Source organism: Hemiscyllium ocellatum, chromosome 26 (genome assembly GCF_020745735.1).
Source record: "Hemiscyllium ocellatum isolate sHemOce1 chromosome 26, sHemOce1.pat.X.cur, whole genome shotgun sequence".
Taxonomy (NCBI): domain Eukaryota; kingdom Metazoa; phylum Chordata; class Chondrichthyes; order Orectolobiformes; family Hemiscylliidae; genus Hemiscyllium; species Hemiscyllium ocellatum.
In genome coordinates, this window is record NC_083426.1 from 4,857,615 (window position 1) to 5,087,006 (window position 229,392).

A 229,392-nucleotide genomic window follows, 5' to 3' on the forward strand; every position below is an offset into this window, starting at 1 on the left:
ACAGGCAGTATCCAAGGAGCAGGAGAATCGACGTTTCGGGCAAGAGCCCTTCATCGCGAATGAGGCCTTGGCTGTTGCCTGACCTGTGTGCTTTTCCAGTACCAGACTCTCGACTTTTATCTCCGGCATCTGCTGTCCTCACTTTCTCCTATAAATACCTGTATTCCTGATGAAGGGTTTTTGCCTGAAACGTCGATTTTACTGCTCCTCGGATGCTGTCTGAACTGCTGTGCTCTTCCAGCACCACTAATCCAGAAACTATTGCAACACTGCCTATTGAGCACTTCAAGTCCCCCACCCTGTTCTTGGTAACATAACCGCTGACATATCCAATGGCCACTGAGCGCAGCCACACACCACCACATTGACAAGTCCAGAGAATCCTGGATGTCTCAGAATATTCCGGACTGATTTGTAAATGGATCAATGGTTATGGGGAGAGGGCAGGAGAATGTAGTTGAAGAAAAACTCTGCCATAATCGAAGGGTGGAGCAGACTTGGTGGACTGAATAGTCATAGTCATCGAGTGCTCCAATTTCTTATGGCTTTATGGAAAAGGGGGGCTTTTACAGGCACAAAAGGAGCAAATCAACAGGTATCCTTGTGAAGTACAGAAAGTGCAGAGGGAAACTTAAGAAAGCAAATCAAAGAGCAAATTGTAAGTATGAGAAAACACTGGCAGGTAGAATCCCACGAGGTAAAAACAATGACTGCAGATGCTGGAAACCAGATTCTGGATCAGTGGTGCTGGAAGAGCACGACAATCAATGGAAACAGCATTGGGATCAAGGTGACAACCTGTGCATGGAGCTGGAGGACATGGGTTAGGCATTAAACAAGTACCTTGCAGCTGTCTTCATTTTGGAGGAGGAAGATGTTGGTACAGAATTCAGGAAGTAGGACTGTGAGATTATTGAGCAGATTACTATCAGGTAGGAGAAGATATTGGGTGTTTTGGTGAGCTTAAAAGTGGACAGATCCCTTGGACCAGATAAATTGTATACCAAGCTGCTGTGAGAGAAAAGGGAGGAAATTAGAGACTCCATAACAAATGTTTGGCCATGTTGGGATGGGCTGGAGGATGGTCAGTGTGGTTCCACATTTCAAGAAGGCAGGGGAGTAAATGAAGGAATTACAGATCACTGAGTCTACAGAGGCATAATTTAATCAGGGAAAGTCAGTGAACCAAAATCACAGAGGGAAGTCATGCCGAACAAATTTGATTGACTATTTCAAACAAGTGCCCAGGTATGTAGGTGAGGGTAATGAAGGGGATGTAGTTTATATGGATTTCAATTGGCCTTTGACAAGGTTCCATATGGGAGACTGATAAGACAAAAACACACAGGATCCAGAATAATTTGGTAAGTTGCATCCAAAATTGACTTTGAGGTAGAAGACAGAGGGTAGTGGTAGAAGGTTGTTTGTGTGTATCTAATAATTACCAGTGTTGGGACCCTGACTGTTTGTGATATTTTTAGATGATAGAGAAGCCAGTTGGTGGGTTACGTTGGGGAGGTTGGAGGGAGAGTTAATAAGTAGGTTTGGAGATGTCACGAAGGTTGGCCAGGAATTTAACAGTGAGGAAGAAGATATTGTATTACCTGTAGATATAGACAGTTTGGTCAGATGCATGGATCAAAGCTGATTCATTCAATGGATAACAGGACACCAGGAAGCTCTGAGGATAAAGGGATCGTGGGATGCTTGAGTACAAATCCATGAAGGCAGCAAGACAGGTTAATAGGGTAGTTAACAAGGCATTTGGGATACTTGTCTTTATCAGTCAAGACACAGATTATGAGAGCAGGGAGGTTGTGTTGGAGCTAAGTTGGGGCAGTACAGTGGTTACCACTGCTCCCTCAATGACCGGGTTCAATTCCAGCATTGGGTGACTATCTATATGGAGTTTGCTATGGTCTCTGTCTTCCTGGGTTTCTACTGGATGCTTCCTCCCACAGTCAAAAGATGTGCAGGTTTGGTGAATTAGCCATGGTAAATGAAAGGTTATAAGGGTGCTGTGAGGAAGGTCAGTGCAGATTTGATGGGCTAAATTATCTCTATCTGCACTGTAGGGATTCTAGGAGCTAATTAAATCTTTGGTTCAGCCACAACTGGAGTGCAGATCTGGTCACCACACTAAAGGACATGAATGCACTGAAGGGAGTGGAAGGAACTTCACCAGGATGTTGCCTGGGATGGTGCAGTTTAGCTATGAAGAGAGGTTGCATAATTTTGGATTGTTTTCTTCAGAGCAGAGAAGGCTGAGAGGGAACCTGATTTAGGCATTTAATATTCAGGAGCATGGATTGGATGGATACAAAAATACCTGGGTCTCTTGTTTGAATGGTCGATAACGAGTGGGCACAATTTTAAAGTTAAATATAGGAGGTTTAAACAAGATTTGAAGAAACATTTGAGGGTGGTGGGAGTCTGAGCGACCTCTGGAAAGTAAAGCTGGTGCAGATTTAGAGTAGTATTTTTCAGTGGACCAGAAGTCCTCTGCTCTTCAATAGCATTCTATGATTTAAATCCTGCAGCTTTGACAAAGGGTCAGTTAGACTTGAAATGTCAGCTCTTTTCGCTCCTTACAGATACTGACAGACCTGCTGAGATTTTCCAGCATTTTCTCTTTTGATTTCAGATTCCAGCATCCACAGTAATTTGCTTTTATCTAGGATATCAGCCAAAACTGACTGCAGTTCACCATTCAGTGCAGCAGCTCTTGCCATAAAACCTACTGAGTAAAGGAAGGAATGAAGTTGCATTTATAAAGAGCTTTTCATGACCACTGGATGAACCAAAGGTCATTACAGCCAATGAAGTAATTTTATGAAGTGCAATCACTGCTGCAATACAGGCAAAGTGGCAATCAATTTCCCCCAAAAAATCACGTGATAATGGCAGATGGTATGATTTTGTGGTAGTGGTTGAACCAGAAACATGGACAGAACAAAGTGCAGGATATCACTGAGTGCTGCATCATTCAACCAAGAACTGGGAAATATTGAAGCATTCCATTGAAGATAGCAGCATCCTTTTTAAACAAAGCATGACAGTAACTGACTGAATAACTGACTACTCTAATCTTCACTAACACACACTAATAAGTACTACTGCAAAAACACAGTACAGAATCATCAAATCCAACCTCAAAGTTCAGTATGCTTTTGTCAGTAGAATGTATTTCACCTGGAGCTTCTGTACTTCATCACAGCCTTTATGCCCTCGGCCATGGCATGCCTGGCCAGCTCCCTGGGCAGCAGTAGGGGCACTGTGGGCTGGATTCCTGGGAACTGATGGTGGTACACATGTAATGGGCCAGGTGGGAAACCTCCCCTGTGATGCACTCAGAAGTATCGCTGAAGAGTGTGAGTTCATGACACTTATGACCTTGGAAGAGATGCCAGTGTTGGCGTCAACCTGCTTCATCACTTTGTAAATGTCAATGGAATAACTTTCTTCCCTGATTTGCTCCCCTTTGCTGGTGCCCTCTTCACTGCTTTCTTAGTCCCTTTTTGACAACTTGTCCTTTTTATTTCCTTAATCGTGGTTACAGTCAGCTTCAGACACAGAATCATTATCTTCCTGAAATCTTATATGACAGCTCTACCAACCTATCTGCACAGTAAACTGTTACAATACCTAGCTGTATAAGTTTTCACAATGACAGTTAGAGATGGCTATCAATGTTAACCTTGCTGCAAATCTCACATTCTATGAAAGTAAAGGTACAACAATATGACCCTACCAAATACAGATTTTAAAAAATTTATTCACAGGATGAGAGCGTTACTGGCAAGGCCAGTGTTTATTGCCTAAAGGGCAGTTGAGAATTAACCACATTACTGTGGGTCTGTAGTCACATGTAGGCCAGACCAGATAAGGATGGCAGCTTTCTTCCCTAAAGGATATCTGCAAATCAAATGGGCTTTTACAACAGTTGACAACAGGTTCACAGTCGTCATTAGACTTTTTGTTTCCACATTTTTATTGAATTCAAATTCCACCACTTGTCATGACAAGATTCCTGGATCTCCGCATTAACAGTAATGACAGCACTAGACTATTGTTCCCCCTATAGCTGGTAGAAAAGAACAAATAAAATGGCCAGACACATTGTCCAAGGAAATTAGCGTAGAGAAATGTGAAGTGGTACATTCAGGTTTGAAGAATCAAATGGTAGAATTTTAAATGGGGTTTAGAGAGCTGAGGCTGTATGCACTTGAAACTTTGAAAAAGCAGGATAGTGAGAAAGTTTATTGACAGGGAATAGAACACAAAGGAAGTTATGGTAAAGCATTAAAAAAACACTGGGTTTGGCCTCAGTTATGGTATTGTGTATAATCCAGGAAGCATGTCAAGGCCTTAGAGAGGATGCAGAGGAGATTTATTGGAATCATACTGAGGATTAGGGATTTCGCATCACGTAAGATGACTGGGGAAGTTGGTGCTGCTCTTCTTAGAGCACAGGAGGTTGAGAAGTTCAAAATCTGAGCTTAATCAAGAGAAGCCCGTTACACTGACAGATGGTTTGGAAAGCAGAGGTACAGATTTAAGGGGATTAGCAAAGAAAAAAACAAGGTGTGACACAAGGAAACATTCTTCGCACAGTGAGTTGTGACCTGAGATGCACTGTCTGAAAGGTGAGCAGAAGCAGGACCAATATCTACATTCAAAAGGGAATTTGCCAAATACTTGAAGGGAAGATAATTACAGCGCTATAGGGAATAGAAGGGACATCGGATAAATTAGGTCAACACAAGTATGACAGACTGAATAGTCTTCTAATATATTATCAATCTGAGATATCAGGATAGACAGATAATTGATGAGATAGTGGACAATGAAGGTTATCTAAGATTACAAAGAAATCTTGATCAATTGTGTCAAAGGGCTGAGCAGTGACAGGTGAAATCTAATTTAGATAAATGTGACATATTGCATTTTGGTAAAACAAAGAAGGGCAGGGCTTATACAGTTAATGGTAGAGCCCTGGGTAGTGTGGTAGAACAGAGAGATCTATGTGTTCAGATATATAATTCTTTGAAATTTGCATCCCCGGTAGACTGGGTGGTTAAGAAGGTATTCAGTATAGTACTTGCCTTCATTGCTCAGCCCTTTGAGTATAGGTGTTGGGATGTCATGTTGAGATTGTACAGGACATTGGTGAGGCCTGTTCTGCAGCACTGTGTACAGTTCTGGCTGTCCTGTTATAAGAAGGGTATTATTAAATTGCAGAAGACTCAGAAAAGATTTAGAGGATATTGCTGGGAATGGAGAGTTTGAGTTATAAAAGTAGGCTGGGACTTTTTTCACTAGAGCATAGGAGGTTGACAGGTAACCTTATCTACACACCTCATGATTTTGTGTACCTTTATAAGGTGAATGACAAGGGTCTTTTCCCGAGGGTGGAGGAGTACAAAACAAGGGGGCATATTTTTAAGATGAAAGGAGAAAGTTTTAAAAAGGACATGTGGGGCAACATTTCACACAGAGAGTGATTTGTGTGTGGAATGAACTGCCAGAGGAAGTGGTGGACGCAGGTTCAGTTCCAATATTTACAAGACATTTGGATAAGTTCATGAATAGAAAAGGTTTGGAGGGAAGTGGGCCAAGCACAGGCAGGTGGGACTAGTTTGGGAACATGGTCAGTGTGGACGAATTAGACCAAAGGGTCTGTTTCTGAGATCTATGATTCTATAATTAAGCCCAATATACTATCCTTGAAACACACGGCTCTACAGAGTTAAACCATACCAACCAGACCCATCCAAATCAAATACCCCTAACAACACAATACAATCCAGACCCAACCAACGTCAACTGTACATCACAACTACTCAGAGCAAAATCATTTTATACTTAACTATCGGATTTACAATGTCACTTAGCCAAATTACCTAGCACAACTCAGTTGGATGATAAACATAACATTGATGAAAACAATTAGTCATTACATTCCAATTCAGCGGTATTCAAAACTCCTACACAGCACAACACATCTTCAGGCACACAGTTTAGTTACACATGACGGTGATAAGTCAGTCAATGAAAAACAACTAAACGAGCCTAACCCCAGTTCAGCCTGGAAGCAAACCATATGTTCCAACACAGATATTTCTAGTCAAATTATAGAGATGTTCAGAGATAATATGATACATCCCTGAAGCAAGTGACCTTGAACCCATGCCTCCTGGTACCACAACAATCTTCACAACTCAATATATTCAATTTCAGTCACTCAAAGCACATAGCACAGTTAATATGTTCAGCCCCGATCCTAAATCCCATAAACTAACCTAGCCCTTAATCCACACCACAGTTAGGCTCTCAGACACAGAGCAGTTTCCAAAGGTTAGCCCAGCTCATCTTAGTGTTGAAAGTTTGGAAGAAATCGTGTTTTGCATTTATTTCACTGTTTTCATTACCAACAAATATTTCAAAGTCTTTTAAAATTTATTTATGGGATGTGGGTGTTGTTGGCTGGGATTGCATTTATTGCCCATCCCTAGTTGCCCATTAAGTGGTGGTAGCGAGCTGCCTTCTTGAATCACTGCAGTCCACCTGTGATGGGTTGACCCACAATGCCCATAGGGAGAGAATTCCAGGATTTTGATCCAGAGACAGTGAAGGGACAGTGATATACTTCCAGGCCAGGATAGTGAGTGACTTGGAGGGGAACTTGAAGGTGGTGGTGTTCTCGTACATCTGCTGTCCATGTTGTTCAAGATGGAAGTGTTCATGGATTTGGAAAGTGCTGTCGAAGCATCTTTGGTGAATGTTTGCAGTGCAACTGGTTGATAGTACACACTACTGTTACCCAGTCTCAGTTGTGAAGGGACTGGATGCTTGTGGATGTAGTGCCAATCAAGTGGGGCCTGCTTTATCCTGGATGGTATTAAGCTTCTTGAGTGTTGTTGGAGCCACACCCATCCAAGCGAGTGGGGAGTATTCTATCACATTCTTGACTTGTACCTTGTAGATATTGGACGAGCTTTGAGAAATCAGGAGGGGAGTTACTTGCTGCAGTATTCCTACCCTCTGCACCCACTATGTTGATGTAGCAAGTCCAGTTGAGTTTCTGATCAATGATAACCCCCTAGGATGTTGTTAGTGGAGGATTCAGTGATGGTAACACCATTGAATGTCAAGGGATGGTGGAGATGCTCATAGCCAGGCATTTGTGTGGCATGAATGTTACTTGCCACTTGTCAGCCCAAGCCTAGATATTATCCAGACCTTGTTGCATTTGAACATCATCTGCTTCAGCATCTGATGAGTTGCGAATTATGCCGAATATTGTGAACCATTGGTGAACATATCCACTTCTGACGTTATGACGGAGGGAAGGCCATTGAAGAAGCAGCTCAAGATGGTTGGGCCCAGGACATTACCTGCAGAGACTCCTGGAGCTGAGCTGACTGACCTACAACAGCTAGGAGAAAATAAGGACTGCAGATGCTGGAGAGTCGGAATCAAAAAGTTGGGCACTAAAAAGCACAGCAGGTCAGGCAGGATCCAAGGAGCAGGAAAGTTGACATAAGGGCTTATGCCCGAAAGATTGACTCTCCTGCTCCTTGGATGTTGTCTGACCTGCTGTGCTTTTCCAGCACCATACACTCGACTCTGACCTAATGACAACCACGACCAGCTTCCTATGTGCCAGGTATGACTCCAACCAGTGGAGATTTTACCCCGATACTCATTGATTCCAGTTTTGCTGGGGCTCCTTGACGCCTCACTGGTTGAATACAGCCTTAACGTCAAAGGCTGTCACTCTCTCACCTCACTAGCGAGTTCAGTATTTTTGGAGTGTAGTACCTACTATAATGTAGGAGTATGCGTGTTTGAATATGTGTGTGTGTGTGTTTAGCAAATGCAACAAATGTCATCCTCAGCTGCAAATCTTTCTATTGCATCATCCATTTGAACCAAATAGAACCACCTCACTCGGACAGAGTTAAAATTAGCCCCAAGACGCAGCCACCTATCATCAAAACCTCAGTAATGCCTTCGCTACATTGAATTCAAAGCACACATCCTCATTGATAAATCCATCTAAAGTGTCTCCATATGCAGCCTTCACTAATCTCCTCTACCTTTGTAATCCAGCTCATGCTATTGATCTTCATCCAGTCCCAGTACATCCCTCTTGGGTTGCTTCCTCAGTAGCAATAGATGAACCCGCTTCCTGAACTGCTGATCTAAGCCCCACCCTGAAAATCCTCCTAATCATCTTGCACTCACCTGAGGTCTGTTTCCATGCTGTATGACTCAACGACATGTCAGCTGTAATTGATTGGTTGCATTCTTGTATTTGAATGGGAAAACAGAGTTAAAATTATACTGCTGGGATTGGAACACAAACAGGAAGGCTGACATTTAAATGCAGGACTGAGAGAATGCTGTACTGCCAGAGGTACAGAGGGCAGGACAATAAGTAGATGGCGCTTCTCGGCCTTTTGGCTCGGAATATGTGTAGTTCCTGAGGACCAGAGAAAGAGACTCTGCTCGAGAGCTGCAGGTTCGACGCTGTGGACGTGTGCTGGCGGGGGAGAAACCACGGGGATCGTGCCGCGAGTCGTTGAAGCTGCTGAAGATCATCGCTGGATTGTGATTGGACAATGGAGGATCGTTTGGTTGTGCTGACCTGCTCTTGGTGGATCTTCATGCTGGCTTCCACCTAATGCCAATTCAGGTACCAGCCAACTTCAGAGCTATGGCCTCAGCAGCCGCTCGCAGCCCTGGATAGGGGATTCGAAACACAGTCAGGGTGACTGTGAAGAAAATAGAGGGTCGTACACCAGTCGATCGCATGCTGTTTATTAAGAAAGTGCAGTTGGGATGCTGTGGGTTTGCCGCAGCGGACGTGTACTGCCTGGCCAGGGCATTCGCAACATAGTCAGGGTGACTGTGAAGAAGGTGGAGGAGCACACATCGGTCGATCGGACGGTGTTTGTGAAGAAGGTTTTGCTGGAGTGCTGTGGATTTGCAGCAGCGGATGTGTACTGCCTGCAGGATTTTCCTGGGGCAGGCTACTTTGACGTGACCTTCAGGAGCATGAAGCATTGTGAGCAGCTCCTGAAGGTCTTCAAGGAGAAGGAAGGGGAACCTCTGTTCTCCATCTTGTTGGCGGTCCCGTTGTGTGTGCTGCCTGCGCAGAGAAGTCGGGTTGTTACAATCCAAATGTACAACCCTCACGTCCCAGCGGCAGATGTTCTCACCTTCTTGAAGAGGTATGTCCAGGTCGAAGGAGAAAGCACCGATGTGGTCGATCCTTTCGGGATCTGGACCAGTAAAAGACAGGTCAAGGTAACCCTGAGGGTCGATGGCAGCGGGAACATCCTCCACCCACCCTCCAGCTTCACCATCGGAGGAAGCAGAGGTTACCTGACATACGCAGGGCAGCTGAAAGTGTGCCGAACCTGCGGGAGGTCAGGCCACATGGCGGCGGATTGTAAGGTGACCGTATGCTGAAACTGCAAGCAGGAAGGCCACCCGACCAAGGAATGTAAGGTGGCCAAGAACTGTAACCTGTGCGGAGAGGCGGGCCACATGTACAAGGCCTGCCCAAGACGAGGAACCGCCACCTACGCACAGATGGCCGGAGGTGGCAACACGAGCTGTGGACCAACAAAAGCACCACAAAATAGCACAGGAACGGTGCCTGGAGGCACCCAGAAGGAAGAGCAGGCAGTAGTGGAGCAGCCGATCCAAGCTCCTTCAAGGCAGACGGAGGAAATGGAAGAGGAGGGATCAAAGGAGGCAGAGGATTGGATCACAGTCAAAAACAGGAAGAGGAAACCTCTCGGGGGGCCCCAAAGCCACCCAGCGAAGGGGAAAGTGACACCTGCAAGTCGAAGACACAGGCAGCTCTTCCGATGGCGAGGACGGGCGCAAGAAGGGTCGCCACCAGAGGAAGAGACAGAGCGCCGTGGGGAGAAAGGAGGGCAGCACCACCCAAGAAGGGAAAGACGATCCCTCTGAGGGGATGGGTAAAGGCCTCCCCCGACCCGTGAGAACCAAGAGTTACCCACCGACCCACAGCTCCAGGTAACTGGGAGCAGCGGTCCTGTGACAGCCCCGCTGTCAGATGGAGAACTGGACGGTGCGGACCCTGGGCTCAACACAAAGACACCAGAGCGGGGAAATGGCTCCAGCGTGGAGCCGGACAGCTACCTCAGCCCTGGGATGGTCCAGCAGTTTGCCGTCACCACGGGGATGCACACAGCTACCCCAGAGGAGCAAGACCAGCAGCAAATGGACACTGTTAACCTTGTAAACTGTTAAAATGGGGTTTAAAATTGCCAGCATCAATGTGCGTAGCATCAAATCAGCTACGCGATGTGTTTCAACGATGGCCTTCCTGGCCAGCGTTAAAGCCGACCTCCTGTTTCTATAGGAGTGTGGGATATCGCACCTCAGCAGCTACAGGAGATGGTCGAGCTTATGGGCCCATGGGCAGTCAGTTTGGTCGGGGGGCAACGATAGCCGCGCCTCCGGCCTGGGTATCCTGTTGCGAGGAAGCAACTTCACCATCTCCAAGGTTAAAGAGGTGGTGGGCGGGCGCCTCCTCATCACCGACGTTACGTACAAGAATGCTCCCCTGAGACTGATTAATGTGTACGCCCCAGTGGGTAAGAGTAAACGGTTGGCCGTCCTGCAGCAGCTTCCACTGTTGCTGGCTACGTCCAGGCCGGTCATTCTGGCCGGAGACTTCAACTGTATCATTGATGCAGATGGATGATCCGGCGGGGGGGGACAGTAAACTGGACGCCACATCCAGAGCCCTGATGGATACGGTAAAAGATGCCAAGCTGCACGACATCTTCAGCACCCCTGCAGACAAAGCGCAGCGTAGATACACCTGGTCACGGGCAGACGGGTCTATCTGTTCAAGGACAGATTACCTGTTTGTGTCCCGAACGCTCTCGGTCAGATCTACTGACGTCAAGCCGGTGTTCTTCTCTGACCACTGCCTCCTGCTGGCCGACTGTCACTTACAGGACGAGCAGCGGGCGGGTAAGGGAATGTGGAAGCTGAACACTAAGCTATTGACCCCGGGAAACATCGAGGAGCTCAAGAGGGATTACGCAGGTTGGAGAACCGTGAAGCCCCTCTTTGAGTCCCCAGCAGACTGGTGGGAGACTGTAAAAGGGAACATCAAGAGGTTCTTCATCCTCAAAGGTGTTCAGGAGGTGAGAGAGAGGCGGGGAAAACTGTCCCAGCTCCAGGAAAGTATGCAGAACCTGCTCCTGCTGCAGATGTTGGGGGTCGATGTCACGGAGGACCTCTAGGAGGTGAAGGGCCAGCAAGCCTCGCTCTTTGCCTCGGAGGCTTCCAAGATAATCTTCCGGTCCAGGGTCTGCTTGGTGGAGCAGGACGAGACGTGCTCACGTTTCTTCTTCCAGAAGGTGCACAAAGAGAGCTCTGTGCTCAGCAGCCTGAAGGAAGAAGACGGCTCGGCGACGTCATGTCAGGCTGACGTCATGAGGATCAGTAAATCCTTCTATGCCAGTCTGTATGACGTGAAGCCGACTGACAGCACGGCCTCCCAGTCGTTCCTGTCCTCGATCACAGAGGTCTTAGACGACAGAACACGCGAGAGGCTGGACCAGCCGCTATCTCTGGTCGAGCTGACCAAGGCCCTCGAGTCCTTCGAAAAGAATAAAACTCCCGCAAACGAAGGCTTACCAGTCGAGCTCTATTCCGCTCTGTGGAACTTGATTGGCCAGGACTTGCTGGAGGTGTATGTCGTTATGCTTCAGGCAGGTACCATGAGTAAATTCATGAGGAAAGGCATCATCACCCTCATCTACAAGCGGAAGGGGGAGAGGGAGGAACTCAACAATTGGAGACCAATCTCACTGTTGAATGCGGATTACAAAATTCTGTCAAAGGTAATCACCAACCGGGTCAGGTCTGCTCTGGGGTCAGTGATCCACCCTGACCAAACCTGTGCTGTACCGGGCAGGAAGATCGCTGAGAGTCTCGCACTCCTCAGGGATACGATCGCCTATGTGCAGGACAGAGGGTTGGATGGCTGCCTGATCAGCCTGGACCAGGAGAAAGCCTTTGCCAGGATATCACACAGGTATATGAGAGATGTTCTCTCCAAAATGGGCTTTGGGAAGGGAATCTGCAATTGGATCAGACTGCTCTACACCAACATTGTCAGTGCAGTCTCAATCAATGGGTGGGAAACTGATAGCTTCCCAGTCAGATCTGGAGTCAGGCAGGGCTGCCCTCTCTCTCCTGCCTTGTTTGTGTGCTGCATAGAGCCATTTGCCGAGTCCATCAGGAAGGATGCGAGCCTGAGAGGGGTGACTATTCCTGGCAGCTGGGCCCTGCAGGTTAAGGGCTCCCTCTACATGGATGACGTTGCCGTTTTCTGCTCGGATCTGCTGTCCGTGCACAGACACACGTGCATTTGTGACCAGTTCGAATGGGCCTCGGGGACCAAGGTAAACTGAGGCAAGAGCGAGGCCATGCTCTTCAGGAACTGGGCCGGCCAATCCTCGATCTCCTTCACCGTCAGGACCGACCACCTGAAGGTGCTGGGTATTTGGTTCGTGGGGGCTGGGGCGTGCGCCAAGTCTGGGAGGAGCGTATCAGCAAAGTGAGGCAGAAACTGGGCAGATGGAAGCAATGGTCGCTCTCCATCGCGGGAAAAAACCTGGTCATCAGGTCTGAGGCACTGTCATTGCTATTATACGTGGCACAGGTCTGGCCTATTCCCAGAACCTGTGCTGTTACAGTCACTCGGGCCATCTTCCAGTTTATATGGAGGTCAAAGATGGACTGGGTCTGAAGGGACTCACTGTACAAAGATCTGGGCAATGGGGAAAAAATACACCCAATGCCACCCTCACCCTGATGGCCACCTTTGTGTGTGGCTGCATCAAGCTGTGCATGGATCCCTGGTACGCAAACACCAAGTGTCACTACGTACTGAGGGTCTACCTGCCCCCGGTGTTGTGAAGGATGGGCCTGGCCTCGCTGCCGCGGAACGCTCAGAGTAGCTGGACCGTTCCGTATCACCTGTCCTTCATGGAAAAGTTTATGAAGAAAAACACAAGTTTGACCACAAGTCCATCAGGAAGTGGTCAGCATGTAGTGTCCTCGAGACCCTTCAGGAAAAGGAGGGGGGGGATCCTATTGAGCGGTTTCCTGAGCAGATGGTCAAAGCCATTTGGCAGAATGCCTCATTGCCAGAACTTTCCAATAAGCACCAAGACATGGCTTGGCTGGTGGTGAGAAGGGCTCTGCCTGTGAGATCCTTTATGCACGTCCGGACTCTCAGCCGCACCGCACGATGCCTTCGAAGCGGCTGAGATCGGACGAGACTGTCACACACCTCCATCTGGAATGTGCTTACGCAGAAGAAGTCTGGAGAGGAATGCAGTGGTGTTTGTTGAGGTTCGTCCCGAGCAGTGCCATGACACGGGACTCTGTGCTCTACGGTCTGTTCCCCGGGACGCACACCGAGACAAACATCAACTGTGCCTGGAGGATCATCAACTCGGTGAAGGACGCTCTCTGGGCGGTCCGAAACCTGTTGATCTTCCAGCTGAAGGAGTTGACCCCGACTGAGTGTTGCAGACTGGCACATTCCAAGGTCCAGGACTACGTGTTGAGGGACGTGTTGAAGCTTGGGGCAGCTGCCGCCAAGGCGCGGTGGGTAAAGACCACCGTGTAACATCTGCCTGCCTAAGAAGAATAAGGGGCCAACGCAGTCATTTGGGCTCTGCTGACGCCTCAGCTAATTATATGGGCATATGATTGAAAAATGTACAGACCTGTATATAAAAATGATAAATTCTGATCTCTGTATGTAAATGTTTACGTATGTATGGCATGACCAACTGTACAGACCATCAAATTATTTTATGAATAAAGTATATTTTTGAAATTTAAAAAAAGTCCCTTCTGCTGTCTCAGGTATCTCACCGCACTATTTTGAAGGAAAGGGGAGCCACCCTCTGGTGTCTGAGCCCAGTATTTATCCCTCCATCAATGCCACAAAGATGGTGTTTTGAAGGAGCTTACTGTGTGTGAATTGATTGCTGTGTTTCCCATACAGCAGCAGCCACACTTCAATTTCTTCAGTGATTGTAAAGCATTTTATAATGCCTTGAAATGTTATAGAAAGAAAGCATTCTTTTCTTTATCTGTCCAATTCTTCTGCTACCTCTCTGCTGTGCCCGTCTCCTTGATCCATTTATATGTCAATGGTGCTACATTGGTCCTGTTGAATATTCTGCTGACATTGAATAGAAATGCTTTGTCGTGATGAATATTCAAGGAAAAGGCTCATGCTCCAAAGTTATGCTCCAGCGAACAGAGGAAGGAAATGAGGAAAATATCACATTCATTTGCATGAAAGCAGCTAAATGAAGATTTCTTTGCATTATTCTGCTGTTCTCCAGATGAAGAGGGGGCAGATTCAACAGGCAGAGTTTGACTGTTCTCTCAGTTATTACACCTTTGCAGTCTGGAATTGCCAACTTTGGTTGGATATTTCATCACATCATATCCTGAATGACCTTCACCAGCATCAGTTGCCCAACAAATCCATCATGTCAGTGCCCCCTCGGACCACAATCAAAGCCATTTTCTCCGCATTATACTTATAATTAATAAGTCAGTATTAAGAGGTGGCACAGTGGCTAGTACTGCTGCCTCACAGTGCCAGGGACCCGGGTTCAATTCCAGCCTCGGGGAACTGTGTGGAGTTTGCACATTCTCCCTGTGTCTGCGTGGTTTTTCTCTGGGTGCTCCGGTTTCCTCCCACAGTCCAAAGATGTGCAGTTTAGGTGGATTGATTAAGCTAAATTGCCCATAGTGTTAGGTGCATTAATCAGAGGGAAATGGATCTGGGTGGATTACTCTTTGGAAGGTCGGTGTGGACTGTTTGGGCCAAGGGCATGTTTCCACACTGTAGGGAAGCTAAGCTAATCTAAACTTTCAAAGAAAATAAAAGAAAGGTCGTGAATCTTTGGAACCCCCTTTCTAAAAAGACAGTGGAAGCACATCTTGGAATATTTGAAAGAAAAGGTAGATAGATTCTTGTAAAGTCAGGGGTGAAAGGTTGTTGGCCTTTATGAATGTAATTTGAGGTTCCAATCAGAGCAGCATGTGGTGAAGCATGATCTTTTTATACTGAAGCTGTGTTTGTGCAAGTTGGATGTCCAATGACGCACTGATGAAATTGAGCTCAACAAACAATTTCTAAAATTGAATTTTGAAACATATTCATCATTATGTCAGTGAGCAGCTGGGGATATCTAGAAACACAGTACACAACATCTGTTTTACTTTGCAGTCTTGGTAAAGGGTGGGGCCCAAATAACAAACATATCAAGATTCCTTGATTTGTTCAAGCATGACACAGGAGAAAGGATGTGTCCAAATAGTGCATGAGGTAATGTGTGGGAGGTTTAAATAAAAAAAAGCTTTCTTACTGAATTCTTATGTTCACTCAATTCCAAGATTACATTTATTTTTAGGTATTAGCTATGACTGTGAGTTCAAATGCCACACCAGAGACCTGGACACAGAACGATAGCGTGGGAGTGTTGCATTATTCAAAGTGCTGTCTTTTAGGTGAGGCAGTCTCTCTCTACCTCCTCAGGTGAACACAAAAAAAAAACCTCATGGCATATCTTTGAAGGAGAGCAGGGAAGTCATTTTTGGTGTTCGGGGCTAATATTTATCCCTCATACAGCACTCCCCAAAAATAAACAAGTTAGCAAGTCATTGTCATGTTGCTGCTTTGACAGACTTGCTGCACTTCCTATGTAACTAAAATGGCTACACTTCACAAGTACATTATTGCCTATAACCAAGAGAACTGCTGTCAGCAATGGACAAAGTAAAATTGAAAACGTACAAGATGCTAGAACTGGGAGAAGAATGAGATTTGAACTGGAGATCAGAGGGGAGGAGACGCCGAGAACGGAATCTCAAATTTTCTCCTTAACATATAAAAGACATCTGTTTGGGTATATGAATAGGAAGAGTTTAGAGGGAGATGGGCCTAATGCTGGCATATAAGACGAGGAGAGATTAAATTGTCATAATATAACAGTAGAATTGGGCAAAATAAAAATGAATTAAAAGGAAACTGCTTTTGTAAAACCCATTAATGAGTTTGATGACTCAACCAGTCAATTAGGTAAGGAGGGGGAACACTGGATTATGGTGTACTTGGGTTTTCAGAAAATCTTTGACAAGGTCTGTGCAGGTTAAGAAGCAAAATCAGAACACATGGAATGGGGGCAGAGGGGCACAATATATGGGCATGGATTGAGGATTGGTTAACGGATATAAAACAGTGGATATAAACTGATTACTCTCAGATTGGCAGGTTGTGACAAGGGTTGTTACAAGTGGGGTATAGTAAGGATCAGTACTTGGGTCTCAGCCTTTTATAATATACAATGATGTTGGGGTTGAAAGGAATATTTTAAACTTTGTGGATGATAAAACCAGGTGGAAGTATTGTTGAGGAGGATGTAGAAAGATTAAAAAGACTGAGTGGGTAAGAACATGGCAGATGTAGTATAATGTGGAAAAAAGTGAAGTTATCCAATTTGGTAGGAAAATCAGCAATGCTTAGATTTTCTTTAAACGAGATTCCATTGAAAACCAACTTCAAAGGAGATGCTGGGAGTAGTGGTCAAAAGCTTGAAAGAAGAGGTGGGTCCTCTTGGATTTCCTAAAGGAATAGAGAGAGAGGTGGGAAAATGGATGGCTTTAGGAGTATGCATTGAAGAGGTCAACAAAGCTGTAGTTGACAAAGCATAGGTTGTGGTATTGGCAATGGATAAACTGGGACAGATGAAGAGGTGGGTGTCATTACAGAGATGGAAGTAGTCAGTCTTTGTGCTGGATGTAGGATAGAAAACTGTGCACAGTGTGAATGAGAGGGCCAGTCCTGCCATGCCCGGTTAGTTAGAGGCAGTGGCTAGAGAAGGGATTGGAATTGGCAGGATAGACAAAGGCTGAAGGTGGTATCAGTGGTTAACTGGTGGAAATTGTAACCCGTTTTATTCGAGGTTGACCGGGGTATACGGGGGAACTTGCAGCTGAACAGAAAGTTCAGATTAGCATAGGGTCAGGAAGGGTGACTGGGTGACTAGCAGTTTGCAGGAAGTGAGGTAAAGAGCAGGAACTGGATCGCACAAGCAAGTTGAAATGAGAAAGGATGGTTTGGTGTGATTAGAGAGAAACTAGAGAAAAATGCCAGATCAGGGTGAAGGGGAGGTTAGGAAAGATGAACGTTAAGTGTGTGGGCTAGAAGGCAGAAAGGGAAACAGCAGATACAACTAGATGGATGGTATCAATCTTTGTAATGAAATAGTCCAGAAGCTCCTCACATCAACTTGTAGAAAAGAGGATGTTTAGGGCCAGGGGAAGGGGTTTAAGGTGATCTTAGTGAGAAGCAGAGAAATCAGGGGTTGTCTTTGCATTCTAGGATCTCAGTAAGGGAGTGGAAGCTGGAATCTCACCACTTGTTAGATGCAAATACATGCCAGTGTTTAAATGATTCAGTAATTACATATTAACAAAAGACATTTCTTTACAGAGAGGAGAATCAGAGTTTCTCTAACCAGTTCCCCTATGTACAGATTTGCTTTTGAAACCAGATGTTATCAGTGAGGTCAATCTCTCAAACAAGAGATTTAAGTACAAGGTCACATTGTAGAAAAGGCACTCTGACTCCATTGAAGATTAATATATGTCCTAGCACCCTGGAACCGAAGGTACACCGGCTGTCAATAAGCCTGAAACTTTAAAGTATAATCAGACACTGGAATATTTGCAGTAAATATTCATCTAAAGCAGTATTTATGGTTATGTGTCATGACAATGGAATGTGTGCTCATGATCTCAATAGAGTTTTCAGCAACAGATCTACTTCCCAGGGGAAAAAAAAAGCTATTTGATCCCCACAGGAATATGACAACAATTTGCATTTATTTATAAACACCAAATGACATTGGTGCAGACCCAGGCTATTTGGCCCATTGCATCTGCTCTGTCATTTAATGAGATCATGGCTGATCCGATAATCCTCAACTCCATTTTCATGCCCTTTTCTTGATTCCCTCAGTGATTAAAAATCTGTCAATCTCAGCCTTGAATATACTTAATGACTCAATCTCAAAGCCTTCAGTGCTCAAGAATGAACTACCCTCTGAGAGATGAAATTCCTCCTCATTGCGTTGTCAATAGGTGACCCATTATTCTGAGAATGAGGGTTCTGATATTTTCCTCTGGTCCTAGACTTTCCCACAAAGGGAACCTCTCCACATCTATTCTGTCAAGTCCCCTAAAAATCTTCTATGTTTCATAGAACATGACAGCATAGAACAGGCCCTTCGGCCCTCAATGTTGCGTCGACCTGTGGAAGCAATCTGAAGCCCATTTAACCTACGCTATTCCATTCTCGTCCATATGCCTTTCCAAATGCCATTTCATAGCCCTTAAATTTGCAAGTCTACTACTGTTGTAGGCAGTGCGTTCCATGCCCCTACAGCTCTCTGAGTAAAGAAACTACCTCTTACATCTATCAACCCTCAATTTCAAGCAATGTCCCCTCGTGCTAATCATTGCTATCCGAGAAAAAAGGCTCTCCCTGACCACCCTATCTAACCCTCTGATTGTCTTATGTCTCAATTAAGTCACCTCTCAACCTTGTTCTAACAAAAACAGCCTCAAGTCCCTCAGCCTTTCCATGTAAGACCTTCCCTTCATATCAGGCAATATCCTAGTAAATTTAGTACCAGAGGACTGGAGGATTGCAAATGTTGTGCCCTTGTTCAAGAAGGGCATAGAGATAACCCAGGTAATTATAGACCAGTGAGTCTTACGTCTGTTGTCGGAAAAGTTTTGGAAAGAATTATAAGAGATAGGATTTATAATCATTGAGCAAGCAACAATTTAATTGGAAATAGTCAATATAGATTCGTCAAGGGCAGGTTGTGTCTCACAAACCGCATTGTGTTTTTTGAGAAGGTGACCATGCATGTGGATGAGGGTAGGGAGGGCAGTTGACGTGGTGTCCATGGACTTCAGCAAAGCCTTTGATAAGGTTCCACATGGTAGGCTACTGGAGAAAATGCGGAGGCATGGGATTGAAGGTGATTTTGCAGTTTGGATTAGAAACTGGCTTTCTGTAAGAAGGCAATGAATGGTAGTTGATGGAAAATATTCAGCTTGGAAACCGGTTACTAGTAATGTGCCACAAGGATCTGTTTTGGGACCATTTCTGTTTGTCATTTTTATAAACTACTTGGACACAGGCATAAGTGGATGGGTTAGTAAGTTTGCAGATGACACTAAAGTTGGTGGAGTGGTGGACAGTGTGGAAGAATGTTGCAGGTTGCAGGAAGACTTGGATAAACTGCAGGACTGGGCTGAAAGGTGGAAAATGGAATTCAATGCCGATAAGTGTGAGGTGATTCACTTTGGGAAGAATAACAGGAAGGCAGAATACTTTGTCAATGGAAAGATTCTTGGTAGTGTGGATGTGCAGAGGGATTTTGGTGTCCATGTACATAGATCCCTGAAAGTTGCCACCCAGGTTGATGGTGCTGTTAAGAAGGCATACAGTGTGTTGGGTTTTATTGGTAGAGGAATTGAGTTCTGGAGCCAAGATGTCATGGTGCAACTGTACAAAATACTAGTGCAGGTAGTATTGTGTGCAATTCTGGTCACCCTGTAAATCTAGACCCCTGGGAGGGGCCTCTCGGTTCTGCGATCGGTCAAATAAACACTAGCAGCTTGGTCTGATTTCAGCAAGATTTAACAATTTATTACAACGTTGGGTGTAGGTTATCCAGCAACACAGGGGTTAAGCACCTCTGTGTACTCTGGAAAAGTTGCTGCAATTAGCTTAAAACACAGACAACTTTAAGAGGTCTTCTAACAAACAGAACAGCCTTTATTTTATTGGATTAGCTTTGAAATTAAGTGACAAATATACATAAAATTATGCCAATGATACTTTCTGGGAACTGACTGGTTTTGCACGCCCCTATCTCTTGCCACCTGTCTTCCAAAGCCAGTCTAGGGTGCTTTAATAATGTCATATCTTACTTAGTTAATTTATACAATGAACAGGGCATTGTTTGCTAATCTCTTTCAATTAGTTCGAGAATGCGGTTTTCAGCAGAGTAGATGCCATTGCTCCTAGAAGCTATTTTCTTATGTTATTTTATGTTACTTGCATTAAGAAGCCATTTTGTAGTTAGTAAAAGCATGCAGACAACAGCCTAAATCCAGATTTTAGATCCTCAACCCCATTACAGGAAAGCTGTGAAAACATCGGAAAAGGTGCAGAGGAGATTTACCAGGATGTGGCCTGGTCTAAAGCAAATGACTTATGAGGAAAGGATGAGGGACTTGGGTCTGTTCTCATTCGAAAGAAGGCAGCTAAGAGGGGATTTAATAGAGACACACAACATGATCAGAGGATAATATAGAATGGACAGTGAGAGTCTTTTTCCTAGGATGGTGACATCTGCTTGTATGAGGGGGCATAGCTGCAAATTGAAGGGCAAGAGATTTAAGACAGATGTTAGAGGTAGGTTTTTCAATCAGCGTGGGAAGGGCATGGAATGCCCTGCCTGCCAATCTTCCTCTCCCAACATCCCCACCAGTACCCTTCCACTGACACTCTCATTTGTTTGGATGAACTGGTCCTCATCCACAATGATTTCTCTTTTGAATCCTCCCACTGCCTCCAGACAAAAGAGGTAGCCATGCCACCTGCATGGGCCTCAGTTATGCTTGTATCTTTGTCGGTTACGTGGAACAGTCCATCTTCCACAGTTACACCAATACCATTCCCCACCTTTTCCTCTGCTAGATTGATGACTGCATCGGCGCCACCTCATGCTCCCATGAGGACGTTGAACAGTTCATCAACATCACCAACACATTCCGCCCAGACCTTATGTTCACCTGGACCATTTCAGACACCTCCCTCCACTTCCTGGACCTCTCCATCAATGGTGACCAACTCAACACTGACATCTACTACAAACCCACCGACTCCCACAGCTACCTGGACTACACCTCCTCCGTTGCTTCTGGTGCGGTCTCCTCTACATTGGAGAGACCGGGCTACTCGTCAGAGTGCTTCAGAGAACATCTCCAGGACATGCAACCCCACCGCCCCATGGCCCAACATTTCAATTCCTCCTCCCACTCTGCCGAGGACATGGAGGTCCTAGGCCTCCTCCATCGCTACTCCCTAACCACCTGACGCCTGGAGAAAGGACGCCTCATCTTCCACCTTGGGATCTTCCAACCCCAGGGCATCAATGTGGATTTCACCAGTTTCCTCATTTCCCCTCCCCCACCATACTCCAGTTCCAACTTTCCAGCTCAGCACCATCCTCATGATCTGTCCCATCTGTCCATCTTCCTTCCCACGAATCTGCACCACCCTCCCCTCCAACCAATCACTCTTGTGGAACAATGATATTGTCCCTGCCGCTGAAATGGGAGGCCCAGAGACGAGATGGACCTAAGGATCTGTTTCTGTCTGGTATAACTCTGTGACTCTACAAGTTCTACTCCAGATTTGTGTGACAACATCTCTGAATAGTTTGATTAGTAAAATAGCTTAGGTTGACTGTACTATTGTAGGTTTCATGTAGGGATCCACTGGGTGAGCCGAGACTGTTTGGTAGGGGAAAACAACTTAGTAGTCTAATGGGAATTGTATTAAATATGAGCATAGTTTAATGTATGTTAGCAACTACCGGTTACACTGGATATGGTAGACATCATTAATGAGAACATGAGGATGACCTGGATGTTAGGTCTCAGTCCTTTGAGATATTAAACTCTGCTCCCACTAAGTCATCGTAGTCAGCAGTGCTTGAGGTACTTCATAGGATCAACTTTCAAACTCTCACACAACAAAAGTACAGCCTGTCACAGGGGGTCAACGGTGCTACATGTTGTCAGGGGGTCAATGTGTATTTTGACTACAAAGGAGTGGAATGTCCCAGGTTCCTAAGAAATGCAAACTCACCTCTCCTTCCCTTGCTTGTATGTTTAGCATCCTCTCATGGGACATGGGTATCAGCTGCCAGAGGAAGTGGTGGAGACTGGTACAATTACAACATTTGTCTCCCATCCTGAATTGCCCTTGAAATAAGTATTTGTCGTTTTGAGACTAGTTAACAGTTAACCACGGTGCTGAAAGTCTGGAATCACATGTAGGGTAGGCTAGTGAGGACATTAGATTAGATTAGATTAGATTAGATTACTTACAGTGTGGAAACAGGCTCTTCGGCCCAACAAGTCCACACCGACCCGCCGAAGCGCAACCCACCCATACCCCTACATTTACCCCTTATCTAACACTACAGGCAATTTAGCATGGCCAATTCACCTGACCCGCACATCTTTGGACTGTGGGAGGAAACCCACGCAGACACGGGGAGAATGACTGTGTGGAGTTTGCACAGTCGCCTGAGTCAGGAACTGAACCGGGTCTCTGGCGCTGTGAGGCAGCAGTGCTAACCATTGTGCCACCGTGCCGCCCTTGATTTCCTGCCCTAGGGTCAAAGAAATGTATATCACGGAAACAGACCCTTCGGTCCAACCCGTCCATGCCGACCAGATATCCCAACCCAATCTAGTCCCACCTGCCAACACCCGACCCATATCCCTCCAAACCCTTCCTATTCATATACTGACCCGAAGGCATCTTAAATGTTGCAATTGTACTAGCCTCCAGGTTTTTACATGAATCATTGATAAGTTTCATGGTCTCTCACTAAGTGACTTGAGTTTCAGACTGGATGCTCTACTTTTCCCCATGCTGATCTGCCATGTCTTGAATCCTGCCTCATTTTCAACTTTAAGCTGAAATTGTAATGTCGATGGTGAATTAAATCTGTGAGGACCGCAGTGAAAAGCAGATGCTAAAAGCAGTACTGAAAACTACATTGGATATGTCAGACATGTTCTTACAAATTAAAAGACAGTAGATTGGGTCTTGCGATAACACTCCGGGCTCTAAAATGTCATGATTGGTCAGCTATGAATTGTGGACATGAAACCTGTAGCACTGGGGAGGACCGAGTAAAGAAAATCAGCAGCTTTGAAATGTAGTGCTTAAAAATCATCTGTAGGGTAATTTGGGTGGAGAAAAGAACGAATGACAGACTAACAGAGGAAGGGCAAGAGGTTGACTGTGAAGGAAGCAACTAAACACAACCGCTGTTTCTATGTTGGGAGAGATTGAAAGGCTGTGGCTGCCACGTGTCAAGGCACTTGGATGATAAGTTCCATGAGTTATAGAGATGTTACAGCCCAGAGGAAGGTCACAGCAAGTGTTTTTCTCATTCGGTTCCTCAGATCCAATGGGTGGGTTAAACGGATCAGGTCAGCTGAGATACCATGGTTAGGTTGGCTTTGTGTTCCTCTATCAGAAATAAAGCACAGAACAAAGCCTTCGGCCCATCAGATCAGTGTCAGCAAGAGCTCTTCAACCAGTTAATCATAGATTCTCTGTTCATATTGTTTCCACTATGTAAAGAATGTTAGGTGAGTGAATCCAGAACTAGAGGGCATAGGTTTAAGTTGAGAGGGGAAAGATTTAAAGGGACCTAATGGGCAACTTTTTCACACAGAGGATGGTGTGTATATGGAACGAGCTGCTAGAGGAAATGGTGGAGGCTGGTACAATTACAACATTTAAAAGGCATCTGGATGGGTACACGAATAGGAAGGGTTTAGAGGGATATGGGCCAAATACTGGCAAATGGGACTAGATTTCTATAGGATATCTGGTCAGCATGGATGAGTTGGACTGAAGAGCCTGTTTCCATGCCATACAGCTTTCACCGTATGACTTTCAAGTGCAGATTGTAACAATATGAATATTGTGCCCTCTAGTGGATGGGAGATGTAGTGTTGGACATGGAGAATGATGGCTGCAATTCAAAGTTAAATAAATATCATTGGATGTTGAGCCCATGGACAACCCTTGATCACCTCTTGGGAACTGAATTTAATGATACAGCCTGTGAGCAGGACTTAACTCTGACTCTAGGACAGTTTCAAAATGACTATGTTGTTCTGAAGTGCATTATGCCATTTTTTGTAGTTCTCTCCCACTTTCTTATTGCTACCTTCTCCCCAGCCCAGTGGAGCGGATAGGTGGGAAGGGAGATTGGCAGGCAGGACAGGTCATGAGGATGGTGCTGAGCTGGAAGGTTGGAACTGGGGTAAGGTGGGGGGAGGGGAAATGAGGAAACTGGTGAAGTCTCGAACCTGCTCTGCCATTTAATGAGATCATGGTTGATTTCCTCCTTCAACGCCATTTTCCTGAACTCACTCTCTGTCCTTGACATTGTCGATCTCAGACTTAAGCGTGATCATCAATTGAGCCTCCATATCCCTCTGAGGTAAAGAATTCCCAAGATTCACCAGCCTGAGTGAGGAATATCTTGTCTGCAAATGTGAGTATTTAATAATGTTTTTGACAAGGTTCTGCATGGTAGACTAATTAGTTTCTAGAGTACTGTGTACAACTCTGGTCCCTGTTGTAGGGAGGCTATTATTGGAGAGGGTCCAGAAAATAATTACCAGGATGTTGCTGGGAATGAAGAGTTTGAGTGATAAGTAGAGGCTGGATAGGCTGGGACTTTTTTCAGTGGAGGTTGAAGGGTCATGTTATAGAGATTTATAAAATCACGAAGGGGATAGTTAAGGTGAATGGCGGGTGTCTTTTCCCTAGGGTGGGCGATGTCAAGACCAGAGGGTATATTTTTAAGATGAGAGGAGAAAGATTTAAAAACAACATGAGGGGCATTTTTTTTTTACACAGAGTAGTTCATCTGTTGGATGAACTTTCAGAGGAAGTGGTGGATGCAGCTACAGTTACAATGCTTAAAAGACATGTGTGTAAGTACATGAATAAGAAATGTTTGGAAGAACATGGGCCAAGTACAGACTTGGGACTATGGTTAGCATAGACTGTTTGGACCAAAGGGTCTGTTGTGTTCTGTATGACTCCATGACTAGGAGACAAATGAAATTAAGGGATATGAAGATAGTTCGGGAAAGTGGCATTGAGGAGATCATCAACCATGGTTTAGAATGGTGGGCAGGCTCGATGGCCTCCTCCTGTTCCTGTGTTTCTTTTCTCAGTCCTAAATGGCTAGCACCTGTCCTTTTCTTTGTCCCAGTCGAACACTCTGAATAGCAGGCAATAGGAGCAGGAGAGAATCCTCTGTAGTCATGTAATGGAAAGAAGTTGCAGCCAAAAATCACAACTCAACCTACAAGTATGGCCACACTAACTGTACTCTTTGGTGAGCCAGTTAGCTCAATTGTCCCCAAGGAATCCTTCCATATCCATCTTAAATTCACCTGTACCTCCACACACATCATTTACTGCATCCGCTGCACCCGATGTGGCCTCCTACACCTGGGGGAGACAGGCTGCCTATTTGCGGAACGTTTCAGGGAACACCGCTGGGACACCCGCACCAACCAACCCAACTGCCGCGTGGCTGAACACTTTAACTCCCCCTCCCACTCCACCAAGGACATGCAGGTCCTTGGCCTCCTCCATTGCCAGACCATGGCAACACGACGCCTAGAGGAGGAGCGCTTCATCTTCCGCCTAGGAACCCTCCAACCACAAGGGATGAATGCAGATTTCTCCACCTTCCTCATTTCCCCTCCCCCCACCTTATCTCAGTCCCAACCCTCGGACTCAGCACCGCCCTCCTAACCTGCAATCTTCTTCCCGACCTCTCCGCCCCCACCCCCTCTCCGGCCTATCACCCTCACCTTAACCTCCTTCCACCTGTCGCATTCCCAACGCCCCTTCCCCAAGTCCCTCCTCCCTACCTTTTATCTTAGCCTGCTTGGCACACCTTCCTCATTCCTGAAGAAGGGCTTATGCCCGAAACGTCGATTCTCCTGCTCCTTGGATGCTGCCTGACCTGCTGAGCATTTCCAGCAACACATTTTCAGCTCTGATCTCCAGCAGTCCTCACTTTCTCCTGTCTGGATGGCCAGTGTGGATCAGGTTGTTGTCAGCAGCAGAGGGTTTGATCCCTGTGTCAGCTCGTGTGCATTCATAACCTTCTTACTTGCCTCATGGAGAGCTGAGGTTCAAAACTGCCTCCAGCAGAGAACTGTCATTATACATGTCTTATGGCTAAAGGACTATGAAGGAACAAGTTAGTGAAGACAGTTGAAATGCTTTCCAATGATGATAGTCTCATATTGTCATCACCTCAGAGAGTGTCTCAATAAACAATAGATGCAGGAGTAGGCCAGTTGGTCCTTCATTCTGGATTGGTGGTGCTGAAAGAGCACAGCAGTTCAGGCAGCATCCAAAGTTCCCTGCACTTTGGATGCTGCCTGAACTGCTGTGCTCTTCCAGCACCACTAATCCAGAATCTGGTTTCCAGCATCTGCAGTCATTGTTTTTACCATTTGGTCCTTTGAGCCTGCACCACCATTCATTATGCTCATGACTGATCATCCACAATCAGTATCCTGTTCCTGTTTTTTCCCCATAACCCTTGATTCCACTATCTTTAAGAGCTCTATCCATCTCTTTCTTGAAAGTGTCTAGAGACTTGGCCTCCATTGCCTTCTGGGGCAGAGCATTCCATATATCCATTACTCTCTGGGTGAAGGAGTTTATCTTCAACTCTATTCTAAGTGGCCTACCCCTTATTTTTAAACGGTGTCCTCTGGTTCTGGACTCACCCATCAACGGAAACATGCTTCCTGCCTCCAGAGTGTCCAATCGATTAATACTTTTATACGTTTTAATCAGATCCCCTCTCATCCTTCTAAACTCAAGGGTATACAAGCCCAGTTGCTCCAATCTTTCAACATATGATAGTCCTGCCACTCTGCGAATTGACCTCATGAACCAACACTTCACTCCCTCAATAGTCAGAATGTTCTTCCTCAAATTTGGAGAGCAAAACCACACACAATATTCCAGGTACGGTCTCACCAGGCCCCTGTACAGCTGCAGAAGGAACTCTTTGCTCCTAAACTCAATTCCTCTTGTTATGAAGGCCAGCATGCCATTAGCTTCCTTCACTGCCTGCTGTACCCGCATGCTTGCTTTCATTGACTGATGTACAAGAACTTTTTTACCCTAGATCTAGTTGTACTGCCCCTTTACCTAACTTGACTCCATTTAGATAATAATCTGCCTTCCTGTTCTTGCCACCAAAGTGGATAATCACGCATTTATCCACATTAAACTGCCTCTGCCATGCATCCATCCACTCACCTAGTCTGTCCAAGTCACCCTGTATTCTCATAACATCCTCCTCACATTTCACCCTGCCACCCAGCTTTGTGTCATCAGCAAATTTGCTAAATCTTACTTTTAAAACCTTCATATATGTCATTAATATATATTGTAAACAGCTGCGGTCCCAGCACCGAACCTTGTGGTACCCCACTGGTCACCGCCTGCCATTCCAAAAAGGACCCATTTATCACTACTCTTTGCTTCCTGTCAGTTGGCCAATTTTTAATCCAAGTCAAAACTTTGCCCCCAATATCATGTGCCCTAATTTTGCTCACTAATATCCTATGTGGGATCTTATCAAAGGCTTTCTGAAAGTCCAGGTACACTACATCCACTGGCTCTCCCTTGTCCATCTTCATAGTTACATCCTCAAAAAATTCCAGAAGATTAGTCAAGCATGATTTCCCCTTCATAAATCCAAGCTGACTCTGACCTATCCTGTTACTGCTATCCAGATGAGTCATAATTTCATCTTTTATAATTGACTCTAGCATCTTTCCCACCACTGAGGTCAGGCTAACAGGTCTATAATTCCCTGTTTTCTCTCTCCCTCCCTTCTTGAAAAGTGAGACAACATTAGCCACCCTCCAATCTGCAGGAACTGATCCTGAATCTATAGAACATTGGAAAATGATTACCAATGCACTCACGATTTCTTGAGCCACCTCCTTCAGTACCCTGGGATGCAGACTATCAGGTCCCAGGACCTATCAGCATTCAGACCTAACAGTCTCTCCAACACCATTTCCTGCCTAATATAAACTCCCTTCAGTTCATCCACTACCCTTGGTCCTTCAGTCACTATTACACCTGGGAGATTGCTTGTGTCTTCCCCAGTGAAGACAGATCCAAAATACCTATTCAACTCTTCTGCCATTTCCTTGTTCCCCATAATAAATTCACCTATTTCTGTCTTCGAGGGCCCAATTTTAGCCTTAACCTATTTTTTCTTTTCACATGCCTAAAAACGCCTTTACTATCCTCCTTTATATTTTTGGCCAGTTTGCCTTCGTACCTCATTTTCTTTCTCCAAGTATTGCCTTTTTAGTTATCCACTGCTGCTCTTTCCCAGTCCTCTGGCTTCCCGTTCATCTTTGCTATGTCATACTTCTCTTTTATCTTTATACAGTCCTTAACTTCCTTCATCAGCCATGGCACCCCCCCGCCCCCCCCCCCCCGGGATCTTTCTTCCTCTTTGGAATGAACCGAGCCTGCACCTTCTGCATTATATCCAGAAATACCTGCCATCGTTGTTGCACTGCCATCTCTGCTAGGGTATTGAACCATTGAACTTTGGCCAGCTCCTCCCTCACAGCTCCATAGTTCCCTTTGCTCAACTGCAATACTGACACTCCCGATTCTCCCTTCTCCCTCTCAAATTGCAGATTAAAACTTGTCATATTATGGTCACTACCTGCTAATGGCTCCATTACTTCAAGGTCCCTGATCAAATCCGGTTTGTTGCACAACACCAGATCCAGAATTGCCTTCTCCCTGGTAGGCTCCAGTACAAGCTGCTCTAAGAATCCATCTCGAAGGCACTCCACAAACTCCCTTTCCTAGGGTTCAGTACCATCCTGATTCTCCAAGTCTACCTGCATGTTGAAATCCCCCATAACAACCGTAGTAACACCTCTGCGACAGGCCAATTTCAAATCCTTATTCAACTTACACCCTTCATCCAGGCTACTGTTTGGGGGCCTGTAGATAACTCCCATTAGGGTCTTTCTACCCTTAGAATTTCTCAGCTCTATCCATACTGACTCTACATCTCCTGATTCTATGTCCCCCCTTCCAAGGGACTGAATATCATTCCTCAGCAACAGGGCCACCCCACTCCCTCTGCTCATCAGTCTGTCCTCTCGATAGCACGTATAGCCCAGGCCCTGTCCACTTGAAGCCACGTCTCAGTTATCGCCACCACATCGTACCTGCCAATTTCCAACTGAGCTTCAAGCTCATTCGCCTTATTTCTTGTTCATATATAATATTCTTAATTTGTTACTCCCCTCACCTTTCCTATCAACCCGTATTTCACTTGGCCATACTGTATGATCCCTTCTTGAGTTTTCTGCTCCACTGATTCTGTTGTCTTTCTTAACTTCTCTTATTCTCACTTTCCCTTTAACTTCCTTCTTAAATTTCCAGTTTGACGCCTCCCTCCCTGCCACTACTTAGTTTAAACACACCTGTGTTGTGGTGGCAAACCTGCCTGCTAGAATGCTGGTCCCCCACCTATTAAGCTGCAACCCATCCTGTATAATTTATCCTTAATACAAAACATACCCCAGTGATCCAAACATCCTCATCAACTCCAGTTTAATGTGACAGTCACTGTTTAGAACTGTGAGCAGAGGAGTGAAGAATGTCCACCCTCTCCAAAATAGACAGCTCCAAACATATAGAACTCATTAGCCTTGGTTGTCAGTATGTCTAGCTCTGGCCAATGAATGGCCCATAGCAGGTTGACAGTGTGGAAGAACACATTGTGCTGGTGGACCTAGGAGAATCAGAGTAAAATCTGCATCCTTTCAGCTGCTGAATCTATGGTACATAGTATACCAGTGCAGCATTAGCAGCTTTGTGTAAAAGTGAGAGATTTTGCAAAAAAACCTCACTCACTTAAACATACTCAACTTGCAGACTGATCAGCAAACATCAACCAACATAATACTGTGGAGATATACAATGTGAAGGGAGCCACACTAAATCAAACAGAGTCTTATCTTGAAGAAAGAGCCACAGCTACACAATCTACAGGTTGGCAACTCCAAGACCAATCTTGAGAGTGAGGGCAGGCTTTCACTTTAAATCTAAAGTGGCATGCAAATTCAATATATTTTTTAAAAATAATATTTTTAATGGGAATATTTCAATGAAACACTTTGAGATGTTTCAGGCACTTCAAGATAATTAGACAAAAAGACATAGCAGCAGAAGTAGGTTTTCAGCACATTGAGTCTGTTCTCCCATTCAATGAGATAATGGCTGATCTGATCATGCTCAACTTTACTATTTTTGCTTTTTGGGCATAGAAAGTCGATTCCGTTACTGATTAAAAACGTGATCAATGTTTTGATGAATTAACTTTTACGCAATGACAAATTTGGAGTGCAATGTATCTTGAGAAGATGGACGAGAATATATTTCAGAACCAAATTTCACATCTTTTGCTGCTAATTTCTGATTTCCAGCAACATTATTAACTTTTGGATGTAGGTTTGCTTACTGAGCTGGAAGGTTCATTTCCAGACATTTCGTTACCCCATTGGGTAACATCTTCAGTGAGCCTGAGACGAAGCAATGCTGAAACTTCCTGCTTTCTATTTATATGTTTGGGTTTCTTTGGGTTGATGATGTTATTTCCTGTGGTGATGTCACTTCCTGTTCCTTTTCTCAGTGGGGTGGTAGATGAGGTATAACTCGATGTATTTGTTGATAGAGTTCCAGTTGGACTGCTGTGCCTCCAGGAATTCTCGTGCATGTCTTTGTTTGGCTTGTCCTAGGATGGATGTGTTGTCCCAGTTGAAGTGGTGTACTTCCTCATCCGTATGTGACGATACTAGTGAGAGAGGGTCATGTCTTTATGTGGCTATTTGGTGTTCATGTATCCTGGTGGCTAGTTTTCTGCCCGTTTTTCCAATATAGTGTTTATTAGAGTCCTTGCACAGTATTTTGTAAATGATGTTAGTTTTGCTTGTTGTCTGTATAGGGTCTTTCAAGTTCATGAGCTGCTGTTTTAGTGTGTTGGTGGTTTGTGGGCTACCATGATGCCAAGGGTCTGAGTAGTCTGGCAGCCATTTCAGAGATGTCTTTGATGTAGGGGAGAGTGGCTCAGGTTTCTAGAGGTGTTTTGTCTACTTGTTTGGGTTTGTTGTTGAGGAATCAGTGGACCGTATTCATCGGGTACCCATTCTTTCTGGATACATGGTATAGGTGATTTTCCTCTGCTCTGTATAGTTCTGTGCTGCAGTGTGTGTTGGCTCATTGAAATAATGTTCTGATGCAGCTTAGTTTGTGGGTGTTCTGAATCTGATGCATCTCTGAAATGACTGCCAGGCTACTCAGAACTCCTGGCATCATGGTAGTCCACCCACACACTAAAACAGCGGCTCATGAACTTGAAAGACCCTGTACAGACAATGATCAAAACTAACGTTATTGACAAAATACCATGCAAGGACTGTAACAAACACTACATTGGACAAACAGGTAGAAAACGAGCCACAAAAAGACATGACCCTTTCTCACTAGTATCCTTACATTTAGATGAGGAAGGACACCACTTCAACTGGGACTACACATCCATCCTAGGACAAGCCAAACAAAGACAAGCATGGTATTCCTGGAAGCATGGTATGCCAACCAGAATTCTATCAACAAACAGTGTTAGATCCCATCTACCACCCCATGAAAAAAGGCATCGGAAGTGACTTCGCCACAGGAAATGACATCACCAACCCAAAGAAGCCCAAACATATAAATATAAAGCAGGGATTTTCAGCACTGCTTCGCCTGGGGCCCACTGAAGATGTTCGAGTAAAAAGTGAGGTCTGCAGATCAGAGCTGAAAATGTGTTGCTGGTTAAAGCACAGCAGGTCAGGCAGCATCCAAGGAACAGGAAATTCGATGAAGGGCCTTCTTTCCTGATGAAGGGCTTATGCCTGTAACGTCGAATTTCCTGTTCCTTGGATGCTGCCTAACCTGCTGTGCTTTAACCAGCAACACATTTTCAGCTGTGATCTCCAGACCTCATTTTTTACCCTTTTAACAAAACATCTAGAAATGAACCTACATCCAAAGCCTCAACCTGAACTACAAATCTTCTCAAAACTTGCTATTATTAACTTTCCAGTTCTGTGATCAGTCTCCTCTCTGCTGACTGACCTTCCTCCCTCAAGAGTGACTGCAACATTTTCATCATAACTTTTTATGGTATTGTTCATTTTGCCACAAGAATGAAGAATTTCTTAATCAGCCTGTTCAGAGGGATGTTGTTACACACCTTTGGAGCAGTTGGAACTTGAACCCATGCCTCTGGATAAGAGGTAGGGACCACTACATCACAAGAGTGCAGGTTTTGGGGAACATGATTTGGAGATGCCGGTGTTGGACTGGGGTATACAAAGTTAAAAATCACATAACACCAGGTTATAGTCCAACAGGTTTAATTGGAAGCACTAGCTTTCTGAGCGCCGCTCCTTCATCAGGTGGTTGTGGAGTACACCATTATAAGACAGAATTTATAGCAAAAGTTTACAGTGTGATGTAACTGAAATTATAAACATTGAAAAATACCTTGATTGTTTGTTAAGTCTCTCATCTGTTAGTGACCATGTTAGTTTCACTTCTTTCATATGTGAATCACAAAACTTTTTTAAAAAACAATTGGTGTCAACCCAGGTAATATGTAAGCTCCCTGTGCGCTGTTTGATTAGATTCGCTAGTGTGGAAACAGGCCTTTCGACACAATGAGTCCACGCGACCCTCCGAAGAGTAACCCACCCCAGACCTGTTTCCCTCTGACTAATGCACCTAAACACTATGCGCAATTTAGCACAGCCTATTCACCTGACCTGGATGAAGGGCTTTTGCCCGAAACGTCGATTTCGCTGCACTTTGGATGCTGCCTGAACTGCTGTGCTCTTCCAGCACCACTGATCCAGAATCTGATTTCCAGCATCTGCAGTCATTGATTTTACCTTATTCACCTGACCTGCACATCTTTGACTGTGGGAGGAAACTGGAGTACTCGGAGGAAACCCACGCAGACACGGGAATAATGTGTAAACTCCATACTGTTTAGATTGATTCTAATCTAAAAAAATGAGTGAAGTGTCTTACGTGGATTCATGCAGTTTTTGAGCAAAGTAAAAATTCACCACACAAATATATGTGTGTGTTTGTCTGAGGTGGGGAGTTGTGAGTATCTGTGTGAGACAGATTGTATGTGAGTGAGTGTAAAAGGCTCTAAATCTGTGAGAGTTTCTGTGTTGGCAACTAGGGTGTCAGTTGTGAGTCTGCACCAGTCCCTGTGCCTGGAGGAGGACTCCTCCAGTATCCCACAATCCCTCAGACCGGCCGGCCGGGTAAACATGGCGGACGGCGGCTCGGCGGGAATTGTCGAGCGGCTAAAGCGGTGTGTCAGTTGGTCGTGGACCTACCTGTGGGCGCTCTGGTTCGTCCTCGTGCTGGGCCTCCTCTACATCCTGCGGGCGCCGCTCAAACTCCACGAGAACCTCAGCGCCGGTAAGAGGCAGCGGATAGCCCGGGTCCCGGTCAGTGTCCCTGCCGGCTCACTGTCACTCTCTCCCCGCCCACACTCTCCTCTTCCCCCGGTGTTGGGCTCCGCGTTCACCACCTCCTGAGGGGGACGGCCGCACACCCCCCTCACCGACCGCCATCTTGGCTGGGCCAGTGACGTCAGCAAGACCCTTCCCACACCCCTGGGACTGGGACACACAGGGAATGGGATCCACTGGGAGTGGGACACAGGGAATGGGATCCACTGGGACACACAGGGAATGGGATCCACTGGGACACAGGGAATGGGATCCACTGGGACACACAGGGAATGGGATCCACTGGGACTGGGACACAGAGGGAATGGGATCCACTGGGACTGGGACACAGAGGGAATGGGATCCACTGGGACACAGGGAATGGGATCCACTGGGACTGGGACACAGAGGGAATGGGATCCACTGGGACTGGGACACAGGGAATGGGATCCACTGGGAGTGGGACACACAGGGAATAGGATCCACTGGGACTGGGACACAGGGAATGGGATCCACTGGGACACACAGGGAATGGGATCCACTGGGAGTGGGACACACAGGGAATGGGATCCACGGGGACACACAGGGAATGGGAACCACTGGGACTGGGACACACGGAATGGAATCCACTAGGACTGGGACACAGAGAGAATGGGATCCATTGGGACACACAGGGAATGGGATCCACTGGGACACGCAGGGAATGGGATCCACTGGGACGCGCAGGGAATGGAATCCACTGGGTGTGGGACACACAGGGAATAGAATCCACGGGGATACACAGGGAATGGGATTCACTGGGAGTGGGACACATAGGGAATGGAATCCACAGGGACACACAGGGAATGGGATCCATTGGGTGTGGGACACACATGGAATGGAATCCACTGGGACTGGGACACACAGGGAATGGAATCCACTAGGACACACAGGGAATGGGATCCACTGGGACACACGGAATGGGAACCACTGGGACTGGGGGACACAGGGAATGGAATCCACCAGGACTGGGACACAGAGAGAATAGGATCCATTGGGACACACAGGGAATGGGATCCACTGGGACACAGAGAATGGAATCTATTGGGTGTGGGACACTAGGACTGGGACCGCACAGAGAATGGGATTCTCTGGGTCTGGGTCTACACAGGGAATGGGATCCACTGGGACTAGGACCACACAGAGAATGGGATCCAGTAGGGTTAGGACACAGAGTCGTAGAGTCATAGAAATGTACAGCACCGAAACAGACCCTTCAGTCGAACTTGTCCATTCCGACCAAATGATGAAGGGCTTTTGCCCGAAACATTTATTTTCCTGCTCCTCGATGCTGCCTGACCTGCTGTGCTTTTCCAGCACCACTCTAATCTTGACTGATTCCAACCAAATATCTGGACCTAATCTAGTCCCATTTGCCAGCACTTGGCCCATATCTCTCTGAACCCGTCCTATTCATAAGCCCATCCAGATGCCTTTTCAATGCTGCAATTGTATCAGCCCCCACCACTTCCTTTGGCAGCTCATTCCATATATGCACGACTCTGCGTGAAAAAGTTGGCCCTTGGGTCTCTTTTACATCTTTCTCCTCTCACTCTAAACCTATGCACTATAGTTCTGGACTCTCCCATGCAAGGGAAAAGACTTTGTCTATTTATCCTATGCATGCCCCATATGATTTCAAAAACCTCTATAAAGTCACCCCTCAGCCTCCAATACTCCAGGGAAAACAACCCTGGTCTATTCAGCCTCTCCCCATAGCTCAAATCCTCCAACACTGGCAACATCCTGATCAATCTTTTCTGAACCCTTTCAAGTTTCACAACATCTTTCCGAGAGGAAGGAGACCAGAAGTGTACACGATATTCCAAAGTGGCCTAACCAATGTCCTCTACAGCCGTAACGTGACCTCCCAATTCTTATACTCAATACTGTGCCCAATAAATAAAGCATACCAAATGCCTTCTTCACTATCCTATCTACCAGCGACTCCACTTTCAAGGAACTATGAACCTGCACTCTAAGGTCTCTTTGTTCAGCAACGCTCCCTAGGACCTTACCATTAAGTGTATAAGTCCTGTTCTGATTTGGTATTCCAAAATGCAGCACCTCATATTTATCTAAATTAAACTCTATCTGCCGCAGCTCAGCCCATTGGCTCATATGATCAAGATCCCGTTGTACTTTGAAGTAACCTTCGCTATCCACTACACCTCCCATTTTGGTGTCACCTGCAAACTTACTAACTATACCTCTTATGCTCACATCCAAATCATTTATATAATGGCAAAAAGTAATGGATTCAGTGTTGGTGCATGTGGCACACCACTGTTCACTGGCCTCCTATCTGAAAAGCAATCCTCCACCACCACGCTCTGTCTTCTACCTTTGAGCCAGTTCTGTATGCAGATGGCTAGTTCTCCCTGTATTCTATGAGATTTAACCTTGCTAACCAGTCTCCCAAACGCCTTACTGAACTCCATATAGGTCTGCTTTCATCAATCCTCTTTGTTACTTTTTCAAAAAATTCAATCAAGTTTGTGAGACATGTTTTCCCATGCACAAAGCCATGCTGACTATCCCTAATCAGTCCTTGCCTTTCCAAATTTTTGTAAATCCTGTCTCTTAGGATTCCCTCCAACAACTTGCCCATCGCCGGCATCAGGCTCAACAGTCTATGGTTCCCTGCCTTTTTCTTACCACCTTTCTTAAACAGTGGTATCACATTAGCAGGCACACCTGATCAAGTCCTATATCCAGCACCTCCACCTCTGTAATATGGCCATTTTTCATGATGTCACCATCTATTTTCCCACATTCTATATCTTCCATGTCCTTCTTTCTCCTTTAATCCGTAAAATATCTGTCTTTTTGACTAACCTTTTGTTATCTGGCCGATAATATTGGAATCCACTGGATTGGGACCACACAGGGAATGGGATCCACTGGGAGTGGGACCACACAGGGAATAGTATCCACTGGGATTGGGAACACAGAGAATGGGGACCCCTGGGATTGGGACCACATAGAGAATGGGATCTACTAGGTCTGGGACCACTTGGGGAAATGGAATCCAATGGGAGTGCGGCCACCCAGGGAATGGGATCCACTGGGACTGGGATAACACAGGGAGTGGGATCAAATGGGAATGGGACCAGGCCAGGAATGGCATCGAGTAGGACTGGGATCACATTAAGAGTAGTATCCACTCTTCTGAATGGGGTCTTTCTCCTGCCTTCTACCAGTAGCCTTTGATCCTCTTACTAATCAAAAACCTGTCTATCTCTGTCTTGAATATACTCAATAACTTGTCCTCCACATTCCTGTATGGCAGTGAGTTCCTCACATCAACCACCCTCTGGCTGAAGAAATTCCTCCTTATCTAGGGAAAAAGGGCCTTTCCTTCGCCCTGAGGCTGTGCCCTCGAGTTCTAGTCTCTCCTACTTGTGAAAACATCTTCTCCACACCAACTCTATCCAGGCCTCTCAGTAGGTTTCAATGAGATCACCCCTTATCCTTGTAAATGTCATTGAGTACACATTCATGCCCCTCTTATGGCGAGCCTTTCGTTCCTGGAATTATTTTTGCAAACCTCCTCTGTACCCTTTCTAAGGCCAGCACTTCCTTCCTTAAATATGGAGCCCAACTCTGCCCACTATTGGCATCTCTCCCCTCTGTCACACTGGGACACACAGACTGTACCTCCTATCTTGCTTTCTCTTCATCTCATACACATGGACAAAATGACTGAGCTGGGAGACATTGAAGTGGGAGATAGTTGATGGGATATAAAGACTTGGATTTAGTCATTCTGTTATACGTACTGGGAGACGATAACAGTGGAATTTTGCTATGTGGTGTGAGAATTGCTATCAAACTTGACACTGGGATGTAGTTACACACTCATGCATTGTGATTCAGTTATTGGGATATCAGAAGTTTTGTTGTAATTCAGGAACTTGGATTTGGCAGCATCTCTTATGTACTCAGACTAGAGACAGGTTACACTAAGTTGCAATCAGTATTCAAAATTTGGGAGAAGATTTGTAGCTCGGGTGTTCGTTGTTGTGGTTCTGTTTGCCGAGCTGGGAATTTGTGTTGCAGACATTTCGTCCCCTGTCTAGGTGACATCCTCAGTGCTTGGGAGCCTCCTGTGAAGCGCTTCTGTGATGTTTCCTCCAGCATTTATAGTGATTTGTGTATGCCGCTTCCGGTTGTCAGTTCCAGCTGTCCGCTGCAGATGACACACTCAGATGACAAGCAACGTGAGTTTGACTGGGACAACACTACTATCATAAGACAAGCTAAACAGAAAAGCTAGGGAATTCCTAGAGGCATGGCACACATCCACAGATTCAATCAATAAGCACATCGACCTGGACCCAATATACTGGCCACTGCAGTGGACAGCTGGAACTGACAACCGGAAGCGGCAGATACAAATCACTATAAATGCCGGAGGAAACATCACAGAAGCGGTTCGCAGGAGGCTCCCAAGCACTGAGGATGTCACCTAGGCAGGAGACGAAACGTCTGCTACACAAATTTCCAGCTCGGTGAACAGAACCACAATTACAATCAGTATCTCTGACAGGTACTTGGAAACAGGCACTGATATACAGTCAGTAAAAAAAATCAAAATAACTGTGGATGCTGGAAATGAGAAACAAAAACTGAAATTGTTGGAAAATTTCAGCAGGTTTGGCAGCATAAATTAGATTAGATTAGATTACTTACAATGTGGAAACAGGCCCTTCGGCCCAACAAGTCCACATCGCATCTGTGGAGAGAAATCAAAGTTAATATTTCGGGTCCAGTGAGCCTTCTTCAGAGCTGATGGTAGTTAGAAAAAAGTTGTTTTTTAATGCAGAAGATAGGGTGGGGATAGGGGTAATGAGTAAATGGTAGGTGGAGATAGAGCCCAAAGGGAAGAACAGTTGGGCAGACAAAGGATTGGGTAAGGGTCAAGATGTTGTGAAACCTGAAAGGGTTCAGAAAAGATTTACAAGGATGTTGCCAGGGTTGGAGGGTTTGAGCTATAGGGAGAGGCTGAACAGGCTGGAATTGTTTTTCCTGGAGCTTTGGAGGCTGAGGGGTGACCTTATAGAGGTTTATAAAATCATGAGGGGCAGGGATAGGGTAAATAGGCAAAGCCATTTCCATGGGGTAGGGGAGTCCAGAACTAGAGGGCATAGGTTTAGGATGAGAGGGGAAAGATATAAAAGAGACCCAAGGGGCAACCTTTTCACGCAGAGGGTGGTACGTGTATGGAATAAGCTGCCAGAGGAAGTGGTGGAGGCTGGTACAATTGCAGCATTAAAAAGGCATCTGGATGGGTATATGACTAGGAAGGGTTTGGAGGGATATGGGCCAGGTGCTGGCAGGTGGGACTAGATTAGGTTGGGATATCTGGTCAGCATGGAGGGGTTGGACCGAAGGGTCTGTTTCTATGCTATATATCTCTATGACTCTACTAGAACGAATGGCTACTAATGGGTATGATGAGTGGCTAACAATGGGTGCCAATGTGATAACAAGGAGACTGCAGGTGCGCCTGGTGTGTAAGGAGTGGGGTAACAAATGGGAGAATGTGCACCAAGCCCTAAAATTGTTGAACTTTATATTGAGTCCAGAAGGCCATAGAGTTCCCAAGCAGAAATGAGATGCTGTTCTGCCAGCTTTTGCTGAGCGTCACTAGAACACTGTAGCAAGTCTGAGACAGAAATGTTGGCTAGGAAACAAGGTGTGTTAAAGTGACAGGCCACTGGAATCTCAGACTGAACAGTGTGGACAGATTGTAGATGTTCTATAAAGCAGTCACCCAGTCTATGATTCATTTCCCCAACATAGATGAGACGGCATGTTACAGCTTCAGTGGTTGCAGGGAAAGTTACCGAGGAGATGTGGGGAGTGGACTAGGGTGGCCCAGAGTGAGTGGCCCTTTGTGGAAGGCTGACGAGGGAAGGGAGGAGAATATGTGCCAGGTGGCGGCATTCTGCTGGAGGTGGCGGAAATGGTGGCTAATGATGCTCTGGATGTGGCTTCTGGTCAGGTGGTAGGTGAGCACATGGGAGTCCATATCACTGTTGTGGAAGGGAAGATACAGAGTGGGAGCTGGTGTGTGGAAGATGGTTTGTAGCATTTTCAGGGCCCTGTCAACTACGATGCTGGGGAATTCCCTGTTGAATCAGAAGATTCCTACAGTGAAAGCAGACCATTCAGCCTATCGAGTCCACACCAACCTCCGAAGAACATTCCACCCAGACCCGCCCCCCCACGTTATCCTGATAACCCTGCATAGTTAATCCATCTGGTTTGCGCATTCCGGGACACGAAGGGCATTCTAGATTTTAGACTGTATGAGAAAACCCATGCAGACACTGAGAGAATGTGCAAACTCCACATACACGGTCCCCGAGGGTAGAATTGAGCCCGGGTCCCTGGCACTGTAAGGCAGCAGTGCTAACCAGTGAGCTACTGTGCTGCCCCCAGGTTGAGGAAGAAAATCGACTTTTGGAGGTCCCCTTGTTGAAATTAGCATCATCGGACGAGAGACAGAGGAACTGACAGATTGGAATAAAGTCTTTCCATGAAGGCTGGGCAGGTGACTGAGGTGTCAGTGGGGGAGCACTTTGGGGCCAGCGACCGTAATTCTATTTGTTTTAAAATGGTGATGGAAAAGGATAGACCACATCTAAAAGTTGAAGTTCTAAATTGGAGAAAGGCCAATTTTGACGTTGTTACGCAAGAACTTTTGAAAGCTGATTGGAGGCAGATGTTCACAGGTAAAGGGACAGCTGGAAAATGAGAAGCCTTCAGAAATGAGATAACAAGAATCCAGAGAAAGTATATTCTTGTCAGGGTGAATGGGAAGGCTGGTAGGTATTGGGAATGCTGGTTGGCTAAAGAAATTGAGGGTTTGGTTAAGAAAAAGAAGGAAGCATATGTCAGGTATAGACAGGATAGATCGAGTGAATCCTTAGAAGAGTATAAAGAAAGTAGGAGTATACTTAAGAGGGAAATCAGGAGGGCAAAACGGGGACATGAGGTAGCTTTAGCAAATAGAATTAAGGAGAATCCAAAGCGTTTTTACAAATATATTAAGGACAAAAGGGTAACTAGGGAGAGAATAGGGCCCCTCAAAAATCAGCAATGCTGCCTTTGTGTGGAGCCACAGAAAATGGGGGAGATACTAAATAAGTATTTTGCATCAGTATTTACTGTGGAAAATGATATGGAAGATATAGACTGTAGGGAAATAAATGGTGAAATCTTGCAAAATGTCCAGATTACAGAGGAGGCAGTGCTGGATGTCTTGAAATGGTTAAAAGTGGATAAATCCCCAGGACCTGATCAGGTGTACCTGAGAACTCTGTGGGAAGCTAGGGAAGTGATTGCTGGGCCTCTTGCTGAGATATTTGTATCATCAATAGTCACAGGTGAGGTGCCGGAAGACTGGAGGTTGGCAAACGTGGTGCAAGTATTTAAGAAGGGCAGTAAAGACAAGCCAGGGAACTATAGACCGGTGAGCCTGACCTCCGTGGTGGGCAAGTCTTTGGAGGGAATCCTGCGAGACAGGATGTGTATGTATTTGGAAAGGCAAGGACTGATTCAGGATAGTCAACATGGCTTTGTGCGTGGGAAATCATATCTCAAATTTGATTGAGTTTTTTGAAGAAGTAACAAAGAAGATTGATGAGGGCAGAGCAGTAGATGTGATCTATGTGGACTTCAGTAAGGCGTTCGACATGGGAGACTGATTAGCAAGTTAGATCTCATGGAATACAGGGAGAACTAGCCATTTGGTTACAGAACTGGCTCAAAGGGAGAAGACAGAGGGTGGTGGTAGAGGATTATTTTTCAGACTGGAGGCCTCTGACCAGTGGAGTGCCACAAGGATCGGTGCTGGGCTCTCTACATTTTGTCATTTATGTAAATGATTTGGATGCGACCAAAAGAGGTACAGTTAGTAAGTTTGCAGATGAGACCAAAATTGGAGGTGTAGTGGACAGTGAAGAGGGTTACCTCAGATTACAACAGGATCTGGACCAGATGGGCCAATGGACTGAGAAGTGGCAGATGGAGTTTAATTCAGATAAATGTGAGGTGCTGCACTTTGGGAAGGCAAATCTTAGCAGGACTTATACACTTAATGGTAAGGTTGTAGGGAGTGTTGCTGAATAAAGAAACCTTGGAGTGCAGGTTCATAGCTCCTTGAAAGTGGAGTCGCAGGTAGATAGGATAGTGAAGAAGGCGTTTGGTGTGCTTTCCTTTATTGGTCAGAGTATTGAGTACAGGAGTTGGGAGGTCATGTTGCAGCTGTACAGGACATTGGTCAGGCCACTGTTGGAATATTGCATGCAATTCTGGTCTCCTTCCTATCGGAAAGATGTTGTGAAACTTGAAAGGGTTCAGAAAATATTTACAAGGATGTTGCCAGGGTTGGAGGATCTGAGCTACAGGGAGAGATTGAACAGGCTGGGGCTGTTTTCCCTGGAGCGTCGGAGGCTGAGAGATGACCTTATAGAGGTTTACAAAATTATGAGGGGCATGGATAGGATAAATAGCCAAAGTCTTTACCCTGGGATCGGGGAGCCCGGAACTAGAGGGCATAGGTTTAGGGGAGAGGGGAAACATATTAAAGAGACCTAAGGGGCAACTTTTTCATGCAGAGGGTAGTACGTGTATGGAATGAGCTGCTAGAGGATGTGGTGGAGGCTGGTACAATTGCGACGTTTAAGAGGCTTTTGGATGGATATATGAATAGGAAGGGTTTGGAGGGGTATGGGCCAGGTGCTGGCAGGTGGGACTAGATTGGTTTGGGATATCTGGTCGGCAATGGACGGGTTGGACCGAAGGATCTGTTTCCGTGCTGTACATCTCTATGAAGCAGAGTGTGAGAATGAATAGTCAAGGTAACTGTGGGAGTCACTGGGTTTGTGGTAGATATCGGTTGCTAGCCTATCCCCAGAAATGGAAACGGATGTCAAGGAAGGGAGGAGGCAGAGATGGGCCAGGTGAAGGTGAGAGTGTGGTGAAAACTGGAAACGAAATGATAAATGTTTCTAATTCTGAATGAGAGAGGGAAGCAGCATCAATGATATCATCATAAATTGGAGAAAGAATTGTATGTGGGACCTGAAATCGGACTGGAACAAGGAATGTTCCAGGTATCCCACAATGATACAGGCATGACTGGGGCCTGAGCAGATACCCGCAGCACCATTCTGACCTGAAGAAAGTAAGAGGAGTTAAAAGAGAAATTGTTCAGTGTGTGGAGTGATTGATATACAGTCAGTGCCTCGCAGTAGAATATAGACAGTGGCAATGTTACACATCCTTTGAATGTCTTTACTGGGATATAAATACTGGCACAAACACACTATTAGATGAATGCAGTCACTGCTGTCCACAATCAGTGGATTAACAGTGCTGGAATGCACATCCAAATACTTCAGTTCCTGGCCCATTGTAAATATTCAGAGTTATGTGACTTTGAAATGATAGACAGGAAAGAAAGGTGATGGAGAAGTTTTGTAAGTAAGGGATAGAATAAATATGATATTAAGCAATGATCTTGGTTTGGAAGATATAGAATCCATATGAGTGGAGGTAAGAAATGACAAGAGAAGGAAGAAGCTGATGGGAGTAGTCTAAGGACCCCCTAATAGTGGAATAAAGAATAAATCAGAAGATAATGAGGGCATGTAAAAAAGGCGAAATATTAATTATGGGTGACTCTCATCTTTATGCACATTGAAATAATCAAATTGGTAGAGGTTGCCACAAGGAAGAATTAATTGTGTATTTGAGACAGTTTCCTCGAACAATATGCCGTGGCTTCAAGCAGGGCTTACGTTATTTTGATCTTCTACTATGTAACAAGACACGTTTAATGAATATTTTCTGATCAAATCTGTGACCACAACATGATAGAATTTAGAATTCGGTTTGAGAGTGAGAAACTTGGGTTGGAAACAACTATGCTAAACTTAAATAAGTGGCATTAGAAAGGATTGAGGGCAGATCTAGCTGAAGTGGACTGGGAGAGGAATTTAACAAGTGTTTGAGGAGCAATGGCAGACCGTTAAGAAAATAGTACATGGCTGACAACAAAGGTCTATCCTAGTGAGTAAGAAGGAATCTCGGAAGGGGATAAACTAGTGATGGTTTATCAAACAAGTGAAGGATAGCTGAAACAAAAACAGAAATTGTTGGAAAAACTCAGCAGGTCTTGCAGCATCTGTGGAGAGAAATCAGAGTTAACATTTCCAGTCCAGTGACCCTTCAGTTCTGTGGAAGAGTCACTGCACCCAAAATGTCAACTCTGATTTCTCTCCACAGAAGCTGACAGATCTGCTGAGCTTTTCCAGCCATTTCTGTTTTTGTTTCTGATTTCCAGCAGTTGCAGTTATTTCGATTTGTAAGTTAAGGATAGCTTCAAGTTGAAAGACAAATGTACATGTGGTAAAGATTAATGGAAAAGCAGAGGATTGAAAAAGTTTTAATAACCAACATGAGATGACTAAATATAAATGGTAGTGCAGACTCAATGGGCCTGTTTCTGCTACTGCATTTTTTTAGTCACGAACAAGTACTTATTGTGATTAAGTCATTTTAAATGCTGGTTCAGGCAACAGTATTAATGCTGAAAGATTAATTGTGGTCCAGAATAATAATATTATGCCTTATCTTGTGCTGTCAGTTCTGCCTGTAACAGTGGATGTGATATGAAGTAGGGGTACTTTGGGAAGGTGAAAGTGAAGGGTATGCATTGCCATCTTGTTCTCTTTTCTCTGCCAAACAACAAGAGATGATCAAAAAATAATGAAATGGGAGAAACCAACTTTAGTATGTAAACTTCCAAGTAATATCAAGATGGGTAGCAAAAACTTTATTAAATGTGTGAAAAAGAAGAGAGAGGTAAAAATGAACATAGACCCCTTAGGGAAAGAGGCTTGGGAAATAATAATGATGAATCAGGAAATGGCAAATGAATTGAATAAATACTTTGCATCAGTTTTCCACATTGAAGATGCTAATAGCAATGTAATCAATGAGCAAAAGGGGGAGAGGAAATAAATACAGTAACTACTACTCCTGAAAATTCAAGGTTTGTGCGAAGATTTGTAGCTCGGGTGCTCGTTGTTGTGGTTCCACAACAACTCCTGAAAATGTGCTGGGGAAACTAATGGGGCTGAAAGCCAATAAGTCTCCAAAACCTGATGCAACAAAAAAAACAAAAAGCTAGCATCCAGAAAGGAAATGTAATGTTGGTTTAATTTAAAATGGAATGGAGTATAAAAATACAGAAGTGTTGCTAAAGCCATACAAGGCATTAGTAAGACTACACATAGAAAATTGTGCACAGTTATGGTCCCCTAATCTAAAGAAAGATATACCTATATTGGAGGCAAGTTAGAGAAGGTTCACTCAGTTGATTCTTGCTGTGGATCCTTTACTGCAAAGGACTGTTGAGGCTCCTTCGTTAAGTGTATTCAAGGCTGAGACAGACAGATTTTTAATCAGCGAGAGAATCATAGCGTCTGAGTACAAGGCAGTCAGGTGGAGCTGAGGGTTATCACATCAGCCATGATCTCATTGAATGTTGGAGTTGATTCGAAGGACCTATTTCTGTTCCTATATCCTATGTCCTCATTGCAAGCACACATATACTGTGATCTGGTGATATTAAATGCTGGTTGAGGCACCATTACTGATACTAAAAGATTATTTGTGGTCCGGAAAAGTGAAAAAAATAGTACTTTATCTTGTGATATCAGCTCTGCCTCTGACTATGAACATGAAATGAAGGAAGAGTATTCTTGGAAGGTAGTCTGGAGGGTAGGCATTACCACCTGGGTGCTCTCATTTCTCTGCTTGTTTTAGCGATGGATATTTTTTATACAAAATTTACCTTGGGATCTAATTGTTTTATACCTCCTGGCGCTTATAAAGTATTCATCAGATAAATGCATAACTCGTTACATTACTCATTTAATACAGTGCTGCCTAGTTTTATCATCTCTTGCGTATTGTGCCTAAATTGCTTTTTAATATTTAATTTCCCCACCAATTGCATGCAGTAGTTTCCAGGTGATTTGAGAACAGATGGAAATGAAACCGTTTCCTCTCCATTGCAGATGGGTATAGTCAGCACAAAGGTTAACTTGGATCAAGCACAGTATTTACTTATTATCCTGATGTGAACTTCATCTAATGAAATTTGTGTGCAATAATAGTTGTGGTGAACGAGTTGGAATGTTTTTACTCTGGTGGAGTGTGGGCTTTGCTGACTCAGCCAGCATTTATTGCTTAAGTTCAATCAAGCACATTCTTGTGCTCACCCAGGTTAGGAAGGCAGATTTACTTCATAGAACAGCACAGGAAGAAGAGCATAATGTTGTGCCAAACATCACATCAAATTAAACTAATCCCTTCTGCCTATCCTTGTCCCCATCCCTCCATGTTTATCTATAAGATCCTTAAGCTCCCCCATCATATCTGCCTCCACCACCACATCCGCCCAGTGTGTTCCAAACTCCTACCACTGTGTTTAAAAAAAACTTGACCCTCACATCTCCTTTGAAATTTCTCCCTCTCACCTTAAATGTATGTCTTCTTTGCTCAAGGTCATTAATGAACCTGATGACAATTGACAATGATTTCGAATGATCACTAGACTGTAATTCCAGATTTTTTTTCCCCTAAAATTTGATGGGATTTGAATACAAAGGTCCCAGAGCATCACCTCAGTCTCTGATTATCCAGTGACAATACTGCTACACAATCTCCTCCCATTATTGACACTCCCATTACTTAGGTTTCACTTCTGCTAATATTTTGTGATTTTTTTTTCATCCTGATTTGAAAATCTGTTTGTTTGTATGCCAGGCTGTAGTCGTACAAACAGTGACACTGTATTGCAATATATTTCCTCAATTGTCAAAAGTTGATTTTTAAATCATTATCTTGACCTTTTACATCTGCATAGTTTGGGGACATGTAGTTTCAAACAAAAGTGTGTGTGTTGGTACACAAACCAGTATCCTGTCATGACGTGGATATCAAGTTCCTACGATGCTGAGATCATTGTCAGTGGTTTGTTAAGGCCAAGCACTCTCTCGAGTATTGGTGGCCTTCTGTTATCTGTTCAGAAATACTACTGCACTTGCATTGTGGTAGAAGTTCGCAACTCTTATATGAGTAGTAGTTAATGCTCAGAATACTGTTAATTACAGTCTGAACCGGGTTTGCCAATATCTTTGAAAGCTTTTAAAAGGTAAGGAAAAAAATTTGGGTATGTGGAGTTAGGTTGCCTTGATTATAGTAGTGGAATGGCCTGAATGCTCTTAACCTATCCCTTGTCTTTTGGTGTTCAATTATTTTATCTTCACACGTGATGCATAAATACTTGAAATTGTCAGTTGATTTCTATATAGTGGTTTACCACTATGCAATATCTGATGAAGGGCTTATGCCTGAAACATAGATTTTCCTGCTCTTCGGATGCTGCCTGACCTGCTGTGCTTTTCCAGCACCATACTCTTGACTATGCATCGTAGGAACTTCCTGAAGAAGGGCTAATGCCCAAAACGTCGAATCTGCTGTTCCTTGGATGCTGCCTGACCTGCTGTGCTTTTTCAGCTATGCAATATCTGCCCTTCTTATTTTCCATACATTGATCTGTGCGTTCTTTTATTCCGGTTCGAAAAGAGAGGCAAACTTTGAATGTGTTATTCTGGCGAGGGGCTAGAATAACACATTGGAAATCAAGCCCCACTATTTCCAGTGTTATTACAGGAGTTGAAGATTTTTGCAAGTCGGATTGTTTTGTTTTGTTTCTTTTCCATATTTAAGAGTTAATTAAGAGTGTTTTGGTGAGAAAGAATGAAAAAGCTGAGGACTGAAATCAAGAATTAGGGTGGAGATATCAGTAAGTTACAAGTGTATACTTCAGTCAAACAGAGTACTGAATTGGTTGCCTTTGATGAGTTAGGTTAGTTGAGGCGGCAATAGCAGGTTGTATCTTGTAAAAGTGAGACAAACATACTGATTCTCAGTCAAGAGAAAGATAATTTAGGATTTGTTTCTTTCTGAAATTTATTCATTCAAGGGGTGCAGTTGTCATTCACTTTGTTAACATCGATTGTTTGTGCCTAATTTATCTTGAGGTGTGATTAGCCACTTTGTGAACTCCTGCAGTCTTTGAAGTCTCAGGATACCCAAGTGCAATTGGCAGAGAATTCCACATTTTTAAGCCATTGAATGTAAGGGAATGATGACATACTGTGGTTCTAAGTCAGGATGGTGTGTGACTTGGAGGGGAACTTGTAGGAGGTGATGTTGAGGTTGTCCTTTTGAAAGTGCTTTCAAAGGAATCTTGGTGAGCTTCTGCAGTGTATCTTGCAGATGGTACATGATACTGTCATTGTGCATTGGTGATGAAAGGGATTAATATAGAAGCTAATTAGGTGAGCTGCTTTGTTTTGGATGCTGTCAAGCTTCAAGTGTTGCTGGATCTGTGCCTGTTTTACTGAATGGAGAATATTCTATTCCATTCCTGATTTGTGTCTTGTAGATGGTGGACAGACGTTGAGAAAGTAGGTTAGCTACTTACTACAGAATTTCTAACCTCTGACTTGAACCTGTTGTTGTTATGTAGAGGTCAGTCATCTCAGCTCCAGGTCATCTCTGCAGGTGTTCCTCAGAATAGTGTCCTCATCCCAACCATCTTAAGCTGCTTTATCAATGACCTTTCCTTGATCATAAGGTCAGAAGTGGGGATGTTCGCTAATGGTTGCACAACGTTCAACACAATTTGCGATTCCTCAGATACTGAAGCAGTCCATGTTCAAATGCACCAATACCTGGACGCATGTGCACCACACAAATGCCAGGCTATGATCATCATGAATAGGAGACAATCTAACCACTGCCCCTTGGCAATCACTGGTATTACCATCACTGAATCCCTCTATCAATATCCTTGGCGTTATTATTGACTAGAAACTCAACTAGAAGCTCACCACATAAATGAAGTAGCTACAAGAGCAGGTCAGAAGCCAGGACTACTGTGGTGAGCAACTCACCTCCTGACTCCTCAAAGCCTGTCCACTATCTATAAGGCACAAATCAGGAGTGTGATGGAATACTCCTCACTTGTCTGGATAAGTGCAGCCCCAACAACATTCAAGGAGCTTGACACCATACACTTCCTCGTCCACCAACACTCAGTAGCAGCAGTGTGTACTATCTACTGCAGAAATTCACCAAAGATCCTCAGACAGCACCTTCCAAACCCACAACCAGTTCCATCTAAAAGGACAAGGGCAGCAGACATATGAGACCACCACCATCTTCAACTTCCCCTCCAAGTCACTCACCATCCTGACTTGGGGATATATTGCCCTTTTTTTCACTGTTGCTGGGTCAAAAACCTGGAATTCCCTCCCTAATGACATTGTTGGTCCATCTACAGCAAGTGGACTGCAGTGGTTAGAGATGTACAGTACGGAAACAGACCCTTGGATCCAACCCTCCATGCCAACCAGATATCCCAACCCAATTGAGTCCACCTGCCAGCACCCGGCCCATATCCCTCCAAATCCTTCCTATTCATATACCCATCCAAATGCTTTTTAAATGTTGCAGTTGTACCAGACTTCAGCACTTCCTCTGGCAGTTCATTCCATACACGTACCACCCTCTGTTTAAAAAAAGTTGCTCCTTAGGTCTCTTTTTTATATCTTTCCCCTCTCACCCTAAACCTATGCCCTCTAGTTCTGGACTCCCCAACTCCGGGGAAAATACTTTGCCTATATATCCTATCCATGCCCCTCATAATTTTGTAAACCTCTATAAGGTCGCCCCTCAGCCTCCAACTCTCCAGGGAAAACAGCCCCAGCCTGTTCAGTTTCTCCCTATAGCTCAAATCCCCAACCCTGGCAACATCCTTGTTAATCTTTTCTGAGCCCTTTCAAGTTTCACAACAGCTTTCAAATAGGAAGAAGACCAAAAGTGCATGCAATATTCCAACAGTGGCCTAACCAATGTCCTGTGCAGCCGCAACATGACTTCCCAACTCCTGTACTCAGTACTTTGACCAATGAAGGACAGCATACCAAATGCCTTTTTCACTATCCCATCTAACTGCGACTCCACTTTCAAGGAGCTATGAACCTGCACTCCAAGATCTCTTTGTTCAGCAACATTCCCTAGGACCTTACCATTAAGTGTACAAGTCCTGCTAAGATTTGCTTTCCCAAAATGCAGCACCTCGCATTTATCTGAATTAAACTCCATTTGCCACTTCTCAGCCCATTGGCCATCTGGTCAAGATCCTGTTGTACTCTGAGGTAACCTTCTTCACTGTCCACTACACCTCCAATTTTGGTGTCATCTGCAAACTTATTAACTATACCTCTTATGCTTACATCCAAATCATTTATGTAAATGACAAAAAGTAGTGGACCCAGCACCGATCCTTGTGGCACTCCACTGGTCACAGGCCTCCAGTCTGAAAAACAACCCTCCACCACCACCCTCTGTCTTCTCCCTTTGAGCCAGTTCTGTATCCAAATGGCTAGTTCTCCCTGTATTCCGTGAAATCTAACCTTGCTAATCAGTCTCCCATGGGGAACCTTGTCAAACACCTTACTAAAGTCCATATAGATTACATCTACCGCTCTGCCCTCATCAATCCTCTGCGTTCCATCTTCAAAAAACTCAATCAAATTTGTGAGACATGGTTTCCCATGCACAAAACCATGTTGACTATCCCTAATCAGTCCTTGCCTTTCCAAATACATGTACATCCTGTCCCTCAGGATTCCCTCCAACAACTGGCTCATGACTGATGTCAGTAGTTCAAGAAAGCAGCTCACCATCACCTTCTCAAGGGCAACGAGGGATGGACAATAAATTCTGGCCAGCCAGCCAATGACATTCACATCCCACCAAAGGAATAAAAAAACTTTGCATTACCAACCAGGTGTCCAACTAAATGAGCTACCCCTGCCCCATTCAAAGATGAGATTGGTGTTACCATATGTAGGTGAGAAGCAATATATGCTATGTTGCATTTCTTGTTCTGAACAGGCACTGAAGACATGATCAAAGGTGAAAAGCAGGTCACAAAACAGTTTCATGCATAATGGCCTTGGCTTGAAGCCTTCTCACATTGAAGACTTTGCCATTTTTGGGACGTCTAATCTGGGTGCCACTTTTATTAACTCAATGCTTTTGAAAGTATGTCAGAGAACGTCGTGCTGAATTGGATAGGAGCCAATACATGGCCTCACTTCACTCACTTTGTGACTGGGAATGTGTTAGAAAACTCTCCATCATCCAGGACATGATCAGGCATTCTATCATGGTGATACATTCATCAGTATTGGAGAATAAATACAACATTCAGCAATATGGGATTGTATAAACATTGGAAACTTTTTATCACTGTCCCCATTTCAGCAAGCAATTAAGAGTTAAATGCATTGCTAAGAGTCTGGAGTAACATGTAGGCCAGACCACAATGATGGTGGATTTCTTTCCCTGAACGATGTTGGTGAACCAGATAAGTTTTACGATCAACATTACTGAAACTAGCTTTGAATTTCAGATTTTTAAACTCATTTTCTAACAACTGCAGTGATGGGATTTGAATCCATGTTCGTTGAGCATTCTCAACCATCTCTGGACTACTTGTCCACTCTGTCATGTTTCCCCAGAGACTTGAGCATATACTTTGCATGAACATTTCAGTTCAGTATGGAGGAAATGTCGTATTGTTGGAGATGTTGTCTTTTGAATGAAAAATTAAATCCAAGATGCTGCCTTTCTGTGTGAGTGGATATCAAAGATTCAATGGTATTATTTGAGGAAGAGCAGGAACGTTCTTCCACTGTCTTCAACATCAAAACAGATCAACTCATCTTATTACATTGGCCTAAATAATAGTGAATATACTTACTCAGGAGTAATTATTTGGTTGTGAAATATTTATAATATTAAAAAATGAAACGTGTTACTTAAATGAAACTGTCTGACTTTGAAATTAATGATGTGCCTGGAATTTTGAAATGGGACAGCTGTCTTTAATCAGCTGTTCTTTCATCGGCCTCCTCAGCTCACAAGCCCGTATAGTTGACCAATAAAAGGTTGACCAATGAAACTATGTGTTCAACACTGAGCACAATGGAGTGGTAACTCAATCACTGTGTTTTTGTTTTCCCTGAAGATGCTGTGTGGAATTATGTATTATTGCAATTCTTGTATTTTAGTTGTTTCTCGTGAACTAATGTTGTTTTATTTCAAATCTATTGGCTGGAAAAACTGAAACATGAAAAAATCTGTCATGTTGAATGTGATGTAACTTGTATTGAAGAGTTTTTTTATTAGTTATTTTCTGATTCTCTCCATTGTGGATGACGCTGACCTATGCTCAGGTCTGAATTTGTGTATACTATTTTCCAAAGGTCCTTCACATTCAATGAGTGGAAAATATAGAAAAAAGGTTCTCTAGACTTGTTCCTGGGATGGCAGGGACTATTCAGACAGCGAGAGTGGGGAAATTGGGCCTGTATTCTCCAGAGTTTTGAAGAATGAGAAATGATCTCATTTGAAACTGACAAATTGCTTCAAGTAACAGATAAGGTAGATGCAAGAAAAATATTTCCCCTGTTGATTATGAAACCAAGGGAAACGGTTTCAGAATCAAAGGGTACCAACTCTGGATCAAGATGAGAATGTTTGTTTATTCAGAGGGTCTTAATCTTTGGAATTCTCTGCTCTAGAGGACTGTGGCGACTCAGTCACTGAGTCTGTTTAAAGTAGAGATTGTAACTGGTATTAAGAATCTGTCAAAAGAGTATGTGTAGAGTGGGGACACAATGGCATTGAAATGGATGATCGTCACAATAGAATGGCATGGCCTAATCCTGTTTATATGTATTGTTTCCAGTAATTAGTTATTTGGGTCATTGAACCTGTTATTTATGGGAGTTCATCCTTTTGACCCTAATCTTCAGAGTATGTATCTTCTTTCAAATTCTCATTCGTCAACTTCTTCAAACGAAATATCAGCTGCTGATTTTTTTTGTTCTGCTCCATGCAAAGCATGTGTATTCTTCTTAAAGTGACCTGCCAGATCTGGTCTCGCAACTCAACAAGATGTGTTAATAGCATGACATGTTTGAATTTACTTCCCATTTCTGATGGGAAGAGCAACTGTGAGCACAGTATTTTTTATTTCTTTCACTTTCCTCTTCAGGAGGGCTCATTTTTCTTTGTTCTCAGTTCTCCGGCTGGGGGAAAGGTTCCATGTGTCCACAATTACACAATTTACTTATCCTGTACCACCTCCCCTCGAATAAAGTTAGTTATTTTTAGAGTGATGAAACACGCACTGGTGATCACAGAATATCAGCCAGAGGTCTACTGCAGTGTGGTTACGGGAGGGTGCATTTTGTTGTCAATATGTAATTGACATTCTTCTTTGAAAAGCAAGGAGCTTCTGGATCTTGGACAACAGGCTTGCCAATCATTAAAAGTAGCAACACAAGTTAACAAGACAGTACAGATGACAGAAAATATTGGAAATACTCAACAGCAGCATCTGTGGAGAGAAACTCAGTTAACATTTCAGATCAATTGTTCTTTATCAGAACGGATGACAACAAGTAAAGGACTTACTTCCTGAGGAGTTGAATTGAAAAGCAGAGAAATTCTTAATCTCGTGCAAAACTATAATTAGATCACGCTTAGAAATTTGTCGATTGGGATTGTGACAGTTCTGTCCCTATATTACAACCACAAGGGATGACTGCAGATTTCTCCAGCTTCCTCATTTCCCCTTCCCCCACCTTTTCTCAGTCCCAATCCTCGGACTCAGCACCGCCCTCTTGACCTGCAATCTTCTTCCTGACCTCTCCGTCCCCAACCCCTCTCTGGCCTATCACCCTCATCTTAACCTCCTTCCACCTATCGCATTCCCAACGCCCCTCCCCCAAGTCCCTCCTCCCTACCTTTCATCTTAGCCTGCTTGGCACACCTTCCTCATTCCTGAAGAAGGGCTTATGCCCAAAACGTCGATTCTCCTGTCCCTTGGATGCTGCCTAACCTGCTGCGCTTTTCCAGCAACACATTTTTCAGCTCTGATCTCCAGTATCTGCAGTCCTCACTTTCTCCTGTCCCCATATTACATAAGGATATACAGTAGTTGAGAAGATAGATGCAAATAAGATTGACAAAGATGATACCAGGACCAAGAATGCTGAGGGCTGACCGAAAGATTCATAGCATCCCTAGAGTGTGGAAGCAGGCCATTCAGCCCATCAAGTCCATACAGACCTACCTCCTACCTTATCCTTGTTATCCTGCATTTCCCTCTGCCAGTCCACCCAACTTTCACATCTTTGAACTCTGGGAGGAAACTGGAACACCTGAAGGAAACCGCCATAGACATGGGGATAATGTGCAAACTCCACACATACAGACACCCAAGGGTGGAATCACATCCTGGTCCCTGGTATTGTGATGCAGCAGTACTAACCACTGAACCACCATGCTGCCCCAAACAAATTTTTAAAAATGCATACAGAGAGGATGATATTTCTACTTCAAGAAATGTCCAAAACTGGAGATCATGTGTATAAGACAGATAGGAATAAGTTTAATGAATCTCCAGGGAAATGTTTTTACCCAGAAAGTGGTGGCAATGTGGAATGTTGTACCATGCAGTGGCTGAATTATAGGGCACATGTACACTTAACTAGATAAATATGTGGTGAAAGGAATAAAAAGTTACATTGACAGAAAAACAAAACATTGGTTGTTGGACAAATGAAAGTAAACCAGACAATGCTAGAAATACTCAGGTCAGGCAACATCTGTGAAATGAAAACCAAAATTGACTTTTCAGATTAATAATGTAAGATTTCCAGCCCGGGGAGTTAACCTGTGTGTCAAATCTGCCAAATCACTTCAGGTTCTCACATATTTCAAGGAGATCACCTTTCATTCTTCTAAATTGCAGAGTATATACCCAATTTGCTTGTTTAAAAAAGAAGGGGGAGCATATGTGGAACATATCACATCAGCATAGATCACGTGAGCTAAGTGAGCTGTTCCTTTGTAAATCCTGTGCAGGTATTTTGGTCTTGAGATTGGAATTAAACTCAATTGTGATGTTATTCATGGCGAGTGCAGTTCCATTGTGTATTATTATTGGAAATATGTTGATTTTGAAAACCATCTCTGAACCTTGATGTACCAATCTGTTCAGCTTTGCCAATATATAGCATTTTTTACAACTGCTGGACATGTCAGGTCAGTTCTGAGAAAGGGTCATTGAACTTGAAATGTTCACTGTTTTCCTCTCCAGACCTGCTGCATTTTTCCAGCACTTTGTTTTATGCCAATGCACTTTATGTTGTAATCTAGGAAGCTAAGTTCCAAATTGAATAATTGCTCAGAGACTATGATGTAGCTGATCATGCATAAAACCTGTAACCATGAACATCTTTCTTTGGAAATATTTATCCCCTACATTTTATTCATTTAGCCTCACTGAGAAGCTTCACTCCTGAAACTAATGGAGCGTTTGCTCTTTCTCACTGAAGTCAGTTTGTGTAGTAGTCTGGCCACAATCTCTGATTCTAATAACCACAGAATGTCTCATAAATTAGTGTGTGAAAGGTTCTTCTAAATCACCATAGAGGTGTATCGCCCAGAAGGGGAGTTTTTGGCCGTTTGGTTTGTGCTAGCTCTTTAGAATCACCCTCAGTGCCCTGCCTTGTAGCCTTGAATATTTCTATTCTTCACATCACTCCACTTTGCATTAATCATGGAGTCAACTCTGCACAATACAGTGATGTGCTCATTCTGCACTTAATTTGAATTTTGATTTTTGATCATTTTTATTTCAAAAGGGGTTTTGATAGGATGAATTGGGAAACTAGGATGACCAAAGCATGAAATGCTTTCCCTCAGAAAATGATTAACAGAGTGTCAAACAAAGTTGAATAAATATTTGGAGCAGGGAAAGATTCTGGTGCTGTGGCTGGAGAGAGAAGGCAGTTAAGATTAGTGCTAACTTACTCGAGCAAAGAGTTGGCATAGGCACAGTGAGCTGAATGTGGTGGGGCTTTTGTAATTCTAAGATTTGCTGTGCTGGTGAAATGAGAAATTATTGATTCCAAATTTAGCAGTTTTGCTCGAACAGACCCTCCTCTTTCTCCAACATCAGCTCGCTCTCAACCTCCCGTGTGTTTGTGACTCTGCTTCTTCTGTAAAGTAAGAGCGCAAAGAAACAGCACCCCCCCCCCCCCCCCCCCCCTTTCCTTCTCTCCCTTTCTCTTTATCCAATCTCACTTGGTTTCATTTCCATTGCCATTCAGAGGAGAGGCATAGACCGCGGTTCTGTGCCTGCCTTAGAGATCGCAGAGGCTGCTGTGGCTCAGAAATGGAGGGTCTTATTATCACCCTTTTGTCTGGATCTTCCGACTTGTTTGGTTCTAGCAACAATGCCAGACGATGTTCAGCATCGATTCTTCCTGTAGTGTCCAAAAAGCAAAATAATTGAGGAACTGGTGATGAAATGGATTGTGAAACTTCTGTATATTGCAATTCTTATCCTGTCCTAGTCAGTATATCTTAGTTAGACTACAGTTTGCAAATTCTCAGTAGTTAGCTAATTTATCAACAGGCACAGGTTCTCAGTGTCAGCGTCCCAATTACTGTATGCACTAACAAGATGGTATGTTCATAAATATCTTTCATGAAAGCCAGCAACATTAATATTTCAATAGAAATTGTAACTTTGCCATCATCCACCCAGCATGTACATAATTCAAACAAAGTATCAAATTAACTTAAAAAAATGAAAGAACTGCGGCTGCTGGAAATCAGAAACAAAACAGAAATTGCTGGAAAACCTCAGCAGAAACTCTTTCTTTCCACAGATGCTGACAGACCTGAGTTTTTTCAGCAATTTCTGTTTTTGTATCAAACTAAAATGGTTTCCCTGTTTAATTTTTCTCTTTCCCAGAGATGACAAGTCACACATTGGCTAACAGTGCTGCAGATATTGCCTGTCTGGCTTCTCATTCCGTATACTTTATACTGGTTTCTTTAACAGCATGAGGGCGTTGCTAGCTAGGCAGAATTTATTGTCCAGAGGGCAGTCAAGAGTCAACCAGTTTGTTGTGGGTTTGGAGTCACATGTAGGCTAGACCACGTAAAGATGGCAGTTTCCTTCTCTAAAGGACATTTAGTGAACTAAATAGGTTTATCTGTCAATTGGCAATGAATTTATAGTGGTCATTAGAATCTTAATTACAGATATTTATTGAATTCAAATTCCACCATCTGCCATGGTGGTATTCAAACCAGGTCCCCAAAACATTACCTGGTCTCTGGATTAACAGACTAGTGATAATGCCACTCAGCCATCGCAACCCCCTGAAGGGTTGGGCAGGTTGGCTGCCTGTTCCTCTGTGGAGCTATCACATTAGGGTTTGGGCTAACCATCAGCCAGTATTCACACATCAACTTTCCATGGAATCACTTATGCAGATTGGTTTGGAAATGTTGACTGATAAATTTCCTTCTTTGGTCTCAGTGCAAATTATACTGCTGAAACTGTGATCAGCATCCTCAACTCCCCTTGGAGAGGGTGGAGAGATCATTTGCCAGATTGGCTGAAAGACTTCAGAGTCACACAAATGTTGCAGTGCAGAAGGAGGCCATTGGCCTGTCATATTTGCACTGGCTCTCTGAATGCACACTTCACCAAGAGCCACTTCCCTGTGGCCTTCTCTGTCTCGACTCCTCACGTATTTGTAAACATACTATGAAATCTGTTCTAAGCTTCTTTTTTCTCCAAGGAAAACAGTTTTAACTTTTCCTATCTTAGTAACTGAAGTTCCTCATCCCTGGAATGATTCTCCTGGACCTTTTCTCCATCCTATCCAGTGCCTTTACATCTTCCCTAAAGTCCAGCATCAGAAGTTGGATGTAACATTCTAGCTGAGGCTGATTATTATGCGTTACCAGTTCAACATGCCTAACTTGGTCTTGTACTCTAACCTCATTAATGAAGTTCAGAATTAAGAATTAATGAAGCTTTGTTAACCACTCAACTAACTCCTCTACGCTCTTTAATAACCTTGAATGTATACCCAGGACCCTTTTCTCCTTTGAATTGTGTCCTCTACTTTTTATTGTCTCTCCATTTTCTTTCTATCAAAATAATCACTTCCCACTCAACTGCCATATGTGCCAATTTGATCAACTTGCTTAACCCCTGTTAAAGTTGTATACTGTCCTCATCACAGTTCACAATGCTTCTGCCTTTTGTATATTTAGCATATTTTGAAATTGTGCCCTGCACTCCTAGCATGAATCAGGAACAGCAATGTTTTCAACATTGAAGAACGGGGATCTCCATGATGCACATTCCTCCAAAGTGAGAAAAAAAATCCCTTTAACTGCTGCTGTTTTCTGGTACTAAACCTATTTTGTAGTCATTTGACTGCTGTCCCTTTTATTTCATGAACTCTAACTTTGCTCACAATTCCATGATGCAACATCGTATTAAATGTCTTTTTGAAGTCTATGTAAACCGCATCAACATTACCCTCAACTGTAACCTCATCAAAAAACTCCATCAAATGAATCAGTTTTTTTTCCCATAAGCAATCTGTACTATTTCATATTTTTGACCAACTGATGATTCATTTTGCCCCAAATTATTGGTTTTGAAAGTTGTCCTATCACTTCAATTAAATTACTTCAAGACTACGAAGCTAATGTCCTACTTGGAGCACGGATGATTTTAGAGATTTTCAAAATTTCTAGTATTTGAGTCACTGGTGAGAGTGTTTGTAACTAGGATAGCCAGATTGAAGATGAAAAAAAGGGAAGTTGAGAATTGTTTTTGAAATCAATAATTCGTTATTATAGAACCATAGAAAAAGTTTGTTGAGCTGAGTGTGTCTGGACTAGCTAAATAAACCAGTCGCCCATTGTAATTCACTTTCCGACCCCTGTTTCATAGCCTTGCATGTTCCATTGCTTTAGGTACAGATCCAGGTTCTTTTAGATGAGGTGCAGGTTTGTGCCTCAACACCAAACTGGTGGTAAGTTCCAGACATGTCCCATTTTCTGGGTAAACATTTTTTTACCTCATGTACCCGCTCATCTTTGTACCAATCACCTTATACCCGTGTAATTGACCTGTTTGCTCGATCCAAACCTTAATTATCATGTGCACTTCAGTTAAATCACCGCTGGGCTGCCTCTGTTCGAAGGAAAACAACCCTCGACTTATCCCATTTTTCCCCATAGCTGCAATTTAAACAATTCTTGTAAAGCAACATTCTTCAGTACTCTCTGGAGCAATTATGTTCTGCTATTATGTGGTAACCAGGTCTGAAACATGTTGTCTGACAAGATAATGGAAACATATTCAATATTAACTCAATTGGATAAATAGTTGAAAAGGTATAGAACAGCAGGGCAGTGGGATGAATTGATAGGCTGGCCATAGACACCAAGAGTCGACTGATTATCTTTGCTGTAAGGATATTTGATTCAGGTCAGTAAACTCGGAAGAGATCTGAAATACGAGATTCCGAAAACTCTAAATGGCTAACTGACTGTTGCTATCGTCCAGCTGAGAATAGACTGTGAAGCAAAAGAGCTTTAGCAGCTTGCTACGTGTGGCTCAGTACCGCATTTCATCGACCACTTCAGCCTTTAGGGATAGCATCACAACGGTCATTTTCAACCAGGTGTCGTTTTATTTTTGTATTGAGATAGCTTGGTGAAAGAGTGTTTTGTCTATAAGCAGACAGCAAACGTGGCTGTAGTCTCCCTTCCTCCCTCCTGTGCGTTTTGCGTCATGCGCTGCCCACAGTGTTTGTGTTTCCTATCAGTTTCAGATATTTGGCTGTCTGTACGTGTCATTGCCTCGGTCTGCTCTAACAGACCCTCCTCTTCCTCCAACATCAGCTCGCTCTCAACCTCCTGTGTGTTTGTGACTCTGCTTCTTCTGTAAAGTAAGAGCGCAAAGTAACAACGCCCCCCTTTTCCTTCCCTCCCTTTCTCTTTCTCCAGTCTCACTCGGTTTCATTTCCATCGCCATTCAGAGGAGAGGCATAGACCCCTCTGCAGTTCTGTGCCTGCCCGAGAGTTCGGAGGCTCCTGTGGCTCAGAAATAGAGCGTCTACTAGGGTCTAATTTTCTCCCTTTGCGTGGATTTTCCGACTTGTTTGGTTTTTGCACCTACGCCAGACGATGTTCAACGCCGACTCTTCCTGTAGGTATTGTCCCCGCGGCAAACGGAACGTTTTATATGTACACATGAATATAATTTTAAAAAGAGTCATCTGATCGATTGGAAGGACTGCATTTTTTGTTACGCATAATTAATTTGCACAGAATGACGTGTCTGTTCAAAATGGTTTCACTGAGAGCTCTGGCTAAGTGAGCTAGGGAAATGTGCAAGCCATGTGCTTCTCTTTTGCAGGTCTCTGAGGCTGGGAGTCTTGGATTAAAACCGTGCCCGTCCCTGACTGAAACGCTTCCATTTTGTGGCAAGCCATTACGGCTTGCTGCATTGCTCGCCAGTTTTGGTTACTAGTTCTCGTTTGTGGAAGGCGGCGATCTTTGTTCCTGTGCCACGCCTCCTTCCTAAAAACTGGCAGAAATGACTGGGGGAAAAAAGAAGTGTGGGAGAAAGCTGTGTTCGCTTTTGATTTGCTCCTGGAAAACAAGTGGAGAAAACAGAACGAGAATCTGCTTTTACTTAGTTACAGGAAATCCTTTTAAGTGCGTTGGTATATAGCCACGAGGTTGGCTGCTCATATTTCTGAATTTACTGCGATTATTCTATTTTGATTTTATTGCTGTCTGCTATTCTAGCGTTGTCCTTCCATGACAACAACGGCTATGCTATTTCAACAGAATTTGCTGATGCAGTATGGAAATATGAAAAGGAAAAAGTAAATATACTGTCTGAACAGGCAGCACTTTCGGAAAGAAACAGTTAACGTTTCAGGTCGAGAGCTCACGGAACCCTTAACTCTCACCATAGATGCTGCCTGACTTGCTAGAGATTAACAGCCTTTTCTGTTCTTCAGAAGTACTTGGTGCTATGAAGTGCTTTGGGATATCCTGAATTCATGGAAGGCATTTTATAGATGCAAGCTTCATCACCCTTGGTGTCTACATTCCAGTTTCTGAAAAACAAAAGATTGTTCAGGAGAATAGAATATAAATCATAATAGAGACACAGTATTTCACTTGAAATGTGTATAGTTGCTGAATGAACATTTACCACAGTTCATTAGATGAATTGGCCATTCAATATCATCAGAGCTGATGCTGTATTTTAACACCATGCTCCCACTCCATCCCCATACCCCTTGACACCTTTATATTGAAGAAATAGATTTTCATTGGCTATTCAGTGATGCCGTCCACATCTTTAGAGAATTCGACAGATTATTCACACTATGTGAAGAGATTTCTCCCCATTTCAATCTTACTGACTTCAGAATTGTTTTCTTAACCCTATCTGTTGCTCCCAATGTGGTCTCCTCTACGTTGGGGAGACTGGACGCCTCCTAACAGAGCACTTTAGGGAACATCTCCGGACACCCGCAACAATCAACCCCACCGCCCTGTGGCCTAACATTTCAACTCCCCCTCCCACTCTGTCGAGGACATGCAGGTCCTGGGCCTCCTTCACCACTGCTCCCTCACCACCTGACGCCTGGAAGAGGAATGCCTCATCTTCCGCCTCGGAACATTTCAACCCCAGGGCATCAATGTGGACTTCACCAGTTTTCTCACTTCCCCTTTCCCCATCTCACCCCAGTTCCAACCTTCCAGCTCAGCACCGTCCTCATGACCTGTCCTACCTGCCTACTTCCTTTCCAGCTATCTGACCTATCACCTTCATCCCCACCCATTTTACTCTTTGCTACCTTCCCCCACCCTCCCCTCTGACCTATCACTCCCATCCCCACCTCCATTCACCTATTGTACTCTATGCTACTTTCTCCTCACCCCCCACCCCCCTCTAATTTATCTCTCCACCCTGCTGGCACCCTGCCTCTATTCTTGATGAAGGGGTTTTGCCCAAAACGTCGATTTTTCCTGCTCCTCGGATGCTGCCTGACCTGCTGTGCTTTTCCGGCACCACTCTAAACTCTGGTTTCCAGCATCTGCAGTCCTCACGTTTGCCTAGAGGAAACTTCATGCCCCCATTGAATCTATTCAGTCTTGTCAGAATTTTGAATACATTTCAATGTGATCTTCTCTCATTGTTCTAAACTCTAGTGAATGCAATCTCTTCATGATAAACCTACATCTCAGGAATCAGTGTGGTGAACCTTTGCTGAACTGTGTGAAGTAAATTTTTTCTTGCACAAGGAGACCAAAACTGTGTCCAATACTTTGCTGTTCTAAATCATGGCTGATTACCTTCCTCAACATCCGTTTCCTGAGTTTTCTCCATATCCCTTGAAGTCATTATTATTTAGAAATCAATTGCTCTCTGTCTTGAGCAGACTTTTAACTGTGAGCTTCCACAGCTCTTTGGGGTAGAGAATTTTAAAACTTTGTGACTGGCCCTCAGTCTTAAGTGATTGTCTCAGAAGACGACAATGTTTATGGTTCTGGAAACACCACCTGTTCCAATCGTACCAGATGAAGCATGTTTGAATTATCAGCAAGTCCCAACGATCACCTTATCAGCTCATTTTCAGGCAGCCAGTATATAATAAATTTATTCTCATGGGATATGTCGCAGAACTACTAAAATTGAGATCTTGAAGCCCAAAACCAGTCTATTTCTGAATTTTTAACTTACTGGTCAGAAAAGAACATTCTCAATTTCTAGTGCTTCACAAGTTGCTACGGCTATTATACACGTAATTTTGGAATGCTCTGCTTACCATTCCCTGTGATTTTTCTGACAAAATATTTTGTTAATTTGTATGTAGTCATACCCCAAGGCTTTTGCAAATCTGTTCTGCTCCATGTTGCAACTGTATAATTAGAAAGCAGCTGTTCACTAACGTGAGCCTGTTTCCTACAAGGATTTTTAAAGGGTGGATTCTTGAATCTGTTGTGGTTTTTTTTTGCTGGTATTTGTGTATTGTTGATTAACCTGCTATGTTCCTTGTTTTTGGGTCACTTGTTCTATTGGCTAAAATTAAATATAACTGGTGAAGTTATGCACCCGTGATGAGTTAACTTGTTCAGGATGTGCTTGAATGTTTATTTGAAGAGTATGTCTACAGATTAATTTCCCCCAGAATCTGTGATTGATCAGTAGGATTGCTGCAGATGTCTGCAACAAAGCATCATATTTTAGTTTGAGGGTGGCTTGAATAAAATTTTGGTGGTCTCTATCATCGGTAATATTTGTCATTAAGAGTTAGAGAGTCATCAAGATGTACAGCATGGAAACAGACTGTTCAGTCTAACTCATCCATGCTGACCAGATATCCCAACCTAACCTAGCTCCACCTGCCAGCACTCGGCCCATATCCCTCCAAACCCTTCCTATTCATATACCCATCCAGTTGCCTTTTAAATATTGCAATTGTACAAACCTTTACCACTTGGCAGCCCATTCCATTCGCTCACCACTCTCTGCATGAAAAAGTTACCCATTCGGTCTTTTTTATATCTTTCCCCTCTCGCCCTAAACCTATGCCCTCTAGTTCTGGACTCGTCACCTTGGGGAAAAGACCTTGTCTATTTATACTATCCATGCTCCTCCATGATTTTATAAACCTCTGTAAGGTCACCCCTCAATCTCTGACGCTCCAGGGAAAAAATGCCCAGCCTGTTCAACCTCTCCCTATAGCTCAAACCCTCCGACCCTGGCAACATCCTTGTAAATCTTTTCTGAACCCTTTCAGGTTTCACAACATCCTTCCTTCTGATTGGAAGGAGACTAGAATTGCACGCAATATTCCAACAGTACCTAACCAATGCCCTGTACATCCGCAACATGACCTCCCAATTCCTGTACTCAATACTCTGACCAATAAAGGAAAGCATACCAAACGCCCCCTTCACTATCCTATCTACCTGCGACTCCACTTTCAAGGAGCTATGAACCTGCACTCCAAGGTCTCTTTGTTCAGCAACAGTCCCTAGGACCTTAGCAGGACTTGTACACTTAATGATCAGATTTGCTTTCCCAAAATACAGCACCTCGCATTTATCTAAATTAAACTTCCCATGCCACTTCTCAGCCCATTGGCCCATCTGATCAAGATCCTGTTGTAGTCTGAGGTAATCCTCTTCACTGTCCACTACACCACCAGTTTTGGTGTTATCTGCAAACTTGCTAACTATGCCTCCTATGCTCATATCCAAATCATTTATATAAATGACAAAAAGTAGTGGACCCAGCACTGATCCTTGTGGCACTCCACTGGTCACTGGCCTCCAGTCTGAAAAACAGCCTTCCACCACCACCCTCTGTCTTCTACCTTTGAGCCAGTTCTGTATCCAAATGGCTAGTTCTCCCTGTATTCCGTGAGATCTAATCTTGCTAAGTAGCCTCCCATGGGGAACCTTGTCATATACTTTACTGAAGTCCATATAGATCACGTCTACCACTCTGCTCTCATCAATCCTGTTGTTATTTCTTCAAAAAACTCCAATCAAGTTTGTGTGCGTGGGATATCATGCCTCAAAACTTTGTTGAGTATTCCTAATCACTTCTTGCCTTTCCAAATACATGTGCATCCTGTTCCTCAGGACTCCATCAAACAGCTTGCCCACCACTGCGTCAGGCTCACTGATCTATAGTTCCCTGGCTTGTCCTTAACCATCTTTCTTCAACAGTGGCACCACGTTAGCCAACCTCCAGTCTTCCGGCACCTTAGGTGTGACTATCAATGATTCAAAAATCTAGATTATTTGAACTTAAACATTGCCTTACAGTTTGCTCACTGCCTTTCTGCATATTCTTATTTGAGACACATCTGGGACTTGTGATGCATGTGTGCAACTCTTGGAGTTTTGTGTTTTATGCAGTTGGGAATTGTTTTCTGTTCTGCTGTCCCTCAGGACACATTAGTGGCTTGTGAATTTCTTTGTTGTACCTGTTATAACACTACTTTAATGTTTATGGTATGACAGTGCTGCAGGCGCTTTTATCGTCTGATACTGTCATAGGAAACAGCGTATATTGTCATTGAATAAATGTCAGTGAATAGATTATATTAGTATTCCTCAATCACTGAAAGTACAGAGCAGTTGGTGCAAGACTAAATATTCTCTTTCATGCCTTAAGGTATATGAGCTTTACAAAGCACATGGATGTGTCCATTTCCATGGCCATGATATTCTTGGGACAGGTGACTAGCCTGTTGTTAGAGGCTGTCCCTTGAGATGTGTCATGGCATCAACTGTGGGTAAACAGACGTCATTTCCCTCTCTCACAGCCTGCCATTGAAGTTTCAGAAGGGCTTGCCAGGTTGATCGTCAACCTGCTTGAAAGCATGATGAATGTGACTTCTGTGACCATCAAGGCCTGAAGTAAGACTTGAATGCAGAACTTCTGGCTTTGAGGCAGGGGCACAGCTATTGCACCACAATGCGTGCAAGACTAAATATTCACAGATTATTTAGGCAGTTGTTGTAATTCGCATTTTACTAAGCTGATTGAAAACATAGTTAGTTTCCTATGTTTTGATTAACTGTCAAACAGGCGATTTCTAAATTGTATTTGAAGACAGAAGTGAGAAGTTTGCTATTAGTAAATTGCCTATTGCATTTGATAGTTACAACATGATATTGTTTCACAAGGTGCTTACCTAAGCTGGGAAGCATGTTGCATTGTGAGCGCCAACGTTTTCGTTATTTTTGTTTATTATTAACTAGCTCCATTGTTTTATTCTGAATAATGTTCCCATCTCTCTTCTTGGGATTGCAGAAAGTATGAGTAGGGTAAAGAATTAGTTCTGAGAGCTAACTCTTGGTAGACCAAGGGTGCCTCTTACTCCATCTTTACCACGACTTGTTCTTTTGTAGTACAGCTTTTCCATGTTGACTTGCTGTCCCTTGCTCTCTCAGATCTTCAGAATATCATGTCTAGTGGATTATAAGCCTGCTACCAGATGTTATCACACTCATCAATATCAGTACTTCAGCTTGTGGCTCAAGTATCTCCTGTTCCTCTGGTATTAGGATGAACAATCTCTCTCCACAATCCTGGGCAGAACTAATGGTTATGGTGAGACTGTTCGATCTTGTGACCCTGTTTGTGAGAATCTTGTCAGAACTTTGCTGTGTCAATGACTGGCTGCAATATACCTGTATGGCTACGCTCTCCAGCACAGCGAAGGGCTTACCTTTGAGACAAATTGTCAACATGTTTCAGTTTTAGAAGAGTGCTCGTAGATTTTTTTAAACTACTAGAATGTGAAGCATTTAAATCAATTTGAATAATGGAATTGTGTGGGTTTGGAACAAGTGCTGGAAGAAATCGGCATTGAGTCACTACTTGAAAAAACGTCTTTCTTTTAAATATTTTAAGCCAGAGGATGATTTCGGTTGAATTGACTTGAAAACAACTTCTTTATGGCAAGTCAACTTATACATAAATGAGTTTGAAAGGAATTCTTCTAAATGGTAAACTCAGCCTCGTTACAGGCATTGGATCTGTAGATAGCATAGTGCATCTGGATAATAAAAGGCAAATACTGCTGGAAATGTGAAACAAACTCTGAGAAACCTGGCAGGTTGCATGGCTGCATCTGTGGAGAGAGAAACAGAATGAAGTTCAGTGACCCTACTTTAGAACTGAACTGAAGAGTCAGACCTACTTGCTGATTTTCTCAAATTCTGATTGCTTGCTTCTACAAGGACTTGCATGTATGTAGACTTTGCAGTGAAATATTCCTTCGCCCTTCACAGGAATGTTACCTAATAGGTTTTGATGCTGTATAGGTTTTTGGACATTGACCAGAATCTTGACCAAAATGAGGTGGAGTTGTGCTTTGATTTAAGAGGTGTTGAAAAACTTAGAGCAAAAATTGTGTAGTTGTAGATTAAGACAACTGAACTTCAAATGCCATAAGATTTTTGGGTATGCTACATAGAGTTGAAAAAGAGCGGATGACACTAGTTTTGCATGGGTAGAGTGTTATTTTGTGTGATGGACTTCCCATAATGTTTGGGAGTTCAGTTCAAATGTTATCTTAGAATGCAGATTTCATTTTCTCTCTGTTCTGACTCCGTGTTAACACTGTTTCTCTCTGCAAATTGTTAAACTTGCTCAGTTTCTGTGGCACTTTGTTTCTGTTTCCTTCTTTCCTCATTCGAGCCTTAAGTTTCGATTATAATTTTGAACATCCACATTTATACTTTTTATGTTATGATCTATGCAAACTTGTTTAAATACAGCTGCATTGTGGCAGCATTGTGAAATCTCTGAGGAATGCAGTATGTATTTCCAGTGTGACACATTTACTTAGGAAATGCCCATAATAAATATAGCTGTAATTTATAACGGGAATCTTCATTTGTATGGAGACATGGACTTTCTAGTACTTTGATATAGATAATCTGGGAACTATTTTCCTTTATCTCATCAGGTTTTAAGGAGGGTAAGAAATGGAATAAAAATTCCTTTTTCTTAGGTGACTGAATTAGGTTGGACAATCTGAACATGATTCATTGTCAATGAATTATCCCCAACTTGGTGTTATCTTAACACCATTGCTTAAGAGTTTGGAAGTGTTATATCAGTGGAATGGATGGTGTTATTTTTAGTTTTGGAGCTGTTATGTTGTGGGAAATTGTTTTACTATGCATCATAACTGTAGTGCAGGGTGCAGTTTTCTTGAATGGCTTGACATTTCAACAAAAGTGTGGAATTTAAAACTTGTCTATTTTCTCCACAGTTTGTCGATTTGAGTATTTTCAGTGAAGGTAAATTAGTGCAGCTTGAGATAGCAGGGTCTACAACTGATAATTGGAATTCCTCTTTGCCAGGAGATTATAAGTATTTGTATGGAGTACCATTGGACATGTAGATTTTCCAGATTTGTTTGTCTTTTGAATCTATATACAGTATTGCAGAACATTGTTTTTCCATTAAACTGTGTGAGGGTTTCCTAAATGAGATAAAGGACTTGATGATTATAATCCATCTAGATGGGCAAGGGCAGAAAATGGATGAAATATACCGCATCCAATTTCCCTCCTAGTCATCTATTGTCAAATCTTGCAACTGTTGCCATTCCTATATTGTATCTGTGCATAAATACTGGAGCTGCCTTGCTAACTGCACTATTGGCCAACATACCATTTATCGTCTGAGTTGTCTTCGCCGTCTACTGTATCTGCATGCTTACTTTCCGTGACTGGTGCATATGGACACGCAGATCCCATTTACATGTGCCCTTTTCCCAATCTGTCGCCATTCAAACAATAATTTACCTACCTCTTTTGCTGCCAAAGTGGATGACCTCTCTTTTACTCACGTTATGCTTCATCTGCCATGCATTTGCCCACTCACTCGACTTGTCCAAATCACACTGAGCCATCTCAGCATTCTGCTCATGGTTCACCCTCTCACCCAGCTAAATATCAAAAGTAAACTTGGAGATCGTGTGTGTGTATAGAAAGATATATCTGTTTGTACCCTACTTTGCTCTCTTGCCCTCTCTCTCTCTCTACCTGCGATATGATAGTGTATCCTTTGAAAGTTTTTTTTTTCTTTTGGGAATATACATGCGGAACTGTGTTGGACAGTGCTATGTATATAGGGATAGGAGGTGTGTGCTTGATGTCCTTGGTTTGTTGCACTAGGGATATAGGATTTCATTTAGTTGGAGAGATGAGAGAATTTGACATTATTCTCCATAGAACAGACAAAGTAAAGATTTAAAAATTGTTCAAAATCATGAAGGATTTTGATAGAGTAGTATGCAGGTATTGTTATTGATAGTAGAATGATCAGTTTTATAATCAGAGGGAGCAAATATATTTTCTGCACAGTTTGCCTGTTAGTAGTTGAAAATACTGATCAAAATTGCCACTGTTTGTGGATGCTCTGTCATATCTCATCATTGCCAGCAGCACATCCTGAGTTATTTGCACTTTTGATAGTCATAGAACATGGAAATGGACCCTTTGTCAGCATGGACTAGTTAGACCAATGTTCTCAAACTAAACTAGTCCAATTTGCCTGCATTTGGCCCATTTCCCTCCCAACCTTTACTATTCATGTACCTGAATGCATCCTGTCTCAATGCTGTCTTTGTCATAAAATTACCTTGTGTTCTAATTTGTCATGAGTGGAGGACAGTCTGTTAGGACACTGAATTGTTCAAAGGTTTTGTTTTTAAAGGTCATCAAGTGCAGAACCTGGGTTCATTTACCATTGTATTTAGTCCCAAAAAATGACCCGACTCATTTGTCATGATGAAGTTAATATCTATTTCTTTAGCTTCTGAAGCACATTAAAATTGGCATTTTTGGAAAGAAAATTAAGATTTTATTATCAGCATTGCTTTAATATAAATAAAGTATTGAGGTTATTACTTGGACGTGGTTCTTCTACACACTGTTAAGACTCAACTGCAGGGGCTGAGTATGAATAACTCCACCCAATGACATGCATCTATAAGTCACAATTGCTGTTGTCAGGTGGATCTTGTTGCTCATTAATCTCTCTTTACCCCTCTCCTCTTGTCTGCTTTTAGAGAACTTGTGCAGATATCTCTAATTTCTCCCCATTCAGGAAAAATGAAGGAGATGATCATGACCTTGGAGTTGTATCTGTGGCAACACGATCAGTGCAATGTACTACATTTTGCCATGTAAATTAGATTGACTTTCTGAGCACTAGTGAACACTTAACTTCTCAAATTTATTTTTCATTAAATTGCCACTTTGAAGTTGAGCTTGAACACTTATTGAGTAAAAATCTTATTGGAGAAATCAAACCATTTCTTCTGGGCCAGGAAGTCTCATGTCTTTGATAGCAGCCACCTGCTCTTCAAGGTTAGTTTACTGCTGCTGCTTATACTTGTGTAGTCAATTATTTATGTATGTATTTATAACTTCACTATCACCATACACACACTGGCTTTGTGAATCACTGATGTTTAAAAACAAATTAAACTGCTTGACTAACTCCTAGCACACTTCTTTTTGAAGTTAAGAACATCGGGGTAAAATGATAGCTTTGAAGTCCTAAGAAAGGCTGAGTTTATCAGCTATGGTTTAAGGAATAGTTGCCAAGTCAAAGGTTGTGAATTCAAGGGCCCCTCCAAAGACCTAGCCCAAAATCTAGTCTGACAATCTCTGTGCACAAAGATAACATTGCAGTGTCAGAACTCGATCATGCTTTCTTTCAGATGACATCTTAAACAAAAACATTTCATGTTCTGCCTTGGTAGTATTTTGAATATTGCAGAAACAGTGCCACAGTGCGACCAAGACTAGAAATCAAATATTAAAGGATATTCAACATCACAAAGGACAGGAAAAAAGGAAATGGATATGGTGTTGCCTGATGATAAAGGATGGAATATGCCCATTGGGAAGGGAGAATTTTGGATTTGATGTAAAACTCTGCAGTCTGGGTGGAGCTGAGAAATAGCTAGGGATAGCAAATGTTGGTTGGAGTTGGTTATAAGTTACCAACAATCATGATCTATTGAGTGTGGTGTCACTGAGGAGATTAAAGAAATGTGCAGCATGGATGCTGCAGTAATGATGGGTTATTTCAATCTGCAGACAATTTAGTTGAACTGAATGAACACTTATCCTTTTGAAAGTGTTAAGAACGGTTTTCCAGAGCAGAATGTGAGTAATTGGTTGAAAAAGTACATTAGACGATGACAGTACACAAACAAGGGATAATACTTAGAGAATTATTATTTCCAGCAAGTATAAACTTCAAGGCACAAAAACCCAAGCAAGTCAACCATAACTAATGAGGGAAGTTCAGAATCCACTATGATTGAAAGAAAAGGTATATACGTTTGCCACTAATAGTCCCAAACCTGAGATTTGGGAGGATTTTAAAATACAGCAAAGGAGGAAAAATAATCCGAGAGTGAGAACAGGATACACATGGAGACTAGCAAAGAAAATAACAGTATTTAAAAGCATCAATAAGTATTTCAGCAGTAAGTTTGGCTAAGACAAATGTGGTATCCAATAGGCAGTGTTGGGACGACTTATGGAGAGGAAAAGAGAAATAGCAGACGAGTTAAGTTATTGGCTTTGTATCTGTCTTGTGTATGGAAGGTATAAGAAATCTCCTAGATTTGGAGATAAAAGGGACTTGGTACAATCAGGAATTGAAGTAAATTGGTATTGCTTTGTTGGAGAAATAAATGGGATTGAAAGTCATTAAGTCCTCACGATCTGGCATCTCAATGTTGAAAGAGAGTGCTTTGGAATATCTATCTGTCTTACAAAATTCTATTGATGTTTGGAATAGTTCTTGCAGATTAGAAGGTATATAATGTCCCCACACATTTAAACAAGGAAGGAGAGATAAAACTGGTATCGTAAACCTATTACTTTTATGTTGCAGGTGTTAAAATGTTCACGTGTTATAAATGTGATTGCGCTTAATCAGCATGGATTTGTGAACTGGAAATGAATGATATTTGATGAACAGATTTGAGCCTTCCGAGGGTGTTAGTAACAGAATTGATGAGTGTTAGTGGACATTAGGTACTCGGAATTTTGATAAAAGTTCTCCGGTGTTGTTAGCAAAGCACGGGGGCTGGAGATAACATGCTGGCATGGATTAAGGAATGGCCCAACCGGCAGAAAACAGGAGGGATAAATAGGTCAAAGGCTCCTGTGACTGCACTTCCAAACTCATGGCCAACGCCATCTAGTAGGACAAAGGCTGTAAATGCATGAGAACACCACCACCACCTCTCCAAGCTTTGCACCATCCTGTCTTGGAAATATATCATGGTTCCTCCATATTGTGGACAGCAGTTTGTGTGTGCCAACATCAAATGGACAGCAACAGTTTAAGAAGGCAACTTGCCACTATCTTCTAAAGGCACTTTGGGAAGGGTAATAAATGCTGAATGTTTCTTGATTTTTAAACATGATTTGGAGATACCGGTGATGGAGCAGGATGCACAAAGTTAAAAATCACGCAACACTAGGTTATGGTCGAGCTATCACCATTGTTAACAGCTAACCCGAGAATGCAACTTTTTTTAAAAAAAGGGTTTTGTGATTTACACATGAAAGAAGTGAAACTATCACTGTATTCTAACAGATGAAAGGCTTAACAGACAATCAATTTTTCAATGTATAATTTCAGTTACATCACACTGCAAATTTTTGCTATAAATTCTGTGTTACGATTGAGCCCTCCACTATCAGCTGATGAAGGAGCGTCGCTCCGAAAGCTAGTGTGCTTCCAATTAAACCTGTTGGACTATAACCTGGTGTTGTGTGATTTTTAACTTTGTTTTTTAAAGAACCTCTTATGATGGCAAGCTCTGACTATTGGGATACTTCACGGGTCAGTGCTTTGATTCCAGCTGTTCACAACATAATACTCTGGATTCACATTATCGGACTTGCTTATCCATGTCAAAAAGGTAGTTGCGACAGAATTCACACATGATTTGTAATCTATTTTTAACCTGTATCTTTAATGGTGTGGCATGGTGGCTCAGTGGTTAGCACTGCTGCCTCTCAGCACCAGGGTGCCAGGCTTGATTCTCAGACTTGGGTGACTGTCTCTGTCTCTTGCCTGTCTGTGTGGGTTTCCTCCAGGGTCTCCAGTTTCCTCCCACAGTCCAAAGATGTGCAAATCAGGTGAATTGGCTGTGGTAAATTGTCCATAGTGCTAGGTGCATTAGTTAGTGGGAAATGGATCTGGGTGGGTTACTCTTGGGAGGGTCGATGGGCCTGTTTCTGCACTGTAGGGAATCTAGTCTAATGAGCTCCACACTCTCGAATTTCATCATTCAAGGGAGTTTTCAGGAATGGCGCCCTTGCGCATATGGAGGATGATTTGGAGATGCTGGTGTTGGACTGGGGTGTACAAAGTTAAAAATCACACAGCACCAGGTTATAGTCCAACAGGTTTAATTGGAAGCACAAGCTTTCGGAGCGCCACTCCTTCAGGTTCATATGGAGGATGACTTTGATATATCAGTGTTATGGAATCAGAGCCTGTGTGTAATATTTGCAGAATGATGCTGCGGGGAAGATGCAAATTGGGTTCAAGAGGTTTTTGACTGACTTAGTGAGTAAGAACATGACAGATATACAACATGGAATATCATGCAGAAAAATGACGATATCCACTTTGTTCAGAGAGAGACAAAGGTGCAGTGTGTTTCTTAGTAAGTGGTTTGAAAGTCTAAATGTGTACTGGGTGTCCTCATTAGGAAGGCAAACACGCAAGTAAACTGCATTAAAAGACCTAAGATTGGCCTTTATTGTAAGAGGGTTTGAGTTCATGATTAGTGAATTCTTACTTATAAACTCCATATAAACTGGGCCTGTTTTTCTAGCATTGAGGAACAACAGATGATTTCATTGAAACTTCTAAAATACGTAAAAGAGGAGGAAAGGTAAATGCAGTTAAGAAATTTCTCCTGCTTAGAAGTCTAGAACAAGTAGATATAATTGCAAAATAATAGGTAAGTCACTTATGACCCTAATGAGGAGAATTTTCTTTTATTCAAAAGGTTGTAAACCAACCCCAAGAAGACTCTGTACGCTCAGTCATTGACTGTGTTTAAAATAGAAATCAAACTACCAAAGATAAAGGGATGTATGGATGATCAGCCATGATTGCATTGACTAATGGAACAGGCTGAATGACTCCTCCTCCTATACTTCAAAATTTGTTCACACTTCACAATTGCTGACATTGTAGAGTAAAAGGCATTGAGAAATGTTGAGAATGAACTCTGGGAAAATCCAGTGCTGTTTTTCTGCTTGATGGGTTCGCCATGTTCTCGATGTAGTTGAATATGTTTTCATTCTTCCATGTTGCAGTGTGAAATTCTTGGGAGTATCGTTACAATTCAGCGAGCCAAACAACGAATCAGCATGCTGAATTCATTAAATCTTTAGGATCATAAGGATGAAAACCGTTTTCTTCAGTGAATATATTTTGACCACTTTTTCTGATCCTTGCCTCAAAATACTGGAAGCCATCCAGGTATCTTTGTCAGTCTCATGCATCATGAGTCATGTCTTGATATTCACAAAGCAGCGTGGTTTCTTGTACTGTGCTACCGCAAGAACTGGCAGCTTTTAGGTGCTGTCCATTGATGCTTACCATAACAGTGACGCATTTCTTGTTTTGCTTTGTTATAAAGAACAATCTTATAAAAGACAATAAAGCAATCTAACTTCTTCTGTGTTAAAATGCCTGAGTTCTTAAGGAGATGGGTAAGTCTATCTTGTAGTAGTACTGCAGGGTTGCTTGTGATTTCGGGCTTGAGCATGGCTGAACTCTGCTCTGATTGGTTGGCATACCATACATATCCATGTATTGTATTTCCTGTTCTGTCCTTGGGAGCGGCTGGCATCTTTGCAAGACAGGTCATTCTGCTATAACTCAAAAGTTGAGTTCCTCTGCAACCTTGTCAGATGGAAAATGGCCTTGTAGAAGATTGCTGTAGAAAGTCGCTATACCCGTTCAATAGAAAGTTAATGTTACCCAAACAGTGTCCACAATTCATCAAATCACGTTAGTTAATTCGCATTGATGAAATGCATGTTATACCAGAATGACCTGTAACAGGGATTTTGGGTCATCTGAATTTGACTCGTGACAACTTCATTGAGTTACTATCTTCTGGATTTCGGTAGAGTCATTGCAGTGATCTTGACGTCAACACTTCAAGTATGCAGAGGAAGCGGATTTAGTAAGGATTTTAGTAAAAATGTTTGCTAAGGTTCCCCCTGGTAGGCTGATGAAGAAGTTGAAGTCGCATGAAGTCCGGGGTGTTCTAGCTCGATTGATAGAGAACTGGTTGGGCAACAGGAGACAGTAGTGGTGGAAGGGAGCTTCTCTAAATGGGCGTTGTGACCAATGGTGTCCCACAGGGATCCATGTTGGGACCATTGTTGTTTGTGATATTCATTATTGATTTGCAAGAAGGTGTAGATTGCCTCATGCGCAAGTTTGCAGATGACACTAAGATAGGTGGAGTAGTGGATAGTGATGGGGACTGTCGGAGAATACAGCAGAATATAGATATATTCGAGAGTTGAGCAGAGAAATGGCAGATGGCATTCAATCCGGGCAAATATGAGGTGATGCATTTTGGAAGATGCAATTCCAGAGCAAACTGGACAGTAAATAGAAAAGTCCTGGGGAAAATTGATGTACAGAGAGGTCTGGGTGTTCAGGTCCATTGGTCCCTGAAGGTGGCAACGCAGGTCAATAGAGTGGTCAAGAAGGCATATGCATGCTTTCCTTCATTGGACGGAGTATTGAGTACAAGATTTGGCAGGTCACGAAACGGTTACGCAAGGCTTTGGTTTGGCCGCCTCTTGTAATACTGTGTACAGTTCTGATTGCTACACTACCAAAAGGATGTGGATGCTTTTGAGAGGGTGCACAGGATGTTCACCAGGATGTTGCCTGGAATGGAGGGTGCTAGCTATGAGGAGAGGAGCAGTTTGAGGAGGAACCTTGATTGAAGTTGACAAAATCATGCGAGGTGTAGACAGGGTGGATAGGAAGGAACATTTTTCCAGAGTGGAGGGCTCAATTACTAGGAGTCATGAGTTCAAAGTGAGAGGGGAAAAGTTTAGGGGAGATATGCTTGGAAACCTCCTCATGCAGAGGATGGTGGGTGCCTGGAATAGGCTGCCAGTGGAAGTGGTGGGGTGGGAACGATTGCGTCATTAAAGATCTATCTAGACAGGTACGTGAATGGGCAGGGAATAAAGGAATAGAGATCCTTAGAAAATAGGAAACAGGTTTAGATGGAGGATGTGGAGTGGTGCAGGCTTGGAGGGCTGAAGGGCCTGTTCCTGTGCTGTAATGTTCTTTCGTTCTTAAAGCCTTACACAGTCTCCAGATGTTCCAAAATGCTTTGCATGACCTGATCAGGAGTACATAGAACTCTGTGGGAAGTTAGGGAAGTGATTGCTGGGCCTCTTGCTAAGATATGTGTATCGTCGATAGCCACAGATGATGTGCTGGAAGACTGGAGGTTGCCTAATGTGGTGCCACTGTTTAAGAAAGGTGGTAAGGACCAGCCAGGGAACTGTAGACCAGTGAGCCTGATCTCGGTGGTGGGCAAGTTGTTGGAGGGAATCCTGAGGGACAGGATGTACATTTATTTGGAAAGGCGAGGACTGATTAGGGATAGTCAACAAGGCATTGTGCGTGGGAAATCATGTCTCTTAAACTTGATTGAGTTTTTTGAAGAAGTAGCAAAGAAGATTGAGGGCACAGCGGTAGATGAGATCTACTTGGACTTCAGTAAGGTATATGACAAGGTTCCCCATGGGAGACTGGTGAGCAAGGTTAGATCTCATGGAATACAGGGAGAACTAGCCACTTGGATACAGAACTGGCTCAAAGATAGAAGACAGAAGGTGGTGGTGGAGGGTTGTTTTTTCAGACTGGAGGCCTGTGACCAGTGGAGTGCCACAAGGATCAGTGCTGGGTCCTCTACGTTTTGTCATTTATATAAATGATTTGGATGCGAGCATAAGAGGTACAGTTAGTAAGTTTGCAGGTGACACCAAAATTGGAGGTGTAGTGGACAGTGAAGAAGGTTACCTCAGATTACAAGAGGATCTTTGTCAGATGGGCTGAGAAGTGGCAGATGGAGTTTAATTCAGATAAATGAGAGGTGCTGTATTTTGGGAAAGCAAATGTTAGCAGGACTTATATACTTAATGGTAAGGTTGTAGGGAGTGTTGCTGAACAAAGAGACCTTGGAATGCAGGTTCATAGCTCCTTGAAAGTGGAGTACGATAGGAGAGTGAAGAAGGCGTTTGGTATGCTTTCCTTTATTGGTCAGAGTATTGAGTACAGGAGTTGGGAGGTCATGTTGCGACTGTACAGGACATTGGTTAGGCCACTGTCAGAATATTGCGTTCAGTTCTGGTTTCCTTCCTATCGGAAAGATGTTGTGAAACTTGAAAGGGTTCAGAAAAGATTTACAAGAATGTTACCAGGATTGGAGGATTTGGACTATAGGGAGAGGTTGAATGGGCTTGGTCTGTTTTTCCCTGGAGAGTCGGAGGCTGAGGGGTGACATTAAAGAGGCTTATAAAGTGATGAGGGGCATGGATAGCATAAATAGACAAATTCTTTTCTCTGGGGTAGGGCAATCCAGAACAAGAGGGTATAGGTTTAGGGTGAGAAGGGAAAGATATAGAAGAGACTTAAGGGGTAAAGTTTCCACGCAAAGGGTTGTACGTGTATGGAATGAGCTGCCGGAAGAAGTGGTGTAGGCTGGTACAATTGCAACATTAAAACGGCATCTGGATGGGTATATGAATAGGAAGGGTTTGGAGAGGCATGGGCTGGGTGCTGGCAAGTGGGACTAGATTGGGTCGGGGTATTTGGTCGGCATGGACAAGTTGGGCTGAAAGGGTTGTTTCCGTGCTATACATCTCTATGATTCCATAACTAACAAAATGCTTTGGAGGCCTAATCAGTGTATTTGTGTAGGAAATGTTGTATATAGGTTAAATACCACAAGGTCCTACAAAAGGCATTGTGATAATAAAGAAATAATATGTATTTGGGATGTTGACTGAGGGATAAGTATTGTTTGGGATAGTGAATACTTGCTCTTGTTTTACTTCCAAGATTGGTTTGGAGGATTTTTACATTGACCTCCGAGGGCAGACAAGGAACTTTATTTCACTTATTAAAAAGACTGTACTTTCTGCAGGACAGCACTTCTGTAGTGAACTTGACCTCTGTTTCTCTGGAATAGGACTTGAACGTGGTGACTTGTAACTTGGAATTGGGAATTTTATCAAATAAGCCATGGGCTGACACAGCGTAATTGAAGCTTAAATTTAATGAGAATCCAAGATTGATGAGCAGTTTGTTTTTTTTTTGATGCACTTTCTATGTAAAACATAGAACATTACAGCGCAGTATGGGCCCTTTGGCCCTCGCTGTTGTGCCAATTTGTGGAAGCAATCTGAAGCCCATCTGACCTACCCTATTCCATTCTTGTCCATATGCCTATCCAATGACCATTTAAATGCCCTTAATGTTGGCAAGTCTCCTACTGTTGCAGGCAGTGCTTTCCACGCCCCTACTACTCTGAGTAAAGTAACTACCTCTGACATCTGTCCTATATCTATCACCCCTCAATTTAAAGCTGTCCCCATGTGCTAGCCATTACTATCCGAGGAAAAAGGCTCTCACTGTCCATCCTATCTATGTCTCTCTGTAACCTATAACATCCTTCGTCACTATCTACAACTCCACCAACCTTAACTGTCATCCGCAAATTTACTAACCCATCCTTCTCTGCTCTCACCCAGGTCATTTATATAAATGGCAAACAACAGTGGACCCTAAACTGATCCTTGTGGTACACCACTAATAACCAAACTCCAGGATGAATATTTCCCATCAACCACCACCCTCTGTTTTCTTTCAGCTAGCCAATTTCTGATACAAACCGCTAGATCGCCCTCAATCCCGTACCTCCGTATTTTGTGCAATAGCCTACAGTGGGGAACCTAATCAAATGCTTTACTGAAATCCATATACACCACATCAACCACTTTACCCATATCCACCTGTTTGGTCACCTTCTCAAAAGAACTCTGTGAGGTTTGTGAGGCACGACCTACCCTTCACAAAACCATGTTAACTATCCCTAATCAACTTATTCCTCTCAATGATCAGAGATAGGATTTCTAACAACCTTTTCCAAAACTTTGCCAACAACCGAAGTAAGGCTCACAGACCTATAATGTCCAGGGTTGTCTCTACTGACCTTCTTGAACAACGGAACAACATTAGCTGTCCTCCAGTCGTTTGGCACTATTCCTGTAGGCAATGATGACATAAAGATAAAACTATTATCTGAAGCAGTGGTGGAGGTAGATTGAATACTGATTTAAAACAGGAATTTGGATGAGTGTGATGATAGGAACTTTTTGTAGGGCCAAAGGAAAAGAGCATTGGATAGTTTCCAACAGTTAGCACGGGCTTGATTAGGTAAATAGACTTCCTTAATGTGCTGTAAGATTGTGAGGAAAACGTTTAAGAGAATAGCAGTTAAATTTGTAAAATAGTTTTGCAAAATTTATGTTGGAGGGTGGAGAACTGTTTAAAGGTCGTAGTGAGAGAATAATCTATCTACAGGAAGATTAGTAATGGCACTGATTTAGCAATTATATTGGATTAAAAGAGTGTTTGACTCATGAGATTTCATTAAAATTACTTTATTAAAATTTGTTTTTGCATCACAGAATCTTAGCATAATGAGTAGATTGTTCATCAGTCAACGAGCTCATTATCAAGATATCATGCGACAAGCTGATGGTAGAAGGCAAATTACTTGTTAAATAATTTCTATCGTGTGTAAGTCACAAGGCAGTTGCAGATGAGGATCATTTTGTTCAACTCGCCCGTCTGGACGGGATCCTAAAATTCAGTTGCTTTGTTTATTTGTTTTAGAATGATTCTGTAGTAGTCCCCTCCATTGTTCTGTTGGTTTGTGATGGGTTGGATGGGGCGTGGGGGTGAACTGTTCATTCTTGATATTAATAACCCTGAAGAAATTCCTCCGATTAGTCTAGTATTTGCTCATTTAGTAGATCAAAGTGATTGAAAGCCTTGCATAAAATAACAATTTTAGTTTAAAATAAAATGGAACAAAAGTTGGTATAGAATGTAATGAATATGGAACAGGGCATGTGTAAAGGTACTCAATTGTCTTAACTGATGGTATTTATAATGTTCCATACCCGGAATTAGGTTAAATTTATTTTTTGGTACTGAATGTGTATATATAAAATAAGGTGCTGAACTGAGGTCCTTCTCATGGCCAGGCAACCTACTTGCACTCATCATCTTGCCTTCTGCCAAGTTACTTGGGTCTACTTCTGAAGTCTAGCATGTGGAAGTGTAGCCCAGTCGAAATGAATGTTGCTTCAACTCTTCCTTCATAACTTAGACAAGGAGCTTTTCTTCTTGTATGTCCATCCTCCAACAGAATTCTAGAAACAAGGGATGCAAAGAGCTGTATCCATCCTGTTCAGCCCCACATAATTGCCACTTTACATAACATTACACTTGCTCGTATAAATAAGTGCATTGTAAATTAGGTGTGGACTATTCAGGAGCTTTGCAAACTGGTACCAATGCACAGATGTTTAATCATAAGTCAGAGCAGTGGGTCAGCAGCAGTATTCTCTTTTGAGTCCCAGGTTTGCATTTCAAATCTTATTCCAGGGCATTTCAGTATGGCACTGTTCCAAGTCTTTAACTTTGGACATGAAGTCTAAATCCCTTCTGCCCTGCGTTTAGGGACTATTTCAGAGAAGAGGAGATGATTTTCCTGGGTTATATTCAACATTTGTACTTCAGCCAGTGACTGTCTTCACCATTATTGCATTGCAGTAGTTGGAGTTTGAGTGCCACTTTCCTACATTGCAATGATGACCACACCTCAAAGGTTATTTTCTTTGGCATAATCCTAGAGTATCCTTGAAATCACTAGATGTGCATTAGATCATGCCTTATGTCAGGAACACAGAGTTCTTGACACTTAGAATGTAGAACAGTCCAGGCCCTCGAAGATCCTGCTCTAAGATCAAACTAACCTATATAATGTACATGTTAATGTCATCCATGTGCCTGTCCAAGAATCACTTAAATGTCCCTAACGTACATGACTCTAGTTTCACTGCTGGCAGTGCATTCCTCGCACCCATCACTGTCTGTAAAGAACCTACCTCTGACATCTCCCCTAAATTTTCCTCCAAATAATTTGCTTAAAATTATGCCCCTTTGTGATAGACATCTCGGCCATGGGAATAAGTCTCTGGCTATCCACTCTATCTATACCTCTCATCATCTTGTACGTCCTCTATCAAGTCGCCTCTCATCCTCCTTCACTCCAATGAAAAAAGTCCTAGTTCCCTCAACCTTTCTTCATAAGACATGCCCTCCAGTCCAGGCAGCATCCTGGTAAATCTCCTCTGCACCTCTCTAAAGATTCCGCATTCTTCCTATAATGAGGCGACCAGAACTGAATGCAACATTCCATGTGTGGTCTAACCAGGGCTTTATAGGGCTGCAGCATAACCTCATGGCTCTTAAACTCAATCCCCCTGCTAATGGGGATTAGTATACGCCTTCTTAACCCTATCAACTTGGGTGGCAGCTTTGAGGGATCTATGTACATGGACACCAAGGTCCCTCGGTTCTTCCACACTGCCAAGAATCCTGCCTTTAACCCTGTATTCAAATTCAAAATTCACTTCCAAAGTGAATCACTTCACATTTTTTCCAGGTTGAACTAAATCTGCCATTTCTCAGCCCAGTTCTGCATTCTGTCAATGTCCAATTGCAACCTACAACAACCCCCCACACTATCCACAACTCCACCAACCTTTGTGTCATCGGCAAACTTGCTAACCCACCCTTTCACTTCCTCATCCGAATCATCTATAAAAATCGCAGAGCAGAGGTCCCAGAACGGTTCCCTGTGACACGCCACTGCTCGCACGCTCCAGACTGAATACTTTACGTCTACCACCATCCTCTGTTTCCTATGGGCTAGGCAATTCTGTATTCAGACAGCCAAATTTCCCTTTGTTCCATGCTTCCTTCCTTTTCTGAATGAGCCTTTCATGGGGAACCTTTTCAAAAGCTTTGCTAACATCCATGTACACCACACCCACTGCTCTGTCACATTCTCAAAGAATTCAATAACGCTTGTGAGGCATGACTTGCCCCTCTCAAAGCCATGCTGACTATCTCTAATCAAGCTATGCTTTTCCAAATAATCATAAATTCTGTCCATTAGAATCCTCTCCAATAATTTGCCCACCACAGACATACAACTGATTGCTCTATAATTCCCAGGATGATCGATATTCTCTTTCTTGAGCAATGGAATAACATTTTCCACTCTCCAATCATCTGGTACTACAGTGGGTAGTGAAAGCGCAAAGATCATTGCCAAAGGGTAACAATATCTTCCCTCGCTTCCTGTATGAACCTACGGTATATCCTGTCATGCCCAGGGGACCTATCTAACCTGATGTTTTTCAAAATTTCCAGCACATCCTCTTTCTCACCATCAACCTGTTTTAGCACATCAGACTGGTTGTTTCATGCTGTCCTCACAAACAACAAAGTCTCTCTCAGTAGTGAAAACTGAAGCAAAGTATTCATTTAAGGACCTTCCCTTACTCCCAGGCACCAGATCCCTCCACGATCCCAGATTGGGGCCCAGCCCTCTGACCATCCTCTTGTTCCTTAGATAAATGCAGAATGCCTTGGGGTTTTCCTTAATCCTACCCGCTATGGCTTTTTCATGCCTGTTACTAGCTCTAAGTCCATTTTTCAGTTCCTGGCTACTTTATAATCCTCTAGAACCCTTCTCAACCTTCAGTAGGCTTCCTTCTTTCTCTTGACTAGATATTTGACATCCCTTTTCATCCCGAGGTTCCTTCACCTTACCACCCTTCTTTGCCTTAATGGAACAAATCTATCCAGTACTTGCAGCTAGTGCTCTCACAACAACCTCTGCATTTTTGTTGTGCATTTCCCTGAGAATACTTGTTCCCAGTTTATATTCCACAGTTCCTGCCTCATAGCATTGTAATTCCCCCTCCCCCAATTAAATACTTTGCCAAACGGTCTGCTCCTATCCTTCTCCTTGATGATAGTAAAGTTTAGGTGTTCTTTTTTGCTTAGGTTCTTGCACACTTGATGCAACTGCAACTTTTGTGAACAAGCAACATTTTATTAAGCACACTACAATACAAGCTTTCGAGAAACCCTGAACGCTCCTCGCCATGCTTGTGAGGCATGTCCAGGGAAGCTCCCCAAACAAAGGAAACAGTCCTTCCTTTCTACAAAACCTTTACATCAGTCATTAATACTCTCAAGACAGCCCTCAGAGTCACCTGCCACTCAAGACGCAATGCAGTGACCACCTCACCTCCAGGAGCAGTGTATGCAAAACATCCTTTAATGGCCAGATCTGGTGTGATTTGTAATTTTTTTTAAATTACAGGGAGTAGTCAAATTCCAACTGTAATGTTCTTATTGATTTCTGAATAGGGGATGAAAATGTAAATCTGCCTTTGGCAAGGAAATGGCATTTTAAATGGGTCTGAACAATAGGAGATAATGTTGTTGTGGTTGTGTCCGCTGATATGGAAGTTTTTGCTGCAAACGTTTCGTTCCCTGGCTAGGGAACATCATCAGTGCTGTTGGAGCCTCGTGTGAAGCGCTGCTTTGATGTTTCTTCCGGTATTTATATTGGTTTGTTCTTGCCGCTTCCGGGTGTCAGTTTCAGCTGCAGTGATTTGTATATGGTCCAGTCGATGTGTCTGTTGATGGATGTTCTTGCCGCTTCCGGGTGTCAGTTTCAGCTGTAGTGGTTTGTAGATTGGGTCCAGGTCAATGTGTCTGTTGATGGAGTTTGGGGATGAATGCCATGCTTCCAGGAATTCTCTGGCTGTTCTCTGTCCGGCTTGTCCTATGATGGTGGTGTTTTCCCAGTCAAATTCATGTTGATGGTTGTCTGAGTGTATGGCTACTAGTGATAACGGTCGTGTCGTTTTGTGGCTAGCTGGTGTTCGTGGATGCGGATTGTTAGCTGTCTTCCTGTTTGTCCTATATAGTGTTTTGTGCAGTCCTTGCATGGTATTTTGTAAACTACGTTAGTTTGGCTCGTGCTGGCTATTGGGTCCTTTGTTCTAGTGAGTTGTTGTCTGAGTGTGGAAGTTGGCTTGTGTGCTGTTATGAGTCCTAAGGGTCACAAGCCAACATCCACACTCCGACAACAAATCACTAGAACAAAGGACCCAATACCCAGCATGAGCCAAACTAACGTAGTTTACAAAATTACCATGCAAGAACTGCACAAAACACTATATAGGACAAACAGGAAGACAGCTAACAATCCGCATCCATGAACATCAGCTAGCCACAAAACGACACGACCAGTTATCACTAGTAGCCATACACTCAGACAACCATCAACATGAATTTGACTGGGAAAACACCACCATCATAGGACAAGCCGGACAGAGAACAGCCAGAGAATTCCTGGAAGCATGGCATTCATCCCCAAACTCCATCAACAGACACATGAATTTGACTGGGAAAACACCACCATCATAGGACAAGCCGGACAGAGAACAGCCAGAGAATTCCTGGAAGCATGGCATTCATCCCCAAACTCCATCAACAGACACATTGACCTGGACCCAATCTACGAACCACTACAGCTGAAACTGACACCCGGAAGCGGCAAGAACAAACCAATATAAATACCGGAAGAAACATCAAAGCAGCGCTTCACACGAGGCTCCAACAGCACTGATGATGTTCCCTAGCCAGGGAACGAAACGTTTGCAGCAAAAACTTCCATATCGGCGAACACAACCACAACAACGGATACCCGAGCTGCAAATCTTCAATCAAACTTTAAAGGAGATAATGTAAATTTCTTACAATCTACCTGTAAGTCAGATGCATGCCACCCTAACCACAGGATATTAAATTTCCTGCAGGTCAATAGAGCAAGTTAACTCTTTAATATCATACAGGAAGTTGTGATCACTATTACAGAAATGTCCTCCCACCGATAGTAGCATTCTGTGCTTATTTTTCTCATAGCATCTTGTGTTTTTCTTTGATTAGCCAACATTGTCATTTTCAAACTTGGACAGGATCATGGCGAATGCACCATATTTGCAGGGAATTCCATGAACAGAATTTTTTTCTTAAGCCTGATGTTCTAACATAGATGTGTTGGGGTGTTTTCCTGAGTGACTAAACCAGTCCCTTTCTTGCCAGAGCAGATTTCTGTGCAGTCTCCATGTTGGTGGTGTTAATAATTAGAGGTTGATCAAAGTAGAATTGTTCAGCTGGGCCATAATCTTGTGTGGCTCATAAACCCCAATATAGCATGTTACGTTGGATGGCCTGTTTCTGTTTCCAAAAAAAGGATCTAATTAATGTTATGGAATATATTGCAATACCTTCCCACATGTCCACAATGTATAGTCTTCCCTTGCCATCTTTCTTGTATTTACAGCTGAAATGTATTTAATTAGCTGTGTAGTGCTTTGATATCTCAATTGTGAAATGCACTGTACAAATTTGAACTTGGTTTTTCTATCCAACTGTATAAAATTACCGAAGAACTTGTGGGGCACAGGAGGAGGGAATTTGGCCTGTGTGTTTGGACAGGCTTGCCAAATTCCCTTAGTGCCTTTCTCCTGTCTTCCCCTGTAGCCCTGCATATCTCTTTTAGATAATTGTTGGATTAATTTTTGAACTGGGCTTCCCACACTCTCGGGTCATTCATTCTCAACCTTAAACACTCGGTGCGCTATAGTGATATGTTCAGTTTGTAGTGGGCACTCTGGCAATTCAAAAATGCAGATATTGTACATGTATCATTAGTTTAGTTATTAAGAGTTTATATTGGGAAATTGACTCAGTAATATACCTTAGCAAAGGTATTTTACTAACGAACACAATTATGTGGAGGCATGTAGTAAGATCTGGAATGTGTTTGTGATAAATTGAGTCCAGTTCTGACTGAGTTTTTTTTTGATTCATTCATGGATATTGGCATCACAGACTAGGACCAGCATTTACTGCCTATCCCTGATTGTCTAGAACGCAGATAAGAGCCACCCACCTTGCAGTGGGTCTGGAGTCACATGGAGGTAGATCAGGTGAAGTTGGCATTTTTCTTCCCAAAGGATATTAATGAACCAAATGGATTTTTTTCAACAATCAACAGCAATTTCCTGGTCAGTGCTAATGGATGAACCATTGGGAGAGCAATCCATAACTAGAAAGTTACATGTCATTCTAGCTTATAAATTTAAGACTGACCAGTTAACACATTAAATACAAATCTTCACTATAAGATTGAATCAATTACTGGCACAGGTAGCGATAAATGGGTTGATCTAATCACTACTTTGTTCGTTATGTAATTGCAAGGAAACCAAGATTGTGAACTAAGTATTCCAGGAGAGCTGACCTTTTAAAAATCATAGGTCAAATGGAAAAGGAGGTAACGTAACTCTGAAGTAAATAAATGAGATAAAGGTAATAGACAATAGGTGCAGGAGTAGGCCATTCTGCCCTTAGAGCTAGCACCACCATTCATTATGATCATGGCTGATCATCCACAATCAGTATCCTGTTCCTGCCTTATCCCCATAACCCTTGATTCCACTATCCTTAAGAGCTCTATCCAACTCTTTCTTGAAAGTATCCAGAGACTTGGCCTCCACAGCCTTCTGGGGCAGAGCATTCCACACACTCACCACTCTCTGGGTGAAGAGGTTTCTCCTCAACTCTGTTCTAAATGGCCTACCCCTTACATTTAAACTGTGTCCTCTGGTTCGGCACTCACCCATCAACGGAAACAAGTTTCCTGCTTCCAGAGTGTCCAATCCTTTAATAATCTTATACGTCTCCATCAGATCCCCTCTCCGTCTTCTAAACTCAAGGGTATACAAGCCCAGTCGCTCCAATCTTTCAATGTTAAGATAGTCCTGCCATTCCGGGAATTGACCTCGTGAACCTATGCTGCACTCCCTCAATAGCCAGAATGTCTTTCCTCAAATTTGGAGACCAAAACTGCACACACTATTCCATGTGCGGTCTCACCAGGGCCCTGTACAGCTGCAGAAGAACCTCTTTACTTCTTTACTCAATCCCTCTTGTTATGAAGGCCAGCATGCCATTAGCTTGCTTCACTACCTGCTGTACCTGCATGCTTGTTTTCATTGACTGATGTCAAGAACACCCTAGATCTTGAAGGGCTTATGCCCGAAATGTCGAATTTCCTATTCCTTGGATGCTGCCTGACCTGCTGTGCTTTAACCAGCAACACATTTTCAACTGTACTGCCCCTTTACCTAACTTGACTCCATTTAGGTAGTAATCTGCCTTCCTGTTCTTGCCACCAAAGTGGATAACCATACATTATCCACATTAAACTGCATCTGGCATGCATCTGTCCAGGTCACCCTGTAATCTCCTAACATCCTCCTCACAGTTCACCCTGCCATCCAGCTTTGTATCATCAGCAAATTTGCTAATAGTACTTTTAATAACATCATCTATATCATTAGTGTATATTGTAAACAGCTACAGTCCCAGCACTGATCCCTGCAGTACCCCACTGGTCACTGCCTGCCATTCCGAAATGGAGCCGTTTATCACTACTCTTTGTTTCCTGTCAGCCAAACAATTTTCAGTCCAAGTCAGTGTTTTGGCCCCAATACCATACACCCTAATTTTGCTCACTAACCTCCTATGTGGGACTTTATTAAAGGCTTTCTGAAAGTCCAGGTACACTACATCCACTGGCTCTCCCTTGACTAACTTCATAGTTACATCCTCAAAAAATTCAAGAAGATTAGTCAAGCATGATTTCCCCTTCGTAAACCCATGCTGACTCTGACTTATCCTGTTACTGCTATCCAGATGTCGTAATTTCATCCTTTATAATTGACTCCAGCATCTTTCCCACCACTGAGGTCAGACTAACTGGTCTATAATTCCCTGCTTTCTCTCTCCCACCTTTCTTAAAAAGTGGGACAACATTAGCCACCCTCCAATTCGCAGGAACTGATCCTGAATCTATAGAACATTGGAAAATTATTACCAATGCATCCACGATTTCTAGAGCCACCTCCTTCAATACCCTGGGATGTAGACCAGGTCCCAGGGACTTCTCAACCTTCAGACCTAACACCATTTCCTGGCAAAATAAATTCCCATCAGTTCAGGTCCTTCAGCCACTATTACCTCTGGGAGATTGCTTGTGTCTTCCCCAGTAAACACAGACTTGAAGTATCAATTCAACTGTTCTGCCATTTCTTGGTTCCCCGTAATATATTCACCCGTTTCTGACTTGAAGGGCCCAATTTTAGTCTTAACCATTTTTTTTTCCTTTCACATACCTAAAAAAGCTTTTACTATCCTCCTTTTATATTTTTGGCCAGTTTACCTTCATATCTCATTTTTACTCTGCTTATTTCCCTCTTAGTTGTCCTCTGTTCTTTAAAAGCTTCCCAGTCTGCTGTTTTCCCATTCATCTTTGCTATGTTATACTTTTTCTCTTTTGACTCTATATGTTAACTTCCTTCGTCAGCCATGGCCACCCCTGCCTCCTCTTAGGATCTTTCTTCCTTTTTGGAATGAACTGATCCTTCATCTTCTGCATTATACCCAGAAATATCTGCCATTGTTCCTCCACTGTCATCCCTGCTAAGGTATTGCACCATTGAACTTTGAACAACTCCTCCCTCATAGCTCCATAGTTCCTTTTATTCAACTGAAATATTGTCACTTCCGATTGTACCCTCTCCCTTTCAAATTGCAGATTAAAGCTTATTGTATTATGGTCACTACCTCCTAATGGCTCCATCATTTCGAGGTCCCTGATCAAATTCGGTTCGTTGCACAACACGAGATCTAGAATTGCCTTCTCCCTGGTAGGCTCCAGCACCAGCTGTTCTAAGAATCCATCTCGGAGGCACTCCACACACTCCCTTTCTTTGGGTGCAGTACCATCCTGATTCTCCCAGTCTACCTGCATGTTGAAATCCCCCATAAGAACTGTAGTAATATCTTTGCGACAGGCCAGTTTCAGCTCCTTATTCGACTTAGACCCTACATCCAGACGGTAAAAAATGAGGTCTGCAGATGCTGGAGATCACAGTTGAAAATGTGTTGCTGGTTAAAGCACAGCAGGTCAGGCAACATCCAGACCACTGTTTGGGGGTCTGTAGGTAACTCCCATCAGGGTCTTTATACCCTTAGAATTTCTCAGCTCTATCCACACTGACTCTCCATCTCCTGATTCTAGGTCCTCCCGTGCAAGGGACTGAATGTCATTCCTTAACCAACAGAGCCACCCCCGCTGCCCGTCAGTCTGTCCTTATGATAGCATGTATAGCCTTGAATATTCATTTCCCAGGCCCTGTCCACTTGAAGCCACGTCTCTGTTATCCCCACAACATCGTAACCGCCAGTTTCCAAATGAGTCTCAAGCTCCTCCATCTTATTTCGAATGTTTCGTGCATAATATTTTTAATTTGAGTAAGAGTTTTAATAAGAGTAAGGTGGGAAGTTAACTTCGTAAATCAGGATGGAATCATTGTGCATAAATTAGGAAATTAAAGCAACTTGTTGTGATTACTTACTTACTTACAGTGTGGAAACAGGCCCTTCGGCCCAACAAGTCCACACCGACCCGCCGAAGCGCAACCCACCCATTCCCCTACATTTACTCCTTACCTAACACTACGGGCAATTTTAGCATGGCCAGTTCACCTGACCCGCACATCTTTGGACTGTGGGAGGAAACAGGAGCACCTGGAGGAAACCCACACAGACCCGGGGAGAATGTGCAAACTCCACACAGTCGCCTGAGGCGGGAATTGAACCCAGGTCTCTGGCGCTGTGAGGCCGCAGTGCTAACCACTGTGCCACCGTGCTGCCCACGGTGCTGCCCATGTGAAGACATGCAGTTGCAGAAGTTATTAATCTTTGGGCAAATCAAGCATTTTTGGTAATGTATACATACAGCACAGTTAGGACAGTTTTATAGAACACTATGTTGAGAACCTAGGCTAATTTAGATCAAGTTTTGTGTAATAAGATGCAATTCATTCGTGGTCTTTTTATAGTTAAATATCCTTGAGGGGAGACTGTTCATAATGTAGAATTTCAGGTGGGTGTGGGTCAGTCTGAAGCTAGGGTCTTACATCTAACAAAGCCAATTGCAGGATTTGGAGGGAGGAGTTATCTCCAATAACAAAATTAGATTCAAAGATATGACTGCAGATAAGCAATCATAAACATTTTATTAAATTCACCGTTCTCAACAAATATGCATAATAATAAAAATGTTCCACTGGAAAACTTTTTTTTTGATTGTTGGCTGGCCTGCACTTATCATCTGTTCCTAGTTGTCCTTGAGAAGGTGGTAGTGAGCTGTTGCAACCTATGTGCTGTAGGTAGTTCCACAATGCCATAGGAAGGAATTCCAGGATTTTGACCCAATGCCACTGAAGGAATAGAACATAGAACAGTACAGCACAGTACAGGCCCTTCAGGCCCCCGATGTTGTGCAGACCTTTTATCCTACTCTAAGATCCAACTAACCGACATACCTTTCATTGTCCTACTTTCCATGTACCTATCCAAGAGTCATTTAAATGTATCTGACTCTACTACTACTTCTGGCACTGCATTCCACACACCCACCATTCCCTGTGTAAACAACCTACCTCTGACATGTCTAAACCTTCCTCCAATCACTTTAAATATATGTCCCCTCGTGATAGACATCTCAACCATGGAGGAAAATAGTCTCTGGCTATTCACTCCATCAATGCCCCTCGTCATCAGGTACGCCTCTATCAAGTCACGTCTCATCCTCCTTCATTCTAATGAGAAAAGCCTGAGCTCCCTCAACCTTTCTTCATAAGATATGCCCTCCAGTCCAGGCAGCATCCTGGTAAATCTCCTCTGCACCTCTCTAAAGCTTCCACACCCTTCCTATAATGAGGCAACCAGAACTGAATACAATATTCCAAGTGTGGCCTAACCAGGGCTTTATAGAGCTGCAGCATAACCTCGTGGCTCTTAAACTCAATTCCCCTGCTAATGGGGATTAGTATACGCCTTCTTAACAACCCTATCAACTTGGGTGGCAGCTTTGAGGGATCTATGTACATGGACACCAAAGTCCCTCGGTTCTTCCACACTGCCAAGAATCCTGTCTTTAACCCTGTATTCAAATTCAACCTTCCAAAGTGAATCACTTCATGCTTGGAAAAGCCCAGCAGGTCAGGCAGCATCCAAGGAGCAGGAGAATCGATGTTTCGGGCAGAAGCCCTTCTTTAGGATTAGGAGGGTGTGCCAAGCAGACTAAGAAAAAAGGTCGGGGGGCGGGGCATTGGGAATGGAAGGAGGTTAAGGTGAGGGTGATAGGCCAGAGAGGGATTGGGGGGCGGAGAGGTCAGGAAGAAGATTGCAGGTCAAGAAGGCGGTGCTGAGTCCGAGGATTGGGACTGAGAAATGGTGGGGGGGCGGGAGGAGAAATGAGGAAGGTGGAGAAATCTGCATTCATCCCTTGTGGTTGGAGGGTTCCTAAGTGGAAAATGAGGTGCTCTTCCTCCAGGCATCGTGTTGCCATGGTCTGGCGATGGAGGAGGCCAAGGACCTGCATGTCCTTGGCAGAGTGGGAGGGGGAGTTAGTGTTCAGCCACGGGGTGGTTGGGTTGGTTGGTGCAGGTGTCCCAGAGGTGTTCTCTGAAACGTTCCGCAAGTAGGCAGCCTGTCTCCCAATGCATAGGAGGCCATATCGGGTGCAGCAGATGCAATAAATGATGTGTGTGGAGGTGCAGGGGTATTTGTGACGGATATCACAAATCTGTTCCTCTCCCTCTTTATGGGCATTTACACGGGCATTGGATAGACATATGGAGGATAGTGGGCTAGTGTAGGTTAGGTGGGCTTGGATCGGCGCAACATCGAGTGCTGAAGGGCCTGTACTGTGCTGTATTTTTCTATGTTCTATATGGAAGGATCCCTTGGGGTCTTAGAGGGAAGTGAGGGGGGAGGTGTGGGCGCAAGTTTTGCATTTCTTGCGGTTGCAAGGGAAGATGCCGGGAGTGGAGGTTGGGTTGGTGGGGGGTGTGGACCTGACGAGGGAGTCGCGGAGAGATGGTCTTTCTGGAACGCTGATAGGGGAGGGGAATGTAACCTTGGTGGTGGAGTCTGTTTGGAGGTGGCGGAAATGACGACGAATGATGTGATATATCTGGAGGTTGTTGGGGTGGTAGGTGGGGTTCTGTCCTGGTGGCGATTTGGAGGGGTGGGGTTCAAGGGCAGAGGAGCAGGAAGTGGAGTCAGGTCCACACTCCCCATGAACTCAAATTCCACTCCTGGCACCTTCCCCTGCAACTGCAGGAAATGCAAAACCTGCGCCCACACCTCCCCCCTCACTTCCCTCCAAGGCCTCAAGGGATCCTTCCATATCCGTCACAAATTCACCTGCACCCACCACACACATCATTTACTGCATCCGCTGCACCCGATGTGGCCTCCTATACATTGGGGAGATAGGCCGCCTACTTGTGGAACATTTCAGAGAACACCACTGGGACACCGGACCAACCACCCCGTGGCTGAACACTTTAACTCCCCCCTCCCACTCCACATGCAAGTCCTTGGCCTCCTCCATCACCCGACCATGGCAACATGATGCCTGGAGGAAGAGTGCCTCATCTTCTGCCTAGGAACCCTCCAACCACAAGGGATGAATGCAGATTTCTCCCACCTTCCTCATTTCCCTCCCCCCACCTTATCTCAGTCTCAACCCTCAGACTCTGCACCGTCTTCTTGACCTGCAATTTTCTTCTCCACCTCTCTGCCCCCCCAACCCCTCTCCAGCCTATCCCCTTCACCTTAACCTCCTTCCACCTATCGTATTTCCAACACCCCTCCCCCAAGTCCCTCCTCCTACCTTTTATCTTAGTTTGCTTGGCATACCCTCCTCATTCCTGAAGAAGGACTTATGCCCAAAACGTCAATTCTCCTGCTCTTTTGATGCTGCCTGACCTGCTGCACTTTTCCAGCAACACATTTTTGAGCTCTGATCTCCAGCATCTGCAGTCCTCACCTTCTCCCACTTGCTTGCCAGGTTCACCTCCATCTGCCACTTCTCAGCCCAGTTCTGCATCCTGTCAATGTCCCGTTGCAACCTACAACAACCCCCCCACACTGTCCACAACTTCACCAACCTTTGTGTCATCGGCAAACTTGCGAATCCACTCTTCCATTTCCTCATCCAAATCATTTATAAAAATCACAGAGCAGATGTCCCAGAACAGTTCCTTGTGGAACACCACTGTTCGCAAGCTCCAGGCTGAATAGTTTATATCTAACACCACTTCTGTCTTCTATGGGCCCGTCAATTGTGTTCCATACAGCCACATTGCCCTTTGTTCTATTCTTCCTTTTTTGAATAAGCCTTTCATGGGGAACTTTTTGAAACATGTTGCTAAAATTCATGTACACCGCATCCACTGCTCGACCTTCAATGTGTTTTGTCACATCCTCCAGGAATTCAGCAAGGCTTGTGGGGCATGGCCAAAAAATTCCTGATGAAGGGCTTATGCCCGAAACGTCGAATTTCCTGTTCCTTAGATGCTGCCTGACCTGCTGCGCTTTTCCAGCAACACATTTTCAGCTCTGATCTCCAGCATCTGCAGACCTCACTTTCTCCTGCCCCTCTCAGTGCCATGCTGACTAATGGTAATCAAGCTATGGTTTTCCAAGTAGTCATATTTCCTGTTTCTCAGAATCCTCCACAATACTTTGACCATCACAGACATAAGATTGACTGGTCCGTAATTTCCTGGATTATCCTTGTTCCCTTGAATAACCTCTGCTATCCTCCAACTGTCTGGCATTACTTCAATGGAAAATGAGGATGCAAAGATCATCATCTTCCTTCGCATCCTGTTGTAACCTAGGGTATATCCTGTCTGGCCCAGGGGATTTATCTGTTGTTACATTGTTCAAAATTTTCAGCATACCCTCCTTCCTCCCATCAACCTGTTTGAGCATATCAGTCTGTTTTCATGCTGTCCTCCGAAATGTCAAGGACCCAAAAGGTTGAGGAGGCAATATCCGTCAGGGCTCTAGAGGTTTACAAGGTAACCAGGAAGGAACTGGCTAATTGTGAAGTTTGCCAAGGACATGAAGGTTGTTGGAGGGCTGTTGTAAGTTGTAATGGAACTATGACCGGATGCAGAACTGGGCTTAGAGGTGGCAGATAGAGTTGAACCTGGCAAGTGTGAAGCAATTCTCTTTGGAAGGCTGAATTTGAATGCATAATACAGGGTTAAAGTGAAAACTGAAGCAAAGTATTCATGAAGGACCTCCTCCGACTTGAGGCACAAGTTCTCCCCACTAGCCTTGATTGGTCCTACCCTCACTCCTGCCATCTTTTTGTTCCTCACCTAAGTGTACAATGTCTAAATCCTACCCGCTAAAGCTTTCTCAAGCTCCCTTCTAGTTCTCCTAAGTCCATCCTTCAGTAACTTCCTGGCTACCTTGTAACCCTCCAGTGATGTCTGATCCTTGCTATCTTGGCCTTAAGTAACCTTCCTCCTTCCTTTTGACCAGATGCACCACATCTCGGTCACCCAAGGTTCCTTCACCCTATCATCCCTTCCTTGCCTCAGTATGACAAACCTGTCCAGCATTATCGTCAAATGCTTCCTAAACAACCTCCACATTGCTGTCATGCATTTCCATGAGAACATTTGTTCCCAATTTAGGTTCTCTAGTTCCTGCCTAATAGCATTGTAATTCCACCTCCTCCCACCCCCCCCATTTAAATACTTTCCTATACTGTCTGCTCCTTTCCCTCTCCATGAGTATAATAAAGGTTAGGGAGGTGTGATCACTATAGCTGAAATGCTCTCCCACTGAGATCTGACACCTGGCATGGTTCATTGCCAATTACCAAATCCAATATGGCTTCCCCTCTAGTCAGCCTATTGACATATTGAGTCAGGAACCCTTCTTGGACACACCTGACAAAAACTGTTCCATCCAAACTATTTGAACGAAGTAGGTTTCAGTTAATATTTGGCAAGTTAAAGTAACCCATGACAACAACCCTGTCACTTCTGCACCTTTCCAAACTCTGCCTCCCAATCTGCTCCTCAGTGTCTTTGTTGCTTTTGGAGGATGTGTAGAAAACGCCCCAGTATAATGACTGTTCCTTGCCTGTTTCTGACTTCCACCCATACTGACTGTGTAGACAAACCTTCCTTGACGACTTCCCTTTCTGCAGCTGTAATATTATCCCCAATTAGTATGCCAACCCCCCCCCAATTCCTTTTGAATCCTCTCAACCCTGAAACATCCAACAACCTCTCCTGCCCCTTTGATGTCCAAATCTCCATAATGGCCCCAACATCTTGTTCTAAGTACTGATCCATGCTCTAAATTCATCATCCTTATTTCTGATATTTCTTGCACTTGAGTGGCAATATATTTCCAAGTTAGGATGGTGAGTAGCTTGGATGGTAACTTGGAGGGTGTGGTGTTCCCATGTATCTGCTGCCCTTGTCGTTCTAGATGGAAGTGGTCACGGGTTTGGAAAATACTGTCTGAGGATCTTTGAATTTTTGCAGTGCATCTTGTAGATAATACATGCTGCTGCTTCTGACCGTTGGTGATGGAGGGAGTGGATGTTGGCAAATGTGGTGCCAATCAAACAGGCTGCTTGGTCCTGGATGGTGTCAAGCTTCTTGAGTTTTTGGAGACCTGAACTCATCCAGGTAAGTATAAACAGCGATAAATTCAAGGAATTAAAAATAGTATCAGCTTAAAAGAAAGAGGTTACAGTGCCAAAGCAGCTGTAAGCTTGATGGAGCGAATTTTGGTATTAGCAAAGATGACTAAAATATTGGTAAAAGGAGGAAACAATATCTAAAACAGATCTTAAAAGCTTTCACAAATGTGTAAGCTAAGAGGTTTCTAAAAGTGTACATTTGATCACTTAGAGACAGACAAGACAAATTGCAATGGAGAATGAAATAAACAGCAGACGCTCAATGTTTTGTATCAGTCCCCACAGTATGAGACACCAAACATACTTGAAATTGTGGGGAAGCAAGGATCTAATGTCACGACTGAACGAGGAATGCACAATCCTTCACAAAATAAGTGTGTAAGTTAGTTCACTGAGTTTGAAGGTTTGCTTTCAGACGTTTTGTCGTCATACTAGGTAACATCAGTGAGAGTCTCTGGTGAAGCGCTGGTGGTACGTCCCGCCTTTGTTTATAGATCTTAGTTTCTTCAGGTGGGTGATGTCATTTCCAGTTAGAGAGGCGGGACATACCACCGGTGCTTCACCAGAGACACTCACTGATGATGATACCTAGTATGGTGACGAAACATCTGGAAACAAACCTTCAAGCTCAGCGAGCTAATTTACATACTTATCGTCAACCTGAGCTACAAATCTTCTTAAAAATCACCTCCTTCACAAAATATATAAAATCTAAATGAGACCACCGGAATGACCAACTTTCCTGACTTGCCCAGAGGAACACAAAGCAATTCACAACAGGGTTTGTCACAACAGGGTTTATCAAGACAGTAAAATAAATAGTCATAAAGATCAGCATAGAAACAGACCCTTTGGTCCAACCTGTCCCTGCAGACTAGATATCCTAAATTAATCTAGTCCCATTTGCCAGCAGTTGGCCCATATAACTTTTAGCGTTCATTAGCAGAGGGATTGAATTCGAGTCGTGAGGTGATGTTGCAGCTGTACAGGACTTTGGTAAGGCCACATTTGGAGTACTGTGTGCAATTCTGGTTGCCTCACTTTAGGAAAGATGTGGAAGCTTTGGAGAGGGTGCAGAGGAGATTTACCAGGCTGTTGCCTGGAATGGAGAATAGGTTGTACGAGGATAGGTTGAGAGTGCTAGGCCTTTTCTCATTGGAACGTGAAGGACGAGGGGTGACTTGATAGAGATTTATAAGATGATCAGAGGAATAGATAGAGTAGACAGTCAGAGACTTTTTCCCTGGGTACAACAGAGTGTTATAAGGGGACCTAAATTTAAGGTGAAGGGTGGAAGGTATGGGGGGATGTCAGGGTTAGGTTCTTTACCCAGAGAGTGGTGGGGACATGGAATGCGCTGCCTGTGGGAGTGGCAGAGTCAGAATCATTGGTGACCTTTAAGCAGTAATTGGATAGGTACATGGATAGGTGCTTAAGCTGGGACAAATGTTCGGCACAACATCGTGGGCCGAAGGGCCTGTTCTGTGCTGTATTGTTCTATGTTTTATCCCTCTAAACCTTTGATATTCATATATCCATCTAGATACCTTTTTTAAATGTTGTGATTGTACCAGCCTCCACCACTTCCTCTGGCAGCTCATCCCATACACTCATCACTCTCTGCATGAAAAAGTGCCCCTTAGCTCCCTTTTTATATCTTTTACTTCTCACCCTAAACCTATGCCCTCCAGTTCTGGGTTCCCCCACCTCAGGAAAAAGACTTTCTGTTTACCCTATCCATGCCCTATCATAAACCTCTAAGGTCACTCCTCAGCCTTCGCTCCAGGGAAAAAAAGCCCTAGCCTATTCAGCCTCTCCCCCTATAGCTCAAATCCTCCAACACGGGTTGTCCTGCTCCTCCCCACCCACCCCCTCAACCCACATACACACACACACACACACCTCGGACGAGGCAAAACACTCCGATACAGTACAGTTTTACCTGCTTCACCTTTTATCCCTGGCCCTGGAGGGAGAGAGCACAATCGCCCACGTGCACAGAGACATGAGTTCATGGTCTTCTCTGGAACAGCAGTTTCTCAATGAATTATATAATTTTACAAGGATGAGCGTCCAGATAAGGCAACATACGTATTGATTAGGTGACCGTTTACAATCGGCGTGTGCCAGTAGTAAAGATGAAGCCATCTGCTGTTAGACAATGAATAACTGGCTTCACATAATGAATCCTTTTCACCTTGTTAACTGACGTTACATGCTGAACGCTACCTCATCCTGTTGAATGGCTTCACGTAGTGACTGCTTTTCCACCTTGTTAATCCATTACCTTTGCCTCCAGCATCCCATTGTTAACTGTAAGTTCTTATCTGATCTGAGTCATGCTCAGCTGAACCTCTTGTTTCACAAAACTGAGTTTGATTCTTTCCCTGCCTGCATATATCCTGTACACATTTTCACTGACAACATCCTTGTAAATCGGTTTTTGAACTCTTAAGTTTCACAGCATCCTTCCTTTTGGAAGGAGACCAGAATTGCATGCAATATTCCAAAAGTGGCCTAACCAATGTCCTGTACAGCTGCAACATGACTTCCCAACTCCTGTAACCAATACTCTGACCAACAGAGGATAGCATACCAAACACTGCCTTCACTATCCTATCTACCTGCAACTCCACTTTCAAGGAGCTATGAACCTGCACTCCAAGGTCTCCTTGTTCAGCCACACTCCCTAGGACCTTACCATTAAGTGTATAAGTCCTGCTAAGATTTGCTTTCCCAAAATGCAGCACCTCGCATTTATTTGAATGAAACTCCATCTGCCACTTCTCAGCCCATTGGCCCATCAGATCAATTGTCAGACACTTAAGCAAGAGCCATGAAAATAGAGGTTATGCAGTTTACGTAACTTAAACTGCCCCCCCACCCCCATCCTTCAAATACTCCATCCTACTCTAGCATGTACATGAAAAGTTACGATGAAGACAGATGTCAAACAATTTACTAATGCACTATGAATCGTGACAAAATTCTGAGGATCAAAAATCCTAACCATTAGATGGAAAGTTTATTTTCTTATCATCAGAGTCGTCACAGCATGGGAACTGACCCTTTGAGTCCAACTCATCCATGCGGACCAAGTGTCCCATACTAAACTGGTCCCACTTGCCTTCGTTTGGCCCATATCGCTCTAAATCTTTTTTATTCATGTATTCAAATATCTTTGAAATGTTGTAACTTTACCTGCATCTACCCACTTCCTCTTGCAGTTCATTCCACTCTGTGTGAAAATGTTGCCCCTCGGATCCCTTTCAATCTTTCTCCACTCACCTTAAAAATATGTGTCCTAGTTTTGAGCTCCATAATGCTAGGCCCTTTTTGATTTTTACTATGCTACCCTCTGTAGGGGAGTGAATGTTATTTGAAGTCGATGGTTGATTAAGTCAACTTGGGTCTTCTGTGAGTTTGTTCGTGCTTTCTTGGTCTTTCTGCTTTTATCCCACATGAGAAATGCATGCTTCCTGTCTGCTGGCTCTAGATGTTTCTTGTCATGTCAATGCTTGGTTATTACAGTGTTTTATATTGTGACACAACCAATAGGGCAGTTGTCAGACAGTATTTCCTTAACTTGAAAGGTTCTTTGTGCTGTTCAATCTTGATTCCTCAATCTTAGTGCTTCCAAAACGCATTTTACACAGTTCAACAATGTGCCACACTTGTATTTCCAATTTACGAAGCTTTCCTGGTATTCTATGTGCATGTTTAGCTTTCGTTCTCATTTTATTGTTCCATTTAAAAAAAAATATGCAATCACTTGTGAGAGTTGTAGAAATTTAGAAGTATTTTAATATTGGCTGCATCTGTTGCTAATGCCACCACTACTACATGTTTACAAGTAAGGCTTGCTGTGTTTGCACCTTATTTACTGCATGCTGTTAGTCCGCTCAACTAAAAAAGGTTTGCACTTTGTGTGGAGGAAATGCAACCAAATTAAAACTGGATTGATTTCTGGGATGCAAGGTTTGTTCTATAATGAGAGAGCTTGTACATTCTTGGGAGTTGAGAAGAATGCAAAGTGATCTCACTGAAGTGAATCACCTTTTTCAAAGAGCTGCACAGGCTTGATGGTTTCCAGTGCTGGGAGGTCTAGCATTAAGCGATAATCTCAAGGTAAAAACTGACACTATTTGGGACTAAGATGAGAGTGTTTTCACCAAGCTAGAGTGATTCTACTTCTTTACTCAGAGAACTGTAAATACTATCTATATTGAATGTAATGTCAGCTGAGAGTTTTTTGGGTACCACGGAATTAAGTAATGTGTGAATAGGCAGTAAAATTGACCTGGTATTGAAGATCTTTCACAATCTTGTTGAATGACGGAACAAGTTCAAGGATTGTACGGCTTACTCCTGTTCCAAACTGTTGGGTTCTTAGTATGTTCTTTTTGAGTTATTGGTTGTAAAGCTCCATTCTTAAACCACAGCTGTTTCACAACCGCTTTTTAGCGAATGAACAGTTTATATTTCACTCAGAATCTATTCGAGCAGTCAGTATACAGGGAATGTTGGGCTGTGGCCTCACAGGAAAAAGGAACCTGCACTGGCTGTTAGCATTGGATACACTTTCATTTCATTCCTCATTCTTTGATAAGAAGTAATTTGTTTTGGGTCTTTGTAGAATCATAGAATGCTACAGTGTGGAAACAGGCCATTTGAACAAGTTCACACTGACCCTTGAAGAGTAACCCACCCAGACCCATTCCCCTACTCTATTACTCTACATTTACCCCTGACTAATGCACCCTAACCTACACATTCCTGAAAACTATGGGCAATTTAGCACGCCCAATTCACCTGACCTGCAAATATTTGGATTGGGGAGAAAACCAGAGTATCCAGAAGAAACCCACGCAGACAGTGGGAGAATGTACACACTCCACACAGATTGTCACCCAAGGCTGGAATTGAACCCAGATTCCTGGTGCTGTGAGGCTGCAATGCTACCTGCTCTCTCACAGAATAGTGCTCAGCTGACTGATTCGAAATCTTGTGAATTGGAATATTTTACCTCCAAAGGGCTATAGATGCCTCATCATTGGGCGTATTCAGGGCTGACATCGCTAGATGTTTGCATTCCTAGAGAGTCTGTTTCAAAGTGAAGTTGAGATAGAGGTTCAGCAATGATTTGGAGATTCCGGTATTGGACTAGGGTGTACAAAGTTAAAAATCACACAACACCAGGTTATAGTCCAACAGGTTTCATTAGAAACACTAGCTTTCGGAATACTGCTCCTTCATCAGGTTGATGAAGGAGCTGCGCTCCGAAAGCTAGTGCTTCCAATTAAACCTGTTATACTATAACCAGGTTCAGCCATGGTCTTGTTGAATATGGAGCAGATTTCAGGCAATAAATGGCTGTTCCTGTAGGCGTTCTGACTCAAAACGTGAACTGGGATACTGTCCCCACAGATGCTGCCAGACCTGCTCAGTTTCTTCAGCCTTCTCTGTTTGTTCTGATTTCTTCTTCTGTTCAGTTCCAAATACCAGTGCGTCCATTCCAGATGGAGAGGAACACCAGCCTTCTCCTTGGTTTAATTTGTGCCAAAGTGGAAACTTTTGTGATAGGTGCACAGATAAGTGGCCACTTTGTTACCCAGGTTTTTATCAACATTTCCATAATACGCAGTCTGAAGGGAATAGACTCATTTATTGGAGTGTTGACATTCTGAAAATACTCCAGACTGTTTGACACTCAGCCAACACCCTGAAGGGAGTCCTTTGCACAACATTAGAGAAATGTGTTTGGAGAAAGGGCATGCTAGAAGACTGAGTTATTAGAGTAGTTCTTGTTCTGCATTTTTTGTTTATAGTTCCACTCTGAATACAGTATTTTAATCTGCGCACACATAAAACTTCAGTTCTCTGACCAGTTCTCTCAAGATGCTCCATTCTTGGTGCTGAGGTGTAGTGTGTGAATTTTAAGCCAATTGGGGACAGATATGTCACTCTTACACTAGTGGAGAAAATTCTGTACTTGTATAGCATTGAGGTACTAGCTTGTTCCTGCCTAGCATTGAGAGTTTAATGCTGGTTGCTGCAGGTACCCACCGATTATAATACAGAAAAGGATACATTTGGATACAAGTGCATTTAGTAGAAATTATAGGTAGGTTAGGTTGCAGATTTTGAATGAGAAAGTTTAAACCTTGTCTTGATTTAAATTTACATCCTTTTAAATGTATTTACTTTCAAAATTGCAAAACATTCAACTAATACCTCGCTGTATTCCTGTTGTAGGAAAACACAAATGTTTCTGGTCTCGATAGATAGAGATTAAATAAATCCAGCTTGCTGCTCCAGGCTGCTACCTCGACAGTATCTTGTGCAGTGACCGAATTCGTGACTCCTCAGGACCATAAGAACTATCAGCAGACTTCTTGATGTGGAGGTGCTTTTGTTGGACTGGGGTGGAAAAAATCAGAAGTCTCATCACAACAGGTTATAGACCAACAGATTTGGAGATAGTAAGGACTGCAGATGCTGGAAGTTGATTCGAAGTGAAGCTGGAAAGGGACAGGGGGTCAGGCAGCATCAGGGCAAACAAGAAAGGCACAGAGGATCAGGCAGCATTGGAGAACCAGGAAAGATGACTGATGAATGGTCCCGATCTGAAACATCGACTTTCCTGCTCCTCCGATGCTGCCTGAACAGCTGTGCCTCTTCCTGCTCCACTTTTTTTATTGATTTATAGTCCAGCAAGTTTATTTGAAATCATAAGGTTTCAGAGCGCTCCTCTTCCATCAGGTGAAGTCATTTCATTTGATGGGGGAAGAGCGCTCCAAAACCTTGTGATTTCAACGAAACGTTTTGGACTATAACCTGGTGTTGTGTGATTTCTGACTTCAGCAGACTTAGCAGAATCTAGCAAACTTAAGCTGCTCCAGTGTATTACTGTAATTCAGTGGGTAACACTAACCTATTGCAGTCAACAAGATTATGGGCTAAAGTCCTCCTTGAGAGACTTGAGCAAGAAATCTAGTGATGTCACCCAGTAGTACTGTTGTTCCACACTGTTAGGAATGTGGTCTCTAATATTAGACACCATTTGGATGTGCAAGATCCCATGGCACTCTCTTTCCAAAAAAAAGTGCAGGGAGTGGGGTTTTTCTCTATTGTCCTGTCCTGTATTTACCTGGCAACTAACCAGCAAAAACAGATAATCTTGGTCAATATCTCAGTTCTTCTTTGCGAGAGCTCGCTGAGGTGCACATAGGGTGCTATGTTCACACTGGGTTGGATGGAGGTGGTTAAGCTCAGTTGGCTAGACAGCTGGCAGAGTAATGCCAACATTGTGAGGTCAATTCCTGCACCAGCCGAGGTTACCATGAAGGACTCTCCTCCAACTTCATCCTTTGCCTGAGATATGGTGATCTTCAGGTTAAATCATTACCAGTTGAGTCTCGCTAATGAGAGAGCAGCTTTATGCTATGAATTATGGCAATTTTAGCTTTATTATAAGTGACTACACTTCAAACGTACTTGCCTAGCTGTGAAGAGGTTGGAACATCTGAGGTTGTGAAAGATGCTGCAGGAATCACAATCTGTCATTCCTTTCACTGTGCATTGTATTCAGCACGTTTCTGATCCTGAATCTGCTTGGACTGAGGTTTGAGATTAATACCTTACTTTTGAAGTGTTTCCTGAGATTACCTGCAATTAGTTATATGTACACTAAATCCATATTCCATGGTTCAATGTCAGTCAGTTGATCATATGTTTGCAAAGAATCCTGGATTACTGAGTGAGTTTTAAAATTTATAAGGACACTAAGAAGGATCTCTACTGCCACCTTCTGATATTCTAATGTTATTGAGGATTGCAGTTGCATTTTTAAAAGATACTTTAAGGTAATTCAGAAACAATTTATGCCTTTGACATTTTCTGCACATCCCAAAGTGCTTCAGAAACGATGTTTTATTCTGGAGTGTAGTCACTGCTTTCACACAAAGTATAGTAACCGATAGCAAGGTTCCGCCAACAGCATTGTAATAAAAATTCAGTTGATTTACTTCTTCCATGCTTGTGGGTCAAATGTCAGAGATTGAGAAATTGTCTACTGATTTGTGAACAGTGCCACAGGATCTTTCAGCATCAACCTGGCTTAATAATAATTCATCTGAGACACCTCTTCAGACAGTACTGCACTGCCTCCATGTAACACTGCCAGCCTCTGTCACGGGCTCAGATTTCTGGAATGGACTGTGAATGCACAATTATCTGACTCTGAAATGAGAATTCTAACTACCCAAACTTTGAGACTGACGTTCAGAGAATGATGAAAAAAAATGTAATTGTTAGCTGATATGAAAGTGATTTTTATTTTATCCAGTTTAGTTTTACAACAATGACCCAAAAAAGCTGCAAGTCTATTCGCTTTGATTTTTTTTTGTGCGCGCGCTTGTATGGCTGTCTGTTTTCCTTGGTTACATGTGAATATTTTCTCTTCCTTTAGTAACTGCGTTTCTGAACACATTGACTCCGAAGTTCTATGTGGCATTAACAGGAACGTCTTCTCTCATATCAGGACTCATATTAGTAAGTGTTATTCCTATATATTTGGAAAAATGTTTTTTTCATTGAATTCTGCACCTGCTCACTTTACACTATTCCCTGTTGGCTGTAGTCTCCAGCAAGGAGCGATTCCTTAAGCAATTTCTCCAAAAAAACTTGTTCTTTTCAAACGTGTTTCCCATTTTGTTGAAAACGGTAATCATACGTGATTTATTTTATTTCTAATTCTGCTAACTCATTAGCTTATCTCCTAGATTACATTTGATTGTGAGGTGTAGTTTTGGGTTGGAGTTGGTGGGCAGATTCAATTTTGTCACTAGATGAAATATAGATGGGAGAAGTAAAATAAAAGTAGGAAGCATTTCTCACTGAAGCTTGCTACACTATCCTCCAATAGATTGTGAATGAAAGGTGTCACTTCGGTTCTTCCAAAACTGAGATTGGTAAATTTCTGTCAGACATGGTTTTATGGCATTTTCCAAACTCTCAACTTCTACTATCTAGGAGGACAAGGACAATCAGTGTATGGGAACACTATCACCTGTAAATTCCTCTCTGAGCTAATCACCATTCTGACTTGGTACAAATTACTGTTCCTGCAGTGTCACTGGGTCAAAGTACTGAACTCCCACCCTAACAGACTTGTCTGTGCAATTATGAACATTTACGATATTTGGAAGCTTGAGTTCTAAAGTGGAGGAGCAATTCATTACTTTTGTTTTGTGTATTCAGGGAAGAATGTAGTTGAAATTTCATTTTTGAATTCAGAGAGTGGCTATGGTATGTATGAAGTTTGTTTTATGTCCATCTAAATGAGGTATTTAATACCCTTGGTGGGGAATATTTCACTGCATTAACAGCAAGGGTCAGTGTGGATTTGTTGGGCCGAAGGGCTTGTTTCCACACCGTTGGGATTCTGAGTTTTGGAATCTGCCAAAAACTCCAGTCTTTTCCCAAAATCATCTCCAACCCACTGAGCCTGATTACTCACCACGTGCAATATCCGAATGTCGTATTGAGCTTAACATTCTGTATGCTGTTTATTGCCAAGAAAACATTGACAGTGTCATTTATATAGAACCTGGTGCTTCGCAGGGACATTATCAAACAGACTTTGGCTCCAAGTCATGTGAGGACAAATATGTAAACCAAGAACTTGGATTTCAAGAGCACCAGAAGAGGACAAAGAATAGAGAGGCACAGAGATTGCAGGAGGAAATTCTATGGACTATAGGGGCTGGACAAATGAAGGCAGCTTCCTCCCTCCCCCCACAATGCACACTCTCACACCTCCCACATTAAAACTAGGGTGTGCAAAAATTCCTGCATGTTGCTAGCTCTGGTGAAAAATTTTGGAAGGAGTTGTGGCTGATCCATGACTTGAAGGACCAGATTTTGCAGAAATAGTATCAGTGAAAACATCAGTGCCTGCCATCATTATTCCTCGAAATTGGAGTGCAACTTGGGGGATTGACATGTGCACAGTTAAACATCAATCTCTGATTTCCATGTCAGTGATCCACATTTAATTGTTTAGAAATTATTAAGCTGACGAGCTGTTTATGCTCTTCATATTGCTATGAAAGCCCTTGCAAGATTATTTATTGTTAAATAGATTTTTAATGATTACTAAGTTCATAATTATTTGTCGGACTATTGTGGTGTCATAAGGACACTACTTCTCTACCGGGAGGCCAGGTTTCAAGGCCCATCTGCTCCAGAGGGTGTATCATAACATGCATGAACAGATTGATGATTCGGTTAGATTAGATTACTTACAGTGTGGAAACAGGCCCTTCAACCCAACAAGTCCACACCGACCCTCCGAAGAGCAACCCACCCAGTCCCATTTCCCTCTGACTAATGCACCTAACACTATGGTCAATTTAGCATGGCCAATTCACCTGACCCGCACATCTTTAGACTGTGGGACGAAACCGGAGCACCTGGGGGAAACCCACACAGACACTGTAGAATGTGCAAACTCCACACAGACAGTCACCTGAGGCTGGAATCGAACCTGGTACCCTGGTGCTGAGAGGCAGCAGTGCTAATCACTGAGCATTAATTAAAGATATCAGTAAATGTGATTAGTCTTTTGGTCATCCAAAACTTAAATATTGGTAGTTACAGGATAAGGGTGACAGATTTCCTTCCTGAAAGGACGTTGGTAAGTCAGGTTTTCAATGCTAATTGACAGAGGTAGCGAGACATGGTCATCATTTGGCCAGCTTTTTATTCCAGGTTTTAGTTGAATTCAAATTTCACCATCTGGTGTTGTGTGCTTTGAATCATGTCCCTGGAGCATTAACTTGGGGTTCTGGATTACCAGTCCAGATATTACCACGACTCAATTGGTCTCACTTCAATGAGGTGCAAGCCACCACAACCATTCTTTCATTTCAGGTTGAAACTAATTTGAAAGTTCTGTCTGCTGTCGGTGAGAGATTAGATTCAGGCAGATGAAGTAACCTATCAAGTTAGAGATGTTAGGTACTCAGAATACGGCACGGTGGCACAGTGGTTAGCACTGCTGCCTCACAGCGCCAGAGACCCGGGTTCAATTCCCGACTCAGGCGACTGACTGTGTGGAGTTTGCACGTTCTCCCCGTGTCTGCGTGGGTTTCCTCCGGGTGCTCCGGTTTCCTCCCACAGTCCAAAGATGTGCGGGTCAGGTGAATTGGCCATGCTAAATTGCCCGTAGTGTTAGGTAAGGGGTAATGTAGGGGTATGGGTGGGTTTCGCTTCGGCGGGTCGGTGTGGACTTGTTGGGCCTAAGGGCCTGTTTCCACACTGTAAATCTAATCTAATCTAATCTAATACATTGTCAGAGAAGTTTAAACACAATTCTTCTCCTCAGGCCTGGTAATCATTGCAAATTTCAAACCAACCAGGAAGCGGCGCCTGTTGCCTGTAGGTTGAGGCAGAGAACACAACTCTTCAGGCACACTGGCTGCTCCCTTCCCCACCATGTAGCACGCTGACTTCTCAAATAGATTCATTGGAGTCATGTTTTCAAATTATCTACTTAAATTCTTCTGAAAGCAATCGTGGGCTAATTGTTCCCATGAGCTGTAGCTGGAGCATATTACCTCATAATTTATATAATCTTCCACAGCTATTTTAAAAAAAAATCACTTTTTTTAAACCATGCCAGATGCATTTTATTTCAATGGTGATGATGTACAGATTCACCGCAAAAGTCACAAGAAGCTGAAAGTTCAGCCGGTGAATCAATGCCAAGGGTGAGGAATGTGGGGTGTAACAGCGCTGGTCCCAGCTGTGATGCCCTGTCCCCCTCTAAAGCTACATTGTGTGCCCAATTCCATGGATTTACAAATGAATGTGAATGAGTTTGAAGTATGTGGTTGGTGGCTTGTGAGCCCAGTTTTCAGCAGTGCTGTGGGTTGTTGAAGTGGTGGAGTCCGGTGAATGGAAAAGGCAGCAGTGGCAAAAAGAAGGTTTTGTTCACTCGTAAATTGATGCAAGGAGGTTAAATACAAGCCACTGCTTACTGTTTTCTGACCTTGATAAAAGTAATGAAAATATAATGTTTAATTCTGTGACCAAATGAGGATGCAAACTGGATTTCATTTATTTTAAAAAACAAAAGCAACAGAAATTTGTATTTCCAGAGTGACCTAACCTCAAGACACCTCCAAAGCTCTACGTAATCAGTAAGAAATTATTCAAGTGTAGTCATTGTTGTAGGAAGTTTTGTGACCAATCTAAGCACAGCTACCTCTTTTTAAAAAAAACAGTTTGTAACAGGGCTGTTGGTGAAGGGATAATTGTTAGCGAGAATGCCTTCGTACAGTGTGCTCTTTCAGACTGATCTTTGTGCTTTGAGAGAGCAAGTATGGCTTCAGTTAACATCTGATTAAAAGACAGCACCTTAAGAAAAGTCCAGCCCCCCACTGCTACACTGGGAGTGTCAGATGAATGTAGGAAATAGGAGAAAGAGTAAAGCCCCAGTCAGGCTGTTCCAGCACAGCTACAACACTGGTATCATCTAACAGAGTGTAAAACTGTCCAGGTATGTCCTGCACACAAAAAGCAGAACAAATCCAACCCAGTCAATTACCATCCCATTTAGATGACTGTCTATCTTCAGTAAAGTAATTGAAGGGGTCACCAAGACTGCTATTTGATAGCAGGAGAAAGCGAGGATTGCAGATGCTGGAGATCAGAGTGAAGAGTGTGTTGCTGGGAAAGCACAGGTCAGGCAGTATCCGAGGAGCAGGTGAATCGATGTTTCAGGCATAAGCCCTTCATCATTTAATAGCTTGCTTAACACTCCCCTGGTCTTCTGTCAGGACCGCTCAATTCTTCACCGGGCTCATTACAGCTTTGGTTCAAATGTGTACTAAAGAGCTAAATACCAGAGGTGAGGTGCAAGTGAATGCCCTTGACATCAAGGTTACATTTAACAGAATCTGGCATCAAGGAAACTTAGCAAGACCAGAGACATTCAAGAGAGGAAGCCTCCCTGCTGGTCAGTGTCATTACTGAATATGTAAGGTGGTTGTAATTGTTGAAGATCAGTAATTTCAGCTCCAGGATGTGTCTGCAGGAGTTCAAGGTAGTGTCCTCGACTCTGGCATTTTAAAGTGTTTCATTTAGTGACCACATCTCCATTGTAAGATCAGCAATGAGTATGCTTACTGTTTACACTATGTTCAGCACCATTTGTGACTCTTGAGGTACTAAAAAGTTCATGTCCAAATGCAGCAAGACCTGAACAATGCCAAAGCTTGAGCTGACAATTAACAAGTAACATTAGTTCCGTACAACTGCTACGTAATGACCATCTCCAACAAGAGAGAATTGAACCATTATCTTTAACATTTAGTGCCATTGCTTCTGTTGAATTCTCCCACTATCGATGTCCATCGATCAGAAACTGAACTGGACTAACCATCTAAATACTGTGGCAACAAGAGCATGTCAGAGGCTAGGAATTCTAGCTGTGAGAAACTCACCTCCAGTCTCTTCAAAGCCAGTCTACCACCTACAAAACTCAAGTCAGAATGTAATGGAATATCCATTGGTATGGATGGATGCAGTTGCAACTGCAGTCAAGAAGGTTGACACCATCCAGGACAAAGCCGACTCAAATGGCACTACACCCACAAACAATCACTCCTTTTGCCACGGCTCAATGGCAGCAGCATCTCCCATAGACATGCATTGCTGAAATACACCAAGGTACCTACGACAGTACCTTCCAAACCTGTGATCCCTTATGTCTAAAGAACAAGTACAGCAGATACATGGGAATGCCATCATTTGCAAGTTCCTCTCAAAGCCACTCACCATTCTGAGTTGGAAAGAAATGCCATTCCTTTAGTGTTGCTGGGTCAAAATCCTGGAACCCAGTCTCTAACAGCATTGTGGGTCTACCTACAACTAACAGATTGCAGTGGTTTAAGGAGGCAGCTCACTGCTACCTTTTCATGGGGATGGACAGTAAATGCTGGCTCAACCACTAAAACCAATATCCCTTGAATGAATAAAAAGAAGGCCCTTAAACTACTCCACCATTTAACCAGATGATGCCTAATCTTCTACCTCAGTGCTCTTTTCCTGCATTATTCCCAACTCCTCTGATACCTTTTTCTAGTCCTCTGTCAGTCTCTGTTGTGAATATCCAAATTCCTTCCTGGAGGTAGAGATTTAATTTTGTTGTGAAGAAATCCCTGTTTATCTCCATCTGAAATGACCTACTTCATAGTTCTCTGGTTCTAGACCCACTCCAGTTGGGGAAATATCCACCATCCATCCAATGGAGCCCTGTAAGAATTCTGTACGCTTCCGTTAGATCACCTAAACCTTTGAGAACAAAGGGCAATTCCAACATCTGTAGATCCAGCTTGATGAACTGCCATTGCGTTTCTTTGTGGTATGTGCATCCTTCCTTGTATAAGGAGACCAAAATTGAATACAGTATGCCAAATGAGATTTCACCACTGTTCTATACAGTTGCAATCTGGGTTAAGTGCTCTGGAGTATAGTTTGAATCCTGTCCTGCATCTGAGGTGACAGAGCCAGAACTGATAAATTTGCATTTATTGTGCAGAATGAGTCTGTTTTGTGTCGTATGGAGGAAGTAATATTTTTGGACCCTGTATATCTGTTTTACTGTTTCAGATATTTGAGTGGTGGTATTTTCGAAAGTACGGCACATCATTCATTGAGCAAGTCTCCGTGAGCCACTTGCGGCCACTGCTTGGCGCGGTGGATAATAATTTGCCTTCGGTTAATTTTACTGCCAGCAATGGAGAAGCTGAATCGAACAGGCAAAATGTGTCAGGTAATCCCTTCTGTTGATATTCTTGATCATGTCGATTTTCAAGTAGCACACTCTATCTATTATGACGTCCAATTTGCAAATTGGAAGTTAGTGATATCTTCCTAAATTTTGTGTACCAAAGTTATAAACCGTATTCAGGTGGAGTCTCATTTTCATAATTTAAAAACAACATACTGCAGATGCTGGAAATCTGAAACAAAAATAGAATGCTGGAGAAACTCAGCAGGTCTGTAACACCTGTAAAGAGAACAGATTTGCTGCTTAACCCAGACTCCATACAATTTTCAGTCTGGATTCAGTACTCAAGTCTGTGGACTGGCTTGAACCCATATTTTTCTGAATCTGGATTTGATAAAGCTACCACTGATGCCTTTGCACGTGTGTGTAAAATAAATGGAGTTCTGAAGAACAGTTACATCTCACTCAAAAAAGGCTAAATGTCTCTCTCCACAAACACAGTCAGACCTGAATTTCCCCAGCAGTTTGTTTTGAATTCTGCACTTAGAGAACATTTTTGATGGCAACTACTTTTAGTTAAATTTAGAAATAGCAAACTTTGAATAATATGTAACCACATACCTGGATTAGAGATAACTGAAAGTGAAGTAATGTTACTTCATCTATTCTCTTATTGAAATTAAATATGCCATTATACCCAAAATGCCTTGTATTACCAGATCTATCTGTCCAGTTAATTTCAGATGTTTTGCTCTGGTGGACTTCACATTGAATTATTCCATGGTTTAGTCCCTTCAGTGAGGTGGTTACACCTGGCTCCCACTCTGCCTTGGCCCCTGATTCCCTGCCCTGTCCCTTTACCTGGAAGGACAAGGTGGTGTGGTTAGACAAACAGGAGGCTGGAAGAACAAGGCAAACCAGGCACCAAGTCAACTTCTCCCCCTCCTGATGCTGCCTGGGTTGCTGTGTTCTTCCAGCCTCCAGTTTGTCGTCTTTGGGTTCCAGCATCTGCAGTTTTTTTTTAATCCCTAAGGACGTGTGGGAAATTGGAAAAGTCCTGGTTTATTTTAAATTAGCATTGACTATTGAAACAGAAAATTATTTTCAAAGCTTGCTTTTGGAGAGATGGTAATTAATATATAAGGGCAATCAAGAGAAGGGTATTTAAAGAGTGTTTATAGAGCATCCTATTACTGCAGTCTTGATAGGCCGAATGGCCAGTTTCTCTGCTATTCACAACTATTTGTTAACTCTGTCCATCAAAGGACCGATACACTGTTAGATGAACTTTTACTTTTGCTTTTATCTTTGTTTCTGCCCCTTTCAAAACAAATAATGCATGAATTGTGTGAAGTTATACCTGTATACTGGGATTCCGGTCAAAGAATCGGATAATGTACTCTGGTGTGAATTTTACCCATGAGGTTTCTGTCATTATAAACTGCTTTTAACCATGAATAAGATGTGAATAGTGGAGCCAGCATGCACTTTGCTGTTTGTGCAGTGTATATTGCAGCTCTTGAACATGAGTACTGGAGGAGACATTCTGTGCCTAAAACAATTGTTAATGTCACATTACTTGTTGGTTTTTGGCATCAATCCATAGAACAACCTTAGCAAGCATTAATTTAAGTACTCGGATGAGATTTATTGAACAAGGACACACAGCAAGCAAAGTGTCAAAGCTTCTGAAAGATATGATTGATTATGGATCTACTGGCATAAAATAGACTGCTTGGAGTTTGAAAGATCGATTTGAATGGCCAAGCTGTAGTTTTTAAGCTGTTGAATCAATCTGCCTGCCCTCACTTATGACCTTAAGTACATTTTCTGTCCTCATTTGTTAATCTTCTCTCAGGGAGTGCAGAGTGGCAATCAGGCAGACCTGTTTTCAGCTCTCAATCAGTACCATCACCTTTACCTCCTCTCCCTGCTTGAAAGAAATGACGAAGCCTTGAGAAATTGACCTCTCGTCATGGAGATGAGATGAGAAGCTCAGTTTTGTGGCTGTTGTCCTTTTTAAGATGCTCACTGCATTTTTTCTAATAGTTCCTAGAATAAGGAACCTTTTAAAGTTTTCTAACAAATTAATAGAACTGAGGTTAAATTGTTTGTCCATTGAATGTACACCTGTACTGTGCTTACTTTGACACTTGATGAATACCAGACTGACCAAAATACAGTGATCATTAGCATTCTAAAACCTCGTTATGCATTGTGTCTGTTTTTGTCATTGTGCTTTTATGAATATTTAGTGACATTAAAGGTGTTATGGAAATTGTTTTTATGACTAAGACACTTCTGTCCATTTAGACATTGGACTACATTTAACCAAATTCTTGTCACACGGGGCCCTTGCAGTCAACTGAGAAATTTAGGTTTTCATCTGATAGGAGCTGGATTTCAACTCAAATTTTAGTGATGGAAAGTTCATCTGCTGCTCTGGCCAATCACGGCTAGAGAATATTTTTAAGAACTACAATTGTAAGCACCTTGGACTAATTTCTAGCCCAACATTTTATTCTTTTATCATGCAATGTCTCAAAATTTGTATTGGCAGAATGTAAGGTGTGGCGAAACCCACTGAATCTCTTCAGGGGAGCAGAGTACAGCAGGTATGTGTTCTGGTAATTATGTCCAAGTAAATTAAGCCTGCACAGGTGTTGAGTCAGGGAAGCATGAGAAAAAGAGGTTTAAATCACCACAACTTCAAGCTGCTAAAACATTCCCAAAGAGTTAATTGGAGTTCAGGTTCAAGGTTGGATTGTGTACAAAAGGGAAGGTTGTTGTTTTGTTTATTTAACAATGCAAGTTAACGTGGATGTGGTTGCTCATGGTATCAAGCCTATTGCAAATATTGAAAGAGCATAACTGCACAATTTAATGTCAGTAATGGGGTTCTTGCCAGTAGAGTTGTACAGCACAGAAACAGACCCTTTGGCCCAATTTGTCCATGTTAACCAGATGTCCTGAATTAAGGTAGTCCCACTTCCAGCATTTGGCCCATATCTCTCTCAGTCCTTCCTATTCATGTACCAATCCAGATGCCTTTTAGATGTTGTAATCATACCAGCCTCCTCCACTTCCTTTGGCAGTTCATTCCATACACGCACCACCCTCTGTGTGAAATTGTTGCCCCTTTGGTCCCTTTTAAGTCTTTCCCCTCTCACCTTAAAACTATGCCCTCTAGTTTTGGACTGCTCTCCCCTGGGGAGAAAGATCTTGGCTATTCATCCCATCCGTGCCACTCATGATTTTATAAACCTCTACAAGGTCACCCCTCAGCCTCTGATGCTCCAGGGAAAATAGCTCCAACCTATTCAGCCTCTCCCTATAGCTTAAACCCTTCAACCCTGGCAATATCTTTGTAAGTCTTCTCTGCACCTTTCACATCTTGCCTATGGAAGGGTGACTAACATTGAATGTAGTATTCTAAAAGTGGCTTAATCAATATCCTGTACAGTTGCAGCATAATCTCCCAATTCCTAGATTCAACGGATCATGCGTTTTCCAGTAGAACCCATGGGTTGAACTGTGCAGCAGTGTGCTTTTCCTGGAATGAAGGAACCCGGAATCAGGAGTCCTCACCCTCGCTGAAGGAACCCGGAATCAGGAGTCCTCACCCTCGCTGCTGAAGCTGGTAGCCAGTGGCAGTGGCATTAGGGCAACAGTGACTCTTGCAACCACTCAAAATTCAAGATATTGCTGAGGGATCCAAGCCTCCGATCAATGATGTGGGTTTGGGAAAAGGTTAGTGAGATGCAGATTGTAGAGGAAGGGTGTGATTCTCAGCAACCCCCTTTCCACACCCAACCTGATGCTGGGCAATCAGTTATTGAGTGCCTTTGAATGATGGACTTCCTGTAGAAGCCTGTGAGCAACCCCAACAAGATTTGCTTTCCAGATTTGTTGCATGGCAAATGCCCAACCTGTTACTCGGGCTTTACCCGAATTGCGGTTGGGAGCCGGGTGAGGCCTTTAAGTGGGCATTAATTGTTAACCTAAGGGCCTGAATTTCAGAGGCAGTCAAAGAACCTTCCTGCTATCGACCAATGGAAAGGAGGTTGGGAAGCAGCAGGGGCCAAGTAACTACCCTCTGACCCAATTAATTGACCCTTCACCAGAAAATATGCTGTGCTAGAGGGTCTTAAATTCTGCTTGAGAAGGTTCGTATGAAAAAACGAAACCATCAACTTTGGCATGACAAATTAAAAGCATATTATATAGAAGGTGAGAGATTGCAGGGCTCTGAGGTGCAGAGGCATCTGGGTCTCCCTGTGCATTAATCACAAAAGTCTATTATGCTGGAACAAGTAATTAGAAAAATTATTAAAATGTTATAATTTTTATTTGCAAGGGAAATTTCATACGAAAATATGCTTCAGTGATCAGATCAGAGGGAATAGAAGTGGGTTGGCCATTTGGCCCCTCGAGCCAGCTCCGTCATTCAGTAGGATCATGGAATCGGAGATTGCTCATATCCACCTTCCTGTAACAGTATCACATCTGGAATACTATTGGTCACTTTTTTTTAAGGAAGTAAATGTGTTGGCAACAGCTCAGAGAAGGTTTGCAAGATTCATATGGAATGGGCATGTTGTCTTATGACAAAAGTTACACAGGCTAGGTTTGTAAACCACCGAGCCGAGATGAGTAAGGCAGGTTAATTGAACCATACAAGATCCTGAGGTATCTTGACAGGTTGCATGGGGAGAGGATGTTTTGTTTTTCAGAGAATCCGCAACTAAGGGTTGCTGTTTGTAAATAAGGGGTCACACATTTAAAACAGATATGAGTTGAAATTGTTTCTCTGAGGGCCATGTCTTTGGAACTAATCCTGAAGAGGAAGTAGAAGCACATTCTTTGAAGAATTTTAAGGTGGATGGATTTTTGTTAAGCAACAGAGTGAAAGGTTACCATGGGAAAGCAGGAATGTCCATTTGAGGTTACAATCAGATCAGTCATGGCCTGATTAATTAGCAGATCGAAGGCTGATAGTCTACTCCTGTTTCTTGATTGTGAACATACAAACAGGAAGGTGAGCCTTCCCCGATTCCTAACAATTCCTTGTGTTGCACTTCTAAGAGTTTTGACCATGAATCGACCAGCAACCCACTGTGGAACAGATACAATCAAACCATGAATTTAAAAACTGTTCAGTATTCTGTTACTCTGAAATATGAAAGATTTAATCTGATCTTTGACCAATTGATGGGGACAATGTAGAGACAGCTTTACACTGTTTAACCCTGTGCTGTATTGTCCTGGCATTGGTCGATGGGAACAGTGTATGGAAACTTTACAGTGTAGTTAACCCCAACTGTACCTGCACTTGGAGTGTTTGAGTCAGTGTAGAGAGAGGGAGCTTAAGTTTGCACCTGTACTTGATATTACAAGCACTTGATGCTTATGTGGGTTATTCAAAATGCATGAGTCTTTTGCTCAGATATACTGTTTTAACTCAATAAGTAAAAAATTAATTACTGACAAAACAAAACATTTGTTTCATTGATGCAAACATTGCACTAATACAATTTCAATAGTTTTCTTGAAAAAAACATGGATCAAGTGTACTGAATGTTAAATCTTATGTAGTGCTGTTGCTCACTGAAAAGAGTTATTTAGATTTTCTGTAACATATAGTTTGAGAAAGCTATTACTCAAAGCTTAGTTACTCAAAAAAAGCAGGGCGGAAGTATATGCTTGTGTATTTTTATTGTTTCTTAACAAAAGAAGTCTGCTGTAATTTGGGTTTTAATCAAATACATTCATGGCCCAGGTTTCTTGACTGCAGCTCAATCCATGTCAGATTTAATAGGTTTGTTGTTTGTGTAACTGTGCATTTTGTTACTTTTGAAGGTACACATGGGTCACAGGGAGAGAGCCCCTGACATATTATGACATGAATCTGTCCGCACAGGATCATCAAACATTTTTCACATGTGACACAGATCATGTCAGACCTGCAGATGCTGGTAAGTTCACACTTGGAATCATAGAGAAATCTGGAGTTGTGATGAAATTATATTACAATTGCGAAACACTTGCTTTGTGGTTTGTTGATGCAGATGTAAGTTTTTAAAAAATTGACTGGGGCGTGTCATCTGAGAGGTAATTATTAAAATATTTGCATCTGAGAATTTTAACAAATGCGAGACTAGCTCTGCACACCTGTGCAGGCTTACCTTTCGCATGAAAATTTGATTGCAAGTCAAATTCAATGACTGCTGATCTCCGATAGCTACAGTATAAAAGTGCTATTGGAGTATTACAATGCCGAGGCATTTTTGTAGAGGTTACCAAGGCTTTCAGGTATGTAATTACCAGGCTTCATTCCTGTTGGATTAACTTGTTAATGCATTCTTATGTTAACATCCCCTTTGCAATTATACACAGTTCACTGAAGCTTTATGATTGAACATATTTATATGTTTTACTGGAGAAAAAGTAAAACTGTCAGATGAAATTTGAAAGGTATTTAGTCCAGTTCTTTATTACATAAGGATAATTTCTCAGCACACTTCTAACCAGGAGTATGGTGTTAGTTATCACAACTTTGGAGATAGTGTCAAGCTAGATCACTGTTCACCCTGAGGAAAATCTCTAGGCTTTATGTTGCTCTTTTTCTCATTTGTAGTTTAATTCATCTACTTTTGAGGTGGAGTGAAATTTACACCCTTTCTTTGACTGTTTGTTTGACATTTATATCATTTAACTTTTATACACTGTCCTCTGCATAACACGCTTCAGCTTGTTTGTCTTCTAGCATTGTATCACTGAGGCTTTTTCCAATATGAATTGGAGACTGTACTTAATCAAATAGTGGATTAGACCCATTATATGAACTGGCAACCAGACAAATTATCTTTTTGCCTTCTACAATACAAATTCACAGAAGTTGCTTAATTCTTGCAGTTTATTGCATTACCTTTTATGTGCTGCTCAGGACCTGAGCAACCTAGATCGAGAGTTGAAAATTGGCCACAGCTTGATACTGTTTCCTACCACTTTCCAGCAGTTCTATTGCTAAGCTTGAATGTGAGTCTTGGTGGAAAGGGCTGGATTGAATGAGTTGGACAAAATATGAAAGTGGGGTAAAAAGTGTCAGCTAAACAATGTAGACAAATGTGACATGCTGCACATGGGAAAGAAGTATAGGCCCCTGTTCACTCCATGACTCTGCTTTTGAAGTAGCCAAGAATGAATAGCATGAGACCTGACAATCCTAGAGTCATCAGTACTAAACATGTCTAACGAATGCAATATTAAATAGGCAAGCAACATTGCCAATTGAATATTGAACTCATTGAATCCTGAAATTTTGTTTGAGGTGGTACCAATCAAACTCCATGCTGCTTTACTCATATTTTGAATGGTACATCCATTTCTGATCCCAAAGATGGAGAGATACTCAATTGCTGGAGCTGCATGCAAGATTCAAGTTTTCATCGATCTGAATTATAGGTGTTGGAGAAAAATAACAACACAACCCTGCATTTGTATAGCAAAGTTTAATATAATTAAGTGTCTCAAAGGTATGTCAGAGAAATTGCTATCAAGCCAAAAAGGAAGACGTTGGGACAGGTAACCAATAACTTAGTCAAAAAAGTGGTTTTGCACATTATACTAAAGAAGGCAGGGGAGGAGGTGTAAAGGAATTCTGGACCTTAGCATCGTTATGGTGAAAGCTACGGTTGACAGAGGGTAGGGGAACTGGGGATTGTACAAGAGCCCAGATACAGCAGTGTGTCATATTTCGGGAGCCTTGCAAAGCTGTGATCACCCAAGCCTTCGAAGAGTGAAAGCAGAATTGAATTTTAATGCTCATTACATCTATAGTATACTAACAATCTTACATCTGCATGTACAGCCTGTTATTCTGTTAGAAATTCCTATGCCTACACTTGAAATGGAAACTGTTTGTAAATATGTCACAATATAACTGTATCTCTCTGTCAAGGAATCGGCAGAAGAATGTTGATGTGGTTTGATGATGCACAGCTCTGAAATATGAGAATACAAACAAAAACAAAAAATAAATCCGCAAGTGGCAATTACAATAGTTCAATTACGTTTGCACATCCTAAGGAAATTATACAAGATGCTGTTTCAGATGAAGACTGTGTGCATCCATGTATAGCCGCTATAAGGTAGCACACTGGCTCAGTGGTTACCATTGCTACGTCATAGCACCAGGAACCCAGCTTCGATTCCACCCTCCGATGACTGTCTGTGTGGAGTTTGCACATTCTCCCCATGTCTGAATGGGTTTCCTCCCCCAGTCCAAGGATTAGCTAGGGTAAATATGGGGTTACAAGGATAAGGCAGGAGGGTGGGTTTGGGTGGGATGCTCTTTGGAAGGTCAGTGTGGACTCGATTGGCCAAATAGGAGAAAGTGAAGACTGCAGATGCTGGCGATCAGAGTCAAAAAATGTGGTGCTGGAAAAACATAGCAGGCCAGGCAGCACATAGGACAGGAGAATCGATGTTTTGGGAATTAGACCTTCATCAGGAATGTGCTGGCTAAGAGGAAGTTTGGCAAAATAACCTACTTGCGCACTGTAGGGATTCTGTGATAAGAAAATCCAAATCGGGAGCCACAAGCTGACCAGATTTTGTTCTCTCTGGCATCCATGAGACTTGGAAGGCAGCTTGAAGTATGCGTGCTACTGCCGTGGTGGAGCTTTACAGATTCGAGGCAGGAATTTGGAGTTGAGAAACTTCCTGGTTTGCAAGGCTTTTTACTGCACTAGACTGTATTAGGAGCTCTGGATCAGTGGTGCTGGAAGAGCACAGCAGTTCAGGCAGCATCCACAGTGCAGTGAAATCGACGTTTCAGGCAAAAGCCATTCATCAGGAATAAAGGCAGTGAGCCTGAAGCGTGGAGAGATTAGTGAGAGGAGGGTGGGGGTGGGGAGAAAGTAGCATAGAGTACAATGGGTGAGTTGGGGAGGGGATGAAGGTGATAGGTCGGGGAGGAGAGGGTGAACTGGATAGATGGAAAAGGAGACAGGCAGGTAGAGCAAGTCCTGGGGACAGTGCTGAGCTGGAAGTTTGGAACTCGGGTGGGGTGGGGGAAGGGGAAATGAGGAGACTGTTGAAGTCCACATTGATGCCCTGGGGTTGAAGTGTTCCGAGGCGGAAGATGAGGCGTTCTTCCTCCAGGCGTCTGGTGGTGAGGGAGCGGCAGTGAAGGAGGCCCAGGACCTCCATGTCCTCGGCAGAGTGGGAGGGGGAAGTTGAAATGTTGGACCACGGGCGGAGTGGTTGATTGGTGTGGGTGTCCCGGAGATGTACCCTAAAGCGCTCTGCTAGGAGGCGCCCAGTCTCCAGTGTAGAGGAGATTTATTAGGAGCTCGAAGAGCCAGTAGGGATGATACAAAAGCGGGCACTCTTTAAATCTGTTTGCAACCTGCAACCCTGCCGTACCTTTTGTCAGAGGAAGTTTTGAGACTCTCACTTATTCAGTGACGTTTTGGTTGAACTTTGTAGGTTTGACCTTTGACCCTTGACCCAGCGCCGTGATGTTGGAATGCAAAAGGCTTTGGCATAGCAGTAATGTTTTTATTGCTGTGTTTAATATTCACATTGCGCTCTGTCTGTTGACAGCAGATGTGCTATTATAACACAGCTGCCATTTTTTTTATAGCTGGACAAGTTTAATGGCTTTTTAGCTAAATGTGGGTTTGAATATCATGACTCCTTTTTCTCTGACTAGCATTTCTGCCGCTATGCTGGGGTATGTCAGATATAAACACCTGCTGTCACTTTTTTTTTGTTTTCTTAACAGTGATGCAGAAAGCCTGGCGGGAGAGACATGCTCAAGCAAGAATGAAGGCAGCATACCAAGCTTTAGAATTAAACAATGAGTATGTTCTGTACTGCTGATTGAGATTCTGTGTAAAAAACCCGTGCTCGCTCCACTGTCTTCTACGTCCGCCTGAAGGTTCCTGACGCACTCATTGGTTGACCATTTGTGCCGTTTGAAACTTCCTAGAGCTAGATCTCCTGTTTTGTGTATTTTTAACATGTTTTAATGTCAAAGTATTGAACAGGCTGCCAGAAATAATCCAGGATACGTTATTATTTTGATGTGTTAAAATGTTGATTTTCTTGATTACAATTATTTTATTACTGGCTTTACTGGGCATTCTGCTTCTCAAATAACATTTTTGCCAAGTTGGAATCTTTAACATGATTGTAAGGATGCCTGTTTGAAAGGGGACGATTAACAGGGCTGTGCGATTCATTGGATAGTCTTTTCAGGGTGATACCACAGGCACAGAGGCCAAGTAGCTTCTCCCTGTGCTATATGCCTTGGTGAAGCAATTTAAATGCACCTGTTGATTTTTGACTGCAGGCTTTCATCTTCAATCTGCATCGATAATCTCATTTGGGCTGTTAAAGTAGATCTTCCATCTTCATATGTGGGTTGAATTGGTGCAGGCAGTATCTGTCAACCTTACTATTCTGGATCACAATCCAGTACTAGTTGCTGGACCGTGGCTCCCTGTCCCTCTGTGATACCAATGGTAGCACCTGTGCACGTTGATGCTGATGTATGGAGGATGGTATTTTGACAAAGCAGCAGAGAGGATTTGCAGCATCTATAGGGTATAAATTAAAGAATCTAACTTCAGGAGAGGAAAGGAAATATTTAGCACAAATAAAAGTAGGTTAAGAGATGAAACTTCAATTTGAGAGGCTTTCAGAACTTCAGAGTTGCAACCTACTGAATTCAATAGTTGAATTTAAAGGATCATAAAATATTTGTAGAGGAGGAGGACATTTGCCCATCATTTCCATGCTAGCTCTGTGCAAGAACAACTCAGCTCATCCTTCCTGTCATTAAAACTACTTGATTTGCTTTCAGTTAGTTCTCATGTTTATCTGCAATAGAAAGGACAATAGTGTGAAGGGAACTTTACTCTGTCCTTTGTTCTCTGTGTTTGACCAGGGCAGTGCAGAGAGAGCTTCACACCATATAACTAACCATGTGCTGTACCTGTCTTGAGTGTGTTTGCTGGAGATGCTTTCAAGAAAGCTTTACTGTGTCTGCCCCAAATTGTATTTACTCTGGTAATCTCTGATGGGTTGGTGACTTCAGGATCATGTAGAAAGCAGCTTGACATATGAAAGGCGCTGTATAAATGCAGTAGAGCCTGTTTGTACCCAAACCCATCTTACTGTCACTTATGATCAAAACTTTAATGTGATATCTCATTACAACCATTTGTCCAAGTGTATTAAGTATTTGGCTTAATTTGACAAACAGGTGCAGAAGGCAGGGTAATTGTACTGCAATTTCTGCAGGTTAGGACTGGTGGAAAAATGTTAATTCATTGTCCAAGGCTTGGCAATGAATATGTGGTTTATTGTGCATGACTGTTTGTTTGAATAGTAGTTGTATTGGTATTTAAGTTTCTATTCCTAACAATCTGCAGTATTCAGCTGGAAAAACATTTGTGTGCTGTATTGATATTTACTTCTGACTTAAAAATCAGGAAGTGCTCCCTGTGTTTAGGGATATAGGATTGCTATCTGATCTGGATTAGAGGAAGGTTTTACAGATTGCGTGAATTATCTTATCCGTGATTATATGTGCAACTTTGAGGCAAACTCCTGAACAAATTTTAACACACGTTTTGTCTGTCACAAGATGCATCATTGCAGATAACCAAGGTTTCTTCATGAGCATTTCCCAAAACTGGCAGTTAGAAGGGACAAGGACAGCAGACACCCTCCTAGTACCTCGCCAGATCACAACAGTCTGAACTTGGGAATTTATTTCCTCATTCTTCATAGTCAATTGAGTCCAGATCCTGCAATTGTCTCTGACCAACACAAGAGTATTGTCACCACATGGGTCATGAAAGTTGCTCATCACCAATTTGGGGATGCCAGTGTTTGTTTTCACTTAAGCTTATTGTTAAAAGTATTGCTTTGATGTGCTTAGCTTAGCATATCCCAGTAAGAAATTATAAATTGTCAGAGTATTTTGGTTACTTAAACTGTATGTAGAAATGAATTGTTTGCTGTCCTTTTGTGGTAGTGTAATATTTTTAAAGGCCTAATATTTAACAGAGGAGCAGTATTAGTCATAACCTTGAAAAGGAAATTCAAGAGAAAACATTTACAAGGCTGTGGGAAAGAATGGGGAGAGGAACAATTCAGGTAGATCTTTCAAACGGCCAGCAGAAGTGCGATGTGCTGAATAGCCTTGTCTCATGTTATATGATTTTGAGGTTATTTTGTTCAGGAAAATATCGATGGTCCCAAGTGAGAGGAGTGTTGGAGAGCTGAGCAAATTGGTGGAGGTTATACTAATAGGCATGTCCTTTTGGATGGCACCTTAAATCCCTCCACTGATATTCTACAGTGGCATCATGATGTCGACAGTCACTTCTTTCTCACTCAAGTCCAGCATAGGTCAGAATGTTACAGTGCCTAAAGAGTTGGACGTAAGAATATTTTTAAAAGTACAGTTTACTAACCTCATTCTCTCTGCAACTTGCCAACTGATTTGGTGCATTGCAGCATCTTGTTTTCTTTGTAATCTTTAAGGTGTGCAACAGCATACGTTCTCTTAGCTGAGGAAGAGACCACCACAATTCTGGAAGCTGAGAAGTTATTTAAACAGGCACTGAAAGCAGGCGAGGTGTGCTATAGGAGGAGTCAGCAGCTTCAGCACCACGGTCCACAACAGGAAGCACAACACAGTAAGTCACGTAACTAATGTGAATATTGATGTATCTTATGCTCAAAAGATTAAGGGGAAAGTATGCAACTCTTGGCTCCTTGGGTCAGCCTTTTAATAACAAACCTTTTGCGAATTGTTTTGCGGGGATCACCACATTTATCAAAGGAATTTAATTGAATTGTTGGATCAGAATTAAAACTGCAAGTGGAGGAATCACAGCTGATTAGGAAAGGCAGGATTATAGTTTTGAGTGTTGTCTTCCAGCTTCTTTCTCTCAAAATATTAAACTGTTTGACCTCTGCAGTCTTGAGTGGAGATAAAAGATCCCATAGTGCACTTGGAAGAAAAGAAGGGAAACTCTTCTCAAATGTCTGGATGATCTTTTATCACTCAACCATCTCTTTAAATTAACAGATTGTGGTCATTATCACATTGCTGTTTGTATGACCTTTTTGTCTACACATTGGCTGCTACCTTTCCTACATCACGTCATTGATTGCATTTTAAAATAACTTATTTGACTGTTAGTCACTTTAGGATGTGTTTTATTTACCTTTTTTATACAATAAAAATAATATTTTATTAGCTTGATTTCATTGGTGGTGCCCTTTGCTTGACATAGAGTCATAGGGATGTACAGCATGGAAACAGACCCTTCAGTCCAACCTGTCCTTGTCAACCAGATATCCCAACACAATCTAGTCCCACCTGGCCCATGTCCCTCCAAACCCTTCCTATTCATATACCCATCCAAATGCCTCTTAAATGTTGCAATTGTACCAGCCTCCACCACATCCACTGGTAGCTCATTCCATACACATACCACCCTCTGCGTGGAAACGTTGCCCCTTAGGTCTCTCTTATATCTTTCTCTTCTCACCCTAAACCTATGCCCTCTAGTTCTGGACTCCCCGACCCCAGGGAAAAGACTTTGTCTATTTATCCCACCCATGCCCCTCATAATTTTGTAAACCTCTATAAGGTCATCCCTCAGCCTCTGACGCTCCAGGGAAAACAGCCCCAGCCTGTTCAGCCTCTCCCTATAGCTCAAATCCTCCAATCCTGGCAACATCCTTGTAAATCCTTTCTGAACCCTTTCAAGTTTCACAACATCTTTCCGAAAGGAAGGAGACCAGAATTGCACGCAATATTCCAACAGTGGCCTAACCAATGTCCTGTATAGCCGCAACATGACCTCCCAACTCCTGTACTCAGTACTCTGACCAATAAAGAAAAGCATTCCAAACACCGCCTTCACTATCCTATCTACCTGCATCTCCACTTTCAAGGAGCTATAAACCTGTACTCCAAGGTCTCTTTGTTCAGTAACACTCCCTAGGACCTGACCATTAGTGTATAAGTCCTGCTAAGATTTGCTTTCCCAAAATGCAGCACCTCACATTTATCTGAATTAAACTCCATCTGCCATTTCTCATTCCATTGGCCCATCTGGTCCAGATCCTGTTGTAATCTGAGGTCACCCTCTTCGTTGTCCACTACACCTCATCTGCAAACTTACTAACTGTACCTCTTATGCTCGCATCCAAATCATTTATGTAAATGACAAAAAGTAGAGGACCCAGCACCGATCCTTGGTCGCAGGCCTCCAGTCAGAAAAACAACCCTCCACCACCACCCTCTGTCTTCTCCCTTTGAGTCAGTTCTGTATCCAAATGGCTAGTTCTCCCTGTATTCCATGATATCTAACCTTGCTAATCAGTCTCCCGTGGAGAGCCTTGTCGAATGTCTTACTGAATTCCGTATAGATCACATCTACTGCTCGACCCTCATCAATCTTCTTTGTTACTACTTCAAAAAACTCAATGAAGTTTGTGAGACATGATTTCCCACGCACAAAGCCATGTTGAATATCCCTAATCAGTCCTTGCCTTTCCAAATACATATGCATCCTGTCCCTCAGGATTCCCTCCAACAACTTGCCCACCACCAACATCAGGCTCACTAGTCTATAGTTCCCTGGCTTGTCTTTATCGCCCTTCTTAAACAGTGGCACCACATTTGCCAACCTCCAGTCTTCCGGCACCTCACCTGTGACTATCGCTGATACAAATGTCTCAGTAAGGGGCCCTGCAATCACTTCTCTAGCTTCCCACAGAGTTCTGGGGTACACCTGATCAGGTCCTGGCGATTTTTCCACTTGTAACCATTTCAAGACATCCAGCACTTCCTCATCTGTAATCTGGACATTTTGCAAGATGTCACCATCTATTTCCCTGCAGTCGATATCTTCCATATCCTTTTCCACAGTAAATACTGATACTAAATGAATATTTTGCATCTTCCCCATTTCTGTGGCTCCACACAAAGGCTGCCTTGCTGATCTTTGAGGGGCCCTATCCTCTCCCTAATTACCCTTTTGTCCTTAATATATTTGTATAAACCCTTTGGATTCTCCTTAATTCTATTTGCCAAAGCTATCTCATGTCCCCCTTTTGCCCTCCTGATTTCCCTCTTAAGTATACTCCTTCCTTTATTCTCTACTAAGGATTCACTCGATCTATCCTGTCTATACCTGACATATGCTTCCTTCTTTTGCTTAACCAAACCCTCAATTTCTTTAGTCAAACCAAGGGGGGTGAGCTGCTTTTCTCTGTAAGACTTGCCCAAGCAAAGCACAAGACTGTAGTAATCGAGTTGATTGGGTTGTCTGTTTCCGTGCAGTAGTTTCAACCTTGGGTCAGTGACTCCATGCTTGTCCGAGTCAGATGTTTGAAGATTTAAATTCCACTCCAGGGACCCAACATACATTCCGGACTGGCACTCGGTGCAGCACCGTTGAGTTCACTGTCTTTTGTCCAAGATTCTATGTACTCTTTCAAAGAGTGTGTTAAATCCTATTGTTCTGTTTCAGAGATGTCCTGATGAATGTTTATTTCATAGTCAGCCACCCCAAAAACCAAATAGAAGAAAATTTATCTTCCTGCTGGTTTTGGAACTTGCTGCACATAATTTAGCTGTGGAGTTTGCCTGCAGCAACGACTCTTCCAAGTAGTATCCATCTTGAGGATGGAGAGTTGGCGAGGGTTATGGAGAAAACTCTCGAGCTTGAGGCCCAGGCACCTGGGGAGGGATTGATGGAAACTAGGGTTATGCAAAATTCTAGGATTGATGGAGCTAGAGGAGGTTGCAGGTATGGAGCTGGGATGAAACTTGGAAGAATTTGAAAACTGAGTGTGACAATTTTGAGTGATATGCTGTATAACCGTTTACTTATGTTTTGAATACTGAAGCTGAATTTTTCACCTGTGTACCTGACATCCTTTATCATGCATGCTTTTGAGAGTGTTTTGAATTTCAGCTTGATCTATTTTCTCTTGACAGGACGAGACACAAATGTATTAGTTTATATAAAACGAAGGCTTGCAATGTGTGCAAGAAAACTGGGGCGAATACGAGAAGCAGTAAAACTGATGAGAGACGTGAGTAAAAAGGTGCCAGTTCGACTTCAGCTGCAGCTGGAGAGACTGCGTCACCTTTATATTTTGACTAATTTGTTCTTTCCTACCCATTATTGTTGGTCATAATCTGAATTATAATTAAATAAAGCAAGTTTTCGAGTTTGACTGTGTGTTTCCACTTAAGCACAAAATTTCACCTGATATTCCCAGTACATTACTTGGGGTGGTATTCTGCTGCCTCCTTTTGGATGAGATGTTAAACCAATAGTCTGTCTGATCAGATACACATAAAATATCCAATTTACTGTTTCAAAAGATAAGGGAGTTCTTTAGATGTCCTGGATCAATACCAGTGCGGGTATGAGCTCTCAAATTAGCTACCTAGTCATTGTCCTATCATTATGGGATCTTGGAATGTGCAAAGTCTTTCATTGGCTGGAAAGCTTTGGGATAGCCTGAAGATGTGAAATATAAATGTGTGTATTTACTAACTTTATATATGGAGATAACTGTAACATCATATCATATATCTTAGGAAATTAGCATGTTGGGATTTAAATGTAAACTGGTGTTATCTCTACCTATCCAGTCTATTTTTTTTAAAAGAAAAGATATAATTACTAGGAGAAGAAAACACTTTGCAATCTGAAATTCTTGGGTAACATTTTTTTTACTGATTGTTTAGACTTTTTGTAGGGGTTAGAACTGTTTGGATTCTACTTCCCCACAACTGACCTTTAGGTGGAAGGAAAACTTAGATTTTTATGATCGGAGTGTGACCATGGCTGTTGGATTTTCCTTTTGGTAGTTTTTGAAATTTTTAGAACTCTGGTTACTGTTCAGTACAGAATTAAATGATGTTTCTGTAGAAGCTGTGATAAACAATGTAAGTTTTTTGTTTTGTATTTTCAGCACTTCACATTCGATAAAATCTTTACACTGAATGTCTTTTCTTTCTCAGTTGATGAAAGAGTTTCCACTCCTTAGTATGCTGAATATTCATGAAAACTTGTTAGAGGCTCTGTTGGAGTTACAAGCTTATGCTGATGTACAAGTGGTCTTGGCCAAATATGATGGTTAGTGTGCTCATTAATATTAGCACTATAATTACAAAGATCCCATCCCTTGGTAGGAACCATCATAGGATGAGTTGTTCAGTCCTTAAAATGTGATTTTTATTGTAATCTATTTTGTATGTTGGATCATCTGGAAGGTTCAACCTACAGTCTAACAGAAACTTGTAATAGATCATTCGTGGTGATATACCAAAGACTTAATCTTGCCTATACTTCTAAGACTTGCCCATTCTAAGCAAGCGCACGAAAACGGGCATGGAGAGTTTTGTCTGTATTCCCTTACAAACTCTTGCCCCCTCCAACTCCATGTACCATTTTTTGCCAACTGCATATATCAAACTACCAATCATGTACAGATGAACCTCAGTTATCCAAAGGACATGGGCGGGTAGCGTTTCGTTCGGTTTATTGAATGTCACGTAATGAAATGCTGGATTACATAGTTAACCAAGTATCAGAACCTTGCAATCTTGTTTGAATAATCCAAAATTCGGTTAATCTAATGCTGGGTAATCGAGGTTCCTCTGTACCTTTTTATCTGGAACAAAGCATCCTGCTTGATTGAAACCCCATCCACCAACTTTAGCATTCACTCCTTCCACAACTGACGCACAAAGTTTGCAGTGTATACTATCCACAAAATGAATGGCAGTAACTCCCCCAGCATCAACCCAACCTCTACCATGTAGAAGGGCAAGGGCTCATGGATATACATTGCCTACAAATTTCTCCTTGAGCCCCACACCATCCTGACGAGGGACTATATTGGCTGTTTGCTCAGTCATTTTGTCAAAACCCTGGAAGTTCTTTCACAGCATTGTAGATGACCCTTAAGCTCCGGATCTGCAGCAGTTCAAGATGGCAGCTCATCACCACCTTCTCAAAGAGGTGAAAACAATGACTGCAGATGCTGGAAACCAGTTTTTGGATTAGTGGTGCTGGAAGAGCACAGCAGTTCATGCAGCACCAAATACTTCATCAGGAAGGGCTTTTGCCCGAAACGTCGATTTCGTTGCTCCTTTGGTGCTGCATGAACTGCTGTGCTCTTCCAGCACCACTGATCCAGAACCACCTGGAAATTACCCAGTGATACTGACATTCCAAGCAGAAATACCAAAACAGGTATTTTGGTGAAGAGCTGAGTTTCCAGTTCAGGAACTTGGGAAACAATAGTCGTTACTATTTAGACACTATTTCCTTTATCCCCAATTTGTCTTGAACTTCCAAAGCTCTGAAGAGAATTCATGCTTAACAGCTTTTTCCGAAGTGTTGGTTTTATTGTTTTAATTTAAAAACTTAGAATCGCAGGGAACACATTCATGTGTTATGTGCAATGTTTTTTCCAAAAAGGTATTGTTTCAATTGCTTTGTAATTTCTTTAAGGTATTATTCAGTGGCAGTCTCCTCTGACCCATTTGAAGTTTATAGTTAGGGCTTTGGGTAGTCTCTGTACATTGTTTTTCAGACACTGACTATGCCAGCGTAATATTTGATATTGTGAATTAGAGTGCTGCTATATGAAGCTAAATCCTTTTGCATATATTTCCAAGATTTTTTTGGCCAGAGAGAAGATAGCTCCATACAGTGCAGTAAAAATAAAGACACAAACCCTTCAGTTAGAACGGGGAGATTATTAAGAGGTAAATGAGAAGCACCAGGAATAAATAAAAAAACAAACAAGAGAAGGCAAATACTGTTAAGGTAAAGGGAGTATCTTTAAGTAATTAGAAAAGTTGGCAAATAAGACTAAGTTCAAGTCATGGCAGATGTGGTCAGCCAGGTGAATATGTGACCTGTTATATGTGGGAAGTCATGGTCACTACCAGCATCTCAGATGACCACCTGTGCAGAAAGTGCTCCCAACTTGAATTTTGCGTTACGGATCTTAAGCAGTGGCCAGAGACGCTGTGGCGTGGACACACTGCTGAGAGTTTCATGGATAACGGCTCAAGGAACTAGAAGATAGAAGGGACTATGTGACCACCAAACACCTGCAGTCCTCACAAAATGGGGCAGGAATCTCCTGGGGTCCTGCACACAAATCAGTTTTCCTTTTTGGAAGCTGAAGAGGGCATTGGTTCCTCAAGGGAGTGCAGACAGAGCCAGGCTTCTGGCACCACAAGTAGCCTGAATTTTACAGGAGGGGAGGACGAAGAAAGCAAGAGTGATAGTGATGGTGGATTCAGTTTTGCAAATAGGCACTTCAGCAGCTGCGGTCATGACTGCAGGGTGGCGTGTTGCCTCCTTGCTTCCAATGTCAGGTTTCACTGAGCAGCTGTTGGGATTGAAGGGGAAGGATGTTAAGACAGGGCCATGATACATATTGGTATCAGTGATATAGGGATAAGGTCTTACATCCAAGAATTTAGGGAGCCAGGCAGGAGACAAAAGAGCAGGATCTGAAAGGTTGTAATCGTCAGATTACTCTCCATACTGAGTGCTAACGCGTACAGAAATAGGAGAATAAGAGTCGATGGTAGAGTTGCTTCAGGACGGACAGTTTTAGATTCCTGGGTCACTGAGACCATTTCGGGGGAAGATGGGATCTGTATCAGCGTGATGATCTGCACCTGAACCAGAATGGCACCAATATCCTTGCAGGTGGACTTTTCTGGTTCTGTTGGGAGGAATTTAAACCAATTCAGCATGGGGAGGGGACAATTTTAGTGCAGTAGGGACACAGCATACTTTATCAAAGGAACCAAGGCAGATGGGAGTTTATCCATGTTCAGTTTCAAAGGAGAATGACAAGATTGGATAGCCTCTACCTATGAGGATGCGAGGAGGATTATCAGTAAGACAGATGAGTTAAGGACACATGAAATTGTGATGATATTGCTATCATAGACATGATGAGAGGAGACCAGGGCAGGCCAATCAACATTCCAAGGTATGGTACCCTTCAGGCAGCAGGGGAGTGTATAAAGAGCAGGTAGTGTCTCATTGTTTACGAAGCCAGTGACTGGATTAGTGAGTCAGCAATAATGATGTGTGCTGTCTTGAAAGGATCTTCAAATGAGGCTTTGTGAGTAGAGTTTAGGAATAAACAGACGGCAGTCATAGTGCTGGGAGTGTATTGTCAAACCCCAAATAGTGGGCAGTAGAGGAGCAGGTATGTAGACAATTCACTGTTATGTAAAAACAATAATAGGGTAATGACGTTAAGGAATTTCAACTTCCCCAGCATTAATTATGATAGTCATGGTGTAAAAGGTTTCGAGGAGGGAGGTTTCTTTGTATTCAGGAGAGTTTTTCATATAGCAAAACCAACAAAGGCTGGGGTGATGCTGCACCTCATTGTGGAAGGTGTTCGAGGTGGCAACATCAGTAGTTTTAAGTTTGTGGTGGAAAGGAAAAAGATAGTTTGCAAAAAAAGAATAGGGTTTTGGATTGGGGGAAGGTGGATTTTATCAAAAATAAAGCTGGATCTGGCTAATGTAGATTGCGAACAGCTACTTCTTTGGAAATCAATAGTAGTACAGTAGCATAGCATTCAAAATGGAATTGACGAGAGTAGAGGCCCAACATCCTTTAGAATGCAATGTAGAAGCACCAAGCCCAGAGAACCCTGGATGTTTAGGAGCATTCAGGACTGACTAAGAAGAGAGAGTGGCTTTTACCAAAGGAAGCAAATCAACAGAGGCCCTAATGGAGTGTCGGGGATGACTTAAGAATGCATAGGAGAGCAAAGCGGGACATGACAAAATACTGACAGGTAAGATGTGGGACAATCCAGATATTCTATATCCAGGGGAAGAGTACTTGATGGCAGGACAGTAGAGAGCTGAAAGGGACAGCGGGACCTTGGGGTGCTGTCCACAGATTCCTGAAGGTGGCAGGACAAGTTAATAGTGTAGTTAAAGTATATGGGACATTTTGACTTTATCAGCCGTGGCATGGATTACAGGAGCAGGGTGGTTATTTTGTAGTTTTACTGCACTTCGCTTCAGCCACAGCTGGACAAATGTGTGCATACTTGGTTACTGCAGGGGATGCAGAGGGGCTTACCAGGATGTTGCCTGGGATGGAGCAGTGAAGTTGGGTAAGCTTGGGTTGCCTTTTTTTTAAAAGGCTTAGAGGGGACCTGATTGAAGTGTTTCAGGTTGTGAAGGGCATGGACCGGGGGGATAGAAAATAGCTGTTCCCCTTAATTGAAAAGTCACAAAGGGCATTACTTCAGTTGAAAGGCAGGAGGTTTAGAGGGGATCGGAGAAAACCTTTTTTTCTCTCCCCCCCCCCCCCCCCCCCACACACACACAGAGGTTGATGGGATTCTGGAATGCTGAGAAGGTAGTTGAGGCAGGAAATCTATAATCTTTTATGGAAAAAAAACTTGGATGAGCACTTGAAAGGTCATTACAGCATTTGGCCTATGGATGTGAATGTTAAGTGGGACTGGTGTAGCTTTAGAGCAGATTTTAATCAGTGCAGCCTCAATGGACCCAAGGGATCCTACTGTATGATTCTGAGAATATAAATACAAAAATAGGCCATTCAGCCTTTTGGTTATGGCTGGTCATAATGGCACTACCTTCATATCCTTTTTAATGTGACTAACAGCATAAATCTGCTTGGGTGGCGGGGTGTATTTAGTTGGGATGCTGCTGATCATTTTCCCTGTTAAGTATTCATTAGAATGTATACCCTAAGCTATTATGCTTTTTGATTACAGATATCAGCTTGCCAAAATCAGCGACGATATGCTACACAGCTGCATTGCTGAAAGCGCGTGCTGTATCAGACAAGTAAGCACCTCTTCCCTCCTTCCTGCCATAATCCCCTTCAGCCCTCCCTCATTGTAATATGCCTGATATCTCTGCATTTACAATATGACTTCTTCTGCATCCTAGATTTCATAATTTCTCTTTTAGTTCCGGCACCTTAAGCTCCCTGGCTCTTACTTCTGGAATTTCCCACCAGTCTGCAGTTCAACGTCTCTCTTTTAACATGTTCCTTAAAATTACTTTTGTGACTGACCATTTGTTCATTTGTCCTAGCAACTCCTTGTGTGCCTCAGTTTCAGAATGCATTTTACATCACGTTATGATAGCAAATGAGATGTTTGCTATTCTAATGCTGTCTGAATGTAATGTTGCTACTGTTGGGACTTGGGATTTTAAGAATAAAGTAGCCTACCTTGTTTTGGAAAAAGTTCAAATGAAGACCATTTGTAGGAGTGAACACCATCAAAATTGGAAAAAGCAAATGAGAACTCCGGTGTCTGCAGGACATTATCCTGGGAGTTCTGGATTATAAGTGCAGTGACATAACCACTGTACTATCCACACCCTGAGGAACCTCAAAAATATTGAAAGTGCTTCACAGCCAAGTACCTGCTTTTTGAAGTTATTGTATTGCTTCCTGTATGGAAAATGTAATCAAGTTGTGCACAGCAAGGACCCATGAACTGCAATTAAAAATTGACTAGTGTATCAATGCTCACTGAGATTGGTTGAGGTGCCCAGGACGTTTATTGTCATGGTATCTTTTACACCCACTCAAAGATTTAGTTGGTGCTAGCCAGTTTTGAGAAGATTTGTAGCTCAGGTTGAAGTTTTGGATGTAGGTTTGCTCGCTGAGTTGAAAGGTTCATTTCCAGACATTTCGTTATCTTACTAGGTAACATCTTCAGTGGGCCTCATGCGAAGCAATGCTGAAAAATTCCTGCTTTCTATTTATAATGTTTGAGTTTCTTTGGGGTGGTGATGTTATTTCCTGTGGTGAAGTCACTTCCTGCTCCTTTTCTCAGGGGTTGGTAGATGGGGTCTAACCGATGTTTGTTGATAGAGTTCTGGTTGGAATGCCATGCTTCTAGGAATTCTCGTGCGTGTCTTTGTTTGGCTTGTCCTAGGATGGATGTATTGTCCCAGTCGAAGTGGTGTCCTTCCTCATCCGTATGTGAGGATACTAGTGAGATACTAGACCATTTAGCTGGTGCCTTGTTTTAATGTTTTGTCCAACATCACTCACTCAATATTGCACTGTAGGGTCAGGCTTGATTAAATGCTTGTATTTCAGAAGTACTACTCGAATCCACTTCTGATTTGAGATGTGATTGCTACCAATCAGTCACAGCTAATATTCTTGATGATCGGAAAAGATAAATTATTAAACAGTTTAGCTGTGGGAGAACTTGCTTTGTGACTTTGGTCTACCTCGAGAGAAAAATTGCTACCTGGAGATGGTGATCCTGTGGAATTCTCTGGTTGGGGCCAAAACATTGAATGTTTTCAGGATAATGTTAGATATGGTTCTTAGGGTAAGAAGAATAAAAGGGTATGGGGGAGAAAGCATGAGCAGGTTACTAAGTTGGATAATCAGTCATGATCATATTAAATGGCAGGGCAGGCTCAAAAGAGCTGAAATGCCTACTTCTCTTCCTAGTTCCTATGTTTTTGTTTCTCAGGATGCTCAAAATGTGCCTAACAGGCGCCCCCCCCGCCATGTTCACCAAAGAATTTGTAGTCAGGTAATCTGTGTTCTGTGTGTGAGGGATGAATAATGGCTTAGGCACCAGGGACACTTCTGATGGTTGAAATAATGCAGGAAGAGCTTTTTCCGGTCCACCTAGGAGCAGACAGACTTGGGTTCATTGTCCTCTCAAAAAGCTGACCTGTCCAACAATGTGAAGTGCTGTCATTCATCTATGTGAGCATAGTTGGGGGCAGTGGATACACAATTTAGTGTTGTGTAGGGTGGGTGCTCAGTTCAAAAGGAAAGTGCAGGCATCCATATACATCTGTGCACCTGTAAGTTCAAACAAGGACTTGATCTCCAATCTCTGCACTCTGTGACAATGAAAGGCAAACTAAGGAAACTTGCAGAGTATTGGTAGGTGGTACTGCAGTGCATCTTTGAGGCTGGGTTTTATGTGGATAGTACATTTTTAGACGTGGTGACCCCTCCTTCTCACCTTTATTCCACTGTGTGGGCCTCTGACTTCTGTGTACTGATTGGCATGCTGATTGGTATGCACTGGACCTCTGAAAAGCTGTGCGACCATTGATTAGTTTTCAGCTTCAGGAAGGGCTGCCATGGGAGGAACAAAGGGAGGTAGGTAGGTGATCAGGAAAGCCTTACAGTTCATCTCACTTGACAACCGTTTTTCTGCATTAGGAAGCAATGAGAGTGATGGTTCATGCAGTGAAAGCAGCAGAAAGTGTAGTGGTGGAACACTTAATGAGGAGGTCAGACAGGTGTTTCTGGTGCCCCAGAAGTGACTCTATGGGGCCAGGGCCATGGATATCACTGGCCACAGGGTCCTCTGAACTGGAATGATGATCAGCGGTTGTGATTCTCACTGGTACTTACGGCATTGGGTAGAATCCTGTGACAAGAATTTAGACAGCTAGATAGCTCATTTAAAAAAGGATCTCTGAATGCATAGTGAGGAGTGTAGAAATAGGTGGGTTGAGCAGATGAATACGAGGCTAAAGAATTGATGAAGGAGGGATGGCTTTACATTCCTGGGTTGCTGGGTCCATTTTGGGAAAGATGGAATCAAGGCATCATTATCATCTACGGTCCCTCGCAGGTAATGACGACTGTCTTCCATTCTCAGGGTCACTGTCTGGTCTACAGTTTCTGCAGACTCTGCTACACAGGGGGCAGAAGGCGGTCATCTGGAGGGTTGGGTTGGTGTGCCAACACATTCCTTGTGCTGTTTTCTCCTGGCTTCCACTTTTTCCTGATAGCAGGTCTTGAGGTACTCGATGCTTTCTCAGATGCTGTTCCTCTACTTTAGACCGTCTTGGGCCAGTGATTCCCAGGTGTTGGTAGGAATGCTGCACTTCACCAGTGAGGCCTTGAGGATATTCCTGAAATGTTTCCTCTGTTCACCTGGGATTTACCTGGTGTTTCGAAGCTGGGAGTAAAGTGTCTCCTTGGGGAATCTCATGTCGGTCATGGGGACATTGTGACTTGGCCATTGCAGATGATCAAGGAGGGGGTCAGTGCCTCAATGCTGGGGATGTTGATCTGGTCGAGGACGTGGGTGTTGGTGCATTTGTTTTCCCAGCATCTTGTGCAGGCAGCATTGGTGATACTGCTCCAGTACCTTGAGGTATCTACACAAGGCAGCTTGGCACGGTTGGATGACAGTTTAGTGCGTGTAGTCTTGCAGATGAATTGAGGATGTTGTTTAATGCATTGGGAAATGACAGCATAACTACCATTTGAGGTATGGTTAAGCGAGAGTCAGGACTTGCAGCTTGGTGTTCTGGGCTATTGAATCTTCAAGTGCAGTGGGAAGGGGTGTAAAAGAGGAGATGATCAACGAGCCAGTTACAACCGTAAGGAGGAATGATATCCTAGCAGACTTCTCAATTAAGCCTGTATGAGCAAAACCTAAAAATAAAGGGGGGCAGTAGCATTGTTGGGAATGTACTATTGATGCCAAACTGTCAGAAGCAGACAGAAGGGTAAGTCTGTTGGCTAACTGAGGATTTCAATTTCCTGAATATTAATTATGATCGTCTAAGCCTTTCCCGCTTTTGTCTAAGCAGAATTCTTAATGTATCCAGGAGAGCTTTTTAAGACAGCACGTGATATTTTACAAGAGGTAGACAAAGTTAACAATCACATAACACCAGGTTATAGTCCAACAGGTTTATTTGGCCAGATAAACCTGTTGGACTATAACCTGGTGCTGCGTGATTGTTAACTTTGTCCACCCCAGTCCAACACTGGCAATGCTGGACCTAACACTAGAGAAAATAACTGAGCAAGTAGTAGAAGTGTTACTAGGAGAACATTTCAGTCATTGAGACTGGATTATATTATTGGTTACTTGTAGTCATGGAAAAGGACATACCAGAAAGAGAGGTTCTGATTAATTGTGATTATATTCTATCCGACAACATTATTTCTAATAACTTACCCACTACTGAGGTTAGACTGGTCTGTAATTTCCCTTTTTAAATAATGTGAAGATGTTAGCAGTCCTCTGGCAGATCACCTGTGGCTAGAGAGGATTTGAAAATTACTGCTGTAGCCCCTGATACCACCACCTTTGCCCCTCTCAACAGCCAAGGAAACATCTTATTCATGTTTGCAGATTTATCCACTTTCAAGTCCTCTTTATTATCTCTTAATGTTAATTTATTCTAATATTTCACAGTCCTTCACCCTGAAACATTTGAGGGTATTTTAATTCATTTTAATATGAAATGCATCGGTGATTTATGATGTTAAATTTTGTTCATTCTGATATGTACTGGCTCAGAAACGAACAAAAGCTTTTTAAACTGATGAGAATTATTTTTGAATGGTTTATTCTACTGATCTTGTGGAGTGTTGCAAATTAATCACAACATGAATAGTCCAAATGGCCTAAGACTTGAGTGTGTATATAATTTGAGTCTTTCCCTGCATGTATTCATCTCTCCTTATTATCATGTGATTTTATTCCGTAATAAAAAGAGGTAATGTTGGAGAAGCTCGCCAGGTCTGGCAGTATTTGTGGAAGCCAAACAGAATTCCTGTTTTGGCACCAAAGACTATTCCGTGTACCTCAATTACTCCATATGCCATGTGCACTGGCCATCAGCATTTATTTTTTTCCTTGAAGAGGAATTGCTAGAAAGTGGAACAAGAATTAGTGACTAATTTTTAAATGTTTTTTCTGTTACTGCCATGCAGAAACTCTGGACTGAAATGTTGACTTTGTGTTGTAAACTTGCAGTGATCCTATAATCCCTTGCCATGCGACTTCCTTTTGTAGTCTAGATTAGAGTGGTGCTGGAAAAGCACAGCAGGTTGGGCAGCATCCGAGGAGCAGGAAAATCGAAGTTTCGGGCAAAAGTCCTTCCTGATGAAAAGCTGGAATAATAATAAACAGGGCAAAACCAGTGATTTGCATGTTATACTGTTACTCACTAGTCAAAAGCAACATAACTTTAATCAAACAGAAGAAGCACCACAGGCAATTTACAAACAATGGTGTAGACTTGGGGATATGTGTTACAGGCAATAGTGTTCAATGTATTACTCTGAGTTGACTTCTGTGGCAAAACCATGAAGACGGCACTTATATATTTGATTTATACATCCTTGATGTTGGAAGAAAAAGGAATTCTGAATCAAGGATTCAGTAGGGTATATACAGAATAAAACTTCTTCCAGCAACATCAAGAATCCAGAGAACATAATAAAATTAGAGCAGTTCATAAATATGATCAAGAACCCTTTTACAAACAATAGGGGGAAGAAAGTGTTCCTTCTCCCACTCCCCTGCAGATAAAACAATGGATCCTGGGTTGGAACAGCGATTGTTGGGTCGATGGGGGAAACTGAGGTATTGTTGGACCTTTCAAAACTAAGGGTGTTATGTTTTTAGTAAGGATTTAAAGACATGGAGGCAAGGGACTGCATGGCTTCTGTCTCAACCTACTATTTTAATTCCTATTTACTGATCCAATCTTTTAAAACCTCTATATGTTATGTATTGTAATGTCTGCCACTGGTTTCATACAAATTATGCTGTGTATGTTATCTGACGGATACTGGAAGAATTAACATAGGAACATAAAGTAGAGAACCCATTTGCCCTGTCTGAGTTTCAGAATGCGAATGTTAGCTGTGCAGTGTAAATGGCTTGGAGCCAGTTCAAGGCTGATCCACATTCCTGGCCTTAATGCTGGTTATAAATAACTGGAGCTCACTTTCTCAGTTTCTGACCTCAGCTGAATGCTCTGGATAGTTTGGAGTATCTTAAGCTACCTATATTTTCCATATTATTATAACACTGTTAATGATGGTACAGATGGTCATATGATAACAATAATTTCCATTTATATAGCACCTTTTAATTCAGAAAGGCATAGTTCAAACAATGTGGCATCAGTGGCTAGTCCAGCATTTATTGCCCATCCCTAATTGCCATTGAGAAGCTTTGCTGTTCTCCTTTGGATGTACGCGCATGTGTAATATTGTTGGACGTGGTGTGGGAGATGTGTGGCGACTCTTTTTGAAGAAATGGCAGTGTAGTTCTGGTAGTGACTTTCCCATTTGTGTAGCTGCCTCAGCTGTGTACTTTGCACAGGACCCTTTGAATGCTTGATGAGTAATCTAGTGTAATGGAAGGAGTGGAAACAAAAGAATAATAAAGAACAATTCAGTCAGAGATGGTCATCTGCTACATATGTGAAAGACAATGTCCTGCTTTGTGACAGTAAGTTACTAGCTGTCAGATTTGGACAATGTTCAAAATCACTTGGGTTCAACTCTCTCATTGTGTATTGAGTCCCTAGTTAAATTATTGCTGTGTAATTTCATTCCAAGCATCCATTATCCTTTGTGACCTGTCCAAATTCCAATTTTTTATATGTCACACAAAAGCCAGTAGCCATGCAGGATAATTTAGGATGCGATGACTGAAATTATGATCAAAATGATGAAACATACTTTGGATAAAAGACGAGTTCTCTCTTTCCCTTCGATGTGGGTGTTGTTATCTTATCGTCATTTTTTTTTACCCATCCCTAGTTGTCCTTGGTGATGAGCTGCCATCTTGAGCCATTGCAGTTCATGTGGTGCAGGTACGCCCACAGTGCTGATGGGCAGGAAGTTACAGGATTTGCCCCAGTTATGTTGATTTGTTCCCTAGTCAGGGTGGTGTGTGATTTGGACGGGAACCTGCAGGTGGTTGAATTCATATGTAGCTATTGCTCTTGGCCTTCTGACTGGTAGAGGTAATTTGCTGAGAAAATGCTGTTCAAACTTGAGGGTTCACACTACCACTGCATCACTGGTGGAGGGAGTGAGTGTTGAAGTTAATGAATCGGTGTCAGTCATGTGGGCTGCATTTTTTTGAATGCTGTTGGACTTCTTGGGTACTGTTGAAACATTCATTCAGGCAAGTGGAGAGTATTCCATCATTCTTCTGACTTGTGCCTTGTGGATGGTGGGCAACATTTGGCCAGTTAAGAGGTCCTCCTAATTCTTAACCTCTTGATTTCCTGTTGTTATATTTATGACTTGTCAAGTTCTTCTTCTGATCAATGCAAACCCCCAGAATATCAATAACTTATGCTTTTGACAATGGTAATGCTACTTAATGTCAAGGGGCAAGGATTAGTTTTCCTGTTTTTGGAGATTGTCATTAGTCTGCATTTGTGTCCCATGACTGTTTGTTTGTTGCTACTGATCAGTTCAAGCCTGAGAATTATCCAGGTCTTGCTATGTGTGGATGTATTCTGTTTCAGTATCTGAAGGTAAATGAATGCTGCTGAACATAGTGGGGATGCTTGCTGATGATTGCACTTCTGACCTTTTATAACAAGGTCTTTATAACAAAGCTGAAGATGTTTTGACCTCAGACACTCCCCTGAGGAACTCTTGTGATGATGTGCTTTGACTGAGATGATTGCAAAAATCCAAAGTCCTAGATTGGGTGATGAGGTGAATTAGAACTGAACGAAATACCACTGAGCCTGTGGCATTGACATGAGCTCCAATGATAATCAATGGTTGCAGTGACTTGGCCAACACCAAAAACATCAAACACCATCCGAAAATAATTTCTGATAAACATCTCGCACATGGCCCTTATGGCAAGTTTGGTCTTTTGAACTCTACAGGCATTGACACAATACACGAATGTAACATAAATCTGTCCCATCTCACAAATTTATTGCATTATCTTCAGAGTAACAAGGGTGGTTGATGAGCAGTCCTTCGCTAGTCTTACCCATATCCGAAGAACAATTAACATTACTGGAGAGGACTTTAATCAGCAATCTTAGCAAATATCTGTGGGAAAGATTTTATGAAGGCCAAGAAAACCCAACAAAACAAGATATGGAACATTGAAAGTGTTTTGTGCAACACGATTTGCGACATTGTGATGAAGCTGTTTTGTCAGTTTGACATCAGCCAGAACAGCTATTTGTTAGTCAATTTGTGTTTCCTTGTGTTCTCTCCTGCTTCCTCTTTTTCAAGTGTTAACTTCTGTTTTTAATATAAGATTTTTTCACTTGGTGCAATGGGATGTTGTGCAATTACACTCTCCAACTTAATGGCATGAGGCCTTGGTTTTAGGCTTACTCTTGTCTGCACTTCTGTTGGAGAGATGCAATAGATGACTAGCATTCAGTTTTATAATGGAGAAAACAGGCCATTTGGCCCACAAGTTCATGTTGATTAGATTAGATTCCCTACAGTGTAGAAACAGGCCTTTTTGGCCCAACAAGTCCACACCGACCCTCTGAAGAGAAGCCCACGCAGACCCATTTTCCTCTGTCTAATGCACTGAATACTATGGGCAATTTAGCATGACCAATTCACCTGACGTGCACATCTTTAGACTGAGAAGGGAAACCGGAGCAAATCCACACAGACATGGGGAGTATGTGCAAACTCCACACAGACAGTCACCTGAGGCTGGAATCGAACCTGGGTTCCTGGCGCTGTGAGGCAGCAGTGCTAGCCACTGAGCCACCTTTTGTTATGCTGCACATGATCCTCTTTCTACCATACATCATCTAATTCTATAGCAATACTTTTATTTCTTTCTACCCTGTACTAACCTTGGGTTCCCTTAGGTTCATTTCTGTTATTCATCTTAACATCCATATGGCATTGTGTTCACAATTCACCTTTGTATATGAAATTTCTTTTAAATTCTGTTGGGTTTATCAATGGCAATATTTTATTTATGTTTTCTGGTGTTGTGAAGAGTCAGTTTTGACTTAAAGCATGAACAGTTTCTGTCTCCACAGATGCTGCTATACCTGCTGAGTATTCCCAATGCTTTATTTGTAAACTCTGGTTATCGTGGCAACCTCCTCCTTCAAACTTTAATGACATCTCTTGGTTCATTGCTCAGCCTTCACTTTTCCAAAGACAACTGCCCCAACCTGTAGAGTCATGGACATGGGAAGGGAGAGAAATATTCATTTATGAGGGCGGCACTTTGAGTTGTACAACCTTGGTCACCATCAAGAGGAGAGTCCTTTCCATTAAAGTTCTTATTTGTTTTTGCCTGAATGTAGGTTCTCCCCAGAGGCAGCCTCCCGGCGAGGGCTCAGTACGGCAGAAATGAATGCTGTGGAAGCAATACACAGAGCAGTAGAGTTCAATCCACATGTGCCAAAGGTAAGTGTCTCAAATGTAGTTGGTTCAAATTTAAATTATTTAGTTTTATAGCACCCTCATATCTAGAACATTGTGGGTTCAAGATCATTTCCAGAGATATGAGTGCACAGTTTTAACTCCGGTGGGAGTGCAGCATTGTAGAGGTACTATTTGTGTAACTGAGACATGAAATGTTAGCCCTGTCTGCCTATTGAGGTTTGCTTAAAAAAAAATCCTGTGGTACAGTCAGAAAAAAAACTCCTTCACTGTCAAGATCATTACACATCAGTTGGTGGGTTACATTGTCTCCTCCTACCATCTTAAACATCAGTGCTGGGAAAAACTGGACCAAAAGTCAAATAAAGCTACCTATAACCTCCACAGTGTATGCACTCCTTTCCTGATAAATTGGCTTTGTGAATAAAAAATGGATTGATAAAAAAATTTGGATTAAACAATATGCATAATACAACACGAAGGGATGTGGTATTAAGAAGTTTAAATATCAGATGATTTGACTTTTAAAAATGATGATGCCAAGAATGACGGATATCCAGAAGACATTATATGGTTGTAATATAATCTCTGAATTTAGTGATGTATTAAATTATGCAACTTCATGAGATTACTGTCATCTTTAATCACTTGCATTTGCCATAGTTTGTTCTCTGTGTTAGTAAACGGGTACTCCAGGATTAAAGAGCTGGAATCCCACTAAGAGAAAGGGATAATTTTACATTGGATAGTCCCAAGTTCAAATCCGGTATTAGACAAATAGTTGAATTTAGCTATCCTTTTCATGTGGTATATGTTGGTTTATGCGCAAATTGAGAGTGGAGCACAATAGTGCCGATTGGAGTGGAGGAGGAACCATCCTCTTTATCATATACGGCTGAAGGACAGCCTAGAAATGGGAGTCAAACTTGGAGAGACAATAAATTGACAAGTAGAATTGATGTAAAATAAAATGAAGAATGCTGCTGGAACTGAAATTGCAGAAGAAACTCCGGTAGGCTGGTAAGCTCTATGGAAAGAAAACCGTTAATATTTCGAGTCCAATGAGCCATCTTCAGTAATATTGACAGTAGGCTGAGTGTGTACTTTCTGGCAAAGTACAGCTACCACATGATGTAAATGCTCCAGTGTAGTGGCTCCTTGTGTTTCTTTGACGACTTGTTGCTATTGGCTGTCAGATTCTCAATGTGGATTGGGTAATTTTGATCCATGTAGCTAATTGGTTACCTGGGGAATAAACTGCTTTAATTGCAATCCATACAAAACACCAGTGCATGGAAAAACTTTATCAATGAAGACCTGATAATATAATCATCCCCAGTCTAGTAACATCCTTCTGTACTGTATTACTTTATATGCACATTTAAAAACAAACTTTTTGTCTAAGTATGTTCATACAAATAATGGAGGTAGGCTGGAACTTCCCCAAAAACCAGAGAGGGTGGGGAAAAAGCTGCCTACCAGAAATCTAGCAAAGATTTTAAACATAGAGGAATTAGTGTCAGTAAGAGGAGTTCAGATGAGACATGATCAAATTAAGTAAGGAAAAAGACAAGGGCTGAATGAAATACACTTACTTTGACTTGCCTAAGTAATACATTAGTTTGACAGCTTAACAACAAGTTTATGTGTAGTTTATAAGAATGGTCACTGGGTGAAGAGTTGGCCACATGAGGATCTGTTCAGGACTATGGGTCTGTATTTGATTAAGTTCAAAGGGTGAGAGGGGTCTTTTAATGAAAACATACAGAATTCTGAGAGGCCTGGAAAGGGTGGGCATAAAGGTAAAAACCTGCTGTGCTTTTCCAGCACCACTCTAATCTAGACTAGGGTGGACATAGAGAAGATGTTTCCACTAATAGGAGAGACTAGAACCTAAGGGCGCAGCCTCAGAGTGAAGGGACAACCCTTTAATGAAATGAGGAAGAATTTCTTCAGCTAGAGGGTGGTAAACCTGTGAAACTCATTGCCAAAGAGGCTGTGGAGGCCAAGTCATTGGGCACATTTAAGACAGAGGTAGACGGATTCTTGCTTGGTAAACAGATCAAAGTTTACAGGAAGGAGGCAGGAGAATGGTTTTGAGAAACATATCAGCCATGATCAAATGGTGGAGCAGACTGGATAAGCTGAATGGCTGAATTTTGCTCCTGTATTATAAGTGTGGATACAAGTTAATATAGAGGTATAACAATAAAGAGAGAGAGTTTACTGATTTACTTACAGGCTTGGTTCCAGTTATCCTCTTTGCAGTAAAAACCCACCACCCTAAGACTACAGATGCTGTTTTCCTATATATCCTGGCCAACATTACTCCCTCAATCAATATCACTAATACAGCTTATATGATCACTATCATGTTGCTAATTGTAGGATCTTGCGGTGTGAAAATTAGCTGTTGCATTTCCTATATTGCAAGAAAGCTTACACTTCAAAATGGCTTGTAGAGTACTATTGTATGTGCTGAGGTTGAAAGCACTTTGGAAATGCAAGTCTCTCTCTGTAGAAGGTGAATATTCTCATTCATTCTTTGACTTTTTGACTGTTAGGAGTTTTTATTACTTTATTTTGTATAAACTTGAATACTCACAAAAACATTTTTGTCAGCGTTCACAATATCTTATTCCATATTATTGGTAAAGCTCTGACCAATGTATTTCAATTAAACTGACATTTACAGTCACTGTCTATGCTTTCCAGACTATTTGGCTTGATCACCTTTCTCTGTTTTTCCTATTCCCTCTGGGGTTTATTACACAATAATGGACAAATGAAATTTCACAATTGAAAAATCCACAAAATGCAAATCAAATTATTAGCTGATATGGTGCTATCCCTTTAACAGACCCTGGTGATAGTAATAAACATTGCTGCTGTTTTGAATTGTGAAGCTGACAGACTTCAAAAATTATTCAGTGCAGGTATTTCAGCAATCATGTAAGTGTGCACCCAGGGAAACTGGATAAGCTGGCACCTCAACTGTTTCTCTGTGGTTCATGCAGGCATTGTGCTTCATTTCCAATCATGCCTGTGCATAGTTTAAAACCTGATGCCTTAAGGAAAGAACAGGGTGTTTTTAACTGAGGCTTCCAAGAACAATACATCCTGTCGGAGACGGCTAAAATGAAGAATCATGTAATTGATGACCAAAGTTGTCATCTGCTAAATTCAATCTGGAATGTCGATCTCTTTTTAATTTTAGGAGGACCAGGTTTAAACAGAAATGACATTTTGAACTGAAACCGTGGTCCTAGTTTTGTGGACTCTGTGGCAAAATTGAGACAGAATGCTAAATCCTAATTTTCGCTCAAGTTCCAGCTTATCCATTCTCTGGCTTTTACCAAATTGAGAGGAAATCTTAAAATGAATTTTTGAACACTTTTCAATAATTAAAATGAAGGTATGGGAATAAAGTATGGAACTTTTGACATGGAATTCCCTGCCTAAACTACTACTCCTTCCTCATAAAAGCAAAATACTGCAGATGCTGGAAATCTGAAACAATCAGAATGCTGGACAAACTCAGCAGGTCCAGCAGATTCTGTGGCTCTGTTGCTGTCTCTCTACAGATGCTGTCAGACCTGATTATTTTCTCTAGCATTCTCTGTGGTTCCTCCTCCTCCTTTTGTGAAATCATTTTCAAGAATGCACCTGTATGACTAAATCTTTAATAATCCCTCCCAATACCTCTTTGAGTGTTCTTTGTAAGAATACATCTCTGAAACACAGCAAAGTTTTTTTTAATATTCACAGTGCTACATAAATGTAATTTTAGATTATACACTATGACAGCCCAGATTCAAAATTGGCTAAGGCATAGAAAACAAAGTAGTAGGGAGCATTTGGTCTGTAGACTAAAGGAAAGTATTTAGTTTTGGAGTACCAGCCATGGGCATTGAGGTACTTTGTTGCTACTAACTGAGTCTTAACAAGATGAAGACTTTGATTTGTTTGTTGCATGATAGCAATTGGGTGCAAGTTAACATCAGTGAACATAGGTCTCCTCATAGTCTTAGTAACTATGGAGAAAGGTCTTCATTCCAATAATTCATCAGATTAGCCCTCATTCCACTAAAACTTGTGTGACATTATCAAATTGAATGGAACATAATGCAACATTAACCCCTTCAGAATCATTACTTTCCACAACAGAAAGTATACTGTGGGTTCTCCTGGGGATGGCATTTCAAAATTTGACAAAACTGGGAATTGTCGTGAACAATCAAAATAATATAAGATTTCAGGAGGTCACAAACACCTGGTGAAATGGGTGATGGAATTTGCACTGAATGACATTGCATTAAAATTTTGGAAAAAGTTTGAAATGAAAGTCAGTGGAAAAAAGCTCAGATAAACTAAAACACGACTTTGATAGATTTGTACATTCCAGTCACAACCAGATCAGGAAATCCAGTGCCTCAAATACTGCCCCATTCCCTGATTACTGCAAGCTGTGCCTTCAACAGGATTTTTCAAATTTGAAGATATTTGTTGATCTGATAAGTAATTTTAGAAAGCATGTGTTTCCTGGCGTGCAAACATGTTTAGACCATTTGTAAGAACATGAAACAACTTGAAGCTTTATTGATTGCTTGCTATGTTGTCCAGTTCACTTGTGGTTTAAATATAGTGTCACATGGGAATCCGTGTGCTTTTGTTCCTTATTATAATTCAAATCACCAAGCATTGCAAATTGATTAAATTCAAACTTGAAAGCTGATAAACATTTTAATGGTACAGATATGAATCATTTATCAAGTGTAAAAACATTTTAAACAAGACAGAAATAACGTTCTCTGGCTTTACACTAGAATAATATTGATGGAAATATTCTGCCTTCTGTCATTTGTGACATTGACTTTTGAATCCACATGATCCAATTTTAGGAATAGGAATTTGGGTGATTGTCATTGAACGGACAGTGGTTGACACATTAATTGTCCTTGGGGAAACTGGATGTAAGAACGGACCTTGTATCTTTTCCATTTCTGTTATCCTCCATATTAGAACACAGAACATAGAAAAGTATAGCACAGAACGGGCCCTTCAGCCCACTGTGTTGTGCCGAGGATCAATCCTAATATAAAATAACCTAACCTATGTGCCCCTCAATTTGCTGTTGTCCATGTGCATGTCCAGCAGTCACTTAAATGTCCCTAATGACTCTGCTTCCACCACCGCGGCTGGCAACGCATTCCATGCGTTCACAACTCTTTGCATAAAGAACCTTCCTCTGTTTTCTCCTCCATACCTTCTTCCTAACACCTTAAAACTATGACTTCTTGTGGCAGTCAGTCTTGCCTTGGAGAAAAGTCTCTGGCTATCGACTCTATCCATGCCTCTCATTACCTTGTACACCTCACTCAGGCCACCTCTTTTCCTCCTCTCCAAAGAGAAAAGTCTGAGCTTAGTCAACCTCTGTTCATAAGGGAAGTCCTCCAGTCCAGGAAGCATCCTGGTAAACCTTCTTTGCACCCTCTCCAAAATTTCTGCATCTTTCCTATTGTAGGGTGATCAGAACTGGACACAATATTCCAAGTGTGGTTTCACTTTTGCAAAACCTCGCAGCTCTTAAACTTGATCCCCCTGTTAATGAAAGTCAAAATACCATATGCTTTCTTAACAGCCCTATCCACTTGGGTGGCAACTTTGAGGCATCTGTGTACTTGAACACCAAGATCCCTCTGTTCCACCACACTGCATTTATCCAGATTGAACTCCATCTGCTATTTCTCAGCCCAGCTCTGCATCCTGTCAATGTCGCGCTGCAGCCTGCAATAGCACTTGATACTATCAGTGGTACCTCCAACCTTTTGTGGTAAACTTACTAACCCACCCCTCAACCTCCTCATCCAAGTCATTTATAAAACCTACAAAGAGCAAAGACCCAAGAACAGAACCCTGCGGGATACCACTCACCACTGACCTTCAGGCAGAATACTTTCCATCTACAATCATTCTGTCTTCTGTCAGCCAGCCAGTTCTGAATCCAGAGAGCCAAACCTCCCTGTAGCCCATACCTCCTGACTTTATGAATGAGCCTACCATGGAGAACCTTGTCAAATGTCTTGCTGAAGTCCATATACACCACATCCACTGCTCAACCTTCGTCGACCTGTCTTGTCACTTCCTCAAAGAACTGAATAAGATTTGTGAGACATGACCTGCCCCTCACAAAGCCATGTTGACTGCTCTTAATCACGCTATGCTTTACCAAATAGTCATACATCCTATCCCTCAGAATTCTTTCCAAAACCTTGCTGACCACAAACGTAAGGTTGACTGGTCTGTAATTGTCAGAGATTCCCTTATTATCATTCTTGGAGGAAGTGAGGACTGCAGATGCTGGAGATCAGAGCTTAAAAGTGTGTTGCTGGAAAAGCGCAGCAAGTCAGGCAGCATCAAAGGAACAGGAGAATCAACATTTCGGGCATAAGCATAAGCATGCCTAAAACATTGATTCGCCTGTTCCTTTGATGCTACCTGACCTGCTGCGCTTTTCCAGCAACACATTTTTAAGCTTATTATCCTTCTTGCAAAGAGGAACAATATGTACCTCCCTCCCATCCTCTGGTACAACTCCCTTGGAGAGTGAGGAAGCAAAGATCCTCACCAGCGGCTTAGCAATCTCCTTTCTCACTTCCCAGAGCAACCTAGGATAAATCTGTTCTGGCCCTGGGGACTTATCAATCTTCACGTTTGTCAAAATTTCCAACGCATCAACTTCCTTAATCTTGATCTGTTCAAGCCTTTTCCCTGCTCCTCAAAGTTCTTGTTCACAACAAGGTCCCTTTCCTGAATGAAAACCGAAGCAAAAAGTCTCATTTAGGGCTTCCTGTATCTGTTTAGACTCCACGCACCAGTTCCCTATGCTATCCCTGATCAGCCTTACCTTCTCCTTGATCATTCTCTTATTCCTCACGTATGAGTAAAATGCCTTTGGGTCTCCCTAATTCTTCCTGCCAAGCCCCATTCGAGCTCACTCCTGGCTCTCCTCAGTCCATTTTTTGAGCTCCTTTCTGGTAAGCCTGTAAAACTTTAAAGCTGTGCTAGATCCTTGCTTTCACCACCTTACATAAGCTGCCTTCCTCCTTTTGATGCGAAGCTCCTCTGTTCTCATCATCCAAGGCTCCTTAATGTAGAATCATTCACAAAACTGCTCCTTAAGCGGTGTTCTCCTCACCCCCGTGCCACAGTGCTAGACTCAATGCTAGCAACCTGATAACTATGGCTTCCCCTGGTAGGCTGTCCCCACCAGCAGTATCCAAAATGGTATACTTATTGCTGAGGAGAACGGCTGTAAGGGACCCCTGCTCTGACCGTCGGTTCACTTTCCTCACCCTGACTTTAACCCAGCTGTCCTTATCCTGATGTCTGAGGAGTGACCACCTCCCTGTACATCCTCTCAACTTCTCCCTCCGCCTCCCAGATGATCCGCAGTTCATCCAGCTCCAGTTCCCATCTCAGGTTTTTAAGGAGTTGGAGTTGGGTGCACTTGCCACGGATGTGGCCAGCGGAGACATGTGAAGTGTCTTTCGCCTGCTACATTCTGCAGGAGGGACATGCAACTGTCCTATCAGCCATAACCCACTACTCTGAAAGCCCACACAAGACTGAACAATGAAGAGAAAAAAAGAAAACCTGAACTTACCGAGTTTACAGACTCTTAAGATTAGAGGACGTGGATGGGAGGGAGACCCTATGGTGTAGGATCTCAGGTTTAGATCTCACCCACTTACTTCTTAGCAGCCCTTGGTTTTGTCCATCCTCTCTCCTCGCTGCTCTGTTTGTTTTATTTTGGGTGATATGCCTCATTGTTACATACATTCCAATTATGCATTTATAGCAACATGGATTGATTTCTCTGGTGTGGTGTGTTTAGGTTTCTTAGTCTACCATATCTGCAAGTGTCTCAGATTGTCCTAGTTTGACAGTTGGCACCTTAAGCACACTCGCACGTGTGTGTTGTGTCTCTCTCTCCCTTGTGCACACACACGCGCACATCTATCCTTGGCACAATTAGTGAAACTAAGAAGAAAAGCAAGGTGCCTTGTTCAGGACCATTTGGCACCCAAGGTGGAAATATTGAATGATCCCACAAATGAAGGTTATGATCGGCTCTATTATGACTGTTTTCACTTCCCTGGATATCACTTACAAACTTAATGATGCAGTTTCAATCTGTCTCTTTGTGGTTATAAACTTCTTGATGAACTTTAGTCCTGGTAACATTCTTGTAAATCTTTTTTGCAACTTCTCCAGTTTAATAATAGCCTTCCTATAGTAGGGTGACCAGAACTGTACATAGTACTCCAGAAGAAGCCTAATCAATGTCCTGTAAAACCTCAACATGATTTCCCAACTCCTTTACTCAATGATCTGAGCAATGGAGGCAAGCATGCCAAATGCCTCTTTAGTACCCTGTCTATTTGTGACATAACTTACAAGGAACTATTCACCTGTTGGACAACACTCCCCACAGCCCTACCATTAATTGTGTAAGTCCTTCTATGGTTTGTCTTGCCCAAATGTAACATCAGGCATTCATCTGAATTAAACTTTGTCTGCCACTCCTCAGCCCATTGGCTCAATTCATTAAGATCCCTTTGTAATCTTAGACAACCTTTTGTACTGTCTACCACAAATTTTACTGTCATTGGCAAACTTATTAACCATGCTTTCTATATTCTCACCCAATTGTTTATTTAAATGACAAACTCACTGCATTGTTTAAAATTAAAGGTCTGATGCTTTCACCTGATTTTATTTTCCAGTTTTCCCTTGTGAAACTGGTGAACTTGGACCCCCACCTCTCATTTGACAAGCTAGATCATTTTCAAGATGTTTTGAAAAAAATTAATCGAAGTATGGATTTAACCATGCCGTTTCAGCACAATAAATGAGGTTCTTAACACTGAGCTACGTTGCTACATTGTGGGAATAAGATTTTGAATAGCTCTCCTTTTGAAGATGAAGGACTCTCCCCTCATCCCCTCCCCTTCCCTGAGGCATGGTGACCCTCGGGTTAAACCACCTCCAGTCGTGTGTCTCTGTCCATATGGTCTGGTAAGACAGTGGCAACTTTATATTCACCTTTTACAATGAAGATAAATTTAATTTGAGAATTAACTGAAGAAGTATTTAACCAAGCATTTTTGCTTGTTAAGCAAATTGCAGTATTTTCTAGTATGGACATGTTGTGAAGTAAAAACTGTCGCATTGTTTCAAATTTTCAAGTCCCAATGTGGTTCAGAAGGGATGGGCTATACTAAACTGGGGAGAAAACTATCCCAGCAGGGAAGTTTGCTAGTGCTACTCTGGAAGGTTTAGAGTGGTGGGGGCTGGGAACCAGGTCCACTAGCCAAGGCCCAGTAAATCAGAGAGGAAGGGCAGGCAGAGACACGTAAATGAACACTATGTACTAATGGGCTGAAGTGTGCTTATTTGAAAGCAAGGAGTATTATCTGGAAGGCAGGTGAGCCTAGAGCCTGGATCAGTACATGGGACTATGATATTGTGGCTATTGCAGAGATTTGGTTGAGAGGGGTTCAGGATTCGCTGCTTCAAGTTCCAGGGTTTCATTGTTTTAGACAAGATAGAGAGGAAGGTAAAAGAGGAGGAGTTGGATTACTAATCAGTGAGAATATTATATCTGCACTCTGAGAGAATATACTGGAGGGCTGATTTACTGAGGCAATATGGGTAAAGCTCAAAAATAAGATGGGTGCAATCACTCTGATAAATAATACTATTGGTCCCCCAGCTGTCACCGAGAGATTGAGGAACAAAAATGTCTGCACATTGTGGAAGGATTCTATAAAAAAAAGAGTTGTCATAGTAGGTGACTTTTTAATTTCCCCAATATTGACTGCAGCTCCCTTTAGAGCAAAAAGGCTTCGGGCAGAATTTATTCTGTGCATCCAGCAGGGTTTCTTGAAACAGTATGTGGTTAGACCAGCTAGAGGAGGGGCCATATTGGACCTTGGCTAATGAGCCTGGCCAGGTGACTGACCTTTCATTGAGAGAATATTTGGAAACAGTGATCACAACTCCTTAAGTTTTAAGATAGCTATGAACCAGCATCAGACAGGACCTTTTGGAGAGGTGCTAAATTGGAGGAAGGCAAATTACATCATGTATTAGGAAGGAATTGTTAACAGGCAAGTCCACACTTGACTTATAGTAATTGTTTAAAGACCTGCTGATCAGAGTTGAACACCGACATGTTCCAGTAAGGAGGAAGGACAAGGATGACAAGGTAAAGGAACTTTGGATAACAAGGGAGGTTGTGAATTTTGTCAAAAGGACAAAAGCATATACAAGGTTCAGGAAACTTAAAAAACATACAGGGTCAGTGAGGAATATAAGGAAAGTACTCAAGCAGGTAATTAGGAGAGCAAGAAGGAGTCATAAAATGATCTTGCCAAGAGGGTTAGAGAGAGTCCCAAGACATTCTATAGATACATTAAAAAAAAAGGGGATAACTAGGGCGAAATCAAGGATAAAGCAGGGAACTTATGTTTGGAAACACAGGACGTGGGCGGGATCCTAAATGAGTACTTTGCATCAGTGTTCACTTAGCAGGAGAATATGGTAGATAGTGAGATTTGTGTGGAGCATGCTAATATGCTAAGGCATTTTGAGATCAAGGAAGAAGTGGTATTGGAATTGCTGAAAAGCATTAACATAGAGAAGTCCCCAGGTCCTGATGGCATCTACCCCAGGTTATTGAGAGAGAGCAGAGAGGAGATTGCTGAGGCCTTGACCAAGGTCTTTGTATCCTGGCTAGCCACTGGGGAGGTCCCGGAGGACTGGCAAGTAGATTAGATTACTTACAGTGTGGAAACAGGCCCTTCGGCCCAACAAGTCCACACCGACCCGCCATCCACCCATACCCCTACATTTACCCCTTACCTAACACTATGGGCAATTTAACATGGCCAATACACCTGACCCGCACATCTTGGGACTGTGGGAGGAAACCGGAGCACCCGGAGGAAACCCACGCAGACATGGGGAGAACGTGCAAACTCCACACAGTCAGTCGCCTGAGTCAGGAATTGAACCCAGGTCCCTGGCGCTGTGAGGCAGCAGTGCTAACCACTGTGCCACCGTGCCGCCCGCTAATGTTGTTCCTCTGTTCAAGAAGGGAAATCGGGACAATCCAGGAAACTATAGACCAGTAGGTTTCACATCGATGGTTGGGAAGCTTTGGGGAGATTTCTTAAGGATAGGGTTTATGCAAGTTTGGAAAAGCATGGCCTAATTAGGGACAGTCAGCATGGCTTTGTGCAGGATAGGTCATGTCTTGCTAACTTGATTGAATTTTTCAAGGGGGTAACAAAGGTGATCGATGAAGATACAACATCCACTGCTCTTTCCATGGATTTTAGTAAGGCTTTCAATAAGGTCCCTCATGGTAGACTCCTTCAGAAGATTAAGATGCATAGGATTCGTGGTGACTTGACTGTGTGGATTAGAGTTGGCTTGCCCATAGAAGACAGAAGGAGTGGCAGAAGGAGTGGTGGAGGGGGGCGGCGGGGGCGGGGGGAGGTGTTTAAGATGAGAAGGGGGAAAGTCCAAAGATGATGTGAGGGGCAAATTTTTCCTACAGAAGTAGCAGTCAGGAATGCATTGCCCGGGTGGTGCTGAAGGCAGATACAATAGGGGCACTTAACTGACTTTTAGATAAGCATGTAAATATGCAAGGAATGAAGGAATATGGACCAAGGGCAAGCAGGAAGGATTAATTTCATTTGGCATCAAGTTTGGCACAACTTTGTGGGCCGAACAGCCTGTTCCTGTGCTGTACTGTTCTATGTATTGACCCACTACCTCCAGGTTTCTAATCCAGATCACACCCTTTTATGTTCCATTCTAGATTATTGCTGTCTCGTGTAATTGCTCCAGTGTACGTTTTGAACGTTGCTGTAGCAGCAGTTACAATGCTGCCATCAGCAACTTTCTCACTAACCCCTTATCCTACTACATTTCTCGCATCCTTCAGAATATTTCCTAAAACCTAATTAAGGTTTCCCCTGACTTTCCTTCACCTTTCCTCACCCAAAAGCATTGTGATCACTTGTATCCTTGCCACTGTTCAAGTTGTGATCAGCTCAATCCAATTTAGAGAGAGAATCTGGGGTCTTTCTGATCCCTATGGTTCATTTACTGGCCTCCGTCTTAGGAGTCTTGAAATGACAGGACATTGGAAATTGTTAATTATCTTTTTTATGTGCCTTAGTTTGTGTCAAACCATTGTTTTTACCTGGAAGCTACAATGACTGCAGGTGCTGGAAACCAGATTCTGGATTAGTGGTGCTGGAAGAGCACAGCAGTTCAGGCAGCATTCGAGGAGCAGTAAAATCGACGTTTCGGGCAAAAGCCCTTCATCAGGAATAAAGGCAGAGAGCCTGAAGCGTGGAGAGATGAGCTTCCAGCCTACCTCCAGAGACTTGAGTGCGTAATCCAGATCGATACTCCCAATGCAGTACTGAAGCAGCACTGCACTGTTTGTGATATCGTTTGGATGTGACAACATAGCAAGATCATCCTCTGCCTTTCTGCTGGACATAGTGATTCTATGCCACAATTTAGAGGAGCAGTGGAGGATTTATCCCTCGGTTGATATCACTTTTTGCATATGACCTGGTGGGTAATTCATGTAATTGCTGTTTGAGGAAAATTTAAATTTGCATTGTTTGAAGTCTGCTTTAACTGTTCATTGCTGTTACTACACATGAAAATTTGAATATAATGATCGTGCCCAAGTTAAAACTCAGTTCTGAGGCTCTTAGACTGATTTCCAGGAATGGACTGTGCCAATGAGACGTCTTGTCCATTTGGGGACCATTCAGCCATTTGGAGCTTCTTCCATCATTCAATTACATCAGAGCTAATTGGAATCTCAATTTTATTCACCTGGGACCTTTGTACAACAGTTAATACCCTTGTTGAACAAAAATCTAGCAGTTTCCATTTTGAGTATTTCTGATCCTTTGCCTCAGTAGCTTTTTAAGAGACGGTTCTGGTTTTCCACTACCCTTTGAAGACAAATGCCCTGGCACGAGCTTTGTAACCCAGATGTATTTGTAATTTGGGTCCTCCCATGTAGACCACTACCATCATAATTTCTCTCTGTCTTCGCTGTGGTAGGCTTGCAACACAGTCAATAGCATCCTATGCCTCTAAATCAGGAGCTTCAAGTTGAAGTCTTACTATATCAGAATGCTTGGCCAGCGAAGGGGTATTCTTGACATAGCCAAGCAGTTTGATTTATCTGTAAATTGTTCTGATGGTAAGAGCAAGAGAACCTGGTCAGCCAGAACCGTGTGGGAAGTGAAGTGCAATAACTACCACTACCATTAAAGGACTCCAACTGCAGGTTGTTTCTACAGGCTGTAATCCATGCAAGTGCTTGCACCGAGGGACTGCCAAGACAAAGATCTGTCTTCTAAATATTTTAAACACTGTCAATTTGATCACCCTTTAACTTTCAGCTTTAAGGTAGTAAAACCTAATCATAATTGGATGAGTTGGTTAGCACATTTGGCTGGATAGCTGGTTTGCAATACAAAGTGATAGCACCAGAGTGAATTCACTTCCTACACCAGCTGAGGTTACCATGAAGGATTCCTCTTCTCATATTTTCCCCTTGCCTGAGGCATGGTGACCCTTGGGGTAAAACTCAAACAGTTGTCTCTAATGAGAGCATGGAACTACAGTCCAACAGATCTACATCAGTTTAACATATAATCTGTCCTAATAATTTAACTTCTTTGCTTCAGGCATAAACTTGCCTTCAAGGTCATTTCATTAATAACAGCTAGTTACAGTGCATAGATTAAGTGTATGCTTAAAATACAATAAAGCAGAGAATGAGTTCCCAATAGAAGGTCTTCTAGGTGTGTGCAAAATCTCTTCTCATGGACAGCATTGGTAAGTGTATTCACAGTCCAGCAGATGTCAGTCTTGAGCTATTCAAGTGAATTAAAACTAGAGTATTAACTAGACTGACATATCATTTAGTACTTGAACCTCCACAGTGTCAGCAGGGAAAGTCAGGTCAAGATTTATGAAGGCATTTAACCGTTGCAACACACTCTGATACTTTTTCCTACTTTTAGAGAAAAATATATTTTAATTGCTGGTATGTGTGGGATTTTTTTTAAAAGGTCTGTTCAAGCAGAACTCTGCAGGGGCCAGTTTCAGGGCATCCAGCATACAGAGGCCATAGAGTCAGGGTAGTTTTTTAAATATTTTTTTCCATGCATAGATTTTTATCGAAACAAATAAAAATTCCATGTATTTTTGGGTTGTGTAATGCTTTACAGGGCACATTTTCGAGGCATGCTGGAAAGCCAGTTGCTCCTATCAGCACAGCTTGCTGAGGCAGGTTTTGAGTTATAGTGGGCCAAGGACTGTCTCAGGGACTGTCCACAATATGATAATTTTATCTTTAATATTATTAAAAATATTGTAATGTAGTCAAATCCAATCGGAGTTCCCTATTTGGAAGGTATGAATGTAGGACCAGAGAAGCTTTGTAACTGAAAATTCAGCTCAACTTTAACACCAGATCAATAGAATGGGATTCACCTTTACTTTATGAATTTGGGACATCCTCAATGTACAAAAGGAGGGGAATGTGAACTCTCTGTGAACTTCCCATTATAACTTCAACCTGTTTTCCATAAAATTGCATCTGCATGTTAGGAATCCATTCCTAAAATGGAATTTATAGAAATGATAATTATTCATAGTATTATTGGCATTGTGTATAAAGTGCTCAAGATACACATTCCTTTGGGAAATTAAATATACAATCGCAGGATACATGGGAATGATTGCTGCTACATAATCTAATCAAGCCATTCCGATGTTGTCATGAACGGCCACTTGATCCCCTCCCTTGGATTATTGGTCTAAAGTCACTCTGTCACAGCTTTTGTTGTTTAATTGTGTTGTCTTAATTTTACATTCTTTTATTTTGGCGACAGTGGCTCATTAGACTGGACGCCAGCTGAACGGCCTCTCAGTCTTACTGCTGGCATTGGTTCAAGAGAAAGTCTCGCTCAGACTGCAGTGAAGGAAAGATATACTGGTGTAGTGCAAGATATTTTTTTGTACCATGGTTGCAACACTTTGCTACACTTGTAATTGCTTGTAACACTCTACTGATGTTATAGTCAGCATAAACATTTCTGTTATATAAAAGTTGTAAATCTGGTTGTTGAAGCCTAGCTGAACAATCCAGAAACTGACCTGTCCATGTTTTGTGTGTGTGTGTGAATCCATGCATCCCTGTTGAAAGTCAGCTAAGTTGAGATGGAGGAAATGGCCTCATCTGCATATATTAAGTAATGTAAGTTGAGGCAATTGGAATAAATTCAACACACAAAGTTCATCATACTCAGCATTGTTTTAACTGCAAATGATAGCCTGTCCTCTGTAAATTATTGCTGCTTTGTTACATTGCATTGAGCTGAGTGGTGATTTTTACTTCTTGGACCTTTTTAAGAATTTGAAATGTTTTTTAAAGATTTCTCCCAATTATTATAAGGGAGACTGCAGTGCATGTGCCGTCCTATGATGCTCTAGCTCGGGTTTTAATCCAGAGGAAGGTACTGACCTCTTGAGAGTGAATAGGACAGTAGTAGTAGTTTTGGACTGACCATGAGCTGGCATGATTGAACTACATGGCTCTTTGGTAATGTTTTCTGCGGTCACTGGATGTGTCTACATCAATTCAACCACTGTCTGCACTGACTGTCACAAATACACAATGTATACAGCTTGTTTGACCAAAAGGTTAGTATTAAAAGTTCTGTTCTGCCCTAGATATCAATTCCAGTTGATACAACCTGACAATGAATGAAGGAATTGAGTACCTCACATTAGGATCGCTTCACATGCAGAAGACTCTGTACTTGTGCTGGTGATTCTAGAACTAGGGAACACACCCTAAACATTTAGGATCAGACCATTCAGGAAAGATATTATGCAGCACTTCTATATACATAGGGTGGTAGAGATTTGGAGCTCTCCTCTACAACTGGTAGGTGATGCTCGATCAGTTGTTAGTCTTAAACCTGAGTGAGTGTTTTATGTTAAGCAATGGTATTAAGGGATATGGGTCCAAGACTGGTAATATGGAGTTAGACCATGGCTGTTCTGTGGCCTGTTTGAATCGTGGAGCAAGCTCTGGGGGCCGAATGGTGTGCTGCTGTTCCTATGTCGAAAGTGTGCCACTAGAAAAGCACAGCAGGTCAGGCAGCATCCAAGGAGCAGGAGAATGTGAGGAAGCGAGGGGTTCCCTCATCTTCACCTACCTATTGCTTTCTCAGATACCTACCCCCCCCCCCCCTCCCATTTATCTCTCAACCTTCCTCCACCCCCCCCCAGCCCACAGGAAGGGCTTATGCCCGAAACGTCGATTCTCCTGCTCCTTGGATGCTGCCCGACTTGATGTGTTTTTCCAGCACCGCACTCTTGACCCTGATCTCCAGCATCTGCATTTCTCACTGCTTTCCTATGGACAAGCATCTTCAATTGTACCTGGTAAGAAGTAGAAGAGCTGTATTTTTTTTTGTCTGCATTAGAAGGTGGTGATACAGTGACTGAGAGATCTTAGGCCACACTTGGAATAATGGAACAATTATGGGTACCCTACTTTTGGCAAGCATGAAGATGGTGAAGAAGTGACTATGCCAAGGATAAATGCTTTGTTCTTAGGAGAAATGAGAGAAACTGGATCCACTTTTTTTTTTGAAGAGTGAAAATTAACGAGGTATTTTAAGGTATTAAAATTGAGGGGTTTTGATGAAGCAAATTTCTCAAAATACTTTCCACAGATCCATGAGTCCATAAATTCAGTAAAAGTATTAAGGCAAATGACAAACTAAGAAACAGGCTAGAAAAACCTATATTTCCTCAGTTATTAGAAAAATCATTTAGGAATAGATCATACAGAAGTTCAAGCCAGCATTATTGTTTAAAATTATAATAGCTGACCTGTGGCTTCAGCTCCACTTTTCCATCTACTTGACATATCTTTTATATTTCCTTAGACTCCAGGATCCAGAAAGTCTGCTCTCCTGATAGTTAGAGATGGGGCATGCCCTGAAAGATGTGCATCCGGACCTCTCCGATGTCCTGGCACACAGATTTACTGGGAAGTCTGAACCTTCCATCATGATGTGTGTCTGGAACCATCTCAGAAAGAGTCTGACTCTGATTTCCGATTGAAGACTGGAGAGTTCTGACTCGCTTAACTGGATAGTTACCCGGAAAATGTTGAGTAAAAAATCCTAGTCCTACTCTTGGTTAGCTATGCAACTGATCCACTCCTCCACCCCTGCTGATTTACCCACTCATACCTCTTGACAACCTCTTGAGAGTTGATGCATCCTAGGATAACCCCTGGTCCAAGGACCCATTTAATGAACATTCACTGTACCATCTCCAATGCAAGCACATCTTGTTTGAATTTAGAAACTAAAACAACTTATAGGCATGGAATGGAAATGCATTATCTTTTTAAAAGGAAGCACGTGAATACTTAAGCAAGAAAAAAAACGACAAGATTATAATTGAATGAGAATAGACTTGAAGAAAGTGGATAACTCTGACAGCCAGCCCAGGAACAGTGGGCTGAATGGTCTCCTGTGCTATAAACCTCCTTGATTTTCATCAAGGCTGACATTTGCACAATTCCTTAATCCTTTTCTTAGTTTTGAAAATTCTGCAGTAGCCGCCTTTGCAAAGCTGATTTGAGTTCATTCCCCCGCCACCCCCGGGTCATTTGTTCCTGTAACTACCTAGCCACTTGGTTTCTTGGAATGGCTTCTGTGGAATAGGCAGGAATGAATGCAGCTGGACATTTGCAAAGAGTTGCTCAGTAACTTAACAGCAAAATACCATCACCGCAACTGTTTTTGATGAAAAGGATTTTGTCTCCACGTGGTTCCAAGGTGCTTTAGTTAATCCAGCTGTGAAATGGTTTGGGGAAAGCAGTGCTGCTTTCATGATAGTGCTGGTGGCAGGTATTCATTCTGTGGTGGTGGTTTTTCTTCCATTCGTTGTGAATGACAAATCCTTTGCATGATGTGCCTTATTTTTGAAGTGGGTGGAGTAATCCGCTATGTAGTGGTCACAGCAGGAGCTGGGGCTCAGCATCAATAGGGTTGCCAGCACCTGTGCGTCAGATTAAGCTGGTCTCTGCCCCTCCACAGCTAGTGCACTGACCATCAGCAAATTGATAGTCTGAAGAGAATTATTTGATCTTTATCCATCCAGCCACAAATAGCTCCCAGCTTTAGTCTGTGCTACGCAAGCAAGCACTGAATCATCCATCAGCTTTCAAGTTACACCATGAAAAAGCCAGCTCAATTAATCTTTAGGGATTTCATTAACCTATTCCACCTTGTGCAATAATATGTTTGGTTATTTTTGTGCATTGCAAAACTTGGGGGAAACATGGGCAATATCTGAACGCATCAGGAAAGATTTAATTTTACAAGCCTCAGCTTTTTGGTAGGCCCTCTGGTCTTGCAAGCTACATGTCCTGTGGTAAAATATATAGATTTGCTTGCAGGGCATCAAAGTGTGTTTGCCAGCTTAATGTGTATAGAGCATTTTCTGCAGCAGTTAGTTTAGGGTGTCATCCCGCCTGACTTAAACTCTGCCTAGTAAATAATAACAAAGATTGGTTAATTTGTGTCTCACAGTGCTGTCGGCAGAATTAACTGCAAAGTTGGTCTCCTGCTTTCCGTCCAGCTGATAAAATGAACATTTCATGCTCAAGTTATAATTGACCAAAGATAGGAGGAGATAAATTTTTTTAAATACAGTGAGTTGTTATAACTGAAACACAGTGTGAAAATGGTGGAAATGGATTCAACAGTAACTTTCAAAGAGCAATTGGAATTAAAAACATGAAGGTCTACAAGGAAAGAACAGTGTGGTACAGGTCTTTATTGAACCAACACAGGCCTGATGGCCGAATGGTCCCCCTGGTAAGCTGTCAGATGCTATGATTCTAACGTCAATTCAGCATCACATACTCTTTTGAGAAATTATGGATTTTGGTTATGTTCATAATGACAAAAAGGGAAAACAGGAGGTAAACTGTTCCCCAGGGTTATGTCTCTCTCGCTCTCTCACAAACAGTCCCGTGGAGGAACCAGGGCTGGGAAGTAATGGAAGCCTGTGTTACTGTGAAGAGTGGGAAGGAAAGGTCTATACTAGTTGAAAATAACTGTTCTGCTGACACCATGACTTCCTGGTGTGGGTTATCAGTTTTTAAGAAAGGATTTGATTCAAACCACATTGCAGAATCGACGATTTTGACCATCATTAGATTCCAAATAGTAAACCAAGAGATTGCAACAAAGTCCAGTTCAGTTATTGAATTATGTCTCCAATTTCTGCATCAGAACAGCAGCTGATTCTAATTGACATTCAAGGGCTCCTTTTTCCCAGCGTTCCTGTGGCTAAGTAAGAACACTAAGCCAAGTAGAAAACAAAAGGTCCAGGCTTGTAAAACTCAATTCCCTCCTAATGTGTTTGGATATTAATTATTTTTTACACTTTGAGAAAACATCTGTGTTTGTAAAATTCTGCATGAGCTGCAATTGTTTCGATCTGTGCACTGTAAGTATGTTCACTGCGTTCTCGCAGTGGACCATCAAAGCTGATGGATCATAGCCCTTGCCTCTATAGCCAAAGCTGGAAGCTATTAGTGACTGGATGGATAAAGATCAAATAATTCTCTTTAGGCTGTCAATTTGCTGCTGCGCATTGCACTAGTATTGATTGCTTTGTAGATGATAGTTGTGGATGCTTTGATCTCTCGCCTGACTTAAAACCCTTAACAATTGCATAAAATTTGAATGCATTTTAATCGAAGGTCATGTAGGAAGAATTAAATGTGAGGTGTTTCCAGTGTTCCTACTATTTCTGTCACTTTCTGTAGTTATGGCAGAAGGGTAAGAAATATATTCTTTCTCTTTTTTTCCTTTACTGTCCTTTATGCTTAAGACAGCTCTTGTGGAAGCCTGGATGAGCATGCGTTGGCATGGTGATCAAAGTTTTACCTGCATATCCACCAATATTATTTATTGTATCCATCGCTCCTGATGCGGTCCCCTCTACATTGAGGAGACTGGACACCTTCCTAGCAGAGCGCTTCAGGGAACATCTCCGGGACACCCGCACCAATCAACCCCACCGTCTTGTGGCCCAACTTTTCAACTCCCCCTCCCACTCTGCCAAGGACATGCAGGTCCTGGGCCTCCTCCATTGCCGCTCCCTCACCACCCGATGCTCTGCTCTGGAGGAGGAATGCCTCATCTTCCGCCTCCCCTTCATCCCCACCCCCATTCACCCGTTTTACTCTTTGCTACCTTCCCCTACTCTCCTTTCTGACCCATCGCCTCCATCCCCACCCCCACTCACCTATTGTACTCTATGCTACTTTCTCCCCACCCCCACCCCCCCCCCCCTCTCATTTATCTCTCCACCCTGCAGGCACCCTGCCTCTACTCCTGATGAAGGACTTTTGCCTGAAACGTCGATTTTTCTGCTCCTTGGATGCTGCCTGAACTGCTGTGCTTTTCCAGCACCACTCTAATCCAGACTCTGGTTTCCAGCATCTGCAGCCCTTGTTTTTACCTAGTTGTAAGAGAAGCTAACACAGACCAATTTTTAAAATTAAATTTTGGGAGTGTGGACATCAGGACCAGCGATTATTGCGTATCACTAATTGTGCTGATTTTGTGTCAGTTCAGCCCCTGTTGATATCTGGACTTGCATGTAGGCTAGTCCTGGTCAGGACAGAGAGCTCCGGCCTTGTGTGACACTAGTTCTTTTTGAGCTGAATTCTCAGGTTGCCATCTTGGGATTTGAACTCACTTTTTCTGGATTGTCCAGCAACGTAACCACTGCCATGGTATCTGTTCTGTCCTCATCTAGTGTTTACCTGGGTAGCCCTGGCTCTAGGCTGATTTTTAAACTCCATCCAAGCCCACAGTGTACCTATCTGTCTATACTCTTCTATACATTCTTAGTACTATTAGAGAAATCCTCACACTGTACTTGCCGCTGTGAGGATTGTATAAGATGACCGGTATATTGAAAACAATCACAGCAGCGAGTATTATGAAACCATCATGATTGTTCACTAACAGGAAATCCATTGTCTTTACCTGGATTGGTCTGCATTTCTGGCCAGTCTATATATACTGTTAGAGGAATCCTCTGAGTGTCAGTCCGTGTTGTTGGAGGAATTATTGCAGTATTAATTTGGCAGGTTGAAGGGATTTGACATGTTCAGGTGTGTTTAGAGAGCAGCAAAACCTGGAAATAGATGGTGTGTTTTTCTGTTAGTTCTGTTAATATGTTCAATCTTCACCTGTCTTTTTCTGAAATCTAATATTAACAACCTGTAATATTTTGTCAGATTTACAGCATCCGTATTTTTCCTGGCATCTCTTCTGAAAGAGTTCATGAATATATTATTCTACTGATTAACTTGCCTTATTTTTCATATCCTAGGGATTAAAGCAGAGAAAGAGGCTCTAGAGAGTCTATTTTATGTTCATCATAAAACTTGTACCTAAAGTTACTACTGTAACTTGAAGGCTGGGATCAGGGCTGTCGTTGATATTTACTAATTTTAGAAATCATATTTCACGAGTTGTCTTAAGCAAGGTCTCCTTTTATAAAGTAAGATGCACTCTGTTTAATTCCTTTAACATGGCAGCAATGCAGTAGCTGTTTATTTTTGGATTTTAATTAACATCTGTTAGAACATTGACTCAAGCTGTTATGTGTTTTTGTGTCTTTTACTTTTTCACTTTTTTTCTAGTTTTGTACTCTCCTTGCATGTTGGGATGTGCTCTCTGAGGACTCACTGCATAGAATGTACAGCATGTAAACATGCCATTCGACCCATCCACTCAATCCTGGTGTTTAGTTCCACATGAGCCATCTCCCATCCCTCTTCATCTAAACAGTGTATTTCTCCATTCTTTTCTTCCTCGTGTGTGTAATTAGTTTTCCCTGAGATGCATTAACTAACAAATGGAGTTATTTGTCTCTATTACTCCATGTGGTAGCACTTTCCACCACTCAATTCCCTGTTGGATTTATTAGTAACTATGAGCTCCAGTTCTAATCTTCCCCACAAGTGGAAGCATTTCTCTACGTTTACCCGATCAAAATTTCTGAAAGTTCTCCATCAGGTCATCCCTCAACCCTCTCATTTTGAGAGGAAAGGACTCCAGGCTGCTGGTCTTTGCTCATGCATGTATCCTTTCAGTTCTGATACCATCCTTGAAATTCGTTTTGCACCTTCTACAATGATTCAGTATCCTTTCCATAAAATAGTGCCTCAGCTAACTCAGTGCCTTGCTCCTTACCACAAATCAGTGTGATCAGTTTGTACTTGAGCCCTTGCAAGTTGCAATAATGTGTGTTTGAACCAATTTAATCCACCATAGAGTGCAAGTCAATATTTCAGTGGGTAGGGAAATTTGGTCTGATTGGATGTGGGTCAGCGTATGTTTTGTGCAACTGGAAAAATATCAGTTTCATGATCTCTATCCCACCTTGCACATATTATATATTACCTGTCACTGTACCCTTTTTAATGGAATGAAAGTCAGCTATGAAGGGACGAGTAATGAGACACCCTACTGCTCACAGGCAGCAGAAGAACACTACTTGGTCAAACGCTATCTTGCCCGGTGTTCCTTCAGTTTTTTCTCCTCCTAAAGTAAATGTCTGTTTATTCCTGACTTTTCAAGGATGTGAACATAATACTGTCTGTAGGAGGTCAGAAGAAGTGGCCTTTAGAAGCCTCATTTAGTGGCTTTAGCCATCTGTGGTAATAAGGCATAAAATAATGGAAGCAGCAGCCTTGAGAGTCAGTGAGGATTTGAGTGTCTCTAATCTTTAACAAATACAGCTGTTTCATTAAGTAGATATGAATGACTGTAACCTTGAAGGATCTATGTTTATACCAATGTTGTACTGTGTGTGCTCGTCTCTCTCAATTACAGTGTAAGCAGAGAAAGCTAATTGCAGAGCAGAATTTCTGTGTGCATGACTGATCAAGCACTGCATGTCTTTAGCCAAAAACAGGCTCAGACAGTGTCCCACCTCTCTGCGCCTTTAGGGGAAAAGGAGCTTATGTGAGAGAGATGTTTTAAATTGCTTTCTTTTTAAGAAAAAATATTTCTTGCATATACATGTGTAAGACTTCTAAGTGCTTCCAGTTGAAACCCCTTTTGTCAAATGATCTCAGCGAATGTATTTTTTTGCTTCTAATCAAATTGGTCACTGTAAAATTGACATTTTTGTAGTATTAATAATTCTGAGATTGAAGTACATGTTTCTCCTATGAAAGGACTCTTGAGGGAGAACTAGTATTTTGGAAAATAAGTTCCAAAATTGTCTCACTCGGGTGCTGTATTTTCTTTTTGCACAATTGTGCCTAATTAACCAAATCTGAGTTTTCTTTGGCTTCCATTCACAAGAAAATGGCATAATACAGTCAAAGCCACAAGCGCTGGAGAGCAGGTGAGGAGTCAGACCAGAGGTCAGGCATTCAGGCGAGCTTTCCCACAACAACTTAATGTCCGCCAGTGATCCTTGCTCTGTAAAACAGACTGAAGGGGGATTAGCCAGGATTAGTGTCAGTATTAGCCACCAGAGTGTAGGTCTTAATGCTCCAAGGGAACCTACTGAGGCAGTAAATCTACTTTATCTAAAGGGGATCTAAGAAACCTTGAGTGCATTCCTTCAGAAAATGAATCTGAAAACTTCTCAGTGTGAAAAACGGATTAGTAAATAATCCTATCGTTTGTGACATTTCCCAAAACAAGACGTATGGCTCAGAGCTGAAGTATCTGTTCCCCCATGCCTCTCCCATTCCCTGGAGCAACTACTTGACAAATGTGTGTTCAGGTGAGCATCCCTCTAACTCCGCTGCATCTCTACCATGTTTGGAGTTGGTATCAAGAAACCTTGCAAATTGAAACAGCTAATTATCAGAATTAAGCCTGAAATGTGGTGCTTTGTTGTGCCATCCTGTGCAACTAATATCCTTTTATGGGAATGAAAGACTTGTTGAAAGGATCAGGGTAGAATTTTATTCTTAAAAAAAGTTAGTTATATGATGAGCAGTGGAATTCCTCCCAAAACTTCTCTGTGTCTCCCCCACCCCCCCCCAACTTCCTAAAACCAACCTCTGACCACCAATCCCAATGCCTTCCAACATCAGGAGAACAGGATTGAGCAACATTGCACATTGAGTCTGCTGTGTTGGTCAGGACTATACCTCAGTCCTCAACTCTGGAAATCCTCTCCTGCTTGCTGTTTTCTTTTAGAACCTACCTTTTAGCAAGATGTTTGTTTAACTGACCCAGCATTTCATCATGTGACTTGAATTTTACATTGACTCAATGTCAATGTTGACCATTCCTTCTATAGCACCTTTTAATATAGCCGAAGTTGCACCCTTAATTTGGTTCATCATCGCAAGAAACTTAATGAAGCATGACCAAATACCATTAACACCAATAATCCAGAGAGCATTAGTTCAATTTGCTTCTGTATTAGGCTCCATGGCAGTGTAAGAATTTTAATTTGGTTTAAAAATAATTAAATGATGCGTGCAATAAAAAAATGGTCTCAAATTGAGTCTGTTAAATTGCTACAGAAGCTCGCTAATATCCATTAGAGATTGAAACCTGGTGTCCTTACCTGGTCTGCCCTGCAGGTGGACTCTAATCCAGTGTTAAAACTGCTCCAAAGAATATAATGTAAGGAGCAGGCTCAGAGAAGATCATCTTGGGGCAACTGTGGGTGAACAATAAATCCCAGCCTTGCTGATGTTACCCTGTTCTGAGTACAACTGGGCAAAATAAAACCCTTCCATCTCTGTACATATAATGATTTCGAACTTGTAGGTAGTGAATAGTTCTTCTAGGAGAAAGTGAAGACTGCAGATACTGGAGATCAGAGCTGAAAAATGTGTTGCTGGAAAAGCGCAGCATCCAAAGAGCAGGAGAATCGACATTTCGGGCATGAGCCCTTCTTCAGAGATCAGGAAAATGTGTTCAGCAGGCTAAGATAAAAGGTAGGAAGGAGGGACTTGGGGGAGGGGTGTTGGAAATGTGATAGGTGGAAGGAGGTCAAGGTAATGGTGATAGGCAACCCTCCATTCCCACCTTGTCTCAGTCAAATTCCTCGAACTCAGTACCGCCTTCCTAACATGCAATTTTCTTCCTGACCTCTCCGCCCCCACCCCCACCCCCACCCCCACTCTGGCCTATCACCATGACCAACCAACCCAACCACCCCGTGGCTCAACACTTCAACTCCCCCTCACACTCCACCAAGGACATGCAGGTCCTTGGACGACTCCATCGCCAGACCATAGCAACACGACGGCTGGAGGAAGAGCGCCTCATCTTCCGCCCAGGAACCCTCCAACCACAAGGGATGAACCTAGATTTCTTCAGTTTCCTAATTTCCCCTCCCCCCACCTTGTCTCAGTCAAATCCCTCAAACTCAGCACCACCTTCCTAACCTGCAATCTTCTTCCTGACCTCTCCGCCCCCACCCCCACTCCGGCCTATCACCATCACCTTGACCTCCTTCCACCTGTCGCATTTCCAACACCCCTCCCCCAAGTCCCTCCTCCCTACCTTTTATCTTAGCCTGCTGGACGCACTTTCCTCATTCCTGAAGAAGGGCTCATGCCCGAAACCTCAATTCTCCTGCTCTTTGGATGCTGCCTGACCTGCTGCACTTTTCCAGCAATGCATTTTTCAGCAGTGAATAGTTCTTCACAGTTGATGTTTCCAGCATTGTCCATCACTGTTAAAATTTGTCTGTGATTGGTGTTCTTATTGTGGAAGAATTTTGTTGACCCTGCTTTGCCAATTTCTTCTGAGAGTTTGGGTACCAACTGCCCTTCAGGCTCTTTGTGTTCCTTTGGTTTGGAAATATGTGAATTTGCTAAGGGTTCAATTTGTTCCTCATTTCTGACAGTGTTATGTGAAATCTGCATAAGGCAAGGTAGGCCAGATTGGGATTACGTTGATGTGTGGATTGTTCATGACCTGGTGATGTAAAAAGAGACTTGACAGAAGCCTTCAAAATTATGGAAGGGTTTGATTGGGTGAAGAAGCATTTCATTGGATGCATTAAAGGAGAAGCTTGGTGCAGTTTGGAGGATGCCTGTCAAAAAAGACAAAGGCTCTTTGGGACTATAAATCAATAGTATATTGTGATTAGGTTGTGCTTTCTTTGTGAATGTAATCCAGTAATGAGCTATAGGATATTGAATTGCAGACCAGGCTTGAAGGGGTAAATGGCTGCCGCCTTCTCCGATTTTTGATATTCCTATGAAGGCAGCAAAATTATCTTAGTCACTACTATCCTCCCTACCTCAAACTATTGGTGGTTTTGAAGGAACCATTATTAGACAATGCTGCAGGTATCTTATAACTTTAATAGTGGCCTCCAAACTAATGATGTCATGGTATCCTTGGAGTTTGCCTTCTGCATAGACCCGTTTTTAATGAGACAGTTGCTGGTGTGGATTTGACATCAGGCCTGTGTTTGCCCCTTGGTATTCCAGCACAGCCGAAATCTTTCAGCAACTTCCAAAGAGCAGTTGGTGAGAGGGTCGTCCTTTTCACAGACCCTACACTCTGATTGGAACCTAATATAGTGGAACCTCGAGTATCCGAATGAGATGGGTGGGGAGTGTTTTATTTGAATAACTGGTTCGGGTAACTGATCTGATCGTAAACAAGCAGTAGTTTCTGTGCCGGTTATCCGAACATTTGTTAGTTATCCAGTTCTTGGCTTTAAAAGGGGCGGCATGGTGGTTCGGTGGTTAGCACTGTTGCCTCACAGCACCACGGTCCCAGGTTCAATCCCAGCCTTGGGCGACTGTGCAAACTCCACACAGACATTCTCCCCGTGTCTGTGTGGGTTTTCTCCAGGTGCTCCCGTCTCCTCCCACAGTCCAAAGATGTGCCGGTCAGGTGAATCGGCCATGCTAAATTGCCCATAGGTTAGGTGCGTTAGTCAGAGGGAAAAAGGGTCTGGATGGGTTACTCTTCGGAGGGTCAGTGTGGACTTGCTGGGCCGAAGGGTCTGTTTCCACACTGTAGGGAATCCAATCTAATCTAATCAATGCGAGCCACAATGCATTTTAATTGATAACTAAATGCTGAGTTGCTTAATGCCGTTTTTACGGGACCTTGAGATCTTATTTGGATAATTGATGTTTGGATAATCAAGATTGTACTGTGCAGCAGCAACATAATATTAACGATTACTCAGTTGTTGGAAGGCTGTGGGTTCAACCCACAGTCTTGAGGACACAATCTGGCCTGACACTTGAGGTCAGTACTGGGGGAGTTCTGCACTCAGAGGTGCCATCCTTCCAATTCTCCTATGGCACAGCTATTTAAAGAAGAGCTGGAGCATTCTCCTAATATCCTGGTCAACTTTTAATCCAATACTGATATCAGTAAAAGAAATTATTTTCTCATTTATCTTGGTGAAACACTTCTGCAACTGTTAGCTTGTGTGTTTCCTAAATTGCAACTGAGACAAGAGTTCAAGCGTAGCTTATTTATTGTGAAATGATTTGGAGCTTGCAAAGTGTTCTCGAAATGCATGTTTACTGTCTCAATCCTCCTGGTTTGACCTACAGTATTTCTTCTGTACCTCCTTTGAAATTCACTTTGCGGAAGCTCTGCAGCATGTTGAAAGGAAGTTTGTATTGTTTCACTTACAAAAATAAAGAACACCCAAATCAACCTTTTTTTTTTCTCTTCACTGAAGCTGACCAATAATCTGTTCATGTTACAGATTTGCAACTTTGTCAGTTTTATTGGTCCGTTTAGATTATTGTAACAGTTTTGGTGCAGAGTATAATTTTCTGGTCTCCTTCCTTTCAGAAAGATTTTGTGAAACTTGAAAGGGTTCAGAAAAGATTTACAAGGATGTTGCCAGGGTTGGAGGATCTGAGCTATGGGGAGAGATTGAACAGGCTGGGTCTGTTTTCCCTGGAGAGTCGGAGGCTGAGGGTTGACCTTTAAGGTTTGTAAAATCATGAGGGGCGTGGTGGGGGCGTCCAGAACTAGAGAGCATAGGTTTAGGGTGAGAGGGGAGGGATATATAAGAGACCTAAGGGGCATCTTTTTCAAGCAGAGGATGGTACGTATATGGAATGAGATGCCTAGGAAGTGATGGAGACTGGTACAATTGCATAATTTAAAAGGCGTCTGGATGCGTATATGAATAGTAAGGGTTTAGAGGGATATGGGCTAGGTGCTGGCAGGTGGGACTAGATTGGGTAGGGATATTTGGTCGGCATGGACGGGTTGGAGTGAAGAGTCTGTTTCCATGCTGTACATCTCTATGACTCTGAATCAGATTTTGTGATGACATTTGATGGCATCAACAAGGAGAAGTTATCTTCAACTTGTAGAATTATTGATAACGTGGGAGTCAAATTAAAATGTTTCCTGAGAGTATGGAATTGAGGTCAGAAAAATGTTGTTGTGCATATTCTACAAGTTTAGAACCTTTCTTGACAAAGGGAGTGCGAGATGGAGAGATTACCGCAAAAAGAAAAATCTGTCTGACATTCTGATACAGACTTGGCCGACAGAAGGATCTTATCAGAGCATTGAACGTTTAACTGCAAAAATTAAATTGCTGGTACATTGCTGTCATTTACAGCACAGTAAGGATAGTTATAGTGATTGTGGTGATTTAGATGGTAGGACTCCTCTCTAAGCCTTCAGATTCTGATCAAGTGGGCCGAAGAATGGCAGATGGAGATTAATTCGGATAAATGCAAAATGCTACCTTTTGGTAAGACGAACTGGGGCAAGACTTAGACAGTTAATGGTAGTGCCCCTGAGTGTGTTGTCGAGCCACAAGATTTAGGGCTGCAGGTATGTAGTTCCTTGGAAGCAGCATCGCAGGCAACAAAATGGTGAAGAAAGCATTTAGTACACTTGGCTTCATCAGTCAGAGCATTGAGTACAGGAGTTGGGACATGTTATGGCAGTGACGACATTTGGAGTACTGAGTACAATTCTGGTCGCTCTGCTTTGGTAAGGATGTTATTAAACTGGAAAGAGTATACAGAAGATTTACAAGGATGTGACCAATTCAGGAGTGAGTAAGTTATAATGCGAGACTGGATAGGATGGAACATTTTTCCATGAATCGTAGGTGGCTGAGGAGTGAACTTGTAGAGGCTTGTAAAATCATGAGGAACATAGATAAGGTAAATAGCCAAAATCTTTTTCCCAGGATGGGGGTGTCCAAATCTAGAGGGCATAGGTTTCAGGTGAAGAGGGACAACTTTTTCATGCAGAAGGTGCATATAACCGGCAGCTGAAGGAAGTGATAGCAGTGAGTACAATTACAGCATTTAAAAGGTCTTTGGGCTTGTACATGGATAGGAACATTTAGAGAGATATAGGCCAAATGCATGCAAATGGGACTAGATCAAGAAACCTGGCTGAGTTGGACCAAAGGGTCTGTTTCTGTGCTGTATGACTCTGATTCAAGCCTCCCTCCAGGACAGAAATCAAGTCTAATGCTCCTTGTGCTGTATTGAGGGAGTTCTGCACAGTCTGAAGGGTCATTTTTCAAATGAGCAGAACCACCATGTGCCTGCTGCAATGGATACCAAAAATTCCTTAGCACTGTTTTCAAGAGCAAAGGAATTATCATGAGAGTGCTAGACAATTGATATCCCTCTTGGCTTAAAAAAATGTTGCTGGAAAAGCGCAGCAGGTCAGGCAGCATCAAAGGAGCAGGAGAATCACCATTTCAGGCATAAGCCCTTCTTCAGGATTGAGGAGGGTGTGACACCCTCCTCATTCCTGAAGAAGGGCTTATGCCTGAAACGTCGATTCTCCTGCTCCTTTGATGCTACTTGACCTGCTGCGCTTTGCCAGCAACACATTTTTAAAGCTCTGATCTCCAGCACCTGTAGTCCTCACTTTCTCCTAGTTGATTTTAACCTACTGCGAATCCTCTTGCAAGGATGCCTTCCTTGAAGAAGCTCTCCTCCTCCCTCTACAGGGATCTCAGTGAGTCCTTCTCTCACTGCACCCCCCAGGTCAAAAACATACACTCCTCATTCCTGAAGAAGGGCTTATGCCCGAAACGAAGATTCTCCTTCTCCTTGGATGCTGCCTGACCTGCTGCGCTTTTCCAGCAACACATTTTTAAGCTCTATCTCCAGCATCTGCAGTCCTCACTTTCTCCTAATTGTTATCCCTCAGCAACTTCATAAAAACAGATTACCTGATCATTATCAGATAGATTGGAAGCATGCTGTGCACAAATTGACTGTTGTTTCTGGCATTACAATAGTGACTGCACTTTTTGAAAGTATTGGTTGTAAAGAATTGAGATATCCAAAGTTGTGAAAAGTGCAGTGTAAATGTAAGCTTTTCTTAAATACATGAACTTGCATGTATATATATCATACCCTAAACACATTACACTACTCTGCATTCCCACATGTATATAATTTGTAAAGTTTATAAGCCTTGAGGTCTTCGCTCCAGTGTGGAAATTGGCAACGCATTTGCAATCTCTTAAATATCTAGGTTTGGGATCGTTGCCCATACCTTGTTACCTGTTTTTTAACTTGTATCCGAAGGTTATAGGATTAGTCAAATGTAGATCCACTGTCTTAAATTTCTATCACAAAAGAACTACAACTTAATAATTACTTGTGAACAAGAAAATCTGTGGACTGTGCAGTGAAAATCCAGTTTGCAGGGCTGTATAGCTCTGGTTGGTGCTGTGTTGTTTCATGAGGCCAGAGACATTCATTGTGAAAATTACCAGTTCTAGCTGGCATTCCAGAGCATCTTTGGAGGGAAGAGCAAGAACTTCTAAAACAAGCAAAGCAGGAGAAATGGGATAGATCGAAGAATACAAGAGGAGGGAGGAATAATGGGTCATGAATGGGAGAGGTCCAAAGGCAAAAGGGTGAGAGTTTCACAACTACAAAATTGATTTCGTATTGCACGACATTTCTGATCATATAATAAATGACAATTTGCAAGTTGGTCACTGTACATAGGCATGGTGTGAGAAATTAGAAAAAGTAAACTTTTAACCTTAATGCTCTTTGACACCTGAATTTCGCTTCTTCCTGTTTGAAAAAAAATCCTGCTGTCCCCAAATTTGTAAAACTTGTTGAACTCATTTATATTATCTATCTTTTGTTCTTCTTAACAACTAATCAGTTTTTAAAAATCTTTTCCCATTTTCTTTCCTTCAGTATTTACTAGAAATGAAAAGTTTAATTTTACCACCAGAACACATTCTGAAGCGGGGAGACAGTGAAGCAATAGCATATGCTTTCTTTCACCTTCAACACTGGAAGAGGGTAGAGGGGGCCCTTAACCTATTGCACTGTACGTGGGAAGGCAGTAAGTATCCTTTTGCTGTTCATGTCAAAGCTCACTAACCTAATTCAAAGTGATTTTTGAGTGATCTTGTTTAATTGGATGGTCTGAACACTCCGAGTCTCATGCTGTTTTTGTAATGAAGATTAACAAGAATGTGAAGGGTTTCCCTGAGTTTTAGACCTCTAGCTGATGTGATTATTTTCTAGCATGTGATTCTTTATTGGGAGATTTGTTGAGGAGAATAATCTTGGATCAAGGCTTCCGAGACCTTTATTTGGTTTAAAAGAAAGTATTGAGCAGCATCTTACTTTTCACACTGCTCTTGTTGGTTGTTTACATTTTAATGGCATTATTTATGAGGTTGCAGTTGATCTGAGGATTTGTATATGCTGTCTTTGAGCTAGGAATAAAAGCATAGATAAAATCAACATAGAGTCTTCATAGAAATGTTTGGTCAATTATGCCTTTGCCAGTGGTCGTTCCATGTTGAAAGTTACTAACTTCAGCCCTGCCTTTCCGTGTTGTACTCTCAATCTCTAGTTTGCAAACCTAGTAGAATAACCATTAACCTACTGTTACCCAGAAGGTGATAGAATTGTCAAATACACTGGGAAATACACTGAGATCCCACCCTGTCATTTAACTGCTTCAAGAAGTACAAATAATATCCAGCAAAGTCTTTACTAGGATTTGGGGGAGGAGTGGGTGAGGAATGTATGAACCTCTTGTCCAGTGATTCTGGGTAATAAATCTTGATTACAAGGATGAATGTATGGGTATTGTAATGTATTAGTTACATTACTGAATTAATAGGACTAATAATCTGGATGTTTTGAGTTCCAAACCTGTTCCAGTCTGAGAATTTCAATTTCACTTATCAAACCCTGGGCAGGGAAAATCTGGTAAAAGTGACCGTGATTGTTGTAAGACCCTTGGTTTTATATATAACAAAGCTGTCTTCCTTAGTTAGACTTGCCTATCTATGAATGTCGTTCGAAATCAGTGTGGTTGACACTTTGCTGTTTGAAATTTTTAGAGCACATGCATAGGACCAGAATTTAAAAAGAAAGAACTCAAATTTATACAATGATTTTAGGCCTCAGCAGACTTTACAACAAATGAAGTAATTCAGAATTGCAGTGAAACATGTCCACTAATTTGCACACCAAAAGGTCCCGATGACAATAATGAACAGATTAAACTGTTTCAGAGATGTTAATTTTAACAAAACTCCTGGCTGGCACAACTTCCCTGCTTTTTTTCTTTTTGAATAGCATGAATCATTGGAGGTGAAATTGGACGTCACACTACGTGTTTTCTCAGCCTGTGACGACTTATGTCATCAGATAGGAAGTGAATTTCAACTGAATCCTACTTTACTCAATGTTGAATGAACCCTCTTTTTAAGTGTGATCTGATGGCATTAGCAGGATGGAAAAACTGTGACAATACAATACTTAAGCTGGTTTCACAATCTCTCCAATTACTTCGCTCTCCCCTTTCTTCATTGCAAATAAATCATTGTAAACCAGTGTTGGTCATTCGGTCCCATCAGCACCTCAACATTCTTTTGCCACTCTTCTTCACATAAACACACTCTGTTTCCTTCCTGTACACAAAGCCCAAGGGCACTGTAAACATGGGCCTCAGAAATTTGATTAAAGGCAGGTTCAGCTGGCTGGGTGATGGGAGGGTGCATAATTGTGTCTTGGAGGATGGTGAGTTGTTTTAGAATGCGAATTTCATTGCCGTTTCTTCTCAATCTTAATGACTGGTAATCAGGCGCTGTAAAAGCTGGAGGGATTTCTTTAGGATAGATTAGGTTTATTGGGTGGTATTTAGTGCATGCTACAGATGCATTTTGTCTGATGTGCATTTGTTGCCATTTTGTTATAATCGCATGTATTGACTGAAATAAATTTATGTTCAGTGAATAAATTAGAAAGGTGTGTTTTGCATTCTGATTGATCTAAAACATAACCAAGCAATTGAGTCCAGATTTTTCCTCTACTGAGAAACCATAAATACCTGAGCAAGTATTTAGTGGAAAATACCTGTTTCCATAAATATCGGTCATTGTTATCTGCAGATGATGCATTAGCTGGGTTTTATTTGGGATACAGAGACTTGGAAATTTAAAACAATTTCTTCAGTTTCTTTACAGTATATTCTGAACAGTGCAAAGTAGACTCTTAAGAGATGTACAGAGAAAAGAAGGATAACTGAAAAGATGCAGCAAGTCAGCCTGAAAGAAGACAAAACTATTTTGACTGAGGAAACCTTTCTGTTTAATTTGTGTTCAACATTGGCTCATTTTATCTGAGTGCCTCAAACTTCTTGATCTTATTTTTAAAGCCCTGCAAGGTTTTGCCCTCCTCCAACCCACATAACCCTCCCACCCTCCCAGCGTTTCCATCATTGGTAAGGAGAGTGTTCCAGGACTTGGGATTGATGAGATCAGGTTCCCAGTGTGGACAGTGTGTGATTTTGGAGGGCATCTCACCAGTGGCAGTATTCACTTGTGTCTGCTGAGATTGTAGGATTGAAAGTTGCTAGTTGCATCTGGTTGTAGAACTGCTTAAGTTGATGTGTGAAAGGAGCGAAGTTTATACTTACTCTGCACAGTTTGTACCCATTAGTTCAATTGTTCTGTTTATTAAGTGAGATTATTAGTGCTAGGGGTTTGTGTCCTTTTCCAATGTGGCACCTCAAACATTCCCAAGCAAGAACAGCTCGTGTTAAAACCTGTGTGATGGAATTCAGAGAGGGTGGGGGGTGGGGTGGGGTGGCATTCTTTGGCTGTATCATTTGACTAAATTACATGGGTAATGTTAAATAAATTCATCGTTTGACAAGAGGATAGGTTCTTCTGCCCTGGTTAAAACCATTCTTCAACAACTGTCACCCAATAAAGTAGATTGTGGGATCTTGCTGTTTGGAAAATAATAACTTTGTAAGTAAGGTCATTGTTGTGATGGTTTCTGTTATGGGCCTTCCTTGAGTGAGCTGCCAAATGGCCCCTTAGGTATGAAGTAAAGGAAGCAGCTGAGGTTTGGACAGTATATACATAGGTCACATAAAATTGGAGTAGACATAGAGAAGCTGCAAAACAATTTTGGGTGATGATAAAATTAACAAGACTTATAATTGATTTTAATGTTGAGTTAAGGTCCTGGGGAGTGTTGCCAAACAAACTGACCTTGGGGTGCAGGTTCATAGTTCCTTGCAAGTGTAGTTGCAAGCAGACAGGAAGGTGAAGAAGGTGTTTAGTACGCTTGCCTTTATTGGTCAGTGCATTTAACTATAGGCATTGGGAGGTCATAGCACAGCTATACAGGACATTGGTTAGGCTACTTTTGGAATACTGTGTTCAGTTTTGGTCTCCCTACTATAGGAAAGATGTGAAACTTTGGAGGGGTTCAGAAAAGATTTACAAGGATGTTGCCAGGGTTGGAGGGTTTGAGCCATAGGGGGAGGCTGAATAGACTGGGGCTGTTTTCCCTGGAACATCAGAGGCTGAGGGGTGACTTTATAGAGGTTTATAAAATCATGAGGGGCATGGCTAGGGTGAATGGGCAAGGTTTTTTTTCGTAGGGTAGGGAAATCTAAAACTAGAGGGTTTAAGAGGAGTGGGAAAAGATTTAAAAGGGACCAAAGGGGCAACCTTTTCACATAGAAGGTGGTGCGTACATGGAAGAACTGCCAAGGGAGGTACAGTTACAATATTTAAAATGCATCTGGATGGGTACATGAATGAGAAGAGTTTAGAGGGATATGGCCCAAATGCTGGCAAATGGGGCTAGATTAATTTAGGATACCTGATCGGCATGGATGCCACAAAAGGTCTGTGTCCATACTATACATCTCTATGACTGTCCAATTTCATCTGGTTATGTCGATGCTATTCCTTCAGCACCTCTCAGACATATGTAGCACTTACAAAGTTTACATTGTCTGATGGTCAGTTATTTAAAGCTAGAACCATTTATTTGGCTGTAATTGCTTGTACGTAGGATCTCACATGGAGAGAATCATTCACTGTGCAGACCTCTGCAGTGCGGAACATCTGTGGTTTATTACAGTGAATATCATGTATCTTATCTGTGTTACTGTTCTCCTTTCAGCTTTTCGAATGATCCCCTATCCTTTGGAGAAAGGTCATCTTTTCTATCCATATCCCAGCTGCACAGAAACAGCAGATCGAGAGTTACTACCATGTATGTTCCATGATCCAATCTTTTATACCTTGATGACAAATGTTTCTTTTCTATTCCGTTAAATTAAACCTTGAATAAAGTTTGTAAAAAGTAACTGACATGCTTTCGTAGAATGTTATGTTTCTACTCCACCTGCTGTTACCTCCGCTTCTGCCCTGCTGAACGTGATTCATGCTTGTGTAATCTCAAGGCTCAATTTATCAAATATTCCCCAGCTACTTCCATCTCTGCAAGCTGCTACTCATCCAGAATGCTCGAAACTCTCTTTTTTCTCATCTCTGAAATGCCCAACTGTCCTATCACTCATCCCTCCCACTGCCACATGTGCAGAATGTGTATGCAATCCTGGTCAGTGCTTCCAGTGTGATACTGAGTGAATGCTACACTGTTGGAGGTGCTAGCTTTTGAATTAAATGTTGAAGACACCTTTTTCTCTCTCTCTGTCTCTCTCTGTCTCTCTCTGTCTCTCTCTCTCTCTCTCTGTCTCTCTCTCTCTCTCTGTCTCTCTCTTTCTCTCTCTCTGTCTCTCTCTTTCTCTCTCTCTGTCTCTCTCTGTCTCTTTCTGTCTCTCTCTGTCTCTTTCTGTCTCTCTCTGTCTCTTTCTGTCTCTCTCTGTCTCTCTCTCTCTCTCTCTCTCTCTCTCTCTCTCTCTCCCCTCTCCCCCTCTCCTCCCCTCTCTCTCCCCCTCTCCCCCTCTCCCCCTCTCCCCTCTCCCCCTCTCCCCCTCTCCCCCTCTCTCTCTTTCTGTCTGCCTTTTTCAATCCAATGGTGCTGGTTCGGAGAAAAAGCAGGAAAGTTTACCGTTCTTTCAAATGGCATCTTCCCCCTCAACCAGCACCAAAACCTAAATGCAAATTAGCTGGTCTTTCATCTCTTGGTTATTTGTGGTATCTTGAATGCAAATTGACTGCTGTGTTCGCTTGCCTAACATTAAAGACGACACTTTTTGATAGTAATTAATTAGCTGCAAAGGAAATCTGTGGATATGAATAGAGTTCTGTAAGTGAAAGTTCTTTGTGTTTGTGAGTTGCACTTTTCTGATGATTTTTGTCCCCCAGTAACTCATGAATAAATGCCTTGTCTCCTGAGTTGCATCACTGGCAGTCTACATTGTTAAACATGGCATCCCTGTCCTCTGATACTTTATTATTTATTCCCCCCAGATTTGCCACCTTTCTTTTTGCTTTTACAAGTCTTTTCCAGCTCTGTCTTTGCTATAACCCTTCCACTCCAACCCCTGCCCCTCCATTAGAGAGAGAGAGAGACACACTCTCTCTACAATTTTGTAATATTGAAATATAAAACTGTTTTGATTAAAGTTAGGATTATAGGCTCATAATTTCCTGAAGAAATGACTGAAAGACAAAGAAAAATGGATTACTTTTGCAGGTTTTAGCTTTGAACTTTTCTCCTGTAATTAGGTCAAAAATGTGCAGACAATTCCCATTGAAAATTCCTGGCATACTGCAGAGTAAAATGGTTCACAGTTTTACTGTTGTGCAAATAAATTTAAAATTACAATCAGTCAAGCTAAGTGATAATTTTAATCACTCATTGAGTAAGGTAAGATTCAGGTGCCCTTCATAATACTTAAGTTATTTTAATGGCTTATTGTATTATTATGAAGCTTAAAATCTGTGCCTTATCAGTGTGGGAGCTTTGGTTCTGTGCTTCAGTTTGGAAAGGAATTGCTTCAGGGCACAGGTACAAATTCCAACAGAGACCAGGAGGCCTTGGTATTCAGTGTGCTGAATTTGCTTAACTCTCCAGCTCGGCATACAAGGTTTCTATTTGGTTTTACTTGTACGCTGTAATCCTAGTTAAGGTCTGTTTCCCCCCTGTTTGTGTATGGTGGTTGGAAGAATGCATGTGTTTGTCTGTTGAAGCGGTTTGATGTGTCTGAGGGTGATCCTTGCAGACATCTACAGAAGTGCATTATGGGATTGTGATTTCCAATTTCTGAGCAGTTGATGCTTCAGGAGGAAGTAAATTCCTACCTGGGACATTGGGTCAAACAGTCACTCGATTAAGATGATCTCATTGCTCAGATGAAGTACCCCAAGGGGGCTGATTGTTTTAGAAAAGAACTGCCCCAGCTCTTTACAGCTTAATTACTTCCATAAAGGAGCATTGCTTCTCAACTTGTCAATTCTGCCCAGCATGTGGGAATTGCGTCCGATTTACAGCTGTGCAGCAGTTCTGCCCAACTGGTCTGTACGGGTGTTTCTGCTCCATGCACAGCTCCTCTCACCCTACCTCATTTTTTACAATCAGCATGATACTCTCCTCTTTCCTTATGGGGGCAGTTGGTGGTATAGTTCCTATGTCACAATGAGTTAACGAGAAGCTCAGATTAATGCTCTGAGGTCATGAGTTCAAATCCCACCACAGATGCTGATGAAAGTTCAAGTTAAGAAATAAAATCTGGAATACAAAGGTAGTTTCAGTAATGATGACCGCAACAGCTATTATCAGTAATTGTGAGAACTTGTCTCGTTCACTCACTGATGACCTTTAAGGAGGGAAATCTTCTATCCTTACCTAATGTATCAAAGTGACAGCAGTGTGGTTAAGTCTGAACTGTCATCTGAAATGGCTGTTAGGGATGGATAATGCACATGTGCCCATGTCCCATGTAGAAGTTATAAAACCCCCCTTAAATGCATCCCTATCTGACTTGAGTATATCCATACGAAACAGAGTTCCATATTTTAACCACAACCTGAGTGAAGAAAATTGGAAATGTGGCAGGATCCCACCCAGTTTAAAAAATACCAACAATTTTGGCAGCTGTATTGCTTACTCCTGCTCTTTTGTACACAATTACAAAATTGAAATTATAATGCTGATCACTTCACCCTGTTATTTTCAACATAAGGACAACACTTAAAAGAACTGAAAGGGAAGTGTCCAACCTTCTTTTAGGTTAGATTAGATTCCCTACAGTGTGGAAATAGGCCCTTCAGCCAAAATTCCACACCGATCCTCTGAAGAGTAACCCATCACTCTCTGACTAATGCACCTATCACTGGGCAATTTCCCATGGCCAATTCACCTGACCTGCACATCTTTGGACTGTGGGAAGAAACTGGAGCACCCGGAGGAAACCCACGCAAACACTGGGACAATGTGCAAAAGCCACACAGACGGTCACCTAAGGCTGGAATTGAACCTGGGACCCTGGTGCTGTGAGACAGGAGTGCTAACCACTGTGCCGCTTTTAATTGAATGGATGGGGAAATGACAGTAAAACATTCAGTTTCTTCTTGATGGATCTGAACACCACTGTCTTCTCTCTAAACTTCCCCAATTGCTTAGGATGATAGGATGCCCTCTCTCAGAATGGGACCAGTTACGGTGCCTGTGTCTACTCATTGAAGAGCTTGTCCACTCGCTTTTTGAAAAAAAAACAAGTAACCTATTCAAGCTTGGGTTTTTGCTCTTCTCTCTTTTAAAAAAATCATCAGATCTCGGTAACCTGGTAGAAGTCATTAAAATTAAGACTGTGCTTAATAAGTTTGGCATTAAAGTGATCTTTCCACTTCAAGGAGTTCAGAATTAGTGGTAGTAAATATAAAACAATTAGTAATAAATCAAACAGGGAATTTCAGAGCAATTCTTTATTTGAGGAATGGTGAGAATGTGAAACTTGTTACCAGGTGGAATTGTTAAGGTTAGTGCATTAAATGGAAAGCCCAATTCTACATGTTGGGGAAGTGAATAGAGTAGAGTAGGAAAGAGTAGGTTCTGTGTCGTAAATTCCAGATAATTAATCCATTTCCTTTTGTTACATCCACTGTTGTTCTGACCAAGTTTATATTCCTGCCAAAATAACCATATTAAACAAAATATGCACAACCTTTGTTGATTTATCTTAAATTTATATGAGATAGCTACTGACGAAAGGAAATTATCCCTATTCATCTTCTCAAAGCCCTTCATTGTCGACCAATAGCACAATAATAGGTGGATGGGCAGGTAGTGTTGGGGAAACAGGGGAGCTGCAGAAAGACTTGTAGGCTAGGAGAACGGGCAAAGGAATGGCAGATGGAATACATTGTGGGGAAAGTGGGAGGTAATGCTCTTTATTAGGAAGAATAAAGGTGTAGACTGTTTTCTAAACTAGGAAAGGCTTCAGAAATCTGAACCACAAAGAGAATTGAGAGTCCTCAGGATTCTCTTTAAGGTTAACATGCAGGTTCAACTGACCATTAGGAAAGCAAATGCAATGTTTGCATTCATTCCAAGAGAGCTAGAAATCAAGAGCAGAGGTGTACTGTGGAGGCTATATAAGGCTCTGGTCAGACAGCGTTTGGAACATTGTGAGCAATTTGAGCTCCATATCTAAGAAACAATGAGCTGGCCTTGGAGGGAGTCCAGCGGAGGTTACAAAAATGATCTCGGGGTGACAGACTTGACTGCTGAGGTTGGTTGAAGGTTCTGGGTCTGTACTCATGGAGTTTAGAAGAGTGGAGGGAGAATCTGCTTGAAAGTTTCAGAATACTGAGGGGCCCAGGTAGAGTGGATGTGGATGTTTCCAATAGTCAGAGAGACTAGGACCCAAGGACATATTCTGAGTGAAGGCATGACCCTGAAGAACTGAGATGAGGAGGAATTTCTTCAGCCAGAGCATGGTTAGTCTGTGGAATTTACTGCCACAAGAGACTGTGGAGGTCAAGTTATTTACTATATTTAGGAAAGATTTTTGATTAGTAAGGAGATGAAGGGTTACAGGGAAAAGGCAGGAGAATGGGATTGCGAAATATGTCAGTCATGATCAAATGGCAGATCTAATGGAGGGGCCGAATGACCTCATTCTGCTGTACTTTATGGTCTTTTATTGGGGTTGGTGGTGGTGACTAACTTGCTCTCTGCATAGGTGGATTTCTGATACAGATTTTAATGAAGCTGTACACCTCCACATTACAGCTACACAATTCCTTTAGTTTTAGAATACTCACGGACAAAGACAAGCATGATCCTCAAGGAAGAGCGCTAAATTGGGAGAAGGTCAACTGTACCAAAACTCCGCAGGAGCTGGGGAATCGAGATTGGGAGCAGCTGTTTGAAGGGAGATCCACATTGGATATGTGGGAGGCTTTTAAAGAGAGATTGATTAGCGTGCAGGAGAGGCCTGTTCCTGTGAAAATGAGGGATAGAAATGGCAAGATTAGGGAACCATGGATGACTGGTGAAATAGAAACTAGCTAAGAGGAAAAATAAGGTCTAGGTGACTGAAGACAGCTGAAGCGTTGGAAGAATATCAGGAATGTAGGACCGATCTGAAACGAGGAATTAAGAGGGCTAAAAGGGGTCATGAGGTATCCTTAGCAAGCTAGGTTAAGGAAAACCCCAAAGTCCCTTATTCATATATAAGGAGCAAGAAGGTAACTAGGGAAAAGGCTGGCACACTCCTGGACAAAGGAGGGAAGATATGCATGGAGTCAGCGAAAATGGGTGAGATTCTTAATGAGTACTTTGCATCGCTATTCACAGAGGACAGGAACATGGACTTTGAGGTTAGGGATAGATCTTTAATTACTCAAATGAGGTCTGCATAAGGAGGGAGGAAGTGTTGTGTATTCAAAAAGACATTAACGTGGACAAGTCCTCCGGTCTGGATGAGATCTATCTCAGGTTACTAGGGAAGCAAGAGAGGAAACAACTGGGGCTTTAACAGATATGTTTGCAGCATCCTTGAACATGGGGGGAGGTTTCAGAGCTCTGGAGAATTGCTAATGTTGTCCCCTTGTTTAAGAAGGGTACCAGGGATAATCCAGGTGATTACAGGCCTGTGAACCTGACGTCCATGGTAAGGAAGCTACTGGAGAAGATACTAAGGGATATGATGTATATCCATTTGGAAGAAAATGGGCTTATCAGTGATGGGCAGCATGGTTTTCTGCAGGGAAGGTCATGACTTACAAACCTACTAGAATTCTTTGAAGAGGTGACAAAGTTGGTTGATGAGGAAAGGGATGTAGATGTCATATACATGGAACGGAAAATGTGTTGCTGGAAAAGCGCAGCAAGTCAGGCAGCATCCAAGGAACAGGAGATTCGACGTTTCAGGCATAAGCCCATCGAATCTCCTGTTCCTTGGATGCTGCCTGACCTGCGCTTTTCCAGCAACACATTTTCAGCTCTGATCTCCAGCATCTGCAGACCTCACCTTTCTCCCCGTCATATACATGGACTTTAGTAAGGCATTTGATAAAGTTCTCCATGTAGGCTGATGAAGAAGGTGAAGTCGCATGGGGTCCAGGGTGTTCTAGCTAGATGGGTAGAGAACTGTTTGGGCAACAGGAGACAGTAGTAGTGTAAGGGAGCTTCTCAAAATGGAGACCTATGACCAGTGGTGTCCCACAGGAATCCGTGCTGTTGTGTATGATAAATGATTTGGAAGAAGGTGTAGGTTGTCTCATGAGCAAGTTTGCAGATGAGACTAAGATTGGTGAAGTAGCAGATAGTGAAGGGCACTGTCAGAGAATACAGCAGAACATAGATTTGGACAGAGAAATGGCAGATGGCATTCAATCTGGACAAATGTGAGTTGATGCATTTTGAAAATGCGGTTCCAGAGCAAACTGTCGTAAATGGAAAAGTCCTGGGAAAATTGATGTACAAAGAGGTCTGGGTGTTCGGGTCCATTGGTCCCTGAAAATGGCAATGCAGGTCAGTAGTGTGGTCATGAAGGCATACGGCATGCTTTCCTTCATCGGACGGGGTATTGAGTACAAGAGTTGGCAGGTCATCTTACAGTTGTATAAGACTTTGGTTCGGCTACATTTGGAATACTGCATACAGTTCTGGTCACCACATTACCAAAAGGATGTGGATGCTTTGGAGAAGGTACAGAGGGTGTTCACCAGGATGTTACCTGGTATGGAGGGTGCTAGCTATGAGGAGAGGTTGAGTAGTTTAGCATTATTTTAATTGGAAAGACAGAAGTTGAGGGGGAACCTGATTGAAGCCTACAAAATCATAAGAAGAGGTGTAGACAGGGTGGATAGCAAGAAACATTTTTTCCCCAGTGTGGAGGGCTCAATTACTAGGGATCACGAATTCAAAGTAAGAGGGGAAACGTTGAGGGTAGATATGTGTAGAAAGCTCTTTATTCAGAGGGTGGTGGGTGCCTGGAATGCGTTACCAGTGGAGGTGGTAGAAGCATGAGCGATAGCATCATTTAAGATGTATCTGGACAGATACACGAATGAGCAGGGAGCAAAGGGACACAGATCCTTAGAAAATAGGCGGAAGATTTAGATAGAGTATCTGGATCAGCGCAGGATTGGAGGGCTGAAGGGCCTGTTCCTGTGCTGTAAGGTTCTTTGTTCTACAGTTTTGTTTGAAGCTCCATGCCTATCGGTAGGTTTCCAGGGTCACCAAGACCCATCAACTGAAGGACCAAGAAATGAGCGATAGTTAAATCCAAGTGTTGTAAATACCTGAGGGAGCAGGAGAATTTCCTTGATAACCCCCGCAGGTGTCTCACTCTCTCCTCTCTTCCACCACCCCACCCCCGCCCACAGCAAGCCTGTTGGACACTCACTGCAGTCAGATACTTATAAGCTACCTAAGTACCTTCTCTTTCAGTCCAATTTCACCCCCCACCAATCCCCACTCCCTCCTTGCACTTTCCATCTGTGGCCAAGGGTGTAATAGTCATTCCTGCCTGGCAGTTTGTTAGTCAACCCCTCTCAGTGGCTGCTGACCAGGAAGCAAAAAATGTTAAATGGATTCTGCCGTTAACTTCGGCATTTCCTAACTTTTCCATAAATATCGGGCTAAAAAGAAAAAATGAGAAAGAACAGCAATTTGTGAGTAATTTGCAATATTATGTGAGATTATTGAGCAATGTTTACAAGCAAGCAAGAAAAATGAGAGTCAGAACTAATCACCCTTGAAAATAATTAATCAGTTCATCAGTGTCTGAAACAGAACTTGCAGGTTAAAGTTTCAGGTGTAACCATTTATTAGAACAGAAGGTAAAAGATTGGAAACTGTTTGTTCCTGACTGAGTGTTCTCTCAGCCAAAATGATTAACGAGATTATGATCTTGATGTGGTAATACTCCAGATGAGAACACAACTATAGCCACACAAGGAGTCATTTGGCGTTTACTTTCTTTGACCAATTAAGTTCTCTGAAAAAATGCCTTGTTCCAGGAATTTTGGCGCAATGACTGCAGTCAAGCAGCATCTTGATTTTGATTTTCTCATCTTACTTGAGAGACGTAGCAACTATTGGAGAAGAAATGGATTTCTCTTTGTTTAGGCTCAGCTTGACCATGTGTCTGAGAGGTCGTAGGGTAGCAATTGTCCGCTAGTTTGTGCAAATCTTCACCTAAGTTTTGTCCTGAATTCCATGTTGTTTTTACAAAATGGCAACACCTTTGGATCAAGATTGTTGCAATTTAGATGAACACAAAGCTTATGTTGCACTTACATGCACTTGCAATGGAACAGAATGGTTTTGGTTCAAATTACTGACTACATTGTATGGAACTGTTTTACAATTTCGGGAGGTCAAAATAACAAGGATTAAGACTTTAGTCTGCCTGCTAAATCATTAAGAATCATTTAAAACTTCACTGGGCTGAGACTGAGGTACCAAGTTATCTGCTTAAACTTAACATTGCATGCAGTTAGCAATTTGAACCAGCTAGCTCTTGGCCAAAGGCACAAGAAATATAAATATACTTAATAATAGACAACAGAAACAAAATCAAAAAGCTACCAGAATGTTAAGCACTTTAATCTAAGGTATAAAAGTAAAGGGCAGGAAGTTTGCCTACAGCTTTACAAAACCCATGTTTAGATATCATCTGTGACCAGTTCTGACCACTGTCCCTTGGAATATAATCAGCTTGAAAAGGAGTGTGCTGTGGATTCAGCAGTATGTTACCAGGTCTCCCAAGTATTAGGTTATGTGGAGTGATTACACAAACTCCCTGAAATAGAAGGTTAATTTAGAAGCCATGGAGTGGTTTAATTGAGATTTTTAGAATTTTGAAAGCAATTAATAGAACAGGAAGATGACTTTTTTTCCATGCGGACAACAGAACATAACCTTAATTTCAAAACCAGACCATTTTGGAGAGATATTGAAAACTGTCAAATAATTCCAAAAGTGTGAAACGCTGTGCTATAACAAGCTGTGGATGCAACCTGACTTAAGACTTTCAGTTTGGCACAGATTTTGACCAGACAAAAGATGTTTTAAAAAAAAATGAAGATAGGCTTTTAGAGTTCAAACACAGATCGACTATGAAAGAGGGACTAAATGGGTTGTGTAGGCGAATGTTATCCAAATGGATCCATATATGAATAGATGAATTAGATGAAGGATGTAGCCATTTGGAGACCCCTCTCCCACAAACTTCACTGTTCGACTAGATGGTTTTTATTCCACATTTCTGCCTGTCTCCGATAACCGTTGACTGCCTCAGTTAAGATTCCATCTACCTCTGCCTGAAAGAAGTTCAATAATCCTGCCTTCACTGCTCTTTGAAAGAGAGTACCAAAGACTTATGACCCTGTCAGAAAAAAAAATCTTCCTCATCTCCAACTTAAATGCGAAGTCCTTGATCTTTTAAACTGTGTCCATTATTTAGTTTTGGACTTTCCCACATGAGGAAACATTCTTGCAGCATCAACCCTGTCAAGCCCCCTCAAGATCTTGTATGTTTCAATAAGATTACCTCTCATTCAAAACCCTCAATTGAAATAAAGGACCACCATGTTCACATTTTCCTCATAACAGGCAATAAATGTAGCCATGTCAATGTTACTTTTGTGATATGTGAACAAAGTCTATGCTATAGATCAAGTTGTAAGGCACTTTTTAAAATGAAGGGCTATGCTTTGTTCTTATCTAGCTTTCCATGAAGTGTCAGTTTATCCGAAGAAAGAGCTCCCATTCTTCATCTTGTTCACAGCTGGACTGTGTTCGTTTACTGCGATGCTGGCACTCCTCACACATCAGTTTCCAGAACTCATGGGAGTTTTTGCTAAGGCTGTAAGTATTGGTAGTGAAATTTCCAGGTACTCACTTGAGTCTAATCTGTTTTGTAACCAGCATAAATAAATAAATTTAATAATGTCAAACTGGAATTGACAAACACCCCATTGCTCTTTATGATGGATCAGAAGGAGTACGCATTCAGGCTGATGGATTTTATGTTTTTGGATTGGGGAGGTCCCTCAGTCATTTGAGCCTATTCTCATTATTTGTTAAGATCATGGTCAATCAGTACCTTAACCCCATAGACCTGTTTGGCTCTATAACATCTCCTGCTCTTACTTACCCTGAGAGGTAGTTTCTCTGATTAATTCTAGAATTCTTGAGTCTCCATTGTTTCACTTAGGACATGGATAAGGAGAAATGTCTTCACTCAGGGAAGCTTTGGAATGATTCTGGGTGCCGAGTCGGTGAATACATTGAAGACTGACATAAGAGCATAAGAAATAGGAACTGGAATAGGCCATTCATCCCTTCAAACCTGTTTGCTCCACCTGTTTCTGTGGTTGTCTTTCCCGCTGCCTAGGATGATGTCAGGTGATCTGTCCAATTTCAATCCTTTGAAGTTTGATTGATACAACTGAATGGCTTGCTAGGTCATTTCGGAGGGCAGATGAGAGTCAACCGTGTTGCTGTGAGTTTGGAGTTGCCTATCAGCCAGACCAGGTGAGAATGGTAGGTTTCCTTCCCTGAAGAACAGTAGGGTTTGATGTAGAAGGTGAGCCATGATTCTATTGAATGGGGAAATGGGCTTGAAAAGCTTTTTTTTTCCATTAATACACATGGGGCTTCATTATATCAGACCTTGTTTAGACCTATAACTATTATGGGAATTAATTTAACAAAAGGTGAACAGGGAACTAACAGTCATGCATTCGCTTTGTGAGTATGATTATGGTGGAAACCTTCTGAATAGCTCCATGAAAGGAAAACAATAAAAGGATGTAATCTAAATGTTTAAGCTGCCTTTTTATGAAGAATGTTTAGACACACAGCTTTCTTTTGAATTTTTAACCACTATGGTAGCTGTATGAATCTGATCTGAGCTGTATGTGAATCAGTATGGAGCTTCATATCAGCTGCGGCTCTAACTTTCTGCATTAAAACGGTTAATGCAATTCTTTGGATTTGAGAACTGTCGCCACATTAGAAAATAACACTCTGTCATATACACGGTTGCACAAATCACAGTCTGTGTTTATGCAAAAGCAGCTCGCCTTCGTGGAGATGCTGGCAGACAGTTGATAAACCTTGTAGCATTTATGTTGAGGTAATCCTGGGACATCATTCCAACTGCAGTTAGTTTTCTTCTCTTCTAAACTCTCTGTAACTGAATTAGAGGACCACTTCCTTATCTGAATTTGTGGTTGCATTATTTGGCTGTGTTGTTGCTTGTTGGTATGATTTTTGTAAGGTTTGTGAAGGTTTGTTGGTATGATTATGAAGACAGAACCTGCATTTATGTAGTGCCTTTCATAACCTCAGTACACCACCAAGCTGATGAACTTTTGGATTGTTGTTGCAGTTTTAATGATAAGAACAAGACACACAACAAGAATGCAATAGGATCTTAAAAGCTGCAGTGTACTAAATAACCAGAAACTTCCTCTTTTGTGTTTTTTGCGAGTTAAACATGAACCAGGGCAGTAGGGGAACTCCACTTTTTGGCCATAGCAGTATGCCTCGAAGTCTAGTCACTGCTGCAATCTAGGATTTACTGTTCTTAAAACTCCCCCAAGATGCTTTGAAATAGACCAACTTCACCTGCACAATTGGTAGTCACAAAGATCGTGATCTCTCAGGCATGTGGACAGGCATTGATTGAATTAATGAGCAAAATGACATACATATAACAATGAAACAGCAGTGCAGCAGGCCACTGTAGTAGTGCCTCATGTGTAGAAGACTGGAAGCCCCCACAATGAGGCATTACTGTTCCCTGCAGTAAGGAAATCCAAAACAAAGGAATGTACCATTGATTCCGGAATAGCATCGGTTGAAAAACAAATCTAGAACGCATTAATTCTCTTGGAATATGGAACACTTTGTCTGAAAGCTGTGCATGCAGAAACAATTTGAGTGTTTAAGCACAATAAAGAGAAGGGAGGCAAGATTTTTGATATTTAATTGAAGAATGATGGGAAAAGAATTATGTGGAATATAAAAGCTGCCACATAATCTTTGGTCCGAATGGCCCGATTTCTGATCCGTGTATTGGATCAAGATCTATGATAATACCTTTCCTTCCTTGACCAAATTACTTGTTAGCCGTGCTCAATGGGTAGCACTTGCACCTGTGAATCGCAAGGTTGTGGGTTGAAGTTCCTCTCTCTAGAACCTTGAGCACAAAATCCCAGGGGACAATTCAGTGTTGTTAGTAAGGGTTCTCTATGTCGAAAACTAGCTAAGAGGGAAAAATTGGATAAAAGGTTAAACTGAAGGAGAATGTGAAACATTATTTCAAAGAAGTGACAGGCTTTTAAATATTCCCACGATTTGCTGAGAGCAGAAAATGTGTGTGGGATATGAAGAGGGAAGAGAGAGAAAAATAAACAGTTTGTCCCTGAACAGATGAGTCGGGGTAGTCAATATAGCAGGAATAAGCCCCGCACTGGGAGGAAATGGTCTCTTGAGTGGTCCATCTGATTAGAAGGCAGTTGCTGTCAGCACCATAGCTCTGTAATGGGCACATGCAAGACTGTTACCCGTCTCAGGATGAAGGCCCCACTGAGCCTTATACCCAGGAGTGTCAGGCAGTGAAAGGAAACATGGAGTTAAAGCTTTATTTTCTAAATAGGAACAAACCTCATCATACCTTCTGGTGTGAACAAGCATTTTGGTGCCAGTTAGTAGCAAGGTACCATTCAGCTTGCTAGATGTGTGAATGACAGCAGTCAGATTTTGTCAGTGCTCAGCACATGTTTGTAACATGCATTGGCGTTTGAGATAAAGCAGAGGGACAGTGCCTGTGGGGCCGCTGGTAATTCTGTAATAAATCTTATCTTCTCAAAGATTGGTCGAAGCGGGGAGATAGTTAATGGCCCAAGTCCCACAATCCCAAAGAGAATGAGTTGTTGTGGAGTGGGGGAAGAGGTTAGAAAAGAACTCTCTTGAATGTGCTGACTCCACTTGTTGACCAATGTGAAACTAACCAGAGCAGCCTCCAGAACCAGATCCATGTAACTTTCTCCTCGCCTTCAGTGCTGGGTTTTGTGTGGAAGAAACCAGTCCTGCTCATGTTGTAGTACAAAATAATTGCTATATCTCTGCACGGCTTGGGTTTGAGACCTTGTATGATTAATGGGAAAACACAGGGTTTTTTTTGCACTCTGCCATTAGAGATTAGATTTTTATCAAAATGAGACAATAAGTGTAAGAAATACCCTGCACTGGGTCAGGAGATGAGAACAGTGAATAATTTAAATGAGGCCATCTGTGTTTTATAACAGAATTCCACTCCATCGGGAAAATTACAATATAAGTGCCAGTATTGTTCCAGTTATAATCGTCCTCTGTCTTATTGTCTTTTACTTTGAGGGAATGAAATCTTCCACCTGGCAATCCTAAGTTTCATTTCTAGTCTTAAGTGGTTATAAATCTTGGTAGTAAGTACTACTTTCAATGGCTGTTCTCTCAGGAGCAGCTTGAAAATCCAGAACTGGCACAATGGGCCAAATGGTTGCCTCCTGCAGTATATCATTCATAGACTGGGGCATCCCATACGACTTTATTTTCTAATCATCCTATTCAGAGATGGTCCTTACGCACCTCTGGAACAGGTGAGATTAGAATCTGGGCCTCCTGGTCCAGAAGTAGAGGCACAACCACTCTGCCACAACAGCCCTGTGGAGTCAAATCCTCAAAGATGGTCTAATTCAGGACAGGTGTCAGGAGATAATAATCTGGCCAAAGGCTGATCACAATCCGGTCTAACAAACAGCTCAGAGCAGTGTTGGAAAGGCAGGAGAGTTGCTATTTTGCTGAGGAAAAAAAATACAAAGTTCACTTAGTAGCTTAATGGCTGTGTCATCAGTTGTCAAAAGATTATTAAGCAAAAAACTCAATTTTTTTCTGTTTTATGTTCATCTACTTCTTTCTCTGGGCAAGAACCTACTTTACCAACATGAACAAAAACGTTGCAGCTTTTCCCCCAAAATGCTTTGATCACTCATTGAGTCTAGTAGGGACGTAGGATTATTGGACCCAATGCATTGACCCTGTTTTGTTTTTGCAGTTGTTGCCAGACCTGCTGAGTTTCTCCAGTTCTTTCTGTTTTTGTTTCAGATTTCCAGTATCCTCTTTTTTTCTTTGTTTTTACATTAACCTGTTGGAACATTGAGACTTGACATAGATTCAAGTTTTATTGGCTGGGAGAAAGAGAAAAGGTGGAAGCAGCAAATGTTACGGATGGCAAAGGAAGTGTTCCTGGTAATAGAGCAGACAAGGGGGAAGTGTGCAGAATTTTTTATACCTGGAATTTTCAGCACAGAACCAACTAGTTTGCGATGCTCACTCGTTGTGCAGACTCCTGAAGTTCATGTACATTATCAACTTTTGAAAGTCAATGCATTGGTACGCCAATTGGAATGCACAGCCTCAGAGCGGCTAGTTTAGATGGAGTGTTGCTGGTCTGTACTCAGCACATTGGCTGCTCACACACTTCCTTGTCTCAACCTGTGCGATTCCTTTCTCCCTTTTGTTTATTTAACTTCCCATTAAATGCATCCAAACTACACACCTCAGTATTTCTAGTGGAAACTCAATCACTGACTCTGTTCAAGGTGTGCATCAATAGATTTCTGAATACTAGTGATATTAATAGATACAGGGTAGCACAGGAAAATGGTATTGAGATGGATAATAGCCATGATCAAATTAAATTGTAGAGCAGACTGCTTCTGCGTCTGTGTTCTTGCAATTTTTGCAGCAAGTTTCACCATCTCGTTTTGAGTAGAGATGTTTTTTCCTGAATTTCTGAGTGATCTTTCATCTGTGGCAGCTAATTTGGACTCTGTACAAATGAAAACATATTTTTATCACTTCCTTATTGAACAGTTTCATCATATCTGGTTTATAATAACACAAGCATTTAATTATATAGACACAGCATATGGAAGTTCCACTCTGTTAAAATCTTAAATCTATTTTAAGTTGGATCCTGCAGATCTTATTTAGTGGTTGAAATGTCTTTCCAGGATTTTGAATATCAGTGTTAGATGTTTCCAACTGAACAACTAAGTGCAGATATACTGAACCTTTTTAAATCACTGGTTTAGAACCCCTGCCTGAAAGAAGAACTTGAGTTTAGTGTCTGTTTCTGGGTACTACGTCTTGGGAAGCATTGCCAAAGCCGTTGAGGTGCTGAGGAGATTTAGCTGAAAGATAGCAGGATTGAGGGACTTCAATACTCTGAAGTCACTGAAGCAGCTGGCACTGTTCTCCCCTCGAATCTATAGATTCAATGGGCACTTGAAATAGTGATTTTTTTTGGATAAGTAGGAAGACACTGTTTCCATTAATAATATGGTCTGAAACCAGAGAACACATTTAAAATAGCCTGGGGGAGACGATTATTTATTTAACGGGGCATGTTGTATGCTGTGGAATGCCATGCTTGAAAGGTGGTGTAATCTAATTCCATAATAATTTTCAAAAGGGGCTTGAATGACTCACCTCCTGACTCCCCAGTGCTTGGCACAATTCAGGAGTGTGATGGAACAGACTCCACTTCCCTGGATGGGTGCAGCTCCAGTAACACTCAAGGAGAGGTTTGACACCATCCAAGATAGAGAAACTGTATTGATAGGCATCCCTTGTACCATATGGATCATTCACTCCCTTCAGTGCACAGGACAAGAGTATGTGCCATCTAGAAGATGCTCTGTAGCAACTTGCCAAAGCTCCTTCGTCGAATCTTCCAAATCCGTAATCTCTATCATTAGAAGGACAAGGGCAGTAGATGCATGGGAACACCACCGCCAAATCTCCCTTCAAGTCAAACACCATCCTGACTTGGACCTAAATAACTCTTCCTTCAATGTTGCTGAGTAAAAATCCTGGAACTCCCTTTCTAACAGTACTGTGCATGTCCCTACATCGGATGAATTGCAGTGGTTCAAGAAAGTAGCTCACCACCATTTTCTCCAGGGTAGCCAGTGACACCCAAGGAAAGGAATATTTTGAGTGGAAAAAATAGTAGATCTTCAGAGGGAGACCAAAGGGAAGAAACTAAAATCTGATTGAAGATTTGTAGCTCGGGTATCCGTTGTTGTGGTTCTGCTCGCCGAGCTGGAAGTTTTTGCTGCAAACGTTTCGTTCCCTGGCTATGGAACCATGCAAGGACTGCACAAAACACTATATAGGACAAAAGGAAGACCGCTAACAATCCGCATCCACGAACATCAGCTAGCCACAAAACGACACGACCAGCTATCTCTAGTAGCCATACACTCAGACAACCAGCAACATGAATTTGACTGGGAAAACACCACTATCATAGGACAAGCCAGACAGAGAACAGCCAGAGAATTCCTAGAAGCATGGCATTTATCCCCAAACTCCATCAACAGACACATTGACCTGGACACCATATACAAACCACTACAGCTGAAACTGACACCCGGAAACGGCAAGAACATCCATCAACAGACACATCGACCTGGACCCCAGATACAAATCACTGCAGCTGAAACTGACACCCGGAAGCGGCAAGAACAAACCAATATAAATACCGGAAGAAACATCAAAGCAGCGCTTCACATGAGGCTCCCACCGCACTGATGATGTTCCCTAGCCAGGGAACGAAACGTTTGCAGCAAAAACTTCCAGCTCGGCGAGCAGAACCACAACAAGGGAAGAAACTAATTGAGGATCTCTTCTGAAGAGCCAGTGCAGACACAGTGGGCCAGAAGGTCTTAACTGTGACCTTTTTCATTACTTTATGATGTGCCTGCGTATGAACGTGTGTGTGAAACTAAATTTATCTGGCATTGACTTCAGCTGTAAAGTTGCCAAGCTTGCAAAGAGTTAATACCAAGGCAAGACAGTAGTTTAATTGAAGATAATGATCACACTTCACTGTGATTCACAACCTATCAGGGTCAGGAGATATCAGTCTCAAATCAAAATGTTACTTATGCTTTAACTTACTAAAGGAAATTGTTCTTGTTTCTACTGAAATATTTCCACAGAAACAAAGTACTGCAATCCAAAATTAGTTGTCCTGCCCCATGTTCTTCCTTTGAAAATATTTATCCACATTTTCCTTACAAGAAACATTGGCCTCTACGTGAACTGCTCTCCATAGCAAAGCATTTCAGCCTTAAAATAAAAAAAACACCCCTGATGAGTGGGCGGTGATTTTGGTCTATACTTGTAGCATAAAATGAGTTCCTAATATTTAGCTGCCTATTTCACACCATGCCCACTGACTTTTAATGAGCCAATGTTTTATAAATTTCATGCGATATTTATGCAGCACAAATGCCATGTCTTCATCTCCCCTCGCTTGCTCTTTCATTTCATGACCTTCTTTCTAAAAGGTATTACTTCACATTTATTCATTTGAATTGTGCCTGTCACCTATCTGTCCTTTCTGCTAGTGTGTTGAGTCTTCCTGGACTCCTTAACAGTCTGCTTACTATTTTATTTCAAGATCATCTAGGTACCTGGACCTGGAGTTTGCTGTCCATTTGAGTCCAGATAAAGTAGAGTTGGAACCCTGTTGTTTTCTTGACTTGTTTAAAGCATTTGTATGCAGTGTCCTGTTTTTGCAAACTGAATGAACAAGTCTGTGTGTTGCTCTCCCTTTAAACAAACCTGAATGGTTAACTGTTCCTTATTGCAATCTCAATAGCAATAACTCAACTAGTCAGAGACCATTTCCCAACCAATCAGCACTCTCTTCTCACACAGTATAAATTGTTCTCTGAGATTTAGAATTCTTGTGATCCTGTCCAGACAAATGTAAATAAAAAACTTCAGCATGTCTTTTTTTTAAATCAGGATTGCTCAAAATCTGTACGACCAAGTGACTAATTATTTTGCTGTTTGTCTTTGTCAATGAAACTTTTAAAAACATTTCTTAGCTTCACACATTCTGATTCTGGAAGAGTTTTTTTTGCAGACAGCAGGTATAGATGCTACGCTGTGTCAATGCAAGGTAGTTGAGTATTGCTGAAAAAGACATGTTTGTAGCTTTTTGTCTTGTACTTAGCAGGGTAGTTTGCAAGAATGCTATTTTAAAGCAAAAATTAGCGTTTAAACAAAGGCCTCACCTTTGTAATACCAAATGACAAGTAATTGCGAATAAATCAGTTGGCTTTTATTAGCAGGGAGTTTCTGCTTAAGAGCAGTGAGGTTACGCTGCAGCTCTATAGACCCCTGGTAAGACAACATTGGAATATTGTGTTCCGTTCTGGTTATCTCATTACAGGAAGGGTGTGGAAGCTGTAGAGATGGTGCAGAGGGGATTTACCAGGATGCTGCCTAGACTGGGAGGGCATGCCTTATAAAGAAAGGGAACTAGGGCTTTTCTCATTGGAGCAAAGAAGGATGAGAGGTGACTGATAGAGGTGTATGTGATGGTTAGAGGCACAGACAGAGTGGATAACCAGAGAATTTTTTCCATGGCAGAAGTGTCTATCACGAGGAGACATAATTTTAAGGTGATTGTAGGAAGGTCAAAGGGAGGTGTTAGAGGTTGGTTGTTTACACAGAGAGGTGGGTGTGTGGAATGTGGTGCCAGCAGTTGGAGTAGAATCAGATAAATTAGGGACATTTAAGTGATTCTTGGATTGGCACATGGGTGATATTAAAATGTACATTATGTAGGTTAGTTGGATTTTAGAGTAGGATAAAAAGCCAGCACAACATCGAGAGCTGAAGGGCCTGTACTGTTCTATGTCTGTGTTCTGGAATGAGGAGAAATTTCTTCACTGAGTACCTAGTAGGTGGAACTCACTATCACGAATAGAACTTGAGGGAAATAGCTTTAACGTTCTCAAAGAAAATTAAATGAGTATAAGAGCTAAAAAGGAATAGGAGGGAACATTGGAAAGTGAAGATGATGTACATGGAATGGGGCAAAAGCTTGCGCAGAGTGTAGACACCAGCACAGACTAATTGGGCCAAATGGCCTGTTTCTGTGTAGTATATTGTGTATAATCAGCCTGCTCTAGTTTTGTTTTTAATTAAAGTCAAACTTATGATTGGTCTAAGCAGTCCTCATTAAGATGTTAGCATTACCACAAAAATCATGAAGGAAACCGACTCATGATCGAAATCTGGTGTCAGTTGTCAACTGCTTGAACTGTTCGTTAAAGTTTTTAGCTGTGAAAATGTCTGAAACATATCTTAGAGTAAAAGGTTGCGATGTTTACATTCTGAGGAAAATGTACAATACTCCCTTAATAGTTCATTGGGAACATCAGTGGAGATTTGTGTACTGATGCAGGATTAGAACCCCCAGCTTTCTAATTCTGACAAACATACCACCACCACCTGACCAGGGTTGAAATCAAGGACAGAAAGTTAATCTTGAATTGCCCGTGATTGTTAGCTGTTCTTATTTGCATGATTCAAAAAACTGCTAAAGTATTTCAAGGAAAGTAAATTTGTTCTTTTATCAAAACATCTGGGTTCTAAAAAGACCTTCTGTTCAATCTGACATGTGTTGTCAATTCTGGCTCTTAAGCATTTAAGAAAGGCTGGGTGACTTTATTTTAATCTGTAGCTCAGAAGATAAAATACATTCATTTTAGAAATCTAGGATTCCACCTGCTGCTGGCATAGAATGCAACTGTCTCAAATAACCTTGGAATCATTTAAATCTCCTTCTATGGATGTCTTAGTACAAAACAATGTGGTATTGAGCAGAGTAGCTATTGGTTACTGACTAACATTTATTTTCATAACTTGGGGAAAAAATCCATAATAATGCTTAATTCTTTTGTTTGCTAATATGTAGATGAACAGAACAATAATACTTTCTCAACCCTCATTTGCAGATTACTAGAAACCATTGAATGTAGACTGCATTTTTCTTTACTACATTTTAATTCTCTCGTTAATTTATTCCAGGGCAGCCCAGGCACAGTGTCAGTAGACAAAACAGGAATCAAATAGTTTTGCAAATAAAACAATACGTTTCCCTTGAAGGTTTGGTGGGATATGCCTTTGGGAGAGGAAAAATGTGGATTTGTAATGAAGCTTCTGTATGTTACTCCAGTGGAAAAATATGCCTCTAACTTGCTTCCTTGCTGTTTAATGTCTTGCAGTTCTTCAGCACACTGTTTGCACCCTTCAACTTTGTGATGGAGAAGATTGAGAGTGTCTTACCCTCTAGCTTCTGGCACCTGCTGACCCGAATCTGACACAAATGGTTCACAGAAAACAGACCCAACACTCTTTCTATCCCTATCCCCCCCTCCAACCCCTTTCCAGGATCTGTCAGTGTAGAACAAAACACTGCCCAGACGATTGAAGTGAGGGAGGGAAAGGCTGAGGGGAACACCACTACTGCAAGTCGGAGACACTGTCGCTGCTGCCAAGTCTGGGTGTTTTAACCTTGTAACAAAGAACTGAGGAATTTATTTCAATTTCTCTTCGTTAGATGGAGAAACAGACAAAAAAATCAAAAGGGAAAAAATAAAGTTAAATTTTGTGCATTGTTTGTGTAGCTCAACGTCCTTTTTATTTCCATTCACAAACCTTGCCTGTGCTCGCTCAGAAGATCATGCCATGCAGAAGATTATTCAACTCAACGCACCTGCCCAGAGAATTCCAATTGTTCCCAATCATTGTGCTCATTTTGTTGTTAAATGGGTTGAGTATTGTCCACTCATCTACTCCATCTGGTTGTTTGTTCTGTAAGTTGGTCACTCATTGGTTCTTGTCCTACTTCAGTCTGTTCCCTTGACTCGTACCCACAGTCATGTTTAACATTTCTCATGCCTTCAGCAATATTGCTGACTTCTCTACTGGGGGCTTAGTTGATTCCAATGGTAACTTTTTCTAAAAGAATTGTCAAAATGGATAGAAAACATTGCAAGGCTTTGGGGGAGGAAGAAGGCACTGGGACTAATTTGGGAATCTGGATATCCTCTTTTTGTAAATTATATGGTCAAACACCCAAGCCTACTTTCATAGCACCGATCTTACAAGGACCAGTCTCACTCTTGCTCTAGATATGCAGTTGTTCATGATTGATATTGATTGGTGATATGTCGCTACCTGGCTGAGATTTACATTAAAACATACTGTGAATGTTCCATGCAGTATTTTTAAAGCGTGTTGTCCTTGTGTACTTAAAATTCCTCGAGCTGAAAAATTAGCTACAGTTGGGATAAGATTTAGGGTTGAGGATCTTCAGATGGTGCACTCAGAATTAAAGAATGATACCTCCCTAAAATTAATGCGTGAACTTGCTTAAAGTTTTCTCAACAGGCTGCTGAGTAGCAGCTACCGCCAATACCAGTGGTGCAGGGAATTTGATGTTGCTTTTATGCTTTAATTGGTGGATGCATTTTTGCTCCTCCTGTCCCATAGGTAGTACAGTAAAGGCATTTGGTGCATGAATCCAGTCCATCTTGCCATGTTTCATTGACCGGTGTCACAAATAAAAGCAAGTTAAAACGGAAGCATACAGCTTAGTTTTTAAAAATTCCAAGACAAATCTACCTCCTAAGTGTTGATTCACCCCCAATCTGTGTCTATTGAACCAAATGTAGCTTCCCAATTTTTTTTAATCTAACTTCCATCCCAAACTGTGCTAGGGATAGGAGATTAAAGTCATCTCTCTAATAATTTTTGCAGATACCAAAGGTAACTGTCTTCAGTTCCCTGAAGAGGTTGTCGGCCTTGGATCAGAGATAATTTTGAGGAGATTTTCTAGAGATGTTCAAAATAAAATGCAAGATGTGAATCTGTAATTGGGTATCACTTACTGTATAATCCAGTGCACCAGTAAATACAATAACAATTATTTTAAAATAATCAAGCTCATAACACATTTAAACATGACATAAGTGACAGACATTTGTATGATTAACCTGTTTTCTGCAAATGAAATTTGTTCAAGCCTTGCACCTTTTGACTTGCTCTTGCTTTCTCAATGATGACCTCTTGACCATATGAAGTCTGCTTGCCCTACCATCAGCACTTTTTTCCTTTGTGGTATAAAATGTTATGTATGTTTGAAATTTAACAGTCTTGTGTATGACACTAATGTGTGCAAGGTGAGAAGCTTTTCGCAACATGTCTTCCATTTTAGAAATATTTGAGTTTTAAAAAAATGCTGCTAATGACTTGGATTGATTCTACATCTATAAAATTTATGATATGACACAGCTTTTGCTGAAGAAATAATCCTGCTTTCAACAGGAGACTTAATATGGACTTGTTGTTGCAGTCTGTAGAAACTGTTTAAATTTACAGTGCAATGTTTTTTTTCAAAAAACTGTTTACTGTGACCCTTTCCCTAAATCCTACTTTGTCTCTAACTCATTGCCTGACAGTGCTGTTAATACTCACTCAAAGGGAGCGTAGAGACTGCTAGAAGTGAGAGCTATCTCAACATTTAGGAAGTATTTCGACGATTACTTGAAGTACAAGGCTATGGGACAAAAGCTGGAAAATGAGACTACAGTAGTCGTAGACTCATGGTCATTGAGGTCTACAGCTCAAAAAGAAAGTATCTTAGAGTCTGCACCAATCAAAAACCATGACCCAACTATTCTATTCTCATTTTCCAGCATTTGGCCCGTAACTTTGGTCACTTATCATCCAATGACGGTGAATGATGATAAGGGGTACTTGAAGATCAGTGTATACATGATGAGCCAAAGGGTTTAAAATTCTGTGCTGTAAAATTTTATGACTATTAACATTCAGGTCCTACCATTTAATATTTACTCTCTTTCTAAAGGCACCTATCGATAATGCAGTATGAAGGTACTGTAGTGACTGTCAGGGACACCTTCTGGTATCGTGTAGTGGCTCTGTTGCTAGGACTGCTTAGGTTGAAGGTTCAAAACCCACTCCAAAAACTTGAGAAAATACTGAAACTGAAAATCCATTTTCTCATATTTATATTCACTTGTATCCCAGCTTGGCTTGCGAATGTTCCATTTTTGTAATGGTTGGTCCTATTGTTCTGAATTTTCAATCTGAACCTCTAAATTTTGATTTGTCCTAGTTGCATCATCAGCTTTCTTTTCTTCCCTCCCCTCCCACATTTGTTTAGCCTCAGTGTCACAACACTTGTTCCTTTATGACCGGTAAAAAAGCAGTACTATTTGAAAGAGAACAGGGAAAGTGTGCCAGTGTTGGTCAGGTGTATTCTACAGCCAGTCTCTCTAATACAGACTAATCTAGTCTGATGCTTCATTTTCTGGTTGTTTCTTTTAGACTTCTCTTCTTTCAGTGTTTGGTTTTGCTCTTTAAAGTTACTCTTCCTTACATTGACAAGTGAATGTGTCTGTCTGCAACTCTATCTTCTCCAGGTGAAAATTGAGTGAAAGACTGCCAGGACTTGAATGACATTCCCCCAGTGATTAATCTTTTGTAATTTACATTGATAATTGGGGTTTAGAAACTCAGGGTTAATTGTATCATCTGCAAATCTTATTGCCATATTGTAATATTGTTGGCAGAATAATACTGTTGCACCTTGTTAGTATGTCCAATCTGTTCATATTCATGTGAACTTCTCCATGACATCTACATCTGCTCCTGTGCATGCTTGCTTCATGAATGTTCATTTGTTCCCAATCCTTTTTCCTTACCTGATGCCCTAGAGTAGGTGTTTGGTTTTTCCTTCCTGTCAAATGTCTTTTCTAACAAAATCCATTCAAACCTCCACCACCTCTCTTACAACAAAGTTTTGAAGTAGTCTGTAGTGTTGTATATCTAAAGCAGTGGTCATTCAGCTGGTTCTCTGATGCCTAAAATCACAGAACTACATCTTGGAAAATGCTCTAGACCATTTATTTTATTCTTATTACTCCTGGCATTAAAATATAGAACCTTCTTAGGTGTGCTTGCTTTAGTTATTGTTCCTTTGTGATCGTATCCTTGTCTAGGACACATTTACTTCTTCCCTGGACTATTCTCATTTTTATTGTCCAGTTATAGTCTGATCAACATTCATGCTACAGTGGAATCATGCTCTGATCATTGAGTGATTCCTGCAATGCAGAAAGAGGCCATTTAGCCCATCGTGTCTGCACTGACCCTCTGAAGAGGATCCCACCCAGACCGGGTCCTTGGTGTTGTGAGGCAGCATTGCAAACTCTTGAGCCATCAATCCACCCCTACTACAAAGGAGTCTCAGTCTGATCAACACTCACTACAGGGGAGTCATAGATTTGTTAGCGCTTGCACTTCTAGCTGCACTGGAACCAATTTGTTAAGGATTAGAGCGTTCCAGCAAAAAACAACCATCTATTTAGCAGATGTTTAAAAACTAATATGGTAAAATATAATGTATTATGAAGGCCCCTGGGATGTGATTTATGTTCTTTTGTGGGTTTAACTGTAACTCCTGCAACTTCAATGATCATGAGGTATCCGGTCAGTTCACTTGTGGGAGATAAATTATATTCTCTGGGTCTTTGTAACGTACTGTTTGTTCACAGCCGTTGATCGACTCTGCTCCAGGACATGCTTACCTCAAAAGCACAACAGGCTCTAAACAAAAGGTTACTTTCAGCAAGTGGAGTAATTCAGTATTCATTGACTATTTTCAGAAGAGGTGGCAGAGAACTTAAATCTTTTACATTTTGTGTTATTTGGCAGGCTATTGACCCTGGAAAATCAAGATCATCTCCATTGTCACTAAGGGCTATTCTTTTTTTTAGAATTCATCCTTTGGATGTGGGTGTTGGCTGGCAAAACCAGAGTTTATTACGCATCCCTAAGTATGGCTTGAGAAGGTGACACTGAGCTGCAGTGTGGAGTGAGGGCAGAGCCACAGTGCTACTAGGGATGAGATTCCAAGACTTTCACCAATCATTAATGAAGTGACTGCAAGACAGCCCAGGGTTAGGTTGTGGATGATGGTGTTCCATGTGCCTATTGTACTTGGCCTTCTAAATGGGCCTGCAGGTTTAGGAGATGCTGTCAAAGGAATCTTGGTTGCTGCAGTAAATCTTACAGCTGAATCACAGTTGCCACCGCACATTGATAATGGAAAAACATTGTAAATGCAACATTTAAAACTTAACAGTTAAATTTGGAAAAGAAGATGCCATCCCTCTTCCTGCCTTCCTTCCCACCACTGAACTTCCCAGTTTAAAAAAAGAGTTCAGATCGATAACCACGAGGCCAGGATATCATGAAGTGTTTCCCAGCCTCTAAATTTGAAATGTAGTCACTGCTCTTAGGTAGGTCAATGTGAAGACCAGTTTGTGCTCAGTTGCACTGAATGATGCATGTCAGCCAGGAGCTGAAGTTAAAATCCACGCTCTTTCAGCCACTCCTGTTTTCAGATTTCTTAATTGGTCTTATTCTTCTCCATAACCCTTTGAAAGGTCACTGTTGCTACTCCCATGTAGAATTCTACAGCACAGAAAGAGGCCATTTGACCCATGGAGTCTGCATTGACCTGAAGAGCATCTTACCCTAAAACCCCACATGGGGGTTTTACCATGGCTAACCCATTTAGACTGCACATCCCTGGATGCAATGGGCAATTTAGTATGGCCAATCCATCTAACCTGCACATTTTTGGACTGTGGGAGGAAGCCCATGCAGACTTGAGGAGAATGTGCAAATTCCATGCAGTCACCCGTCCCTGGTATCGAGCCCAGGTCCTTGGTTCTGTGAGGCAGCAATACTGATCACAAAGCCAATGTGCTGCCCCCATTGTGCACCCTATTTTAACTGCTGCACCATTGGTGTCCAGGCATTCAATTGCCTGTGCCCTGAGCTCTCAAATATGTTTTTTCACCTGTCTACCTTGCCTTCCTCCTTTTGAGATACTGCTGAAAGTGTCCTTTAGAGCCTCCTGCTTGTGAAAGCATTATTATTATTTAGGTAAACTGTCCAAAACCTACAAGATTTTGAATAGTTCTGTTGCACCTTGCCATAATCTTCTGTCCTCTAAGGAGACCAATACCAGCTTCCCTACCCCTGCATATCACTGAATTACCTGATACTTCATGCTCATTCTAGTAAAATCTCCTGCGCTATCTCTAATGCTTTGACAACTTTAATATTGTTGTTGATGAGAATTGAGCATGATGCACCAGCTGAGGTTTAAAATGTGATTTATAAAGATTTAGCATAATTCCATTACTCTGTTAATAAAGTGAAGGATCCCATCTGGTTTTTTTAATAGAACTTCTCACCTTCATTGATTTATGTACAGACGATTCAAGGTTTCTCTGTTCCTGCATAAACTGCCTTAAACTGTACCACTTGGTCTAAATTGCCTCGTCTCTCTCTTCCTTCCAAAATGAATCATTTCACACTTATTTGTGTTAACTTTTCATCTGATGCAACCTCCCTGAAGTCTGCTACCATCTCCCTCCACTGCTTATCACATTTTGGAGCAGTCCTTTGCTCTTTGTTCATTAATGCTTCCTTAACTTTTAATATACATCTCGTTAGAGAGATTAGGCCTTTTCAGTTTGATGGCTCAACCAAATACTGAGCCCCTCCTGTACTGTATTGCAGCATCCGCTCAAGAGCTCTTAATCTCCTAACTTGGCAATAGCATGACCACTGAGCTGACCTTGTGTGATTTGAGGTCAACATTGGGAATCCCAACTGCTTTCCCCATCCTAATTCAGGAGCACTTGGAACAGCTCAATTTTAATTAACTAATTTAGACCAAATTTTGATTGTAATCTCACTGTGTCTTTCCTCCAGTCTTGTGTACTGTATTGAATTCACTGTACTCAATGTGGCCTCCTCTACATTGGTGAAACCAAACGCAGACTGGGTGACCGCTTTGCGGGACACCTTCGGTCTGTGCCCAAGTCTGATCCCGACCTTCCAGTAGCCACTCATTTTAACAGCGTCCTGCTCCTGTGCCCACTTGTCTATCCTAGTCATTCTGCAGTGCTCTATCGAATCACAGCCCAAACTGGAGGAATAACATCTCATCTTCAGACTAGGACTTTGTCTTTCTGGACTTAATATTGAGTTCAACATCTTCTTCAGATTGTGAACTCACTCCCATTCTGTCCTTTTTTCTTTTAGCTTGTTACGTTTGCTGTCACCGTGCACCCCCACCCCACCCCAGCGCTGCCTGTTCTTTCCAGTCTGGCAGTTAGCCACACCATGATTCCTGAAGAAGGGCTCATGCCCGAAACATCGATTCTCCTGCTCCTTGGATGCTGCCTGACCTGTTGCGCTTTTCCGGCAACACATTTTCAACACCAATACTCTGCCATTCTTACATCCCAATTACTTAATCTGAACTATCAATATCCTTTCTCTCCCAGCACTCTACACTCCACCCCCAACTATAGGCTAAATGTTGCCCCTTTCACAATTCATGTCAGTTCATTTAGACTCGACGTTAGCTTGCTCTCTCCATGGATGTTGCCTGACCCGCTGAGATCTCCAGCATGTGTTGTTTTCAGTACAGTAATTTGCTCCTATTAGTAAATTTAGTCGCTTATCCAGCAGAGCTCCAAAGGAAAAGTTAACATCCTTCAGTCAATGCAACCATTGAAAACTGCATAGCTAAATGTGCAACACCAGGTTATAGTCCAATAGGTTTATTCGGAAGCACTAGCTTTCAGAGAGCAACACCTTTAGGTGGCTGTGGAGTATAAAATGATACGGCACAGAATTAACACTGCAAGTGTTAATGAATCAGATAATCTGGGCTGACACTGCTGTATTGTAAGTGGCTTAATCTCTAGAAAGTGGTAAACCTCCATCTCCTTGTTCCTCTTAATGTAGCTGAAAATGTGTTGCTGGAAAAGCGCAGCAGGTCAGGCAGCATCCAAGGAACAGGAAATTCGACGTTTCGGGCATAAGCCCTTCTTCAGGAATCCTGAAGAAGGGCTTATGCCCAAAATGTCGAATTTCCTGTTCCTTGGATGCTGCCTGACCTGCTGTGCTTTTCCAGCAACACATTTTCAGCTCTGATCTCCAGCATCTGCAGACCTCACTTTCTCCTCTTAATGTAACATTAGAATGAAATCTGGGCTATCTGACCCGTGTGTAAGATCTTGCTGAATCACGGAAAAATTATGTACTTACCAATATTAATGCTGAAGTCAATGTGACTAATCAAGTCTTGATCATTTGACTTATTATTGTTTATAGGAGCTGGCTGTGCATACATTTACAGCTGTGTTTGCCAATGAGCAGTGAATAAACATCAGAAATTCACTGGTTGGGTAGTGGGTTAGGATGGGAAAGGTGTTACGTAAATGCATGCATGTTCTTGTTATGAGTACCACTTGGAGCTACATTAGGAAAACTAAGGACTGTTTTTAAATTTGAAGCCTCTCACTGCCCTATATTTATCCTTTACATTTTCCCAGTGTTGGGTTTGACAGCTGTCTGTTACCCATTATTTGTCAAAGCACTGCTGTGATTTATTGCCCTGTTGTACTCATTTAGTTTTTCCCCAAAGATTTTCCTCGTAATATGCAACTCAAATGCTTTTGTAGATATTTTCTATATTAGGTGAGTACCAAGAGTAATCTGCAAAATTATTAACTGAAAGATCCAGCCATGTAGTGATCAAGTTTGGGACATTTCTGTTGTCTGATATGACAGAGGTGCTGCAATAAAACAGACCACTTTCAGCAGTTTCCCCCAATGCCAGTCCTTATCCAATGACTGAATAGCTCACAAGTATCAGTGTGGGTGACTCAGCCTTAGGTCTATTTGATGGACTGTTCTCGTGTTAACATTTCACTGCATTGCAACAGTTTCTTTGTCTTTACTCCAACCTGGTTAAAATGTTTAAAGTCATTATAGTAACATACCCTGAAAGTTGCATTACAGATCCCTCTGATGCCCTAACAACTAGGAGTTGCCCACAGGGAGTTTAAACTTCTGATGTGTGATTAACTAGCACCTGGAACCTTTTGAAAATCTTTCAAACTCTGAGTTAGAGTCTATGAAGAATTCTGACTGAATTACCTGAGCATTTATTCAAAAATGTTAGGCAAATTAAAAGCAGTTCTAATTTCTGACCAATGGTAAATTAACCTCGCCACACCCTCTCCCTGCCCTAGCCACCTTACACATCAGTAGACCATATCCTCCTCAGAATCTAACACCCAACATCGCTCAATCTGATTTCATCTCTCATACCTCTGCCACAAACCAGCCTACCCTCCCTTACCCTTGATCAGATGCCCCTCACTTTTCTCGGAATGTTGAATGAGATGTTCAGAGTCAGCAATGTGGACTGTGGGTCAGGATCAGAGAAATGCAGTGGGTGGCAATTTGATTGTGATGGATATTCCTTGGAAAATTCAGCACACTATTTCCAAAAAGCTACATTGATAGAAATAAAGTTTTACAAATTGCAACAGGTAAACTGGTCAGCCTTAACAATTAATGTTTTGGGTAAGATCACAACCTCCTGCTTTCAACATCTATTATTTTGATCCCTCTTTTCCACTCAATTACTAGGGGGTCACAAGTTCAAAGTGAGGGGGAAAACGTTTAAGGGGGATATGCATGGCAAGTTCTTTATGCAGAGAGTGGTGGGTGCCTGGACCGTGTTGCCAGCAGAGGTAGTAGGGGCAGGAACGATAGTGTCATTTAAGACTTATCTAGACAGATACATGATTGGGCAGGGAGCAAAGGGCTACCGATCCTTAGAAAATAAACAGCAGATTTAGATAGAGGATGTGGATCAACATAGGCTTGGAGGGCCAAAGGGCTTCTTCCTGTCCTGTAATTATCTTTGTTCTAATTTCAATTGTCTTATTCTGAGGGGAGTATGATGTTAATTTGGAATGCCATACAAGGTAGTAGTTAATAGACCTAGAACTGCACACAGTAATCCGAAGTACATGTTCAGATGATTTTTGCATTTGATTCCTGCTAGTATAAGTCTACTTCGTTCCTTCATGACCTTTCTCTCTGCACTCTCACTTTGAAGGATTTTGTATTCACGCTATCTCCTCGCTCCTGCACTGCTGTCGATCATATGCGTTAAATGGTATATGTTCAGCAGAATTAGGCCGATCACCTCATTGAATCTGCTCCACCATTCAATGACATTATGACTGATTTAATCAATTTTAAGTCTACTTTACTGCCTCTAGCCCATAACAGTTGATTCCCTTTCTGATTCTAGGCTGTGGGAGACATTTTTAATGTACTTAACAACCCAGCCTTGGCAGCACTCTGCGCTAAAGAACTCCGCTGAATCACTACCCTGTGAGTGAAGGATCTCTTCAATTTTGTCTTAAATGGGCAAGCCTTTATTCTGAGGTGATGCCCTCTGGTCTTGTAGACTCACATCTACCCTGCAGACTCCACAAAGAAACTTGTACATTTGACTGAAGACTCTTCTCAATCTTTTATGTTCCAATGACTACAAGAACGATTCCCTGAACCCCTCCTTCTAAGACAATCCCTCGGTACTTAGTCAGCTTTGGGGACCTTCTCTGCACTGTCTCTGATGCAAATATAGCTTTCCTTAAATAAAATACCTAAAACTGTTCGCAGTCTTCGAGCTGTGATCTGACTCGTGCCTTATATAGTTTTAGCAAAACATCCCTATTTTTAAACACCATTCCCTTTGCAATAATGATCACTTTTGCAATGCATCACTTCACACTAAATTGCAGCTGCCAGATATCTGCCAATTCTCCCATATTCTTGTCATTTTTCACTTCCTCCCAACATTTTACTATCAGCAAGTAAACTGGTAGGCTAGGACAAATTCTTTACCAAAACACTCTAATAGTTAGCCACTGCCTGGTATCTGAAAAGAAACCTCTTCTGTGAATTTCACTGTTCACTTGCACTGTGTGCTTATCCCTTACTCCTTAAATTTCTCTGACAACACTGCACCAAATGATTCGAGTCAAAAAGTGTGGTGCTGGAAAAGCACAGGGGGTGAGGCAGCATCTAAGGAGCCAGAGCGTCAACATTTTGAGCATAAGCCCTTCATTGGGAATGATGAAGCGATTGAATCTTTTGGCTAAGATCACAACCTCATGCTTTCAATATCTATTACTTTGTTCCCTCTCTCACCTTCAATTGTCTTATTCTGAGTGAGTATAACGTTAGTGTGCAGCTCTGGGTCCATAAACCATTCCCTTGAATGACATGCCTAACTAAGTACACGTTCAGATGATTTTTGCATTCTCTTCCTATCGAATGATGAAAGCATCAGGCGTTCCTAATGAAGAGCTTATGCTCGAGCTGTGGACTCTCCTGTTGCTCGGATGCTGCCTGATTGGCTGTGCTTTTCCAGCACCACACTTTTGACTGACTCTCCAGCATCTGTAGTCCTCACTTTCTCTTTCCTGAATCAAGTGTTAGACCATGTGTTCTCTAACTCCATGGGACAGAGGTGACATTGGAGTTGTGATAAGAGTGGGAAACTTACTGCGTCATTGCAACACCGGCTCAAGTTATCTGCCTGATCCATCCCCATAAACCCCGGCGGCACGGAGTCCAGTGCAATGCTAAACCCATTAGAACCACTCCCTGCATGGCATGACCACAGTGAAATCCTGGTGGGCTAGTGACGGTTCCAACAAACGAAGGGAATGCTGTGGGCTGGTTACACCCACCCACCCACCCCCGACTCGCATCACTACTTCCCCTGGATCAAGGTATTGCCCAGGGATAGGGAGTAAACCCAACTCTATGGGTCATAGCTTTGCTTTGAGATGCATCCCATCAACAGCCTCTGAAAATCTAGTCTGTCTCTGGAACAAACCCAGCTGGAGTCAACCTTGATCCTATTATTGCACTTTTCCTGGTTTTTGAAAATGACCACTGCTGCGGGGGGGAGCTTGGTGGGACAGACTGGCTGCAGGTTTATTAGTAAATTCCAAAAGGAGTTTGAGTAAACATTCAAATGAGAAACGAAACAGCCAGGGCTGTGAGGAAAAAAGAATGGGAGTAATTCAGTGGTGTTTCAAAGAGCTAGCATATACATGATGGACCAAAAGGCTTCCTGGAGTCTCAGTCTCTAATTCTCTAACTGAGTAAAGAGATAGATCCTTGTATAGAGCAGACACTCACTATTCTGTCACCTGACTCACATGCCAGTGGAAGTCTGTCTGTCTATTGTATGGAAATGGCCAATGTGATGACAGTGCATTCATGCCAAAAATATTCAGCTATGCCACATTACCACTGCCTACTCAGATCTGTGGATTACAAATCACCTGTCAGTGCACTGCTTATTATATTTCCTATTTCACATCAGTGCTCTGTATCCTCTGTGACTTTGTTCATTGTGTTCAGGAAAGGCCCCATCTCATGTTCGAGGGAAATGTTATAATCACCACCTTAAAGCTCTGACATCATGAATAAAGCATTGGAGCTACATTTTGACAGTGAGGGATATTGTAAAAGGAATGATAGTGAATTGGAAGTTAATTTTATATCTCTCTCAATTTTCTTTCTGTCGAATTCAACAGCTTCCAGATAACTGCAGCCCCGCACTGACTGAATCACATTCGTCTTGACACCATGAACTCCCAACACTTTCCAAGTTACTGATTCCAAATCACGAAAAATCCCAGTGCAATCCAAACACTGATTTCAATTCAAAAAAGATTCCAATACATTTCAAATCACCGATTCCAAATCCCAATGTTTTCTGAATCATCAATAATCCCAGAAATAACTATTAATACTGACGGCAGTCTCACTCATGGATCAGACTCCTCCCTCCCCTTCCTAGACCTTTGCATTTCTATCTCGGGCGACCGAATCAACACAGACATCTCCTATAAACCGACTGACTCCCACCCTGCCCCCTGTAAAAATGCTTTCTCGTATTCCCAATTCCTTCGTCTCCGCCGCATCTGCTCCCAGGAGGACCAGTTCCAATACCGTACAGCCCAGATGGCCTCCTTCAAAGACCGCAGATTCCCCCCAGACATGATCGACGACGCCCTCCACCGCATCTCCTCCACTTCCCGCTTCTCCGCCCTTGAGCCCCGCCCCTCCAAACGCCACCAGGACAGAGCCCCACTGGTTCTCACCTACCACCCCACCAACCTCCGTATACAGCGTATCATCCGCCGTCATTTCCGCCACCTCCAAACGGACCCCACCACCAGGGATCTATTTCCCTCCCCTCTCCTATTAGCGTTCTGCAAAGACCAATCCCTTCGTGACTCCCTCATCAGGTCCACACCCCCCACCAACCCAACCTCCAATCCCGGCACCTTCCCCTGCAACCGCAGGAAATGCAAAACTTGCGCCCACACCTCCTCCCTTACCTCTCTCCAAGGCCCCAAGGGATCCTTCCATATCCGCCACAAATTCACCTGCACCTCCACACACATCATCTATTGCATCCGCTGCACCCGATGTGGCCTCCTCGATATTGGGGAGACGGGCCGCCTACTTGCGGAACGCTTCAGGGAACACCTCTGGGACGCCCAGACCAACCAACCCAACCACCCCGTGGCTCAACACTTTAACTCTCCCTCCCACTCCACCAAGGACATGCAGATCCTTGGACTCCTCCATCGCCAGAACATAACAACACGACGGTTGGAGGAAGTGTGCCTCATCTTCCGCCTGGGAACCCTCCAACCACAAGGGATGAACTCAGATTTCTCCAGTTTCCTCATTTCCCCTCCCCCCACCTTGTCTCAGTCGATTCTCTCGAACTCAGCACCGCCCTCCTAACCTGCAATTTTCTTCCTGACCTCTCCGCCCCCACCCCACTCCGGCCTATCATCCTCACCTTGACCTCCTTCCACCTATCACATCTCCATCGCTCCTCCCCCAAGTCCCTCCTCTCTACCTTTTATCTTAGCCTGCTGGACACACTTTCCTCATTCCTGATGAAGGGCTTATGCCCGAAATGTCGAATTTCCTGCTCCTTGGATGCTGCCTGACCTGCTGCGCTTTAACCAGCAACACATTTTCAGCTCTGATCTCCAACATCTGCAGACCTCACTTTTTACTCACTCATGGATCAGCACTGTACACCTTTCCCTACCTCAGCTCCCCATACAGGGGAAAAAGGATGATGTAGCCAAATCACCCAACACAGACTGAACTGACAGTGAAACCTTACCTGCCTAGATAGCTCAGTCTTCCATTAAACCAATCTCAACAGTGACTATGTTACTGGCCTAATAAGCAAGACGCCTGGCCGAGTGATTCAGAGTTGCAAATTCCAATCCTGCCAAGGCAACTTAAGTATATCCAGAATGAGAAATTGTCAGCAATAATGATGAGATTTTCCTCTAAAGTCAGAAGAGGTACAGTCTCTTTTGAGGTAGCTTTCTTGATAAGCAAGGAGAGGTGAAAGGTCAAAGGAACTGGGAAGAAATGTGGAGCCTTCAGATCAATCATGATTGTACTGAATAATGGAACAGCTTTGAAGGGCAGAGTGGTCTCCTCCTATTCCTCATGTGACTAAAGCCCATCTGGTTCACTGATGTCCTTCAGGGAAAGAAATCTGCCATCCTTACTCAGTCTGGCCTATATGGGACTCCACCAACAGCAATGGGGTTGGTTCTTATCTGTCCTCTGAAATGATGAAATGCCAGACTAACAAGTTTCAGGTGTCCTTGTCAAGACCAATTAGGAAAGATGCTGCCTTTACCAGTTGTTACCCATTTCACGGGTGAACTGAGAAAAAAAACAGTATTTTTGAGTAGAAAGGCATTGGTGGAGAGTGGGGATGGGAGGGGTGTGTGGGAGGGGGTAGTGGTGAGATAGCATTGGGGAATGGATGGCATAGTTGGGGGAACATATTGTGCGTGTCCTTCTCGTGCAATGAGGTCAAAACACACAAGAATAGTAGCACGGCCGACTGTTTTGGTTCATGCTAGGGACTTGAACAATGACACTGCCAGTAATAGGTTAGGATAAATGGAAGGGGGATAAGCTGCTGCTTTATCTTATTTATTGCAACGCCATCCTCTCCTACATTACTTTGACATCTGCTTGTCTACCACACACCACTCAAATATTTCAATTAGCTCATTAAATAAAGGATGGTGATAATAACTTGCATTGGGTTCCATGCTGTTCAGCAGAGTTCCTCAACTCTAGTTAATCGGATTCAAAACCAAAGAATCAATAAATAACACTTGCATTTATGTAGCACCTTTCCCAGTCTCAGCACATCCCAAATCCCTCACAGACAACGAAGTACCTTTGAAGCTCTGTTGCATTGTCTTCAATGTCATGTGGAGGTGGTGGTGATGTACTGGGGTGGACGAAGTCAGATGTCATTCAACACCAGGTTATAGTCCAACAGGTTTGTTTGGAATCGTAAGCAAGCTGAAGTGTCATTCACCTGACAAAGGAGCAGCGTTCTGAAAGCTTGTGATTTTAAATAAGCCTGTTGGACTCTAACCTGGTGTTGTGTGATTTTTAACTTGGTCTTAAATGTGACAGCACATTAGTGCACAGTTAATCTCCCACAAGCATCAAAAGGTAATAAGTATATCATCCAGGTTGTTTTTAGTGATTTTGGTTCAGGGATGCATTTCTTATCAGAATCATACTCCTGTCTGAATAATCCCACAGGGTAAAAACAATGACTGCAGATGCTGGAAACCAGATTCTGGATCAGTGATGCTGGAAGAGCACAGCAGTTCAGGCAGCATCCAAGGAGCAGCGAAATCGACGTTTCGGGCAAAAGCCCTTCCTCAGGAATCCTTCAGGGCAGAGGAAATGACCTGGAGGTGCAGTGGGAGAGGGACTCCCTGAGATTCTTGTAGAGAGAGGAGGAAAACTTCTTCAAGGCAGGCATCCTTGTAAGAGGATTCGCAGTAGGGTTAAAATCAACAAGGTAAAAACAATGACTGCAGATGCTGGAAACCAGATTCTGGATCAGTGGTGCTGGAAGAGCACAGCAGTTCAGGCAGCATCCAACGAGCAGCAAAATCGACGTTTCGGGCAAAAGCCCTTCATCCTAATGAAGGGCTTTTGCCTGAAATGTTGATTTCGCTGATCGTTGGTTGCTGAATAGTCCCACAGTCAGCTGTTAGTCCATTTGAACAATGGAAGGTCCTGTCCAAAGAGCCTTGTTGAGTTGCTGCGATGTTGGTTCATACATTAGACACTGCTGCCACTATGTGCAGTGGTACAAGGAGTGAATGTTGAAGATTGTGGATGTGGTGCCAATTCAGGGGGCTGCTTCGTCCTGGATGGTGTCGAGCTTCTTGAATGTTGTTGGAGCTGCACCCATCCAGGCAAGTGGGGAGTATTCCATCACCCTCCTGACTTGTGCCTTCTGGCAGAAGATGGTTTTTGTTTTGCACTGATTTGTTGGCCTGCCTCATCATTCTCCTTTAGTTAGGAGTTTAATGATTCACTGCTGTCATAATGGGAAGAGGCAAGACTGAAGATATTGATCTGATCCAACGGTTATGGAGTTATTTCTCATTCTTTATTGCTTGTTATTGCAGGAGTTTGGCACACTTTGCAGCTTCACCAGGTTGATACGTCATTTTCAGGTTTGCATTCTCTTTGCTATTCCTCAGTGAGACAGTGTTGTTTCCCCCATCCCCTGTCTTGATGGTCGTGGTAGAGTGGGGAATATGTGGCACCACAAGGTTACCAATTGTGTCTGAACATAATTCTGCTGATGGCCCACAGAGGCCATGAGGTCTATTCTGAGTCTACCCATTTATCATGGCACATTGTCATTAATGAAATCTTGATTATAATTGTACAGGATTGGAAAGGAAATCTTGGTGAATTGTTTAAAGGTGGATATATAAGGGAACTGGAGAGAAAGCAGGAAATGGAGATCATGTAAAGTCAGCCCCTTCTAGTTCAGAGGGATTGGGAGAAGGTGCATAAAAGGACAGCACCTTCCAAACCCATGACCATTTCCATCCAGATACATGGGAACACCAGTCCTGCCCCCACAAGTTTCCCTCCAAGTCACTCACCATCCTGACTTGGAAATATATCGCCATTACCTTAAGTGTCGTTGGGTCAAAATCCTGGAATTCCTTCCCTAAGGGTATTGTGCGTGTACCTACCTCACATGGACTGCAGCGGTTCAAGAAGGCAGCTCACCACCACCACCCCCCCCACCTTCTCAAGAGTCGGGTAATAAATACTGGCCCAGCCAGTGATGCCCATGACTCATCAATGAATAAAAAATTGATTGGTGATTTCCTGATGTAAGGATTTCTAAGCCACGTAAGAGCTTCCTAGCTTATAAAGGTATATTAAAAGTTATCTTAGTGACACATAGTGGCAGTTTGTCACAAATATAAATTTGAAATGTAAAGGTGTCAGGAAATGCTCCTTGTCCATTAGAGAGAATTCCACATGTATTGAAGAATGTTGAACACACTGATATGTTGCTCTGGTCAGGGGTTTTCCTGAGGCTGTGTAGGCTGGAGCTGGGGTTTAGATATTCATTAACAAGGTGAACCATCCTCCTTGGATATGCGTTCAGTTCCCATCGACGATCTTTTCAGTATCACTTGGAAGCAAATAATTGGAAACTAGAACAGGACCATTGGGGTTCAGTAATTTTCTGATTCCCTGATTACTGTGCATCAGCAGACTCGCACTCTCTGTTAAACATTGCATTGAAATCTCCAAAGCTTAAACATCCCCACAAAACTGCAGCTGCAGCATTCCCTGATGTTTGATTTGTCTGCTCTGTCAGCTCAGGAACATCCTCCCAAAACCTCTTTGCTTCTCTACCTTTCTCTCTCACTTAAAATCACTGACTGAAAATGACCAATTTCACACACACTTAGCTCACCTGTCCTGATATATAACACTGTGGCTTGCTACAATATTTTACTCAGTAGACCATCTTGTGAAACAGCATGTGACATTGTTAAAGGTGCTACAAAAATGCAAGTGAGTATTTGGTCCTCGCATTTGGTGAGGTGGCTCTAGTGTTTGCGTATCTAACGCTGTATTAGCAGAATCTGCCGCTCTCTGTCCTTATGTAGTGCATTCCTTGTTCTGTCAGATTTCCATAACTGGCTCTACTCATTACAGTTAGCCCAAAGATAACCAACTGCAGGAGCTGGCAGCAAGGTAGGCAGTGAATTATTTGTCCTGCACATTACTGCTTTGCCCATGGATATGAAATATGTGCTGGAACATTTGTGCCTCAATTTGATGCCAGAGTTTGATACAATAGATTTTCTGGTCTTGTGCTGTTACTGTTTTTGTCTAGGAGCTTAGTGTGGTTCAGTAGATTGTATTTGATTTCACGAGTCATTACGTGTGCAACATGAAACAAGGTCCCTTTTCAGACAACTATTTGTTCCAAATTTTCAACATGAAATGTGATGGGTTTTCACGACAAATATTTGCTGAAAACGTTCCTTGTTGTGTATGGTTGTTACTTTGGGTTTTTTGTTTTGGATCCATTCTTGCTTTTATCTCCCAGAGGAATCCTGTTCCCTCCTGGTGTTGTCTGTGCTGCCTGGATTGCGTAGTGCAGGAGGGAAGGAGGAGAGGAGGGGAGGGGAAGGTAACTGCGGTCGGGAGAATGGGGGTGGAGTGGGGAGGGGGCATGGGCAAGGGGGAAGGAAATGGAAAAATGATTCCGTCATGAAAGCATGTGTAATGCCGCCAATCCGCCCCAACTCCCTCAGCACCTCCAGAGGTCAGACTGCAGTCAAAGCCTTGGATTGGTTGGCCTTCCTGATGATGCAGTGTATGGCAAAACGCACAGACGTAAGAAGCATCTGCTCAGCAAGGTCTGAAGGCAGGAGGCTGTCTGGGGGATAGTGTCTGTTCTGGTTGGCTCCGTGAACCATCATTGTCTGATCACAGTGGCCACTTGTTCACTCATATCCACCAGGACTCCAATTAATGTAGACCCAAGTGCTAGTTACACTATGGCTTCTTTTGTGTGTTTTGACAGAGAGATAATCTTTATTCCAGATTACACACCACGCTGAAATACAACAACGAAAGGAATTTGTCTGCGTCACCAACTGGCAATAGGATCAGCTTTTCACGCAGCCTTGAGTCTTCTTTTCTCCAATGGTCGCACAATTCCCAACTCTATTTTCAGAGCTGAAACTGGGCGCCTCCAATCCTATTCAATGCTGACTCTGAGACAATGGGCACTGCCAATTTCAGGCAGTTTGCATCCTGGCTTTACCTCTCTGGCCCAGAACCCCAACTCTTGCTTGGTGTGTTTCTGCTAGTGTTACCTCCCAATGCAGCCCTGTCCCCATTGGTCAGTTGGTCACCCACTGGATTGGAAGGTTAACAGACTGATCATAGTGCAGCAACCTTTCCCCCTTCTTCAAAAACTATTCCAAGCATTTTGTATTTTTAAAAAAATGCTTCGCTGATTATTTTCCAAGATTTGCATTCAGTCGTGTCCAATCGAATTCCTCTAGCAGCTCCTGGATTAATTTTGGAGATCTGGTAACATTACCAGGGATTGAAAAAAATTCAGAGTATGGCAGCTTGAGGCAGGATAAAGACAGAGTGAAAAATGTTTCTAAAAAATACAAAAGAATTGCAGATGCTGGAAATCAGAAATAGAAACAGAAATTGCTGGAAAAATTCAGCAGGTCTAGCAGCGTCTGTGGAGAAAAAGCAGAGTTCATGTTTCGGGGTCCAGTGTTCCTTCCTCAGAAAGTTAACTTTGTTTCTCTCTCTACAGATACTGCCAGAACTGATGAGTTTTTCCAGCAATTTCTTTTTTTGTTTCTGAAAAAGGTTTAATCCCATTTGATCCCGGGTGTGGATAGTTGAAGGAGGTTATCCAACTATTGCATACCCCTGTGCGATTTCTCAATTAGAAGTTTGAAAGGTGACTACAACTGAGCCACAGGGATAAGGTTGGTGGATACATGAACCCCTGCAAGTTCCCCTCCGAGCCACTCACCATCCTTACCTGGAAAAATATCACCGTTCGTTCACTGTCACTGGTTCAAAATCCTGGAATTCCCTCCTTAAGGGCATTGTGGGTAAACTCACAATGCAGGCGGACTGCAGTGGTTCAGGAAAGCAGCTCACCCCTACCTTTTCCAGGGGGCAACTCGGGACCTGTAATAAATGCTGACCCAGCCAGTAACACCCTCATCCTGTGAATGAATAAAAAATAAGCAGCGCCTGAGTTGCAAACAGATCCGTCCCTGAGCGCCCAGGGATTTGTAAACAAGTTGGAAAACAATACGGGAAAATATAAAGCTGCATTCAAAAATACAGGAAATGTTTGATTGTTAGATCTTTACAATTGCAGCCCTGTTTATAAGTATTAGCATTTGTAGCTACAGATGTTCATAATTCAAGCACCCCTTGCACTTGTGGCACAAACTTTATGCAAACTACTCCCATTTTCCTTCTATTTATAATTCTAAAACTATTAGATTTGGAAATACTACGAGACCAATGACACCGCTATTACCCAGTCAGAAACAAAGAACATCTTCATTGCAATGGGGAGGAGTCATTGTTGGGGAGGAGCCTCTCATGGTGCAGTGTTTATGTCCCTACTCCTGGACCAGGAGCCTTGAGTTCAAGACACACCTGCTCCATGGATCTGTAATAACATTTCTGAACAGGTCCTTTGGAAAATACCTGAGAGAGAATATTGCACCAAGATTGGTGTGTTACATGACTCATGATGGAGCAGGAGAAAGTGAGGACTGCAGATATCTGGAGATCAGAGTCAAGAAGGTGGGGCTGGAAAAGCACAGCAGGTCAGGCAGCATCTGAGAAGCAGGGGAATCGACATTTCCGGCATAAGACTTTCATCAGGAATGAGGCTTGTGGGCCGGGAGGCTGAGAGATAAATGGAAGGGGGAAGGGGTGGGGCTGGGAGTGGGTGGGGGAAGGTAGCTGAGACTGCGATATGGAGGTGGGGGTAATGGTAATAGGTTGGAGAGGAGGGTGGAGCGGAGAGGTGGGGAGGAAGATGGACAGGTCATGAGGATGGTGCTGAGTTGGAAGGTTGGATCTGGGGTAAGTTGGAGGGAGGGGAGATGAGAAAACTGTTGAAGTCCACATTGATCCTGTGCAGTTGGAGGGTCCCAAGGTGGAAGATGAGGAGTGAGAGGGAGGACATGCAGGTGCTGGGCCTCCTCCATCGCTAAACCCCAACCACCCAAAGCCTGGAGGAGGAATGCCTCATTGTCCGCCTTGGGACCCTCCAACCATACAGCATTAATGTGGACTTCAACAGTTCCCTCATTTCCCCTCCCCCCATCTTAGACCAGATCCATCCTTCCAACTCAGCACCACCCTCATGGCCTGTCCTACCTTCCATCTTCCTTCCCACCTCTCCGCTCCACCCTCCTCTCTGAGGTATCACTATTACCCCCACCTCCATCGACCTATCGCAGTCTCAGCTACCTTCACCCGTCCACCCCCCCCCCAACCCCCTTACCCACCTCCCACTTATCTCACAGACCCCCAGCCCACAAGCCTCATTGGCTTATGCCCGAAACATTGATTCTCCTGCTCCTCAGATGCTGCCTGACCTGCTGTGCTTTTCCAGCATCATACTGTCCACTGATGATAGAGCAGGGGTACTCATAACCAAAATTGTCAACTCTGTTAGCAACACAGTTATCAATGGGGGAAGGGCAATGAACCCTAAATCAGTGGAGGTGAGGAATCCACTGTAAAAGCAAGCTTTTACCAGATCATGGGATTACTTTCCTCACTGGTGGTCTAAGTTGAGGGTCACTACACCTCACTGAGGAACATTCCTCACAGTAACCTATGCTGGGTCAAGAATTGAACCCTGTTTCAGTTAACATCACTCTGCATTGTAAACTAGCCAACCAGCTAACTGGATTAACCTAGCCCACTCGACAGATGTGCTGAATAACTGGCCAGAATCACAGCTCAAATCTCAGAACAATGACAGAAAATAGATAATAAAATTCCAGTCCAATGTGCCTGATGGTCCTGTGAAAGCGTTCTCCGATGAGTGGAATGCCACACCCTCTTGGCCCAGAGCCCCGCCATTGATGTTCCCCATTCAATTATTGGAAAGTTATTATTAAACCTGTTTCCAGTTCTCTTTTCGGCCCACACATTGCAGCTCAGCACAGGCCAGTCTTTTGAATGACTTGTGCCGTAGTTGAGTGTTATACCCCGAGGGGAGTCTCAGACAAGTTCTGTTTATGTTTGCTTTGCCCTGGGTAAGAGTTGAACCTGGGAGAATGCGAGTAATGGATTTCTTTCAGGTTAAGTGGGGGACGGTCAGTGAGCTCTGTGATGTGTCGCTGACCTAGCAGGGAATCCTGTTTCATAGTTTACCCAGTGGTCTGGTCCAGCAGCAAAGATACGTCTCACTAACAGTCATTTGCTGTTCACTAATCTTCATCAAATCACTACCTTCCAGTCAAAGACTAGCCCATTTGGGAGGGTCTGAGAATGGACTGAATTAAAAAAAAGAGTAGGTTACCTCTCTGCCCCTGGGGAATCCATGTACAAACAATACGTTTTGTTGTTGAAAACATTTCAGACCTCCAGAAAAGCTCACACCCAGCTACCCCCCTCCCCACCTGTGTCCACCCTCCCACCTCCCACATATCCTCCGGCAGAAATATTTAATAGGTTTAGGTACGAATGATGAATGAAAGCCACCCCCTCCTCCACCTCCTTCATCAATCATTATCAGAGGACTGATTGCCTGGAGCAGCCTGTATCAGTAAGAGATGAGCTGAGGCAAAGTTGTAAAGGTGTCAGCTTCCACTTTTTTCTTTAATTCCTTCAAATATCACGGGATTTTTTTTTAAATCGCCCTTTCTCACTCAGAGGCGTTGCCCTCCTGCAGCTTGTGCCTTTTGATGGCAGCTCCCCTCCAGAACCCAACACAAACTGACCGTTTGTCCACTGTGGGTCCTGCCTTCTGGCTGTGTTTGTCAAACTGGCAGCTCTCTGGTTGAATTTCTCACCCTTGTGCCCAGTCTCTGTGACTTACTCCTAACAGACAATTCTCTGAGATCTTTGTTCTCCTCCAATTCGGCCTTTTGTGCCTCCCTGATTTTCCTTAACCCTCGATAGACCATCAGTCCTTCACCTGCCTGGGTCGTAAGCTTGGGAACTCCCTCCCATCAGTCCATCTCTCTCCTCCTGAAAATCTTCCCCTAAATTCACACAATACCAGGTTATCGCCCAACAGGTTTAATTGGAAGCACCAGCTTTGGGAGCGCTGCTCCTTCATCAGGTGGTTGTAGAGTATAAGATTGTAAGACACAGAATTTATAGCAAAAGTTTACAGTGTGATATAACTGAAATTATATATTGAAAAAGACCTGGATTGTTTGGAGCGATGCTCCGAAAGCTCGTGCTTCCAATTAAACCTGTTGGACTATAACCTGGTGTTGTGTGATTTTTAACTTTGTACACCCCAGCCCAACATCGGCATCTCCAAATCATGACCCCTTCATTCAAGCCCTGCCCTACCCTAATATCTCTTCATGTGCCTTGGGGTATCAAATTTTGCTTGATAATTGCCCTGGGGAGTGCCTTGAGTTGTTTTATTATATTAACAGCACTATGTAAACACAATATATTGTTGTAAATACTTTGTACATCTCAGCTAGATTGCAGTGTATAACTCAATCTCAGGTGCCTGCTTTTCTATATAAACCATCTGAATCCCATGACAAGATGAAAATTCATCTCTGCGTTGTTCATACCTTCTCTAATCCTTCCACAGTGAATCAATCCCTCTTAAAACTGAAAGCTGCTTAATTTGGATGTTCTAATTTTTCAACATGTATTCCTAATTTAATTTAAATTGTTGGGTAAGTCAACCATTTGGACAATCAAAATCCTTCGAATAATAGGGGCTGACTGACCTGGTGAAGGAGCAGTGCTCTGAAAGCTAGTGCTTCCAAATAAACCTGTTGGACTATAACCTGGTGTTGTGTGATTTTTAACTTTGTACACCCCTGTCAAGATCAGGCTAATTTTGAGTGAGATCGGGTCCTAACTCAGAGGTTAGAGGAACTCTCTAATCTTCGATGCCTGGAGAGATCTGTGGTATTCATGACAGCGAACAATATATCTTTACATACTAGTGCTCTGTGAATAATGTGAGTAAATGGCACTGAGGTAGGTGATCAGCCATGACCTGAAATAGTAGCAACTCGAGAGACCGAATGGCCTTGTAATTATTTAAGTGTTGATTTGTTGCCATAAAGATGTGACCTTCCTTACCTTTCTTTGATAATTCTCATCTCTCCCTGGCTTCACTTGTCCCTATTGCTGTTAAGGGTAGCACAGTGGCTCAGTGGTTATAACGGCTCTCTCGCTGCACCAGGGTCCCAGGTTCAATTCCAGCCTTGGGCGACTCTATGTGGAGTTTGCACGTTCTCCCAGTGTCTGCGTGGGTTTCCTCCCACAATTCAAAGATGTACAGGTTAGGTGGATTGGCTATGCTAAATTGCCACGTAGTGTCCAGGGCTGTGTTGGCTGAGTGGATTAACCATGGTGAATGTGGGGTTATGGGGATAGTGAGATGCTGATCAGAGGGTCAGTGCTGCTGAATGGCCTCTTTCCACATTGTAAGGATTCTATAAACTCTTCTAAACTACAGTATCTCTGTGTTCCTACTGATCATTGCCCCTAGTTTCTAGAATTCCCTCTGTCTGATCGTCTCTCTCTTTTAACAATCTCCCCTAAATCTACTTTTGACTAAGCTCTGGTCACCTCTCTCTGTGTCTGGGTGTTAAGTACTTGCCACTGGGTAAAAATGTCACGTCAGTGCAACTGGTTGTTTTTAGCTGAGAGCTGGGATGCTTTTTGCTCAGCTCTCTGTAACACAGCTGCAAATGTGTTGCTGGTCAAAGCACAGCAGGCCAGGCAGCATCTCAGGAATAGAGAATTCGACGTTTCGGATTTTTTACTCTCTGTAACACAGTCTCATTATCAGACAATAAGGACGCATTTAGCTCAGCAGCATTCAGGATTAAAAACCTGTTTAACTCAATAAAGCCACCTTTGCCAATTATTAGACATATATAGTAATTCATTGTGATGTGTATTTATGAAAATACAGTAAAATGTGTATAAATCATCATAATTAATGCAGCGACATTTTATTTACATAAATTTTAGAAAATGAAATTATGCATCCAAACTTAAGATAAATTTCATGTTTTGTTCCAACTACGGCTTCTCGATTTCCTGAGTGGTTACGAGACATTGCCTTAATCTAAGGATGCCTTAATCCGCAGGAACTGTAAAACCTGTGCCCACACCTCCTCCCTCACCTCTATCCAAGGCCCTAAAGGAGCCTTCCACATCCATCAAAGTTTTACCTGCACATCCACTAATATCATTTATTGTATCCATTGCTCCCGATGCGGTCTTCTCTACATTGGGGAGACTGGGCGCCTCCTCGCAGAGCGCTTTAGGGAACATCTCCGGGACACCCGCACCAATCAACCACACCGCCCCGTGGCCCAACATTTCAACTCCCCCTCCCACTCTGCTGAGGACATGGAGGTCCTGGGCCTCCTTCACCGCCGCTCCCTCATCACCAGACGCCTGGAGGAAGAACGCCTCATCTTCCACCTCGGAACACTTCAACCCCAGGGCATCAATGTGGACTTCAACAGCTTCCTCATTTCCCCTTCCCCCACCTCATCCTAGTTTCAAACTTCCAGCTCAGCACTGTCCCCATGACTTGTCCGGACTGGTCCCACCTGCCTATCTTCTTTTCCACCTATAAACTCCACCCTCTCCTCCCTGACCTATCACCTTCCTCTCCTCCCCCACTCACCCATTGTACTCTATGCTACTCTCTCCCCACCCCACCCCCCTCTAGCTTATCTCTCCATGCTTCCAGCTCACTGCCTTTATTCCTGATGAAGGGCTTTTGCCCGAAACGTCGATTTCGCTGCTCGTTGGATGCTGCCTGAACTGCTGTGCTCTTCCAGCACCACTGATCCAGAATCTGGTTTCCAGCATCTGCAGGCATTGTTTTTACCTTTTTACTTAATCCAAGGATGTAACACCGAGGAGGAAGCAGCCCTTGCTGCTGCTGATGGGACCCAGAATGCTGTTCCTGCCAAGTCACCTCATCACTGTCAATATTCCAACCACCACCATAGCCCCAAGACTCTCCAACCCAGAAAGACCTGGGGCCCTACCTCAACTTCCAAGAACTGCTTGACCATCCAAATTAACTCCCCCTGGACCGAGGGATCATTCACTTCACTGTTCACACCAAAGGAAAAGAACAGGCCATGATTCGTCGACACAGGAGTCATTCCTCAGGCCGTGGCCATGAGGATCCTGCACTCGACACCTCCCCACAACCTCTCCATCACCGCCTCAGCCACACAAGGAGGAAATTTGATCCAAAGTCAAATGAAGAAAAATAAAATAAGAAAGAAGGATGTGGTCAGCCATGTGAGAGGGAGTGGATGGGCCAGGAGCCCAAACACCGCCTACCCTGTCCCCTCCACCATCTTGAAAACAACATGTTGAATCTCCAAGCTAATGGCAGGGAGACAGAGGCTGAGTGGAATAGTCCAAGCTTCAGGTTAGTGCTTTGCAGGGAGGGAGGTTAAGGGTTAAATCCCACCAGGACTGCTGGGAGAACTTAAATTCTAGTAATAAAATCTGGAATTGAAAGCTATTCTCAGTAATGGAGACATGGAATTACTGTTTATATTTTAAAATCTGGTTCATGAATGTTCTTTAAGGAAGGAAATCTGCTGTCCTTAGCTGGTCTGTCCTGTGTTGGGCTCCAGATCCACAGCAATGGGGTTCACTCTTAACTGTCTTCTGAAATGATCCTAACAACCTTTGGTGCATGTATGGAATGAGCTGCCAGACGAAGCGGTGGAGGCAATTACATCATTTATAGAGTCTTAGAGATGTACAGCACAGAAACAGATCCTTTGGTCCAACTTGTCCATGCCGACCAGATATCCTAAATTAATCTAGTCCCATTTGCCAGCAGCTGGTCCATATCCCTCCAAACCCTTCCTATTCATATACCTATCCAGATGCCTTTTAAATGTTGCAGTTGTACCAGTCTCCACCACTTCCTCTGGCAGCTCATTCCATACACGTACCAGCCTTTGTGTGAAAAAGTTGCTCCTTAGCTCCCTTTTATATCTTTCCCCTCTCACCTTAAACCTATGCCCCTCTAGTTTTGGATTTTCCTACCCTACGAAAAAGACCTTGTCCATTCACCCTATCTATGCCCCTCGTGATTTTATAAACCTCTGTAAGGTCACCCCTCAGCTTCCAGGGAAAACAGCCCCGGTCTACTCAACCTCTCCCTATAGCTCAAATCCTCCAACCCGGCAACATCCTTGTAGATCTTTTCTGAACCCTTTCAAGTTTCACAACATCTTTCCTATAGCGGGGAAGCCAGAATTGAACACAGTATTCCAAAAGTGGCCTAACCAATGTCCTGTGCAGCCATAATATGTCCTCCCAACTCCTACACTCAATGCACTGACCAATGAGAGCAAGTATACCAAATGCCTTATTCACCACCCTGTCTACCTGCATCTCCACCTTCAAGGAACCAGGTACAACATTTAAAAAGCACCTGGATGGTTATATGCTTAGGAAGGGTTTAGAGGGATATGGGCCCATTGCTGGTAAGTGGGACTAGGTCAGATTGAGATGACCAAAGGATCTGTTTCCGTGCTGTTTGATTCGATGTCGTTACGTTCCTGGGCAGTGTGGGATGCACAATAACTGTTGGCCTAGACAGTGATACATACTTCCCATGAAAGAATAAAAGCTTTTTCTGATCATTGCATTATTCATTGTTTAACCTTTATCCTGTTGTACCGAACCTGCAATGATATCTTGCAAGCGATTAAAGGAGGCAGCTCACTCCCACCTTTTCAAAGGCAACTAGGGATGCGAAATAAATCCTGGCCCAGCCAGTGACACCTATATCCCACAAATGGACAATTGGTTCTGAGTAACTCAGATCCACACCCCCTCAGATCATCACCAAAACCTGTAGCTGGTAGATTGAGAAAAAAGCATCTAGTTTGGGTGGCCAAGCAACTGGTTACCCATTGCATCTCAGGTCAGATATTAACACTAATTACAGGGAGCTTTCTGGTGGTTGGTGTACTTAGTCATTATTTTGTCCTCATGCTGTGGATTGACCCACCCTTAGGGAGGGGATTCCAGGATTTTGACCCAACGACAGTGAAGGAACAGTGATATATTTCCAAGTGGGGATGGTGAGTGACTTGGAGGGGAACTTGCAAGGGGTGATGTACCCATGTATCTGATGCCCTTGTCCTTCGAGATGATTGTGGTCATGGGTTTGAATGATGCCATTGAAGGAGTCATGGTGAGTTGTATGATGTGCATTTTTACTTATCAATGTTTCAGCCCAAACCTGGGTATGGTCCTGGTCTTATTATATTCAAACTTGACTGCTTCAGTATCTGACGAGTTGTGAACGGTTCTGAACATTGTGCAATCATCGATGAACATTTCCACTTCCTACCTTATGATGGAGAGAAGATCATATTCAAGACCTTGTATTTCTCAATAAGATCACCACCATCTCCTCAAGTGCAAGGTTAGATATCATGGAACACAGGGAGAACTAGCCATTTGGATACAGAACTGATTCAAAGGTAGAAGATAGAGGATAGTGGTGGATAGTTGTGTTTCAGACTGGACACTTGTGACCAATGGAGTGCCACAAGGATCGGTGCTGAGTCCATTACCTTTCATCATTTAAATAAATTATTTGGATATGAACTTAGGAGGTACAGTTAATAAGTTTGCAGATGACATCAAAATTGGAGGTGCAGTGGATAGTGAACAAGGTTACCTCAGATTACAATGAGATCTTGATCAGATAGGCCAAGGGGCTGAGAAGTGGCAGATGGAGGTTAATTTAAATACGAGGTGTTGCATTGTGGGAAAGCAAATCTTAACAGGACATATATACTTAAGAGTGTTGCTGAACAAGGAGACCTTGCAGTGCAGGTTCATAGCTCCTTTAAGTGGAGTCGCAGGTAGTTAGGATAGTGAAGAAGGCATTTGGTATGCTTTCCTTTATTGGTCAGAGTATTGAGTACAGGAGTTGGGAGGTCATGTTGCGGCTGTACAGATGTTGATTAGGCCACTTTTGGAATATTGCATGCAATTCTGGTCTCCTTTCTATTGGAAAGATGTTGTAAAACTTGAAAGGGTTCAGAAAAAAAATTACAAGGATGTTGCCAGGGTTGGAGGATTTGAGCTGTAGGGAGAGGCTGAATAGGCTGGGCTGTTTTCCCTGGAGCGTCAGAGGCAGAGGGGTGACTTTATAGAGGTTTATGAAATAATGAGAGGCATGGATAGGGTAAATAGACAAGGTCTGTTCCCTCAGATGGGGAGTCCAAAACTGGAGGGCATAGGTTTAGGGTGAGAGGGAAAAGATATAAAGAGACCTAAGGGGCAACTTTTTCATGCAGAGGGTGGTGTGTGTATGGAATAAGCTGCCAGAGGAAGTGGTGGAGGCTGGTACAATTACTACATTTAAAAAGCTTCTGGATAAGCGGGTTTGGAGGGATATGGGCTGGGTGCTGGCAAGTGGGACTAGATTAGGTTGGGATATCTGGTAGGCATGGATGGGTGAGACTGAAGGGTCTGTGACTGTGCTATACATCTCTATGACTCTATAAGCAATTAGGGATAGGTAAGAAAAATCTTGGCTCAGTCCTTGATGTCCACATCCCCTGAAATAATTAAGGAAAGAAAGTGTGATGGTCTTAATGCTTTAAGTATTGTATTTTGTCCTGGTTTGGACAGACGTAGCAATTGGTCTGCTCCAAAGCCAATAAAGTAAACAGCTTGTGAGGCCTTGAGGTTTTTTAAAAGTTGGAACAATAGAAGCAGCCTGAATGGGTGGGGTCACACTCCCACAGAACCAGGATTCTTAGTTTTAACTTGAAGCTGGATGTGGAAGCTCTTATTCCTCTCTCAATTACAGCGAAAAACTGGGGTTCCCTTTCTGCTGCAGGAATTGTATGTGAGACAATCTATTTTACTGAATTCGCCTTTACCAAAGGTGTGTTTATGGGCTGTTACTATATTGGAACAGTTAATTAGTAGTATTTAATACACATTATTTTATTAAGCATTTTGATAGTTAAGTTAATTCTTTTCTTTTTATTTTGTCTGTATTTTAATTATAGTGTATGAATAAGGAACACAATGTCTTACACTTACCTTTAAAATAAGAAAAAGTTTGGGTCTAGACTACCTTCTTAATATATTTTGAGGGGGTTTGCTCTGGTCCATAGCAATATTGTTACATTATGTACCATGAATCAAAGATGTGGACTATTAACCTGGAGAATGTGAGCTGAAATCCTCCCATGTTGAATTTAATTCAAAAAGAGCAACTGTCAGAAAAGCTTAACTTGTTCCTCAATGTTTCTTAGGAAGACAGCAATAAGAGACCATTCAACCTGATGAACCTCTCCCACTATTGAATATGATCATTGCTGATCAAAGACTTGCCTTGCAGTCACCCTAACCCCATAACCCTGCGCATCACTGGGAATCAGAAATTTATCAGTTGCTACCTCAAACACACTTAAATCTGAGCTTCCCCAGCTCTCTAGGGTAGACAATTCAAAAGGTTCACAATCTTCTGGATCTAAGTGGCATCCCCCTCATTTTTAAATTCTGCCCCTGGTTCTAGACTCCCCAATTGGGGTGGGGGAGGGGGAAAGATTTGACTGTGACTGTCCCTTTATTTGTAGGTTTGGGAATAAAGCTGCTGTATTTACTTGGTCAGGATTCGATGCTGAGTGTAAGACCCAACTGGAGAGGTTGACATTTCCTTGCCCCAAGCAAAGTAACCTACCACCTGCTTGGAAAGGAACAGCAAGTCAATCCATCTCCATTCCATCCCAGGAATGAGGAAAAATGACAACATCTCTCTCACTTTGCAATAAATGCTTGAGGGGATCTTGGCCACTAATGTCAGTGAAAAATGTGATTCAAACTCCCAAATATTCAGAAGAAGGCATGAGGAAATAGCAAAGAAAAAGAGAGAATTGACCTGATAATGATTACGAATGAAGGATTTCAATGTCTGGGCTGCTACTGTTTGTGGATTATCTTGCTCTGTGTTATCTTGACTGAATGCCAGAAGCCCAGTCATTTGAAATACTTCAGCCTGAAAGCTTTGACCCTCTGACAGTGCTGATAGAGAGAGTCAAGCAGAGTCATGGAGCTCAGTACGGAGCAAGGAATATACCCCTGGGGCAGCAGAGAGGGAGAAGGTATTTGAGAATCTACTGCATCCATGCAAAGACCTCCTCACATTATAATCTCACCACCTACTGACACCCAATCCCAGAGCAATGAACTAGGGCATTGACAGGACTGGCCTATCGCCCACTGGACTCCAGCCACATCCTCCACCTTTCACACAACCTGTCAGCCTGAGCTGCCCTTTTCACTTGTTTCCCTGTTAGGATGAAACCATCACACTTTTGGTCATCTAACCAGCCCACCCTCACCCCATCACTCACCTTTCACTGTCCTTCCCCTTCATCTCACCTGTTCTCTGGCTCTGCACTAATTTACAAACAATTTCCTTTCCATTTCCAATTCTGGCTGTTTGGGAATCTAAACCCTGATGTATGCTCCCGCGGATGTTGTCTGACCTGCTGAAGGTCCACAGCATTGTTCTACTTAAAAATAGGAAGACAACTGTTATAGTCATCGAGACATACGGCACAGAAACAAACCCTTCGATCCAACCAGCCCGTGCCGAACATAATCCTAAACTAAACTAGTCCCACCTGTTTGCTCCTTTCTTAATCATGTATCTATCCAAATGTCTCTTAAACATTGTAAGTGTACCCACATCCACCACTTCCTCATTCCACATGCAGACCACCCTCTGTGCAAAAGGTCGTTTTTAAATCCTTCTCCTCTCAGATTAAAAATGTGTCCCCTCGTTTTGAAATCCCCTATCCTAGGTAAAAGACATCAACCATTAACCCTATCAATACCCCTCATGATTTTATAAGCCTCTATAAGGTCACCTCTCAACATTCTACACTCCAGTGAAAAATGTCCAGCCTTTCTTTATAACTGAAACCTTCCATACGTGGCATCATCCTAGTAAATCTCTTCTGAATCTTCTCTAGCTTAATAGTATCCTTCTTATAACAGGGTGACCAGAACGCCACACAGTATTCCAGAGGAGACCTCACCAACCACTGCTGCATGAGCCATTTTCCACCCTCGTGAACTGCCCTAATGTACCCCTCCGTCCATCTCTCCCTTAACAATACA

The 229,392-nt window shown here is 42.6% G+C and overlaps 1 protein-coding gene across 4 annotated transcripts; it reads left to right on the top strand.

The window, feature by feature from the left end:
- Positions 1 to 33,426: 33,426 nt before the first annotated feature.
- LOC132828305 (suppressor of tumorigenicity 7 protein homolog) lies at positions 33,427 to 198,296 on the top strand. Of its 4 annotated transcripts, none has more exons than XM_060845289.1 (15): positions 33,427 to 33,583; positions 103,693 to 103,775; positions 109,902 to 110,064; positions 112,583 to 112,637; positions 115,882 to 115,997; positions 119,813 to 119,891; positions 122,587 to 122,741; positions 126,065 to 126,162; positions 127,103 to 127,217; positions 131,890 to 131,962; positions 141,209 to 141,311; positions 172,657 to 172,807; positions 176,911 to 177,003; positions 186,884 to 187,023; positions 197,304 to 198,296. In XM_060845289.1, the coding sequence occupies exons 1-15, from the start codon at positions 33,430 to 33,432 to the stop codon at positions 197,397 to 197,399; spliced, it is 1,674 nt and encodes a 557-aa protein (XP_060701272.1). In that variant the 5' UTR covers positions 33,427 to 33,429; the 3' UTR covers positions 197,400 to 198,296. The 4 variants fall into 4 exon arrangements, with proteins under 4 accessions (XP_060701272.1, XP_060701274.1, XP_060701275.1 ...); XM_060845292.1 differs by lacking the exon at positions 33,427 to 33,583 and adding an exon at positions 59,717 to 59,936; XM_060845290.1 differs by lacking the exon at positions 33,427 to 33,583 and adding an exon at positions 59,821 to 59,932.
- Positions 198,297 to 229,392: the final 31,096 nt, after the last annotated feature.

Bases quoted from the DNA above. Each gene is read 5' to 3' on its own strand.
- LOC132828305 (XM_060845289.1), top strand. From the start codon at position 33,430: ATGGCGGACGGCGGCTCGGCGGGAATTGTCGAGCGGCTAAAGCGGTGT. The intron at 33,584-103,692 runs GTAAGAGGCAGC...CTCTTCCTTTAG, and splicing joins CCACGAGAACCTCAGCGCCG to TAACTGCGTTTCTGAACACA. The intron at 172,808-176,910 runs GTAAGTATCCTT...TTCTCCTTTCAG, and splicing joins GCACTGTACGTGGGAAGGCA to CTTTTCGAATGATCCCCTAT.